Here is a 282500-nt window from a genome sequence, read left to right as displayed (position 1 = left end):
CATGCTCCAAAGCGCGTAACATACAATCTTGCACACGTTTGCTTTAGTAGTGGCAAAGAAGGAAAGCGTGTGACATTAACAGCTATTGTGTTTTCAGCGTAGCAATAGGGCCCGATATTTAGACGAGACAAGTATAATGCCGACGAGTCGAAGACGAGTCGCATTATACTTGTTCGAGTCTAAATATCGGACCCTATTGCTACGATGAAAACACAATAGCGTTTATATAGCTATTCTGACATTAAATTCTGTGTTAAAATCATGTTTTTGTCAGCAACAAGGACCAGAATGGTCCATGTCATTGATTGCAGACGACGGTTCCCTTTCTGCATGAAGCCACGGAAATAACCGAACATTGAAAAACCCACGGACATGTATTACGGAGAAAACTCAAGATAACCGGATGCTTAGCATTACGTCAATATCTTAGGAATCATATGACGTTATGACATATCATGCTTGCCTACGTAGATTGTATGTTCGAAAGTCTGACTTCTGTTGGGAATTCGCGTGGTGAAGACTGCGGTAAATCTGTAGATGATAAGAGAACAAGGATTGTCTCAGAAGAAACCACGAAATGTTTCAGACCGGTAACTTCATTTCAACATTGCACTACACAATGGACGTTCTATGTGACAGGAGAGTTTGCTGATTTTGTGTTAAACATTGGTGATTGGAGAGATCGTCTGCAAAAATCAGAGATAGGTCGCTTCAGATTGCAGCTTCTGGAAATTTGCAAGGTTTGCTGCCAGTTAAAGAACTGGATTTTACACGTAATGTATGTCATGTACAGTAAGCAACAACAAAAACACACACAAAGCAAATTGCATCGTCTGTCGACTAGCCACAGACACAAGCCTGGCGAGGTATGCGTGTACTTTATACACGTGGAAGAAACCGGAACCATGCGTCTTTGTTATTGCCGATATCGTTTGGATATCGGCAAAAATGGCCAACTTTCGTAGCGTTATGCTTTGATGATCGGAAAAGGGATGTGTGAGACCATCCAATCACAGCCCCCGAATCCCCCCACGTGTCCATCAGAATAGCTATATATAGAGAATACTACATGGCTTGCTGTGTCGTACCAGATTTACACGAGGTTTTTTTTAAAAATATTGAACTGCGAGCGAAAGCGAGCTGTTCACTATTTGAAAAAGCAACGAGTGTAAATCTGGTACGAAACAGCAAGCCATGTAGTATTCTGTTTATCCTACATACTGTACTAACGTGTATTTTACTGAAAATGTCCTGCAGTCGAAACAGCTAACTTGAAGACGCTTGTTTTGGAACCTCGATCTCTTCTAAAGCCTCGTGCAATCTATTACGTCAAAGCAAAGAAACGTCACTCTGAAAGTGTGGCGTGACGTGTTGGTTCTCAAAATTCATCGAGGGTAATTAGCGAGCGCAATTTTTTTGGTCTATTATGACGTTTGTCTCGGTGACTTTGGCATCATGAGCAGTGGAAAAACAGGTCCCTGTCAGACTTGCTTGACATGACCTCATTTACATGATACACACACGTGTGATTTGAACGATTATTATCTCACGGGTGTCTCTCTCACGTATGTAGGATAAACTGATATAATACCTGCGCGCGCGCACACACACCCACACACACACAGTATTCTAATCTCATGTATACTGATGAAAGCTGAGAGCAACAGTACACAGTACACTCCTGGAATCAGAATTCCTCTGGCCTAGTTCCGTCAAGAGATGTTTAACCATCGATTGCCTCCCTTGGATTACAACTGAAACCTCTTAACCACAGCTGGTTGCTAAGATAACGTTGAGTCTGGGTGTGATTTGCGTTCACCGTTTAAGAAAATACACAGTTTGTTGTATTGTTTTTGTTTTTCGAACTGTGCAACTGACCTGGTCTCTCATAATTTCACTGGCTAATGAATGGCACACAGGCAAAGCACTGCCGTTTGCAGCAAAGAAGGTATATTATGTCTCTAGTGTTAGGTAAATGGAGGGATTGGACAATATACAGATGTTGCCCAAAACGGTGTATCTTATTGGGTGAACAAACCTTTGGTAGTGTGCTGTGGGAATGTATAACGTGGAAACTTCATGTTTGTATGTTTCGATCAACAGATTTCGGCGCAAAAAAGTGATTTCTGCAATAAACTACAGCAGCCTCGCTCCTCTAATCGTCTACTCCTCCTACTACCTCATTTACCCGCCCGACTTCGAGTTGGACCTTAAATTCTTTACTGTAAACGAAACTCTTACACGAGGAAAGAATCAGATTACACATACAAGTATCATATGACAATAGCACCCACCCCTACCTATTCTTTGCCTAAATGCCGTTTTCCTTGCTAGAAGAAATCTGCCCCATCTTATTCTGACAAAAGGTGAACATCAAAAAGGCTGCTTATTTATTTTGCAAAACAGTGACACCTGTGATGAGTGAACAGTGCAGTAGTCGTCATTAACTGACTTTTGACACTTGAAAGTACTTGCTGCATTCATCTAGTATTGGAAGTTTGGCATTTTCGTACAAATTAAAGAGTAGAGTTTGATGTAAAAACTGATTCGTAACTTCCATTTTACTCTGTGGTGACAATGTGTCATCTTCAAAATCATTACGCTTGATACTGTATACATGTATTTCAATACCAGTTATTGCCAAAAAATGGAATGCACTATGGAAAAAAATTCCCTTTAATATAAGACCAGCTTGTTGTGTGGTCCCAAGTGGCTCTGTTTGTCACCCTACATTTCAAGAACAAATCTCCCCGAGTTGCATCATCATGTAACTAAGATCAGACGACTCAACCTTGTGATCACAGCTGTGATCCCGTGATCGCATTCTAACTTCTTACTTCATTCCCCAAGTGAAAGCGCGTACAGGTTGCACTGTGTTCAAGTCTACCCCTCCCACACAGGTAAGACATGGCAGGTGGGGTGTGGAGGCGACACAATACAGTCAGATACCCTGCAGATACTAAAAAGTCAGGATTTTGCATTCAGGGCTGAGAGAGAAAGGGGAGACTATCGCTGGATCCGCCGTGGAATCACGTTTTAGGGGGGATGACTGGTGTTTGTTTCAAAAGAAGAGGGTTACAGGTTGTGCAGGTGCAAGTCAGTGCGTTGTGTGTGTGTGTGTGTGTGTGTGTGTGTGTGTGTGTGTGTGTGTGTGTGTGTGTGTGTGTGTGTGTGTGTGTGTGTGTGTGATGATACATGAGCCGTGTACATTTAAGTGAGGTGAATTACATCATGAGCGCTTATTTAATCGGGATAGCCCTAAAAGATTGCGTCAACGCATTCGGTGCGCACGCTCACTCAGGCCAAAGAGAGACAAACACACACACAATCTATGTGTGTCTGTCCGTCCGTCCGTCTGTCTGTCTGTCTGTCTGTCTCTCCTCCCTGCCTACCACCCCCCTCCTCCAACAGGGAAAGTGACAGTGTGTGGTAGAAGAGTGTGCAAACAATACCTGTAATACGATCTTGTCACAACAACAGGTGGCTCGGACTGCCATTTGAAATGCACGGTGTCTGCATAAAATATTCCTGCACTTTTTTTGCCTTCACGCAGCCGAACTCATTCCGCCAAAAAGGATTTTTTTTTATGACAACATATGATAAACAAAAATTCTAAGTAGAAGTTACCCAAAGGCACAGAAAAATCACTCCTAAGGAAAAATCCGGGGCGGTTGACTACCTAGTATTCATGAGACTGGAGTGGTGGGATTAAGATTGTCTACCGTTTGGGTCTTCAGCGCCGATGGTTTGAGAAGTATGAAGTGTATTCATGGAATTCACCCTGACTCATGTCTATACAGGCATGAACTAAGACTCCACGATACATGTGTGTAGTTTGTTGAAGGTTTCAAGGTTTTATTTCGGCTTTAGGCCCATGGGGCATTTAAGCAAACAAAAATACACAATTAAGTCACACGCACGAGAGTGCACGCAGGCACAGCAAACAGTGTATTTAATTAAACACCAAAAGAAAAACATAACACACTAACAAAAAGAAACCACATCTTTATCAACTAGAGCTCTACCTCACAAAATTAAGAGAAAAAACAAACTAAACAAAAAAACAAACAGACAAAACCAACAGAGTAAGAACCACAACGAAACACGTAAATCGTCTAGCGAAAATAACTCATAATAAACTTAGCCAACTTAACCAACTTATTTTTTGATTTTACATTCATTAAAGCATTATATTTTATAACATTTGCATGATGTTGAAAATAATTTCCAATATACTTCTTTCGTTCTTTCACAACACTCTCATATTGACAATAATTATTAAACAACAAGAAGAGCAAACGCTCGATCGAGTCACTTTCGCAGTTCTGAATATTATATGAGGCATCAGATGGACAGGAAGAAATTGCTATTCACAACACAATGAGTCACGTTCACATAAAATTTGAGCCCGGTCACTTTTATAGTTTCCGAGAAAAGCCCAACGTTAAGTTGTGTGTTGCCGAACAGAAAAGGCTAGTTATCTCCCTTGTTTTTCTGATAACGTTCGTAAAAGGCTACAGATGTAAATACTTTGATGTAAAGAATAATCCTACAAAGTTTCAATCACATCCGATGAACTTTGTCAAAGATATAAAATGTCTAATTGTTCCTTTGACGCTGACCTGTGACCTTGAAAAAGGTCAAAGGTCAACGAAACCATCGTTAAAGTGTAGAGGTCATTGGAGGTCACGACTAAACAAAATATGAGCCCGATCGCTTTGATAGTTTCCGAGAAAAGTCCAACGTTAAGGTGGTGTCTACGGACGGCCGGCCGGACGGCCGGCCGGACAGACTAACACTGACCGATTACATAGAGTCACTTTTTCTCAAGTGACTCAAAAAGTGGAATTCATCTCCTATCTCACCACTTCCACACAGCTTACACTGACTCCTGTCTATACAGGCATGAACTAAGACTCCAGATACATGTGTGTAGTTTGTGTTTCGCCAAACAAACATCCTCTCTCTCTCTCTCTGCACGAGTTAGTTCCAAAACTGCCTGCATCCCTCGTGGCTCGGTTTAACATAGACAGTACTCCCTTCCATGCCCAATTAGCTCTTCTATAGTATAGTTTATATCCTCATAGCACACCGTTTGGATCTTTGTGTCAGGGGAAACCAAGTGGTTCCAGTCCATTACTCTTCCATTGACAGCTCACCAGTCTTCAGTGTCCCGCTCCGTGTTTCAAAGACTGTCACGCCCCGACACACCTGTCTGCCTCTGTCAACTACCATCGTGTTACGTATATGGACACTGCATACATTCACGACTTTCGTTTTTTGACCGCTTTAAGATTAATTCCTGTCTGTGTTAATCTTGTTTTCCACCACAGCTCTCTTCAGGCACAAGAGTATGTTTTCACTTGGACACACACCACACATCAACAGCCTGTGGGACTTTGTACAAAATAGTTTCGCAGATCAACAAAAGTGTGCGTGTGTGTGTGTTGGCGACGATCTTGCGTTTTTCTTGGCTGTGAGCATAGCTCGAGTTTTCACAAAGCAGAGCGGGACCATACAGAGAGTACACATGGGATGGACAATGTAATCCGATGCTACATGAAATGTCTTGCTTGACAGGGGACGAGGACGACAAGATCAAACCAGGCTGTGACAACAGAACGGAATGTCGCACAAATCTCTGCGACACTGGAACAGAGTTACAAACAAGTATTATTACAATGGAAAGGATCTCACAGGGTTTGTAACGCCCGTAAAGCTGAAAGGGATTGGGGGAGAGCAGGGGTCCGAGGTTGATAGTTACAGTGGTAACAATCATTGTGCTCACGATAGACGGAGATTCGGTCTGCTGAGATACATGTACGTTTCAATGAATGAATGAATGAATGAATGAACACTTTAGCGAGTAAAGAAAGGGTCGAAGGCAATCCTAAGACTGGGGGAAAGGAGGGTGTGTGCGTACATTGGCAGGTAAGGGAGGGGGTAAGCTGGGGAGAAAAGTTGGCAGAGATGCAGGGTCCATCCGAGAGAGAGACAGACAGTCAGACAGAGAGGAGAGACAGAGAGAGGGAGAGAGAGGGAGGGAGAGAGAGAGAGAGAGAGGGACAAAGAGAGGGACAAAGAGAGGGACAAAAAGAGGGACAAACAGAGAGAGCCCAGCCACTCACTCCCATTGACAGTTCCTACAGGAGGTTACAATGTGGGCCGGAGCGTCCCCCGCACTCTGTCTTTGGCAACATGGCGTCAAGAATTCCAACCACGGCGCAAAAAAAACTCACTCACTCACCAATCGGAAACGGAAGAGGAAAGACCAAAGAAAGAAACAACAGGGGAAAAAGTAGAAAAGGGAAACATTCCGAAGCTCAATTAGAAACGGCCTTCTCGTCTTTGCAGGACCCCCCGAACCACATGATCCCTGAACACACAGAGAACTGAGAGCTACCGGGGGTCCCCCGCACTCACTACAACCACCTCTCCCTGTGGCTTTTCCAGCCCGCAAAAGGCATGGGACATCCACGCTAATTTCGGACAGCAGCCAAGCGAAAATATCGGAATCCAGCGTGAAAAAGTTCGAAGAAGACAGGCCATTCTGCAGTCCCAAAGAGAGGGCACTGTGGGCCTTCTTTTCGTGGGACAGCGGTAACAACTTTGTGTTATGAGTTGAGACACCGGCGTGCTCTTTCTCTCTCTCTCTCCTCTCTCTCTCTCTCAGTCTCTCAGTCTCTCTCTCTCTCTCTCTCTCTCTCTCTCTCTCTCTCTCTTCTCTTGCGGTTCTTTTGCGTTGCAACAAATGCATTTCAATATATATCAGAAGTCCATTATACTAGAAATGGTCTACTATCAGTCGACACGCGGTGATACATATGCCCTTTGACCTTTTCTTGGGGGTATCCCATACTAAAAATAGAATACGGGATTCTGGGAAAGTTGTTCAATAGCACTTACGCACTATATTCGATTTTCAATACACGACTCAAAACCTTTGGAATAAATCAACAAGTCGCGTAAGGCGAAATTACTACATTTAGTCAAGCTGTGGAACTCACAGAATGAAACTGAACGCACTGTATTTTTTCACAATGACCCTAGTCCACCGCTCGTGCAGTGAAATCGACGAGCCTGTTTAGCGCAGTAGTGGTTGCGCTGTGCTGCATAGCACGCTTTACTGTACCTCTCTTCGTTTTAACTTTCTGAGCGTGTTTTTAATCCAAACATATCATATCTATATGTTTTTGGAATCAGGAACCGACAAGGAATAAGATGAAATTGTTTTTAAATCGAGTTCAAAAATTTTATTCTAATCATAATTTTTATATTTTTAATTTTCAGAGCTTGTTTTTAATCCAAATATTTATATGTTTTTGGAATCAGAAAATGATGAAGAATAAGATAAACGTAAATTTGGATCGTTTTATAAAAAAAATATTTTTTTTACAATTTTCAGATTTTTAATGACCAAAGTCATTAATTAATTTTTAAGCCACCAAGCTGAAATGCAATACCGAAGTCCGGCCTTCGTCGAAGATTGCTTGGCCAAAATTTCAATCAATTTGATTGAAAAATGAGGGTGTGACAATGCCGCCTCAACTTTTACAAAAAGCCGGATATGACGTCATCAAAGACATTTATACAAAAAATGAAAAAAACGTCTGGGGATATCATACCCAGGAACTTTCATGTACAATTTCATAAAGATCGGTCCAGTAGTTTACTCTGAATCGCTCTACACACACACACACACACACACACACACACACACACATACACCACGACCCTCGTCTCGATTCCCCCTCTATGTTAAAACATTTAGTCAAAACTTGACTAAATGTAAAAACAAGTCGCGTAAGGCGAAATTACTACATTTAGTCAAGCTGTGGAACTCACAGAATGAAACTGAACGCACTGCATTTTTTCACAATGACCGTAGTCCGCCGCTTGTGCAAAACGGAGTGAAACTGACGAGCCTGTTCAGCGCGGTAGTGGTTTCGCTGTGCTGTTTCTATACCTCTCTTCGTTTTAACTTTCTGAGCGTGTTTTTAATCCAAACATATCATATCTATATGTTTTTGGAATCAGGAACCGAAAGGAATAAGATGAAAGTGTTTTTAAATCGATTTCGGAAATATAATTTTGATCATAATTTTTATATTTTTAATTTTCAGAGCTTGTTTTTAATCCAAATATTTATATGTTTTTGGAATCAGAAAATGATGAAGAATAAGATAAACGTAAATTTGGATCGTTTTATAAAAAAAATATTTTTTTTACAATTTTCAGATTTTTAATGACCAAAGTCATTAATTAATTTTTAAGCCACCAAGCTGAAATGCAATACCGAAGTCCGGCCTTCGTCGAAGATTGCTTGGCCAAAATTTCAATCAATTTGATTGAAAAATGAGGGTGTGACAGTGCCGCCTCAACTTTTACAAAACGCCGGATATGACGTCATCAAAGGTATTTATCGAAAAAAAGAAAAAAAACATCCGGGGATATCATTCCCAGGAACTCTCATGTAAAATTTCATAAAGATTGGTCCAGTAGTTTGGTCTGAAGCGCTCTACACACACACACGCACAGACAGACAGACAGACAGACAGACACACATACACCACGACCCTCGTCTCGATTCCCCCTCTATGTTAAAACATTTAGTCAAAACTTGACTGAATGTAAAAACGTGACTTGGTTGAAAACTGTGGCGCTCAAGTCTCGCAGTCACATGTACAAGTATATTTAGACAGGTGTATATTGGTAAGAAGGGGGGTGGGGGGGGGGGGGTTCTGTGTTGTTCAGGTAAGGGGGTTGTGTGCAAGGCACATGAGCTACATCTACGACAGTCCATAGACATCACAAGTCGCCGCCACAGTCTGTCAGAGATAAAATGAACGTTAAAGTCATGAAACTGTGAAACGTTATGGCCATAATATAGGGTAAGGGTATCTAAATCCGACGGATTGAGATCATTGTTTTATTCCCAAGGCTCTAAATCGTAAAGTTTAGCAAATATGTCTTGTCTGGTAAGACAGGCGTTTTCCGTACGCAATTCTTGTTTTAAATAGGTGCCCGTGTCGTTACTTTCCGTTATTAAAGAAGCGTTTGTCGGTAAACATTGGAGGTAGGTGTGGGAACCTTAATCCGGGGGGTATCTAAATCAGACCGAAATCTACTTGGAACTAAATGACAGTAAACGTAATGTTTCTCTCCGGCTTGTTTTGATCGTGTAGTTGGAGTAATGATCGTCCAGGATGAGGTGTTTGTGAATATCAAATCTCTTCTGTCCCTTTTCTGTCATCCTAACAAATATTGCTTGTTCCTAGATCTATTTATACAATGAATCAAGGTCATGTGATAAAGGCTAAATACGATTCTGTCAATTTTCTCTTACACCCAGCGTGGGCACATACACACTAACACACACGCAAACGCACACACTACACACACACACACAACTTCGTGACTTTCGTTGAGCGAAACACTCTATTACTATTAAGCTTATTGAGGCTTACATGCTCGCAAACACTGACAAGCACCCATCCACGCACTTGCGATGTTGGTGTCGATTCATCAGTTTAGCAAGACAAGAGCGCGCACCTGTCATGAAGTGGATGGAGTGATTGCGGCTTTTACTTTATCAAAACAAGATTGACTGGACATTATAAATACACAATCTGATACCTTCCCGTGTTCATACGATTTTTCAAGAGTCATAAACGTAAACAATCAATTATTTTAATGGGATTTTGTACAGCGTTTTGCATTCTCTGCGAGGTGGTCGGATTTAGATGCATGTATCCACTCAAAAACTGGGCATCTAAATCCGACCGATAAGATTTTCTCCTTTTCGATTAAAAAGTGCCAGAAGAATTAGTCTGAACTATCAAAATACACTTTCAAAAACACTTAGTAATATCCATTTCAATCAAACAGAACTCTGTTCATCAAGTTTTATGACATTTTTGTAAGAAACGTATGACGTACTTTTTCGCTACAAAGTTGCAGTTTCGCTCTGCGGGGGATCTGGCGAAGCAGACAACACAAGCAAATTTTCGCGCCGCGGAGCCGATGACGAAAATCAACTCTCGTGACAAAACGATTGGTCCTAAAGACGCGTTATCAACCTGTTCATGACTGGCCCGAGTATGAATGGCATTCCTTCTGTTGTGGTGACGTGCGCACATCGTCTTTGATGTGACTGGGAAAATCGGTCGGATTTAGGTACCCCAAAAATCGGTCCTGCCCTCGACAAGAACCCAAAGCAAGCGCACCTCATTTGAAATACCTTGCATTTTTAACCAAAGTTCACGAGGCAACATCGTGCTTAATATATTATCATTATCCTTTTGTAGCAGTACAAATCAAAGAAAACTAATTCTATTCCTCCGTCAGTGTGAAAGTCAAGAAGAAGAAAAATTCATCATCGCAGGGTAAAATAGTTGTGGGTACTCCAATGAAACAAGCATTTACAATAATCAACAATAATATTTAAATAAAAGAAAACACACCAGTAACCAGGTTAGGTACGTTTATATCATAATCAACAAAGATACACATTGCAGGTGAGATGGGTTTTTTCCCGTTCGTTTCAAACTAGTCACCGAGAGTTTGTTTGTGAAGCAGCACACAGAAACTTGTCTTTGTCAACCGCATAAATCTACACAATCTATTTTTCTTCGAATTGAAAAAAACTAACAATCGTCTTTATTGCAACTTCGCACTTGGCATTTGAAAAATGCATTGCAATGTCAATGAGTATCACGGGTCTACCAATGTTAACATCCTGGGCTGACTCCGCCAAGGGTCGGATTTCGGTTGTTGATTGTTCTCCCCCTGCCCCCCTTCAACACACAGTTTCTAGGAACGGAGGTTTCGAAATAGGACAAAGGTAGAAGTGGCTGATAAATACAGCGTATGTTAAATCCACACAAACAAATACAAATAATAACGTCGCAAAAGCGTTTGAATACATTGCATACATGTATGCATGAAACATGATGGAGACCACTTACTTGCAGGGAACTGAAAGGCATTTGAGGTAGGCGTGGAAGGAATGTCAGCGTACAAATCTTTGTAGTCGTCAAACGGAGACTTGTGGTTCATCAGGGGCGACGACCATAACTCCTCTTCCGTTTCATTAAAAACGTCGTCGTCTTCCATCGTCGTTATTTAACGATGTCGTCGTCTGATACTAATCGTTCGTCGACACACTAAGTTATCCACCACTGGTAGGGGGCATTATGTTAGAGCCGTGTCGGCCCCATGAAAGTGTCTTGTATGACTATTTCACAAATCCTGAGTAAAAATCCGGCATGGGCAGAAGAAATCTCCTGAGTACTGATCCAAGTTTGGCACATGATCACATTGTCACTTTAGTGAGATAACACACGTGGCATTCGTTGTTTGAGGGAGACCCGATTCAACCATTGTTCCATTAAATCACACTTCATCACTTTCACTTATTCGGCACACAAAATCCGGCTCCGATAGTATCCAACGTCTGCCCCAAATTCACACATAATTCTGAGAAGAAAAAAAACGTACACTTGTGTGTTCCTGCCGCCGTTTCTTATGCAAACAGCGCCAGGATATCGCACATCTCTTTGGCACTTGATGGGAGAGAAAGCTAACAATTTTGATAATCTTTGTAACGAACCCACAGGAACAACAAACGACCTGACCTCAGAACAGCATAACTATGGTGCTACGCCAGTCTGGCTTGGACGCATTCTCGGATGCTTATCTCCACTAGTGATGACCTAATTAATTCCTATCCCCAGGGATCCCCAAACATTCAAACATTAATTTGAGACTACAGGGATCAGCCTGAAGAAGTGACAATATGAACCAAAGATGTGACTGTGATAAGGCGGCCGCTGCTGGGCCTTCTAACTGCAAGAACGAAGTACATTTAGGATCAGACAGTATACGGGAACGCAGAAAAAAGTATCACACAGTGCATTCAGTAAAAACACCGATGTTTTGCAACGTGGCGTGAATTCTTCCTACGCACCACAACACGCACCACAACTCGTCCAACAAGTTTGTCTAAAATACCATCTTCGCACACGGAAGCCACAAAACTTACCCTATTTCTTCCACTCTAAGATGACCCTACAATCTGCAAAAATAGTCACTGGTCAAAACATTTTTTAATAAAGATGTTATTTTCTTCGGTTAGCTGGACTTCCGACTGAACAGAAAAGTCCTCAGGTATACTCTGAAGTAAAGGAAAGAGCACATTCTACAATGTTGAGTCACATACGTAAATTAAGAAACAGTTTTTTTGTATGAAGTTGATGATGATAACCAAGAACAACTGGCTTCCCAAGCCACAATTCCCTAATCCGTGTCCAGTGTCCATGAGCCGGTTGGTGTCCCGACCTGACACAGCCCGGCACCTCGTGTTGACAGCCACCTTAGCGGGGACACACGCCTTGAATCAAAGCCAGGTGCGGGATCCCACACACAACAGCCTGTGAGATCACACAAATAGTTCACCTCGGCCACTACAAGTAACGACGCTGCTCTTTCAATGACAGTCGATGCTGGATTAGGTGGCGTCTGCTTTCTGTATTTAGCCCTACATGAAAATTTAATAATTACAAACAGTGAAACAACAAAAATGTTTCCATTGCCAACCTTCCTGAAGACGACCGACCTTTGTGAATGAAAGCCCGTAATCGCATGACGGCTTACAAGCAGGCGTGTCCGGAATATCTCTTACTGCCTCATTGTCAAAGACAATCAGCCTTACCTGTCACAAACAGTGCCAAGCAGGGGATCAGTTGTCATACACACAAATACAAGCGTCTCGGGTATCAGCCCTCAAACACCCAACACTATGAGACTATGGCACAACAATCGTTATGCCTGTTTAACATTAGAATCTTCACTCCGAATATGAAGTACGGCCACCTGTATGACGCGGTGATTGAAAACAGTCGCACACGTAATCTTCCCATTGGGTTACAGTCGCCTTCTCTAAGTCCAATGGCCCTGCGGGTGTTCGTGTTCGCTCAACAACACTAGAATCTGAGCGCAGATGAGATTCTCGTTTACTTCACAGGTTAATTTACCCAACAAGTCTTCTCTTCCATCGTTGTCAGCAGGTTTACCCTTCTCTCTCTATCCCCCCGTCCTGCGAGTTGAGACTTGGGAATATGTCAGAGTACCGTGCAGACCACCGTGATAATCTGCATTCTTATAACACTTCTATGAGATTCAAACGGTGTACCCTTCTTCGTCTCTTTCCTCGTGATTACTCACAGCAGTCCAGGCGGCTGCGATTAGCACTTTCTTATCATCTACAATTAATATTCTTGCACTTCTTAATCCCCCTTTTATCTGCCAGAGACGAAGGCAGTACATGTATGGGGTTCTCCACAGCCCTCCCTTGGTCTGAAGGTCCTATCGGATGTTGGCGGTATTAGTTCTGGTGCTAATCTGACCGAACTGGTCCCCCCCCCCCCTCCCCCTGACATTTCCTGTAGAAAACGTCCTTAACACCCCCCCTCCACACACACTTCCCATAAAAAAAGTCCTTTACCCCCCCCCCCCCCCCCCCCTCCCCCTAGATAAAGGCGACAGGGCTGGCGGTGTTAATCTGGTGTGGAGATAAGGGGCGATGGAAGCTCTCCAAAATGCCCAATCGTTGTCCCGTATTTAACTCATGTTTCCCTCCCCGGGCTGAGTGCTGTGGTAACACCTGGCCCAAAGCCACTTCACGCGCCAAACGTCAAGGAGGACATAATTCCATCAATCAATCAATATGAGGCTTATATCGCGCGTATTCCGTGGGTACAGTTCTAAGCGCAGGGATTTTTTTTTCTTTTCAATTTTTATTCAAGGCGCAGGGATTTATTTATGCCGTGTGAGATGGAATTTTTTTACACAATACATCACGCATTCACATCGGCCAGCAGATCGCAGCCATTTCGGCGCATATCCTACTTTTCACGGCCTATTATTCCAAGTCACACGGGTATTTTGGTGGACATTTTTATCTATGCCTATACAATTTTGCCAGGAAAGACCCTTTTGTCAATCGTGGGATCTTTTACGTGCACACCCCAATGTAGTGTACACGAAGGGACCTCGGTTTTTCGTCTCATCCGAAAGACTAGCACTTGAACCCACCACCTAGGTTAGGAAAGGGGGGAAAAAATAGCGGCCTGACCCAGGGTCGAACACGCAACCTCTCGATTCCGAGCGCAAGTGCGTTACCACTCGGCCACCCAGTCCCTAATTATAGTGTCTCCTCCACCATCGCCCTCACCACGTTCCGAGGACTTTACGAGATACAACATAGCGACTAAGCGAGTATAGTGTTTCATTTTATGATTGGTTTCCGCGTAGCCAATCTCAAAAATCGTCCAGGAATTCCAATATTGAATAACACTCGATTCCATGTAATAGAACTAATTTCAAATGATCCCATGTGTTACAGGGTATTTGTCTTACAGCCGACTTATCAATGCCAGCAAACATCTAAAACTCCTGGTGTCGGTATATATTCCATCAAATCGCTTTAGTAAACGCTCTTCCATTCTCGTCCTGACACCAGAGTGTAAGCTTAATGAGGCTTAAACAGCTAATTAATACATTATTTGCATTCAATAACGTCTTTCAGCGCGATGGTATGTCAAGAACAAAGGCGAATAACTAACTCAACAACTTGTTTTGTGTGTGTGTCTTTCTTCGTCTTCTGTTTTAACCAGCCCATCAATGCCAACCCGTCCCACCCTCTCCTACATAATCAACATTATCGTTAAAATCCTTAGTACCGATCAAGCAACGCTCTAATGTCAAGTGGTGAGCACATTTTTCTTCTGACCTGTCGTTTCTACTTGTCACACCTGACAGGCAACTCTCACTCTTCGGCTCCACAGGTAAAAAGTCAAGTGTACGGTTTTTTTCTTCTCAGAATTATGTGTGAATTTGGGGCAGACGTTGGATACTATCGGAGCCAGATTTTGTGTGACAAGTAAAAAAAAAAATCAAGTCACTCCGAGAGAGAGAGAGAGAGAGAGAGAGAGAGAGAGAGAGAGAGAGAGAGAGAGAGAGAGAGAGAGAGAGAGAGAGAGAGAGAGAGAGAGAGAGAGAGAGAGAGAGAGAGAGAGAGAGTTTGTAATTGTATCGCGATTTGTATCTGAGCATGCATGTTGGCTGACCATGCGGACTTGGGCGTTGACACTTGAGTACAACTTGCTTCGGGTGACACACACACACACACATTCACACACACAAACACACATGGGTGAGAGAGAGAGAGAGAGAGAGAGAGAGAGAGAGAGAGAGAGAGAGAGAGAGAGAGAGAGAGAGAGAGAGTTCCTTACAAGTTAACCTTGGCGAGGAAATAAAAAAAACAGGCTCGCGAGTCGAAAAATGTAAAATGCCTTCATTCTGGGCTACGGCACAATAAGAGAGGAAGAGAAAGAGAAAAGTTAACGACAATGCGCACTCAAGATACTGCCATTAATTTCTGGCGTCGACGGGGACATGACATAAAACACAGCAAGGATTCAAGATTTGCAGTACCATCATTGTCAAGACTTGTGTCGAAACCCCGTCATTTGCACCTGGTCCTTTGGGGGGAAGACGCCCTTTGACATCTGTCCGATTTCTCTCACCTTTCTTGCCTATCTTCTGGCACGCTTGTGACTGGACATCGCTATGAGTAATTGGTCACGGTAAATCAGTCCTAGGAACTGGACCACTGAATTATACATAGAAACGGCCCACCGTAGATCTTTGCTTCAAAATTGGGTTCTTCGCACAGCGGTTGGCACGTGGCTGTGCGTGTTAATACGAAGCGGATAAACTGCCACGTACAACTGGGTTGAACATTGTGCAAAAGCAGAGAGAATAATATTTCAATATTTGCCACAACTATGTAATCGTTCATGTGAGACGACATCCAATACAGCTGACAACACCAAAGGATTGAAAGCTGAATGAGGTGTGTGCTAGTCTTGATGGAAGGTTTCGTAAACGCAACATATCTTATTCAACCATAGCATCTTCTAACGAGACATACTTCTCGCATGTGTTGACACGAATCTCTCTCTCTCTCTCTCTCTCTCTCTCTCTCTCTCTCTCTCTCTCTCTCTCTCTCTCTCTCTCTCTCTCTCTCTCTCTGTCTCTCTCTCTCTCTCTCTCTCTCTCTCTCTCTCTCTCTCTCTCTCTCTCTCTCTCTCTCTCTCTCTCTCTCTCTCTCTCTCTCTCTCTCTCTCTTGTTCTCTACAATGAGTAGCGCTGTCAGTGCCCTGTGCCCGACAAAGAACAAAGACAATCAGTCAAAAAGTGGATTTCATTTTATGACATGCGACTGGCTACAAGGGGAAACACCACTTGTGGGCACATGGCTCTAAACGGGCCCCTCAACGCAACTCTCAAATCCTCCCTTGCTGTTCTCAAATAAGTTCTCTTGTACTTGCGCTTCCTTTGCAATGCATTCTTTCATTTTCATGCGCTTTCTTTCCCATGCATTATTTTATTTTTAAATTTGGACGCATTTCCTATGCAGTGCATTCTTTTATTTCAATGCGCTATTTTTTGCAATGCAATGCATTCTGTTATTATATATCTTGAATCTTGAAACTTCGAACACACCCCCCCCCCCATCTCTCTCTCTCTCTCTCTCTCTCTCTCTCTCTCTCTCTCTCTCTCTCTCTCTCTCTCTCTCTCTCTCTCTCTCTCTCTCTCTCTCTCTCTCTCTCTCTCTCTCTCTCTCTCTCTCTCTCTCATACATCGACATGCACCATTTTTAATTTCAGATAGGTACAGGCACTTCTTGTGATTCATGCAGGCATGACAGTCGCCGTATAAAAATTGAAAATGCAAAAAGTTGTATCGATTGAAGACTGGGAGAAAAAGATGAAAATCGGTTTGAATTCGATGTTCGTTCGTGTGATTCGGGACTTTTGTTCTCGTCTTGACGTTTGGGAGAACAGTGTTTCTTGAAATACACAGAGCAAACGGACAATACACAAACTGACACGGACACTTTCATGTCAGGACATGAACGGACACCGGTCTGCGTCTCCCCCAACCACCCCATCGCAAGAACAATCAAGTTTTGGCGATTAATCTTTCTGAGTTGTCTCTCTTCCTCCCTCAATCTCAACTGATGATCCAATCCTATCCAATCTCTCAACTGATGATTCAATCCAATCCGATCTCGCAACTGATGATCCAATCAAATCAAATCTCTCAACTGATGATAAACAATGAATGAGCTCAACTCAACTCAAATTTATTAATCCATATGGAAACTACATTGTAACAATACTCATTTCCAATCAAAAGAATAAGAATGCATAATAAAAAACAAAAACATCATAAGAAAATAAGTGAGTATGATTATTATGAGTATGATCACAGTCTCACTAACGCAAACAGCTACAACCACAGAAGACTACCAATGAATGATCAAGCTACTACCACAGAAGACTACCAATGAATGATCGAGCTACTACCACAGAAGACTACCAATGAATGAGCTACTACCACAGAAGATTGAGACAGCCCCTCCACGATTATCATTATATAAACTGTCTATAATATGTATGCGAGTATTGACAATAACTGCATAAATTTTGTACGACGCCGAGAAGAATGAATGCTGTGACCTTGGATGGCAACTCCGTCATCTCCTACTCTGCTAGCACCCTGACAAGCACGACACAGTCCTCCAGCAGCGTATCTACTGTGACAGCAATGACCTAGTTCTATTCCTAGATATTAAGTAGTCAATTCTATATGCTATACTTTGATCAGTATCCAATACAAAAAATTCGCGTGACTGTTGACGCACTCATTAAACTCATGTTGGAAACGAGATGTTTGTCGGAGGAAAAATACTCCAGTGTGTTATCATGCTACTTCCTAGCTCTACTTCCCTTCTCGACAGCAATGCGCGCACGCTGTTTGTCATCACTCGTACATCACTTGGCAGCAGATTCCAACATGCATCGCGGATGATAAATATTGAACTGGGCAGGTCCCTAACTATATATAGCTTGGCGGAAGATGAAGCTACATGACATATTCATCGGACGGCTAGCCAACTTCTTGCTGACAAAACACTGTCCATACTGTTGAAATACAATGTCACCTTAATCACCACAATCCTAACGCCAAAACAAAGTAATCCAAACTTCTACAAACCTCAAATTGTATAGTATGGCAGCACCTTCGATCGCACATCGACAATACAATCAACATAACGCAGTAACCTATAGTAACAATGCATAGACAACCTAATGATAATGAAAGAATATTTCTAGCATTAGACCTACCGTGTCAGCGACTTATCAATAACTTCTCCCCTAACACATGAAAAGAAAGCTGCTGCTGCATTAACGACAACCGAGAGGTAGCATGTAACAAACCGCTGTGCACACAGTGTCAATGACACGTCAAATAGTTCCCCTCTGTCACACCGTCACATCAACGGTGCACGCCAAAACAACAGTACCACACACACATAATTAATTTCCTGCTTCGCGACGTATCCAACAGCGTGACGAAACTACTCCAGAACCACACACAGTACAGAAGTTTTCCCTCGCTTCAACAGGAGGTCCACCCTCTCTTTTCTCTCTCTCGCTATTCCGACACCACTAAGGTTCTCAGCTTGAACCATCAAGCCACAGAGTGCCGACTATCGAGACAATTAATTTCCTGACTTTGTTCCTCCACCGTGGTCAGTCAGCTCCACACTGAGAAGCGTTTATTCCCAGCCAGCAGACTGGGTGACACGAGAGACAGCCCGCTCTGCCCATGTGTTTCTACCTCTGCTAGACACTCGGATGACAAAATCACCCACACACACACTACGAGGGGGGGGAGGGGGCGGGAGGTGAGGGATAGGCGTAGTATCGTAAGGGGGTTACCTATGCACTAGCTCAGCTGCAGAGCGGGGGACACAGCGCTGCCTTGTGAAGTCGGCTTATCCACAGGCACATGTCACGCTAAGCCAAAGCCAATGCTTTCCTTCTACACAAACATACTACACGTAACTAGAAATGAGGATGAACGACTGGTAAAATAAAAAAATAAAAAAATAAAAAAAGGGGGGGGGGGGGGGGGGGAGTTTCCAAAATAGGCAAAGTCAGAAGACAGGTAAATTTTCATACATGACCATGGTGCTGTTTATTGCTTCACAAGAAATACAATGTGTCCGACTTTTCACACTAAAAATGAGTTACCTGAAGGGGTTAATTAGAATACATTCCTTCAAAAGGAAGACAGGAATCACATCTCTGAATATTCTGCGTCTCAATATCAGTTCTGATTCTACGACCCAATTACCTTCTAATTAAAAAGACACATGAACTAGTACTATACCGTACACACTCGTGTACCTGCCGGACACAATGGAGACAAACAGTTACCTGCCTTGGCACCTAGAACCACAACTATCGTCAGCACTGCCCACGCAAGCCAAAATGATAATTTTCCTGTCGTAAATAAAGTAACCCCTCGTAAAAGACAAGTCACTACATCACTATAATAACAGGGAACCACACACTGGCAATATCCACATGTTTGGGAATCGTGACAAATATAAAATCCTCCGTGATGACAACACGGTCGACAGCAGCACAGGTGTCGAATTCCATTGTAAGAATAAGAGTCTACCGTCGTGGGATCCAGACATATAAACGAGTCGTTGGAGTCCCACCCTTTGAAAAACAATGAATTCCTGCAGTTCAACACAACACAATACCGGCACCAGATACTTACTCGGGCCAGGTCGTCAACACACTGAACAGATCACAACAGGTGTCAACACGTGCTATAAAGACGCATCAAGACGGGGCGGTATCTCAGGTATGCAGGTACCCCTAGGTAGAGGAGATAGCACGGTGCCAGAGCTAAGTGTCAGACAAGGACTCTGGCGTAACACCTACAAGTGTCTTCAACCTGTCTGCTGGGTTTCCGTACAGTAAAGAGAAACAGGCAGACATTTTTCGAAATGTGTCGGTGTGAGAGACGGGGCCGCGCACCTGTTGAACAGTTTGGACAAGGGAAACCTTCCAAAGTCTCCCCTTGACTTTCCGCTGTTTGAGTAAGATTTGGAAGGAGGGGAGCAGATGGAGAGAGAGAAGAAGAGTAGAGATGGAGATGGAGTGCATGTGGTAGAATCGAAGAAAACACTGAAACTGCGGGGACAACATGAGGTGATGGTGGGGTGCGTGCATGCGTGTGTGTTGCGTGCTTGAGCGAGAGAGAGAAAAACGTTTGCACGCGTACATCATCACCAATTTTACACTGTCGAAATCGCTCAGCATGATCATCAATCACGCACGACAATCACGCACGACTATTTCCTATTACACAGATACGTGTAATCATAAAACTTCGAGCAAACGCGTCAATAATCCCTCCACCCACTTAAAAAAATACATGCATGTATCTCCCCCCCCCCCCCCCCCCCCCCCTTTGAACACAGACACATCCTCACCGAGCGTTGACGACAGAAGTCAACAAGAGAGATTTACGTAGGACGCCAGTAGACCAGGTCGTACCCCTGATTTGACCCTGTCAAGACAAGACGAGCGATAGATATGTAAAGGTATGTTGTTTTACAGGTCTCGCCAGCGCCGTGTACATCGTGTGGCAATCACGCTGCTCTGTCATCGCCAGTACCTCTCATCGGTCTGCGCGCTAACTTATTGTCGCCTCAGGCCAACATAATTATGATTGACAAAAAATGCTCACGTTGACGCTCAAATTGGAGGGGTGTGGTGTGGTGGGTGTGTGTGTGCGTGCGTGCGCGCGCGTGCGTGTGTGTGTTTGCGGTGTTGAACTGACTGTTGGTTTAAACAGTGTTTTATTAAATCAAACATGATACAAAAATACAACGATAAACAATAGGGACACGAACTCAAGCAAACGCTTATATTACGCGCCCTACGTAGTAGGAAAATAACGCAAATATGATGTCGGACAAGCAATACTTATCAATTGTTGAACTATCTACAAGAAGAGCATAGTTAAAGTAAATCAGAAAGAATAAGAAAAAGCTAGCAGGAGGAAGAGGGGGGAGGGGGGAGGGTGGAGGAGGGAGGAGAAAACGGTAGGTACATTTAAAAGATGAAGTTGGCAGCGCATACAAATAAGAATATACATAGTACATTACAAACCATAGTCCTGTGGCAAGTAAGCAGTAGCTCGCTAAAATATACATTTGAAAAATGCATATAAAATAAGGTTTGTTGGCTTGAATATGGGTACTGAGTCAAATCAACAGAAACGACCAGATTCATGGATAAACGATTGGACACTTTCAAAAACAAGCTTGTTAGTGCAAAGAGAAAGGTTTTCGCTACCATTTAACAATACTTCAACATGTCTGTAATTAACAGGAAGTGCGTTTATTGTAGACAGGCGAGCATCTACGTACAAAGGACAATGTGTCAAATAATGGTCAGCTGTTTCGTTCGGGTAGCCGCAAGCGCACTGTGGGTTTCCCTGTAGGTGGCGTTTACACAGGTCAGAATTCAAATTACTCATGTTTAGGCGCATTCTGCAGTGGTGAATCTCTTCCAGTCTTTTACCACAGTAATAATAGGCAGGTACGTTATAATCAGGAGTAGATAAATAGCGTTTGAAATCGCTGATTGAGTTAGTTGTTTTGATGTTGTCTGGCAAGGTGTTCCACAGGACAGTAGTAGATGGTATAAAAGATCGACGGTATAATTCAGTTCTGCACATGGGGACTCTTCTTTCTAATGGTCTTCTATGATGGTAGGGGTTAACATCAGAAGTTAAAGGTGGCAAGAGATCTGATAAGTAATGAGGGCATTTGCCATATACCATCTTGTAGTATAAAATCAGTTTGTGTCTGCTCCGTCTTTCTTTTAGGTTACAAAATCCGCTTTCTTTATACAGTTTTTCGTGGCTTGTGCCGCGCACACCACCGATTATAGTCCGAATGGCTTCCAAATGTAGTTTTTCGAGTGCAGTTGACCAGTACTCTGTGCAGTTGTCCCATATGATGTCTGCGTAGTCAAAATGTGGAAGAACAAAAGATTTATACATAGTTTCCAGACTTTTACGATTTAATCTATATTTATAATATCTTAAACAATTAATTAATAAGGTGACCTTTTTTATGATGCTTCTCACTTGGAAGTCCCACTTACAATCATTCTGCAAGATTACGCCAAGGTGTTTATGTTGGTTCACGTTTTCCAAAACAATATTATTAAAAATGATTGGTTCGGTTGGTATATTATCACGTTTTATGTCTAACAGTTCCGTTTTTGCTTCGTTAAATTTAACTTTCCACTGTTTTGCCCAGGTATTAATTTTATATAGGTCTGCGTTCAAAATCTGTGCTCGTCTAGTTGGATCTTCTAAGGACATAGACATGCTCGTGTCATCAGCAAACAACTTTATAACAGATTCAGTATCATTCACAATTTCGTTAATATATATCAGGAATAGCAAGGGGCCTAGAACAGAACCTTGTGGAACTGACTGTTGTTCGGACTGACTTCATTGGAACGATCTAAGTAACCCACCTCATGGTTACTACAAGCTGGACACAGGAGGACTCAGGAGAAAGGTGCAGGAGTAGCACGCTCTCTACGAACAGTGGTACCGTCAAAAGAAGTGGCCAACAAAACCAGCAGTGTTTTTCCTACCGATCACCCCGGGCAGTTTACATGTTTCCCTATCCCCCACTTCTCACAAAAATAATCAGGGTGAAGCATTTACTCCCTGACTGACCTCGCGTCTGTGTAGCCGTTGGTGCATGGATGTTACACACCGCGACGTCCAACGCACAGACTTCACCTCAGCTTGATCTAAACTGAGCAAAAAAATTATTGCACCCATTTTCGTACCCCAACTAAAACATTCATTCACGTGTCATTTTATTCAAACTTTATATGCCATTAAAGGCCCTTCACTTGGCTACCTTGCACACTTTTCGGATTAAAGATTTCTGTATTAGGTATCACGTGACCGCCGCCGAAGTCAGGGTACCCCTAAAATCGACCTGACAAAAATCGTAGTCCCGTATTTTAAAATCTGTACAAATTCAGGATTTGCTAATAAGAAACAATTCTGCATATCGATGGAAATGCCATTAAATTTCCATTCAAAAACAGTTTCATTTGTGCACCTAACTTGATTAGTCTTGATACAATCTGTTTTCAAATGAGGTAGGGGTTAACAGTTTGAAAGGCCCAAAAGAGCACGTTTTGCGGTCATTTTTTAGGGGGTCCTCCACTGAAAGTTCAATATATCCTAAATGTCTCAATGAAAACGTTTCAAACTTCCAGAAAACATGACCAATAGGTGAATAAAGATCACCATAACTTTTTGTGAATATATTGGCAATACAGGTAAAGTTACGTAACGTTTCCAAAAGAACTTTAAAAATATTCATTTTAATTCAGGGTGTATACTGTTATGCCAAACATTCGTGACTTTGCATGCAGGGCCAATAATGGTTATACATGTATCAGTACGGTATTTGCGAAAGTTTTAGGCAAATCTGAGCACTAGCAAAAATTTGCTGGAGGTATGAACGCGATAGACAAATTTGTCAACTCTTGTCATTTGTACTGCGTATGCTACCAATACTACCTCCGCGCCCAGCATAGTATCGTCTTGGAGGCCGAGCTAAGGCCAAAAAGAAAAATATGTCTGTTTCCGGTAACCCGACCGACCCTATTTTTAAGCGCCGACCCTAAAGGTTTTTTTCGCTTTTCGCACACACAAAAAAACCAACCCAAAAAACGGGAGGTAATCGGTCGATGAGACTTCACAATCGAAGAGACTTACCTCCCGTTTCCGTCGTCACGCGAAAAAAACATGGCGGCCAATGACGCCGGGAATCCCTCTGAAGGGTCTGTGGCAAGATTTCCTCTTGCAGTTATTCTAACAAAACGTAAGAAAAAGGTTTAAAAAAAATTTTTTTTAAACAAACAAACAACCCGACCGACCTACCCTATTTTTTTCGGCGATGTTACCGGAAAGACATTTTTCTTTTTGGCCTAATCAGTGACCTTTCACCCCCTGTGTGCTGTCTACCTATCATGTTCCCCACATGGCATACACATGACTTGTGTACCAGCGGTTCTGATGAGTGAGTATTCCACACCTGTGACGTTTATCTTTCTAATCCCTAGATACACTATACCTAAAATTCAGTTGTTGTCTACGTCTACCTAATTCTTCAACTGTTCTTGCTTTTGGGATGAAGGTATTGGGCATGTTCCTTATCTCAAAGTGCAAAGCAGATGTGCTGTTGCAGCCTACAACTCTCAAAGTGACACGTCCCCCCCCCCCCCCCCCCCCCCCCATTTCTCCCCTATCCATAACACCCCTTCCCCCTAAAGTAACTAACCTGTCACTCTAGGTCTGCCGGTTGTTGGTAAGACCCTCCACTCTCTCCTCCAACCACCCGTAAAATAACCAGCCTCTAACTTCCTCGCCCTCCCAACTAGTCTCCTCCACCTTCCTTGTACCCGAATCTCTATCAGAAGTATTTAGCCGTGACCGGAGTGAACATTAATAGTCTTGAACAGGCCGTGGTAATTCTTCGCGTACTACGTAGCAGTGGCTGTCAGTACAGAATTTGCTGTCATTCAAGGCGTGCTGAATTCTTTAATAGAAAAGCGTGAGAATGTCCACGTCTCCTGGTACTCATAAGAACAGCAGTGAAAAGGGAAAAAAAGAATGAGACTTATGAGTATGACAACTCCAAATGTCACCTGCACCATAAGAAGCAAAACAAAATCATGTCAATTCGAAAAAAGTGGAATCAGATCACAATGTACCTTTAACAGTCTATAACAAATCAAATTCCTGCTCACTTTTAACACTTAAAAAGTGTGGTCAAATGGTGATTACAGATGATTTGATTGCCCCAACTCCAATAAAGTCGTCATTTCGAGTCAACCAGAACTGACGGCCTGAGATGATGTTATCGTTGTCTTTGCTGCTGCTGCCACGTTGTTGTTGCTGCATTTATGCCGATCAGTAAGACAAGTACAACTGAACATTATACGACCAGCTAAATAATGAAACTTTGCATGAATATCGACTGAATGTTTGCCGTTACGTGACTTACCATTCCAACCCAACACGTTAAACTCACATTAGAATACAAATGCCAATCGAAAGTGCTTAAATAGCCTTACACCTACTCATCCATTCATTCTTTGGGTTCAAGACATAAACTCTCCTCACAAACCAAAATTCAGTTCCACTACTGAAAGAGGATTCCCACGTGAACAGCCCGAGTAAAAACCAATGAAGCAAAATGGTTACGTCTCCACGTCACGTGATGTACCGCTGTTCCCACCACTAACTTCACCCCATCCTGCTGAACGGGTGAAGGGTTATCCCCCTTCCTTGCTGTTTATTTCCTCTGTCACCGGCACTGGAGTTACTTGGTCTTCTGGACACCTGGGGGCTTGTGATCGTAAATAAATAATCCACCTGACAGGATAGCTCTGTTTGGGTGGTAAGGATGTACAGGCAAACGACATCGATGGCCAACGTGCAACACTAAGTGAAAACTGAAAAGGCACAGAACGGAAGACAACAGGAGTTAACCCAAAACCTAAATTCGGTTGAGGATACAAGTCGTTGGCTCATTTAAAGGCTTATTAATATTTTCTCAGGTGCCAGGGGTCTATAGTCTCGAATATACCAAGAGGGCCTACTTAGCTTGTTAGACAATGTACACCCTGGGTTAGGAATGAATGTGGGGTCATATGTGTGTCCGTGTCCTGCGTGCTTCCTCCTTGGTGTGTATCAAAATGACGTGCTATGTCGGTAGGTGTCTGGCCCCACTTGGTACCGATGATGCCAACACGAACAAGGCTCCTCATTTCAATCAGTCGATAAATACAATGTGACCATGGATAGTGAATACGTTTGTGTTTGAGCTGAAGCCTTATCATTCGACAGTTAACATTCATGAACGACTGGGGGGGGGGGGGGGGGGGGGGGGACGGACAGCAAAAAAAACCTATGAAATACAAGAAAAACAGGACTGTCTAGTAGCAATGGTAACTTCAACTGATCACACAGTAAAATCTGACATATCTTACCCTTAAATATTTTGACACGAATCAAGACAAGACCAGCCTTCCTTAACGTTTTCCTCCCATGTCGTGCAGTTTCGTGGGGAAATAAGTGAAAATGATGTTTAAGCCTGCACGGCAGAGTCAATAGAGACATGCGATATGGGGGCAACCCCCGCTTGAGGTGATGTAAGACGTTTTGTCTCTATTTCAGTATATATTAAAAAAAAATTCAACTGACACACATTCACCATTACTGAAACTGCAAAGGAGTATAAATCAAGACCTACACGGCGAGTGTGTCTGCTCCCATACCAATAGCTTCGTTTCCGTGGACATCGTGTCCATAAATCGTCCAGAGTGCCAACTGGGCTGATGTTGAGTGAAGCAAATGACTGTAAATCCCTTATTGCTGACAACCCAGACATTTCACCACCGCGCCTAACACTGACAACGTAGCCCAAAGAAACGGCTGGAATCTTGTGAGATTTTGCACACAATAAAAACTGTTTAAATGTTGGACGTTTCTGACCTGGTAGACTGGACTTGTACGACTGATACTATGTGTGTTGCCGTCTGTTTATCTCTGTATCTGTTTTAATGTTGGACGTTTCTGACCTGGTAGACTAGACTTGTACGACTGATACTATGTATGTTGCCGTCTGTTTATCTCTGTATCTGTTTAAATGTTGGACGTTTCTGACCTGGTAGACTAGACTTGTACGACTGATACTATGTGTGTTGCCGTCTGTTTATCTCTGTATCTGTTTTCAACATCGGTAACACTTAAACATTCAAGTCAAATCTACACCGACACATACCGACACACAGGGATAATCATCTCGCCTATCCCGCCCACCCCATCCTTTTTCACTGTGTAGATTTAATTGCGATTTACCTTATATCTATTCTAGAGAAGTTAACATTTAATTACGTCCACCCAGACGTGCAAATAAGTACCTCAAGCTATCCGATAACTGCAACTTCTGATAACCTGATAAATGTGCACTTCTGCAAATATACTCGTGGACGTACATACAAAACGACCTTCGTTCAAATGAGGGCTGCAAGTGTAACTGTTTCAAAGATTCTAAAACCCTCAAAGAAACGGAGCCGTGACCCGGACTAATTACCTAACGACAGGTACCTGACCATCAACTGATAATGACGGTTCTACACTGTGGTTCCACACTGTTCTTCGTTGGATAGCAACAGGGACCGGCTTCCTTTATTTGGCTCTCTTTGTTGGATAGCAACAGGGACCGGCTTCCTTTATTTGGCTCTCTTTGTTCGGTTTATTTGTTTTGGTTTGTGAATCGTTACATCTGTAGTTCTTCTTTCTGTTACATTGTATGTCTTCTTCTTTTATCTACTTTGTTTGTTTGTGTGTCTGAAGAAGACCATAGGGTTGAAATGTTGCTGTTATTCATTCCACATTCTTCGTTCACACGTGAGTACATTATATTTTGGTCTTCTTTTTTTGTTTATCGCTCTCATGCGCAGTCACCATTGTTCTTCTGCTTTGTTCGGTTAGCTAGGGTTAGAGTTAGGGTTATCTGGCTACCTTTATGCAGTTACTTAGGTAGGGACACATGTCAGAATGATGGCAAAGGACGTGTGAAGCACTCAGCAAACAAGACAGCATGTATACCTCTTCACTGAGGGGGACGGGCGGTGGTAAAGATGGTCTTAAAGGACGCCCAACCAGACACTTACATACTTAGTCTAAGACTGTTACATTTACAAGTCTCAAAATAACTGACATCAGAAGACACTTAGTTGAACAACAGCTGTCTTCAAACTTCAGGTAACTCACAAAATCAAAAAACAAGAATGGTATGTTATTGGAACGTTTAATTTATGACAAAACAAAACGTTCCATTCATTGTAGTTCGACTCAGCAGTCTTTTAAGTGGACAGACAGACAAACACTTATGATACAGATAATAACATTATCTGACAAATTGTCAAAGAAACTCGCTCAGAAGACACAAGCCAGGCAATGGTCAAACTGGGTCGAACTACAGTGAATGTAACGTTTTATTTTGTCATAAATTAAACGTTCCAATAACATACCATTCTTGGTTCTGAATTTTGGAACGTAGGCAGTCCATCCCAGTGGATATTTGGTAGCTACAAACACACTCAATCAGCGAGCAATTGATTAGACCAAGCACTGAGGTGTGACGGATCTAGGTATGCATAGCGTGAACCAAGACCACGATAATCCGCCACGCTACGGAGGAACGGCAGGTGTGAGTTACGCGGGAAATAATCCCACAAAAACAAGGAACCAATCAATCTTCAAGTCGGCATTGTTCGGGGATAACAGTGTGGAACGAGTGCGTGTATTGTAACAATGACGTGTCAACAATACGACTAAGCGTTTGTAGAAAGCAAGTTAGAATATCCGATTACCTGCAAAGATATGCTGTGTAAGTTGGTCGTTGTCGCAGCTGTTGTTTTTATTGCGAGTACGTTTTGTGGATTTCTTGGTTACGTGATTCGTGTACAGTCGTTTGGACGAAAGTAGGTCAGTTTGTTTGTTTGTTTGCTTAACGCCCGACGGGCGCAGTGGCGTGGTGGTAAGACGTCGGCCTCCTAATCGGAAGGTCGTGTGTTCGAATCCCGGTCGCTGCCGCCTGGTGGGTTAAGAGTGGAGATTTTTCCGATCTCCCAGGTCAACTTATGTGCAGACCTGCTAGTGACTTAACCCCCTTCGTGTGTACACGCAAGCACAAGACCAAGTGCGCACGGAAAAGATCATGTAATTCATGTCAGAGTTCGGTGAGTTATGGAAACACGAAAATACCCAGCATGCCTACTCAACGAAAGCGGAGTGAGCTGACTATGCTCTCAGAGTATAGTGTGGGGAACCCAAATGGGCAAACGAGCTCACACGTAACCAGAAAATTCTGGAACGCTGAAGAAGAAGAAGAAGAAGCTTAACGCCCAGCCGACCACGAAGGGCCATATCAGGGCGGTGCTGCTTTGACTTGTAACGTGCGCCACACACAAGACAGAAGTCGCAGCACAGGCTTCATGTCTCACCCAGTCACATTATTCTGACACCGGACCAACCAGTCCTAGCACTAACCCCATAATGCCAGACGCCAGGCGGAGCAGCCACTAGATTGCCAATTTTAAAGTCTTAGGTATGACCCGGCCGGGGTTCGAACCCACGACCTCCCGATCACGGGGCGGACGCCTTACCACTAGGCCAACCGTGCCGGTAAGTAGGTCAGTACTTGACACTGTTAACGAAAGTTGGCATGCATTAGGGGAAGGGGTCCTAACTAACGGCGCTAGAGCGCTCAAAAAAGTTTTATTCACCCTCTCTGGATAACTTGCACATGTCAAAACAGTTGCAGAAACACAAATCTCAAAACCGTTAGGCTTTTTCTCTTTTTTTCACTTTTGGCAGCGTTCACTCTAAATTTGCCGCCTAAAACGGACTCGTTTCTGTCCACAGCCAAAGCTTTTATCACACAAAAATTGCTATATATGACAGCTAAGACCGTAATCGTATTTGTTACACTTTAGCAGTGTTGACCCCGAGTTTCTACTGCAAACAACAAATAATACAGTAGCAAAATGTCAAAGTATGTGCGAGTCCCCTAATATGGACCACCTTCAACAAATCGAAGAAAATAAGCTAAAGGCTATTTTCATTAATTCATTAAGAAGCTTGCCGGAAATAACCTATAACTAGCCCTCGAGATTTAAAACAAATATAACAAAAAGTCTTCTTTTTGTGGAAGCTGATAATTTCACTAATTTTCACTCTGTTTTTGATAAGCTTCTTTAGTTTCCTGGTGTGCTTCAAATAATGCTCTCATCAACCCGAAACAGATAAATCTAAAGCATATTTTGATTATTCTGACTTGTACACTAAGTTGTATCATGTTATTTTGAAGTATAGGGGGCTTTTTACAGTGATTTGTGAAGGCCGCTTCACTGGTCCATATTAGGGGCCCAGGCTCCTAATATGGACCATTTGTGATTTTTTCTGTATTTAATTTTTGCTGAATGTCTATCAAAGCTATTTCACTCTAATTACGCCCAATTGTTAATCTAAGAGAAAAGGACTACCAAACACAAAAGGAAACTTCTTCGCAAGAAAACAAGCTAGTTATCAGCATGAAACAAAAAGTGGTCCATATTAGGAGCCCTTCCCCTATGTATGTTACCCTCTACCATAGATGTTTTCCCCTTATAATACTACAGATGGACGAAGGTTGCGTTACCAGATTTCTACGCTAGACACGTGGTAAAACCGGAACTGATCTGACTCTGGAAGGAAAATAGAACGTCCGCCTGGGGCCAATGGAAAGGCATCCCCACACTACATCCACAAGCCAGATCAATCGTAATATCCTGTCATGCCCAACAGCGGATTACTGTTTACCAAAATCAAAACTGACTACAAGGTAAATAAACCGCTGTACTCGGTAATTATATCTGCACACAAATCATGGGATTAACAGAGACGTTAATACCACGAACACCGCACACAGCAATGAATCAAAGGCGGTATTTTTTGTTGTGTCGCAAGCTTTTGACAAAGTCTGGCACAAAGGATTATTAGTAAAATTGGAATCGATTGGTGTTCGAGGTCGACTTTTGTCATGGTTTTGTAGTTACTTAGCAAACCGTGTTCAATTAGTTGTCGTTAAAGGAGCTAAGTCAGAGCTGAAAGGTATACAAGCAGGCGTTCCTCAAGGTTCTGTGTTAGGCCCTTTGTTGTTTTTGATTTATATAAATGATATTGTAAATGATATTGAGTCTGTTATTAAATTGTTTGCTGATGATACTAGCATGTCACTTGCATTGAATGATCCGGTAAGACGTGCCGAAATTTTAAATACAGACCTCGATAAAATTAGTTGTTGGGCAGCACGTTGGAAAGTCACATTTAATGAAACAAAAACCAAATTGCTGAATATAAAACGTGACTTAAGCCAAATTGACCCGTTATTTTTCAATGGAATTGTTTTGGAAGACACAAAGGAACACAAGCACCTCGGTATTATTTTGCAAAATGACTGTAAATGGGACGCTCAAGTCAGAAATATTGTGAAAAAGACCACTTTGTTGATTAATTGTTTAAGGCATTATAAGTATAAGTTATGCAGAAAAAGTTTGGAAATAATGTACAAATCCTTTATTTTGCCACATTTTGACTATGTTGATGTATTATGGGATAATTGTACCGAAGCCCTGTCGAACACCCTGGAAAAACTACACCTTGAAGCTTTACGTATTATAATTGGCGGTGTGCGGAGAACTAGTCATGGTAAGATTTACAAAGAAAGCGGATTTTGTAGTCTAAAGGAACGCCGAAGACAACATAAATTGATTTTATATCATAAAATGGTTCATGGTAAATGTTCCCTATATTTAGTTGACCTTTCGCCACCATAGTTTCATCCTTAAATCCTAACAGAAGACGACCACTTGAAAGATTTGTACCAGCTCACAGGACAGAAATCTTCCAAACATCCTTCGTTCCTTCGACTACAATTTTATGGAATGATCTGCCTGATGTGGTTAAAACCACAAACTCAATTTAAAGCGAGTTTAAGCATTATTTACAAAGTCCTCATCATTATGTGCCAGTTTATTATTATTTTGGAAAAAGACAGGTAGAAATACAACACAGCAGAATGCGTTTAAACATGAGTAACCTTAATTCCGATTTATGCAAACGCCATTTAAAAGATAACCCACAGTGTAACCGGAACGAAACAGCTGAACATTACTTGTTATACTGCATGTTGTTTGAAAATGCTCGTAAGTCCACAATTAACTCACTGCCTGCCAATTTTAGACACGTGGAAACATTATTAAGAGGCAGCGAGCAACATTCATTTCGCATAAATACATTGATTTTCGAGTCGGTCCAATCCTTTATTGCTGAATCTGGTCGACTAACTTGAAGGATTAGCCCACGTACTGGTATTGTGTATGTTTGTGTGCAGGAAAACGTAAACCCGCCTCTCAGTGTTGTTGCATCAATTACATATTTAACATAAGTAATAATTATCATTGAGTTTTTGTTTTTGTTTTGCTGTTCTCTTTTGTGTGTGTGTGTGTGTGTGGTTGTTTTCTTCCATACATTCGTAACGAACTATGCTGCCCTCTCCATGAAAATGTACATTTATCTGAACTTACTTATTGCATGTCTCAGCATCGATGTTCTCGTCCCATAGTCTCTTTTTATTTTTTTTTATTTTTTTTTTATTAATTTTTTTTTTCTCTCTGTAAATCCTCCTGTTTTGATTAAGTTCCCCATACCCCCTCCTACATTTTGTTCTTCTGGTTAATAATTGTGTTGTCCACTGTCATGAAAACTTGTGTAACTTAGCATTGTTATGGTCATGTCAAATAAGCATCTGCTTGAGTTCGTGTCCTAGCTGCATTTTTGTCAATTGTTTCATGTCATGTATTTTGAATAAAATTGTGTTTAAACCAATGAATCAAAGAATCAACACTGAATGTCACATCCAATAAGAAGCGCAGAAAGCAAGTCCGGTGGCAACAAAGACAAGCCTAGCAATCAGCTGGGTATGATGTCATTGTTGCACTATTAAGAAACATTTAGATGTCTTAGGATGCCTGATATGAGGGTGTGTGAATACATTTTATTTTTTAATTTTTTTTTATAAAGTACTGAGGTATTTTAGCGCATCATTATTATCGTCATCATCCTTAAACGTCACCATCTCCTACTAGTAGCAGTAGGAATAGTGTTTTTGTTCGGTCCATTGCTTTACCCTTCCAATCTTCTTCTTTCTATGAACGGTATCAATAGCAGTAGCAGCTAAAACAAGCTTATTCAGTCCAAAAATTCAAAGGAAGCGGGGGTTGGAGACTTCCGACTGTTCAAGTTCGTTTGTTTGCCCTAAATTGTTGTGGGGTACTTACTTTTATGCCTGCATGTATTTGAAGAACATCTTTTTACAACGCCATCAACAGACCCTCCCAACCCGTGTAGGAACCCTAATGTGTTTATGTGTGTACGAATCGTTTGTAGCCTCAGGAAGGAAAGTCGCACAGCAATGCAGAGTGAGAAAAACCCCATAATATTGATGGCGACATTAGTGACGCAACACATCCACTAAATCTATAAGTGGAACAAGACACGACAAATAAAGGCACTGACGCATTTTTGCAACCTCTTTGGGCGACTTGTGAAGGTGTCAGGACCCGGACTGTCTAAGGGCACCTCTTTACAACTTGATACGCTTTAGTTCACACACACACACACACACACACACAAAGCGCGAAGAGAGAATGAATGACACACAGACATACATAACCTGTTCTATCCTAAAATCACTACACACCCTACGTACGATGTGTCTGGAAACACCTATGCGCGGAGGGGTTTTGCAGCCAGCGCAGCTAAGATAAAGAGGGAAAATGTTCTGGGCTCGCGCGGCAGCAAGCACTATGTCTCTAGACTATACAGCTATGCCTTTGGTTCTACAGAACATTTGGGCGCTGCGTGTGCGCAGGAAGGTACTGAGATGGGTGGACCACACAAGTCCAGGAGCCCGCTAAATGTCGTGCCCCCTAAGGGATGCAATTTATTCCCGTGACAAGTGCAGGTCAGGATATCATCAGCGGCACGCTCCGCCACACGATAAGCCATCAACACAAACACGTATGTAAGCGGTACACAGCTTCTGGTTACCAAGTCTTGCAGTTGTCGGACTTACAAACAAAACTGCTGTCCAGCACACTGGCAAAGAGAGAGAGAGAGAGAGAGAGAGAGAGAGAGAGAGAGAGAAAGAGTGTGCGTGCGTGCATGTGTGTGTGTGCGCGCGCGTCCGTGTGTGCGCGTGCGTCCGTGCGTGCGTGCTTATTGTTTCAGTCAGTGTGTACGTTTAGTTCAATGAATCAATCAATAGGAAGCTTATATAGCGCGTATTCCGTGGGTACAGTTCTAAGCGCTTGTCGAAGAGTTGTCAACACAGGACTAACAAAGAAACTAACATCTACAGACGGACACGAACCCTATCACACACTAGCAAACCCTGATAAACATACAACAAACAACTGTTTAAACAACAATGTACACATCAATAGCTAGGTCCAAACAAAATAATATTAAGCACAAAGAAAACACCTATTACAGAGCACAGCACAAGAATGTCTTTTGGGGCACAACACATCACGTCGAACATGAAAGTCCCAGCCAGCTACGGGAAGAACTGAGTCTTCAACCTACTCTTGAACGCGTCAAGAGAGGGGCTCTGGCGAAGCTCAAGCGGCAGGGAGTTCCAGACGGAGGGGCCCGCGGAGGGGAATGCACGCTGACCAGCAGATGTGAGTTTCGAGCGAGGGATGTGAAGGCGGAGTGGGTCAGCAGCAGAACAAAGGGGACGGTCGGAGGGCTGGGTGTACAGGTCCAGGGAGGATTGAAGGTACTCGAGAGCAGAGTCGTTGAGACACTTGTAGACCAGAGTGGACAGTTTGTAGGAGATTTGGGTGTTGACAGGGAGCCAGTGCAAGAAGCGAAAAAGGGGGGTGATGTGGTCTCGCTTCGTCTTCCGCAACATCAGCCTGGCAGCAGCGTTCTGGACTCGTTGTAGGCCATGATTGGATGAGGCGGGCAGGCCAGCCAGAAGGGAGTTGCAGTAGTCCAGACGACTAAAGATGAGGGAGACAACCAGCTTGACACAGGGTGAGGTAGCGACGGATGGAGGCGATGCGTCGTAGGTGGAAAAAGCAGGTCTTGATGATGAAGGAGATGTGCATGGAGAGAGTGGAGTCGAGATAGACACCAAGGCTCTTGACAGCAGGGGAGAATCGAACAGGGGGGGGGGGGGGAGGTAGTTGAGTGACCAACACATTCTCACACACAGAAATGAAATCAAGATTGTAGCACATTAACTCGTTTTACCCGTCGCCTGGTGACGACATAATATCAATTTTATAATAATAGGTCAGCACCGCTGGGTCAGCCTGCTCTGACCCCCTGACCGTGCATGCATGCATGAATTATTGTATCCAATCCTTTTATACGGCTGACACACATCAAACGGTAAGCAAATTCTTTTATGGTCCAACTGTCAACCTAGAAGATTTGGGGACAGTGGTTTTGTGCTGCGTTGCGAGAAAGAGAAGGATGATGAGAGGGAGGTGAAGAGAGTAAGAGGGAGTATTCTTCTTTTTCTTAAAAAACACTTTTCTTCGTGTCGTTAAAGTATGTCTTTCAAGAATTGCAACGTTAACAACATCCAACTATCAAACTTTATGTGTTAAATCATAACCTTCTAGCTAGGTCAATGGTCATCGGGTTTCGCGCAAAAGAAGCTGAACTGTTTGTTCAAGTATTCAGTATTCAGGACTCAAATGAACGGCGATGGCAAACAAGACCAAAGCAACCGACAAACCGCATGTTTCATTAAGCTGGGTGTCCAGTATTGATATCAATATTCGTTTGCCAGTTCTCGTTTTAATTTTCGTTTCCCCTGTTTGTATGCGGCTTAGTATTGTGGTACACATTACGTGAAAGTCAAGCCAACAGACCTACGTTTCAGCCCTCAAGATACTGACAGTCAAGCCTGAGAAAAAACAGCAGACAATGTCACATTAACGTCAGAAGACGAGGTTTCGGTCCTGAACATTTCAGTAACGGTGGGCATGGAGCCAAATAGAAGTCAACACTTACTTGCAAACAGACTGTATGGGGCTGAAAGTAGCCAACAGTGACATGTTTGCTGCTTACACAGATACAGATCTAGGTTAACTGCCATCATTGTGTTCAATGACTGAGTGGCTGTATTACTACAGCGACCAGTTCACACAACAGACGACTTAGCAAACATTGAAAGTCTTCGGACAGGGAGGGGTGGCTAAAATAAAGTACAAACTAACTTTCTATTAACAGTGCAAACATGATTTCATGTGCGCTCTACTGAGTCGGCGCTTCAAACCTCCACATGCAAACATTGCACCACCAACCCGCAACCCCCCCCCCCCCCCCCCTTCACTATCACCACCATGTACCCACTGCTACTTTTACTTTTGCATGTTGCAATTAGACGAGTGAAATTAAGATTTCGACGAGGTATATTAATTTTCATATTCCATATGTCTGCTACATTCTAAATGCCGCAAAACGAGCACAAATAGTCACATTTAAGTCCAAAAGTAATAATAACCGATCGTCGATCCGCCATATCATATTTCATGTTTTGACTGACCATTAGACTTCCCTTCTTAGAGCTAAGTGACGTCAGAGGTCGACTAAAACGATTTAGGTGGCTGGCCAACTGTTGTGCTGGTCTCGCAAAACAATGCCTGTCTCGATCCATGTAATATGTCATATTTTATCTCAAAAGTGTAAATAACGTAAAATATACGGCTTGTATACCAGAAAAGCCTTTTGCCTGTACAAGTAGTAAAGACTTTTGGGGAAGAACAGGATTTCTGAACACAAGAATAGACCCAAGAATCAAGAGAGAAATGCACAGATGACACCCGCAGCGGGAGCAGCACACAAAAGTAGCAAACACGACCAGAAAGACACACTCCATGAACTTTCACCCACATCTTTCACTGTTCAACATCATTTCAGTGACGGCCAAATGTCACCCATTATTCCGATTTCAGGGAGAAAAGAAAAATGACACTGCAAGACGTTGGGGCATACCTACTCTGTGTGCACTCCACCACCGCCCCTTTCACACATACACACAAGCTATTCGGGTGGTTTCAAACCATGATGGGGACGTACACCTCTCCTTCTGTCATAAGCAGAATGAACGCCTGAAGGTTTGCCGTACACAGTAGCCCTCAGTCACAAGCACAAAAAGAGACATCTTTAAGGCTGCCCTTTTCGTAGCGTTCATTAATTAATTCCTATTGTTTACATGTGCCAATAATGTTATAAAACTGTACCTAAGGGAATATAATAACGATTAGCTGTAGCTTTCGAACACAGAAAAAATTATTTCAGTATTGCAAAGTGGTTTTGATAGTGTCGAATGTAAACAAAACAGTCTCAAAGTGAAAGTGGACGTTTCCCGGAAATTGCGAAGTTAACAAGAATACAGAAAAGCGCGCTTTCCTGCTTAGCACAATACGCTACCGCGCTAATCTGGCGTGTCAATATCACTACGTTTTGCACGTGGAAGGCGAGTGATTTCCTTCACGCGGGGAGTGACGACGCTGTACTGTCTGTGTTGACGGTCTAAAGATAGCCCAAGTCCTGGAGAACATAGCAATAAAGAATTTAATTATTTCTCGTAATTGGTAAGGACTTCAAAGCTAAAACTTTGCAGGAAGCTTAATTTATACATCCCCGCAACGATGGGAAAAGCCCTGGAAGTAATTAAATAGGACTTCTTCTTCTTCTTCTTCTGCGTTCGTGGGCTGAAACTCCCACGTACACTACGGGTTTTTTGCACGAGTGGAATTTTACGTGTATGACCGTTTTTACCCCGCCATTTAGGCAGCCATACGCCGCTTTCGGGGGAAGCATGCTGGGTATTTTCGTGTTTCTATAACCCACCGAACTCTGACATGGATTACAGGATCTTTTTCGTGCGCACTTGGTCTTGTGTTTGCGTGTACACACGGGGGTGTTCGGACACCGAGGAGAGTCTGCACACAAACAGTGCTTCATTTTGCCGGGGCGCCCGCGCCATTCACGCGTCATTTTTCAAAATGACGCACGGCAATGCCGTGCTATGCGCCCGTCGGGCGCACATTTAAAAACAATTTTTTTATTTTTTTATTTTCATTTACGTCGCCGATTTCTCCACGCTAGCGATCGGAGGTCGCCGACTTGAGATTAAACAAGTGAGTCACTGAATCACAAGTGTGTCAGTGAATTTGATTCATTGGCTTTGCAGAGAGGAACCAATCAGAAAGCGTCTTTCATTTCCGCTTGTGTTTCAAAAACTGAGCATGACGTCACGTTGATCTAACGAACAATTTCGCCATTTGCCGCCTCCTCCTGTGAAGAAGCTGAAGGCAAAGCTAACTGGAGTCAGTGGACTTGTACAGACCAAACTCACTTTAAATATTTTCTGTTTTTACTGAACCCGTGGGAGAAGGGGATAATGGGTGAGGGTGTGCATCAGTGGGCCAGCCGTCGCTGACATGCCCTTCATGGACGTAGTTCAGAAGTGGGCCAGCAAATGCAACAGGAAACTGTTTTCCCAGTGACTACTCAGTACTGAGTACTCACACAAGGCGGTCAAGGTCTGTGAATAATTTAAATTGTTATTTTTCCTGCTTTTTTGTTGTTTTGTGGTGTATTTTCTTTTCGGTGGTGTTGGCCCATGCCATATGAAATTGACCCCTCATTTTCAGTGGTCAGGGGTCATTTGACCCCTCATGCTCTAAAACAAAATGAAGCACTGCACAAAGTTGACTCTGAGAAATAAATCTCTCGCCGAACGTGGGGACGAACTCACGCTGACAGCGGCCAACTGGATACAAATCCAGCGCGCTACCGACTGAGCTATATCCCCGCCCTATTAAATAGGACAATGTCAGCCTTTAATCTGATTTATGCTTCAGTTGTTTCAATCACGAGGTTTGGGACTGTTTCAACAATACAGTGCACTGCTTCAAAGCACAGAGAGAACTACAAACTTCATGACATAAACACATTGTACACATACAAAACTCTATTTCCCATGTACCAAATACAGAAACTTAAATTTCGATGGATGGCACCAATAGTACATGTATAAAATGGCTGACTGGCCACGCGAAGTTAGGCATTTGAATTCAAAGATCAGGTCATACAGACTCGTTAGTCTGTGGCGGCTATGGTTGCTGTGATGCAACCTAGTTCAGGTTCAAGGCCGGGTTTCCATTTGAAATAAAGCATAATTTCACTCTCAGCCAGAAAAGGACACTGAATACTGAGCATACAAAGTGGGGTTCAAACGAATATCATGCACCCTTTCTCTCTCTCACCCTTGTTCTCTCAACACCTGTGGACATGAAACCATTATCCCCAACCATCACATCGCTCGGGTGCACAATCTTTATCCCTCCGTCATTTTTGAACACAAAATGAGTACCTGGCCATGTTCACTGGTGATAGCAAGGGAGAGAATGGGTAAAAAAGGGAGACAAGTGTTGCACCTGTTGAGGACGGGGTGGAGTGAGGTGGTTTGTGACTAGGAGAGAGGTCAACAAGATTTGACTTGATTTGGCAGATATTGGGTCAGTAACGTCTTGCCACGGCTAGGTCACGTTCTAGGGGTGTCGGCGGGTGCTGCTTTTTATGGCACATTAATCTCTACTGCACACCTCATCCTAAATGTCCTATACTCAAATTTCTTTAGAAACAAACAAGAGCGCTGATCATGGTTTTTGAAACTTGTCAAAAGACAGAGAGTTGAATGTTCAGGTGGAGTGAGCCGGGACATTCTGGAAAAACAGCACCTGTGGAACAACAGACGGAACTTTTGAAGTTGCTTGAGGCCACAACCCCACTTTGTAAGAACTTCTTTACTCAAATGTTCTCGTATTACTCGGGTCGCGAGCTCCGACTTCACCTCAATTCAAAAGATGAAATTTCCATCTCACCCCCAAAAAACATGCATTGGCTGGACAGCAAAGCACCTTCAATTCTGACGACCCAACGTGATCTTACTATTTACATATCATCTGCAGTAAATTTGCTCAAACTTACGAAAAGATAGAGTAAAATAAAACCTAAACACACGAAACAAGAGTTGTGAGTCATTGTCCCTGCCTCGATACGGATAACTAAATCCTTCTTCAAAGGTCTGCACTGTTTCGGTGGGGACACAAACATTTCAAGGCCATTCAGCCCAGGTTACAGATCCATGCTTTACGATATTATCTAATGGGGTTCGGGCAAAATCTTGTGAATGTGAGATAAGAGTTTAGACTAGACTCCTCATTCTTTTCTCTGTTTCCTGCATAATGTGAGCTTGTCAATGAAACGAATTCCTGCCAATCGTGATGTTATCAGAAATCAATGCGATTATGATACTGCTTCCAAATTGAGGGGCAAGGTCGAAACCTGAAGTGAATTCTCCAACAAAACCGAATCCCACTCACCCTCCTCCTCCCAACCCTTCGCAAACACTTCACGCTAAACCCGACCCACATACTTAGCTATCCATGTCTTTACATTCTCTCTTGCAGCCCACCAACCATTCCTTCCAATACAACCTGAAAACTCGGGGGAAGAAAACTTTGAAAAACGGAAACACAAAATGAAAGCCATGGACTAACTTTTACGCCCAACTTGACGAGATATTGACGAAATTGGCGCGATAAGACAAGCAGGCAGCTTACTTACAGTGCCGGCTGTTCAGGCTGCCGATACAGTGGAACCCCCTTCTAAGACCCCTGATTTTTAAGCCCCCCCCCCCCTTTTTTTTAAGACCTTGTTTTTTCAGCTAGTTCGTTCATACAACAAAAATTACATCGGTTTTAACATTGTTCCCGCCTTATTTTCTCAGACTTGTGGTGGTGGTAAAAGGGACTGTACATGAATGTTGAACAAAATCCCAGTCACGTGAGCCCCGTGAGCCCCTCGGGAGGTCTTGGGGTCAGACTGAGAGATAAGGGAACCGATCTAGCAATCCCTGCTCAAACACAAACCCTACAACTGTCGACTCCAATGGCCCTGTTCAGTCAAAGCGGCTAAACGCTGGACACGGGGAATTCCACCTACAATTCGACAACGCTGACGGTTCACTGCCCAAAGGGTGTAAGTGGTATGCTAAAATTGGCCTTTTCGTGGACAATTCATGAACTGAGGTTAAGTTAGGTTAAAGCCTGAGGATTTTACCTGTTAACCCCCCCCCCCCCCCCCCCCCCATTCCTGCCCAAGTTCTGATTTACCTCCCACCTTCAACGCCCCCAACCCCCATCTTTCCCATAACCATGCAAGTCAAATGAGGTGACTGATAAATGAGGTTGGTTTCTTTGGCAAACTATTTAGACGCTTTGTTCCTACAGGTGGGGTACATGTATCAAGCCTTCTTCACAAGGTCACTTGCATCCTTCACAACACATATCTAACAAAATTAGGCTTCAAACTCAATAAGAAAAGCCAAAATAGACAAGCCAAGCAAACAGGTGTGTGGCAACATCAAAGAGCAAATAGGTAAAGATGTGCTGAGGAGGGGTAAGGTCTCCTCACCTGTGTCTATCTACCTCATTTACATGACAGGGGAAACCCTGTGTACAGTTTTACTGCCCTGCCCGCCACACAGAGGTCACAACAAAATGCAAATCAAGCTTGGGGGTCACCACTAAAATGCTAATCATGTTTCCGTTACCACCTAAGAAGACAAGCTGACAAACATATCAACTGTGCCTGGTATGTTAATAGTCTACCTGGTTATATGGCAAGGTCATTCAGATATTCTACAGTTTTGTTTGTAAAAGTCATCTTGCATAGTGTGACTTTACCTTTTACCTTTTTGGACCAAAACATTAAAACTGATATGGGTGTTTCTTGCAGAATTGTGTACATGTACCTTTACCAGCTCCACAAAATCTTTATTTCAGTCTCCATCTTTTGAACACATGGAACATTGATTTAATAAGCTATTCCTTCATTTGACATTAGCACATCAAGTGACACTAAGGCTGATATATGCTGTTGATATATTGCAACGATGGAGCTGTAAAGGTTAAGCTGCTGCACACACATAAATCTTTCTGACGCGAAATACAGAGCCTACCTATCATCTGCAGTGAGAAAAATAGCTTCTTTTATCATCACTGACATCCAAACTTCAGATATGGAGCATAACTGCTTTCACATACTGGAGTTTTTCAATGCTGTGTCAGAACGTGAATAATAATGCAATTTGAAATATGATACCAAACATGCCTGCAAGTAACAACACCCAGTCATCTTATTCTGATGGTAATTTTACCATGTCAAGCAGAAATATCACCTCCCAAATATTTTCACAACGGACTCCCCCCAAATCTAAAAAATTCTTTGTAGTCATGGGTGCAATCGGGCCAAACCCTAGAGTAGGCAACCATGAGGTATGGTACTGTACATGAATTCAAAATCAGTTTTGCTGTTCAAGTTAACAGCAGGTACATTATTTAATGCAATGAAATACGTACAACATTCACACACCAAGCAAGAAAGATCCGTGGCTACAACATGACACAAGAGACTGTCAACTCCATGAGAACACACACATTAATTTTGATCAGTACTGTGTTTACAGGTAAGACATTATCCAAACTATTCATGAACAGATAAGAGTTCATAGTTAGAACCAGCATAATACAATCACTAGTCTACATTGTACACTCGAATGTTCGTTACACATCCCTCAACCGAGAAAATGAGATCCTCCACTTTTTCCCATTCAAAATAAGATCTTTTAAATTCTGCTTCTTGTACAAACCCCTCCCTTCCTCCCTCCCACTCTCTCTTTCTTCTCTCTCTCTCTTCTTCTCCTTCCTTCCCTCCCTCCCTCTCTTCTCTCTCTCTCATATTCCTAGCCTTGGTAGCCACAGGCGGTCTGTAATATATGGTAAGCTTTGTCAGTTTTTGACACCGGAAGAAGTATCATATCAATGCTTCTCAGATTCACTGTTCACTTTGCATTTGGGCTGAAATCCAAGCCCCAAGGGATGGATGAAAGGAGGAAGTGGAGAGAGCAAGTGTGAGAGGGGGAGAGCATGTGCATGCACAGCAACCCATGTGCCCATGCATGTATGCACAAACAATAAGAAAGGGCAGACCCACTTAAAGGGATGACAGACACTACTACTGAGCACTACTGTGTTTCTCTTTCATATCTGATTCATTCAAAATTATTTTTTGGTGAAACAATGATCATGTGTAAACAAATTAGCTGGGTATATTAAAATAAAAAATCACCAACTCCTCACTCCAACCCTATTCATCCATGTCACCCTATGATCTCTGGTATACTTGATATTGCAGATAGTAATTTACAAACCATAACACTGCAAAAACCTTTTATCAGATTTCTCTGAATACACAGCACCTTTGCAAAAGAAAGCAGAAAAGAAGCAGATATATTTTCCCCGCATTTTCTTCACCCAGTTAAGTTTACCTTTAAGAGAACACAACTAAGGGACGCAACTCTTTAATGTTAGTAATAGTTATACAGCAACTTTCAGCACAGTTGCTTCCCCTCCCAAGACTCTATACTAACACATCTCAATCGTGTCATAATACATAAAAATGCCCAACCCATTGTATGCACATCCAAGTATGCTATTTGAATAAGGAACAAAAGCCATAGAAAAAGCTGCAAACACCTGTGTTTTCATCAAACAAGCACACATCATGAGGCATTGTCAACACAGACACAGAGGTTAGAGTTGATAGTGTTACATACTAAGACTGCAAATGAATATCAGCATGAGATGACATTGACAAAAACAAGTAAAATGATTTATTTAAATAGTGATATCCAAACACTGCACAATCAAAATAAATTCAAGCAGTGACAACTGCATTTGTGTTCGGTGTTTCTGTCTGTGCCAGAAGAAAAACAAAAGGGAGAAAAATACAAAAAGACAATAAACAAAATGACATGCAACTTGGTGTGAATGTTTCTGTAAAAAACAATTGTCTTGTTGACCTAATTATAAAAAAAAAGGTTAGGGCATTTACAAAAGGAGACTTTTTTTCCAAAACGAAAGCTGGCATACAGATATGCGAGAAGATATATGCATAACAAACAAAAACTGAAAATGACATGATATCTGTGTACATATGCACATAACAAAGACACATCCAAAAGCTAAGAGCAAGCCCTGCCTTTTTTGATTACTTACTAGGAGAAGAACATTCTGTTTTTGAAAAACACAACAAATACAAATATTAAATACACAGCTAAAAATCAAGACACTCTTTTACATCAACAGCTTCCGTTCATCGTCATTAGTGTTTATATTCTTGCTTGCCTTCTCAACATCTCTGTTTTAGTATCATATTTTCTAGTTTATCTTTATATTTTGATCTAGTTTGTTTGTTGGTCTGTTTGTTTGATTGCTGAACCGATTTGTTGATTTCTTTCCCCAAGGACCGATGGTAAAAAACAGACATAGCCTTGAATCTCCATCTTGGTAATATAAAGTTCAGCTCCGCTCTGTTTAGTTCTCTTGCCATTCAGAGATAACCGATGGGCAAATTTTACAAACATACATTACAAAACTAAACTTAATATGACAAGTACTTTACGACAACAATGCTGTAAAGGTACTTTTCTTCTTGCATGCACGCTCAAGTTTCCCGTCACAGATCTGTCCAGACTTTCACTCCTACACACATAAAAAATCAATAGTGTGGATGCATTCTGTGCTGAGTGGGAATATTGTGCTGATTCAATTAAGCAGATTGACAAATCTGTTACCTACGAAATAAATTCATCAACATCAACAACAAGAAAATTGCACCCAGGCTGTTGATTTTTAGTTGAAGGATGCTCTGATGGTGTGTATAGGCTGAACAGATCTGTGGTGGTGAACATGTTGAAGGATGCTCTGATGGTGTGTAAAGGCTGAACAGATCTGTGGTGGTGAACATGTTGACTTGGACAAAAAGGAATGTGGCTTTGAGAAACACAATGACAGTGCCAGTAAGAATCCAATGAGACTCACCAACATCAGCAGTGGGCAGCATGCCGCCGGACATCTTCACTTCATCAAACCGTGAAAAGATCTGCGACAACCTGATGAAGAAAAAAGCACTCTCATTATTCTCATTCTTCCCAAAGAATATTTAGGCAAAAGTGCACAGCAGCCATAAAATAATTTACTTATAAATATGATATAACTGATTGTCATCATTTTCACGAGTTTTCATTCACAAGCACCTGGGAAATAAATCTCATGTTCCCCATGCAATAAATCCCCGGTTACCATAGTTGCAGGAAGCAGGTTATACATGGATAATCAAAAGCAAACCCAATAGAAACGCTCGGGGATTCTTCGGCTCTTTTCATTGGCGTTTCCCCAGACCTAAACAGACGACACGACACTGCTTTGCAAAGTTCCAAAAACGAACTGGCAAACTCGCAAAAGTAAACAAAAAACAAAACTACTTCATGAAAGGTCATAAATTCATCACAAACAAATGAAACCTAGCGATATGTTTTGTCTTCTTACAAAGTCATGGAGTGCGTGTATCTGTGTTTCGATACACAGACGTTCGGAGAAACACGAATGTCAAGTTCAAGTCAAACCAATTTGACCCCTGACACACAAATTTTGACCTGTGCACAAGACGTTGAATCGATAAACGAAGCGCAAATAAGAAATAATAATAAAAGCAAAGAAAATAGCAACAAGATATGCAAACATCTAACAAAGCTGAGCAAACAGAATGACAGGTCTAATGAAAAACAAAAAGGCACATAAGTTGACCTAGGAGATCGGAAAAATCTCCACTCTTAACCCACCAGGCGGCAGCGACCGGGATTCGAACTCACGACCTCCCGATTAGGAGGCCGACGTCTTACCACCACGCCACTGGGCCGCTACTAAAAGTAAGCATGAGAAATATTGTATGTACAGTACCACACTTCCAGAGCATGACACGAACGGATTCAAACTCACAATCGTCCTCCAAAAGCCCCAAAATAAGGAAAATATAAGAATAAGGATAAGATTTCAAATAGCCCTTTGAGGTTACCCTCATGGCTGCTTTCTCACTGGGGAAAGCCAGTTGCCTTCAAGCATGGCGCTACCCTTTTTTTACATTTAGTCAAGTTTTGACTAAATGTTTTAACGTAGAGTGGGGAATCAAGACGAGGGTCGTGGTGGTGTGTGTGTGTGTGTGTGTGTGTGTGTGTGTGTAGAGCGATTCAGAGTAAACTACTGGACCGATCTTTATGAAATTTTACATGAGAGTTCCTGGGTATGATATCCCCAGACATTTTTTTTTAATAAATGTCTTTGATGACGTCATATCCGGCTTTTCGTGAAAGTTGAGCACTGTCACGCTCTGATTTTTCAACCAAATTGGTTGAAATTTTGGTCAAGTAATCTTCGACGAAGCCCGGACTTTGGTATTGCATTTCAGCTTGGAGGCTTAAAATTTAATTAATGAGTTTGCTCATTAAAGTTGTCATTAAAATCGATTTTTCGCAAACAGATTTAAAATTGATTGCATCGTATTCTTCATCACATTCTGAATCTAAAAATATATACATATGTCATGTTTACTCTTAAAATGTGATCACAATTAACGAAAATAGAATAATTAGTCTTACGATTAAAATGTAAGAAATCGATCCAAAAATGATGTCATCTTATTCGTGATCATTTCCTGATTCCAAAAACATATAGATATGATAGGTTGTATTCAAAACAAGCTCAGAAAGTTAACACGAATACCAAAAAACGCGCTTTCCTGCTTAGCACAATACGCTTCCGCGCTAATCTGGCGTGTCAATATCACTACGTTTTGCACGTGGAAGGTGAGCGATTTCCTTCACGCGGGGATTGACGAAGCTGTACTGTCTTAGTGAATAAATACAGTGCGTTCAGTTTCATCCCGTGAGTTCAACAGCTTGACTAAATGTAGTAATTTCGCTTTACGCGACTTGTTTTCTCTCCCTGCATGTGCATATTCATGTTTCCAAGCCCTGAGACTTTCGCTGTGAACTTGGGTTCTTTACCGTGTGTGCATACGGGGATGAGGGGATGGGTGTTCGTACACTGAGGAAAATCTGCACAAAGTTGACTCTTGGAAATAAATCCCTCGACGAACATGGGGATTGAACCCGAGCCGATAGCGACCATTGGTTTTTGTAGCAAGTGACACTACTGACTGAGCTATTTTTCCGCTGTAACTTGTTTCTTATCTTCACAACTTCATCAACACTGAGGATATTGCAAACAGCATCCCATAAGAGTGTTCTGTTTCCATGCGCGAGTTTAGCTGCCATTGTAAAGTGCAGCCCTGAAAGTGGCGAGTATTTTCCTCGCCATGGCAAGTAGAAACATGTAACTGGCGAGTAGAAATGTTCATCTACTCGCCAAATGCGTGTAAAGTTGCTGAAACAAATTGTTGGTTTGGCTTGTAAAGTTTGCTCTCTGGCGAGTAAATTTTCAGAATCACTAGCCAAAGGCTAGTGCACAGTTTTTTTGTACTTTCAGGACTGAAGTGGCTCGCTCATGAGGCCTGTGAGTCCGAAATAATAGGACAGAGATGACAAAGACAGCGTAGAAAGCTGAACTATATTCGCGCATGCAGACACAGATAGACGTCATGAAGAATTTGATGCCTCAAAAGATACAGGCTGTGATGTCTTTCACACATACTGAGACATCATTCATGTTTGTTCGGCCAATTCTGTAAAAGAAGTAGATCTCCCGACAAGCATGGCTGTTGTGGTAAGCCTTGTCAAAGCGTGAGTATGCAAAACGTTTTTGTTCTCTCCTGTATTGAAGCTGAGAGACACAATTGCAACTTGTCAAACACAAAACTTCTCTCCATACTTACTTGGCTTGCGCTATTCCTTTGCGAGCGAGGTCAATGCGGACTTTCTCCCCAACGTGTCTGTAGATCTCTGTCAGTGTGTTCACTGCCGCCTCTCTCACCTGACCGTTGGGATCGTCCAGCAACTTGCAGATAGCTGGTACTGTCTTGGACAGGTGCAAACTTCTGGCACCATACCTGTAACAATCAAAAGAATGCAAAGTGAGAAAGTTATCTCTGTCTGATGCAGAGACATTTTGTCTGGATGATACTGCAAGCAAGTCATCCCTCGGCCTCTATCTGTGTGCATCAGCTCTCCAATCTACTCAGCCCTTTTGAACATAATCTATCATTAACAAAGCTATTTAGATGACACATGTCTAATGTCTAAGCTTAAACTTAACTGTGACAAAACAGAAGCCATTCGTTTCAGCAAATCCTCCTTCTCCTCCTCTCTCTCTCTCCCTCCTTCTATCACTTTAGGCAGCAGCACTATTGAATTCTCAGACTCCGTCCGTGATCTTGGCATCTTTCTTGATAGCGATCTCTCCATGAAACACCATGTTATGAAAGTCTGTCAGTCCGCTTACACCGAGCGTAAGAGAATAGGTTCTATCCGCCCATACCTTATCGAAGATGCCACCAAGACCCTTGTTTCCTCCTACATTCTTTCTCGATTAGACTACGGAAATTCTGTTCTCATTGGCTGTCCTCAGTCTGTCATCCATCCTTTGCAGCGCGTTCAAAAATCTGCAGCCCGGCTTGTCTGAAAAGCCCCTCGGTCCCAGTCCTGTTCCCCCTTGCTTAAGAAACTTCATTGGCTCCCTGTAGAGCTGAGAATCCAATATAAGTGCTGCTGTATCTGCTACAAAATAGTATCTGGCTCAGCCCCATCCTACCTGTCTGACCTGTTCACACTCTATACACCCTTACGATCCCTCCGCTCCTCTGTAGACACTAGAATATTCCGTCTATCTTCTTTTAGTCGCAAACAGCATGGTCAGAGAGCCTTCTCTGCAGCCGTCGGCGTTGCGTGGAACTCTCTCCCTTACTCTATCCGACACTGCCAAACTTTTTGTTCCTTCAAATCAAACCTTAAAACACACTTCTTCACACAGTATTTTGATTAATTTTTATTTCAATATGGTGCATTTTTGATCAGGTGTTTGAATGTTTTTCCTGTGTTAGTATGCTTGCAGCTTGTATTGATGCAGTGTTTCGTTGTTCACTTGTGTGCTGAATGCTGCTGCACATGCTTTTTCGCCTTGCTTTGTATGTATATGTATGTTTTTTCATTGTAAAGCGCTCTATAAATCTCCCATATAATTATTATTATTATGTCTGGCTCCCGATGAATTTTCGTCTTCTTCTAAAGAGCAGACAGGGGACAGACGGAGGGACGGACCAACAGACAGACAGACAGACAGACATAGAACGAGCGACTGTACCTGTTGATGGCGTTTTGCAGGCAGACCAGGACACCTTCCCGTACCAGCCACAGCTTGTGAGTGAAAGCTCCAGACATGCGCTCAAACACATACTGAAACACAACAAAAATCACATCATTAGGATGGTCATTTTATTTTTACTAATGGAGGTAGGGAGAGAGTTGGATAAGAGAGATGCTGAAGAGAAGAGACTGCAGTAAGCTAAGTGACAGAAATTGGAGATCTCTATAAACAAAACAATCTTCTTTTTAGAAACGCTTCCTTCTAGAATCAGACATAATACTGCATCTTGGTGTTTACATGTCAGCGTAATGGCCAAACTGTTCTTTTTAACACTGTGTTCATAGCAATGCAGTGAATGGACAATGAACTTACTTGTGGTGAAGAAGCAGGCATCATCAACTTGAGTAGCAATTGTTGGGCCTGGTCTCTGACCTGGTCTTTGGCATCTCCAAGTCGGTCTATCACTGATGGTAATACTGTAACAAGCAACATAACACACTGTAATACACAGTAACAGTTAGGTCTGGCCCAGTGATGGCGATAGTATTTTTTCAAACCGGTACACAAACAGTACAGAAAAAAACTTTCTTTCTTTCTTTATTTGGTGTTTAACGTCGACAGAAAAAAAACCGTGGACTGGTCATTGGAACCACTCGATCAAAAACAAATGCCAACGATCATCCGCCTGACTCGTTTCAACGCTTATTCAGGCTATTGACACAGAGGTCCAACCCCAAATCCACTATTCAGTACTCTTTTTCCGTATTTTTTAACATTTGTCAGTATTTTCCTCTGCGACGTTCCTATTCCAACTATAGAAAAAATGCGCGAAAACATGCTTTTTTCAACAAAAGTTGTGAAGTCGATGCAGCGGGCATACTATTTTTGAAGAAACAATGAATGGACATTCCTTCGTGTACAAAGACCGAAAGTTTTGCTGCCGTTTCAATACTGGCTTGCGCTTCGCTGGTTGACAGTTTGACTCGATGTCATTCGAATTCCGTTTTTGCTTAGCTGGATCGGACATCTTGAATACCTCAAGTCTATCCAAACTTCTGTTTGACATCGACGGGGGGAAAAAAATCTACCCCATCTTCATCAAAGACTAGGGGTTGGTTTCAAAACAAAGAAAGTGTTTCAGCGATTGCTGTTTGGATGGAATAAGTCACGTGTTCCAATCCTAACGCAATGATTGGTTGTTTTGATCGGCGAAAACAGAAATTGACGGAGATTTGGGGTCACAGCAGTACGCATTATGTTGACTTATGTGGGTGGTTCATGGCGCGAATTTGTGTGCACTGCAAGCGATTTTGATGACAGGGTTTTGTTTTTTACCAGCAAAAAACCCCCGGTAGTTCTAAAAATCAACCGGTAGGTCATACCGGCAGCCAATTTTGTTCTGCTATTTTCTCATTTCAACCGGTAAAATACCGGTAATTACTGGTTAACGCCAATACTGTGGTCTGTGACCTTGCCCTTGGGATCTCCCAATCTGTCTGTCAATGCTGGCAACAGTACCACTATTACACAGTTTGCCACAGTCCTACATACTGTAAATGAAACAGTCGCTGGGCTTGTTCTTTCATGATCCGTTGGGGTCATTCTCCACATGAAAAGTCTGTCTGCCACTGGTGAGAACACCCAAACAAGCTCTTTGAATTATATGCACTGAATAATCCAGTGCAATGTGCTCTAGACTTCCATGATTCACAGTTGTCATTCAGCTTCAAATAAACATGTGTGAAAAATTCGTGTATTTCGCAAAAATGGCTATGGATTTGTTTATCTGAACTCTGACTTTCTCAAAAGACGAAGAAAGGTTTACATCTGATAGGTAGAAAAAACCCAGCCAGGTAGTAAAACTGCAAGACACAAGAAAGACAGATAGAGACACTGAGGTTGCAGTGGTTAAAACAGACAGACATGAGCTTTTTTAGGCATAGGGATATGCAGTGAGGGAGAGCAGACCGAACCTGTTGTGATGTGATGTTTGAAGTCCTCTCCCATACGATCCACCATCAGACATAGTACCTCCAGTCCATTCACGGACACCTGCAAGGCAATCATACATGATGGTTTACTTAATCTGCTCAACATTTACAGTTTTTAACACAGCAACATCACATTCAAATGCAGCAATGACTAGTATTCAGCCCTATGTTAGTACCAATGATGATGACAATGATGTTAATGCTTGTAATGATGATGATGATGATGATGACCTGTTGCATACACATTCTACCCTAGGCACAAGGCATTCAGGATAGGTATGCCAGGGCAGCCATAGGGTAATACGGCGTAGCATGGGTTAGCCAAGAAGAGTAACTGCGGATGTCAGCGGGCAGAGAATTTTAAACAGAAGGGGCTTGATACTTAGTTTGAAGAGCTTTTCAGTACCGGGGATAGGTATTTGGGAAGGGTGTTGCCAAAGTGCCGAAATGCGCTATATTAAGATGCCGTGAGATTCGCCAAGATTCTGATTGGCGATTTCCCCATGATCATGCTCACCCCTTACAGGTATGCGCAGACTATACCCAGGAGGCCCTTGAAGCCACAGCATACCCTATTCTGTGTGGCCTTAAGGGCATGCAAATTTGTATGCATCAGGTGGATGATGGTATGTTTCAAACTTTCATCCTCATCAGGGTAGCCCCGCGGGGGGGTAGTGAGAAGGACAGACACCAAGAAACAGGGTAAGTCAGCCAGCGATGCTGGAAGACAGTGTCAGAAAGAGGTCAGCCGTCCAGCTGTGCGGGAGACAGTCACTATGCGTGTTGCTGGGAGAAGTGTGTGGTTGTGTTTCACACGATATGGCCTCTAAGGGGGTCTGCACGATATGGCCTCTAAGGGGGTCTGGTAACTGCCTTGGTAGGGCACAGGACGTGTGATCATCAGGTCGCTGGTTCCATTTCAGGCCGGGACAGACACGGGTCAACTTTTGTATGATGACTCGGAGACGACATCCATGTCTTACCCCCATGTCACATTAAAAACCTCGGTCATACTGCCAGAACTGCAGGTGGCTGATAACACCTTTAACTACTTAACATGCCCACTCCTGAGGAGCGCGATTTTCGTTGCTTCTAGCTGTCCACTGGAATGACGCGACCCAGGGTTGGGATAATAAAGTATGAAATGAAACGCAATCAAGTGTAGTGCAGTGTGGCAATTACCGTGAGATGTCTGAGGACCTTGTCAGAGACGGGGCCGCTTTGCACACAGTTGTACAGTCGTTCCTTCAGCGGTAATCCGTTGCAGCGTGTTTCACGTGCTTTGCGCTTCAGGCTCACTGCGCTGGACACGCTTCTCTTGTCTCCGTTCATTTTACACTACTATTCCTCTGTCTCAACCCTGCATCAAGGTCCACTCCGTACACTGAATGCACAAAGTCTCTGTGCACGGAATACACACACTCTCACTCTCCAATAACGTCTTTCACTTCAGGGTCACATGCTTCCCTTTTGCTCTGTTAAAACTGTAGCGTCATCACGTCAGCAGGTACTATCGTCTGTTCTGTCCTTGCTGCAGAAGGTACAACCTATTCAATCACCAGCTGATTGCCCATGGATACAACTACTATGAGTGGAATGGATGAATTTAGATTGGTCTGCGCTAGCCCTACAAGTTCAATCTCTCTTTGTGGCATAAACAAGTCACTGTCAGTCATCTCAGATACTGTTCCGTTTTGTTTTGCTTTCAACCCTCTTCAGTTCAAAGGCATTTATTACATGGGTCTTGATGAAGATTCGCTTGTTTTCAAGTCTTCTGGACAATTCATCGCAGACTTTTATCTTTTTTAACACCGATATTGAATAACAATCACAGGTTCTGATGGGTGACAGTGATTGTAGTACATTGTCAAAGGGGATGTGATAAGTTTCTTCTTTATTATACCTTTAGGAAGCAAATTGTCTCCTATACGTCTGCCGTTTATTGCACTCATTACAGAAGACTACTAAACACAAATATCTGTTTTCAGAATGTGTCCACATCACAGTACACAGTAAAGGATAAAGCCAGTGTGCAACAAGCATACAGTCATAGACATTCCTCAAATGTTCAATATCAATCGCAACAGCCACTATCAAAACCACACACAGATTGCTTGCATTTGAAAAAAATGTTTACCACAGTCACAAGCCATCGATCACCTACTCTCCCCTTCAGCCGGCGATCTTACAATATTCATGAGTTGTCTATACACGTCCATACCCTCATGGTCCACGCCTAGAGGGCGTAAAGATGAATGAATCAGAATCCCTCCACGAAGGTTGGCTCTAAGTACACGGTCACTTGATTACGTTACTGTGTCCTTTAATGATTTGGCCTCAGACGGAGGAAAAGAGTCTCAGCACACTGTCGCACAATGTACTACAGAAGATATATCGTGTCACCGAGTCGATCTGATGAATTCATCAAAATGTCTTCATGATGTTATTTATTCATATTAATTTATTGATTCATAACATTACTGTGTAAATACAATGATTCGAAGTAAGATTGAGAAAGGGGATCTAAACACAGAGTCGCTCGATGACTAGTACTGTGTCACTGGGTCCATATCAGTATATGATCAATTAATCGCCATACACACTAACACACTTGCTATCTTGTTTCATCATCACCAGTCAGCTGAGTTGAAACATCTACAACAATTAACATGCAATGTTTAAATCAAGCCCAGCTGTTGATTTAGTCATGATGATTTCATAATGGAAAGAGCGACTCCATGGACAGTTATCCACATAGATGTGTGTAATGTTCCATTTAGTCCCTTCGGCATTTGAACTTGATCACTGTAATTCCAGCGTAGCAAAAGTGAATGTAATTGTAAAGGCACAATTCCTGTCAGACTTCAACATCTCTCTGTCTCTGTCTCTCTCAGCAACTGACACCTGAGCCCAGACACGCCACATGGATGTAAAATCTATTGAAGTAATCCAAACGACTGGTCAGTGGGGCCCTTACGTGCGTTTCATGTCCTCCTGGCGATGTGGATGTCGCACGATCACGTCACAAAGTCCACTCCTGAAGGCAGGGTCCTTCCAGTGAAAATAGTTCTGCTCACTATCTCACATCTGCCCTGACTTGTACATGGGGATAAGACCATTCCCTCCACGTGAACACTTACTTAACATCAACACTCTGTCTGCTTCCTGTGAAGGATTGTTTTTAAATGGGAATTTCTGCACAGAAATCAATCAGACCGTCGACTGTTGGTACATGTCCCAGTGGATGGATAGCCTAATCCCAAATGTGAGCCGGTGAAACGAATCGTATTGAGGTCTAACGAATGACGTCTCACAACGTGCGTGGTCGTCCTTGGCGGTCAAGAAAGCCGCCGCGATCATTGCGCAGACGACACTTCTGGACCACTAATATTTGTTTGTGCGCATCACGTGCTCCACATAAATCGGCCGGAAACGAAGCAATTGGGAAACCTGGATACACGGGTAACATGTGCTAACTATTGCCAGTCCAAAGGTCGACAACATGCCACGACTTTCAGGATTGTAACAGCAAATCCAACAGAGAAGCACATACACCACCTGGCTGCAGTTCCCCAGACAATAACAAGACGGGGCACTGTGAGTAATGAATCGACAAATCAATCAACTCCAACCCACGTGCAATTAAAGCCAGGAAAAAACAAACATTCCAGAAACTATGTCACGATTTCCATGTAAAAGAGGACATACTCTTGATACTCTGCAGTATTCAATCCTTCAGATGTCCAACAAGAGCACAATTACGCCACGGCATGGAACCCCGAAACCTCGAGGGACACAAATGTCGGAAAGAGAGGAGCTTATTCCGATGTGTCCTCACTAGCAGTTTTCATTCACTGCAGCATCACATTCACCACTTACAATCAGGGCAAAGATTAAAAAGAACCTGGCCGATCCACCTAAATATTCCCACAGAAGATATAGCAAATGAAAAATCATGATCCCAAACGGTAAATACTGCGTTCGGGTCCAAGTCTGCGCACGACTTCTACAAAGACATGAGACATTCAGCGACACACACTAAAAGTGAGAAGAGATGCCATTGTTGACAAGAGATAAACGGGTTGACTGGTAGTGTCCTAACTTGCACTGGCCAGCAATGTTTGCACTGGAGTGCTGGATGACAAGACAGGAACATCACACAAACATGCCACTATCAATGTACACACACACACACACACATTCTCTCTCTCTCTCTCTCTCTCTCTCTCTCTCTCTCTCTCTCTCTCTCTCTCTCTCTCTCACTCTCTCTCTCTCTCTCTCTTCACACACACACACACACTCACACCTCTCTCTCTTACAAACACACACCTCTCTCTCTCTCTCTCTCTTACAAACACACACACACTGAGACTGAGGCGCGCACCGCACCGTAACTTGCCGACATGTGTCGGTCAACTGTCAGCTTACAGATTCATTGGTCTCTCTTCAACAACGCAGTTGACACTTGCATGTGACATGTGTGAAGTCACCTTTGAACACACACAGACACACACACAGACACACACTAGTCAGCACAACACACCATTTAATTTCAATGCGTAAGCCGTGACATGTTTGTGATGAATATAAATACACCACTAGCACTATCACTGCACCGCATGTCACCGTATCCACACAGAGCTGTTCACAGACACAACTGTTTCAGCTCTATCAATATCAGACACTGCAACCTCCTCATAATACAGCCCCTGTCCTGTACCACAGATTCAAACTGACAATAAGACCTGTACACCTTCCTCGGATTTAGAATGTACACTTGGATTCGGGCACTCTCGCTAAAGTTACTTTTTGAAAAGAACCGTATGCAGGAAAAAGGAAGTAAAATGCACAATAATCGATGCAGCGACGATCTGGGAAAAAAGCTCTGATCGATACAGATCGATGATCCGTCGTGGTGACACGAAGTGTTATTTATAACAGCATTCGAACGCTACTTTACACACACACACACACACACACACACACACACACACACACACACACACACACACACACACACACACACACACACACACACAAGCACATTGTTATCAAAAGAAACTGGTTTCCTTAAAACAACAAGGTAAACAGTTGTCCTGTTGACATTTGAATGGGTTCTTAAAGCAGGTGGGAATAACATGACAACAGAATAACACGACAAACACTTTACTGGAGTGACACCAAGGCTTTTATCTTCCGTAAGTCCGTAAAACTTCCAACCCATCAAGTGGCATAATGTTGAAGGCACCTGTATCTCCCTTCTCAACCCAACTGGTCAACAACATCCACTGTAAAAAGGAACACTGAGAACAGACACTAACACTTGGGACACGAATCTCTACAGAATCCACGCACTCAGGAATGACACCAAATGTGAAACACATCCTGTGTACTGTGTCTCTATCACAGAGAAGCGAAGTTCAAACACGTATTCATCCACATGAAACACAGCTCCTAAGCACAAAGTTCAAACACAAAACCTCTCTAACGTAACAAAGGTGTCTCAACAAAACGTCAGTTCCAAGCACATTCATAAACGTGTGACAAGCGCGGAGTCACACACAGCGCGATAAAAGAGGACAAGAAAATCCACTTCATTCCTATTCGTCCCCATCCCTGAATAAAAACATGTCGCTGTTTGGGAAGAGACACACTCCGGGTTTGAACAGAGAGGGAAAAACGTTTGAACGCGACGCAACCCAACGCAACACACTCTAACCTGGGACCACACTCTAACCTGGGACCCCCCGGCAGCAAAATCCGTGAATGACACATCACGTCCCCTGTTTCAGTGTTGGGTTCAGAGACCTGCTAGCGATAAATCCACTTCCATCGTGATTGCCCCACATGGAAGCAGAAAGTTTTCTTAAAATTTACAAAATTTACCCCTGTAGGCTGTACTGTAGTAAAAGGGACAACTGAACATGTAGATCAAAACTAAGCGAAAGTCGAGAGTTTATGGTCATTAAAAGATTTAGGCGACAGGTAAGCAGCTCTGAAATCTGCCCTCGGTTATCAATTATTCCTTTCTACATGACAGGCCGGCTTGAAGTTCGCCCTGAATAACGTGACATGATGAAATATACTTGGGACCGTTGTCTAACAGTAACACATCGTGTGAACCCACCATCTACATGGGATGAGAGAGAATATCGTTCAACTTGGACACATACCTAAAACTCAACTAGGTGTTTTCGGCCCAGGTCAGTTTTGTTCCGTCTTTTTATTCTGAATTTATTTAGTAACTGACACACACGTCAATCTTTTTATACGATGGATTTCATGAGAACGAAGATAAGTTCAGAATTCAACTCATTCAGTCAGCGGAGACATGACAGACAATTCCAGGTAACCTTGTCATCATATCGACAGCCACCGTCTGTCATCACTTATTATGCGTGATACGAGTCGACATGCACATCTGTTAAGTGATGACATCATGTCAATAAGTGAATACATTAAAAAGAAAAGAAAGTAGGCAAACAGTAAGACCCACGAGATCAAACGGCCAACGGCTCAGAATGTATACATGTACTTGTCTTTGAATACAAAATCCGCTCGTCTCATTGTTTCAACTTTAGAAAAAACATAACTCTGAAGTGACAGCCAAGCAAAAATGTCCTGCCGAGAGAGACAGCCCTAGAATGGAGAATGGAGATGGGCAACAATCCAGCAACTTCAGCCCTAGAATGGAGATGGGCAACAATCCAGCAACTTCAGCCCTAGAATGGAGATGGGCAACAATCCAGCAACTTCAGCCCTAGAATGGAGATGGGCAACAATCCAGCAACTTCAGCCCTAGAATGGAGATGGGCAACAATCCAGCAACTTCAGCCCTAGAATGGAGATGGGCAACAATCCAGCAACTTCAGCCCTAGAATGGAGATGGGCAACAATCCAGCAACTTCAGCCCTAGAATGGAGATGGGCAACAATCCAGCAACTTCAGCCCTAGAATGGAGATGGGCAACAATCCAGCAACTTCAGCCCTAGAATGGAGATGGGCAACAATCCAGCAACTTCAGCCCTAGAATGGAGATGGGCAACAATCCAGCAACTTCAGCCCTAGAATGGAGATGGGCAACAATCCAGCAACTTCAGCCCTAGAATGGAGATGGGCAACAATCCAGCAACTTCAGCCCTAGAATGGAGATGGGCAACAATCCAGCAACTTCAGCCCTAGAATGGAGATGGGCAACAATCCAGCAACTTCAAGGCAACAGACTGTCAAGCAGTGAAAACAGCAGTACAGCAAAGCTGAGCAATACCCATGTCAAAACCACGAACACTTCCGGTTATGCACGAGCGAAAATCATCATTATAATTCGCTCGACCATGACTATCGCTTGTTTCATTAATGGGTTTTCACGCCAAGCACTCTCAACATGCGCCTACAGGGTCTGCAAATTCTGTCAGCGCGTCAGATGCTTGGCCTAAGTTGGTAAAAATCGAGAATTCTTCGCCTCATCTACAAAAGAATCAGACAGGACAAAATAAACCACAACGTGCAAAGAAAAGAAACAACACAGACAAACCTCTTCTAATTTACTTCATTCAAAACAGCGTTCAAGAATATTTACATGTGCATTCGTTTTCAAAAATGTGCTTTTATCCTGTGTTTAAAGTGTTGCCAACGAGAAACCGTGACCCCAAACACGACCACACCACAACCAATAGCCCCAGAAGTAGAAAAAGCGTTGACGACGTTCACCAAGGTCTTCTTAACTGCTCGGTTATACTCTGTGAATCGCAGTCCCACTGATCACCTTGTGTAATAAGTGTCTAAAATATGTTAAATATAACATCTAAATCCCCGTGCGTGACAGCAGTAGCATTTGCGGTTAATTACCGCAAGTAAAGAACACGTCTTAGGATATTCAGTCTTCACGCGTGCCATCAATCTGCGCTGTCAAGAGCCAAGCAAACACCCAGTCGTTATGTTGGTTTTTCCCCCAACGAAAACGTGGTCAAACTAACAGGGCAAAAAAGGGAGAGTTTCTCAAAATTCAAGATCCTGACTGTAGTGGCACAAAACTGAATTGTTTGAATATTTCAGAATTCTTCTCTTCCCCATAACCATCCACGAATTCGTTAAAAATCCTTTCTGAATTCTCCCTTTTGTGAAGTGTTGCCGAGAGCAGAGACAGAGGTGCGACTCTCGCCTTTATTTAGTATGTATTACAATGGACAGCGTCTGACTTTCAAATCGCACTGTCAACGTGACCAAGACAAAAGCGAAGAAAGGAGATCTAGCCATTTACGTACGCACGCACGCCCCCCCCCCCCCCCCCCCCCCCACGCACACACACTCACAAACACACACACAAACGAAAGAATGCCTCCGGACTCAGCACTGCCCCGTGAATACTCAGACCAATGTTTGTTCCCTTTACTCTTCAAATGTCAGACTCGGACGCGACTGGTGAAGGTTCGCTTTTGTTTATTCTACACCTACATTCTACTTTGCATAAATTACAGTGCATGTAAGCTTGAGGTTAAACGTAGGACATGCAGTCAAGCAAATATAACACTGTTGCTTCGTTGGAGTAATGTCACAAATCAGGTCAGTGTTTGCTGACAATACGATCTGTGGATCGATGTAATGGCTTTGAATTACCGCGTAATACGGTATTATTATCCTTCATAACGACCTTGACTTGCGGAACAGCCACTCACATATTGACTCGCTGTTTCATATCGTTGAACATGTCTGTTTTGCTACTATGCTATGTCTCAGTTAAATGTATGCTTTGTATGCTTGTTGATTTGTGCTAGTTTATTCTATAATGAATGTGTAAAGCGCCTGGAGCCAATTGATGGGACTCGCGCTATAGAAAAGTTATTTATTATTATTATTATTATTAAAAGTAAAGCCATCATATTTGTAACTGTGGGGGGACCATTTTCTCACACACACACGAAACATATCATGTCCAGCCTCACCCGATTCCTGTCACCTTACTCCCAACGCCCCACGACAATGGGTTTACAATTTAAAAGGATACCAAACACCACTTAAATCCCAAACCCGCGTTCAAAAAAGGCTAAATATAGCCTGCAATGGAAAATAAAACAGCGACCGTAAAAAGGCAAATGAGGCCTATACCTCACAATCCACTGTCGGATAAAAATAACATCAAAACTAAAACAGTTCAATGTCCCGCAGAGAAAGAAGGATCGTATAATCTAAAAATCTGTTTGTGTTCTCTGCTTTTGCAAGACACCTATATAAAGCTTATATTAACGTATCCAAGAGGAAACATACAAGAAGTTAACACGAAGAAGTGATTCAACTTGATGATTAATCAATTGCTATGCCTTTGTTTTATTGTAATTGCTGTATATCATATTCCTCATCCCCACGCCCCAAGAGGGCCCGAGTAACTATTAGGGTTTAACGTCCTCATAGACCAATTGGCCTATATTGGGACAGGTATTGGTGATACCCTGAGGATATGGTATGAATCTATGATACTTTTGACTCGAACAAGCCCGCTGTGGCTGTCTTCTTCGACAAGCCAGCATTGGGTTTGTCTCGTCAAAGTATCAAGATACGATCATGATAATCAGAGACGAGAGATAATGTATGCGCGTCTTCGTGTTTTCCAAGCCCTGAGACTTTCGCTGTGAATTTGGGATCTTTTTAGTGCGCATATGTGCACAAGGGGGTGTTCGGACACCGGAAGAAGTCTGCACAAAGTTGACTCAGAGAAATAAATCTCTCCACAAATCAAGAGGGCCCCCTGTGATGAGCTATAATAAAACCTTGAACCTTGAAACCCGGATGTGTGTGTTTGCGTGCGAGAGGGATTGAAGTCATACGTTCCTGTAAATTTGCTTGTGCGAATGCGCGCATAATCCAGTTTTGGAGAGATACCGCGCAACAAGAAAGTTCCCCGTAAGACAGGATACTTCTATCCAGGTGTTCAAAGTCTAACATTGTAAGGTGACCGTTAATTCTGCTATATCAAAGACATATGTACGTTGTATCTACGCAACGCGTGTGTGCGTCGTAACATTGCTGAGTGTTGCGACGCGTTGTCATGCATTTCGTGAGAAGGCTGAAAAATAAAGACCTCGTGGTTTAGAGCCCACGGAAATTGTTGCTTACCACATGTTCTATATGTACACATCACGTTGGTGTGCCACCTGTTACTGCAATGGCCGAGGAACCAAGAGCAAGCCCACACACGACGAACACAAGACCAAATCACCCAGCTAAAAACTATCTACCTTCGAGTTCGAAGATCACGCCTGTTGACACATACAATTTACAAAATCCCTTCATTGTCTGTGAATGACTACAAAAAGCACCCTCCGAAATACAACACATGTACAGTCCATATCGATCACAACCAGCCCGACGTTGTGAACACCATTCACAAAGGACGTACAGTGAACCTCCGCGTGTGTGATACCAGAGACAACACAGTACATGCACTAAATGTTCATAAACAGCAGCAAACAGAAGCCGGGATGGTCACATATGGCATGGGATGCTGAGGGAGGGGGAAGAAGCGGGCCAGGTGGGGAGCGAGTTGGGAGGGGCGGGGAGGTCACAGGACGGGCTGTGAGGTGTAAAGGGACAGGTATGTGTATTGACTGACTGCACACAGGTGCAAATCTGTGCACAGTGCACGGCTAGCCTCTACACGTACGACACACTTGAATATTTTGCCGGACTGAGGCAAGGGAATGAGGACGATGACGTCATGCAGCATCACAAGTCAGGCAGCTGACACAAGGCAAACAAGAGATGTATGTCAAACCACCTCATCGTTTTGCTGACGGAGCAAAGTTAGCACAAAGCTGATTTTCTCTGACAATGTGGAACTAAAGAACAAGAATACACGTAAACGTCCGTTTTGATGCACGCGTCAATGTCAGAACAGAACAACACGAACGTGTTTTGATAATGACATCATCATTTCAACAATCGCGCACGTTTCAATGCTAACAAGAAAATGTGTACCCCTGCTGGTGTTTTGCCCTGATTACAAACAGAACAGGAAACAACGCCTTTATTCTTTACTCTGCAGTAGAAACAAAACTACTTATATTCCTCTGACACACTTTAGAAGTATCACCACTGCAAAAAAGAAAACACCTTTAGACAGACTAATCTACTTCGCATGCAGCCAAACTGAAAGCAAAAGCACATCAACAGTTTCTTAATCTTATACCCAAAGTCATGTCCGCGCTAGTGGCAATTGAACTTCCTTCACGCATAAAATCAAACAAATGAATGCACCCAAACCAGCATCGTTATGAATGACACAACGACATGTATGATGTATGCACGTGCAGAAGAAACTTAACATGACAACCAATTCAGTCACTACAAAACCCTTCAAGAACACATAATTCTGATAATGCTAAATATACACCTTCTCATGAACACAGAATCAGAAAGCAGTTCAAATTAAACTTGGCCAAAAAATTATTGCAACAAATTTCAAACCCAAATTAAAGCATTAATCCCCGTGTCATTTCATTAAAACTTTATATGCAAGAGAAGGCCGTTCACTTAACCTTCAGGATCACCATTTGGATTAAATATTTCTTTTACAGGGATCACGTGACCAACTCCGCCAAGGACGGTCCCAAGCCCGGCTGAAAAAGGAGGAGGGTTGGGCGTGGGGTTAGCACCCCCACCCTGCAAAAAAGACTTCGCTACAGAAACGTCAACAACAGAAGAAACAGAAAACTTTATCCTGGGAGAGGAAGGTTCTTCATCAAGAAGACCTATGACGCTGTGTGGTGAAAGCCGAAAGGAAGCCACAAAGCCGACTACCCTTCTGTCAACCAGGAAAACCACCATTGGCACATGGAATGTTAGGACCATGTATGAGCCAGGAAAGACTGCGCAGGTAGCAGCGGAAATGAGGAGGAACAACTTGACCTTGTTAGGCATCAGTGAGACACGATGGACTGATGCTGGACAGAGACGGCTGATGACAGGAGAGCTGTTGCTGTACTCAGGGCATGAAGAGAATGACGCACACCACACACAGGGAGTAGGCCTCATGCTGTCCAAGCAAGCACAGAGATCACTGATTGGATGGGAGGCGCACGGCCCCAGGATCATCACAGCATCTTTCCGCACCAAGAAGAAAAGGATCAAGATGCACGTTGTCCAGTGCTACGCTCCAACCAACGACAACGAGGACGAAGAAAAAGACCACTTTTACAGCAGGCTGCAGAGGATCCTTGAAACATACCCGGACAAAGATGTAACCATCCTCATGGGAGATGTGAACGCCAAGATCGGGTCTGACAACACCGGGTATGAACGAGTCATGGGAACCCATGCCTTGGGAGTGATGAACGAGAATGGAGAAAGATTTGTGGACCTGTGTGCCCTCAACAGTCTGGTCATCGGAGGTAGCATCTTCCCTCACAAGCGGATCCACAAGAATACCTGGGTATCACCAGACAACAGAACAGAAAATCAGATAGACCATGTCTGCATTAACAAGAAATTCAGAAGATCCCTGCAGGACGTCAGAGTGAGAAGAGGCGCAGACGTGGCATCAGACCACCACCTATTAGTGGCAAGCCTAAAACTGAAGCTAAAGAGGAACCAGACAGACGCGTCAGACCGGAGAGTCAAGTACAACATCAGGCTTCTAAAAGACCCCAAGACAAAAGAACAGTTTAGTCTGACGTTGAAAAACCGGTTTGAAGTGCTTCAGGAACTCTTGGAAGAAGAAGACAGTGTATCTAACAGGTGGCAGAAGGTGAAAGAGACGTTACGATCCTCATGTCAACAAGTAGTGGGACCAAACAAACCGCAACAGAAAGAGTGGATCACGCCAGAGACATTGACTAAGATACAAGATAGGCAGAGGAAGAAGGCGACAGTCAATAACAGCAGGACAAGAGCAGCAAAGGCCAAGGCTCAAGGAGAATATGCAGAAGCAAACAGGGAAGTGAAGAAGAGCATTCGCAAGGATAAGATAGACTATGTGGAAGGACTGGCAGCTGAAGCAGAGCAGGCAGCGTATAGTGGCAACATGAAACAGCTGTATGACACCACCAAGCGACTCTCTGGAAAATTCAGCAAACCAGAAAGACCAGTAAAAGATAAGCAGGGGAACACTATTCACACTCTAGAGGAGCAGTTGAACAGGTGGGCCCAACACTTTGAAGATCTCTTGAATCGACCATCACCCCCAAGTCCCCCAGCCATTGAACCAGCAGATGTGGATCTACCAGTCAACTGTGAGAAACCAACCAGAGAAGAGATCAGGAAGGCCATCACCCTGCTAAAGAATGGAAAGGCTGCTGGACCCGACGACATCCCTGCAGAAGCATTGAAAGCAGACATAGATGCGTCAGTAGAGATGCTGTACCCACTCTTTGAGAGAATCTGGGATGAAGAAGATGTGCCGACGGACTGGAAGGAAGGTTACCTGGTTAAACTTCCAAAGAAGGGAGACCTCAGCAACTGCAGCAACTACAGAGGTATCACACTCCTATCTGTGCCAGGCAAGGTCTTCAACCGAGTCCTCTTGGAAAAAATGAAGAATATTGTTGACTCACAGCTGCGAGATGAACAGGCGGGCTTCCGGCAGAACAGATCCTGCACAGACCAGATTGCAACACTTCGCATCATAGTCGAGCAGTCCCTAGAATGGAAGTCACCGCTGTATATCAATTTCGTCGACTATGAGAAAGCTTTCGACAGCGTGGATAGAGAAACCCTCTGGAAGCTCCTCAGGCACTACGGTATCCCAGCCAAGATAGCCAACCTGATCAGGAATTCTTACCACGGCATGTCCTGCAGAGTCATCCATGGAGGGCAGCTCACAGACAGATTTCAAGTGCGCACAGGAGTTCGACAGGGATGTTTGTTATCCCCCTTTCTCTTTATACTTGTGATCGACTGGCTCATGAAAGAATCCACCAACAACCGAAGGAATGGAATCCAGTGGACTCTATGGAGTCAACTTGATGACCTGGATTTCGCCGACGACCTCGCACTCCTTTCCCATAACCAACAACAAATGCAAGAAAAGACAGACATTCTGACTGCTACATCGTCACAAGTGGGCCTCAATATCCACAAGGACAAGACCAAGATCTTGAAGATCAACACCACCAGTAAAGAGCCCATCACCCTAAGTGGAAGTCCCCTTGAAGAAGTGCAGTCCTTCACATACCTTGGCAGCATTATCGACCAGCAGGGAGGCACAGATGCGGACGTCAAGGCAAGGATCGGCAAAGCAAGGGCCGCCTTCATCCAGCTCAAGAACATCTGGAACTCCAGACAACTGTCTCTAACCACGAAAATCCGACTGTTCAACTCTAACGTAAAGTCGGTGTTACTATACGGAGCAGAGACCTGGAGAACGACCAAGACTACCATCCGAAAAGTCCAGACCTTCATCAACAGCTGCCTCAGGAGGGTCCTCAAGATCCGCTGGCCCGAAACCATCAGCAATGCCGACCTTTGGGAAAGGACCTGCCAACTTCCGGCAGAAGAACTAATCAGGAAAAGGAGATGGGGATGGATTGGACACACCCTCCGCAAACCATCAACCAACATCACCAGACAAGCGCTGAGGTGGAATCCCCAGGGCAAGCGAAAGAGAGGCCGTCCAAGAAACACCTGGCGACGCGACCTGGAGGCCGACACCAGAAAGATGGGCTACACCTGGAGTCAGATAGAAAAGATGGCCCAGGACAGAGGACTCTGGAGAGCTGTTGTTGGCGGCCCATACCCTGACAGGAGTGACGGGCATTGAGTTGAGTTGAGTTGATCACGTGACCGCCGCTCAAGTAAGGGTACCGTCAAAATCGACCAGACAAAAACCGAAGAGCCGAATAAAAAATCGACAAAAAAATCACAATAGGCAAAACTTTGCAACTTTGACATACGAGAAGAAAGTCAAACCAATTATCTACCCTGAACAGATTGTTTTGTTTTGCTACCTTGCGCATTTCGCGTGCTATGCTATTTCTACTGTTGCAGGTGTCGATCGCAAGAGCGGTCAAAAACGGGACTTTTTGCGTCAGTTTTTAGGGGTATCATGACAAAAAAGTCGGCACTTTAGCAATGACTTTGGAGGATGGCTTTGAAACTTTCAGAATATTTTACCAACATACTAGAGATACTTCGAGCGAAATGATGGATTGTTACAATTGTTTGTTAAAATGTTATGCAATTTTTCGAAAGAAGTTTTTAATCTCGTCATAAGATTGTTCCCTTGGGTCCAAATAATTCACGACTTTGCATGTCTTTAGAAAAATGATTGATACATACATTGCTAAAGTTTTATGTGCGTGTAAGCACTGACGCAAATTTGCTGGGCCTGTAAACACGCTACATATTTAAGCGATGATTCTGGTGCCACAGCGATGCCCAGCCAAGCGTGACCGTAGCATGTTTTAAGAGGCACCCAGCGATAACAGCTATAAGCGCGAAACAGCGTGAACGTTCCATTTTTTTCTCATGTGTTTGCATGACTAGCAAATTTAACGCCAGCGGCTACACGCAAATGAAACTTAGACAGAATCTCTTTCAATCATGTATCTGTAGATATGCAAAGTCATGAATATTTTGGACACAAGTGAACAAACCTATGACAAGTTTAACAACATTTTCCGAAACATTGCGTCACATCTGGATAAATAACCGTAACGATCCAAATTTTCGCGTGAAGTATCTCTAGTATGTTGGTAAAATATTCTGAAAGTTTCAAAGCCATCCACTAAGTCATTGCTAAAATGTAGCGCTTTTTGACATGATACCCATAAAAATTGACGTAAAACGTTCCGTTTTTGACCGCTCTTGCGATCGACACCTGCATCAGTAGGAATAGCATAGCACGCGAAATACGCAAGGTAGCAAAACAAAGCAATCTGTTCAGGGTAGATAATTGGTTTGACTTTCTTCTCGTATGTCAAAGTTGCAAAGTTTTGCCTATTGTGATTTTTTGTCGATTTTTCATTCGGCTCTTCCGTTTTTGTCTGGTCGATTTCAAAATCGACCAGACAAAAGGGTACCCTTACTTGAGCGGCGGTCACGTGATCCCTGTAAAAGATATATTTAATCCAAAAGGTGATCCTGAAGGTTAAATGAACGGCCTTAACTGGCATATACAGTTTTAATTAAATGACACAGGAATTAATGTTTTAATTTGGGTTTGAAATTTGTTGCAATAATTTTTTGGCCAACTTTACTTAAAACCAACAGTTTTTCTCATCTGTTTTAAGAACCTCAATGCGAATTAAACATTAGTCGCAGCACATCGCATAACCGCCCATAAATAAAATAGCGGATCAAAGTACTTGTACATTTTCTACCACAGCAGTATAGGCTGCAAAAGACTGTCGTTCTTGTGAAACGCAGATGTGTTTCTCTGCATGTCATGTATCCCGAGCTGACAGAAACAAACTCGCATATCTATGCATAAGCCTACACGTTCTGTTGGAAGGTACAGTGTACATTGATTTCTGGTCAAAGAGCTGCCCATATGAGAGTAGAGTGACTGTAATGGAGATGGCTATTTTGTCGTATTTTCGCCGATGAAACATGAAAGTGACCGGGGATCCACCCTCTGACTCAGACTGTAACTACGGGGAGGTTCAGCAACTGGCAATGTAGGGTACACATGTTATTGAACCAGACACTCCCAGTCTCAGCGATGCATACAAAACCTCTACAAAAGCGAATATTTAGAAGATCATACAGGAAAATCGAATAGTACATACTTGATTCTGGCTCTCTCAGATTACACAATTTTTACAAAAGTCGACAGTTACTAGATTACTATACCTACAGGAAAAGCTCAAGTCTTTCAAGTTCTTGTCTTCTCCGTAATGGGGCAGTCACACGCTGCGATTTTCCAAAGATTTACCCTGTCACACGGGCGACTGAGTCTTAGAAAATAGCTAAGACAAAGCTACGACTCTGTCTTATGAGATTCCCTCGTAGCTTTGAGCGATAGAACTTGTTAGAGTTTATGTCAATCCTTCGGAACCTGCTTAATGTACGGATAGCCTACAAGGCTACATTCATCTTCTAACTCGATGACACACCGCTGTCAAATGTCTTACCTTTCTGACATAGCAGATAATTATGCCTTTCATACTGACGTTAAGCCGATCAAAAATCTACCGGAGTGCAAAACATCTTTATCTCTTGGAATGCAAGATATTGACAAATATATCGCTATCATATGTGTTCCGCCCCGGGCGAAGACCATAGAAGAAAAGATTCAACGAAAAAAAGGCACACTACACATACAGTGGAACCTTCCTTCTAAAACCTTGCGAAAGTTTAGAAAAATCGGGTTTTCATTTCGAGGAAGTATTAATAACAAGTCGCGTGAAGCGATATAAAATAAAAATAGTCAGTCGGTATCAAACTTAAAGACCAACACGATAAACCCGTCATCGCCGAGACTACATTTAGATAGTCTCGGCTAACCATACCCCGAATACCAAGACGGTGGAGTGTGTATGTTTGTGGACAAGTCCCCAATAATTACAAGGTCCAGATGTGTGTATGTCGTCTCCGCGACTGAACCTATTTCCTTTCATTCTGAGCACATTTTTAGAGTAAACATGACATATCTCTATAATTTTGAATTCAGGAAAAGATAAGGAATACAATGCAATCATTTTTAATCTGCTTCTGAACAATCGATTTTAATGACAAGTTTAATTAGCAAACTAATTAACTAATTTTTAAGCTTACGAGCTGAAATGCAATCCCATATTCCGGACATCGTCGAAGAGTGCTTCAACAAAATTTCAATCAATTTGGTTGAAAAATGAGGGTGTGACAGTGCTGCCTCAACTTTCACAAAAAAGCCGGATATGACGTCATCAGACATTTATCCAAAAAATGAAAAAAAACGTCTGGGGATATCATACCCAGGAACGCTCATATGAAGTTTTATGAAGATTGATCTAGTAGTTTCCTCGGAATCACTTTATACAGAAACACATACACACACACACACCATGACCCTCGTCTCGATTCCCCGTCTATTAGTATGTTAAAACATTCAGTCAAAACTTGACTAAATGTAAAAATGGAGGTTTATGACTAGAAAGTCTGTAAAAGTCGGGTCCGCAAGGAGGGGGGGATAGTCTTACAAGAGGGGTTCCACTGTTCTGCGTACATGGGGAAATATGAGACTGACAACACACGTCCACAGATGTGATATGAGGAGGCCCCAGGGAGTAAACGCCCAGAAAATAGCGGGAAAGGGTACCTGTGGGGGCGGAAGTACATGTACACATCCGGACCTTGGGGACTTGTCCACGAACATACACACTCCATCGCCAAGTGCTCCTTTACCCTACACCCCACCATCCTCACTTCTCCAATCCATTCATATGCACCTAAATGAGCTGAACATCTACAGTTAAATACGGCATCAGCAAGACACGAATAATGAATAAATCATCGTGTGTCGATCGTGGGGTTTATTCGTGGACTGTGGTTGCGTCTCCCCTCTGTGACCTCACCAGTCCGAGTACAGCGACTGTATTCTCAATATTTTAAGTCAATGTTTATTCGTGGATTGTGGTTGCGTCTCCCCTCTGTGACCTCACCAGTCCGAGTACAGCGACTGTATACTCAATATTTTAAGTCAATGATTGCAATCTCTCGGGGCCATCTCCAGCTTTGATACTCCTCAAGCACTAGTTCTCAAACATTCTTCGATGATATCATTCAGAGGTTAGATTTATTGGACTGTGGATATATCTGGCATGCATGAAGCTTGGCTGGTGTTAGTTTTCACACTAATTGTTAAACTGACCTACTTTCACAATTTACCGACATACGGTGTCGGTCCTAACCCGGTTAATTAATCACTTACAGCTTAGGTTCACGCCGTACAGGCAGTTATAACAGTTATTGCAAAACAAATTAAACCATAATGCCGTGAAAAGGGCTGTCTGCACACCAATTGCATGTACAATGTTTGTACAACAGTGCACACCGACCTCATATAAAACAGAGTAAGGATTTTGCTGATGTTTTGACAGATGTCACAAATGAATTCTTCGGACAAAAATATACATGGACCGAATTCATCTGTAGCCAAGTGCACTTCGCTACCCTAAACACTCTAACCATCGCATAGCGAAACAGCCTAGTTCAGTACAAACGGAGTCACATACCCGGTAGCAGACGATACGATGATGCGCGCGCACCTTGCTGGCGCAAATTCTAATAAAATACCTTTCCATATAATATATATCTACCTAACTTCTATCTTTCAAAGTTCCTTTATCTTTAATATTGTCCTAATTATATTTAGGTTTGCATAGAAGTCAATGATTAGGCTAGATGGCTGCATATTATACGTTATTTGCGTGTTTGACCAAAATATGACATTTTACACAGATCGAGACAGTCATTGTTCTCCGAGACCGCGCTAGCGGTCGAGGTGAACAATGACTGTCGAGATCTGTGTAAAATGTCATATTTTGGTCAAACACGCAAATAACATTTATGTATCGATCGAATTCCTTTCAGATGACTTTGTTGTTGTTTTGACGATTGAACGAGCACACACACACATGCATGCAATCCACATGTATGCAATCAAACACATAAGCTTCATATTTGGGCGTTTCAGGTTGACCGAAACTTCAAAGGAACTACAAAACACACGTCATGTACTCACTTTGTTGTTGTTTTGACATTGAACAGCACACACACATGCAATCAAACACATGACGGTTTTTTTTTTAGTTCCTTTGAAGTTTCGGTCAACCTGAAAAGCCAAATTATAAAGTTTTGTCGGCCTCTGACGTCACATGACTCAAAGAAGGGAAATCCAATCTCCAATCGATACATTATTGTGTTATTTACGATAATGTTTCGAACTGACCAAAGCGTCACTTTGATTTTGACCGGTTTCATGTATTGTTGAGAGAAATTGGTTTTCACAAACTCATCTTTGTCTTTTCAATCATTGTTTTGTCTTTTTTGTATCACTATTACATATCCCGTACCTATGTTGCATATGATTTTAGTTTGTTTTTTAGGATTTGGTTGTAATAAGTGATGCTTGGTTTCTCTGCGAAGATTCAGAATTTAAGTACACAGGTACTCGCGCCGGAATTTAGCCGATTCCATTTACTTTCGGACTTTGCCGCTTCATACTAAGTCACTGTATAATTTTCCCCCATGTAACGCACATCATAATGTTTGTCTAGGGTTCTTCGTTTCATGTGTATAATTTCTTAATTATCCATTATCCCAGTTTAGAGAGTTTTGTAATTGTCTGCACTGAAGTTAGTTCAGCCTTCACTAGGACCATTGTTTTTGTATCGTACTAAATAAATATGTTTTTACGAAATGTTATCTATTGCAATGGAAAGCTAAAGGTCGTAGCTTTAATTTGATGTGTTGTTTGTTAGGATTGGTTACGTATTTGTTTAAATAACTGAGGGTAAAGCTAGTGTAAGAAACACAGATTCCGTGTTTCTGGCCGTATTCAGGCAGATTTTCATCCCCGCTGGACGGTGCTTTCTATGTAGTCCGCGCCTGTGCTATTAAAGTACAGGCCGAACCCCCCAAGGATTCATTCGCTCATAGCAGCTGAACACCTCACTACATTTGCTTCTCTGTCTACGGGTTTTGCCTTCGGCCTCTACATTCGGCATTGTTTTCTCGTACAACGAATAACAAGTCGCGTAAGGCAAAATTACTACATTTAGTCAAGCTGTGGAACTCACAGAATGAAACTGCATTTTTTTCACAATGACCGTAGTCCGCCGCTTGTGCAAAACGGAGTGAAACTGACGAGCCTGTTCAGCGCGGTAGTGGTTTCGCTGTGCTGCATAGCACGCTTTTCTGTACCTCTCTTCGTTTGAACTTTCTGAGCGTGTTTTTAATCCAAACATATCACATCTATATGTTTTTGGAATCAGGAACCGACAAGGAATAAGATGAAATTGTTTTTAAATCGATTTCGGAAATTTAATTTTGATCATAATTTTTATATTTTTAATTTTCAGAGCTTGTTTTTAATCCAAATATAACATATTTATATGTTTTTGAAATCAAGAAATGATGTAGAATAAGATGAACGTAAATTTGGATCGTTTTATATAAAAAAGTTTACAATTTTCAGATTTTTAATGACCAAAGTCATTAATTAATTTTTAAGCCACCAAGCTGAAATGCAATACCGAAGTCCGGCCTTCGTCGAAGATTGCTTTACAAAAATTTCAATCAATTTGATTGAAAAATGAGGGTGTGACAGTGCCGCCTCAACTTTTACAAAAAGCCGGATATGACGTCATCAAAGGTATTTATCGAAAAAAATGAAAAACACGTCCGAGGATATCATTCCCAGGAACTCTCATGTCAAATTTCATAAAGATCGGTCCAGTAGTTTGGTCTGAATCGCTCTACACACACACACGCACAGACAGACACACACACATAACGACCCTCGTCTCGATTCCCCCTCAATGTTAAAACATTTAGTCAAAACTTGACTAAATGTAAAAAGTTGAAACAAGACGCTTGGACTTGGGTTTCGTTCTTACAACCTTCCACTCCTCCACTACACATCTATGTCCGAACCCAGGCTCATATGATTTGCACAGACTGACAACGTATAAACAGTCCTGAGTTTAGCCTCGCTTATAAGCTGTAGTAGTTAAGAGTCTAAAATTAGTACAATTCGCTATCTCGATTGACCTTTACCCAGCATATCAATGTGTCACATCAACGGCATGAGCAGTAACACTGCTATCTGATACACTGTCCAGTGTCTTCCAACTCGTATCAGTATTGTGTTTGGACTCATACTTTGGGAATCGAGTCGTTAAGAGAGTGTTTACATCCATCATGAATGCTTTTTTTCCTCTCGGACATCTAAGTTGAAAAAGAGAGACCACTCACACACACACACACACACACACACACACATATTTCTTAAAGGTCTCACGTGCCCTTGCAATGTCAACTGCTGACACAAGATTACCAACATAACCATTTAAACCTTTCAAGCAAACCTTGCACTGGTCAACGTCAACACTATACACTTTGATGCTAGGTCATAGTGACCTGCGAGTAAAGTGCAGCTACCTTCACTAGCAGTCTCCTCACGCAACATCAACACACATCGAACCACTCCACAATGCACCACACGTACAGGGGCCTCTTGGGGCCTCAAACTTTGCCACGAGCTGTTTGTTTATTTTCACAAATTCCTTCTGTCCCTTGATTTCTCCCGCAGCAAAGATCTTGCTTACAAATTCAAGATACCACTGAATGCCCTTCTCACAAAAAATGTTCACTGCACCACTACCACAGTCCTTCCAACGTCACAGCCTGCAAGGTTAGACTGGAGAAGTGGCTGTTTTGGCACAACCTTCACTTCTCTTTGCATAATATACAATCATTACATCAATGACTGCACATCATTGGTGGTGTGCAAGTGCAACAACCACTGAGTTTCTCTCCTTCTCTTTCCACTACAGGTGTACACAATCAGCTCACGAGCACATGCACAGAACTGGCAAGGTATCAATCTTTGTTTATGTCTAATCCTTCAGAAACAACAGCAAGACCATCGTGTTGCAAGGTTGTGACGATCACATGTGTACTTTTTAAGACTACAAGCGTTACACACGTTCATAGTAATGTAAGACTTGTATTTTAATTTTATTTTTGAACAGAAAACTTGCCTTGAAGATAATCTACATGAACATTAAATCTGTAACCTCAAACACAGACTTCAGGACACTTCGTGTTATAAACACGGCTTTTCTCTCTTTGTATGTACATACATGTAAATCAGTGCCAAACGCTCTTCCTTTGAATTCGAACTACATACGTTAAGTCGAAGAGAACTGCCACAACATTGTGATTCTGGGGATGGAAACAATTAAAAGTTGTCATTTGCGCTTGTCAACAGCATAACCATTCCATGAACACTGTCACAGTGTGGAAAACATTCCCGGCATGAAAACACTAGAAATAAGCACACACGCCACGACCATCACAGATTACCAGCTTTACACAGTAATCACAGACCGCTCGACCAACAAATCGATTACAATTTACATTCCCAGCAAGATAAATGCGCACGGGTCACTCACGGCAGGAACAACACGCTAATGGCAAATTCTGTTTCTGTTTCAACATAAGCGCTGAAACAATGCGCGCCGCTGGACCGAACGAGGTCACGATCCAGCACAAGTAAACACTGACACTGACACGAGGAAGAGAATCCAGGTGCGATACAGGTAAGGTCCAGCAGGCCGCGTTATCTGTCACGAAACAAGAGGATGGGACCACCGAGTTATATATCCACTAACTATGGCTCCAGTGGATGGGGCTAAGCCAGGCAAACCTAGGAATGTGGTGCGGTACTAAACTAGTACGTTTGTCTCTCAGGAGTAGCTTACTCGCTTAGGTTACAACTTACATGAATCTCCCTCTCTCTCTCTCTCTCTCTCTCTCTCACCCCTGTGTGTATGTATGTGTGTGTGTGTGTGTGAGTGTGAGAGTGTGTGCGTGCGTGTGTGCGTGCGTGCGTGCGTGCGTGTCAATTGGCAAGCCGACACTTTGTGTATTCAATCTCAGAATACATGTGTGGCCGTGGGTGTGTGTGTAGGTGTCACTCAAAAGCAAGTTGTAAACGCCCAAGTCGGAAGTCCGCATGGTCAGCCAACATGCACGCTCAGACAAATTGAGATGCCTGTTGTGCTAGTTGTTGTTCAGTTCAGTCTCTCTAAAATGTACATGTAATCGAAAACGATGCTTTCCTCAGCAAAATGCTCACTGCTGTCGCAATCGAATATTGTTTCACAGTTTGAACGTCTTTCAGAGGTGACTATAAATCAATATCTCCGGACTTCCTCTCTGAAGCTCAACTGAAACCTACCAATGTTGTCGCTACTAGTATTACGGAGGGTGAGAGAAAAAGATGACAGAAACAAACGACATCTCTCTCTCTGAAGTTACGCCCGGAGAGAACGGGAAATAAAGATAAGGGGAGGAGGGGAAATGGGGGTGGGAGCGAGAGGGAGTCGAAACGGTAAATGTGAAGAGGGTCCCCAAAACTCCATCATCTTTAACATTAGAACTTAAATAAGACAGGCATGGAAACTACTACTGTACTATTCAAAAGAATATTATTCAAGAAATCAGGAGCTACCGTTTTCAGGTAACAGAATGCATTTTATCTAATGCTGAGGGAGAAGGTCAGAAAAGGTCAGAACAGATCAGAAGGCTCAGTATTGGCGTTAACCGGTAATTTTTTACCGGTCGAAATGAGAAACAAGAAGAGCAAACGCTCGATCGAGTCACTTTCGCAGTTCTGAATATTATATGAGGCATCAGATGGACAGGAAGAAATTGCTATTCACAACACAATACAGATGTAAATAATTTGATGTAAAGAATAATCCTATAAAGTTTGAATCAAATCCGATGAATAGTTTCAGAGATATGATATTTCAATTTTTTTCCTTCAAGACATACCTGTGACCTTGAAAAAGGTCAAAGGTCACCAAAGCAGACGTCAAAGTGTAGAGGTCACTGGGAGTCACGTTCACATAAAATTTGAGCCCGGTCACTTTTATAGTTTCCGAGAAAAGCCCAACGTTAAGTTGTGTGTTGCCGAACAGAAAAGGCTAGTTATTTCCCTTGTTTTTCTGATAACGTTCGTAAAAGGCTACAGATGTAAATACTTTGATGTAAAGAATAATCCTACAAAGTTTCAATCACATCCGATGAACTTTGTCAAAGATATAAAATGTCTAATTTTTCCTTTGACGCTGACCTGTGACCTTGAAAAAGGTCAAAGGTCAACGAAACCATCGTTAAAGTGTAGAGGTCATTGGAGGTCACGACTAAACAAAATATGAGCCCGATCGCTTTGATAGTTTCCGAGAAAAGTCCAACGTTAAGGTGGTGTCTACGGACGGCCGGCCGGACGGCCGGCCGGACAGACTAACACTGACCGATTACATAGAGTCACTTTTTCTCAAGTGACTCAAAAAACGGAAAATAATTGGCTGCCGGTATAACCTACCGGTTGATTTTTAGAACTACCAGTTTTTTTCGCAAGTAAAACAACAAAACCAGTACTCTGAGTTGGACTCTTACTGGTTCCAATGACCAGCCTACCTTTTTTTTGTGGATAGTTTTCATTATAAAAATTTGTGTACCAGTTTGAAAAAATATTAGCACCATCACTGAAGGTCAGATAAAAAGGGCAGCATCATTTCGATTTCTCTATACTGAAAAATACTTCAGAGCATCAGAGTATGAATCATACGATAACATCCTGCCACGCTGGCACTACACGTTCGCTATCGATTCGAAGGGGCTGCACTCGGTTGTTAGGCAAACATCGTACTACACTGTACCAGTATGAGTTATCTACCTTCCATTCATTCTGCTCGGTCCCATTCTGCTTGCTCTCTCTCTCTCTCTCTCTCTCTCTCTCTCTCTCTCTCTCTCACACACATTATGACGCGGTGACTTAAAATCACCAATTAAAAAAACGCACTGGCTATACGCACTCGGAGTGTAAACAAGACCTGACCACTGTAAACACTCCGGCTTTGACTTCCGGTCGCGAAGCGAATTTGTCTGTATTCGACACCACTTTGCGATAGGAACGCAGAGCAGTTGTTTATAAGAGTACAAAGAAACAAAAACAATATGATGCTGCACGGCCTTTGCTGTGGCGTAGATTACATTTTCGACACAGAACCGCATTAATACTCGGAGCGTCATTCGACGCCATTTTGCGAAGGTACGCTTCACTTTCGATTCATGGTATCAAAGTACGCTGGGAACAAACACAGACAAAAACAAACACTTTCACGAAACTGATGCTTCATGGCAGTTTATTGTCGGAGTTTGGAACACACTTGGAGTGTGCATCGACCTTGAAACGGTTGTATAATCAGGGGTTACAAACTTAGGCGTCGGACATCGGACATAGACCGATCAAACTAAAAGGCTCAAATGTCCGATTCACTTAGCCGCATGGCGGTCAGATGTCCTATCGTTTTCAACTGAGCGCGGTCATTGTCCGATAAGAACTCCATTCCTTCGGACAGCGCGTTATTTGATAATTTTCCTTTCATGATAAAAATCTTCAAAAAGTGACCGAGCGCTCTCGCGTACAGGTGCACTGAAGTTGTGCAGTGCAGATCTTGCGTTTTCCGAACCGTTTGCGATATGAGCTGTTTGCGTACATCCGTCTGCAGCACACAAAAGTTAGGGGTATGGGAGACAACTCCAACTGACCAAGGCTCGCGTCTGCTTTAATTTGCTTTCGGTTAGAGTTGAAGCGCACGGCACTGAATTATGCCACCGAAATAAGCTAAAGCCTGCCAAACAACAACAAATGCTGAACACGTTTGGCGTTTCAACGCCATCGTGTGCTACATGGAAAAACACGGCTAGCAATAGCATCATTCTGGAAAATGACAGCGCCAATGACAGTGACTGTCGCCGCTGAAATCTCCACAATCACCGATAGTGGGGCTCGTATGTTGCAGACGCACTCATAAATCATTCACATCTTGCAACAAACATCATACTTTGTGATATTGTTCCTTATAATTATTTAAGAGATTTCAGATACAGAGCCACTTCAGAAATCGTTTTTTTTGTTTTTGATAGGGAATAAAAGGCTGCATTTACAGCAGACGAAATTCGTACCAAAAGCGCTCAGCAGTAAATATTCCCAACTCAGCAAATGTAAAATTCAATGGTTTACCATGCACCAGAAGTTGTCTGCTGATAACACATGCATGACATAAATACTCTTATGGGTATTTTTGTGTTCTGGTATTTAATTTGATCGTTTTTAGAATTTTATATATCCGCAGCATGAACATTCAAGATGGCGGCCTCCGCAACATTGCGTGTTTTGATTTGAGCGAAAACAACGTTTCTGAAGGTAAGTTTTCAAGAATGCGCATCCATTCACCAATGTCACATCATTTTACTGTTTAATTCTCCCCTGGGGTCTGTTATTCATCGGGTGAAGCGCTGAAATGCAGAGACTTTGTTTAATCTTGCAATAGCTCATCAGCTGGATTGTGATGCTGATAGATCTAGATCTATCTGTTGATTACAAGTAAGGAAATCATGATCGCCACGCTGGTGATTTTAAACAGATTAAACGAACTTTGAATAAAAGGCGAGGAGAAAGAGATTGTTCATGGTATGATAAATGATTAGTCCTGTCTACGTTAAGGACTTCCATAAGGTGGGGAGGGGTAGAGTCAAAAACTGAGTGAGGGTAGGCCAGATAGTAGGATGACCAGCGGGACATAAAAACACTCCACTCCCCATGTCTTTACAGTGTTGTGATCAAACTTTCAAAGACGGTAGGTAACAGACAAAAGCATACAGTGTATGCTAATCCAATGAGATAAGTGGTTTTGAAAAATGAAGAGGTACCGCTCTTTGAGTTTTACAATTTTGGTTTGTTGCTTGTTTCTCATCCTTTTGCTTATTTTAAGTTGACCGTGCATTGGTGTGAATTTTATTTTTACAGGATATATACAAGAGTTACACCACATACCGGTTCCTGGGAACAAGCGTTCTGCATTTATTCCAGTGCCACAGAAGGGAGCTGATTTCACTAGTACTACTGTATCAAGGTTTGTTACCTAATACATCTTAACAGTAAGATTTTGTTATTTGTATTAATTGGAACATGTTTGCACATCATATGTAAGCGACCTCTGTGAATGTGATGGGTTTAACGTACGAACCCTCACTATGGTCAACATTCTGTTAGCGACTGTTTGAAGCGAATAAATGTAGCTGTCAGAAAGATTCCAGAATCAGTTGGGTCACTGGAAACTGTGTTTGTTTGTTTTTTTAACCTGAAACAGTAAGAATTATACGAATTCATGAAATACAATTTTCTTTCATTTTGGTCTGTTGTGTGAAGACTTGCTAACCCGGCTTTGACCGACTCTCTGAGATAGAAAAAATTATTCAAATACATTCAAATAAAAATGTCACTTTTCATCTTTTGTGTGAAGGGTACCCCAGGCTGATTTCCTGCACCATGGATGTAGAGGAGGCCAGACAGTCTGCTTCTCATTCCAGCTGTGTTGCGTTTTTTTCTGCTCGTGAAGTGTATCGCCACATTGCCAAAGCCATTGGCCAAGAGAAGTCACCCTGTCTGCCCATTTTGCATAGCCTTACAGGCTGTGACACTATGTCGTTCTTCAATGGTATTGGGGAATCAGAAGGCTTGGGAAGTATGGCAAGCATTTGAAGACGTCACTCAAACTTTCTTCAGGTTGTCTGCTCCTCTTTGTAAGCTGAGTACCACTGACAGGGCAGCACAAGAGCTTTTTGGTGTACATTTGTAGGACAAAACCAGCAACGTACTGGGTGTAAACAGTGCTAGACGGTGCCTCTTCAGTAAAAAGAGCTGCCAAATTGACCATAATCCCCTCACAAGTGAGGTGCTGCTGCAGGACATGAGATTGAGAAGAGCCATCTACCTATTAGACTTCCAAACTCTGTGGGCTGGCAGTTCAAGGCTGGAAAGTGGGAGTCATTCTGGACGAGCTTTCAAGAGGTATCCAGCGTGTGCTGAGAACTCAATGACATGAGGTGTGCCTGCAAGAAGAGCTGTACAACAAAACGCTGCAAATGCTGCTAAGAAGGACTGCAGAGCACAGCTCTCTGCAAATGTGCTTGCATGCCTGTGAAAACTGTCAGCATCTAAACTGTGCAAAAATATTATTGCACCCATTTTCATACCCCAACTCAAACTTTTATTCCTGTGTCATTTTATTCAAACTGTCTATGCCATTAAAGGCTCGCATCTTCGCTATCTGGCACATTTTTTTTTAACATCATCATTTACGCCGTCAAAATAAGGATACCCTTGACGTGACAAAGAGATGTGACAAAAACTTCGGGTACCTTTTAAAAAGCCGACGACAATTCCTGAGGCACAACTGGGTCACTGTTGTATACGAAGAGAAAGTCAACTTGATTATCCATCCAGAACAGGTTGTTTTATTTCGCCATCTTGCATATTTCTAGTGTTGTGCCATTGTACCTACTGATGTATGTGTCGATCTCACGGATGAGATGTTTATGTGTCAAATTTGAGGGATACCCAAGTCCGAGTAGCAATGACCAAGTGGGTTGCGTTGAAACTTTCAGGAATGTGTGTCTACGCACGAGGCGTAGTTCAACCGTTTGAGTACACTTTCAAATCTTCACGAAATAATATTTTAAAAACTGCCACAGGTTTGTTGACTTACATCCCACATATTTTTGACTTCGCATGTATATATGACAGATGGTTGTTTCAAGTACTGCCAAAGTTTCTTTTGAGTATAGACACTTGCCGGAATGTGCTAGTTGTGTAAACACATGAGAACAAACAACGTTTTCGAAATACAGCGATTATGAATTTTAGTCGACTTTTGAGTTGATACATTACATTTTTATCAGTTTTATTTTGGGGGTACCCTTATTTGGGCGGCGGTCAAATAACCCATGTAAAGGCCACCTTTTATCTTAAAAGTGTTCCAGTTAGCCAAGTTGAGTGCCCTCAATAGCATACATTGAATATAACAGCACAGGAATGAATGTTTTCGTTTTGGTATGAAAATTGGTGCAATATATTTATTTTTGCACAGTTTAGGTAATCCACAAATTCTTCAACCCTGCCACCCACACCGTCCAATCATTCTCTGCACCAACAATACATGTATTGTTTTGTTTAAAAATGTGTTTGTGTTAGTTTCTATTGCAAGAGAATGTCTTGTAGCATCAAAAATGCCTAAATACCCTTTTATTGGCGGCCATTTTGAAAATTGTAAAAAAACTACTGATTTCTTAATTTTTTCACGGTGGCTCTGTATCAGGTTTTGTTAAGCAAAAGCAAATGTCCATTTACGCCAAATTTGCTGTTAATCACATGAAGTGAAATATGCCTAACATACCCAACCGTTTACATTGGCGGCCATTTTGAATTTTTTTTTTAAAAACTACCCATTTTTTTATTTTTTGCGATGGCTCTGTATCAGGTTTTGTTAAGCACATAAAACTCTTCATATTTGCTTAATTTGGTGTTTGTTGCATGCTTTGAATGATTTTGCAACATAGGAGCCCCACTAGGAAAGTCAAGTTTCGTGACTTGAAGATGGTGTCGGTACAACAGGAAATTCGCACAGACGGCCTTTCAATAAGGTTAACTATTCATGGCTTACCCTGTTTGGTACTAGTTGGTTAGAATTTGACAGCAAAGAGACCATCTAAACATAGGTAAACTGTTTTGTCGAATATGTGAAGAAAAAGCTCTGTCAGGAAATAATGCAGTTTATGTGCCAATCAAAATAAGAGTGGTGGGGTTTTTGGTTGCTTTTTTTGTGTGTGTCCTGTTTGAAACAAAAGTAATAAAACAATTTATACAACTCCTGCAATGCAACCGAGGGATGGATTAAATCTAGTTGATTATTTTTAGACAAGTGAGAAATTAGAACGAACTACTTTGATTAAACCCAAAAATCACACGTGGATTATTCGAAGTAAGAATAAAGAGGGCTAAAAAATAATCAACACTAGAATTTATTTTTAGAACATTTGAAACCCAGACGATTGGACCCTGTTGCGGAAGAATACGTACAATGTTGACTCAAAACTGTAACAACAATGGCTGACGTGTATGCCTAGTCGACAGACAATGCCATTTGCTTTGTGTGTGTTTTTGTTGTTGCTTACTGTACATGACATACATTACGTGTAAAATCCAGTTCTTTAACAGGCAACAAACCTTGCAAATTTCCAGAAGCTGCAATCTGAAGCGACCTATCTCTGATTCTAGCAGACGATCTCTCCAATGTTTAACACAAAATCAGCAAACTCTCCTGTCACATAGAACGTCCATTATAATAGTGCAATGTTGAAATGAAGTTACCGGTCTGAAACATTTAGTCGTTTCTTCTGAGACAAATCCTTGTTCTCTTATCATCTACAGATTTACCGCAGTCTTCACCACGCGAATTCACAACAGTCAGTCTTTCGAACATGTACATACAATCTACGTAGGCAAGCATGATACGTCATGACGTCATAGGATTCCTAGCATATTGACGTAATGCTAAACATCCGGTTATCCCGAGTTTTCTCCGTAATACATGTCCGTGGGTTTTTCAATGTTCGGTTATTTCCGTGGCTTCATGCGGAAAGGGAACCGTCGTCTGCAATCAACGACATGGACCATTCTGGTCCTTGCTGCTGACAAAAACATGATTTTAACACAGAATGTAATGTCAGAATAGCTATATAAACGCTATTGTGTTTTAATCGTAGCAATGGGGTCCGATATTTAGACGAGACAAGTATAATGCCGACGAGTCGGAGACTAAGAATAAAGTAAAATAATAGGGATTATTTGAATGACGCGCATTTGACACTCTGAGTGATTAGGCTGAAATGAAATTGCCTACAAAATGTCGTCTGCATGACTGCATGTTCGACCCGTGTTGGTCGTTGTATAAATAGCTTAAACAATGACAACTCGTTGATTACTGGAAAATAAACCACTCGTGGGTATTTGCAGCCGCTTGGTAATTCACTCGTGTGCTCCGCACACTCGTGAATTACCAAGCGGCTGCAAATACCCACTCGTGGTTTATTTTCCAGTAATCAACTCGTGGTCATTGTTTAAGCTCTATGTACGCACACAATGTTGGTGCATAATTATACTGATATTATGTGTGTGTGCACATGATTTTGTGTTTTGCACAAAATTATAATGTCCTATTAAAATGTCTGAAAGCAGTCAAATGTCCTATTGATGCCGAAGAGCTCAGGACATTTGTCCTATAGGTATGAATTTGTGGCAACATCCCTGTATACTATGTGAATGTACATAATTTGCCAACCCTCGACACTCATAAGAAGAGATAGCGAAAGTCCATACGTCAGACTGATTTTTCATTGGCTACTTCCTAACGACTTGCTAGGGGGCATTTCATTGGCTACAGATTTGTAACAGAGCTTTTCATTGCTGGAGTGTATACAGACTCATCGATCCTGTATACACTCGGAGTGCGTATAGCTTTTGCCTAAAAATAATACCCAGTATCCCCCCATCTGCTTCTTTCTCTCTGTAAACTTGTAGGGCTAGTTATTTTTCGGTAACTTACCCAACAACCAAAATCACTTACCCAACAACGGGCCTGAATCCTCGATAGCTCATGGGTAGAGACTGTACACATTGTGGATCTACTTTTTGCGACTCAAAAGTTCAGAACACTCTAATGTACAAAATATACATTTCTGGAGCAAACAATACAACCATACCGCATTTAAACCAGCAACTACAGGCTTGAACACATGAATCGCAATATAAAATCCATGAGTTTGGTTGTTTTCTGAATTCAGATCTGCCGTGCACAATCGTTTATCGCTAGCAAGATTCCAAGGAAAAGTAACTCTCATACTTTGTCTAGCGACACGAGTAGTTCCCCTTCCAGATTTCGGCTGCATCGACAAGACTGCAATCCGACCGTCAGTTTTCAACAATATTTCATTTTATAAACAGATCACACGCAATCAATTGCAAACATTTAATCAACTTAAAGAACATGCAGCGGTTTCATACACTATTTTGCCCCAGAAAACTAAACTTCATACAGTTTTTAGCGTTGGAACACGGGTGTAAAACTTCGTCTGCTAGTCACATTCGAGGAAAGAACATTTCCTGAGCGATACCAAAACATGAACAGAACACACACTATCTGCCTTTACCGCCACAGCAGAATGACAACATAACTGTGTACTTGATTTTAGTTCAAAACATGGAAACTGACAAGAAGTGTTAACAAAATTGAATGATTTGCACGGAACTATACAACCGCGCATTAATCGATCGCCTGCGCAGGTAGACTGGTTGGGTGAATATGATTCGATCAAACTTTCGCACAAAAACTCCTCTTTTCTTTGAATAACTGAAGAAAGGAGGGATAAAGAGGTTACATACCTCGTCTCAGTGATTATCAAAAATAATGGTCTCAGTTCGCGGTCATGAAAAAGCTCGCTGAAGCTCGCATTTTTCATGATCCGCTAACTTCGACCATTATTTTTGATAATCACTGAGACTCGGCATGTAACCTCTACCTCCCTTCCCCTCTCTCGCACACACGTACACAACAAACTGACACACACACACCCCTCCGCAGCCACCACCACAGTATGTCTACCATGGCATGTGACAATGTGTCAGTTTGGGTGTGACAATACTTAGCTGTGACATTCAATTGATTACATATAATGCTCTGCATTGCCACCCATCTGTTTGTTCAACGTATCTAATCTTTGTCTTGCAAACATACCTACCAGGACAATCCCTAAAAGAGAAGGATGAAACTGACGATTGTGAGCACGTATCAAAACAATCAAACAAAACAATCACGGCTGTATATATATAGATCTATATGGCCAAGAATCTGTCAAGGAGTCTTGTTTAAACCTCCTTAAATTTACATGAATAAACATCTCGGTATTCCTGTCCTTCAATTGCAGCATTTTAATTTTTATTTTCCAGTCAAGTGTTCGGTTTATCAAATATTTGCAGATAAAGCACAAATGACTGTATGTTACATTTACACCATAACATAATTTCAAGGTGCTGTCATTTCCTTAGGTTCAGCTTTAGGCAACTGTTTCACTATCCAATGGCTTGATGGCTGAATGTAGAATTGATCTGTACTAAAGCAACACTTGAAAAAAGTTTCTCCTGTCTCAATATAAGCAAAATCATTTATCCGTTAGTTACTTTACACCAAAGCCCAGAATCAAAGATACAATTCAACATTTACCTATTTACACTGTTTTTAAAACAATGAAATTCTCTATGGAAGTGCAGAAAAGGTTCCAGTAAATTTTCATGTCATTTGTTTTGCAAACCTTAACCTCAATCATCAGGTTATTATGTAATTTGAAAAAAAGCACGGTCAGCGGTGTAGAAATTATTATTAAATCAACCTCTTTAAATATTTTTACACTATTTTGGTCCGCAGTTTTTTGAGTTACAAACAAGAAATCGTAACAAATCCTTTTCACGATAGAATAGTCAGGTTGGTACTCCACTACAGTACCAAATGTTAATTTTACCCATGATTTGTACGTTACTTTACACCAAACAGCAAGTACAAGGAACTGAATCTATATTTAATGGGCTATGCTCACCTCAGTTAAACAGTATTTCTAACTTGTTTGTTCTAAGCCAAAATAAAGGGTTAAATTAATGGTTGTGCCTTTTGGGTTGTGTGTACATCTTTACACAAAAGGATGGTGTAAAGTAACATACAGAAGGCTCCGAAGATCTGCAGGTCCATTTGAAGGGTAATTTCTCTTTTATTTAGCTCATAAACCCTCAACAGACTGTTATGTGCTGTTTTTAGCATTATTATGTGCTGCATATGGTCTCAGTAAAAAAAACAAGGTGATGTATGTTACATTTACACCAAAATGTCCCAACAGTGGTCCTTCTGAGGTAAATTTTGTCATTCAGTGTGCTTGTTTTCATGTTGAAACAAAGGTTTGGTCTTGCAGGTTGTTCTTAAAGGAAAAGTCCAAGGTTTTTAAATATCCCCAAAAACTTGAAAATCGAATGCCAAATGTTACAAACATCTCTGGAAAAATATTTTAAAAATTGAAAAAAAATTGTTGTTGTTGTAGTTGAAGATTTAGTGTTGCGGGGCTAACCAAGACAAGTCGCCTGGGGTCAAGTAGTGGTCACGTGGTTTTCGGTGCACTGTGACGTCGGTGCACTGTGACGTCACAAGTTATTGTGTTGATTCTACCACTAGTACCAGCTTGATTTTCACGCAGAAAAGTCACCACTGTATGCCCGAAAAGAATGCCTCGGTGGAGAGCAGCCGCAAACTGCAACAACTCGTCAATGTCCCCAGGCATTTCATAGCACACTTTCCCTCATAAAACTCTGAGTCTCTTGTGGAAATGGAAGAGATGTGTGCAGCACAAGCGTGCAGATTTCAAAGTGTCGGGCACTTTCTGGACACAGATTTCGCCATTTTTCTGCAGCACAAAAGTTGGCGTTTCATCCCTGAAACAAATGTTTTGACCCCTGGCAGTGTCTTCCCTTCATAAAAGTCCAGAGAGGGCAGTATTACGACGAGCCATCGAAACTCCGAGGCGACATACGAACAGCGGATTATCTCACAAGAAGGAATGCGTTGAAGGTCAGAGTACATGCTTTTATTTTCATGCATACGTAAACATTGTTTTGCTGCGCAGCGAATACGAATTGGTGCAGAACAGTGTGTCTGGGTCCAGCTGATATTCGCTGGAGTACAGATGCGCCACAGGCTAGATCTACAGAGTTACAGAACGGTCTGAGCTGAGCTAAGAGTAAGAGTAAAAAGTAGTCAGGGTTGTGGACACGTAAGACAATGCGTGTGTCACGTTATCTATTCTATTCAGTCGCAAACTATCCCCTGATATCAATTCATGAAATTGGCAGCGTTTGCTGGAATCATGGTTTAATGCTATTTTTACCAGATCTAAACTTTTGGTGGATGTGCAACCGGTAAGGTAAACAGACACCTGCATGCTAGAGACAAGAAGATTACGAATTGTGCAGGGAATTAATCTTTCTGCATTGACTGAGAGACGCAAAACCAGTCTAATTGCTACAACATGGATACACATCCAGACGACTTCCAGAGGGTGTCTAAATGTTCAGTGTACTGTATAGATCAGAAGCATACTTTCGAATTGATTTATACTCACACTCATTTTCTCTCTTCTTTTACTTCCAGACCTTTCATCATCACTCACGGCCACTGGTCAGAACAGGTCACTAGACACTGACACCGTGACCATTCCAGATTTCCCGGTTCTCCGTCAGTGATCACAAAGCAACTGTTCACCAGTCCTGTTCCTACCGTCCAGAATCACCACAGGAGAAAACCAACGTGCCATTCATCGTAAGATTTTTGTTTTGTTTTGAAAATTAGTGCCTTATTGAATATTCTAGCTTTGCAAAAAACGAGAAAGTGTCTTTGACAGATACCATCCAAATAATACATTATGAAAACAAGTACAAGTTCATTTCTACTCATGTTAATCGTTTATGCTTTCTGTGCTGAGCGACATATGGATTGAATTTCTTTCGTAACTCACCTCCCGTCAACATGCAAAACTATATCTGGCGAAGTAGTTTCAAATAAAGTTAGTATGCTTCCGAATAAAAAATATAAACAAGTCGCGTAAGGCGAAATTACTACATTTAGTCAAGCTGTGGAACTCACAGAATGAAACTGAACGTAGTCCGCCGCTAGTGCAAAAGGCAGTGAAAGTGACGAGCCTGTTTGGCGCGGTAGCGATTGCGCTGTGCTTCATAGCACGCTTTACTGTACCTCTCTTCGTTTTAACTTTCTGAGCGTGTTTTTAATCCAAACATATCATATCTATATGTTTTTGGAATCAGGAACCGACAAGGAATAAGATGAAATAGTTTTAAAACGATTTCGGAAATTTAATTTTGATCATAATTTTTATATTTTTAATTTTCAGAGCTTGTTTTTAATCCAAATATAACATATTTATATGTTTTTGGAATCAGAAAATGACGAAGAATAAGATGAAATTGTTTTTGGATCGTTTAATAAAAAAATAATTTTAATTACAAGTTTCCGATTTTTAATGACCAAACTCACTCATTAGTTTTTAAGCCACCAAGCTGAAATGCAATACCAAACCCCGGGCTTCGTCGAAGATTGCTTTGCCAAAATTTCAATCAATTTGATTGAAAAATGAGGGTGTGACAGTGCCGCCTCAACTTTTACAAAAAGCCGGATATGACGTCATCAAAGGTATTTATCGAAAAACTGAAAAAAACGTCCGGGGATATCATACCCAGGAACTCTCATGTCAAATTTCATAAAGATCGGCCCAGTAGTTTAGTCTGAATCGCTCTACAAACACACACAGACAGACAGACAGACAGACAGACAGACAGACAGACACACATACACCACGACCCTCGTCTCGATTCCCCCCTCTATGTTAAAACATTTAGTCAAAACTTGACTAAATGTAAAAAGGGTATTTTCTGAAATTTTAATTATAGACCAAAACATTCACGAGTATGTTGCTGACCTGATGGTATTTATGGTAGACAGCAAGAGTTGCATGTTCAAGAAGTTTAAGCAGTACATTTGAAAGTTTAAGCAGTACATTTGAAAGAGCAAGGTAATTTAAGGTGGTATAATGTTAATTGTAGGTTCCACTGTAAGGCGACATGGAGGGTATCTTTGACGGACTCATTCAACATTCATACCCATGCACATCACCTCAAACACATAAGCTTTGTTCTTGAGTCAAATTTATTGGCTTCATAAATATTGTGAATTTGTGTCCGTTTGCAGATTGGCTTATCTATGAATTTTTTCGAAAATATCTTGCGATCTACGTACGCATAATGTAACACGTGAAGAAGAACATAAAAAGTTCGTCAAAAGGAATCTAATTTGCATTTCAACCCATTTGCCTTCCTTACTGTTAATTTTTTCTTCATAAAGACTACTTGAAATAAACAAAATGTTTAACCATTTCAAGGCCTCTGAACACGTTTAAAAAAATGCAGGTCTTTGCTCACTATATCAGATCTGCCAAGGCTCAGTTTACACAGGAAAAATCATCTGTCGACTTGAACACATACCAATAATCAACAGCCTCACTGCTTCTTGGAGCTGGATTTTGTGTGTGGAATGAATTACACATGTGGCGTTTTAGAATATAATTCATAGAAGATGTACATTCGTGCAGAAAGGCTTTAATTTAATAATTAGGTCTTCGTGATGTTCTCTTAAAATAACTAACATGTGTTCCCTTTACCGGGCCTCTGAACGAGTTTTGTGAATATGCAGGTTAAACTCGTGCTTTTTCTGTGTTATCAGTGTATTTCTCATCCAGGCATGGATGCGTCCTCTTAAATGGACAGCCCTTCCCGTGTAAACGATTGGGTTCAAAATCTCAAATCTTACCAGGCTTTTACATGGGATATGGCCATCCTTCCGTTTTGAAAAATACCAGAACTGAACACTCTGTATGGGTACTCTCTTTGCGAATTTAGAATTGTATGAATTAATTTCTTTAACGCCACACGTGTAAAACATTCCCTAAGAAAATCCAGCTCCAAAAACCAGTCAGGATGTTTATTCCTGGTATATGTTCAAGTCAAGAGATTTTTTTTTCTATGTAAAAGTCTTCGCAGATCTGTGTAGTGAGCAATCCTGTTTTGAAAAAGGACGTGCCTTTAAGCCTGTATAGACGGTTTGATTGTTGAGATACCTGGTGGCAATGACCGCACGGGTGGCAAGAGGTAGTAATGCACAGATGACAACAAACCGACCTGCATTTAAAAAAAAAGTTAGGAGGCCTTGATAGGGGGAAACATTTTGTTAATTTCCAGAATCTTTATGAAGAAATAATGAACGAGAAGAAAGTCTGGCCTTGAAGTAAATGCAAATTAAACTATGTATACTTTTGACAAACTTTTTCTGTTCTTATTCACATGTTAAAATGTGTGCAGAGATCGTTAGTTACTTCCAAACAACCATGTTTCAGGCAACAGGCAAACGGACAATACTGGACACAGGCTATGCTGACCGGCTCATGGACTGACTACCTGATGCAGGAGTAGACCAACAGTGGAAAAAGTCTGGAACAAAATGTTGCAGAATGTGAACCATGTACCGGACCACGTGACAACCCAGTATCATCTTCAAACCATGCAGGAATCTGTTCAACACAGTCACACGATTTGTAAAAGTATATTTCAGCCTTCTGTAGCTCAGGGAGTTTGAACCCCACTCTTCATCCGTTTGGGAAAGTATTTCTGATTGTTTTGACTGCACAGGTTGGTAATGGTACTCTGATGCTTCTGCCGAGAAACCCCACTCGCTAGCGCACCAGCTGCCTGTTATGGGTAAGCGACGTGCCTGTATTTCCTGCAAAGCAAGACAGAATAAAACAGCAGCTTAGTTTGAGCTTTTAAGACATTCGTACCAGAGAAAACGTGTACGTGTTTGTTTGGAGAGGGTGGATAGAATCATAAGACACGCTGTGTCTATGTGACGTAGAGCAGGTTTTCAAATTCATGCTGAAGCACTGTGTGATCGCTATTTTTTTGGGCATATATCTTACCTTGATTTCAGATAGACTGGGAACCGAAATGAGGATGTTTACATGAATAAACTATGCTGATATGTATACATGTGTTTAGAAATAAAGAATAGTTTTAATGATTATATGATGGTGTTGTTTTTTTAACCCAATGTGATATTTTCGTATTTGAAAACAAATTGTACACTCTGTTGTCAATTTTACTTTCAGATAAATAAATCTATCATAATGGAAATCATCTGTTTGTGTTGTGTTACTTACCCATTTTGATCAATGTTGAGTCGTCCATATTCCTGTGTGTACGGATAGTATGCAGTTTGAAGGTAGTAGATGTCCGAGCAAACATAGGAGGATGTGCTGTTAGGCTGTCTATCTCCTCATCCAGGTTTTCCAGATATTTGAATTTCGTTCCCTCTTGGAGTTTCTGCACTGACACCTGATAAGCAAAATACACGTATCACTCTGTGATCATGGCAACATGTATCATCTGTATGCCCCGTTCAAAAATTACCTTGAGATTCTAAGGTATACACAGAAATTGCACTGGATCACAAAAACAACACGAACAGTAGTACATGTAATGTATATATATTCAGTTTAAAAATTCATGCAATGAGAGTCAATAACCCGATTTAACCCCAGGTAGATTCAGGGTCCCACTGACTGAATCTCATATGGTTGCTTTTCGGCACACACCACACATTTTTAATGGGACTGTGAGGTTTTGTTAATACAGTAAAATAATATAGTAGCAACGTACTGTCTGTTCGTGACGTTTGAGAATACCGATCTATGCACTAACGCATTGTCTTTTTGTAGTGTGACTGTCCGATATTGCGTACTCCTAAAAATCAATGATCAAAAAGTTTGAACTGCTGTAATCGTGTTTCAGCATATGTCTGACAGTGCTTATTTGCTTCCAAAATGGCTTGCGATATCACTAGCCATCAGCGTTTCGCCACTGCTCAGAAAATCTTATAATTTCAGATCTAGTTTGAGATCGGAAATCACGTGTGCTCGTTTAAAAAACTGAATTCATTTATTACTTCCCTTTGACCGTTTCGCAAGAAAAATGTCAGGATCACTATTAGTATTAGTACATGAAAGCAGCCCACCGCCATTTCAAAAAAGTTTCACTGTTTAGTGGTGTCGATGTCATGTAGTGTCTTACTGTCGCAAATAAAAATACCAGGATAATTGCAGTTTTGTCCGCAAGAAACAGGCTTTGCGCAATGTTAACTTGCTGTCTACATGTTTCGTTGTGTGACTGAAGAATTACTCAGAAAATTTTCCAAGAGAAAATAAGGATAGTCGCGTGTGAACATCACTCTGGAAACATTTATTCTCAGCTGGGCAGTTCAAGGACGAAATCCTTGATTAAAGATAGGAAAATAAACAACACCAGATGCCTGAAATAATAGCATAAATCAATAATCTTTACATGCTTACAGATCTGTGGAAGCACATCAACTGATCTGTGAAAAACACACCTGACTTCGATCTAGCATGCAAGAGGTAGATCTAGCGACTACGGACTAGTAGTAGTAGTGTGTCAACATCACAACAAAGAGAATCACATACCATTTCGTATTGCCGCTTATGCTGGCTCTGTTTCAAGCAGTTCCTTGTGGCCTCGCCAGCATTTTGACGACGAAGAGGCTCAAACGGGCACGCTAAAACCTCAGGCTGGCTGAAAACCGGTCCGTATTCCACTTGTCTTCCTCACTGCTTGAGCCGGCCATGTTTGTTGTTCAAGGCTCGTGACGTAGCACACGTATGTGCACAAGGTCATGAGCCAAGACTGCGCGCGCGATGGAACGATTCAGAACAACCAAAAACGAGTCAAAGTATACTTTTTGGATTTCTGTGTTCATTTTTACACACGCATTTGTGGTTGATGAATTAAGAGGGTCAACATATCAAAAGTGACCCTAAACCTTGGACTTTTCCTTTAAGCACTGATAAGTTATCTTCTGTCTCTAAGTCTAAAACAAATTCATTGTCATTTTCAAGTATTCTCAGTATGTACGTTACATTTACACCCTCGTCAGAAGGCCTCACTTAAGTCTCTTAACATCGTGTTTTGGGTGTGATAGTCGATCAAGAATTAAAATGGCAATCTCATGTACATTATGTTTGTCAAAAAGTATCCAAGAATTTGTTTCTGCTATCAAAGTTAAAGCAATATGTTGATATCGCAACACTAAAACTATTTTATCATGCCCACATCTTATCCCATATTAATTACGCATCAACTCTTTGGGATGGCGTCTCTGATATTCACATGAAAAAGTTAAACTCTCTACATCGTCGGGCAGCTAAAATCGTGTTAAATGGTCCACAATTATCAGCTGATTTGAAGTTAAAGAATCTAAACTACCTGCCGCTAGTTAAACAGTTACAGTTTAATAAGACTGTAATGATGTATAAAGTATATCATGGCGAAGTGCCCATCTATATTCAGGACCTATTTCACAGAGTCACCGAAAGGTACGGGTCTATCAATTTTCTACCACCAATACCCAGGATTGATTTGTTCAAAACTAGTCAAGCCTTCTCTGGCGCTATGATGTGGAACTCCATTCCGTCTGTAATAAGATCATTAACCTCACTAAAGAGTTTTAAACAAGCTCTGCATAATCATTTTATGTCTACCTAGATGGCTATACTAGTCTTAACACGTGCACGTAGCTGTCAACAATTGGCAAAGCTTTATGAAATACACAAATATGTTCTTTATATATATGTATTATGTGGAATTTATGTTGCGATTTTACATCATCATCAACATCATCATTATCATTATCATCATCATCATCTTCATCATCATTATCATCATCACTTGATCATCATCATCATCATCATCATCATCATTTACACCATATAATCATTATTAGCATTAGTGTAAACGTTGGTATCGTGTGAATGTTACCGTCGATCACTTTACATGTGTGAACAGCTCAGATCATGGGTCAATAAAGTGTTACACAGATGGTCAAAATTAAAGTACAAGATATTGCACTGGAAGTGGTAGTACACTGTTGCTTAGGCTTAGTGTCTGTATGAAGCTACAAGGTGAAAATAGAAAAAGAAAAACACGATTCTTGACTTTGATGGGCTTTTTCTGCTCGTAAACACACATTCTTCTGCTCATCACAGCATGCCCCATTATTGAGTTTAAAACACCAATTAAATTTGTTTTGAATAAAACTCACAATTTTACAATAAGAATTTAGAGACCTGAATCAATTCTAAGGTATATCATACTTAGTTTGACTTTTGCAAAACTAAGCAATTACACATTTTGATTGAATCAGTCAGACAGACGGAGACATAGAGAGACAGACAAAGGGCAAACACAAATCTGAGAAAGAAACCCCTTTAAAAATGTTACCATATTTGAAATGAAACATCGCAAGGTGAAGCCATAATTCATCACCTTTTAGTATGACGTCATGAGCGTGTTCCACACTTGAAATGACGTGCTTTTGGAGCTTGGAAGTATAATTTCCATTCAACGATCCGAGTTTGTTAAGTTTGAGCATATTTTCAACGTCAAACACCATGAAACTATATATATTTGGAATCAGAAAATGATAAGGAATAGATAGAAGTTGTTTTTAAGTGTCTTTTTTTCATAAATAAAGATAGTGGTTATTTATCAGTTTTCTTCATTTTTAAGCATAGTTATCAATACAAAACAACAAAACTATATAGTTTTAGATACAGGACGCAATAGGGAATACACCAATATAAATTTTCTGTTTCAAATATTAGTTTTTAAAAATTTGAAAAAATGACATATTTCGAACAAACATTTCAATAACAAAACTTTAAGTGACCAAGCTGAAATGCAATCCCATAATCCGGCCTAGATCTGAGATTGTGTGATAAGAAATTCGATCAAATTGATGAAAAACTGTAACTGTGAAAGTGCTGCCTCGACCTTTTGGCAAACGGTAAAATATGACGTCATCAAACTGTCCTATCAATAAACGGAAAAACTTTATATGAGAAAATCCAGTCAAAAATATCCATATCAAATTTCATAAAGATCCACTCAGTAGTTTTTGAGATATGATCTGCAGTGTGAAAAAAAACAATCTCACGCCCATAACGCAAACTCATTTGGTCATGTTCTGCCGAAACTATAATGTTTTTCTTTCCTAAAACACACTATAATAGTAGCCCTTCCCAATGTCTGTGCTAAAACTGACTTGTCTGTGTTGTCAATGATTTTGCTACAGTGTGAGAACAAAAAGTCTAACAATCTTCTAACAATCTCACGCCCATAAGCCCATAACGCTGTGACACGAAAACTCATTTGGTCGTGTTCTGCCGATACTATAATGTTTTTCTTTCTTAAAACACACTATAATAGTAGCCCTTCCCAAATGCAATGCTAAAAATGACTGGTCTGTGTTGTCAATGATTTTCTGCGAGAATGCGATCTATCTGTTTGTCGCAAAGACCGTGTGACACGAAAGTTATGAGCGGAAGACAAATCTGCTGAGTGCAATTACGTTTCAGAAGAGAGTTGGTTAAAACAGTTTATCACTCAGACACGCAAAGTAACACTATAACTTTATTATTCAGTCCATATTTGCTTTCCTTTGTCATGTATGAAAGTACTGGCCTTGGTTGAAGAAAGTGACCTGTCGCTGTGCAACAAATTTGTCGCCATTTTCCGCCGTGTTTTGTAAATAAAACGTGTTTACTACCCACACATACAAAACGATGTTGTTGGTTCTTTTTATTTTCTTATTGTTTGATTCATGCTTAGCCGTTTAGTATGCTTTGTTTTCTTCTCAATTCAATGGATGGCTATAAAATAAGCATTTAAATGTGAAGGTGTTAAAATTACCCATGATCTGAGCTGTTCACATGGGTAACCTCAATTAACATGCTGCATGTTTCGCTTTCGATTTGTATGTTGCTTACTTTGTCATGTTGTTGTTTATGTTTATTTGCTTGTTTGCTTACTTGTCGATTGTTTGCTGATTCGTTCGTTTACTTTGTTTATTTGTCATGTTGCTTTACTTGTTTATCATTTATTAGACATTTGTATTAGAAGTAAGGACCGGTTGTAAGAAAAGGCGTCGCCTTAAACCTCTATCCTTGAAAAATAAAGTTCCATCATCTCTACAAGCCAACAGGTGCAAGCACTAGGAATCCTGTGACCATAGTTTAACTACCAGGTGTCTGAGGTATAAGAAAACACACACTTTTGTGTATTATGGCATTATTTAAAGACTGTGACAAAACTTGTTTGGGCAAGTAGATACAATTTCATTTACACCAAACGCATATTTTTAACTTAGAAGTACAATTAAATTACAACAACCACAACTTTTTCACTCAATTTTAAAAAAATTACAATCATCCTACCTAATGACCTTCCTCTGCAATGATTTTTAAGTAAGTTCGACCAGAAACATTTTTTTAAGATAGTTTCCCTTTTTGGCTCACGTAAGTGTAGCCTATGCGATGATAACTTTTGTCTGTCTGTGCGTGCGTGCGTGCGTGCGTGCGTGCGTATGTATGTATGTCTGTGGTAGAAACTTTAACATTTGACTGAACACCGAAATACTAATTTTACCTGGTTATCATTCAAGCAACAGCTTCAAAGTATTGAAGCAATGATCAACATTTCGTCGGCACGTATGTAGTTAAAGTGTGTATCCAAATAAAATGGGTGGTGGTCTTTTTTTTTTTTGGGGGGGGGGGGGTGGGGTAAAAACAGCTGACTGGTTTGTGTCGTGTGTGGTATGTAGACCAGGTCAGGGGTCAAGGTTAGGTCAGATCGCGTGAAGGATTGTGGTATAGATACAGTTATCACCGAGCTGCAGTTCGCCGATTCGGAGAAGACGATTTCACATTGTTCGGTTTCGTAGCTCCAGAAAAATATATAAAGAAGATACCAAAGGAGATTTCCTACAGGTTAATCTGCACAGCTTGTTTCCAGTGTCTGCGCGAGGAAGCGCTGTCGAAAGCGCAGTGTCGATCTGGCCATCTGGCAGTCGTGTCCCCGCAAGTAGGCTACAGACAGACAGATCTAGATCTAGTGTCTCGCACTCTTGCACCGTGTCACCTATGCTTACTGTGTGTGTGTATGTGTGACGGAGTGATTGAGTTTGTGTTACTGTTTGTCGATTTCTTACGTGAGCCTTGAAGGCTTCGCCTCTTGTTTCATGATTATTTACACCAAATGTAACATACAGACCAGCTAAACAAAGAACGCTCAAAATCCAAAACCTATGTTCAGATCAAACGTTCATTAATCTAACATATGTTTCTCCATTCATTTCTGGACCTATTAAAAATTAGATTGAGATGATACCCTTAGGACTGGGTGGCCGAGTGGTAACGCACTTGCGCTCGGAATCGAGAGGTTGCGTGTTCAGGCCTGGGTCAGGCCGCAATTTTCTCCCCCCTTTCCTAACCTAGGTGGTGGGTTCAAGTGCTAGTCTTTCGGATGAGACGAAAAACCGAGGTCCCTTCGTGTACACTACATTGGGGTGTGCACGTTAAAGATCCCACGATTGACAAAAGGGTCTTTCCTGGCAAAATTGAAAAGGCATAGCTAAAAATGTCCACCAAATACCCGTGTGACTTGGAATAAAGGCCGTGAAAGGTGAATGCTCGCCCTAATAGGCTTGAGGTTTGCTGGCCGATGTGAATGCGTGATATATTGTGTAAAAAATTCCATCTCACACGGCAGAAATTAATATGTAAATCGCCGTGAGCTCTTGTGAGAAACGGCGATTAATAAATGTCCATTATTATTATTATTATTATCAGTAACTTGGTTATTCAATGCCCAATGTACCATGCGTTTCGTGTAACGCCTTGTGTGCCCAAAAAGGTGCTTTTTTTCTTGAACAAAGTCAATTTTCTCAGCATCCAGACGACTGACAGACATAATTTTGGTATGGATAGAATCTGCATGAGGAATACTTCATAACAGTTACTGTATTGTTTATACATTGTAGTCATTTAAAAACAGAATAAAATACAAAGTAATAAAAGTATCCAGAACAGGATTTTTGCATTTGGACACCTTGACAGATTCCTGACCATATATAAACAGACCTATCAGACATAGCACTAACAGATCTTAACCCAGGTAAACCACTGTGCAACCAGGAAAATGCGTGCTCAAAGGTGAAGTTTTATGCTTGCCTGCAATGTTTACGTAAGCCCAATCAGGTGTCTGGCGTTGACACAGCAACACAGGTCTTCTCATTACGTGACAACACAAATGTTCGTCAATGTGCCCTTTTCACTAGATGTTATTTACATCCTCATTCCTTGTCTTGACATAAAAAACACGTTGTTTTTGTTAATTGTTTGGTTTTAATTTTGTTGTAGGTTTTTTCTTTGATGAGTCTCAATCTATTAAAATTTATACATGGGAAAACAAACATGTCAAGGAAAAGTACAATAAGAATGTAAACCCTCTACACATTTGATTTTCCACACAGACATCATTATCTGTGAGTGTCTTTGTTTCTCCAGCTACCTCATTGTTGGCTCTCGTCCTTTACCAACTAACTCTGGTACAATTTAATTGATTCACCATAAACTCAGACATACATTCGTAATATAATGCTTTAGGACGGTAAACACCTGCACTGTCACCAGTTACTGCTAAACCCAAGACTGATCTAGTTTATGGAAAGGAATAAGGAATAACCACCCATCTTTCTAGTTCTATTCGCCCTCACACTTGTACTGTTCTGAAATCAGGAAGCAAACCAAGCCAAGCCAGAGCCAAGAATGTTAACTTTGGCAAGAGAAGCCACGGAGCAATTTACTTATTGCTAGCACGTGAAACACACAGGCGCTGATGGAGCTTGCGAATGCCGGTATGTAAACAGATAACTCTTGGTAATAACATTTGCCCTCCACCCTGCTCATTCTTTTTTTGCACAGGTAATGATTGCTTCATGGATCAAAAGACATCATTGAAAATGTGAAGTAAATATTTGTAATAGATTTCAAGGTTTAAAAACTCTACAGAATAGGGTTGACGTTGTTCTGTAGCTTATCTTGTGACTCACAGCGATCATTAGAAAGCAATGCACAGCTTTCATGAGATTCTCTCTCTCTCTCCCTCTCTCCCGCCACACTAATCCAATCATAGATCTCTGACCCAATAGAGTTCACCCTCAGCCTACTTCAGAAAGCAGTAGGGACACTTCAAGACAAGAGGTGTAGTCATAGTGGGGACAGTTTACACAGCAGTTTTTTCCCCCAGTTTACATTAAATGAGTCACGCCTGTCGGAAAGCCTCTCCGGTGTAAGTAATCATAACAGAGGGTAGACTACAGTGTTGACACCAGCCACTCATGGTGCTTACATTGTTACACTTGCACTGACACACGCAGTAACACTGACACACACTTGACTATTGTTTCAACTTGCATGTATCAGGATAAAATGCATGCATTTATATGTATTATCCTGTGAGTATGCCAGCTATTTTGCAAACCCACATCCTAGCATTTATCTACTACCAGTCAAATCAAGTCAACGCAGTTATATATATATATATACTAGAGGAATCACGAGACAGAGACAGACAGCGTGGCGGTTCGCCGTCTTAGAGCACGTGTGAACATTTTCATCCACCAGTTTGTGCCCACTCAAAGGAAGGCAAGAACATATAGACAGACAAAAGCCGCCAGACCCCATCACAAACAGAACTCTACAATCCACAGGTGTTGCCTCCACACACACACACACACACACAGAAGCCGTATATATCTATCTATATATAGATCTATATATATATATATAAATATATAGAGATAGATGACAGTGGATGTTTCGATAAATAGATTCGACCTTTGCACTTGTACAGTGAGGACAACTTACGGGTACATGCAAGGAAAGCCCACAACTTCTAAGGCGAACAACTCTGCAGAGTCTGCTGTGAAGGGCGACGGTAGTCTCCCTGTCACACTCGACCCCCTTTGAATGAACTTTGTCCCCAAAAGATCCGAAACATGGACCCGCCAGGTTGGTGGAATGGGACAGCACGAAAATGATTCAGTGGCCTGAATATTTCATGTCGAGTCCCATCCCTGTCGACGGCGTCAAATGTAACCGAGTGCCGAAACACAACAATCACCTTTGAAGGCGAAGTCCTCTCAAAGAGGATTGAGAATTTTAGAGCTTTATTCAAAGCCCTATATTAACTGTTATGGCTTCTCAAAGGCCAGAACATACACACAGACAAAAGCCCACCAGACCCCATCACAAACAGAACTGTACAATCCACAGGTGTTGCCTCCACACACACACACACACACACACACACACACACACACACACACACACACAGAGAAGCCGTATATTATATATGTATATGTATATCTATAAATATATAAGAGATAGATAAATGACAGTGTATTTTTCGCGTGGCTATAAAGTGATTCGACCGTTGCACTTTTACAGTGAGAACAACTTACAGGTGCAAAGAAAGCGTTCTGGACAGTGCAGTGACATTCTAAAAATAGTAACGTAGTAACGGGAATATGGATTGACGCCAAAAATAGTAACGTAGTAACGGGAATATGGATTGACGCCACACGAAGGAAGGGAGGTAAACGCTGAAAACACTGGAGAAGATTTAAGGAAGACAAAAAAAACCAAAAAATCGGTTCAGCGCGCACAGCGCTGCGCGCTGAGAGCACGTGTTGAAATATCTCATCGACCAGGTTGTGTCCAGGGTGTACCTGAATATGATCACCAAATTTGAAACAGATCCATCGAGAACCTTGGCTGCGCATCGCGCACAGATAGACAGACAGACAGACAGACAGACAGACACTAGTCGTATATATATAGATATACAGAATGTAACATTTGTTATACTACAAAATCTCTCAAAATGGTATCAACTGGTAGGTATGACTGCTGCAAATTGATTTTCACTAGTTTCATAATTATTTGTCACCCTTAAGAGACTCTGGAACCCCCCTTCAAAAGACCCTCCCAATTTAAGACTTCCTCCTTTCTATGTTCTGCATAGCCGTGCTGTGAATTTACCTCAATTTAAAGACTCCTTTACTTTTGAGACCTGATTTTCTTAGATTTGTTAAGGTCTTAAAAGGGGGGTTCTACCGTACCAGGAATTACATGCATACACTTACAGATACAATATCTTGGACTTGTGTACCACTACCAGGGGAACAGGTCCTATTTCCAATTTTGAGGACGCTCATTGGGGAGTATTTTGATTAAAACAAGTGGAATGAAAATGTTAAAAACAAATTGAAGCTCAAAGGTATGTTGTTGGTGTAAAATTAGCTTCATCAACTGCGTTTGTATCTGATCAGCAAGGGTAACTTCAGATTGTAATTTAGTTGAAACTGTGAGTGTGCCAACGTTTTATCTGCAGTCTCCACATGAACACATGTATTATGTCAGTACTGTAAAGTACCTTGCAAGCACCCGGTATGGAGCAACACCCTACTTTGAGTCAAACATTGTATTGATCAAGGGTGGCAGGAAAAATGATTGATTTTGTTGTAATAATATTTAAAACTCTGCACACAATACAAACATGTGCACAATGGCAAAATGCCTCGATGTAGTCATACTGTTTATTTCATACTTCCCTCCCTGCAGTTTCTGGAAAGCCATACCAAAACAGGATAAAGATTTAGGAGACTCATCTGAGGTTGTAGAGGTTGATCTGTGGGGATTTGGGAAACTTACATGTATATATTTAATAATACATGTATGTAGCACTATTCATTTTGTGGATCTGCTCAGACATTCGCACTGCTAACGGCAGTTATACGAAGCAGATCCTGAGTCATCATTTTCGTTTTCACTTGAGAATTTATTCTAAAACCATCACGCAAATGGGATTTTTGTGTGTGGTTAGTTTCCAGGTTCTATTCTGGCAATCAACTTGCACACACACGAACGCTTGTGTATCACAGAGTAAGATACATGGAGGATAAGCATTTTTGTACAGAAACACTATTGACATTTTAACATGAGGAACTGATACTGCACAGCGCACAGTACCTCCCCCTACTTTTGAACGAAATCTGTGCATAAGGGGGGTGGGCGTTCACAAGGTAGATTACGGTATGTGCTAAAACGCAAAGATAAACAAACCTATTAGAAATTTGTTTTACAATCACATTCATATCAAATGTGCACACACACACACAAAACCCACAAACAAACCTATCAGGAAGATTAGTTGTATAACTTGTAATCAGAATAAGTATATGGGGGAAGGAAATTTGGGAAGAGTCACGAGGGAGAGATGAGACATTGTGAAGGTCAGTTAGCGGAATTGGAATGATTCATGACGATGGTGATGGCAAGAACATGACGATAATGGTAATCATGACGATAATGGTAATAATGACACTAAGGCAAGCTCTAAATCTATAACAAGGAATCAGACAACAAAACGTATGAGGAAGTCCTTCAATTTCAAAGAGTGAACGAGAGCATCCAATATTGATATAGTATGCATTAGAAAACTATTACCAACAACAATTATATTTTGACACCTATGCAGTTTTAAAGTTTACCACTTTAGACCTTTGTCAAGTTAAAACCAAACATACACATCAAAATGAAACAGACAATCAAGCTTACCTTGTAGTTACTACAGCTGACCCATCCAGCCAGGCCCTCCACAAATCGGTCAAGATCATCTGATTTCAAGGATGACAGAGGGTCACTCAGGTATGACACAAGTTGAGCGTGAACCGTGAATCTTCTCTTTACATCCTGAGTCACAACACCATCTAAAAAGTCGTCCAAGCTTTCTGCCATCTTCAATTCTTGCAGTACTGCCTGTAGGAAGTGTCTTCACTGTCGTTGGGTAGAACACAACTCTGGTTTCTCTCACACTTAATCGGTTAATGTTATCATGCAGAAGATCCAATGGTGAAATGAAGTCTAAATATGTAAGTGTTGAAACTATCACTGAAAAAATTAAAAATAGCTGGTGTTCCTCAGGAGAAAAGAAACTGTACTCCTAGGAATGCCAGTAGAATCTCCAGGGATAAAATCCACTGTGCTTAAGTGAGGTCCCACCACTTCAATCTTCACAATCTGGAACAAACAAAAGTGATGAAAATGTTAGGCATCAATGGAAATCAATGATCAGATGAAACCCTCAACACTTGAAGGGCGTCTTCTCCAAATACACTGAAAGATAAGATCACATGATTGGGTTTGAAAGTACAGTCTGGGATTTCCACTCTATCAGTCATTTCATTTCAACCCTTTTTTGCCTCACTTTCATCTTACAAGGGACAAGGCTAAAAATAATTCTGCATTCCAATGCCTGACTGCAGAGCCCTTTACAAATCCGCAGTTAAAAGACAGTGATATATATATACAGTCACACTACCAATACCAGCAACAAACAAACTCACACACGCTCCCACAACAGTTACTGAGATAGGCTGACAAAGCATTATCAAACAAACTCACACGCAAACAAAGCATATATCTCAAAAGACACACACAAGATGCCTTAGCACTCGACCATGGCAGAGAGCACAGAAGATTGGTAAATGTAGGATTCAGGTACGTTCTTTACTGTGCGATAACGTTTATGTTTACCAGTAAACTGCAATGTCTACAAGAGCAATAAGACCAGTTGAATGTACCCAACACACGCTGCTTTATGACCTCTTAACATTTCATACTCAGTTCTACCGGAGGGTGTGTTTATACTTGCACAGAAATAGTCTACCCACACAAAAAGTTAAGTACAGGGCATCCATGGATATACTGCAATTTACTACACAAGAATGTTGTCTGTTGTCTCTTCATTTGTTCTGTTTAATTCACCAGCTACCTGCTGTGTAAATGAATTAACAACAGCATTGAAATTAAGGAAAAGCATTGTCAGTGTCACAATACACATACACAATCTCTGCCCCTTAAATAAACTTGGCCAAAAAATTATTGCAACAAATTTCAAACCCAAATTAAAGTATTAATCCCCGTGTCATTTCATTGAAACTTTATAATTTATGCCAGAGAAGGCCTTTCACTTAACCTTCAGGATCACCATTTGGATTAAATATTTCTTTTACAGGGATCACGTGACCGCCGCTCAAGTAAGGGTACCGTCAAAATCGACCAGACAAAAACGGAAGAGCCGAATGAAAAATCGGAAAAAAATCACAATAGGCAAAACTTTGCAACTTTGACATACGAGAAGAAAGTCAAACCAATTATCTACCCTGAACAGATTGTTTTGTTTTGCTACCTTACGTATTGCGCGTGCTATGCTATTCCTACTGATGCAGGTGTCGATCACAAGAGCGATTCAGACAAACTGACTGGACCAATCTTCATGAAACTTGACATGAGAGTTCCTGGGTATGATATCCCCACAAGTTTTTTTCATTTTTTCGATAAATGTCTTTGATGACGTCATATCCGGATTTTTGTGTTTGTTGAGGCGGCACTGTCATGACCTCAGTTTTGATTGAAATTTTGGTCAAGCAATGTTTGACTCGGTCCGGACTTTGGTATTGAATTTCAGCTCAGTATCTTAAAAATTATTTAATTGGTATGCTCATTTAAGTTGTCATTAGAAACGATTTTTCACTTACGTTTTCTCCTGAATTCAAAAATATATAGATATGTTATGTTTACTTGAAAAACGCGCTCAGAATTAAAGAAAATAGGTCGAGTATAATGTTCGCATGCTTCGCGGCGACGAGCGTGACCCGTCTTCGGGAAAGTTTAGCGGAGACTATCTGAATGTAGTCTCGGCGATGCCTAGTTTTTGGTGTTGATCTTTAAGTTTGATGCCTACAAATTGACTAAATGTTTTTATATCGCTTAACGCGACTTGTTACTTAATGCTTTTGTTTCAAAGGGTTCAAAATTCACCACATTAACAGTGACACACAAACACTCATAGACACATAGACAGTAAAATGCACAGACTGTGAAGTCTGAAGTGACCTTTCCTGACCTGAACGCCCACAACATCTCTTCCTTCAAACACAACATGCAAAACAAGCCATGAGTATGCAGATTGTATTCCCTAAAGTAACTCTTCAATGCAGTTAATAATACCCAGCCCTAACTAACCATTAATTTCTCAATGAGAAAATTGAGGCCAAAACTTTCAATAGAAGCAGTCATATAGAACACCTGGGAGTGGTACTTACAGTGAAGATACAGGAATGATTATTTATCACAACACCATGATCTTCACCGAATGTAATCTTATGTCAGATGTGTGACTGCTGCTAGCTTGAGGTATACAGCAAGCTGTGACAAGACTCTATCTATATAATACAACTGAACATGAATACAGCTGTACACATATTGAGGATTAAAGAATTATAATCTTGCATTGCACATGTGACCGATTTATAACACACACTCAGTACTGTGGCACAAATACTGCAGCTGCTGGCAGCTTGGGTGAGGCACAAGTAGTGAAACAGTCAGTGAAGTCACTTGGACACCACTCAGCACTTCAGTTTTCACAAGATTGTAAAAAAGTTGCATTATTTTGTGGTGCTTCATTATGTGCAAAAAAAGTACTCATTGTTAGTTTGTGTGACAGTCTGTTTGACTGTCAGTGTCACTCAATGACTGTGTGTGTTCAAGTGGGTTTTTTCTGTCTGCACCCATCCTCTGCTGTACAAAATAAAAAATCTGTTAGTAAAATATAAGCCATTGTACTTTTCCTGAATCCATCTGTCTGTTAAAGATTCAAATTTAAGATAATTCTGAACACATGCAAGAACTATGTTTCCCCACCTTGAGATCAGTCTAAAATAAACAACAAGACCCCACAAACTGGGCCACATGCTGTGCAGAGAGTACACTAACATTAACAACTCGCTCGGAAGGCGACACAGCACTCTGTAACCACACAGCTTTCCGTTTCAGCCTCTTTACAAAAAGTGTATTCAGGCCTTAAGAAAAGCCTTTGTGTACCGTATGTCTTTCTTATACTCCCCTTGCTCTTTACTCTTTCATAGTGGTCACGTCCTTCACCAACATCCCTTAGATACTGGTCATACCTTAGAAACTTTCAGGATCACAAAAGTTAAAAATTCACAACTGCTCTACATGTGTCAGGATGGTACAGGAAAGTACTGTCAACTGATGATCAGTGATCAGTGCAAAGGATTATAGAAAGGGGCCTAATGTCTGGAATGAGAGGAATTCTACCAGCTAAAAGTACAGCAATCAACTCTGTTAGGATAGCACTAAACATTGACTGAGTATACAGAGTCTGCAACAGTATCCACTGATTAAGTATTATGACTCACTGTTGAATGTGTATTCAGTAAAACAAACATGCCCTATGCTTTTGAAACACGCATGTATAGGATCGACAACCAAGTATCTAATCATGTAATAATGGCTGTTGCAATCCATCTACCCATTGTAAACAAGGAATTAAACTGCTGGTATCCTCACTGGTAAAACGATAGGTTACATTAAATAACAACCCTTCCTGGAGCCGTTATCTCGAGTACTCAGAGTAATATAATAGTCATGAAGTATAGAAAGATCTATGCTTGTACTTCTTTGTAAAAATAACAATTGACAAAGAGTCAAAACATACTGAGTCTCTCCAAATGTGGCATATATTTATTCCGTTTTGTCTGCAGGTCACTCAAGAATAAACTCCTTTGGGAGACTAACGGAACTTGGAGACAGCAATTTACAAAAACATCCAAAGCTCAGACAATTATGAGTGTCTTGTTCTAACATGAGAAACAGCCTAGGGTCACTCACTGTCATATGAATCTGTCTTGTGTGTGTGTAGTGTGTGAAGAATCTCACCCCTATAAAAAAAATGTTGTGATGAATCATTTAGTAATAGTATGATATACTCATATATATATATATATATGGGTCATTCTCAGAAATGGTGGTCCAAAGTGTTACATACAAAGTAAAAAATAAAGTGTCAAGAAATACAAAATAATTGTTTTTACTATGAAGTCTATTGTTTGCTATACATAATAATGCAAAAATTAGACAAAAAGAGTAATTGGTTGCTAAATAAGAGACGTTTTAAAGTGTTGTATTTACGTGATGAATGTTGTAACATGGAAACCAAATTCCAACTTTAAACCACCTAAGCCTTCAATCCTTTGTGCATTTTTTATCAGTTCTGCAGTATTTTTGTGTTCTACCCAACACATTCTAGTTATGAAAGGTAAGGACTTCAACTAATATTGGTAAAAAATGACATTTGGAACAAAACTAAGGTGAATGTCGTAACACAGAAACGAAATGCTTGAACCACTTTCGGTTCCTGTGCGACAGACATGAATCTGCACTGTTTGGCCTTTCCTGCCGGCAAAACCCGTCTGACCCAAAATAACTACACAAAACACAATTCGTCAGAGTTTGCTGTATTTGTTGAAAGTTCCTGTTGCGTTCAGATTACCCATTTTAAGTACTTGATGAATGTCGAACATCGACGGTCAGAGGATACGAAAACTTCTTGGCTGCTTTGTTCCGCTAAACTTCGCGCTTTGAGAGACTGTTTGCACTCGATATCCTTCCGACACTACATTGTCGCCATCCGCGGTGTGTAAGTTTGTGACAAAGCTTTGCAGGCTCGACAATTAAGTAAAAACCATCTTCAGTCGTAACGTAGGTCAGGAAACGACGCCATGAGTTTCAGCAAATGATATGATTCTGGTGTTTTCTGTGAATATTTGGCTGTGATTCAAAGGACTATTTTCTTGTTCGAACTTCCTGTGCGCCAAAGAGCTAAAAATAGCTGTGATGTGGCAAAGTCATGGAGCACATTGCTGTCCGATGTTCGCGCGTCGAGTTTGGATACGAAGCGTTACGACATTCATAATTTTTTGTTCGAAGCCCGTAACTTCAAATTCAGCGTAAGTTTTTGCAAAGATGTGTTGCTACGTCCAATACTGAACTCCTGACTGTCGATTGCAGTAATTTGTTGGTGTTTGCATGTTTGCATTTAGCCATGAGACTGAACATATTGTTGATCACGAAAGTCGTGTAACGCTTCGGCGATCCGGAAACGGCCGAACTTCGCAATTGAAAAGCACACAAAAACAACACCAACGTATAGAAACCATTTTTATTGACATACAACAATGCTTTAATGTCTCAGGAATAGATTCAGATGAAAAAAGTCGTGGTAGAAATAATTTTAATTTACTTTTTCATGATTTCAAATGTGTCACCCCTACTCACTCTCACTGGACCACCATTTCTGAGAATGACCCATATATATATAAATATATATAAGATATATAGATATAATCATACCTCAGTGAAAGGGCTGTACTTTGTAAATGATCAATAGCCAGTCTAGACAGCTATTCCCCGGCTTCCTTTTTAGAATACACAATAAAGTGTTGACTCAAGGGTTCAGCTCCTCAGCTAACACGCCAGAGGCATTCACAATATCTATCAATGAACACCATTGCAGAATGACTCTTCACCCACTGTGCTAATTGCTATTCAATTTCAAATCAAAGAAAATGTTACCTGAACTTACATGTACTTTAAATACTAACTTACTCTGCAGACGGGCGCAATCACCTAGTGATAAGGACATCAGCCTTCTGTGTGGAAAGTTCGGGTTCGAATCCCGACTGTGCCTGGTAGGATAAGGGTGGAGAATGTTTCAATCTCCCTGGTCAACTGATGTGCATATCTGCTAGTGCCTTATTCCCGGCCCTTTACACGCAAGCACGAGACAAAAAGTACGTACAGAAAAAATCCTGTTATCCATGCCAGAGTTCAGTGGTTTAAAAAACAATCCCCAGCATGTATCCCCTTACATCAGAGTATGACTGCCTAAACGGCAGGCGGGAGGGGGGGGGGGTGGATGCCTGCTGATAGCAGACCTGTTTACCCCCCCCCCCCCCCAAATGGAAATCAGGAATGCAACTGGTACTTTTTAATTTGAGGCATCTTTCAGTAATCTTTTTTATCAACCATAAACCAGCTTGAAAACGATTAAACGACACGTTTGAACGCGCGCTACCGTGCGAAACAAGTACAAAATTTATGATAACCATGTTTAACACTAACAGTATTGTCTATAGCACACATAGAAGCTCACAGTCACACCCACAACAACACAAGACACATGATATATATGCAAGTTAACAAAGACAAGTACACTTTATCCACACACAAAAACACAGTATGTACAGTCAAGATGCATGTCAACAAAACCACCTTACATTCAGTCACATCAGACATCCTGCATTAAAACCAGTCATAATAACACTCTCCAGAAGCTACCTTTAATTTTTGAGGACCGATTTGTTTATTTTATTTAAACATTTTCTTTTAAGTTTTTCCATTCAAAGAACTGTGATCTTTGCTATATTGGAGAAAGATTAATGGAGATCAGTTTTAGACTCAGAAAGACTTGAATTTTGGCAACAGCACAAGTCACATACAGTTCAGATAGTGCTATGCCTATGGTCTCACATTATTACAGCAACCATGAGGGAGAATGAGTGATGTGCTGACAAGGAGGGTGTGGAGTATGACACTTGACATGTAATGATGTATGCATGTTGTCCACTGACTGCTATGCATTATTACAATTTACATAATACTGATATTAATTACTAATGACAAATTCCTCAGTCATACTGAATGCACAAAACAAATCAGAAATGTCAATAGTATAGCCTTTAAGTACTAAATACCATGCACACGTCATGAGCACAAACATGAGCTTTTCATTTCAATAGAACCATTATACACAAACTATGAGATATGTATGACACAAAGTGAAATATAATTTGGAGAGAGAATTATGAACTTATTCAGTTATTTATTTTCAAAAGTAAAACCTTTATCTGGAGCTCAGTCTTCACAAAAGTTGTTCTTGCATACAAGCAGCACCAACCATGCTCTCCAAGTAGAAACACATAAAGCTTTCTGAATACAAATAAATCTTCCCTGCCTATCATACAGACAAAAGGAATTAGCAACAAATCCTTCCAACTGACTTTTTGAGCCCAAACAATGCTAATGTTCTGCCCAAACAGGAGATTTATCTTACATGCCATGACTCTCGTGAGCCTCATGCAACAACCACAACAATGTGAGTGTGAAGAAGGCCATCACCTTCCAGTTAACACATCAAGCAGGTCACCCTGTTCACACACAAACCTATAAATTATTTACCCACTGATGCCTGCATGCAGAAACTAGGACACTACTAGTACTACTTACAAAAATGTTTATACACAAATATGAAGGCGTCAAAATATGCTGAATGGAGACATCAAAAACTAATCACTTAAATCAGTGGAGCATCCGCATTGAATCAAATACTCTCAAACTCCCATTAGTCAAACAACAGCCTTCCTTGACAAGACTCAGAGCTGTCACTATCATTACGAATCCCTCCGACACAGCACTGCACAAGCAGAAACACTCACCGACCCGCTTCCACTTGCTCTACAAACACAAGTCCTACCACTGTGAATCACTGTGATTATCCATGGCAAACTGTAACCAAATTAGCATCCAACACAATCGCACATAAATTACTGCGGACAAGCACCACAATAAATGAAGGCAAAGAGACAGCAAAAAGAGTTGCTTAATTAAAAAAAGAGCAGCAGAAAATGAGCAGTGGCTCTTTAGCACAATGTTTAGCTTTTGCCGACAGAATAATACAAAGTTGCGGAGAGTTATGTAAAGAACAACTCCGTGTATTTATTTGTTTGTGTGTGTGCAAGCATGCAAATGTCTGTGACTGAGTGTGTGTGTGTCTGCATTTGCTGGCAACAACTGAACAAGGTTATGTTAGTGTACTAAACAGAAAGAATCAAACAGAAAGCTGGGCGTGGGCTTGTTCTCTGCAGCATATGTTTGGAGGGACTCTGACAGCAATGTGAATCAAGTGTGTGCCAGCATGTGCACATTTGAGATCCAAATTGATCCATCTGTCTGCTAGCTGAATGTGTTAGCAATGCAAAACAGTCTATGTTCTTGTGTCTGTCTGACTTTCAGAGCAGCAGCTTGAGAACTTGTATACACTCACTCCTTTAACTTTTTAGCTTGCAACTAATCATATCATCATCTTTGTAATCTTGCTTCTCTACACTTACTCATTTCTTTTCATTCATGAGTGGTAAAAAAAACTAAGTTTACTGAAAAATCATAATTTAATCAATACAACTCAGCAGACACATACATACTTTGTGTTAACAATCTTCCCTGATCCAGATGAGGTCATAAAATTAAAACCATAATTATCTGCTCAATCTGTCTCCACTCAGTGATTGGAAACTGGTTGAGAAAACACTAAGATGCCTTATGTGTCCCAGCCAGGGCGCTGCTACTGTTGACAGTGGCTGGTGCATGCACTTAGCCAACACAGCCCTACCCTCAATGTTGGCACAGTCCACACCTGCAGAACACCACCCCTTCTTTTCAGCAGATCCAAAAGGTTGCACTATTATTAGATCAGCTTTATTTTCCTAACTTCTCCTGCTGAGAGTGACACACACAAATCTCTGCACATTCTAATCCCTCTCTGGTACAGAGCTCTACAACTGATGATTTCATTTAAACATACTTGTTAAAATCAGCTTTATACATTCACTAAAGCTATTTATTTTATTTATGCAAGCACTGTATTGTTTGCACAACATCTTGGAACTATTGCTAAAACATAGCTCCCAAGTATCCTTCTCATGCAAGTACACAACAATTATGCTTGTAAGTTGTATACATGTGCAGAGTTAGCACATTTAATGATTTATGATTAAAAAAAAAAACACGACTAAGAGGGAAAACTAAGGACAGTCCCAGTGCCCCATAACATTACCATGTTTTGTATTAGAGATGAACAACTTGCACAATTTCATTGTGAAACATGATAATGATTTATTCCACTGCTTAATTTGCCTTAAACTTAAGAGGTTTTACTTGGTCAGGAATAAAACTGAATCACACATGCATACAGAGTACCATTAAGTCTAGCAGTATCATAGCATATTACAGTCAATGACTCAATACTGCACACAGTCCAACTCAGGGTTCAACAACTATGCTGACATAAACTTGTTCCGTCAATTATACAATAAACAGCAATCTGCAAAGTCCAAAAGAGCTGAAAGTGAAACTAATAGAACATGAATCATTGAATGTTGTTCAACTACATTAATGGCACAGATAATGTAGATTCACAGGTTTAAAAGATGTGTGCATCACTACATGTAATGATGTATTCATACCAGAAAAAGAAACAGAGTTCAAATATATATTCAATTTTATGCATAATATTAAGGCCGTGGCTGGCGGTCCGGCGAGCCGGTTACGGGGCCCCCAGGCTCGGGGACCGGCACTATCCACAAGCTACCTTATTGGTTGAAGTTATGGGTCGTTTTTCTAAAGTTCAATTCAAAGAAATGTGTCTTTTGCTTTTTTGGAGAAAGATTAATGCTGATCAGTTTTAGACTCTGAGAGACTTGTATTTCGGCAACAGCGCGGTCACAGATGAGCGACTGTCGGACTGACCGTAGCGAGACTTAGATGCGGTTCGCAGGTCTCCGAGATTCTGTCGAAGCTGAGACACAGGTCGAAGTAACTCAAAGCTTATGCCAAATCAGTGACTGACGCGTGAGCTTTGTTGTTGCAATCTCAGTTCGATCACCGAAATGCTTTTGAATATATATGGAAGAATATAAATTATAATTTTATTTATAAATTATATAAAGGAAAATTAAGAGGGGTAAAAGTAAAACAGAATTTAAAATGATTTTTTTCCCAAAGAACAAAAAAAATAAGCGAAGGCGGGACTCGAACCCCAGACCTCACGAACACTAGCAGAGTTTGCTACCACCTGAACTATAGACGACTATCACAGTGTATGTAAGCTACGGTAAAACTAGGAATGACTATTTTGTGAGATACCAGTGACTCCCGGTTCTTGAGACTGGGGGGCTCCGTAACCGGCTCGCAGGTTCCCAAGCCACTCCGAAATATTAACAACAATAACATGAGGATTTTGACAAACAACCCTTCTCTTTTGAACTTCATCAAACTCAAAGTTTCATACAGTTCCATGCCACGAAAAGCCTTCACTTTCTTTTGGTCTGTGACAGATCAGTCAATTAATCAATCATCGTGGGATTGATGAGTTTGCAGTGTCCAGCGCTTCAGACAAGTAAGTGTTCAGGTCATTCATAGGTCAATGTCTGCTGCAGACACTGGACCGCAGCAGACGACCCAACCACCTGTTCCAGGCGCGAGTCTGCTATACCCAAAAACTAAATTTACGATGCATTTGACACAAGATCGGTAGAACAGTTCCAGGAATAAACCTCCAAGTTACTGTCTTGAGAAAATGAAGATGCGTTTTGACGTCTACAGATCGAGTCGCGGACACAGGATCTGCTTAAACTTAGGCAGATGCAGCGACGGGAAGTCATTATTTGGGGTTTTTAGCAGGTGGTTGGGAGCGGTTAGAAACTTGCCTGTCAGTTAAAACTTGATTAGCAGAATCAGCCAGATAAAACAACCAAAAGAAAGTCCTACCCAGTTTATGTTGCCATAAAAGTACCAAATCGATTACATTATCGATGCGCATATCTTCCGGCTATGATGCCGCATTGTTTTTGTTTGGGCAGTCAAAAATGGAGCGAAATCAACGAACACAAATGAACAACCATGGATAAAACAGAGTATTTGCATCGACGATCGGTAAATATAACCCACCTTTATTCAGAATGTTGGCAAGCTTTGAGCGTCTTCTTGCATCGACAACAACAAACAAGCCACATAATCAGCGAGACGGATGAGTAAGCCTACTTACACGACACCTTGAGCCATAGTCTCCGCCATATTGAATTTCAAGTAGTGATGTCACAGACTCTCGCCGACCGAGAACAAAACGAGATGGGTCAAATGTTGTCGTCTGCTACAAGCATAGTCAGCTGTCCTTCCTTTATACGTGACTTACACATATTTGCTTGATACAAATGTGTTTATTTGAGAGTGCTCATGGCACTTTTGCTGACACTTTTTATGCATGACAACGTGCGCTTTGTGCACTGTCAAGTTCCTGTGTTTGACTTGCCGAAAGCTCAATTTGATTCACATCAGTGAGTCAGTACAGCCGGATACATACATAACTTACATACAGACATACATATCAGCATAGTTTATTCAGGGTTCAAATATAAACAGTATTTGTATAACACAATATTTATGCTCTCGCGGGACAGACTGTGGCGTTAACTTAGCACTTCCAACACGTACCTATTTGGAAATAGACATCTAATAGGCCTCCGTTTTGAGTACACATACACACACACAAACAAACATACATACATGTATTCATACATACCGTGAAACATACATCTAACTCGTTTCTGGTGAGAGAGAGAGAGAGAGAGAGAGAGAGAGAGAGAGAGAGAGAGAGAGAGAGAGAGAGAGAGAGAGAAAGCCGAGAGAGAGAGAGAAAGAGAGAGAAAGAGAGAGACTGAGAGAGAGAGAGAGAGAGAGAGAGAGAGAGAGAGAGAGAGAGAGAGAGAGAGAAACTGAATTGAACTAAAACAAGGATTAAGATTTAAGGCTACGCCCTTTCTTACAATCTGTCCTTGGGACGCACACACACAATGATAAAACTGAAAAATTAAAAATTAAAAAGTTAAAAAGTCAGAAAACTTCAGCACGTGATGATAAAGATGACGATGATGATGATGATGATGATGATGATGATGATGATGATGTTGATGATGATGATGATGAAGATGAGGCGAGGCATGAAGAGCATACATATGTGGTTATTCATAAAATCAAATGCATACTATGCAAGTAATTATAAGTACAAGCTGGTAGCAATCGAACATGTAGCAATAGTACAACAAAAATATGTTCAGAATATACAATGCACAGCATATCTTTGGCGTAATACTAAGTGTGGTAAATCAAAACGCGTTAAACTACTCAGACATTAAGTGTTTTTTGACACATTTTTAAAAACCTTTTAATGACTTAAGTGCTTAAGGGATGATGGAAGTGAATTCCAAACTGATGTACCCGAAAAAGCAAGACTGGTCTTATAAAGGTCAATTCGTGGAATCGGTGGGATCAAGTTGACCGACCCATATCTGTCGGTAGCTTTATTAAATAATGATGTAATGTAAATCGGCACTTTACCGTAATACAATTTGTGCATGAAAATGGCTTTGTTTAACTTGAGATGCTTTTCCAGTGGAAGAAAGTTAAGCATTTTTAATTTCATATCTGAAAGAAAGAGAGAGAGAGGTGATGCGGAGTCACACACCAAAGCTCTGAGTGCCAAAACCCTGGGCTTTTCCATCGATACACCGGTGCACGCTTGTCGGTGAGAGCTGCCAGAGAAACTATTGTAGTTCGCGAACTTTTCCTTTTGTTTTGTTTTGTTTTGTCTAGCTTTTTTGACTGCTGGTACGATCCAGTATGTAAGATGATAATACAATCATTTTTCAAAGAGGTTATATAGATCTATATACAGGTTTAAAGCGGGTGAGAGACTGAGAGAGAGAGAGAGAGAGAGAGAGAGAGAGAGAGAGAGAGAGAGAGAGAGGCAGAGAGAGGAAGAGAGAGACAGAGAGACAGAGAGACAGAGACAGAGAGAGAGAGACAGAGAGAGAGAGAGAGAGACAGACTCGGAGAGAGAGAGAGAGCCGGAGACAGACTCGGAGAGAGAGAGATGTGTGTCCCTCGCTGGGGGTATGTAGTGCCTGGGCGTTGCACTTCTACTTAATTTTTATGATGTGGGAAAAAAATAATCATTCATCAAGGACCGTTCCAGGAAATAACTGAAGGTTTACGAAAAGAAATGGGTACAGCTAGTCTTCTAACTTATAAAGCTCGTTTCTGTGTGTCTGTCTGTCTGTTGATGACCAAAGGCACTAAAACGGCAGCACCGGCCGTGAGACGGGAATTTCAGGGTATTTTCTTTGCCAATCGAGTCGTGTCATAGGGTACTTTGGGGAAACTAAACTTTACAAGATTCGTTAAATACGGCGGAAAACAGTACATATTATATGAGCCATCGCAGATCCCTGCCCGTCTGGGTTGGCGAAACTTTGCTTAGTTTTTGGTTTAAATTGGTGGATTGTAATAATAGTAATAAAAAACGCTGGCGCTGGACCCGAGTACTCTTCAGACTGGCTCGCTCCCCCAGTATGAAAGTTTTTGTCTTGTGCACGTGGATTTAAAAAAAAAATATATATATTTATTTATTTTACACAATTAAAAAAATTATTAGAGTAAAATAAAACATTAAAACGTTCATAATAAACAATAGTAAACAAGAATTAAAAAGAATTTAAAAAAAAAAAAAAATAGACCGCCCATGCCGGGAATCGAACCCGGGTCACTTGGATTTAAAAATAAAATAAATAAATAAATAAATTATTTATTTATTTTACACAATTAAAAAAACTATTACAGTAAAATTAAACATTAAAACGTTCATAATAAACAATAATAAACAAGAATTAAAAAAAAAAACAAATAGAACGCCCATGCCGGGAATCGAACCCGGATCATTTTGGCCATAGACTCTCTCGTGCTCTCTGTCTCTCTTTCACCGAGACCAAACCCTGCATTGTAATTTCTTTGCCGAAACCATTTCCTCACCCGTTGTCTGGCTTGCAAATCATGCTTTTCTCGTCACTGCGTGACGTGTTCGCCGCTCAAGTCTCCCCTTTAGTTCAGGCTGTTCGCAAAGCGACCAGCCTCCCACCGCAAAAACTCCCACCGTTAAGAGTGGCTTTTGTGATTTATTTCGCATTTAGGTCCCAGGTAACATTATGAAGTTTTAATACGATCAATCGGACCTATTATCAAGTTAGTGTATCAACTTTTGAACGAACTGCGCCCAGTAGTTTCCCAGCAATAAGCTGTTAAGTCGAGACAGACAGACAGACACACTGTTGGACCCTAGTACTGCGTACTCGGGGATAAGTTTTTAAATGTATTGTACCGTTTTTTGCATCGCCTCTATGTAAATAACATATATGAAGCACCCTATTTAAACCATGTTGAAACAACTTTCAATGCTCTTGGTCTTAGTGGTTTTTGGCATGACCAGTTTAATTTACGATGTTCCGAAAAATGGTTTAAATTGAAAACGTTGCAATGCCTAAAAGATCAATATATACAATCGTGGTTTTCAGAATTTAATGAAAAAGAAACTTGTTTGAATTATAGATTGTTTAAAGATACATTTATATTTGAAAATTATTTGAACATTTTACCCAATAACCTAGCACTCTCTTTTAGAACATTAAATCATAAATTGCCAATACAGAAAGGCCGAATGTTAAATATACCACATAACGAAAGAATATTTATCCTACATACGTGAGAGAGACACTCGTGAGATAATAATCGTTCAAATTACACGTGTGTATATCATGTAAATGAGGTCATGTCAAGCAAGTCTAGCAAGGACCTGTTTTTTCCACTGCTTATGATGCAGGGCCGGACCCAGGGGGGTTCCAGGGGTTCCGGAACCCCACCCCTGGAAAAAGCATGTACCTTGCTTTGACTTTTACTAGTTTTAGCACCAAAACAATGCTGCTCTTAACCCTCAAAACAAGGCCCAGAATGCACCAGATTGCACAGATTTTAACCGTTTTTCAAAAATTTTCCGGGGCGCGCTCGCCCCCCCAAAAAAGGAGGAACCCCCCCCCCCTTACAACTCATTATTTTGGTCCGGCCCTGTGATGCCAAAGTCACCGAGACAAAAGTCATTATAGAAAAAAAAAATTGCGCTCGCTAATTACCCTCGATGAATTTTTAGAACTAACACGTCACGCCACACTTTCAGAGTGACGTTTCTTTGCTTTGACGTAATAGATTGCACGAGGCTTTAGAAGGGATCGAGGTTCCAAAACAAGCGTCTTCAATTTAGCTGCCTCGACTGCAGGACATTTTCAGTAAAATACACGTAAGTACAGTATGTAGGATAAACAGAATACTACATGGCTTGCTGTTTCGTACCAGATTTACACTCGTTGCTTTTTCAAATAGTGAACAGCTCGCTTTCGCTCGCATTTCAATATTTAAAAAAACAACTCGTGTAAATCTGGTACGACACAGCAAGCCATGTAGTAGGCCTATTCTCTATGTGTTAAATGCCAGTCTGGAGAACTCGGAGATGAATTTCATTATATATTTCAGTGTAATATTTTTGAAAATTTGAGGACAAGGTTGTTACCATTGTATTTTCGTAGAAATTCAAATGCAGTCAAATTTAAACATTTATCTCAGCGAAGCTGGAGGTATCCCACGAACGCTATTCACGACTTTCCGACCTTGACATTGTAGTGGGGGTCAAGTGGGCGTCGGCATCATTGTCCAGTTAACAGTTTCGGCACTTACATGGTGCAAAGAAGGAAAACTCACGTGATACCCAAAGCGATTCTGGTTGGACGAGAAATTTCGACGAGCAACCGCTGCATCGTCTGCTCAACGTGATGGAAGCAATTGAACGGGACGGTGTGTTTTCCTCTACGTTATAACAAAAACCTCACGTTACACTCCAAATTAGCGATGGCGTTAACATGCTGTGTTATTGGTTGCAGTAATGGGAGTAACCGACTTAAAAAATGGTGGTCGGAAGATTGCAAAACATGATTCATTACGTGCCTCGACGGTCGTTAGTGTGTGGTTGCGAACCACCATTCAGGTGGGCATTTGTTATCGCCTGTGTGTCGTGTTTTGACAAACTTTTAGTACGACTGATGTGAGCCGAATTTATTGGGGAAAGTTCAATGAATTCAAATAGGTATGCCAAATAGTAGTGTGTCATGTTTCCTTTGCGTTGGGTGTGGTCAGTGAAGTACACAGCGGTTATCTGTTTGCGAGTTGCCTGGAACACGGTTTTTTAATAACATCTCTCGATCTTCACATATTTTGTCATGTGAATAAGAACAGAACAAGTTCGTCAAACATATTTCTTATTTTATCTGCATTGAATGAATTTACAACGTCCTTCTTGTTAATTGTTTATTCATAAAGACTACTTGTACTGAAGAAAATGTTTCCCCCTTTCAACGGGTGGAGTAGTGCGCCGGAGTAGTGTCCCTTGCGTAGAGACGTGGGCGAATAACACGATCTGCGCATGCGGTGAAATCAACCGGAAAAGGAAAAAGACATAAACATGCCGAAAAACGATATGCGCATCACCCGGAAAAGGAAATAGGTCGAATCTGCTCGCGATAAAACTGAGAAGTGCGCATGTGCGAGATCTAAAATGGCCGCGGAACTGCATGTTAACTGGTGTATCAGAAATTGAGATGTGCTTCCGCTTCCGGTCCCGCCCAGTCGGAAGTTTACTTTCAACTGAAGAAATGGCGCAAAACAGTTTGCGCGGAAAAAGGTAATAACAAGTCGCGTAAGGCGAAATTACTACATTTAGTCAAGCTGTGGAACTCACAGAATGAAACTGAACGCACTGCTTTTTTTCACAATGACCGTAGTCCGCCGCTCGTACAAAAGGCGAGCCTGTTTAGCGCGGTAGCGGTTGCGCTGTGCTGCATAGCACGCTTTTCTGTACCTCTCTTCGCTTTAACTTTCTGAGCGTGTTGTTAATCCAAACATATCATATCTATATGTTTTTGGAATCAGAAACCGACAAGGAATAAGACGAACTTGTTTTTAAATCGATTTCGGAAATTTTATTTTAATCATAATTTTTATATTTTTAATTTTCAGAGCTTGTTTTTAATCCAAATATAACATATTTATATGTTTTTGGAATCAGAAAATGATGAAGAATAAGATGAACGTAAATTTAGATCGTTTTAGAAAAAAATAATTTTAATTACAATTTTCGGATTGTTAATGACCAAAGTCATTAATTAATTTTTAAGCCTCCAAGCTGAAATGCAATACCAAAGTCCGGCCTTCGTCGAATATTACTTGGCCAAAATTTCAATCGATTTGATTGAAAATTGAGGGTGTGACAGTGCCGCCTCAACTTTTACAAAAAGCCGGATATGACGTCATAAAGGACATTTATCGAAAAAATGAAAAAAAACAACGGGGAATTTAATGCCCAGGAACTCTCATGTAAAATTTCATAAAGATCGGTCCAGTCAGTAGTTTACTCTGAATCGCTCTACACACACACACGCACAGACACACACACACACACACACACACACACACACACACACACACCACGACCCTCGTCTCGATTCCCCCTCTATGTTAAAACATTTAGTCAAAACTTGCCTAAATGTAAAAAGAACACAACCTGGTTTGATAACCAAATGATTGCGACCTTGCATTCTAGCATCGTTTAATGTGGAACAACGACACATCTGATAAACAAATAGCCAGTTGTTACCAACATGAGAAACTAGGGTTTGGAATCCTACTCAGAATGTATCGAAGCGGTAAACCCGGACGCTGTTTGTACACGTAAATCTGGAGAAGCTATCGAAGTAGGTGACATGTCGTTTCACTCCGAGTGTGCCAGCACCGGCCCTCTACCCGCCAAACCGCCACTAGGCACGGAAAGTGGTTCGACCTTGCATGACTGCAGGGCAAGTTCGATTTTGCTAGCTAAAATTGCTGCTAGTGCTGCCTTGTCTAGATCTGGAACTTTTTCAATTGGAATTTTTTTCTCCGTTATATTGGACCGACCGAATTAAATAAAGATGTTCCTTGCATTGCATTCTCCTAAATCTGTTATTCTAACCAGTTTGTTTAAGAATATAATTGTTCGTTTTTTGTTTGTTTTTAGTTGACAAGCTTACAAGATTTGTTCTAAGTTTTTTAAAGTAAGTGGTTTCACACGTAGGAGACCCACATGCACTAGACAATGGAAGTTGAGGTCCTCGTACCACGAATGCCAGTATTTCAGACTCCTTTTGGAGGAATGTGTGGGGTTTGGGTGTTGAACTTGAAGTGGTAGATTGTTTGCACAGGTATGAATGTTCGTACGTACGAACGTGCACACATGTATGCAGGCATTTGTTTTTCAAGCAGGAACATGCAACATGTTTTGACCGTATGTGAGTGCGTGTGTAATAAAACCAACGACAAACAATACAAAAAGCTCCAGCTCTGCTTCTTCACCAGTCACCGACGCATTGCGTTGTTCAGCTTTCCAGAAATATATTAACTCAGTCAGAACCCGCTTCATGAATATTTTATTTCAGGAAAAAGTTAATCGAATCTACACCAAAAAAGGTTAGTGCGTTGTTCTGTCTTAGAGACTGTATCTCATGATATTGAGCTACTAGAAGAAACATGTCTGTGGCATAGTTTGACCCAACAGATAGAGAAGTCAACAGAGGTATTCTGCCGTCAGCAGTTTTATTGCTGTTTTGAATTTGATCTTGCAAAGCATTTTTTGTTGTTGCTTAAAGCTGTGGTCTATTTATGACTTTCCGGGGCTACGAGGTTGAAAAATAGGGACAAAATCATGTACAGATTTCTGTACAGCAAACACTACCCGAAACCCCAGGCTACCCGCCTCAAACAATTTTAAAGGGAAGCAACCCCACCACAAAAAGTGTAAATGGAGCCATGGTAATGACTACAGACCCGGGGAGTTACCTCCCCTTAGTGTGTACTACGTCACTACCGCTCCTCAACACGTGGTCAAGAATACGGCTTTAAAGAAACTAAAAAACCATAAGCGGGGTTGGTGGGAGGGCATACACTATGTGATTCGGGTAAGTATATTAATCAAATAAAAATTTACTTATAAAATTTTCGATTAAATTACATATTCTTACTCCGAATCACATAAAGCAGATAGCTTCAACAAGGCGGTGGGAAAGAAAAATCTAACTCACTCTAAAAATCCCTGCCAGAAATTGGGCCGCTGCCAACAAGTCAGGAAGGGCCCGGTGGGAAAGAAAAATCTAACTCACTCTAAAACCCTTGCCAGGAACTGGCCCACTGCCAACAAGGCAGAAAAGGACCCAGAACCATCCTGATTGACAGCCGCGATGTCTCTCAGGCAAAAGTTGCGAAAGACAACTTCAGAGAGCCAGTAAGCTGTGCCCAGCACCGTAAAACGGCCCGGGAAGAGACCCAAGCCTTGGATTAATAAACCCGAGCCGAGTCGAGGGAAAGACAAGCTGCCCCCCCCCCCTTTCTATTGGAAGGAAATGCCAATGCCCTGGAACGATCCGTGCGTAAAGGCCTGTCCAGACACTCCAGGCTGACCCTGTCCACATTTGACTTATGCTCAAAACGGTCCCGCTGCGGCGTGCCGCGGCGGGCTATGATCGCGTAGCGTTATTTGCAGAAGAATAGAACGTGTTCTAATTTCTCTGACACAGACATAGAACGGCGGAAATTTGACCAATCAGAGCAAACCAGAGCGATGACGTCAGCCGCTCGCGGCGTGGCAGTCGATGTAACTGAACCTTCCTGCCTTTAGGTGACCTTGACGCTTCCGCTCCACTGATACCGCGTTGTGAAAAAAGTCGTCGATGTGTGGCCACTCGGCAAAATTCCGCGCGACGCATAAAACGACAATCATGCAAACCCGAAAGGCCTGTGAGATAGAAGTCAGCTCAAGAGAAGAGTGACCGATCTCCACCAATGAGAGAGAGAGAGACACCTGAATACAAGGTACCAGAGTCCAACTCGATGAGAAAATCTCAAAAAAGAGACGGTCGCCAGTTATCCTCTACCAGTCCATGCGAACGCAGAGAGAGAGGTAGTACGAGGAAGCAGCGACTTACGATTGTGCGTAAGCCACCGGAAGTGCGGAAATCACAGTGGTAAAAGCCTGGTGTGACAGGTGACCATAAACAAAATGGCTAAAAGCCAGAGTGTTCGCAGATCAGTCTGCTTGTAGGTAATTGAATGTGAATCAAAAACCCAAAACAGAAAACAAGACTGGTAAGCATAAACGGAAAACCGTGAAGCCGACCAGCCATAAGACTCCCGAGACAAGTGTTCTCAGGGAAAAACCGGAAGTTAACTTCGCGGCCAAATCAAGAGCCTTCCTGAGTTTGGCCGAAAAACCAGAACGCGTCTGTCTACCTCTGAAAGACTGAGAGTCAAACGCGGAGATCAACGGGCAACGCCGTAGTCATAGTTGCCTCTGGTAGAAGGGTGACTGTAAAAGGAAACCCGACCCAACAGAAGTCGTCCTGACTCACCTCATGCTAGGATGAGGGTGAAGAGAGGAAGAGACGAAATCCGAAGTCACAGGAACCGAAAATGCCATAGTCGCACCGCGACAGGCAGGAGACTATTGCACAGGCTAAGGCTGAGAGCCGTGATGCCCGTAGGACAGCCATTGTACCGAAGTACCCACAGTACGCAGGTAAACCGTGTGTAAGAAACGGAAGTTTCGGCTGCCAAATAAGATGCTGGGCTATAAGCCCACAGCAAAGAAACCGGAACATTAGCTAACCCTCTGCCAGAAGGAGAGGAGTAGCCAAAACCTGAGAGAGGTGGTAAGCCACAAAGAATGACTCCTCAAACATCCATTGCCAAAGACAATGCCCCCTCAGAAAAATCTGAATATTACTTCCGAGGCCAACTCAAGCGCACCTTAAGTTTGGACGAAACACCAGAACGCGTCTGATCGCTAGAGAAAGACAGAGTCAGACTCGGCGAAAGACAAACAAGGACCATAGTCCAGATGCTTGTGGCAAAAAGTGAGAAACGGGGTAACCTGAAGACAGAAACCCCATCCAAACGGAAATCGTCCTATCTCATCTCCTGCAAAAGATGAGAATATAGGAAAGAATTGTCGAAGTCCGAAGCCACAAGAACAGAGAAAACAACAACCACCACCGCCGACAGGTGGAATGGCTGTTGCACCAGCTGAGGCTAAAAAACCTGGATGCCCTAAGGTCAGCCGTTGTTCCAAAAACCCTGACGTACCTATGAAACGTCTGTGAGAGGAACAACCTCTCCGGTTAAACCGGAAGTGCGACAGAAGCAGCAGCCCGTGGCTGAAACGACTGTTACGCTGACTGAGGACGGAAGCCAGTATACCCGAAGGCCAGCCCTAGATCCGACCAGAAGAGACCTCAGCGGGTGCTCGAGCTGATGGACCTAGATCACTGTGTAAATATCGGACTGATGCATAAGAATGTGAAAATATGCACTCACTAGATCGATGGAAGTCGCCCGACCTCACCACTCCCACAATCCATTGGCTGTGTACAGAGACCAACCAATGAAAAAGTGCAGGGAGGAGACCCCCCCGCCATCACCAAAATGGAGGGCGGAGGGGGGGGGGTGAGATCGGGGGCACTTCCTTGGGGGGAGAGGCTTGCTGCTAGAGCTGCCCCTCTCCCTGCCCGACACTGATCTGTTTCTCGAAACTCGAGAATCAGGCAGAGACTGCCTATTGGCTGCCGGCTTAGCTTGGCTAGAGGCCTGAGCATGCTTCTCCTGAGGAGGCTAGCTCTGCTTCAACCCTTGTAGAGAGAAGTCGGAGACCTGTTGATCTCTATTCGACTGGATCTCCTTTCTTCTGGTATTAAACCCCAATGTTCAAAAGGAGATCCCTCTACCCCGGGCAAAGCTCAAGTGTCTCTCTTAGTCTGCTCAGTGAACTGAGAATGCGAGAGAAACAAGTCCCTCCGACACATGACTGTATGAGCGTAGTGAAGGGAGGACAGCCTCATATGCTCTTCCTCACCCTAGCAAGGGCTGACCAAAAGAGTGGAGATGTCATCAGCCTCCTGATCCGCACAAGGTGTGAAAGGATTCAGTGACTCAGTGAGAGAGCGCTCTAATGATCATCTCCGAGAAAGAGGCAAGTTCCAAAAGCTGAAGACCAATTTCCTCCGACGCGACAAAGGTGTGGTATGGGAACACAACACCCAAGTGCCTCTAAACTGCTTTGCCAGCAGAGGAAGAAGTTCCTGCGTCCCCAGGCCTGAGCATGCTTCTCCTGAGGAGGCTAGCTCTGCTTCAACCCTTGTAGAGAGAAGTCGGAGACCTGTTGATCTCTATTCGACTGGATCTCCTTTCTTCTGGTATTAAACCCCAATGTTCAAAAGGAGATCCCTCTACCCCGGGCAAAGCTCAAGTGTCTCTCTTAGTCTGCTCAGTGAACTGAGAATGCGAGAGAAACAAGTCCCTCCGACACATGACTGTATGAGCGTAGTGAAGGGAGGACAGCCTCATATGCTCTTCCTCACCCTAGCAAGGGCTGACCAAAAGAGTGGAGATGTCATCAGCCTCCTGATCCGCACAAGGTGTGAAAGGATTCAGTGACTCAGTGAGAGAGCGCTCTAATGATCATCTCCGAGAAAGAGGCAAGTTCCAAAAGCTGAAGACCAATTTCCTCCGACGCGACAAAGGTGTGGTATGGGAACACAACACCCAAGTGCCTCTAAACTGCTTTGCCAGCAGAGGAAGAAGTTCCTGCGTCCCCAGTAAAGGCGTACGCGGAAGATCAAAGAACGACAACAAGTTCCAACCCGGCTTTGGCAAGGTGAACTTCTTAAGCAAGAAGGAACAAAAGTTGAAGCCTGTGTAGCCGAAGCCAGCGAAGGCTGAGAGTGTTCCAGAACTGAACCGTGATGAACGAGCATCTTGAACACGCGGCCAGTACAACTGGCCTTGACACGGAACGATTCAAGGGGGGCAATCTCAGTCATCTGAAAGAGGGAAATCCAAACGCAATCCGCCTTGTTCGATTGTATGGGCTTGGACGATAGAGAAAAATAAGAAAAGCAAAAGCTGGAGTCCAGTCTGGACGAAACTGCTATCAAGAACGCAGAATTGATTTTTTCTGAGTTTTTTTTAGCCGTAAGTGCCATGTTTATCGGAGCAGGAAACTCTTCCAGAGTGAGGCCCCTTTGTTGGTTTCACTGCGGTGAACAGCAGTTATGAGAAATTCGAAATGAGAAATGGCGCTTACGGCTAAAAAAGAAAACTCAGAAAAAATCAATTCTGCGTTCTAAATGATCAAGAGGATTCTAAGCATCCAGTGCTAAAGCTCTCAAATCACAAGACAAACACACTTATTGTGGCTATCAGAACTGTTGATTTAAAAAAAAACATACCCACAAATTGTAAACATCTATTACAAAAATATATATATTGTATGGATCTGTCTTTGTAAAATATACTGTAACTGTACAGAAAATTTTAAATAATCTGCACTAATCTCGTGGTTCTCTTGTCAAGTAGTAGACACAGAAAAAAAACCAAAAAAACCTGTGTTCTGTCTTGTAAAATATACTTCACTGAATGTGTACAGTATTCTAAGAAAAAAAATCTTCCTTTTTATCATATCAATTGCCTCCCTTGAATTTTATTTGTAAAATAATTCTGAGAAAAAAAGCTTTCTACTTAAAAGCAGTGCAATCAAGAACATGGTTACAACCTGTGTGTATACCTTTATTCCTTATTCTTTTTATTTAATTGAGGATGTCACTACGCAGTTTTACTGAATTAAAAAAAAATCGCTTCAAATTATCTCCCTTGAACAAACACTTCTTTTTACAATTTGTTTACACGAAGAGGTAGTTTTAAGGGTATATACAAGAAAACAATATTGCAACCTTAGATGTATTTACATTTGGACTAATTCCATTAAAAAAAAAATTCAAACTATAAGTGATAAATCAAAATAAAACAGATCTTGGGGCTGTGCACAAGCTAATAGGATTAAACACAAAAGTCGTACCCAAGAATCGTCAAATACTTTTGCTAACAGCTATACTTAAACATAAGAAAATATGATCTGCATCTCTTGTTATGAAGATGATGGCACTGGTCCACAGACGTGCATGCCATATATGCTTTACTGTGCGCTCTACCTCTCAATGGTCTTTCTCTGGCTGACTCGATTCTGAGGAGATAAAAGAAAACACATTTAGTACAAGCTGTAAAAAATAACAACAAAACTAGTATTACTTAAAGTAGCTGCTGGTTTCTGAGTATTTGATTGAAGGCCCAATCCGACTTGTAAGAAGTTTGCCCGACTGTCGCAGATTTGGTCAGGTAATTGCATGGAGTAAAATTATGCCTCAATTTGGTAACATACAAACTGCGATATTCTAAGGCTGTGAGTGTGAGAATACATTGGCGCCACTTTTTAAAAACTTTCTTTTTGTGTGTGTGTGTGTGTGCATGTTTTAGTGCCAAAAATGAATAGGCCGAGTGCTCTTTCTGCAAAACTTGTGTGAAGCTTCAGAGCTCTATCAATGGTTTGAAAGAAAAAACATACTTTTCCATTTTTGACGTTCTTGTTCCCTTCCCTGTGAAATTTACTGTCCGTAGGTTACCGGATTTTTTTTGCAATGTCTGTATGTGAAGCTTCCAAGCACTAGCTTCAGAAATGTCCGTGAAATCTTGACTTTCAACTTTATATAAACATACATCCTGTTCACAATTAACGAGGACAAACATAATTTACAAACACCAAAGTACAACAATTTATCTTTTGTAAAAATTCGGACACACATTTTCCCAATTAATATGAAACTCACTGAACTTATCTTCTTTTCACTACACCTTATATCTTCATTAAAAAAAAACTGAGTTCTGCGGCCTTTTCAAATTTACCAGTAACCCAAACTTTCACTCTAACCCGGCAACCTATTTTGTCCAAAACAGTTTTACCGATACACAATCATTAACAAGTCGCGTAAGGCGAAAATACAACATTTAGTCAAGCTGTCGAACTCACAGAATGAAACTGAACGCAATGCAATTTTTCAACATCGTCAGTCCACCGCTCGTGGCAAAGGCAGTGAAATTGACAAGAAGAGCGGGGTAGTAGTTGCGCTGAGCAGTGCCCGTATGCTTATGGGGGAAGTTCGCGAAAACTCCCGAAGTTTTGAGTGACATCGGAAGAACTTGCCTCACTTTCGTATGCATGGGCCGGAAGAAGGGCTTACTTCGAAGCAAAGCGAGGAAGTAATTGATGGTAGTTTGCGACAACTTCCTACGTTTTGAGCGACATCGGAAGTACATCCTCAATTTCGCATGCATGGGACGGAAAAAGTGCTTACTTTTGAAGCAAGCGAGGAAGTAAGTGAAGGTAATTGTACTACAGGAGTAAACACGCTGCTTCCAAAGTTTCTCAGTGCAAAATAGCAGGGCTTTTCTTTGGTTTTTCATATAAAACCGATCTAAGGCAAATGAAAGTCCCAAAGAGAGAAAATAGAAAGAAAAGTCGTATCTCGTGCGTGCATTTCGTGTAAATTTTCCTGAATACAAACCTGAGTTGCCAGCTTTGACTTTTGTTCGTTCTGGGTCACTGGCCACCACTCAAAATTTCATCCCCGCTTATAGGAGGGGGTGTTTCTATGTAAATGGGCGTCTGTGTGTGCATGTGTGAGTGTGTGTTTGTGTGAGTGTGCGTGTGTGGGTGTGTGTGTGTGTGTGCGTGTGTGCGTGCGTGTGTGGGTGTGCGTCTGTTCATTCATTCATTCATTTGCAGTGCAAGCGCGCACATGTGTGTGTGTGGGGAAGGGTGTGTGTTTGTGTGTGTGTGTGTGTGTGTGTGTGCGTGCGTGTGCGTGTGTGTGAAAGTGTTTGTATGTATTTGTGCGAGTGCCTGTGTGTGCGGGTATAATTGTGCGTTTGTTTGTGTGCGCGTGCGTGTGTGTGTTCAACGGTGTGTGTGTGTGTGTGTGTGCACCCTCACCCCCCCTCACACACACACACACACTATTATGAGCTGATTATTTGCGCCTCAATATTTTATTTATTTTCTTACGTTTTATGTTGTTTGTTGTGATTCACCACACCCGAGTTTCTCGAAATTGAGATAATAAAGTGTTCTATGTCTAACACACATGCACACACGCGCGTAGGATAAAAAAAACCTAGTACAACAATTTATCTGTTGTAAAAAATTGGACACACATTTTCCCAATTAATATGAAAGTTACTGAACTTATCTTCTTTTCACTACACCTTACATCTTGATTCCCCCCAAAACTTGAGTTCTGCCTTTTTAAATTGACCAGTAGCCCAAAACTTTCGCTCTAACCAAACAGTTTTACTGATACACAATCATAAAAAAGAGGTTTAACATAACCGACTTCGCTACCACATAAACAAAAAAAGTTTTATTCTCCCCAACATTCTGGTCAACAAAATCATTATTACAGACAGTCATTCAATTTGAAGACAATCATCACAGCTTTGAACAGACCATTTCGTTCAACTAGTCAAAAACAACAACTATAGTAAAAGCTACAGCGCGATCAACGTTCGCCCATTTACGAACTCGCGATGAGATTTGTTTCTTCTGGTCACCAAGCCTACCGTTTACAAACGCATGCGCACTAATTGGGATTCCCCCAATTTCCTCGACCTTGACCTCAGGACTCTCGAAGCCACTACTTCGGCGTTCAAGTTAGCTCGTGCAACTTCCGAAGTTCCCACTTTCAAAGTTAATTTCATCATTTATACGACGATATCGCATCTTGAAGGTCCTTACCCATCTAAAAGAAACCTCCAACGCATGCTACAATTGCATGACATTCTGGTTTTAAAGGCAGCTCATTGGGAAATGAGCTCAGACACAATATTGAAGACGTGAAATGCGTCAATCGAGCAACTGTCGTAACTTGGCTACAATGAGACGGTCGGCTACCTTGCACCATGGACACGAACTGTGACATTCTTGTTTAATTTAGGTGAAAAGCTTGAAACAGCGGGGCTCAAAACCGACAGTACGATCATTTACTGACCGAAAAAAAACGTGCTCGAGTCATTCGGCGAAGATTGTGAGCTTTCAAACTACCACGACTGAATAACTGATAACACATCTTTGCATAATGCTTTTTCTAGACGAGTAGCATAGTGCAGTGGTTACGGATTCGGAATTACAATCCGACGCTCTGGGTTTAAGTGCCGCTGGGAGCTAATTTTTTTTTTAATTAACCTTTTTTTTAATAGACCTCAATTGCATTCAGACTGCAACAACCGGTTTTTGCCTCTGTGTTCATTTTTTTTAATTGCGTAAAGAAACTGTCCTATGCTTGCAAAAAAAAAATCGAATCTTGACTTTTAACTGTACATAACCATGCATCGCCATCGTAATCAAAAATTAACGAGGGAAAACAAATTAAAACACCGATGAACAGTATTGTCTTTTCTAAACTTCTTGACAGACATTTCCCCAATAAATAAGGAACAAGTCACTAAACTTAGTTATTTACGGTCTACTGCATAATGTTCTTCCTTTTAAACTTTACCAGTAACCCAAAGTTTCCCTATAACCAATCTATGTTTGTCCAACAAAGAGTTTTACCGATATAAAATTATTAAACACAAGTTCAACATACAGTAATTGTTGTACTTATTGTGAGAACGAAATTGATTATACTGATTTTTTTGGTGTTTTTGTGCCCCAAAATTATGTTCACTTGGAAATGCGTTGAGGATAAAGTGATTTGTAAATATAATATGATTATTAAAAAATTACCGTAAAGGAAGTTTTTTGGGCGTGTTCAAAATACTTTAAATTTCTAAATAATATTGTTAACGATATAGGTACATTTAAAGTAGAAAAATTAATATAAAAAGCAGAAAAAAAGAAAAGAAAAAAAGATCAATGAAGAGGGATACTCCCCGCAAAAAAAAATATAAAAAAATAAATAAAGGGTTAAAGCAAGCAGCTGAGATCCCCCCCCCCCCTCCCCCCAAAAAAAAAGTTCAACATAATCATTTACTCTTCTCCTAACATTCAATAGTCAAACAGTTTATTTACCAAATGCAAAGCACAGGATTTTGTTATGGTGTATGCATCCAAACTTCACACACCTTCCACACGCATATTATATCATAATAAATATGTACAGATAAAGTGTTCAATTTCACTGGGCCTATTTACATGTGTACACCAACCAGACAGTTCAAAACGGACTGGTTGTTCTTTTAGCACCAATTTGACAGGAGTAATCACAGGTTACATGGATAAAGATAAATGAATTCCCTAAAATCATATCTAAAAATATAGTCATCAATATAATAAATCCGAGTACATGCTAACACAGTTATTCAAAGGACACAACCCTTACATCTATTAAGATATTTCATTTAAGGATACTCGATCCCTTTCAAAACTTTAACTGACACATATCACAAATCTAACAGATCTAAGAACGATCCACCATTGAGGCCGCAAGGACTGCCTCAGGAAAGAAACTGTTTCTGAAACGAGAAGTCCTGCTCTTCAGAGCGCGGAAGCGCTTGCCTGACGGGAGGAGCTCGAACAGATGGCCGGCTGGGTGAGATGAGTCTGCCACTATACCCAAGCCAACAAAGTCATTGTCATAGACAGTCATTCGATTCCAAGACAATCATTACAGGTTTGAACCGACGCTTTCGTTTAACCATTCAAAAAAACAACAGCAATGACGCCGTTAGTACTACAGCGCGCTCAACGTTCGCCTTTTTGAACTCGCGATGAGATTTGTTTCTTCTGGTGGCAAGCTTACCGTTAACAAACGCATGCGTACTAGTTAGGATTCCCCCAATTTTCGCGACCTTGACCGAATACTCTCGAAGTCACCACTCCGGCGTTCATGCTTAGTGAACAGTTGGAAAGTTAAACTTCGGGAGTTCCCACTTCCGAAAGAGGCCTCTACTTCCAGTGTTGCTGACTTCCTCCTCATGCATACGGGCCCTGGATAGCACGCTTTTCTGTACCTCTCTTCGTTTTAACTTTCTGAGCGTGTTTTTAATCCAAACATATCATATCTATATGTTTTTGGAATCAGGAACCGACAAGGGATAAGATGAAAGTGTTTTTAAATTGATTTGAAAAATTTAATTTTGATAATAATTTATATACTTTTAATTTTCAGAGCTTGTTTTTAATCCAAATATAACATATTTATATGTTTTTGGAATCAGAAAATGATGAAGAATAGGATGAACGTAAATTGGGATCGTTTTATAAAAAATTTTTTTTTTTTTACAATTTTCAGATTTTTAATGACAAAGTCATTAATTAGTTTTTAAGCCACCAAGCTGAAATGCAATACCGAAGTCCGGCCTTTGTCGAAAATTGCTTGGCCAAAATTTTAATCAATTTGATTGAAAAATGAGGGTGTGACAGTGCTGCCTCAACTTTTACAAAAAGCCGGATATGACGTCATCAAAGGTATTTATCGAAAAAAAGAAAAAACTTCCGGGGATATCATTCCCAGGAACTCTCATGTAAAATTTCATAAAGATCGGTCCAGTAGTTTGGTCTGAATCGCTCTACACACACACACACACGCACAGACAGACACACACACACACACACACACACACACACACACACACACACACACACACACACATACACCACGACCCTCGTCTCGATTCCCCCTCTATCTTAAAACATATAGTCAAAACTTGACTAAATGTAAAAAAAAAAGAGGTTTAACATAACCGACTTCGCTACCACATAAACAACAAAATGTTTTATTCTACCCAACATTCTGGTCAACAAAATCATTATTATAGACAGTCATTCAATTTCTACAAGACAATCATCACAGCTTTGAACCGACCCTTTCGTTCAACCAGTCAAAAACAACAACTATAGTAAAAGCTACAGCGCGATCAACGTTCGCCCATTTACGAACTTGCGATGAGATTTGTTTCTTCTGGTCGCCAAGCCTACCGTTTAACAAGTCGCGTAAGGCGAAAATACAACATTTAGTCAAGTAGCTGTCGAACTCACAGAATGAAACTGAACGCAATGCAACGCAGCAAGACCGTATACTCGTACAGAGCCGGACCAAATGAGTTATAAGGGGGTGGTTCCTCCTTTTTTGGGGGGGCAAATCAGCGAAGTGGCGAAGCCACAAGCGCGCGCGCCTGCTTAACAGTAGGGGGGTCCGGGGGCATGCTCCCCCGGAAAATTTTTGAAAAACGGTTAAAATCTGTGCAATCTGGTGCATTCTGGGCCTTGTTTTGAGGGTTAAGAGCAGCATTGTTTCGGAAATTACTTGACCAAAATGTCAACCAATTTGGTTGAAAAATGAGAGCGTGACAGTGCCGCCTCAACTTTCACGAAAAGCCGGATATGACGTCATCAAAGACATTTATCAAAAAAATGAAAAAATGTCTGAGGATATCATACCCAGGAACTCTCATGTCAAATTTCATAAAGATCGGTCCAGTAGTTTAGTCTGAATCGCTCTACACACACACACACAGACAGACACACACACACACATACACCACGACCCTCGTCTCGATTCCCCCCTCTATGTTAAAACATTTAGTCAAAACTTGACTAAATGTAAAAACGCATGCGCACTAATTGGGATTCCCCCAATTTCCTCGACCTTGACCTCAGGACTCTCGAAGCCACTACTTCGGCGTTCAAAGTTAGCTCGTGCATACCGAGTAGCTGGCAACTTTGCTTCCGAAGTTTCCACTTTCAAAGTTAATTTCCAGGGTCTCTCACTTGACATCATTATTATGAGTTATTTCTAATATGCTGACTGTTAGCAAATGATAACAAGACATGTCGAGAAAAAAGATATCAAGCATGAGCCTTTTAGGCGAATGCTGATATCGTTTGTGAGCATATTAGAAATAACGGTTTTATTACCGTTCAATTCGACCAAAAGAAATTTCGATGCAACCCCGCGAATTAGACAGAACAGCCGCAATGGGAACTTGAGCGCTTCTACCTGATTATGCCTGTCAGTCAAAAAATTCTCGTGACCTGAGTCAGCCAATCAGAGTAACACACCTCACGTGATGAATATTCACAGGTCAAATGCCTTTGACACACAACAATCTCACAAGATAAACCATGTTGAACATGCGTTTCGGTTGCAAATTACGTTCGGAATGTGGCTCCCCGTGAATTATTTTTCCATACGTTTCCTCTTCCAAAATGATGATAAAAATGATGTTTGGTGGCTTGTTGTCAGACCAGTATTTTTTGTCGGTCCTCGGGGAGCATATCGCCTTCTGTTACATCTTTATCAAGCTCGGCCTTCGGCCTTGGTCGATAACGATGCAACAGAAGGCGATAATTATGCTTCCCTCGGACCAACAAAAAAGCTGGTCTGACACGAAGCCATCAAACATCTTATATTAGCCAAATAAAGTCGCTTTATCACAAAGAAGACATACTCTTCACCATTTTAAAATGCTCTTTGGGAGTATGGATGTTTAAACACTGGAATTATGAATCTGCTTTACACTGAAACTGCTGAAACTAGCGTTCTTCCTTTAAAATCGAGGCAGAGAATGTTCAAAATAACCCTGTTATCGTATGCAACACTGTTTTCCTTCTGCTTCTCTCTTCGAAACTTTTTTTTATTGTTCCTCAACCTGTTCGGCGTTTTTATGCCTGAAGAATCACAATCCATAACCATATATACTCTCCCAAAAAAGAAACTTGACACAGGTAAACATTGAATTTTTTCAAATATGTTAGAGGAAAGCACCAACATTCAGTTTGAAGTTTGTCAGTTACATTGTTGCTAACCACTAAACCACAAAAAGAACATCATTGAACCGAGACTTTACTGGGTGGTCGCCCTTTTATTGAATTGCAAAAATCTTGTCTGCACGAAAATCACGTGCAATGCGCCGTGAAGTTTTTGCCTCTGTCTGAGCCTCAAGTGGCAGAGATGAGAAAGTCATATCAACCGCTACTCTGTGACACTCCCTGCGCCTGCAATTAAGGTGCGAAAAATCCCACGACTGACTGAAGCCCAGTGCCATAATGCTATTGTCCGGTTGCAAGCAGGTGCAACTAATGAAGGTGTTGCAAGGCATTTTAGTGTGTCCCAACAAACTGAATGTGCACTATGGAACCGCTTAAATGCCACTGAAAGTGTTCAGGACAGACCAAGGTCAGTCCGACCTAGAGTATTCACACGGGCTCAGGATCGGTATATCAGGGTGCGACACAGATTCCGGGGGTGCCTCTCCCAAAAAAGAAACTTGAAAAAAAGAAACATCATGGCGCCATGCACATGGTTTTTGTGCAGACAATAGTTTTGCAATTCAATAAAAGGGCGACCACCCAGTAAAGTCTTGGTTCAATGATGTTCTTTTTGTGCTTTAGTAGTTAGCAACAATGTAACTGACAAACGTCAAACTGAATTTTGGTGCTTTTCTCTTACATATTTAAAAACAAAATCAATGTTTACCTGTGTCAAGTTTCTTCTTTGGGAGAGTATATACATACGCTCGTTGACTTTTTAATAGATGAGTGAAAAAACTAATAAAACAGTCACATAAACATGTAATTAAGCAGCTACGTTGAAGATGAAGCTTCTTAAGATTCAATCTGTGCAGCGCTGCAGACTGGGTAGGTCCGATGTTTTCCAAATTGTAAGTATGCTCTATGCAGCATTTCTTCGTCAGCTCCAAGTGAAGAGTCAGTTGGTAAGAAGTCTTTCCAGTTTTATATGATGCTTCGTTATGATGTATTGTTATTGGACAACTGAGTGTGAGGCCTCGGTATATTGTATGTGAATTGAATTATTTCGATTGCGTGAAGTTTGATTTAGCCTTTTTTCAAAATAAATTGATAACTCTGTGCAATAAGCCCCCCCCCCCCCCCCCCCGCCCTTATCCCCATAACTAAACCTCTCGCCGACCAGAGCAGCTGACATACTTTTCTATTATCTCTGAACATTTTTTTTTTAAATATTAAACTATTTAGATAAAGAAAGGCCGCCGATGACAACGTTGGTGATGAACGACAACGACAGCGACGACGGTGACGGAGATGATGAGTTTCCTTGTTGTTGTTAATGAGGGGTAGAGTGTATGTGACAAGATGGAACTGGTGCACGTTGTGAAGACGCACGTGATGGAGATGATGAGTTTTCTTGTTGTTAATGAGGGGTAGGGTGAAGGTGACAAGATGGTACTGATGCAGGTTGTGATGACGAGTTTCCTTGTTGTTAGTGAGGGGTAGAGTGTAGGTGACAAGATGGTACTGATGCACGTTGTGATGACGAGTTTCCTTGTTGTTAGTGAGGGGTAGAGTGTAGGTGACAAGATGGTACTGATGCACGTTGTGATGACGAGTTTCCTTGTTGTTAGTGAGGGGTAGAGTGTAGGTGACAAAATGGTACTGATGCACGTTGTGATGACGAGTTTCCTTGTTGTTAGTGAAGGGTAGAGTGTTGGTGACAAGATGGTACTGATGCACGTTGTGATGACGAGTTTCCTTGTTGTTAGTGAGGGGTAGAGTGTAGGTGACAAGATGGTACTGATGCACGCTGTGATGACGAGTTTCCTTGTTGTTAGTGAGGGGTAGAGTGTAGGTGACAAGATGGTACTGATGCACGTTGTGATGACGAGTTTCCTTGTTGTTAGTGAGGGGTAGAGTGTAGGTGACAAGATGGTACTGATGCACGTTGTGATGACGAGTTTCGTTGTTGTTGTTAGTGAGGGGTAGAGTGTAGGTGACAAGCTGGTACTGGTGCACGTTGTGATGACGAGTTTCCTTGTTGTTAGTGAGGGGTAGAGTGTAGGTGACAAGATGGTACTGATGCACGTTGTGATGACGAGTTTCCTTGTTGTTAGTGAGGGGTAGAGTGTTGGTGACAAGATGGTACTGATGCACGCTGTGATGACGAGTTTCCTTGTTGTTAGTGAGGGGTAGAGTGTAGGTGACAAGATGGTACTGATGCACGTTGTGATGACGAGTTTCCTTGTTGTTAATGAGGGGTAGAGTGTAGGTGACAAGATGGTACTGATGCACGTTGTGATGACGAGTTTCCTTGTTGTTAGTGAGGGGTAGAGTGTAGGTGACAAGATGGTACTGATGCACGTTGTGATGACGAGTTTCCTTGTTGTTAGTGAGGGGTAGAGTGAAGGTGACAAGATGGTACTGATGCACGTTGTGATGACGAGTTTCCTTGTTGTTAGTGAGGGGTAGAGTGTAGGTTACAAGATGGTACTGATGCACGTTGTGATGACGAGTTTCCTTGTTGTTAGTGAGGGGTAGAGTGTGGGTGACAAGATGGTACTGATGCACGTTGTGATGACGAGTTTCCTTGCTCTCTCTCTCTCTCTCTCTCTCTCTCTCTCTCTCTCTCTCTCTCTCTCTCTCTCTCTCTCTCTCTCTCTCTCTCATTTCTCATTACTTTATTGTCCCATCGCTGGGAAATTCGGGTCGCTTCCTCCCAGTGGAAAGCTAGCAGCAACGGAGTCGCGCTACCCAGGTGTCTGCGTGTTTAGGTGTATTCAGCCACCTGCACTTATGGCAGAATGACCAAGGTCTTTTACGTGCCATTGTGATGACACGGGGGTGGGACATGGCTTCCGTCTCTGGGTCTGCACATAAAGTTGACCCGTGTCCGTCCCGGCCCGAATTCGAACCTGCGACCTTTCGATCACAAGTCCAGTGCTCTACCAACTGAGCTACCGGGCCCCCATACTCGTTGTTAGTGAGGGGTAGAGTGTAGGTGACAAGCTGGTACTGGTGCACGTTGTGATGACGAGTTTCGTTGTTGTTGCTAGTGAGGGGTAGAGTGAAGGTGACATACTGATGCACGTTGTGATGACGAGTTTCGTTGTTGTTAGTGAGGGGTAGAGTGAAGGTGACAAGATGGTACTGGTGCACGTTGTGATGACGAGTTTCGTTGTTGTTGTTAGTGAGGGGTAGAGTGAAGGTGACAAGATGGTACTGGTGCACGTTGTGATGACGAGTTTCGTTGTTGTTGTTAGTGAGGGGTAGAGTGAAGGTGACAAGATGGTACTGGTGCACGTTGTGATGGCGAGTTTCGTTGTTGTTGTTAGTGAGGGGTAGAGTGAAGGTGACAAGATGGTACTGGTGCACGTTGTGATGACGAGTTTCGTTGTTGTTGCTAGTGAGGGGTAGAGTGAAGGTGACAAGATGGTACTGGTGCACGTTGTGATGACGAGTTTCGTTGTTGTTGCTAGTGAGGGGTAGAGTGAAGGTGACAAGCTGGTACTGGTGCACGTTGTGATGACGAGTTTCGTTGTTGTTGTTAGTGAGGGGTAGAGTGAAGGTGACAAGATGGTACTGGTGCACGTTGTGATGACGAGTTTCGTTGTTGTTGCTAGTGAGGGGTAGAGTGAAGGTGACAAGCTGGTACTGGTGCACGTTGTGATGACGAGTTTCGTTGTTGTTGTTAGTGAGGGGTAGAGTGAAGGTGACAAGATGGTACTGGTGCACGTTGTGATGACGAGTTTCGTTGTTGTTGTTAGTGAGGGGTAGAGTGAAGGTGACAAGATGGTACTGGTGCACGTTGTGATGACGAGTTTCGTTGTTGTTGTTAGTGAGGGGTAGAGTGTAGGTGACAAGATGGTACTGGTGCACGTTGTGATGACGAGTTTCGTTGTTGTTGCTAGTGAGGGGTAGAGTGAAGGTGACAAGATGGTACTAGTGCACGTTGTGATGACGAGTTTCGTTGTTGTTGCTAGTGAGGGGTAGAGTGAAGGTGACAAGATGGTACTGGTGCACGTTGTGATGACGAGCGTAATGGTCGGTCTGGTGGCTGCCGGAGCGGCCATTCCTCACTTCAACAGTCACGTCAAGGATGCTATCCAATGTGAGTCCACCATAGATGTTGTTGTTTCTGTGGCGGTGGTGGTGGTAGTACTGATGTCAGGGATATCGGTGTGTGTGTGTGCGTGCTTGTGTGTGTGCGCGTGTGTGTGTGTGTGTGTGTGTGTGTGTGTGTGTTGGATTGTGTGTGTTCGCTTATGCGCGCGCGTGTGTGTGTGTGTGTGTGTGTGTGTGTGTATGGAATTTTTCTTTTTTCTTTGCATTATATTGGCATGTCATTTTCAATGTTGTCTATCATTCATTAGATATTCGTAGAGGCAATGTCGTAGTTTGCAATACTGTATGATTGACGTTGACATTTATAATTACTTTTTATAGCCGTCTTTATGCAAAGCGTAAAGAGGCTATTTAGGATTCGCTCGTTTGTTTGTTTGTATCTTCAAGAGTTTGGACTGTATCTCTGGTACTCTGGTACTCTGGGGTCAATTGAGCTCAAATTTGGTGAGTAGCTTAGAATTGTCGGGCGTATGGCGTTCCTAACGGTAGGCAAACGGAAGATATTAGCTTTACACGCTTTTGGCACCCGGCCAGGAAAAAAAATTACCTGTAAAGCGGCTGATTAAAAATTTCGCATGAGGACGCGCGTTTCAACCTAACACTTGATGTCGAAGAGATGTGCTAAGTGAGACCTAAAACCTTTATACACGAAGTATGGAAGCTTTTACAAAGCATGGGCGTGTACACTAGTCAAATAACATATTTTTTAATTCGTTTCAGTTGTTGTCAAAGACGTTTTCAACTGAAAGTGAATGTGTACGTCTACGCGCATGTCTGGGGTTGAAACATCGTCCCGCGGCGGTCTGCATGCGTGCAGGTTTTTTTTATATACTCTAAGAGAGGCTAGATTTCGACGAGCTCACGAGAGCTCAATTGCGTAGGGCGCTCATGTGGGAAAGCGTAGGTGCCGGAATGACCAGAACATTTTTTAGTTTATTTTCATCCGAGCATGCAGCTTTCACTTTTTCTTCTGCACTCCGTTCTCGCTCTCTCTTTCATTTTATTTTTTTAATTTTGTGGGTTTTTTTTATTTAAATTTCCTTTTTTTTCTTTTTTCTTTAATTCTTTGAATTTTTGTAAAAAATTTTAATGTTAACAAAATTCAAATTTTTTTTAATTAAATTTGTTTTCTTCTTTTTTTCTAAGTTTTTTTGTGTTTTGCTTTGTTTCAGATAGACTTGGCATTAAGATCAAAGTGATCGTGGAGAATTATTTTTATTCTGCTGTATAAATAGAAAATATATAAAGTTAATTGTGCATAATTATTCCTTTTTGTAAAACTTGTTCTTGTCAGGCAAATGTGTATTAGTACCACTACTTTGATAAAGTGATGCATGGTTCATACTAGTGATCTTTTGCTAACTAAATGTTTGATTTGCATCACTGATTTACTTGTGTTGGTGTTCCTGTTGCACAAGTCTGCACACACACACACACACATACGCATAAGCAAAACAGACTGAAAGAGAACTTTTCTTTTTTTTTCTTTTATCTTCCTCTCTCTCTCTCTCTCTCTCTCTGGTAAAAGTTTACAGTCTATTGAAACCTCTCTTCAAACGAGTTTGAACAACATAAAGTTGGCCAAAAAATTATTGCAACAAATTTCAAACCCAAATTAAGGCATTAATTCCTGTGTCATTTAATTAAAACTGTATATGCCAGTTAAGGCCGTTTACTTAACCTTCAGGATCACCTTCTGGATTAAATATTTCTTGTACAGGGATCACGTGACCACCGCTCAAGTAAGGGTACCGTCAAAATCGACCAGAAAAAAACGGAAGAGCCGAATGAAAAATCGAAAAAAAATCACAATAGGCAAAACTTTGCAACTTTGACATACGAGAAGAAATTCAAACCAATTAACTACCCTGAACAGATTGTTTTGATTTGCTACCTTGCGTATTTCGCGTGCTATGCTATTCCTACTGATGCAGGTACGTGTCGATCGCAAGAGCGGTCAAAAACGGAAAGTTTTACGTCAATTTTTATGGGTATCATGTCAAAAAGCGCTACATTTTAGCAATGACTTGGTGGATTGCTTTGAAACTTTCAGAATATTTTACCAACATACTAGAGATACTTCGTGCGAAAGTTTGGATCGTTACGGTTATTAATCCAGATGTGACGCAATGTTTCGAAAAATGTTGTTAAACTTGTGTCCAAAAAATTCATGACTTTGCATATCTACAGATAAATGATTGATACAGATTCTTTCTAAGTTTCATTTGCGTGTAGTCGCTGGCGTTAATTTGCTAGTCATGCAAACACATGAGGAAAAAATGGAACGTTCACGCTGTTTCGCGCTTACAGCTGTTATCGCTGCGTGCCTCTTAAAACATGCTACGGTCACGCTTGGCTGGGCATCGCTGTGGCACCAGAATCATCGCTTAAATATGTAGCGTGTTTACAGGCCCAGCAAATTTGCGTCAGTGCTTACACGCACATAAAACTTTAGCAGTGTGTGTATCAATCATTTTTCTAAAGACATGCAAAGTCATGAATTTTTTGGACCAAAGGGAACAATCCTATGACGAGATTAAAAACTTCTTTCGGAAAATTGCATAACATTTTAACAAACACCTGTAACATCCATCATTTCGCTCGAAGTATTTCGAGTATGTTGGTAAAATATTCTGAAAGTTTCAAAGCAATCCACCAAGTCTTTGCTAAAGTGCAGACTTTTTTGTCATGATACAGGGGTAAAAATGACGCAAAAAGTCCCGTTTTTGACCGCTCTTGCGATCGACACCTGCATCAGTAGGAATAGCATAGCACGCGAAATACGTAAGGTAGCAAAACAAAACAATCTGTTCAGGGTAGTTAATTGGTTTGACTTTCTTCTCGTATGTCAAAGTTGCAAAGGTTTGCCTATTATGATTTTTTTTCGATTTTTCATTCGGCTCTTCCGTTTTTGTCTGGTCGATTTTGACGGTACCCTTACTTGAGCGGCGGTCACGTGATCCCTGTAAAAGAAATATTTAATCCAAATGGTGATCCTGAAGGTTAAGTAAACGGCCTTCTCTTGCATATAAAGTTTTAATGAAATGACACAGGGATTAATGCTTTAATTTGGGTTTGAAATTTGTTGCAATAATTTTTTGGCCAAGTTTATTTGATTGGTGTAAACAAAACTCAATGATTATACACCCAGGCAAAACTAAATGCATGGTGATCACAACACGACAGAAACACCAACTCGCTCCTCTGAATCTTCATCTCAGTTTAAATGAGTCACCCATTGAGCAAGTAACCAGCCATCGTGTTCTTGGGGTCACAATAGACGCTGAATTAAAGTGGCAGTCCCACCTCAACCTTATCTAAAAATGTGTTCCTTCTCTCCAAATTAAAGCATTATGCTGATACCTCAGCACTCAAGTTGTTTTATTTTGGTCATATTTTACCTCATCTGAATTATGCATCTACACTTTGGGATGGTTGTAGCGATGTTCACTTCAAAAAAGTCAATTCTCTTCACCGTCGCGCAGCTAAACTTATCATGCCGGGTCCGCAAACATCAACAGATCAAAAGCTTAGCAGCCTTAATTTTTTATCACTTAATGATCAGTTATTATTAAATAAAGCGATTTTAATGTTTATGGTACAAATAAACGAGACCCCACAGTACATGCGATCATTATTTCAGAAAGCATCAGACAGATATGGCTCTAACAAATTAATTTCCCCACTACCCCGTATTGATTTATACAAAACCAGTGTAGCGTTTTCGGGCTCAACTATTTGGAATTCGCTACCATGTGAGATAAAGGGGTCAAGCACGATTAAACACTTCAAATCGCAACTTCGAAAATATCTGTTATCACGAACAGTCACATTCTGAAGCTGTTCCTATTTTATTTAATCACCAGAAGCAAGAATGCATCACTATCATACCTCTATACATTTTGTTCAGCCAAATGATGATGATGATAATAATGTTGACGAAGAAAATGATGATGATGATGATGATGATGAGGTTGTGTGTGCTTGTGTATGTACGTGTGTGTGTGTGTGTGTGTGTGTGTGTGTGTGTGTGTGTGTGTGTGTGTGTATGGTGTGTGTGCGGGTGTGTGTTTGTGGAGGGGAGGGGGTGTGTGCGAGTGTGTGTTGGATTGTGTGCGAGCGTGATTGCAGGCATACGGCGCGCGTGTGTGTGCGAGTCGACTTTTCTTTTCCTTTGTATTTTATTGACATACATGTACATTTCAATGTTCTGTTATGCATTATGTATTCGTATAGGTAATGTTGTAGTTTGTAATACTGTATGATTGTGATTGATGATTGTCCTGTTATTGTCTCTATTTTTATGTCTTAGTTTAGCAGGGACAGATTGTAAGACTAGGCGTCAGCCTAAAATCTCCATCCTTGAGTAATAAAGTTCGTTCGTTCGTTCGTTCGTTCGTTCGTTCCCTCTCTCTCTCTCTCTCTCTCTCTCTCTCTCTCTCTCTCTCTCTCAGTAAGTTTTGCGTGACGTAAGGTCACGGATTAGAATCCGGCCCGGGTAGGTCACGGGTCAACTGTTTGTGCAGTCCCATAGACGGTATCCATGTCCCACCCCCGTGTCACCACGGCCACAAGGCGGCTATCTTGACCTCCGTTAAGGTCAATGCTTGTTTTTTCTAGTGTCGGTTTACGATTGTCCTTTTAATTGTCTCAAACGCTATGTCTTAGTTTTAGCAGGGAAATATTGTAAGACTAGGCGTCAGCCTAAAATCTCCATCCTTGAGTAATAAAGTTCGTTTGTTCGTTCGTTCGTTCATTCGTTCGTTCGTTCGTTCTTTCTCTCTCTTGTTTGTTTGGTGTGGGTTTTTTCTTTCAGGTTTTCAGGTTGGTTGTTTTCGTTTTTTATTTCGACTTGCTATGTTTTTACGGCTTTCAGCAAATATGATAAGATTACATGCAAATTTTATTTTAAATAGTTGTATATATTTTGTTTGCAAACCAGCGGACGAAGGTAAGTGCAACTTCACCTGCCCCCTAACCTACACTCCTCTCCGGCCGCTTTGCTGTGTGACATAACGGCACGTCTTAGTTGTCGTGCTTCCCGTGATGCAGCTTCCTCTCCCGCTTTGCTGTGTGACATAACGGCACGTCTTAGTTGTCGTGCTTCCCGTGATGCAGCCTCCTCTCCCGCTTTGCTGTGTGACATAATGGCACGTCTTAGTTGTCGTGCTTCCCGTCATGCAGCCTCCTCTCCCGCTTTGCTGTGTGACATAACGGCACATCTTAGTTGTCGTGCTTCCCGTGATGCAGCTTCCTCTCCCGCTTTGCTGTGTGACATAACGGCACGTCTTAGTTGTCGTGCTTCCCGTGATGCAGCTTCCTCTCCCGCTTTGCTGTGTGACATAACGGCACATCTTAGTTGTCGTGCTTCCCGTCATGCAGCCTCCTCTCCCGCTTTGCTGTGTGACATAACGGCACGTCTTAGTTGTCGTGCTTCCCGTCATGCAGCCTCCTCTCCCGCTTTGCTGTGTGACATAACGGCACGTCTTAGTTGTCGTGCTTCCCGTCATGCAGCCTCCTCTCCCGCTTTGGTGTGTGACATAACAGCACGTCTTAGTTGTCGTGCTTCCCGTCATGCAGCCTCCTCTCCCGCTTTGCTGTGTGACATAACGGCACATCTTAGTTGTCGTGCTTCCCGTCATGCAGCCTCCTCTCCCGCTTTGCTGTGTGACATAACGGCACGTCTTAGTTGTCGTGCTTCCCGTCATGCAGCCTCCTCTCCCGCTTTGCTGTGTGACATAACAGCACGTCTTAGTTGTCGTGCTTCCCGTCATGCAGCCTCCTCTCCCGCTTTGCTGTGTGACATAACGGCACGTCTTAGTTGTCGTGCTTCCCGTCATGCAGCCTCCTCTCCCGCTTTGCTGTGTGACATAACGGCACGTCTTAGTTGTCGTGCTTCCCGTCATGCAGCCTCCTTCCATCCTCTTCCTGCTCCACCGTCTCCACTAATCCCCAATCACACTGGTTATACGCACTCGGAGTGTATACAGGGGTCAGAATCTTGTATATGTCGTATCCATTCTGTACAATTTGCGCATTATGTACAATGAGCAGCATATCTTGCACATTGTATCCAATGAACAACAAGTTTTGCTCATTGTATACAATGAGCAAAACTGTTGCCCATTGTATACAATGAGCAAGACCATAAAGTTGCACATTGTATACAATGTGCACCGAGGGAGCAAGATTGTTGCATGGCGTTCAAGCTACACTGATATATGAATCATAGTGAATGGTTGAATGGAATATGTGAGTAAAGTGTTCAAATAACGATGTTTGTTATGTTTAAGCATTGTTTTAATTCTCATTTCGCTAAAACTATACAGTGCATTAGGAATTTAATTATTGTAAATTAATTAAACAATAAAAACAAATACAACAAATAATGTTGTTTCAACACACGCACACACACATAACATTCGTTCATAATAACGCTCACATTGTCATGTCATTGCTAATGAGAGCGTCGTTTTCACCGCCTTTCACGCTTTTGCTAATAACGCTCATGTTTTCATGTCACGCTAAAACATGGAAACAACGACAACAACGTACCACAGAGGTCACCTGCTTCTTTTTTAAGCATGATGGTTCTTGCATTTAGCAGATCGGGGGTGGCAATGAGAAGTACATTGAAGCCGAGCTTTGAAGCATTTGCATTTGTTTGTTGTGCATACTCCGAGGCAGTTACATTTAGCGTAGCCTTGGCCGTGTCCACGGCTGGTTGCGATGGCGGTCTCTCTGACTGATTTCGTCTTGTTCCGGTTTTCTTCTGGAATGTCATCTTGGGTGAATAACCTGCTCTCGTTGATTTCGAACTGGTTTCGACTGAATTTCGAGGCGAGTCGTCCGTGTCTTGTCGCAATGGTGTACATTCCTCTGTCGCGGTCCACTTCAGTGATGACTCCGAGTAGGTTTCTTTGATCACCTTTGGCTCTGTCATACATCGGTATAGGTACGCGCACGCAATCATTCACATCTGCAACTTTTAACTTTTTCCTTGCCGATTCAAGCATGTGTTCTGCTGCCCGTTTTTGATTTCTTCTAACTTGGGTACGAACAGTCTGATGTTGCGATGTCCGCCGGCACAGTAAACACTGATTTGTCTCTTCGCTCGATCCTGCTCCTGTACACGAACTATGAACTAAACAACGACAAGAATCACACATGACAGGCGGGGTATCCAAAATGACTCCACACACCCTGCACAGATCGTCAGTAACATTCTCACCGACACGTGCTAATGCCGACAGTACGGATAATGCAGTGGCAGGGTGATCGTCATGGATACTATCCACGTTATTTCCACCACCTAAGAGAGTGTTCGGGAGAACTTCCACACCATCGCCAAAGAGAGTGTCCGCGCTGGCACCACCACTATCCCCGCCACGTGCTAATGCCGACAGTATGGAAAATGCAGTGACAGGGTGATCGTCATGGAGGCCTTCCACACCATCGCCATGGAGGCCTTCCACACCATCGTCATGGAGGCCTTCCACACCATCGCCATGGAGGCCTTCCACACCATCGCCATGGAGGCCTTCCACACCATCGCCATGGAGGCCTTCCACACCATCGTCAGGGAGGCCTTCCACACCATCGTCATGGAGGCCTTCCACACCATCGCCATGGAGGCCTTCCACACCATCGCCATGGAGGCCGTCCACACCATCGCCATGGAGGCCTTCCACACCATCGTCAGGGAGGCCTTCCACACCATCGCCATGGAGGCCTTCAACATCGGCACGATCCGAGTCTGCAGAATTGCACAACCGTAGGAGATCTTCTTCAGATTCTGGCTTCATCGCATCGAGAATGTCTCGTGGAAAGTCTGTGTGCAGACCAACGATTGGATCTTGACCAAATAGTGCCCTGTAAGGTGATGTGCCCAACACTCGATTGATTGCAGTGTTCTTTTGAAGTTGAACGAATTTCAAACCGGTTGCCCATTCTGTAGTTTGCTTATCATTTAGCCATGACCGTATCATGTCCTCGACGTCACCATTTGCTCGTTCGACGCTGCCTTGAGACTGGGGATGTCTGGGTTTCCCGTGTACTATGAGTAAATCAGGCCACATCACCTTCAATTCCTCGATTATGCAAGCGACGAATTCTCTCCCATTGTCGGACTGAAGTATTCGTGGAGCTCCGAAAGTCGTGAATATGTCAACCAAGTGAGATGCAATGACACAGGCTCGCTTGGATCGAATGGCTCTCAGAACACAGAACTTGGTCAGGTGGTCTTGGTAGTTCAGGATAAATCTGTAAAGCAAACAACAGGTATTAGTGTTTAAACAGCATTGTTGTCAGTGTTTGGAGATGCTTGAACAACAACAACAAACAGCAACAACAACAGCAGCAACAGCAGCAACATCATCGCCGTCGTTGTCTTCTCCCCTACCAACAACAAACAACAAACAGCAACAACAACAGCAGCAACAGCAGCAACATCATCGCCGTCGTCGTCTTCTCCCCTACCAACAACAAACATACACTCCGGCTTTAACTTACGGTCGCGAAGCGAATTTGCCATTCGACACCACTTTGCGATAGGAACGCAGAGCATGGAGAGATAGTTCGAGTCGGACATGGTGAACTTGGTCAACCTTGCTTGTTAGAAGCTGACATCTCATCTGGATGCTTCAATTAGATGTCCGTGAACATTTCCAGAGGGGATGTCACCTTGCTCCACTAATATTTTGGCCGCCATATTGAAAACAAAATGGCGGACATTGAAACAGGAATTTTCACACATTTTCGCTTATAGTTGGTGTTTGTGGGTACATTTAGTGTCTGTTCCTATGTTTATTAATGTGATAAAGACGTTGACAGATGTTTTATTTTTGTTGGACAAAAAAAAGGCGATATTTGACATGTTTAAGTTATTTTGCATATTCCGTATGTCTTTAATCCTTTCAATCTTAACAGTTGGTTTCAAGACTCTTGACATTGTGAAATTCAGCAACATGTAACCATCTATGAGTCGTGAGAAAGCTTCTTGAATTGACTCAGACTCAGCAATTGTTGCCAGGATTTGCGGAAAACAAGCAAAATAGCAATCTGCTGAGAACGGTAACGTAGGATTCCCTGCGCAACGTTACTGACATCATTGTAGAAAGGCTACAGAATAATGACCATATATCCCAAAAGCATTTGAAATCAGAAAATAAAGCGTTATTTATCAAAAAGATCAGCTCATCTAGCTCTAGACGGGCATTAAAGCTGTGTTTGTGGTAAGACGCCGGCCACCAAAGCGTTAGGTCGTGGGTTCGAATCCCGGCCGCGCATGGTGCGTTAAGGTGGAGATTTTTCCGATCTCCCAGGTCAACTTATGTGCAGACCTGCTGGTACCTTACCCCCCTTCGTGTGGAAAGATCTTGTATTCATGTCAGAGTTATGTGGCTTATAGAAACACGAAAATACCCAGCATGCTTCCTCCGAAAGCGGCGTATGGCTGCCTAAATGGCGGGGTAAAAACGGTCATACACGTGAAAATCCACTCGTGCAAAAACACGTGTGTACGTGGGAGTTTCAACCCACGAACGCGGAAGAAGAAGAAGCAGAAGAAGAAGCTCGTCTGGCATAAAGTGTGCTATTCGTCCTTCAGTAGCAACACAAATTTGGCATAACTGCGTAAACGCCAACAAAGTCCATTTGAGGAAATATCGGCAGACCAGGGGACACATATTTCATTAGGGGATGAATCTGAATCTATGATATAACATTTTATGAAAACGTTGACATGAGTTGAACAAGCCTGAGGACTAGACATTATCATAGTGTGCAGTTGCTGACTTGCCTAAGACAGCAGCCAGATTGAGAAAAGGTTCCAGGGAGGTGAATATTCAGTTGGCCCATGTCCGCTCATAACAAGGCTCCAGCCCCTGTCTTTGACACCATTTGGACAGTGATCAAGAAATGTCAAGCAATGACAAAACTATTTGAAGGCGTTTGACAAGCATCAGTACTGTGAGGCCAAAATGCTGCAATATGGCAACGCAAACGGAAAAGTTCGAAAGATGGGGGGTCTTTCATTTGGATATACACTTTTTGAAGGTGATTTAGTCCTGTACTTGTTTAAAAGTCCCGTGTACATTTCGGAGTTGAGAGAATTTCTCACTTGATTTGAGTCAAGGGGTACCCAGACATGAAAAATCACGGAGTTGATCGGGCACCACCCTGGTACATTTTGCGTAATGGCCGATTCCAAGATGGCCGCCATCGGCCGCATTGAAAATCATAACTTTTGTGTTTTTGACAATATTTTCACTTGCAATACCTCTAATCCAAATGATTTTGATGTGTTGAGTTCATTTCTGGTATTATTTTGTTCATTTAGGGTCATCTTGGCCGAATCCAATATGGCCGCCACTGTCCGCAGTGAAAATCCTAACTTTTGTGTTTTTGACAATATATACACTTGTGACATATCTAATCCATCTGATATTGGTGTGCTGAGTTCATTTCTGGTATTATTGTGTGAATTTGGGGTCATCTTGACCTTCCAATGTCAAGGTAATTTTCTTATACCGACAGTCTTGAACGTAACCAGGCGATATTCTAGCAGTAACAACTGGGCTCCTATACACAATGCTATTAGTTCTGACATGCATTTTCACAGTATGATTCACTGTTAAAGGTATAAGTCATTCTGATCTTGAATTCACAAGTAAACACCCTTTTTACCTATTCAACTAAAACTGTCTTTGCTGCTTTTTCACTTTGTTTCTGTTTTGTGTGGTCAATGACACATTCCAACACGAACAGAAAAGTTATCCAGTATGCAACATACATTCTCAATGTAACTGCAAGTGTCTCTTTCCCTCACTGATTGGAACATGGAGAATTATCTGCTTTTCCATGGCAGAATGTGACGCAGGAAACTCCAGCAGAACAGCACCCACACCGTCGTGTGTCACACTTGCCTGCACATTTGCATATTGTGAGCAAAGTGGGTGGCAGGGGCTTCATGCATTTAGATGGCAACAGGGTGCCAAAATGTTGCTCCCACCCATGTTCTAGTGGTTCTAGATTGTCCTCACGTTGTTGACTGGTCGCCCCAAGCAGATGGCATGCTTTGTACACCAGAAAGGCTGCTCTGCGGATGTGGCCTCTGATGACATTGCTTGTGGGTGGGAGAGAGTCAATTCCAGCTTTGGCACTGCTGTAGTACTCCACTCTGAGCTGGTGGAACGTTTCCGCTGTTGTTTTTGATCTTACACCCACCCAGACACGTACAAGGTACTTTTCTGCCAGAGCTTCATCTTGCTCTGACAAGCTGTCTGTCTCTCCAAAGTTCATCAGATACCGTACAGGGTCAGTGGCTCTAGCAGCGTGCTTCAGCACTGCTTAGTAATGTTTACGTACCATCCACTGTCACGTACAATCAAAAGTTAAAAAAATAGGCTTAATGCCAAATTAAAAAACACTCTTTGTGGATAAATATGCACTCCAAGATATGTTTTTCAAATTTGATATGTTTTCCTAAAATAGTTTTCTCTGGAGCACTACTAATACAACTCTAGCATGCACGTACAGATTCTTACAAAATGGGGGTAAAGTTACAATACACAGGTTATTTCGACTGTTGCAGAGTAAAAACATACCAAATGCATATCGTAATATTCACGGTACATCACACAATGCTCAGGTGCTTTATATGTGAAGCTTGGTAGTCCGTGCTCGTAGAAAACACTAAAGTTATATGCCTTATGACCGGAAAACGCAAAATTCTGACGCCACCATGGATGATGTAATGCCCCATAAAACACAAACAAAGTTGAGCTCCACGACTCTTATTACTTTATCGTTATCTTCAAGGGGTGTACTTTCGAAAAATAAATAGTTTTCGTTATTTAATCGAATATAAAACGGTGAAAACTACTTAGATGAACGGCAACCAGGTGGAAAAAAGACCGCCTGGAGATACCCACAGTTACCCCACATTCCTTCAATTTTCTACAATCGCCACGTTAGAATCATATTTAAAATGTCAAATTCTGATGCAGCAAAGAAAGGGCTAACTTTGTATCATAAAGCAAAACTGTGCATATTCTGTCGGGGTAACTCCTTAACGGAGCGTCTTTTGGGGGTATAATTGCAGGACTAGTAGGGGTCAACCCATGTTTCCCAACCTCGAAGAAGGCATTATGTGCTTGTGCGAACCTGACATGTCTTGGTGCTGGTGTTGGTGCTGGTGTTGGTGCTGGAGCTTTTAGAGAGAGAGAGAGAGAGAGAGAGACGGACAGACAGACAGACAGGCAGGCAGACAGACAGACAGACAGACAGACAGAGAGAGAGAGAGAGAGAGAGAGAGAGAGAGAGAGAGAGAACACACACACACACACACACACACACACACACACACACACACACACACACACACACATCGTTTAAATCGTGTGTGTAAGTGACATCGAATCCACCGTTGATGTGTGGTACAACCTTGCCTACAGAACAATTGGCGATGAGCTCAGCGGAGACTGACGGATGTCCGGAAACTGACGGTACAACTTCTCTTGAAGATGCTGCTGAAGAACTGATGAAATACCGCAAGACGATGCAAATGTGAGTCGCTGGTGTCCATGTCTATGTCTATGATATACGCTCATCTACAAAGTGATACCTTACATATCCAAGGCAACCCGTTTAAACACTGTCTTGTATCGAACCAATGAACTAACAAACAAACAAACAAACAAACAAACAAACATTAAAATAGGACTGCGTTCTACTTAAAACGAACTCCTCACAGTCATGCTCTAGTTGTAGTATTTACGGCTGATCAAAATGCTTTCAAGCACTCGATGAACTGCCGACGACAGTTGCAAATGAAGAGCACGTTTCCATTGTGATTACTATAGATTGGAAAACGCATTTGGAAGATGAAAGCATGACGCAGCAGGTGCAATGCGAACACTGACCAGATAATGTGATGTTACTGTGCGACTGACAAGCAGATTTTGAAACCCGATATGCAGGAAACAAGGCAACAGATTTTAGTCCGGGATAAACTGTAATGCCTGTAACCTCGACCCATGTCGTTCTTTTACGAGTTTGGTTTTAATGAAAAGTGTGACATTCTTGATTTCCTCAGTCGTTCAGAACATACCAGAAGTCCGCTAACTACTCAATAGATGGTAAGTGCATTAATCTGAATTGACCTGCCATATCACACATTTCGTATTACTGTCGCACAGAGCATGCCACAAGTCACGTTACTACAGAATAGACGGCAAGTGCAACAACCTGAAGAACACCCGCTGGGGAGCCGCTTATGAACCGTACGTCAGGGAGCTGCCCGACCAGTACGCTGATGGTGAGTGTTGCCTACCGAGAACAAACGAAGACTGTATATTTCATAACATTGTCTAACTGCTGTAAGTATTAACCATGTTTATCTCATTTTGAATGAATGAGTACTCGAACCGCATTAGCCGATAGGTTCATACACCGCTACAACACTAAGAGTCGGGTGTCTTTTTCATCTACATTTTTTTGTCGTCGTCAACACAGAATTCCTAAATGCTCAATCGAAATCATTTCCTCTTGTCCGTGTTACTCCCACACCCAGCACAGCCTGGGGACAGGGTCAGCAAGGGGGAGGTTTTACTATGCAAAGCTACTTGCACACGATCCTTTATTTTCCGCGCCCGCTTTAGGAGTAGAACTGTTTTATCATAACGGACTCTTTGCGAACACGTGTCACGCAAAAACGATCCCACTGTCCTTAATTGAGATATGACTTCGCGAAGACATCGAGAAGTCTTTTTAACAAAAATTCAGTGCCAAAGCATCGTGCGGCGAGCTTCGCGAAGTCGACTATGCCAAATTAAAATCAGGCTTTAGGCAAGCTTTCCGCGCGAAGTGTAGGCGTGGAACTGTTTCTGAAAACACGTAAACACTGAAGGACTGACTGTTTTAGGCCTAACGATCCCACGGCTGTACGCCACTGGGACCTCGGACCGCGCTCTGCCCTCTGCCAGGAAGGTGTCCACCACGTGCTTCCCGTCCGTGGCCGAGGAGGACGAGGGGGACCTGGACCCACTCTACAACCAGAACGTCATGCAGTTCGGACAGTACTTCTCGCACGACCTGGGGCTCACTCCCGTCATGAAAGGTCAGTTCCAATCCTCTTAACATTTATTATATCTAGTGGCGAATAAAATGTATAATCTATTTTAATTTTTTTTGGGGGGGCATTAATGATACCTAAATATAATAAAAATGTAAACCCATAGTAATCATTTTATGTCTGTTCAAAGAAAAGGGCATTTCATTCTATGTCACATCCTCTCATTTCCATAATGCTCGAGTTACTCCATTCCTTTTCCTACACAATGGTTTATGTGCAGGTTTTAACTGCTGCAGGTCGTTGGATGCAGATGGCTTCCATCCGGACACCTTTCATGGGTAAGATATGCAGTTTCCTCAAACGGTTGCTCTGGAGTTCGGGCAGACGGCACATGCACGCTCGTTTACACACGTGCGTACGCATGGTAACGCACGATGACCCACAGGAACGCACACACACACACACACACAAACACACAAACACACACACACACTCATACACACACGCACGCACGCATGCACACACACACACGCAAACACACACACACACACACACACACACACACACACACACACACACACATACACACACACACAACCAAGGACAGGTGTTTTGACTGCAAGAAAATGATGTTGAGGTAGACAAATTTACATATTACCATTACGCACTACATCTTTGTGATCTTGGTGTTGCCGCAGACGCCCGTGTTTCCCTATCCTGATTCCGAAGGGGGATCGTCACTTCAACCAATCCTGCATGGTCTTCAACCGCTCCATCTACGAGAAGGATGAATTAGGTATGCACAATTCATGGGCGTCATTGTGTAGCAGCAGAATTACATTCATTAGAAGTGATCAACAAAAATTACCTGCAATCGACGCGCGGTGATACAAGCCGCATCTATTGTGCTTTTCACAAAAGCCGATGTTACTAAAAATAGAATGGGTAATTCGGGGTAATCGTTCACTTGCAGTACGCCATTATTATGAAACTCTTTGCTTAAATAGATTTTGCATGCACCACTCAAAAGCTTTGTAATTAAGAAAAAGGAATAAAATACAAGAAGAAAGAGTTCAGAAAAGAAAGAAAAAGTTGAAAGATTGAAAAACCGTCTGAAAAAAGGTTAAGCTTGTTGGGAGTTCGAAAGCTAATCACCGAAAGGCGTTGACGCCATTTCACAAAAGGATTTCCCTACCCAGAATTCCAAACGGTGTGGAGATTTGGAAAATTTCTGTTTGTACGATGACGCCCTTTGGGCGGTTTATTGTATAAAGGGAAGCGAGCGGTTAAAAACGGGCCTCGACAGAGACAATGAAATGATTTTTGGAGGAAAGAGTGATAATTGTGGTCCCCAAAAAGTGAGAATAAGCGACAAGGAAGTTGAACTTGTGGAAACCTTCAAATATCTTGGGGTTTCAATTGACAATAAGCTGACTTTTAGCGATCATGTTCATGCTGTTTATAAGAAAGCTCAGCAGCGACTTTTTCTTCTCAGGAAGCTTAAATATTTTAATGTCAATCAAAGTGTTATGGAACTTGTGTATCGCAGTTTGATTGAAAGCATACTGACTTTTAACATTGTGACATGGTATGGTACCACAAATGTTAAAAACAAAGCTAAACTCCACCGCATTGTTGCGACGGCTAGCAAGCTTGTTGGGCAACCCCAACGACAGCTGACCAGTCTCTACGAAGCTGCCATTAAGCGGAAAGCTCTCAAAATTGTCCGTGATCCGATCCATCCTCTCAACCCCTGTTTCGAAATTCTCCCTTCAGGTAAACGTTATAAGGTCCCTTTGGCACGCAAAAACCAGTTTAAAAAGTCATTCCTGCCTTCTGCAGTCACCATTTTAAATTCTTCTCGCATCACGTAGAGGCTGGTCGGCTGGGAAAAAACAAACAATGTGTACATGTGAAGGTGTGTGTGAAATATTTGTAATGTGATTACTCTGCTGTGAAACCCAACTCCTGTGATATGAGAGGGTAAATTCACATAGTGCAATATCATATTTGATTGTATCCCTTTTATGTTTATGTTTTATGTGTGTCGTCCTATACAATTGTTGTTATAAACGTTTACAGGCAGGCAGGGTGTGCCGAAGAAAAATTTCGATTTTTATGTAATATTTTAATGGACAATAAAGTGCTGTTATTGTTATTGTTATTATGAAGGGGGATACACCTCTGGTTGCAAAGTTAGGGATACGAATACGTGTTGCTAACATCTTGCTGCAATACAACTTTCAAAGGGTTTCGTCGTTTTTTGCGAAGAGCGCTGTGAAGAAAAAGCTAACCCCAAACGAACAACAAAATAGAATTTTGAATAATTATGAATAAGTAACCTAAATTGCGACATGTGACCATCCATGGTGGGTAGTTGTCAAGACTTTTTTCTTGGAGATGGAGAAACTGCCTGTAGACGATTCTCAACAGTAATGTTTCCAACATGACAAGTGTGGTGAATTACAATGGCCAATGTCAACTTTTTGTACTGCTTTAATAAACGACTCCATCTTGTAAATGACGTGTAGAATTCTAACCGCTTATTTGGAGAGAGAACTTTGATACCTACTTTATAGGCTTTAAGTTTTCAACCGCGCGACCTTCGAAGTGAACACTGTATGGCCAGTGTACAAAATGAGGTGTCATTGAATTAAAAAAACCGATTTTCACGTTTTACAGGTGTGGCCCAACAGCTGAACGCAGACACACACTTCATTGACCAGTCGACAGTGTACGGGTCCACCTACAAGTCGAGTCACTCAATCCGCACGTTCAAACACGGTCAGTGATTGTATTGACCGCTAGTAGTGTGTGTCCTCCAGGCCAGACAAAATAATGCATCTATATATATATACGACTTGTGTCTGTGTGTCTGTGTGTTTGTGTATTTGTGTATTCGCCATGCACGGCCAAAGTTCTCGATGGATCTGCTTCAAATTTGGTGGGCTTATTCAGAGAGACCCCGGACACAACCTCATCGATGAGATATTTCAACACGTGCTCTCAGCGCGCAGCGCTGAACCGATTTTGGTTCCACCTCAGCTATTTTGGTTCCACCTCAGCTACCCGGGCCCCCATACCGACACACCACACCGACATCACAACGCCAAAGTTCTCGGTGGATCTTTTTCAAATTTGGACACCGTATTCAGCTACACCCCGGACACAATATCATCGATGAGATATTTCAACACGTGCTCTCAGCGCGCAGCGCTGAACTGATTTTGGTTTTTGTGTTCATTTCACCATTATAAGTAACTCTTCCTTATCTTCTCCAGTGTTTGGCGTTTATCTCCCTTCCTTCGTGTGGCTTTCCCGTTCAGTTGTAAGTTACTACTATTTTTAGAATGTCACTGCGCTGTCCACTGCGCTGTCCACAACGCTTCCCTTGCACCCGTAAGTTGTTCTTACTGTCAAAGTGAAAAGGTCGAATCAATTTATAGCCACGCGAAAAATACACTCTCACCTATCTCTATATATTTATAGATACAGATATGCATATATATATACGGCTTCTCTGTGTGTGTGTGTGTTTGTGTGTGTGTGTGGGCAAAAACCTGTGTATTGTAGAGTTCTGTTTGTGATGTGGTCTAGCGGCTTTTGTCTGTCTGTATGTACTGGCATGTGAGAAGCCACAGCAGATAATATAGGGCTAAGAAATAAGCTCTAAAATTCTCAATCCCGTTTGACAGGACTTCGCCTTCAAAGGTGATTGTGGTGAACCGCCACGCTGTCTGTCTCTGTCTCGCGCCGTTCACCCCAAATTCCCGTTTCTGAGTAACTATTTTTAGAATGTCACTACGCTGTCCAGAACGCTTCCCTTGCACCCGTAAGTTGTTCTTACTGTCAAAGTGAAAAGGTCGAATCAATTTATAGCCACGCGAAAAATACACTCTCACCTATCTCTATATATTTATAGATATAGATATACATATATATATATATACGGCTTCTCTGTGTGTGTGTTTGTGTGTGTGTGTGTGGGCAAAAACCTGTGGATTGTAGAGTTCTGTTTGTGATGGGGTCTAGCGGCTTTTGTCTGTCTGTATGTTCTGGCATTTGAGAAGCCACAACAGATAATATAGGGCTAAGAAATAAACTCTAAAATTCTCAATCCCGTTTGACAGGACTTCGCCTGCAGAGGTGATTGTGATGAACCGCCACGCTGTCTGTCTCTGTCTCGCGATTCACCCCGGCGAAGCCGGGTATTCCTCTAGTTGGAGATATTTCTCTTTGTTTTATGCATGTAGTATGGATTGAGCTTTAGGTTTTGATTATGCCTCATTCTAACCACGTCGCTTGATAACTTGTGTCAGTTAAATAGGTACTTACCTACTTACTGCCCGTTATGCCGGTTGGCATGTAGGGCAGCAAAAAAAGGACCTCCACTCCTGTTTATTCGGGGCGAGACTCTGGGTGGTATCCCATGTTTGGTTCAGGGCCTTCAGTTCTCCTTCCACTGTGAGAGAGAGAGAGAAAATGTAAGTTTTACGCCCTCACGGCAAAGCCATTAGGGGCATGTTACACGGGAAAACCTGGCTTTGTATGAAAATAAAAAATAAAAATGCAGGGGGGGGGGGGGGGGGATCCTTCCACTGTTCGTCACCAGGTGTTATTTGGTCTGCCGCTTTTGCGCGTACCCTCTGGTGTCCAGTGAAGGGCAGTCCTGGGCCCGTATTCTTGAAAAGTCTGCAAAATTGTGTCCGTCAAAGTCAAACTGTCGTGTAACTACTGCCCGGTATTTGTTTATATCGCCCGGTAATTATTTATTTTCCCCTGGTATTCATTCATGTAAGGTCTGGTAGAAGGTCGGCAGCTACCAGTGTTGGTTATTTTTAGAATAGGAAATTCCTCATGCTTGCTCTTCTCTGCGCATGCGTTACCGGCGTTTCCGCCGGCGTGTCAGTTTCAAAGTCAATAGCAACAACCATACAAACTAAATGAAATAAAAACAAGGGGGGAATTTAAAAAACAAATTTTTAACCTCAGTTGCATGGTTGCTGCTACCGTTATTTTTTTCCTTCTCCCGGGAGCATCCTTCTTTATTGGTTTTTATTTATTCTCAATCAAATGTTTACATTTTTAATTTAACAAACTTTATCATGTTAACCAAAGATTTAAAAAAACTAATTCCTGCCTAAAATTAATGTTAAAAATCAATTTTGATATTCTTTACAACGTACTCTCTTGCACATGAAGAAAATAAACAAAAATAAACAAATGACAAAGAGTAAAAAAATAATAATGGCCAGATGGTGATTTGACCTCGACTCAATCACATATCAGGCAAACGCGATTACCGTTCGGCCACGATATCAGTTTACAAATTCTCGACACTGTAATGCATTAACTTGAAGAAGACGCTTGCACGCTTTCGCCACAAAACTGGTATGATCGAGCATCGGTTGAAATCTTTCGCGAGCAATATCTGGTATTTGTCCGCAATGCATTGGTGCTTAAATGACACCATTGTGTGACCATGAGGGACATAAACCTACAAACAATATTTGGACAAGATTTATTCAGAATTGACGGTTTGAATAACGTATGAAAAGAGTGACATGGACAGTTTTGGTGAAGTTACCTGACAGGTAGCGACTTTAGAGGAGGGGGAGGGGTCCTCTAACTTTACAGCTCGGTGACACCCCGGTAAGGCCTTATCGGGGTTTCATAAATAACAGTTGGTTTAAGCGTGTTTTATTCAATTTCTCATACACACGTTTCAAACAATAACAACATTAAGAACGTTAACAAGCAGATTGCTTATGTACACGTTCTTGAAATGATAATCAATACACATTCCGATAGCAAATAACAGTTAGCAGACTTATCGAGCGGAAGTGGTTCTACAGGCCAGTATATGAGTGCCAGCTTTTTCAAGAATACGGGCCCAGGTGGTGCTATCCTGCTATCTTCACATGACATGCCCAATCTATTTCCATCGCCTTCTCATGACGATGGTCTCCATGCACTCTTGGTTGCACTGGGCAAGTAGCTGTTGGGTGGAGATGGTGTTATAGGCCAGAAGATCCGCAGGATTTTCCGGAGGTTCTTTGTGTGAAAGATTGACAGCTTGCATGGTCAAGTCACTTTCTGTCATCCTCCAGCATTCTGAGCCATAGAGTAATGTGGAGAGGACACAGCTCGGGTGGTAGTGCTGTACTGGGAGGATCTCCATATGTTACTCAGCATTCTGAAGGTGTTTCTGGCCTTGCTGAGACGGCTCTTGGTGTCCTTACCTGTCCCTCCATCGTGTCTACTGTGTTGCCAAGGTACACGAAGGCCTCAGTTGTGGGCAGGTCTGTCCGTCTACTTGGAGAGCTTTGGAGTTTTCAGAGTCATCGCCTCTGTTTTCTTGTGGCTGATCTTCAGGCCTACTTGCTGAGCAAAGGTGCTGAGACGGGTCGTCTTGTCTTGCATATGCTGGTGAGTGTGGGAGAGTAGTGCGAGGTCGTCTGCGTCTAGGTCTTCCAGTGTGGAGAAGAGTTCATCTAATGCCCCTCGGTTGGTCTTCTGTTGTTCGCTGCACGACCCGGTCGACGACCAGTAGAGCTGACATCCTGTACCCGTGCCTCACTCCTGTCTTCCCATCGAAAGTCTGACCGTACGTTGTTTCCTACTTGGCATATGAAGTTGTTGTAAAAACTCTTGATCAGAAGGAAAGTTTGCTGTGGAATCCCATAGGCGCGAAGTATTCGCCAAAGGCTGTTCCTGTTAGTTCTGGTAGTCATAGCAAGTAAATCACAGTGTCTTGTAGACTGGCGTGTGATCTTCGTATTCGCCTTGGGGAATTACTTTACTTAGTTTATATTGTGCACACACATTGTGTGCCTATGTGTGTGTGTGTGTGTGTGTGTGTGTGTGTGTGTGTGTGTGTGTGTGTTTGTATCTGTGTGTGCGTTAGTGCGTGTGTTAGTGCGCGCGCGCGTGTGCATGTGTGTGTGTGTGTGTACGTGTTTGAGTGTGTGTGTGTGTGTGTGTGTGTGTGTGTGTGTGTGTGTGTGTGTGTGTGTGTGTACGGCGTTAAAGAGAAGACAGTGAGAGAAATGATAGGGGAATGGTGGGGGTGTTAGTCTCCATGTCTGTGGCTTGTTTCTTTGGTATCCGCTTTTGTGCAAGGTCTAACAATTTAGTTTCTGTTTGAGTGTGTGCGTTTTCAGAACATTCTTCACTTTACTGTGACAGTGGAAATAGACCGTCATGAAAAGCGAGACAGAATACAGAATGTAATGGGCCACGAGTTGCCGAAAAGGGACACAAAAATCAACAACAAGCCCCCATTAATTTTCCTCTGATTTTCAAGCAAGCAGAGTGGCGGCGGGGATAAGAGCGACAGTCTTCAAACACTGTCAACTCCCAAGTCGTAGGTTCAAATCCCACTCGGTTCAATATTTCTGTGTGTGTTTGTATGTCCGTAGCTGTGTCTCCCGATCGCAGCAAGACCGGTACCAACGTGATGTGGTTGTGTGTGTGTTCGTCTGTGTGTGTCACTACGTGTGTGTGCGTGGAGTGAAAATGGATCCACACCAGTGCCAGTGGTGGTGCCAGACCGGTGCCAGATCGAGTATGGTGGTGCCAGACTGAATGCTGTGGTACCAGAGTGAATGTTGTAGTGCCAGCGTGATCGAGTGTGCTGGTGCCAGAGTAGAGTGTTGTTGCCAGAGTAAGAGAGCCGGTGGCTCAAGAGTGAGTGTTTTGGTGCCAGAGTGAGTGTGCCAGACCGATGCCAGATTGAGTGTGGTGGTGACGGAGTGAGAGGTGTGTTGTCAGAATGAGTGCGGTGGTGCCAGAATGGGAGCGATGGTGCAAAGACCGGTGTCAGAGTGAGAGTGGTGGTGCGTCATAATGGTGGAGCCAAACCGGTGAGAATGGAAGTGCCAGAGTACTAGTTTTAGTACTGCTAGGCCGGTGCGAGATTAAGCAGCCTAGAGTATTGAAATGCGATTTTACTGCGTGCTGTTTTTATATTATTTATATTTTATAGTTACTTCTAGTGTGTGTGTGTGTGTGTGTGTGTGTGTGTGTGTGTGTGTGTGTGTGTGTGTGTGTGTGTGTGTGTGTGTGTGTGTGTGTGTGTGTGTGCAACGTGTACGTGTGTGTTTGTGTACGCGTGTGGTTTCCTAGATGAAAATATGCTTTGTTTAATCTAAAAATGTGCTCACAATTAAATAGTTTAATCAGGCACTACGTTTGCATGCTTTGCGGAGAGTGACAAGCTGGGCCCGTCTCAGTCTTCGGGTTTAGGCTAGCGAAGCTTTATTGGTACAGTCATAATTGCAGTCTCGGTGTTGGCTGGTGTTTTTTTTTAGTGGATACTGCAGATTGACTAAATGTTGTGGTATTGCGTGGTTACAAAGTAGACACGGCAGTTGAGGAACCTGGTGTAGCCATCTTTATTACCCAAAGTTCCAGTTACAAAGCGGGAGTTCTTTCCCTTGCGTCGTCTGCATGGTAGGCCGAAGTGGGCGTACTTCGACCTATCCAACACCTCCCTCTTTAGAATATTTTTAAACCAATTTTCTTAACACAAAATTATAAACTAAACAAACTTCAAACTTTTGTAAACTTCAACTTACAAACTTCATGCACCCCTCTCCCCTTTTCAAAATGAACATGTAAAAATAAAATGTTTGTTGCAATAATACGTATGAGGTCTCTCATTCATAATTGTCACTCTAAAGCATCAATCCTGGATGTCTTTTGGCGATTTCACCATCTAAAAAAATACACACGTGAAACTCTAATTAAAATTAATTGTTCACAGTTGGTGAGCCTTGAGGGCCTTTCTCTGACCAACGTGGGATCTTCACAATTTCTGCACAAATCACACATTCCTGCTAATTTGCCCAAATTGGTGAGCCGTAAGGGCCTTTCTCGGACCAATTTGGGATCTACACTTTGTTGCATGGGTGCACTGCATATGGTTTACAGATTAAAGTGATAAACGTAAAACATGTGACCAGTACTAGCCATGCAAAATGAACAAACACTCGGTTATAAATGAAAACACAAATCATGGCGTGTCATAATATGCTGTCAAGAGCCGTCGCGACAGCATGCATGATGCTGTGGCCAGGGCATCTGACATAGAGTGCACCATGCGACCGTTCTGGTTGTTTCACAGATTTAGTTTGTCTGGGGCTTTCACTGCTCTGCCACTGCGGGTTATCATGCCTGGTGTCGCCACAGTGGCGGGTGAGACTGGCAATGCTGGTGGAGTTGGTGTTGCTGGTTGACAGTTGTGATGTGGCGTTCACCTTGGCGTCGGCGGGGCTGCACCCGGAGTCGCTACGAGGTGTGACTGGTTGCGACGAAGGGTGCCTTTTTCAGTGCGGACGATGAAGGAGCGAGGACTGTTGTGTCGCTCGAGGATCTGCCCTGGTGTCTGCATGTCTTTGATGAAAACTGAATCCCCAGGGTTCAGGTTTGGCGGAGTTTTAACGGCATGCCTGGCATTGTAGTTGAGTCGCTGTTTTTCTTTGTAGTCTTCTTCCTTCTTTTTCCACAGCTCTTTGTTGAGGAGTGTTGGTTGGAGTGTGAATGGATGTACGGGTAGTCGCGTTAGGGTTTTCGGCCCATTAATATTTCAGAAAGGGCCAGGCCATTGTGAATCGGTGTGCTCCTGTACGTTAGTAGGGCCAGGTAATAATAATAATAATAAGAAGAACATTTATATAGCGCTAAATCAAAAACTTTCGTTAAAAAGGCTTGCTCTAAGCGCTTGACATCTAAACTAAAACGTCATTCACACTCTTTACAATGATGTACAAGAACTTCATGTCACACTCTTTCATTCAGTATAGCACCATTCACACAGTTGTTATTCTGTACAAGACAATAAGTTAGTCTAACATTTAGAATGTTCATAAGATGAAAACAAGAGAAAACCAGACTGATTAAAACAACTGCTTAGTGCTAACAAAGCATGAATCTTAATGATAACGTAATACATGTTTAACTGTTAAGACCATAAAAACAAGAGGCGAAGCCTTCAAGGCTCACGTAAGAAATCGACAAACAGTAACATAACACAAACTCACTCACTCCGTCACACATACACACACACACACACACACGCACACACACACACACACACACACACACACGCACACACAGTTAAAACTAACGCATCATATCAACTCCATGTATAATTTTCAAAAGAAGGCAAACAGATAGGTACCTGCCATGTGGGCACTTTTTCCACTGCTGTCCTCAGTCCTATACTTTTCATCAAGACTTGTCACCATGCCGAGTAGATCTAAATTCGGAAGTCTTCATGTGGCTGAGGCATATATCATAGCGTCGATCTTGTTGTAGGTTAACCTCCTTTCTGAAACAAATGGCAAAATGCGATTAGTTATGATGACTACAACCTACACAAATATAAACAGTGTTTTGAAACAGAATAGTCAGGTTATACAAGCCACTTTACCTATGCAGCATGGTGACCCTACAATATGCGAAACATGTCGACTGCAGCAGCCTGGTTCTTAAAATAATTCTGACGGTCAACACAGCCAGAAATGCCAACAAAGACAAGAAAGCTGTTGCAAGGTAAGCTTACCAAACGTTACATAGCGAATCATATGATAGTGCGTAAACAGCAAACAGTAGATCTACAATCAAAGAGAGGATCGAGTCTGGAATGAAACGCGATACAGATCTAGCATTCAAAAACTGTCTTTCACGTTCAAGGAAGGTGTTGCAAAGTACTTAAGACTTACTAAATTGTACAGACAAAACCATGACAGTGCATGTTTTGAATCTGAGGAAAAAATCGTGATCATTTTGACTTTGAGAACAGATTCATTCTGTTTCCTTATATCTGCATGTTCAAGTAAATGGTGGACAGTTTTTTTCGGGCAGAGTAAACTTAACTTGAGACTCTACTGCAAGTCTTGAAATTCACATAAATCGAACCACGAGCAAAGACATCCAAACATTACAGGCACTTTAGATCAACTCATTTCACTAGAGGTGACTGCCTAGCACTGTGTTTGACATCCGTGTCTGCTGAAATAAAAAGAAATTAAAACAAAACGGATTAACAGTAGGTGACACGTTATGAGAGTGGGAGACACTAGATCTGTCTCTGAACTTACCGGGATACGGCTGCAAGATCGACACTGACTGCCGCGCTTTCGACAGCTCTTCCTCGCGTGGACATTGGAAACACGCTGTGCAGATCAAATTGTAGGAAATCTCCCTTTGGTATCTTCTTTATTTACTTTTCTGGAGCTTAGAAACCGAACAACATGAAATCGTCTTCCCCGGCGAATCGGCGAGGTGAGAACTGGACCACAATCCTTCGCGCGACCCCTGACCTGATCTTGACACCTGACCTGCCGTCTGCATGCCAAACACGACACAAACCAGTCAACTGCTTGTACCCCTTCAAAACCCCCCACCACCCGTTTTCTTTGGATACACGCTTTAACTACACACATGCCGACACAATGTTGATCATTGCTTCAATAATTTGAAGATGGTGCTTGAAAATTAACCACGTGAAATGAGTATTTCGGTGTTTAGCCAAAAATGTTAAAGTTTCTACCACAGACATACACACATACATACATACGCACGCACGCACGCACGCACAGACAGACAGAGTTTACCATCGCATAGGCTACACTTACGTGAGCCAAAAACCTATATGCTAAAATAACTTCGAACGTTTAAGAACTTCTTATAAGATACACAGCACATCTAGATAAACACCAGAATGATAAAACAAAAGGCAACTCGTTAAAACTATTAAATGCATCAATGTCTAAAACACGAAAGACTCAAATATAAGATACACAATTCTCTAGAATTGTTTATTAAAACTGAAACCGACCTGCTCAAAGTAAACCATACCCACCCCCTCCCTACCCACCCCAACCCTCCTCCTACACTAAATACTAATTATTTCTACTCTCAACTTCCCAACTACACGTTATCCATAAAGTATGCACAGGAACATTTGTGTCAGCATTACTTGTGCATATCTAGCTTACAGCTAAGGGTTAAAGTTAAAGGACTACTGCAGTGAAAAATTATATTTATAATAATTTAAAACAAAAGACAAAAATAACAAGCTGAATAGAGATGGAACCGTTACAGAACAGGATGGCAAAATGTTGCGACTTTAGGAGTTGTGTTTCTGGAAGAGGTGAGTTTTGAGTGCTCGCTTTGGTACGGGTCGTCCGATTTTTTCAATAGGTTTTTGAGGGTCTGTACGGCTCTTTCAGCTTCACCGTTGCTCTGAGGGAATTTGGGAGAACTGGTAGTATGGGTGAAGCCGTAGTTCTCTGCGAACTTTTGAAATTCAAATGAGGAGAACTGCGGCCCATTGTCAGACATCACCACGTCGGGGATGCCGTGCGTGGCAAAGACGCTCTTGATGGCGTTGATGGTTGCGGCGCTGGACAACTGGTGGAGAGGGCGCATGTCAATCCATCTCGAGAGGTAGTCCACCACAATCAGGTAAGTTTTGCCTTTGAGTTCAAAAAGGTCCACGCCCAATCTTGACCAGGCCGGGTCTGTCAGGTATTGACGAAGGGAGTAGTGGTTCCTTCGCTGCTGGTCGCAGTTTGCTGCACGTTTGGCACTTTCTCACCATCTCTTCGATTTGTCCAGTTATGTTGGGCCACCAGACGGAAGTGCGCGCTAGAGCTTGGCATTTGGTGACCCCTTGGTGTCCCTCATGTAGACGATTGAGTGTGTCCAGGCGTAACTGTAGGGGAATGACGATGCGGTCATCGTAGAGCAGCAGGTGCTGTCTGTTTTTGAAGTACTGCTGCAGCAGTGGATTTTGTGGCATGTAGCCGGGCCATCCGTTCAGGCAGTGTTTTCTGGTTTCTGACAGTTCAGTGTCTGTCTCTTGGGCTTGTCTGATTTCGTCTAGTTTTTGTGCTGAAGCGGGCAGTATCTCAATTGTATGTCTGATGTAGGCAGTGACTTCGTTGATAAATTTAAGATCTGTCGTTTGAGGTTCTGACGCTGGCGCACGAGAGAGTGCGTCTGCCGTTGTTTGTTCTTTTCCTGCCACGTGTATCACTTTGGGATTGAAGCGCATCAGTCTCAGGCGGAAACGTTGTATAATTTTTGCGATCTATGTGGTGCTGAGAAGCGGAACGAGTGATTTGTGGTCTGTCTCGATCGTAAACTCAAGACCTAAGACGTACTCGTTGAGTCGGTCGCAGGCCCATGTGGCTGCTAGGGCTTCGTTTTCAATCACAGCATATCTCGTTTCTGTGTCTGTGAGGGAACGTGAGATGTAGCAGACTGGGCGACGTGTTTTGTCCTCTTGTATTTGCAACAGGACTGCGCCAATGCCTGTGTTAGAGGCGTCGGCTGCAATGACGGTTTCTTTCTTGGGGTCATAATGAGCCAGTACCGGCTTTGAGATAAGCAGTTTTTTGATGTTGGTGAAAGACGTCTGTTGTGCGTCTCCCCACAGCCATGATGTGTCTTTGCGCAGAAGCTCTCGAAGTGGTTGTGTCATGTTTGCCAGGCCTGGAGTGAATTTTGCCAGTTGGTTCATCATTCCATGAAAACGTTGTAGCTCTGTGACTGTTTTTGGAGCTGGGAAGTCTTGAACAGCCTGGACTTTCCGTGGGTCGACCCGGATTCCATGCTGATCGATGATGTGACCTAGGAAGGAGATGGAGTCTTTGAAGAACTCACATTTTTCATTGAGCGTAAGCCCTGCGTCTCTGAGTTTCGTCATGACCGTTTTCAGGATCTTGTCGTGAATCTCTCGGTTTGGCGCATGAACGAGGATATCATCCATGTGGCAGATTGTTACGAAGCGGTTTACTCGTATCTGGGGTAATGTGTATTGTTGTAAATAGAATAGACTATAGCGATGGTCAGACATTGGAAAGGGCTATAGGCTGCATACCGTCGCGTTGACCGCAGTTGAACCTTGTGTAACTGACAAGGTTTTTCACGTGCAAGTAATGCAGGCGACAGCTCACTGGCAATGTCATAGCAAGAACGACTTTGTAAAATCAGTCGCCGTCAAGGAGCCAAGCTCGACTCATGTTTTTCGTAACACGTTAGCAGACGGGCTCCTGTTTTAGGTATCTGACTGAAGAAGGATGAAGACTGACGAACTTTCCCTATCAGTCTACGTGATATCTTCCATTTTCATATTCATGCCAGGCCGGCGACTGTACTAAATGTTGGCTTTACACTCTTTTGAGGTATGTTTGAAACCGGTTATATTTTCATGTCATGCTGTCGTATGTGAGAAGAGTGACTGTTTCTGTGTTTAACGTTATTGTGTAGGCCTAAGCTATTGTGCTACACTGCTTAAACATGTGAGGGTTTTACGTAACGTTTTCTTGGCTTTAGAAAACAGGAATTAACGTGTAAATAATTATATTGGCTCATGCAGCTTAATATGTTGGACGAGTGAGTATTTTTATTGTGCGAGTGAAAGAAACTAAAGACAAGTTGATTTATGGACTATAAACTTTACAGTGTTCCAACTGGGGGGTTTTCATCGCCGGAGGCTGAACTGAACCAGTCAACTGCGGCTTGTGGACATGACCATGGCATGGAGAGCTGGCAGGGTTCTACAGTTAGCCGCCGAGACGAACTGGAAGGATCAAGGACTACGGCAAGCAATGGTTGCGGTGTCGTGAGGACTGGTGCATCCTTGTCAGTCGTCTGAAGGACTTACAGCCATACCAACATCTTGAAAGCCGAAAGATGGCAGTAGGGTAACGTACAGTAGAATACCTATTCGTCTTACCTGTTAAGCTGCTTTGTTTGAGCCAAAAGGTGTCTGCGTCTTGGACTGTAGAGTTTCTTGCGGTGTTGTCGGCCTAGAGTACTGGTCGAAGCCCGGAAATGATTTTGTGATGTAAAAAGCTTTGTAAACTAATAATAATTAGTCTTGGCAGTGTCAAGATCCATTTAACACCAGGTTTTTGCGTGTGTGAGTGCGTGTGCGCTTGTGCCTTGTAAGCTACGGTAGCGGACAACTATTCAGATTACATTCAAGTCTGTAAACAAATACTAAATTTATAGAGTTGTGTAGAGGCATTTATGATTGTCTAAAAACCGGGCTATACCACTCCATAACATCTGGCGCCCAATAAGGGACCATAACAAATGGCGCCCAATAGTGTTTGTTTGTTTGACCCTTTAGCAGTATTGTTTTCTATCTCAAGGCACGTGCGCTTACACGGGTGTGAATGATTGTTTTGTTTGTCCTGTTTATCCAGTAACATTTTCAGATTTGATTTGATTTTTGATTTGATGTGTTGACTGGTATATTCTTGCAAGGCCAAGGTCTTACTCGAGTTTCATTCATGATATTTTTTTTAAACAGCTTCTGAACATGACCCCAGTGTATAATTCTTTTGACTTTTTGGATAATCTCTGATCGAGATTCAGAAAATTTCATCGTTTTTTCAACAATTCATTTTCTTTTGAGGAAAGGGGGTGATGTTACGAAGCGGTTTACTCGTATCTGGGGTAATGTGTATTGTTGTAAATAGAATAGACTATAGCGATGGTCAGACATTGGAAAGGGCTATAGGCTGCATACCGTCGCGTTGACCGCAGTTGAACCTTGTGTAACTGACAAGGTTTTTCACGTGCAAGTAATGCAGGCGACAGCTCACTGGCAATGTCATAGCAAGAACGACTTTGTAAAATCAGTCGCCGTCAAGGAGCCAAGCTCGACTCATGTTTTTCGTAACACGTTAGCAGACGGGCTCCTGTTTTAGGTATCTGACTGAAGAAGGATGAAGACTGACGAACTTTCCCTATCAGTCTACGTGATATCTTCCATTTTCATATTCATGCCAGGCCGGCGACTGTACTAAATGTTGGCTTTACACTCTTTTGAGGTATGTTTGAAACCGGTTATATTTTCATGTCATGCTGTCGTATGTGAGAAGAGTGACTGTTTCTGTGTTTAACGTTATTGTGTAGGCCTAAGCTATTGTGCTACACTGCTTAAACATGTGAGGGTTTTACGTAACGTTTTCTTGGCTTTAGAAAACAGGAATTAACGTGTAAATAATTATATTGGCTCATGCAGCTTAATATGTTGGACGAGTGAGTATTTTTATTGTGCGAGTGAAAGAAACTAAAGACAAGTTGATTTATGGACTATAAACTTTACAGTGTTCCAACTGGGGGGTTTTCATCGCCGGAGGCTGAACTGAACCAGTCAACTGCGGCTTGTGGACATGACCATGGCATGGAGAGCTGGCAGGGTTCTACAGTTAGCCGCCGAGACGAACTGGAAGGATCAAGGACTACGGCAAGCAATGGTTGCGGTGTCGTGAGGACTGGTGCATCCTTGCCAGTCGTCTGAAGGACTTACAGCCATACCAACATCTTGAAAGCCGAAAGATGGCAGTAGGGTAACGTACAGTAGAATACCTATTCGTCTTACCTGTTAAGCTGCTTTGTTTGAGCCAAAAGGTGTCTGCGTCTTGGACTGTAGAGTTTCTTGCGGTGTTGTCGGCCTAGAGTACTGGTCGAAGCCCGGAAATGATTTTGTGATGTAAAAAGCTTTGTAAACTAATAATAATTAGTCTTGGCAGTGTCAAGATCCATTTAACACCAGGTTTTTGCGTGTGTGAGTGCGTGTGCGCTTGTGCCTTGTAAGCTACGGTAGCGGACAACTATTCAGATTACATTCAAGTCTGTAAACAAATACTAAATTTATAGAGTTGTGTAGAGGCATTTATGATTGTCTAAAAACCGGGCTATACCACTCCATAACACAGATGACGCCATCGACCCCCTCAAGGATCTCTGTCATGGTTCGCTGGAATATCTCGCTAGCTGAAGAGATACCGAAGGGAAGCCGGTTGAAAGAGTATCTGCCGAAGGGTGTGATGAAGGTCGTGAGAAGGCGGGACCCTTCGCTGAGGGGGATCTGCCAAAATCCACTCTTGGCGTCAAGTTTTGAGAAGATCTTGCTGCCTGCCAATTTCGCCAGACTTTCATCTACGGAAAACATGGGGTGGACCTGTCTTTTCACAGCTTTGTTGAGTCCGGTGAGGTCAACGCAAATGCGAACCGCGCCGTTGGGTTTAGGAACAACTACCATTCCCGAGCACCAGCAAGTAGGCTCCTCGACTGGCGAGATGACCCCTTTCTGTAGCATGTCATCGATCTCCTGTTTCACCTTTGGCAGGAGAGGGTGTGCGATCTTACGAGGGGTGTAGATGCACGTTGGATTGGCCGTGGGATCAAGGGAGATGCGGTAGGGTTTTTGAAGTGACCCTAGCCCTTTGAACAGTTCTGGAAAGTCTGCTTTGGGGTCCATTTGGCTTGCGGGTGTGTGTGTGAGGGGCGTGGAAGGAGATTGGGCAGAAACGCAATTGATGCGGGCGATGAGATTAAGTTTTATGCATGCAGTTTTGCTGAGGAGGGCGCACGGTTGTCCCTTCAGCACATAGAGTGTTTCTTGGATCTCACTTGATTTGTATTGCAGTGTTGCCTGGAGAGTGCCCAATACGTGAAGTGGGTTGTTCCCGGGACCTCTCAGTACTTTCGTTGAAGGTTTCAGAGTTTTCCCTTTTGTCCAAGATTCCCCCACGACTGTGACCGATGCGCTTGTGTCCAGTTTAAAGTTGACTTTAATTTGGGCAGACCATGTGCCATTGTCTTCTGAAACTTCATAGACCCAGCCAAGAAAAGAGCCTGAGTCAGAGTCCTCCTCTTCTTCTATTTGCTGCACGCGTTGTGGTTGGCGGCACACTGTGCGATAGTGTCCTTCTTTTCTGCAGTTGGTGCATGTGGCTTGCCTTGCAGGACATTTGTACCGCGGGTGTTGTTCTTTCCCGCAATGTCCGCAACTATGTTCAGTTGCCGAGTGAGAGGTGCCGCGGGGTTTTGTTTGTGTCTTCTGAAAGTTATTGCCTTTTTCGTACCCTTTTTGGTAGCGTTTCTTTTTGTTGACAAAATGGACCGTCTCTCAGGTGTTTCTCAGGATGTTTTGGTTCTGTTTTCTCTCCTCGGCCTGCCTGCTGAGTTGTATGGCTAGGTCAAGGGTCAAGTCGGTTTTAGACTGCAGTTCCTCTGATATAGCGTTGTCTATTACCCCGGCTACAATTCTGTCTCTGATCAGTTCATCTTGGAGAGCCGCAAACTTGCAGTCAGCTCCAATTTTGTGAACATCTTGGGTGAAAGTCTCCACAGGTTCGCCTGGCTGTTGTACCCTTTTGTTGAACTTTGCCCTCTTGACGATGACATTTTTCCTTGCAGAAAAATAACCAGCCACTGCTTTTCTGAGATCAGCGTGTGTGATTGTGGCTTCTTCTACTTTTAGTGTAGCTAAAATGTCGTCTGCCCCTTCTCCCATCGTGTACAGAAAAATACTGACCTGTTCTCTCTCTGTCTTCTTAGATAGGCCTGTTGCGTGGCAATACCTGTCATATCGGGAAAGCCACGTGTCCCGATGCGCAGGGGAACCATTGAATGGATGGGGTGGAGGTAGGGTTACTGAGCGGTTATTTTGGTCATTGTTCGCCATTTTGTGTTATTTAATGTCTGATACCTGTTTTGTGGGTTGAACACCGCTGCCACCATGTGGTATTGCGTGGTTACAAAGTAGACAAGACAGTTGAAGAACCTGGTGTAGCCATCTTTATTACCCGAAGTTCCAGTTACAAAGCGGGAGTTCTTTCCCTTGCGTCGTCTGCATGGTAGGCCGAAGTGGGCGTACTTGGACCTATCCAACAAATGTTTTAATATCGCTACACGCGACTTGTTTATAAACACCGCCAAACTCATTAGTGTTGTTTTTGTGATAATATAATGCTCAGGCACAAGATCTAATAATAACATATAAAACTATTAATTCTCCGAACGGCTGTCTTTACCTGGTTAAAAAGTACGCGTTTTTACGATGAGGTCCAATCAAACTATACGTACACAACGCACGTACACTCATCGTACAACCAGTAAAACATGCTGCACGAATCTGTTGTTGTTTTTTCTCGTCTTTTCCAGTATCTTTTCCCGGTTTGTATTTTATTACGGTTTGAAAAAGAGAAACAAACAGCTTGCGACAGCGTGCGCGAGTGTTGCGCTTGTGTGTGTGTGTTCGGCCGGGTACTGTACATTGAATATCGCCTATTTCTTCCAGGCAAACTGCGCACGAATGGCGCGGACATGCTGCCTCTCAACGTTAACAACACTCACAAATGTCTGCTGAATAAACCGCTGACCTCGTGTCCGATGTCAGGTACAACGTGGACCACCTATTTTTGACTCGCGTTTGTGTAAACGTGGGTCCCAGTGTCGTCTGTCTGTCCTTGTGTGTGTGTGTGTGTGTGTGTGTGTGTGTGTGTTTGGGTGTGTGTATGTGTGTTTGGGTGTGTATGTGTGTGTGTGTGTGTGTGTGTGTGTGTGTGTGTGTGTGTGTGTGAATCTAGATATGTTCCGTATTGAGTTGTTTCTGTCCATGATATATTAAAGATAGCCCCGTCCCCTGAACCTATCATGTCAACCATCATAGATCTGTCATGGTCTTTAAATGAGAATATTCTTCAATTTGAACACGTACCAAAACTTAACGGCATGGACTGTTTGTGTGCATAGCGGGTAATGTTGAAATACTGTCGTCACTGACACCAGTATCCTTAGCGGATTATGACTTTATTCAGTTATTCTGCAGAAAAACAGAAATGCTGGAGAAAAACTGTTTGTTTCTGCAGCATTTCTGCATAATGTCATCTTTTGCGAGAGCAACGTTTTTTTCTGCAGTAAAATTGAAATCAAGAATGCTGCAGTAAAACGGTGATGTTGTTTTACTGGAGAAAAACTGTTTACACTTTTTCTTCAGCATTTTGGCATTATTCAGTTATTCTGCAGAAAAACAGAAATGCTGGAAAAAAACTGTCTTTTCTGCAGCATTTCTGCATAATGTTATCTTTTGCCGAAGCAACGGGTTTTTCTGGAGCAAAACATTTTACTGCAGTAAAATTGAAATCAAGAATGCTGCAGTAAAACGGTGCTGTTGTTTTACTGCAGAAAACCTGTTTACACTTTTTCTGCAGCATTTTGTACTGGCTCATTATAATGTTGGAGCACGCGAGCCCCCCTCTGTCGAGAGGTGGACTCATCCAGAATTACCAATAGTTGTGCGTGACACGAATGTATTTTGTCTGTCCGACTTCCTTTCCATACTATCCCAGGGGGCGACGAATACAAACGCTACTTTACAAGGTCGTTCGTTTTTCTCCAGAAAAACTGTCACAGACTATTCTAAAGAAAAAGTTAATCGCAATAATGCTGCAGAAAACCAAGTAAACATTATGCTTCAGAAAATCTGTTTTATTGCAGTAAAAAACGTTGCTTCAGCGAAAGATGACATTATGCAGAAATGCTGCAGAAAAGACAGTTTTTCTCCAGCATTTCAGTTTTTCTCCAGAATAACTGAATAATGTCATAATCCGCCAAGAGCCAGTACAAAATGCTGCAGAAAAAAATGTAAACAGGTTTTCTGCAGTAAAACAACAGCACCGTTTTACTGCAGCATTCTTGATTTCAATTTTACTGCAGTAAAATGTTTTGCTGCAGAAAAAAACGCTGATTGGGCGAAAGATGACTGTCGTGTTTTTCCTTTCGCCACTCTCAGTCGCAAAGGAGACACAACGAGTTGTGTAGGTTCTGTAGATTTATTAACAGCTGGAACAACGGTGACAATATCTCTCAGCACAGTGTAAGAAAGAACAAGTGCAAGACTGGTAAAGAACAACAATACGTGTGCGCAGCCCTACTTATATAGTTAATGGACATACGAGATTAATATTCGGGAAACATCGACACTAATCTGGTTAGATCTACACAGTTCCGTCTGTCCGATGAGCGTCTACGCTTACGTCATGAGTGACTGCGCACTTAATCAAAGTAAGTTCCATAATGTTCTTTATCCTTCCATTCGATTCCAGTGGTATCTAGCGATCTCCACAACAATGACATTATGCAGAAATGCTGCAGAAAAGAACGGTTTTTCTCCAGCATTTGTCTTTTTTGCAGAATAACTGAATAAAGTCATAATCCGCTAAGGATACACCAGTGCCAACATGCAATATTTATTCAGCAAAATGTCCCGCTCTACACAGAACACAGCCAGGGTGTCACGCTCTACACAGAACACAACCAGGCTGTCCCGCTCTACACAGAACACAGCCAGGCTGTCCCGCTCTACACAGAACACAGCCAGGGTGTCCCGCTCTACACAGAACACAGTCAGGCTGTCCCGCTCTACACAGAACACAGCCAGGCTGTCCCGCTCTACACAGAACACAGCCAGGCTGTCCCGCTCTACACAGAACACAGCCAGGCTGTCCCGCTCTACACAGAACACAGCCAGGGTGTCCCGCTCTACACAGAACACAGTCAGGCTGTCCCGCTCTACACAGAACACAGCCAGGCTGTCCCGCTCTACACAGAACACAGCCAGGGTGTCCCGCTCTACACAGAACACAGCCGGGCTGTCCCGCTCTACACAGAACACAGCCGGGCTGTCCCGCTCTACACAGAACACAGCCAGGCTGTCCCGCTCTACACACAACACAGCCAGGCTGTCCCGCTCTACACAGAACACAGCCAGGCTGTCCCGCTCTACACAGAACACAGCCAGGGTGTCCCGCTCTACACAGAACACAGCCAGGCTGTCCCGCTCTACACAGAACACAGCCAGACTGTCCCGCTTTACACATAACACAGCCAGGGTGTCCCGCTCTACACAGAACACAGCCGGGCTGTCCCGCTCTACACAGAACACAGCCGGGCTGTCCCGCTCTACACAGAACACAGCCGGGCTGTCCCGCTCTACACAGAACACAGCCGGGCTGTCCCGCTCTACACAGAACACAGCCGGGCTGTCCCGCTCTACACAGAACAAAGCCAGGCTGTCCCGCTCTACACAGAACACAGCCAGGCTGTCCCGCTCTACACAGAACACAGCCGGGCTGTCCCGCTCTACACAGAACACAGCCAGGCTGTCCCGCTCTACACAGAACACAGCCAGGCTGTCCCGCTCTACACAGAACACAGCCAGGCTGTCCCGAGGCTATTGACTGGTGGTGTGTGTCCAGTGGATGGTTGCTCCTAACCCATGCACAATCTTGGGCAGGTGCTTTACACGATCGCTTACACGAAAAGGCAATAATCTTTAGTGCACCGAGTGCGACGATAGAAGCTACATTTAGTGCCGCGTCTCTCTGAAACTCATCAACGTATCCGGTTTTTATTGTTTAAGCTGTCGTGCTTCGGATGATCTTAAATGTGAAGAAAAGAATACATCTGTAAATGTATTCAAGCCCTAATATTTATTTGCTAAGGGTGACCTTAGGTTAAAATGTTCAGTGTGTATATGTGTATGAAACCAGTTTCTACTGTTTCTGTTGTGACCTACAGGTGACAATCGGGTGAACGTGTGGCCTGGCCTGACGACCACCCACGTTATCTTTCACCTGGAACACAACCGGGTGGCAGAGGCCCTGCACAAGGTGCACCCAAAATGGGACGACGAACGTCTGTTTCAGGAGGCGCGCGCCATCGTCATCGCGGAGACACAGAACCTGGTCTTCAGCGAGTTTCTGCCTATAGTGCTGGGCGATGATGTCATGTCCTTCTTCGGTCTCAACAAAGGTGCCAGGTGAGTCATGTCCTTCTTCGGTCTCAACAAAGGTGCCAGGTGAGTCATGTCCTTCTTCGGTCTCAACAAAGGTGCCAGGTGAGTTGTGTCCTTATACGGTCTCAACAAAGGTGCCAGGTGAGTCATGTCCTTCTTCGGTCTCAACAAAGGTGCCAGGTGAGTTATGTCCTTCTACGGTCTCAACAAAGGTGCCAGGTGAGTCATGTCCTTCTTCGGTCTCAACAAAGGTGCCAGGTGAGTTATGTCCTTCTTCGGTCTCAACAAAGGTGCCAGGTGAGTCATGTCCTTCTTCGGTCTCAACAAAGGTGCCAGGTGAGTTATGTCCTTCTACGGTCTCAACAAAGGTGCCAGGTGAGTCATGTCCTTCTACGGTCTCAACAAAGGTGCCAGGTGAGTCATGTCCTTCTTGGGACGGTCTCAACAAAGATGCCAGGTGAGTCATGTCCTTCTTCGGTCTCAACAAAGGTGCCAGGTGAGTCATGTCCTTCTACGGACTCAACAAAGGTGCCAGGTGAGTCATGTCCTTCTTCGGTCTCAACAAAGGTACCAGGTGAGTCATGTCCTTCTACGGTCTCAACAAAGGTGGCAGGTGAGTTGTCGTTAATTGCAACGTTCACACACACACACACACACACACACACACACACACACACACACACACACACACACACACACACACACACACCTAGCTAGCTATGAAGCACAACTCACGAGAATGATGCCAGTAACCGTGTCGTTCCAGCTACAATGCCAGCCTCAACCCCAGCATCATCAACTCGTTCCTGACGGCAGCCTTCCGTTTTGGTCACTCGCAGATCAACAACGTGTACCACCTGAGCGATGCCGAGGGCGATCTGGCCAAACTGCAGAACCTCTACTTCAGGCCCGACAGGGTCATGTCACAGCAAAGCGGTAAGGAGAACTCAACAAACAAGAAGGAACGTCTTATTATAGACAAAATAAAACATTCACAGGAACTTTGACTTTGAAGAGACAAAACTTGATAACTTATACTGTGACTTATCTTAGAATTGTTGTAACTTCTAAAATGGACCGAGCAAAATTGTAAGGAAAACTATTATTTGGAATATGTTGGTCTTATGCCAGCAACAGTCATGCAGGCACAGCTTGATGGTAGTAAGATGATGTGGTATTGTGATGATAAAAATACCTTTTCAGGTCATATGAGGTAGCTTAAAATTGGCCTGCGTGCCACTTTCACAGAGGCAAACATTGGGGGGGGGGGGGGGGGGGGGGGGCGCTTCAGGAAAGCAGTGCTCAAAACAATGATAAAAATGTACCGTAGTTTTAAGCGTTCTGGGGTATGTAACTCTCTCGACCATGTATTCGTTTGAATCCAAGAAGACTAAGCCCCCCTTCTCTCTTGTCCAACAAGGCTAAGCCCCCCTTCTCTCTTGTCCAACAAGGCTAAGCCCACCTTCTCTCTTGTCCAACAAGGCTAAGCCCCCCCCCCTTCTCTCTTGTCCAACAAGGCTAAGCCCCCCCCCCCTTCTCTCTTGTCCAACAAGGCTAAGCCCACCTTCTCTCTTGTCCAACAAGGCTAAGCCCACCTTCTCTCTTGTCCAACAAGGCTAAGCCCCCCTTCTCTCTTGTCCAACAAGGCTAAGCCCACCTTCTCTCTTGTCCAACAAGGCTAAGCCCCCCTTCTCTCTTGTCCAACAAGGCTAAGCCCACCTTCTCTCTTGTCCAACAAGGCTAAGCCCACCTTCTCTCTTGTCCAACAAGGCTAAGCCCACCTTCTCTCTTGTCCAACAAGGCTAAGCCCCCCTTCTCTCTTGTCCAACAAGGCTAAGCCCACCTTCTCTCTTGTCCAACAAGGCTAAGCCCACCTTCTCTCTTGTCCAACAAGGCTAAGCCCACCTTCTCTCTTGTCCAACAAGGCTAAGCCCCCCTTCTCTCTTGTCCAACAAGGCTAAGCCCACCTTCTCTCTTGTCCAACAAGGCTAAGCCCACCTTCTCTCTTGTCCAACAAGGCTAAGCCTCCCCCCCCCCCTTCTCTCTTGTCCAACAAGGCTAAGCCCACCTTCTCTCTTGTCCAACAAGGCTAAGCCCCCCTTCTCTCTTGTCCAACAAGGCTAAGCCCCCCTTCTCTCTTGTCCAACAAGGCTAAGCCCCCTTTCTCTCTTGTCCAACAAGGCTAAGCCCCCCTTCTCTCTTGTCCAACAAGGCTAAGCCCACCTTCTCTCTTGTCCAACAAGGCTAAGCCCCCCTTCTCTCTTGTCCAACAAGGCTAAGCCCCCCTTCTCTCTTGTCCAACAAGGCTAAGCCCCCCTTCTCTCTTGTCCAACAAGGCTAAGCCCACCTTCTCTCTTGTCCAACAAGGCTAAGCCCCCCTTCTCTCTTGTCCAACAAGGCTAAGCCCCCCTTCTCTCTTGTCCAACAAGGCTAAGCCCCCTTTCTCTCTTGTCCAACAAGGCTAAGCCCCCCTTCTCTCTTGTCCAACAAGGCTAAGCCCACCTTCTCTCTTGTCCAACAAGGCTAAGCCCACCTTCTCTCTTGTCCAACAAGGCTAAGCCCCCCTTCTCTCTTGTCCAACAAGGCTAAGCCCACCTTCTCTCTTGTCCAACAAGGCTAAGCCCACCTTCTCTCTTGTCCAACAAGGCTAAGCCCACCTTCTCTCTTGTCCAACAAGGCTAAGCCCACCTTCTCTCTTGTCCAACAAGGCTAAGCCCACCTTCTCTCTTGTCCAACAAGGCTAAGCCCACCTTCTCTCTTGTCCAACAAGGCTAAGCCCACCTTCTCTCTTGTCCAACAAGGCTAAGCCCACCTTCTCTCTTGTCCAACAAGGCTAAGCCCACCTTCTCTCTTGTCCAACAAGGCTAAGCCCACCTTCTCTCTTGTCCAACAAGGCTAAGCCCACCTTCTCTCTTGTCCAACAAGGCTAAGCCCACCTTCTCTCTTGTCCAACAAGGCTAAGCCTCCCCCCCCTTCTCTCTTGTCCAACAAGGCTAAGCCCCCCTTCTCTCTTGTCCAACAAGGCTAAGCCCACCTTCTCTCTTGTCCAACAAGGCTAAGCCCCCCTTCTCTCTTGTCCAACAAGGCTAAGCCCACCTTCTCTCTTGTCCAACAAGGCTAAGCCCCCCTTCTCTCTTGTCCAACAAGGCTAAGCCCCCCTTCTCTCTTGTCCAACAAGGCTAAGCCCCCCTTCTCTCTTGTCCAACAAGGCTAAGCCCCCCTTCTCTCTTGTCCAACAAGGCTAAGCCCACCTTCTCTCTTGTCCAACAAGGCTAAGCCCCCCTTCTCTCTTGTCCAACAAGGCTAAGCCCCCCTTCTCTCTTGTCCAACAAGGCTAAGCCCACCTTCTCTCTTGTCCAACAAGGCTAAGCCCACCTTCTCTCTTGTCCAACAAGGCTAAGCCCCCTTTCTCTCTTGTCCAACAAGGCTAAGCCCACCTTCTCTCTTGTCCAACAAGGCTAAGCCCCCCTTCTCTCTTGTCCAACAAGGCTAAGCCCACCTTCTCTCTTGTCCAACAAGGCTAAGCCCACCTTCTCTCTTGTCCAACAAGGCTAAGCCCCCCCCCCTTCTCTCTTGTCCAACAAGGCTAAGCCCCCCTTCTCTCTTGTCCAACAAGGCTAAGCCCCCCTTCTCTCTTGTCCAACAAGGCTAAGCCCACCTTCTCTCTTGTCCAACAAGGCTAAGCCCACCTTCTCTCTTGTCCAACAAGGCTAAGCCCCCTTTCTCTCTTGTCCAACAAGGCTAAGCCCACCTTCTCTCTTGTCCAACAAGGCTAAGCCCACCTTCTCTCTTGTCCAACAAGGCTAAGCCCCCCTTCTCTCTTGTCCAACAAGACTAAGCCCACCTTCTCACTTGTCCAACAAGGCTAAGCCCACCTTCTCTCTTGTCCAACAAGGCTAAGCCCCCCTTCTCTCTTGTCCAACAAGGCTAAGCCCACCTTCTCTCTTGTCCAACAAGGCTAAGCCCCTCTTCTCTCTTGTCCAACAAGGCTAAGCCCACCTTCTCTCTTGTCCAACAAGGCTAAGCCCACCTTCTCTCTTGTCCAACAAGGCTAAGCCCACCTTCTCTCTTGTCCAACAAGGCTAAGCCCCCCTTCTCTCTTGTCCAACAAGGCTAAGCCTCCCCCCCCCCCCCTTCTCTCTTGTCCAACAAGGCTAAGCCCCTCTTCTCTCTTGTCCAACAAGGCTAAGCCCACCTTCTCTCTTGTCCAACAAGGCTAAGCCCCCCTTCTCTCTTGTCCAACAAGGCTAAGCCCACCTTCTCTCTTGTCCAACAAGGCTAAGCCCACCTTCTCTCTTGTCCAACAAGGCTAAGCCCACCTTCTCTCTTGTCCAACAAGGCTAAGCCCACCTTCTCTCTTGTCCAACAAGGCTAAGCCCACCTTCTCTCTTGTCCAGGCCGGCCGCAGTGCAAGGAGCTGATCGTGTCCTTAATGGCCCGGCAGAGCCAGAAGTTGGACCCTACCTTCGCTGAGGGACTCATGGACTTTCTTTTCATTGGTGTGGACCGGGTGGGTCACAGCACGGACCTGGGAGCACGCAACGTGCAGAGAGGAAGGGACCACGGCTTGCCTCCTTACCTCGACTTTTTGGACAGGGCACAGAAAGAGTTCGGGGACAGTGACTTCATCAGTAAGGTCGTGGTGCCCGACTGTGCCGCTGGTTTGTATAGGTCAGTGGACAACCGTTGTCTTTCAGTATCGCAACGGTAGGGTGGCTGAGGGCGAGGGTACCTGTGACCTCGTGACGTTAACAAGGGGATGGACCGAGGCTTGCCTCCATCTGGGTGGACGTTTTGGACAAGGCTCAGAGAGTTTGGAAACAGCGACTTCATTAAGTGCTGCTGGGTTGTATTGGTAACTGACAGACCAAGAACGGGGGATGGGGGGGGGGGGAGGTGGGGGGCGGCCCTAATAAGGGACCATGGCTTGACCCAATATATGGACTTCGTGGACAGGGCTCAAAGTCAGCGGCTTTTTCAACGAGGTTGTGCATTAGGTCTGCAGAAGATCTGGGGGCATGTAACTTGCAGAGTGGACGGGACCATAGCTTGCTTCCTTGTGTGGACTTTTTGGACGGGGCACAGAGAGAGTATGGCGACAGTGACTACGTAAATAGGGTTTAGCTGTCTGACTGTGCTGCTGGCTTGTGTAGAGTGGGAAGGAAAATGGCCGCTGCGGCATATTATGGTTTGATAATGCCACGTGAAAACTGTGGATTTCCTTATATGACCGTCTTAACAATGTACACGTGTCATGCTAAGGTGCACTGTGTGTGTGTGTGTGTGTGTGTGTGTGTGTGTGTGTGTGTGTGTGTGTGTGAGAGCAGGTCTGTCAAAGACATAGACCTGTTTGTGGGCGGACTGTACGAGAGCCCTGTGCGAGGGGGCGTGGTGGGTCCCACCTTTGCCTACCTCATCGGCAAGCAGTTCAAACACCTCAGGGAGGGCGACCGCCTCTTCTTTGACACCAAAAGGTCGAATGCCGGGTTCACAAAAGGTAAAGAGTTAACACCTGTGCATCTCTTGTAATTGTGCTTCAGGGGTCATGTATTCTTAGAGGTTGAGAATTTGGAGGATGGTTCGTTGATTGGTTGGTTTTTCATGTCCCTTCAATCTATTTGGCTATTCTTACACTTGTTACTTCAAATCTGGTTAAATATCTTGATCTCCATTAAAAAGTGACACATCTTGTCCGGACTTTGAGAACATAGGTTCTTAGTACTGTAAAGTACCTCGCTTTGTCAAGATTGTGGTACATGTACCGCCTGCAAGGAGTTCACTAAATCAGCCCAAACCTCTTCATAGCAAAGTTGGTCGAGGTAGCTGTATTACTCTAGGACACACCATCGATACAGGTTTGTTCTAGGGCCATGAGCCCTTGTACTACGAAGGGGGTTTCTCAAATGTATGCTTACTGCTGGAGCTCATGGAGATCGCGGCAGGCGTTTGCCCATGCACTAATGGGGACAGGCGAGTTACAAGCCCATGATTTTACAAGTTGTAATCGGCACGCCGGCACGCGTCACAAGTGTATCATCTTACAAGTTGTAATCGGCACGCGTCACAAGTCTAACAAACTACCAAGATTGTACCAAAGAAACTGTTCTATACAATTTTTTCCCAGTTTTGCCGAGTTTTTGATTTCTGTCTGCATCCAGTCGCCTCCCTTTACATACTATGCACAACATTCGGCGTCATTGCCATCAGATTGTACGCGTACGGTCAGTTTCCCCTCATCCCCAGCTGGGCATGCACAGTCCAAAAGGTACATACAATGTTTTTCTATCGCCTAGTTTTGCCGAGTTTTTGAATAGCGTTTGCAACCAGTTGCCTTTTAAAATTGTTTTTATTTTTTTACACAATATGCATAACATACGGCGTCATTGCACCGAAACTGTTCTATTCTAATTTTTTCTCTGTCTGTCTCTCCTCCTGTCTGTCTGTCTGTCTACTTGTCTGTCTGTCTATCTCAGTGTCTCTCTCTCTATCTCTCTCTTTTTCTGCCTCTCTCTCTCTATTTCTGTTACTCTCTCTGTCTCTCTCCTTCTGTCTGTCTTGTCTGTCTGTCTGTCTCTCTCTAAATGCTAGTGTTTTCATGTTTAAAATGTACAACCATGAAACACCTTCATACATCCAAGACCTGTTTGAGCGTCCTCCTGGTAGAGCGAGGCTTTTGAATTATACGCTACCGCTCCCACGCATTGATTTGTATAAATCTAGTTTATCCTGCTGGGGATCGCTTGTGTGGAATATACTTCCAATGTACTGTAAAACATGTCAAACCCTTTCATCTTTTAAAAAAAATGTTCGAAAATATCTTTGTCAAAAATAATTCTCTCCCTACGCTTTAAAATCATAACTGTTACTGCATAACATCTTAATCATCATTTTATTAATCAATGAACCACGTTATTATAACTAGTGTTTTATTACTTTTAACCTGATTACAAATTCTTAGTTAATTAGTTATTCGTTTGGCTGTTCAATACATGTTATATAAATATATAATTGTAATGTATAATGTCATGTATGTCTAAAAGGGACAGGTTGGAAGATTAGGCATTGCCTAAAACCTTTATCCCTTTGTATTAAAGTTTTGAATCTGAATCTGAATCTGAATCTCTCTGTCTCAGTCTATCTCTCTCTCTTTCTGTGTCTGTCTGTCTCTCTGTCTCAGTCTATCTCTCTGTCTGTCTGTCTGTCTGTCTGTCTGTCTCTCTCTCTCTCTCTCTCTCTCTCTCTCTCTCTCTCTCTCTCTCTCTCTCTCTCTCTCTTCGCGTTTTGTGGAATTCTCTCCCGGAATCAGTTCGAGTCCCAACAAGTCTCAATACTTTCAAAAAACACCTCTCATTACATTTAATGTCAAATTACGAAAAGTCACAGTGATGGAAGACTTCGTTCTGATTATTTTCATATTGATCATATCTGTCCATAAAGCATCAGTGTTTCATAACGCAAGAATGTATGTATAGCCTACAACGTGTATATAGTCATGTGAATAGTTTTTTTTATTTTTTTTATTTATTTTTTACAGTCATGCTTATCTTTTGTAATTGTTTTACGTTTGTATATATATATATGTATTTAAGATTAGAATAGTCCCTCTCTGGGCGAGGGCTGGTTGAAAAGAAGCTCGTTTATATTGCTTATGCCACAACCCTCGTAAAATAAAATTTGATTTGATTTGATTTGATTTGATCTCTCTCTCTCTCTCTCTCTCTCTCTCTCTCTCTCTCTCTCTCTCTCTCTCTCCTTCCTCTCTTATTTATATGAAAGGATAGTGAGAACCGGACGTTATTCAGTGCACTCGATCAGCTGAATGGCTAATCACGTCTTAGTGTACTTGTTTTTCTTTCCAAAAACAGTCAACAGGAGAATAGGGACAGACATCAAGTTCATGATTCGTTTTACTAGTGCGCCATGCACCATTGGCGTAGATATGAATATGTCCGATTACAATTCCATTATGTGCGTCAAAGGGCCCGTTGGGATTACGCACCACTGTGCCACTCTATGTCTACTTACATCGGAGTACAACATTCGGATTAAGCAAAGCAAAGCCCACGACCAGCTGAGTGTCTCGGGCTGTGATTGACCGTTGACCTCACCTCGGCATTGAAACAACAGAAGTGGAGGGGGGTATGACAAAGCAACTCTCCCGCTGAGAGGGATAGTTAGACACCGACACTTGGTACCTTTTTGTATCAGTGAACGAGCGCAGGCGGCCTCTACTGGAAGCGCTCTGGAGATAATGATAGGGTTTACTCTGTCGAGGCTTTATATCGAACAATTATTCTTGCTTGCCCCGCCGCTGGTGTTATGCAATATGTCCAGGTTTCACAAGAATTCCTTGTTTTGGTCACCGACGTACTGAAAGTTTCTGAACGCGAAGAACTGTCACCATTGCATTTATTTTGCTATTTTTTTCATTTTGTTCATGGTGTTTGAACACCGTGTTAACTATTTACAGGAACTTCGTAACTTGTTACTAAAACTAAAGGTTCCGCAGCAGAATCGTCACTGCATATGACATTTTGTTATTTCTTGAAATGTTTTTAATTGTTACTCGTTCTTCTCACTCTCTTCATGTTGTTTTTACACTTTGCAAATAGTTGTGTTTTTGTGTGCTGTAAGTTCCTCACGAAGCACATTTTCCGCCACTCTGCATTTGACATAACTTAAAAAAATGTCGGGACTTCTTTGCCGTTTGAATTCTTCGCACTCTGTTCATATAAATGTTACTCTGTATTTCTTCTTTGCAATAAAATGGGTATCTTTTACTCAAAGTTTCTCAACAGGGATATCTTGCAGTGCATGTGACATTTCGTACTTTCCTGTCACTCTGTTAATCTTCTTTAATTCCAACAGTATTCTTTGTTAGCTTATTTGTGGTCTTTTGCTCAAAGTTCTTCAACAGGGAGATCCTGCCCCATTGCATTTGACAATTTTCAATTTTTATTCGTCTGTTATTTTTTGTTCGACTAATAACTTCATTGTTCTTCATTGCAAAACGTTGGGTGATCTTTTACTGCCTGCAGTGATGACCATATCACCAAGAAAATTACATGGTAATTTGCATCAAGATTGCAGTATATTTCAGCCGGCCAATGATCGACATTGCACTGCTTCAGATCTGCTCTCATTGCTTCACTTAATATCATTGCAAGGCTCAGAACATTTCATGGGAGCAGTGAGCTGTTTTATGCTATAACATAACTGAACCCAAGTGACCTGGATACCATTTTGTTTTAAGGGACATCGCTTTGATGGTTTTATGTTAAGTGCAGATTGCTCATTGTGATAATAAATTAGTTGGGTAGCTGCTTCATCCTAGTCACGTTTTGTTACATGTTACTGTGATTATGTGTGGATTGGTGCTTCCTCCTTTTTAGTCACTTTTCTTCCACTGATGATACCGTGATTGAAGTTGCATTGCTGCTCCCACCTTTGATTCCCGTTTCAGTCGTTCATTTTTCTGTATATGAGTGGATTGGGGTAATTAAAATTACATAGTATACATTAATCAACATTAGACAATCAATGACTTCAATACAGCAATTGCAGGCAGGATCAGGACATTTCCCATGGATGAATGCGTTCATTTCATTGATTAAATTTGCGCATATTGCGCAAGTGAAACTTTACAACGAAGGGGTTATTTTGTCCAGTCATTTGAGTTTAACAAATATTTTTATAGTTGTGCATGAACTTCAGTTCGTCCACGACCATTCTACAAAGTTTCGAGTCTATAGGTAAAATGGTCGGACATTTACCTTTTCTCCAAAACTGAGGTGTTACCAAATTACACCTCCGAAATTGTCAATGGCGCGGAAGCTTTCCTGAATAGGCATGGCCTTGAACTCAGCTCTAACTGCTTTCTTCGGGTCACCAATGATCTAGGGGATGAGGCGTGTGTTTGTCGAGGCTGCTTTTCCCAGTTTTACCTAAGAGACCGACTGTATATTGTGTTATTGTATTTGTCAGACTTGATTGTACCAAGTCCCTACACATGTTGTAATGCGCTTAGAGCCAAATATTTTTGGCTTTTGTAAAGGATAGGCGCAATATAAATACACTTTATTATTATTATTATTATTATTTGTGCATACTAAAAAAATAGCCGAGTATGGCTGCACCATTGGAACCCCTTTCATGACCGTGCCTTACAAAACATGGCAAAATATGGTATGAAGGAGTTAGTTTGATTTTACGTTGGAACGTTCTTTTATGCGGAGTTCCATTCTACGTTTTCAAAGTCGCACACACAACGAATCCCCCCCCCCCCCCCCCCCCATGTTCTACATGTTTTGGCCCTGTTGATCTCTGATCAACCCTATTTCTTGTTGGTAGCTTGATTGCCATATTTTGACTGACCTGTTCTCAATGCCAGATGTGGTTGCCATGGTTTCAGCTCAGGTAAAGAGCATCAAGCGGACGACCTACGCAGGAATCATCTGTCGCACCATGAAACTGGACAAGATTCAGACAGACGCCTTCAGGATTCCCGATGACCGCAAGTAAGTCACAGTCGAGTTTCTTCCCTTTCTGCTAGGATGTGCAAGTGTTATCACCATTTCTCAGCCTTGTTTCCTATTTTTTTAAGGTGAAATCCGATGACTTTGAATGTTGCGAAGGACATGGTAAACGAATGTAAAGCTGAAGATTGCTCCTGTTGTTCGAAGCAGGTTTACTTCAAGACAAGAAACCATACAGCCTGGAGCGACCTGGGCTTTTGTTACACTTCCTTCTTCCTCGCTCGTGGGCTGAAAGTCCCATGGTTTTTACTTGTATGATCGTATTTACCCTTCCATTTAATCAGCTTGGTATTTTCGTGTTTCTATAACCAACCAAATTCTGACATAAATTACGGGATCTTTTTCGTGCGCACTTGGTCTTGTGCTTGCGTGTACACACGAAGGGGATAAGTCACTAGCAGGTCTGCACATAAGTTGACCTGGGAGATCGGAAAAATCTGCACCCTTAACCCACCAGGCGCGGCCGGGATTTGAACCAACGACCTTCCGCTTCGGACACCGGCGTCTTCTCCACCAGGCCACTGCGCCTGCCTGCACATGTCCTGATCACAAGGGGTATGGTTACTCAATTGGTAGAGCACTAGACCTCGGGTCACAGGCTCCAATCAAAAAGCATGGTGAGAGCCTCCACAAAAGGGTCTCTGGCTCAGTTCTTAATCATTGCCTCCCGATAATTTTTACTCGTTATGTAGAATTATACTTTATTTTAGCTTATGCACAACTACATTGCACGTTCCAAGTTCTTTTGCGATAGGACTATTCAATTTGGTTCACTATCATAGTGAATTGTGCAACAAATGTGACTTTAAGAGGCTTTTTTTTTTTTAATCAAGAAGAACAAGTTATTAACTTAAGATCAGAGAGAAATGATCGAACGCCTGCAGCAAGTTCTCAGCTTTCATGTTCTTTAGTTTTAGTGTGTTGATTTTTGCTACCACCCATTCACAAGAAGGTTAGTACCACAACATCACTATGGGTACTTGCACCAATAAGCTGTGTTCAACCAAGGACAATGTCTGCCAAAATACTAATTGCAAACATAAAAGACGACTTCTTAAACACACTTTTTCTAGTTAGAATCATTGTTCAAGCTCGCGCATTTGCTAAATCACGCTGAGACTGAAGTCACAATTCTGCTGGCTACACACTTGGAAGTGAAACAAAAACACTTGTTCCTCGCCATAACGCGTGTTAAACGAAGGGAAATCTTCGTTCATGATTTTGAGCAAACAGTCACACAATAAGAAATAAAGGGGTTCTTGGGTCTAGGATTGACACAAAAGAAGATTAGATCCGAGACACTCATCGTGCCCATCCCGCCATTGTGGTCCAAAATACGCGAGCCGAGCGTCGGAGTCGTTGCGGTCTCGACAGCCGTTAACCGGATCTGCGGAGTGAATAAAGTTGGTATCCCTAATTGGCCACTGCCACTGAGGACGTTAGAATTCAATTTCATCATTTGCTAGCAATGGCGTTTTCATTCTGTACCAGTCTTTCCCTTTCTCTGTTTCAGGAACACTTTCGTCGACTGTGACACTCTGCCCGATGTGGACTTCTCTCTCTGGCGATGAGGAGCTTGTGTGCTGTGGTTTTTTTTACGTCAGAGATTCTCCGGGTTTTGTTCTTTCTTTCCTTTGGGGTAGCTAGCTAGCGTCATTCTCCACTCCCATCCCAAGACAGGAGTCCTTTCTTCTCAGAGAAAACCCAGTTGTGACGATTTTTTCCCTGAACTGTGAATCAGTAATGACAAGATATAAGCGTTTCTGATTGTCTCCACTTCACAGATTGTTCTGAAGCTTTGTCGCATGATCTATGTAAAAATAATGTGCTTAATATTGATGACAGATGTCAAATACTGTTAGCAAATGTCGAACACATTATATTTAACTATCAGATATTTTAGACTCGAACATTTGATGAAAATACAGAGGTGCAAAGTCGGAAATCAGTATGAATAAATCAATCACACATAATGATACGTGTGACGGTGTGGATTCGTTGAGCGGATGAATGCGTAATATCGCTTATGTTTCCTTCGGAACCACATTTGCATTGTGTGTGTGTGTTTGTTTGTGTAGAAGGTTCGGTCAACACTGATGTTTTGTTTTCTTTTGATGTGTTACGGACTCTCTCTGGACTATCACTCACGGACACACGTACAAAGACATGCAAAGACTAGTCAGAACATGGACACAGACGGCTAAGCGCGCTTAGGATCTACCGGTGACTGGACATGTGCATCTCAAAATTTAACGTAGAACAGATAATGGCATTACACAAAACATAAAGCGATCGGCAACATGAACTACAAACATTAACCTTTGCCGTGCTTCCTGGGTTCACCTGTACCCAGAGACACACTAAAATCATTGTAACTCTGGAACCATTAAAGGTATCGTTTTGAAATTTTAAGTATCTCTCACACACCTAATTTGCTCTCTGTCTGAAAATTTTTAGTGTGTACATGACAAAACATCAGAATTAATTGATTATGATAATTTACATAAACACTACCGATGGCGCGGGTTCACACATACCCATACTTTTAAAGAGTAGTAGTGATTGTAACTATCCCTCTGCCGACGGCGCGGGTTCTGCTACACCCATAATTACCAAAGCGGCGGAACAGTGTCTGTCAGCCTGTTTGTCTCCAAGAGACTGTCTGTCTCTCTGTCTGTCTGTCCGTATCTCTCTGTCTGTATGTCTGTTGTCAGTTGCTCTGTCTGTCTGTCTGTCTGTCTATCCGTCTATCTGACTGTCTGTCTATCTGACTGTCTGTCTCTGTCTCTCTTTCTTAGTCTCTCTCTCTCTCTTTCTTAGTCTCTCTCTCTCTCTTTCTTAGTCTCTCTCTCTCTCTTTCTTAGTCTCTCTCTCTCTCTCTTTCTTAGTCTCTCCCTCTCTCTTTCTTAGTCTCTCTCTTTCTTAGTCTCTCTCTCTCTCTCTTAGTCTCTCTCTCTCTTTCTTAGTCTCTCTCTCTCTCTTAGTCTCTCTCTCTTTCTTAGTCTCTCTCTCTCTCTTAGTCTCTCTCTCTCTTTTTCTTAGTCTCTCTCTCTCTTTTTTAGTCTCTCTCTCTCTCTCTTTCTTAGTCTCTCTCTCTCTTTCTTAGTCTCTCTCTCTCTTTCTTAGTCTCTCTCTCTCTCTCTAGCTCTTTCTTAGTCTCTCTCTCTCTCTCTCTCTTTCTTAGTCTCTCTCTCTCTCTTTCTTAGTCTCTCTCTCTCTTTCTTAGTCTCTCTCTTTCTTAGTCTCTCTCTCTCTCTTTCTTAGTCTCTCTCTCTCTTTCTTAGTCTCTCTCTCTCTTCCCTAAGTCTCTCTCTCTCTTTTTTAGTCTCTCTCTCTCTCTTTCTTAGTCTCTCTCTCTCTCTCTTAGTCTCTCTCTCTCTCTTTCTTAGTCTCTCTCTCTCTCTTTCTTAGTCTCTCTCTCTTTCTTAGTCTCTCTCTCTCTTTCTTAGTCTCTCTCTCTCTTTTTTAGTCTCTCTCTCTCTTTCTTAGTCTCTCTCTCTCTTTCTTAGTCTCTCTCTCTCTTTCTTAGTCTCTCTCTCTCTCTCTAGCTCTTTCTTAGTCTCTCTCTCTCTTTCTTAGTCTCTCTCTCTCTTTCTTAGTCTCTCTCTCTGTCTCTCTTTCTTAGTCTCTCTCTTTCTTAGTCTCTCTCTCTCTCTCTTTCTTAGTCTCTCTCTCTTTCTTTGTCTCTCTCTTTCTCTTTCTTAGTCTCTCTCTCTCTCTTTCTTAGTCTCTCTCTCTCTTTCTTAGTCTCTCTCTCTCTTTCTTAGTCTCTCTCTCTCTCTCTCTTAGTCTCTCTCTCTTTCTTAGTCTCTCTCTCTCTCTTTCTTAGTCTCTCTTTCTCTCACTTAGTCTCTCTCTCTCTTTCTTAGTCTCTCTCTCTCTTTTTTAGTCTCTCTCTCTCTCTTTCTTAGTCTCTCTCTCTCTCTCTTAGTCTCTCTCTCTCTCTCTTATTCTCTCTCTCTCTTTCTTAGTCTCTCTCTCTCTCTCTTAGTCTCTCTCTCTTTCTTAGTCTCTCTTTCTCTCTCTTAGTCTCTCTCTTTCTTAGTCTCTCTCTTTTTTAGTCTCTCTCTCTTTCTTAGTCTCTCTCTCTCTTTCTTAGTCTCTCTCTCTTTCTTAGTCTCTCTCTCTCTCTTTCTTAGTCTCTCTCTCTTTCTTAGTCTCTCTCTCTTTCTTAGTCTCCCTCTATCTCTTTCTTAGTCTCTCTCTCTCTCTTTCTTAATCTCTCTCTCTCTCTTTCTTAGTCTCTCTCTCTCTCTTTGTCTCTCTCTCTCTTTCTTAGTCTCTCTCTCTCTCTCTCTTTCTTAGTCTCTCTCTCTCTCTTTATTTGTCTCTCTCTCTCTCTTTATTTGTCTCTCTCTCTCTATCTTTCTTAGTCTCTCTCTCTCTCTTTCTTAGTATCTCTCTCTCTCTCTCTTTCTTAGTCTCTCTCTCTCTCTTTCTTAGTCTCTCTCTCTTTCTTAGTCTCTCTCTCTCTCTTTCTTAGTCTCTCTCTCTTTCTTAGTCTCTCTCTCTCTCTTTCTTAGTCTCTCTCTCTCTCTTTCTTAGTCTCCCTCTCTCTCTTTCTTAGTCTCTCTCTCTCTCTCTTTCTTAGTCTCTCACTCTCTTTCTTAGACTCTCTCTCTCTTTCTTAGTCTCTCTCTCTCTCTCTTTCTTAGTCTCTCTCTCTCTTTCTTAGTCTCTCTCTCTCTTTCTTAGTCTCTCTCTCTCTCTCTTTCTTAGTCTCTCTCTCTCTCTTTCTTAGTCTCTCTCTCTCTCTTTCTTAGTCTCTCTCTCTCTCTCTCTTAGTCTCTCAGTCTCTCTCACCCCCTCTCCCCCCCCCCCCTCTCCCTCCCCTGCAAGAGGTCGGTGAAGGGAGAAACTCGATGCACCCACTGAAGTAGCGCTGTGGGTTTCCCTGAACCCACCCCGTCGTTAGAGAAATAAACGGTAAAAACCCTCTTTCAAATGTATGGGTTCAGACAAACCCGCATCGTCGTTAGAGGAATAAACGGTAAAAACCCTCTTTCAAATGTATGGGTTCAGACAAACCCGCATCGTCGGGAGTGTGTAGTCAAAAGCGGCATCCGGCAAAGGCTAGACTGGACAATGACAAAAACTTTACTCTATAATTGGTGACTGGTCGCCCTGTCACACATACCCCCTACTTTTGTATGTGACACGTCCTCGTGTCACGACCACGAAGAGAGATAAGGGAGATGCATCTAGCAATACTACAAAACACGGCAAGCTAAAATCAGAACAAAGAACAACTCACTCACTCCACTCACAACTCACCTGCAGGCAAGTGACCGTCTCTTCCTAGGAGAGCGGCTTAAGTTCAAAGGATCAAAGACTAGTCAGAACATGGACACAGACGGCTAAGCGCGCTTAGGATCTACCGGTGACTGGACATGTGCATCTCAAAATTTAACGTAGAACAGATAATGGCATTACACAAAACATAAAGCGATCGGCAACATGAACTACAAACACTAGACTGGACAATGACAAAAACTTTACTCTATAATTGGTGACTGGTCGCCCTGTCACATTTGTTTGTTCGTTCGTATGTGTTTTATTAGTTCGTGTGTATTTGTGTTTGTTCGTGTGTTTGTGTGTCATGGAATTTTGATGCTTGTTGACTAGGTGGTCCGGTATTGGCTTATCAATGCACGGGGTTTACACATTCACACACTCAATCACACATCTCTACCCACTCAGATGTCCTATTTTAGCCTTATATATTGAGAGACACAGGGTGTCGGCTGGCTTCGATTGAAGCGTGCAATGTTTATCTAAAAACTCATGGGGTTTCAGTTTGTGTTCGTTGACAAGGGGGTGAAGGTTGCGGACATCTTGTTGGAGTGATTGGCAGCGGTCAATGTGACAAAGAGGTGTAAACAAGATATTAACTTTTCCCATTCACAGAGACGGGGAAAGAATTTGTGAGCGCATCCATCCGTGCGAATTCTGCGAAGTATTTTAAGGATGGTGCGTGGGGAGTGTAGGCCTGTTTCGTTTTGTTTGTCTGGGCAGAATAAGCCAACCATGGGCATCGCCTTCTGTTTTTAGTTCTGTTTCCCAGAGACGCCAGGCAATATTGGCCATTTTGTGTTTTGCTTCCGTCTTTGTTAATTTTAGGTCATGAAATGCTGCTTGATCTATGACGGCCTCTTTTGCTGCTCTGTCAGCCATACCATTGCCTCTGATCCCTGTGTGTGAGGGGATGTACATAAGGGTCAGTTCTGTTCCAGAGGTGACAGAGGAGCAATATTTCCGTCTGAATCTCTCCCGGTTTCTGGAACCTTTTTGGAGAACAGTCAGAGCAAAAAAAGACAGAAACACAAGCATATCTTGAAGCAGAAAGACAGAAATAGACATAGATACAATCAAACCTTGAAGCAGAAAGACATAGACACATGCATACCTTGAAGCAGAAAGACCGAAAAAGATAGGGACACAAGCATACCTTGAAGCAGACAGACAGAAAAAGACAGAACACGATTATACATTGAAGCAGAAAGACAGAAAAAGACACAAGCATACTTTGAAGGACAAAGACAGAGACACAAGCATACTTTGAAGGACATAAGCATATACATAAGAGACATAAGCATATACCTTGAAGCAGAAAGACAGAAAAGGACAGAGACACAAGCATACCTTGAATCAGACAGACAGAAAAAGGCAGAGACACATAATTAGACATCGAAGCACAAAGACACAAAAAAAGAAACACAATCATACCTTGAAGAAGACAGAGACACAATCATACCTTGAAGAAGACAGAGACACAATCATACCTTGAAGAAGACAGACAGAAAGAGACAGAGACACAAGCATATCTTGAAGAAGACAGACAGAAAAAGACAGAGACACAAGCATACCTTTAATTAGGCAGACCGAAAAAGACAGAAACACAATCATACTTTGAAGCAGACAGACAGAAAAAGACAGAGACACAATCATACCTTGAAGAAGACAGACAGAAAGAGACAGAGACACAAGAATACCTTGAAGCAGACAAACAGAAAAAGACAGACACAATCATACCTTGAAGAAAACAGACCGAAAAAGACAGAAACATAATCATACCTTGAAGCAGACAGACAGAAAAACACAGAGACACAAGCATGCCTTGAAGCACAAAGACAGAGACATAAGCATACCTTGAAGAAAACAGACAGAAAAAGACAGAGACAGTTATTATACCTTGAAGCAGAAAGAAAGAACAAGTCGCGTAAGGCGAAATTACTACATTTAGTCAAGCTGTGGAACTCACAGAATGAAACTGAACGTAGTCCGCCGCTAGTGCAAAAGGCAGTGAAAGTGACGAGCCTGTTTGGCGCGGCAGCGGTTGCGCTGTGCTTCATAGCACGCTTTACTGTACTTCTCTTCGTTTTAACTTTCTGAGCGTGTTTTTAATCCAAACATATCATATCTATATGTTTTTGGAATCAGGAACCCACAAGAAATAAGATGAAATTGTTTTTAAATCGATTTCCGAAATTTTATTTTAATAATAATTTTTATATTTTTAATTTTCAGAGCTTGTTTTTAATCCGAATATAACATATTTATATGTTTTTGGAATCAGAAAATGATGAAGAATAAGATAAACGTAAATTTGGATCGTTTTAAAAAAATTTTGTTTTTTTACAATTTTCAGATTTTTAATGACCAAAGTCATTAATTAATTTTTAAGCCACCAAGCTGAAATGCAATACCGAAGTCCGGCCTTCGTCGAAGATTGCTGGGCCAAAATTTCAATCAATTTGATTAAAAAATGAGGGTGTGACAGTGCCGCCTCAACTTTTACAAAAGCCGGATATGACGTCATGAAAGGTATTTATCGAAAAAAAGAAAAAAAACATCCGGGGATATCATTCCCAGGAACTCTCATGTCAAATTTCATAAAGATCGGTCCAGTAGTTTGGTCTGAATCGCTCTACACACACACACACACAGACACACACAGACACACACATACACCACAACCCTCGTCTCGATTCCCCCCTCTACGTTAAAACATTTAGTCAAAACTTGACTAAATGTAAAAAGACAGAGACACCAGCATACCTTGAAGCAAAAAGACAGAACAGGACAGAAACCCAAGCATTACCTGAAGCACAAAGACAGAGACATGCATAAGCATATATACCTTTGTGGAGGGGGTTCGGTAAAACGATGTTTTGTTTTCTTGTTGATGTGTTACGGACTCACTGGACTGTGACCAGAGACTATAGAGTATACAGAGACGCGTCATCCTTATGGAAAGCCGTTTGGCTCATAACCATTACACGTGTAATAAATCATAAATACACGTACACGTGTAATAAATAATTAATACACGTGTATTTATTTCTTATTGCACGTGTAATTTATCTTTTTTCTTATGCTATGGAATAGCATCATGATTAAATACACGTGTAATAAATATTTCATACACGTGTAAGAAATGATTAAATACACGTGTAATAAATATTTCATGCACGTGTAAGAAATGTTTATTACGCGTGTATTTAATCATTTCGTACACGTGTATGACATTTTTATTACACGTGTACTAATCATTAATTACACGTGTATTAATTATTTATTACACGTGTACTAATAATTTTTTACACGTGTAATGGTTATGAGCCAAACGGCTTTCCATAAGGATGACGCGTCTCTGTATATACTCTATAGTCTCTGGTCCTTCTTTGCGCTGCGGTGCGAAACTGAGACCGGCCAGCCAAAGCGCGGGAAAAGAGCCACACCCTGCCGCACAAGGTACGGCTCGCGTATAGCGGCTGCTGTCGGCTGTGTTTTTATCACGTTTATATTAACACTAGAGGAATACCCGGCTTTGCCGGGGTGAATCGCGAGACAGAGACAGACAGCGTGGCGGTTCACCACAATCACCTTTGAAGGCGAAGTCCTGTCAAACGGGATTGAGAATTTTAGAGCTTATTTCTTAGCCCTATATTATCTGTTATGGCTTCTCAAATGCCAGAACATACAGACAGACAAAAGCCGCCAGACCCCATCACAAACAGAACTCTACAATCCACAGGTGTTGCCTCCACACACACACACACACATAGACACAGACATAGAAGCCGTATATATCTATCTATATATATATAAATATATAGAGATAGATGACAGTGGATTTTTCGATAAATAGATTCGACCTTTGCACTTTTACAGTGAGGACAACTTACGGGTACATGCAAGGAAAGCCCACAACTTCGGCAAGGCGAACAACTCTGCAGAGTCTGCTGTGAAGGGAGACGGTAGTCTCCCTGTCACACTCGACCCCCTTTGAATGAACTTAGGTCCCTCCCAGGTGGAATGGGAACAGCACGAAAATGATTCAGTGGCCTGAACATTTCATGTCGAGTCCCATCGCTGTCGACGACGCCAAATGTAACCGAGTGCCGAAACACCACAATCACCTTTGAAGGCGAAGTCCACTCAAACGGGATTGAGAATAACTGTTATGGCTTCTCGAAGGAAGGCCTGAACATACAGACACACCAAAGCCGCCAGACCACATCACAAACAGAACTCTACAATCCACAGGTGTTGCCCACACACACACACAAACACAGAGACACAAGAATACCTTGAAACAGACACAGAAAAAGACAGACACAAGAATACCTTGAAACAGACAGACATAAAAAGACAGAGACACAAGAATACCTTGAAACAGACAGACAGAGACACAAGCAGAAAAACAGGAAAAGGCAGAGACAAAATTATACATTGAAACAGACAGACAAAAAACGACAGAGACACACGCATACCTTGAAGCAGAAAGACAGAAATAGACAAACTGTGCAAAACAATTATTGCACCCATTTTCGTACCCCAACTAAAACGTTCATTTCCGTGTCATTTTATTCAAACTTTATATGCTATTAAAGGCCCTTCACTGGGCTATCTGGCACACTTTTCGGATCAAAGATTTCTGTTATAGGTATCACGTTACCGCTGCCGAAGTAAGGGTACCCCCAAAATCGACCTGACAAAAACGTATGGTACCAACATAAAAATTTTGAGGAGTACCATGACAAAAAGCGCTAAAAAAACGCCTGAATGGGTCGATTCCAAACTTTCATGATCTCAAGTCTACACATACACACACACATACTATGGCACAGGTCCGGCACCACCTTTCCCCGCTCACACACACACGCACGCACTGCACGCATACACACGCACACACTTTGCTCGCCTGAAAGTTAGAGGAAAATTAGTAAATATTATACGTTATTTGCGTGTTTGACCAAAATATGACATTTTACACAGACCTCGACAGTCATTGTTCACCTCGACCGCTAGCGCGGTCTCGGAGAACAATGACTGTCTCGATCTGTGTAAAATGTCATATTTTGGTCAAACACGCAAATAACATTTATGTATCGATCGAATTCCTTTCAGGTACTTATGACTTTGTTGTTGTTTTGACGATTGAACGAGCACACACACACATTCATGCAATCCACATGTATGCAATCAAACACATAAGCTTCATATTTGGGCGTTTCAGGTTGACCGAAACTTCAAAGGAACTACAAAACACACGTCATGTACTCACTTTGTTGTTGTTTTGACATTGAACAGCACACACACATGCAATCAAACACATGACGGTTTTTTTGTGAGTTCCTTTGAAGTTTCGGTCAACCTGAAAAGCCAAATTATAAAGTTTTGTCGGCCTCTGACGTCACATGACTCAAAGAAGGGAAATCCAATCTCCAATCGATAACTGAGCGAATGTTCACGAAACGATCAAACCGTGGACAAAAGACCGATTATAACATTTATTTTACTAACAAGCTGTCTGTGTTTGTGGATGCGAAAGTTGGGCAAACTCAATGTGAGTGTGTGTGTGAGTTTGTGTATTCGTGTGTGCGTGCGTGCGTGCGTACGTACGTGTGTGTGTTTGTGTGTGATTCATGTCCCTGCCCAACTTTCGCAAACACGAAGACAGGCATCCTGAACTGAGGCCAAAAATGAGTTACTTCCCTTCGGGTCTCATTCTATCCCTGACAGGATGCCTTGGTTTTCCTTCTCTGGAGAGGAAATCGATTTTTTACACATTTAGATCTTTTCGTAATGTGTTATGGATATAAGCAGATTCGCGATCGTCGATAATGATTTTTCATGGTGTTGTGTAATTTTTAAATTACAAAGGAATTGATATGTAAGACAGTTTCAAGCGAGCTATCTTTCGCGGATGTATATACTGTGCAAACACAAGTGTCACGTGATAATCAACTTTGGCTTCGGTGCAGACGATTTTTTCTGTAACCAGTTGAGAGTGATGCAACCATATAATCACGGTCTCCTTCCGACAGCAGTCTCAAAATTTCAACTTGTTTTGACCTTAGAACGATGTCTTTATCATAACTGTGAAGAACAGAACGGAGATCACTGTCGAAGTCGGCCAATTTGCAATCATTTTCGTCTCGCGAACACTGATCTTAAATCTAGATCAGTGCTCGCGAAAAACATATGGGAGATAACTCTGTATTCTTGTTTTGATAGATTCGCGCAATAATTTAGCATGCTGTCAGAAAGAAACTGGCGATAGCTGTGGAGCGATGATTATCAGAATGGAAGACAGGTAGCTGGGCAGTGAAATAAATGTTATAATCGCTCTGCTGTCCACGGTTTGATTCATCACTCGTAACTCCAGTTTCAAGTCTTTGAAAAATTTCGCTGGACAGACATTTGTGGTTTAGTTATGCCATGTTTATTGAAAGACTTGAGTTTTCACATCCATTTTCGTCTACACAGATATTGCATGACGACATTTCACCAGAGTCTCGGTAACACTTGATTTGTTGCATGTTATGACCACATTCCGGCCCACATTGTGCGCATGTTGCAGGAATCCCATTGTGGACTGTGATTTGCTGCCTGACTTTGACCACAGGCGGAAGGTATCGTTCACTGGACCACTACGTCTTTCTATAGTAGTGGTCCAGTGAACGATACCTTCCGCCTGTGCTTGGACTTTCACTTGTGGAAATAAGCAGCCTTCTGTGCTGACCCAATTCCATCGTCTGGCCAAAGAGTAACGGGACTGCCTGGTACCTATCTCACAAACCACTCAGCCATCAACTTAACACCAATAGATCTGTCAAAATATAGATGTACTTTATGGACTTTTTGTAAAATAAAAAAAAATTCTTCGCTGAACGATTTTTGAATACCTGCAAATATCAGGTGGACTTCCATTAGTGAAATATCAGTATATTGAATAAATGTTTAATTTTGAATTGGGAAATGTTGCTGGTTTTTTTAATCACTTTCATGTAATGCGTTTTGTGTGCCAGCTAGTGCATCACCATAGAAAACACACACACACACAGCAGAAGTGAAAGTCTGAAATAAATTTATTCAACCATTTCCAGTTCTGTAAACAGGCTGGAAACGAAGATCTCCACCCTCTCCAAAACCCTTGACCACAAAATAGTTGACAAATAAAATAAGGAGCTAGAGAGGGTAGCAGACCAGCATTTTGATGGAAGAGAGTTCCATGCACTGGGTCTGAAAGTTGTCCACACTTTTCACAGGTCAAACAAATGCTGGCACAGCAAAAACAAATGAAGGGGATTGTGTGAAGCCACCTTTATGCATATCATTAGCTATAGTACACAAGGAGTCAAAAATTACATGATAGTTCCTAAAAGAATGAAAATTATTCTGAGAAAACATTTTTTCACATGCACAATGTGCATCCACAAACTATTCAAGTACTGGTCAGTCGCAGTTCAGACTGCACTTTCAACATATATTGACAGAATAAATTGTGTGAAAGTGACTGCAAGAGAATGGTACAATTAACTTCCACCTGCAAAATGTACAAAATAGTGATATTTATGATGGAAGAATAAAGATTACACATGGAGGGGTGATGACAAATAAATGAAGTTCTTTACAATTTTGATAAATTTAGCAAAACTGCACGACACATTTTGTAGACAAACCGATAATGCTTTACCAGCATTTCAACCTATACTCGGGTCTGTTCATGAACACTTTGTTGTTATGATCTACTGTGTCTTACATGAATCAAATGTACTCCTTGTACACTCACACTTTGTAATGATTCAAACCCAGTCGCATGAAATAAAACCCTCCTAGCCGTGAATTTACTTCCCAAATCCAGAACTTAAAAAAAAAATTACTGAGAACAGTGTCAGGCACTGCAAACATTTACCATTCACTTCCCGTTTCTCACAAATTAAAAAAAAAAAAAATCAAAATCAGATTATGTTACATACACACAGATACAAATTCATTGTTGGTTCAATGTGTGTGTCATCATTAACATTTTCAGGACTTCTCAAAATTCATAATTTGAAATATCCGACCGTTACCACATGCAGTCAGTCATAACAAAAAGAAATCTTCACACTTGACGAGAAGGGGGCACAAGAAAAAAACTGTCTAGGAAGACCATCTGAGCTAGCAATCAACAAGAAATATTCACAATCTGTAGAAGGAAACAAGATATATTATGTCCACCCACCTCCACGAGGCCTTGGTTTTGATTTGGCAATGCCATTGTCATACAACAGACACCTACTTGAGGGCCAGGCAAGTAACACTGGTTAAGCCCTGCATCTCCCTTACAATGTTGTGCATGCGTCACATTCAATTCCAAAGCTTGAGCAACGACTGATACACTTCCCTTCATTTACACAGAGAGGGACAAAATATACTGTAGTATGAACCTTGAATGGAAAGTATGTATCTTCAATGTATTCCATGACAGTTTTTGGCCGAGCGCTTACTTTCAGACGACTAAAATACCAAGCTTGGTTGTATTCCACGACAGTTTTTGGCCGAGCGCTTACTTTCAGACCACTAAAATACCAAGCTTGCACAACCATCAGCCAACCACAATATACAGCTCTCTAACACAGTTTCTCTAGTCTGTGTGTCTTGCATTTTTCAGCTTTATCTTCTAACAGGGATAACTTTGCATCAAGCAGAATGCCACTCGGGGCATCTGGGTTGGTATATGGAGAGGTAGCTGACACCGAGGGTCCTTCAATGCTTTTTGTCACAGTACCGAGTGATACATGTATGTTCATGATGGCCTCTTCAGGTTGACAAGTGGTGGTGTGCACAACATGTTGCAAACATTCTGCAACTGTGAAGTCAACAACAAGATTGGCCTTTCAGTATTTCATGCATGTCATGGCAAAGGAAGAAGTCAAAGATGAAGCTGAAAAATGTATAACACCTCGACTTCTTGAAAAACATTTTTGTGGTATTATTCCTATTCCTGTGGCACTGTAAACCCTAACCCGTGTTTTAACCTGATGGATCCTCCTGCACCCCCTCCATTCCTTCTTGCATGACACAGACCCCCACTCCTTCCTGCACACACTTGGTTCCCATGACAATAGCGACAGTGTCGAAGGTCAGACTATGCAGACATTCTTCTCAATCACTTGCATCCCCTGCCTCCCCAGCGTTCTCTGATAACGACTTGCCAGCCTTCTTCTTCTTCTTCTTGGCCGCTTTCCTGGATGCTGATGCTGCCAGCAGTGACTGGAACACAGAAACCATATCACAGTAAAATCTATCAATCAATCAATCACTGCAACACAGAAACCATATCACAGTCAAATCTTTCAATCAATCACTGCAACACAGGAACCATATCACAGTCAAATCTATCAATCAATCACTGCAACACAGAAACCACATCACAGTCAAATCTATCAATCAATCAATCACTGCAACACAGGAACCATATCACAGTCAAATCTATCAATCAATCAATCACTGCAACACAGGAACCATATCACAGTCAAATCTATCAATCAATCAATCACTGCAACACTGCACAAGAACCATATCACAGTCAAATCTATCAATCAATCAATCACTGCAACACAGAAACCATATCACAGTCAAATCTATCAATCAATCAATCACTGCAACACAGAAACCATATCACAGTCAAATCTATCAATCAATCAATCACTGCAACACAGGAACCATATCACAGTCAAATCTATCAATCAATCACTGCAACACAGAAACCATATCACAGTCAAATCTATCAATCAATCAATCACTGCAACACTGCACAGGAACCATATCACAGTCAAATCTATCAATCAATCAATCACTGCAACACAGGAACCATATCACAGTCAAATCTATCAATCAATCACTGCAACACTGCACAAGAACCATATCACAAAATACCCGTGTGACCTGGAATAATAGGCCGTGAAAGGTGGATGCAGCGCCTAAAGGCAGTCGATCTACTGGCCGATGTGAATCTATATATATATACGACTAGTGTCTGTGTGTCTGTGTGTCTGTGTGTGTGTCTGTCTGTGCGCGATGCACGGCCAAAGTTCTCGATGGATCTGCTTCAAATTTGGTGGGCTTATTCAGAGAGACCCCGGACACAACCTCATCGATGAGATATTTCAACACGTGCTCTCAGCGCGCAGCGCTGAACCGATTTTGGTTCCACCTCAGCTATTTTGGTTCCACCTCAGCTACCCGGGCCCCCATACCGACACACCATAGCCGCTACACCACATCACAACGCCAAAGTTCTCGGTGGATCTTTTTCAAATTTGGACACCGTATTCAGCTACACCCCGGACACAATATCATCGATGAGATATTTCAACACGTGCTCTCAGCGCGCAGCGCTGAACTGATTTGGGTTTTTGTGTTCATTTCACCATTATAAGTAACTCTTCCTTATCTTCTCCAGTGTTTGGCGTTTATCTCCCTTCCTTCGTGTGGCTTTCCCGTTTGTAACTTACTATTACTATTTTTAGAATGTCACTGCGCTGTCCACTGCGCTGTCCACAACGCTTCCCTTGCACCCGTAAGTTGTTCTTACTGTTGAAGTGAAAAGGTCGAATCAATTTATAGCCACGCGAAAAATACACTCTCACCTATCTCTATATATTTATAGATACAGATATGCATATATATATACGGCTTCTCTGTGTGTGTGTGTGGTTGTGTGTGTGTGTGGGCAAAAACCTGTGTATTGTAGAGTTCTGTTTGTGATGTGGTCTAGCGGCTATTGTCTGTCTGTATGTTCTGGCATGTGAGAAGCCACAGCAGATAATATAGGGCTAAGAAATAAGCTCTAAAATTCTCAATCCCGTTTGACAGGACTTCGCCTTCAAAGGTGATTGTGGTGAACCGCCACGCTGTCTGTCTCTGTCTCGCGCCGTTCACCTCAAATTCCCGTTTCTGAGTAACTATTTTTAGAATGTCACTGCGCTGTCCAGAACGCTTCCCTTGCACCCGTAAGTTGTTCTTACTGTCAAAGTGAAAAGGTCGAATCAATTTATAGCCACGCGAAAAATACACTCTCACCTATCTCTATATATTTATAGATATAGATATACATATATATATATACGGCTTCTCTGTGTGTGTGTGTGTGTGTGTGTGTGTGTGGGCAAAAACCTGTGGATTGTAGAGTTCTGTTTGTGATGGGGTCTAGCGGCTTTTGTCTGTCTGTATGTTCAGGCATTTGAGAAGCCACAACAGGTAATAATTATAGGGCTAAGAAATAAGCTCTAAAATTCTCAATCCCGTTTGACAGGACTTCGCCTGCAGAGGTGATTGTGATGAACCGCCACGCTGTCTGTCTCTGTCTCGCGATTCACCCCGGCGAAGCCGGGTATTCCTCTAGTGCGTGATATATTGTGTAAAAAATTCCATCTCACACGGCATTAATAGGTAACATGCGCCTTGAGTCGCCTTGTGTGGTGAGATACGTGCGCGATATAAATCCTCGTAAATAAATAAATAAATCACAGTCAAATCTATCAATCAATCAATCACTGCAACACAGAAACCATATCACAGTCAAATCTATCAATCAATCAATCACTGCAACACAGCACAGGAACCATATCACAGTCAAATCTATCAATCAATCAATCACTGCAACACTGCACAGGAACCATATCACAGTCAAATCTATCAATCAATCAATCACTGCAACACTGCACAAGAACCATATCACAGTCAAATCTATCAATCAATCAATCACTGCAACACTGCACAAGAACCATATCACAGTCAAATCTATCAATCAATCAATCACTGCAACACAGGAACCAAGCTTCAAGCTCACACTACCATGTTCACTGACGCACATCTGCCCAGGCTTTTATGTGTTGACATACCAATAATCAATCAATCAATCAATGAGTCTTATATCGCGCATATTCCGTGGGTACAGTTCTAGGCGCTCTGCAGTGATGCCGTGTGAGATGAAATTTTATACGGCCAGTAGATTGCAGCCATTTCGGCGCATATTTACCTTTCACGGCCTATTATTCCAAGTCACACGGGTATAGGTAGACAATTATTAACTGTGCCTAAGCAATTTTGCAAGGAAAGACCCTTTTGTCAATCGTGGGATCTTTAACGTGCACACCCAATGTAGTGTACACGGGGGGAGGTTCGGACACCGAAGAGAGTCTGCACACAAAGTTGACTCTGTGAAATAAATTTCCGCGGAACCTGGGATCGAACTCACGCTGACAGCGGCCAACTGAATACAAATCCAGCGCGCTATCAACTGAGCTATATCCCCGCCCCACAATAATCAATTGCCTGGGTTCATTCTGTGCAGTGGGAATGTTTTTGGTGGTGAATCAGTTTTGCAGATGGACATTTGTGTCGCATGCCAAAATAATTCTACAAAAAATGTCCACAGGAAGCTGTGAATTTTTTGTCATGTGCTTCAGCCCTTGTAAAACATCTGAACAGATCTGTGGTGATGAACACCATTGCTTACATGAGATGAAAAGTACTGTTAAAAGTTGTTTCGCTGAACTACCTTTGTACATTGATTTCAGCTACATTTTCTTTGAAACAAGTCTGATGCAAGTATGAGTAAAATTGGTGAAAATGCCTGACCGTTCGTGCGAAAAATGTCATTTCTGTGTCCATGCGCACACCAATCTACATCAGAAACATGTTATCTTCCTCTTTCCCCCCTGTGAAAAATGGTTTGAAAATGACGCAATATTCAGGCATGGGAATTAAAAATCTATCAATCAATCAATCACTGCAACACAGGAACCAAGCTTCAAGCTCACACTACCATGTTCACTGATGCACATCTGCCCAGGCTTTTATGTGGAACTAGAGTATCTGTTGACATAAAAAGGCTGAACATTTTTAAGTCGACGGCGCAAAGCGCCTAGCCTTACTAGGGGGGTCCGGGGGCATGCTCCCCCGAAAAAAATTTTCTCCAAAGAACCCAGATGGTGCAATCTGGTGTCATCTGAGCTCCAAGTTTGCCATTAAATTCTGTTTTTAGAATCAGAGTTTTTAGTACCAATTTTTGATTTTTTGAAGAAAAAAAATAATATATACATGTATTATATGGTTGAAATTTGTTAAAAAATTGATCTGTTGAGACAAACAGGAAAATGTAACTTGTAACACAATCTGGTTTACTTTCAAACATAAAAGTTACAAAGGCTCACCAATAAGAATTGCCAACTTAAGTTACTTTCCCATGATCTCTCTAACAATGAGTTTTTAAAAAAAAGTATAAAAAAAAGAAGAAAATAAGGCTCAACGCATAGATTTTTCTTCGATTTGTGGGTTAGCGGTTTGGGTACCAGCCCAGCTCCAACCCTTGCTTAAATTTGGTAAATATAGTTCGAAGATTACGAATACGATCAGCACAGTGACATTCGAATGGAGAAAAACTGAAACAGATGCGCAAAGTTCAGATCTAGAGCGGTGTTCTTCGCTTGACTTGAGCCAAAATCTGTTCTTCTTCTGCCGTATAAAATCGAAAGAAAATCAAACAATTCAGGAGCACTGTGCCTTACTTGAGCAGAAAAAAACCCACGTTGATTGTCCTTCAGAGAAGAGCACGTTTCAATGTGCTTCTTCCTGCGGAGATGGTCAGTAACAGTTAGTAGGTGTTGCAGACGATGCACCATGCTGAACCACGGACACCAATTTTTGTAAATCGGGTGCCGACGCGCTGTTTGTCTCTATTCACTTCCACAACAGCCGACACCCACTCCCATTTCCATTTGTTCGCGCATCCAGTGTCATCGAATCTTTGACCACGTTTTACAACACGCGCGATCGACATTTTCACTGGTACACTGCGTTCAATGCTGTCGCGTGCCCGCGAATCAACAGCGAGCTGTTTCACTCAAAGTTCAAGTAACTGAGGCGGGCGGTAGCAGTGCGTGAACAAAGTTTTCGCGGGCTTTTGCGCTAAGGCAAAAGTAACCGGTGCTTTTTTTGTGTGCCTCCCCCCTTTATTGTTTCGGCGGACACTTTTGCTTTTTCGGCGGAACAAAAATTTCGGCGGAAATCCGCCGTTCGGCGGACAATTCCCATGCCTGAACATTGTCACGTTTCAGAACACACCCATTAAATATCCAAGGAAGGAAAAAGTGTTCTGCCGGGTCTGAACAAATCATTCCATGTGGAATGAATTTAACAGTGGATGTGACACGGTTGGATTTGGAAATATGAAAACACATACTAATATCGTATCACCTGTGCAAATACATGTAATAGTACTTGCAGCTACAAGTCAGACAAAAGTGTACATCAACTTCTTCAGCTAAAGACAATGCAACAACAAGTCACATTTGTGCTTGACTTCACTGTTCTTTGTTCTACAATACTGCAGCATGAGCACCCACTTGTGACGTTTGCAATCAGTTATATATACTACCACAGGTATATGACTATCACCCTTCATCGTCTCTGTAGACAATCAGTTATATATACTACCACAGGTATATGACTATCACCCTTCATCGTCTCTGTTGACAATCAGTTATATATACTACCACAGGTATATGACTATCACCCTTCATCGTCTCTGTAGACAATCAGTTATATATACTACCACAGTTATATGACTATCACCCTTCATCGTCTCTGTAGACAATCAGTTATATAATTGTGATGCACTCCCACAAAAGGTACACAAAGTGAAATTTTGGCTAAATGTAGTGCTTGGTACCACAAGAAACTACAAGAAATAAGCTTTCTGGTGGTGTAAGGTTTATTTCTGTAGCTTAATTCTAAGTTGAGTAAAACTGTTTTAAAGTTGACATATGTATGAACCGCCATTTTGAGAAATCGCCGTTTAAAGACAAACAACTGGGTATGCACAAAAACTCCTTAGCAACAGGGGTTTAAACTTCTCCAAAGTCAATGAAACTTGGCAGTTATGTTGGCCATATATCTCTAAATAAATTTAAGTGCAAACTACTATGCTGGATACCTACATTTTTGTTACAACAGCCTTTAAAAAGTACCATGTTTTGGCGTTCAAACCAAAAAATCGCGACAGAAATGACTTAAAAAAACAATCATGGAAACAACTCTAATGGTTTCATGTACTAAACTGTTGTTGAAAACAATCATAAAATATGATTATGATCTAGTATGGCATGATTAATAATAATAATAACAACAAATTGAACAATAATTATTAATGATTTAAAAATGTTTGTTTTAAACCAAACAAACAAACGAGCAAAACATGGATTCCATGCAACATGTTCACCAACATTTGAACATTCAAATTCACTTGCCTGGAAAGCATGGAGATGCAGCTGCAGGCTTATGTTGAGGAAAATCATTTGAAGCAGAAGGATATATCCATTGTGGAATATAAATAATCCAGATTGCGGCGATAAATCACCACACCAAAGCACAACATGTCTAAGCCGGACAGGCAGTGTCTCAAATCCACAGTTTTCAAATCCACAATTTTCACTTTTAAGTCCAGAGAATAATAATTATTATTAGCATTATAATTGTTTACACTGAAATAATAATTCACACCTTTGTATTCAATTGTTTGTTTGTTTGTGTTTTTTGTGTTCTTTCTTCAAACATCGGGGTGAGGACACAACACATCTTGTTTGTCTGGAGTGACAAAAGCCCTGATGTTCTGAAACAAATACAGTTTCCTTTCCCTGGACAAACCAGGTGGTGGGATGACAGGAGGAAGAGCATCCCTGAGAGTTCTCACAGCGCGGACATCCGTCAACATCCTGAACTCCGTTTCATCATCACCAAGAGATTCTCGGAAGAAAACACTGCCTGGCACTTCTGACGAGAATCGGAAATGGCCAACCTTCTTCATTCCTGGAAGCGGTCGGAAGAACGGAGAGAGGAAGGCCTGCCAGTTGTATGACGTGACATGAATTTGTCCGTTTTCGGTGGTAACCAGCTGAGGAACATTCACTTTCTTCACCGAAGTGCTCCGTCGAACTGCATCACACAAATCGTCAAGGCAGTGAACCTCCGACTTCCTGAAACATTTTTTGAGGAGGCCAAAACACCAGTCAGGTGAGAATTTGGTGTGGCCAGGAGGCATGAAATTGATGGTGACTGTTTGATGCTGGCCCGTCATTACTCGCCAAGCGAAGTACCAGAGCACAAACTTATTCTTATTCTGGCCAGCACAATTATCACAGTGCAGGTCAGCATGCGACTCCCCAAGGCCATAGTTTCCGAAGAAATGATGAAGGTAGGAGATGACAGCGTTTGACCCCTTAGTTGTTGAAGCCCCTTCATCGATCAAATAATTGATTTGCTGTGGGAGGCCTTCACAGTTTACACCAAATATGCCTACTTTTCTGGGAGTCATGAAGTAGATAGGGCCTGGCTGGTAGGGACTGTGAGGAATATGCACCTGTTGGGCAAAGTCAAATGAGTAGTGCATGGTGATGTCCCTGCTGCACGGCTGATTGGGGCCCAGACTTGTCACTCTTTGTTCAGCAACCACTTCCTTACTGACTGCAGTCTGCCTGCGATAAAGTAATCTTTCCTCATCGACCTTCTCCAAGTGCTCCATTTGCGTCCGAAGAAGTTCCTGCTTTTCTTCGTCTGTTATGTTAGCTGCCCGAAAAATTCGGTAGTTGTTTTTCTGGCAGACGAAACAGAGGTCGGTCATCGGCTTGGAAACCACAACAAAGGGAAGGAGAGCTGCCCACAGTTTCCGGAAGGTCGACACGCAAACAGAACGATGACCTGTGCAAAGAAAATAAACAGTTATCAGAGAAAGATACATGCATAGAAACAACAGAAAATAGTCAGACAGACAGGCAGAGAGAGAGAGAGAGGGGGGGGGGGGGGGGGGGGGGGGGGGTATTACCCCCCAGCATGATGATTTTGTGCTATTAAAATTCCCCTCTAAAAAAGTAAATAGAACACCAATGAAAGTTTATAACTATAAGCTTCTGTTGTTGCTGAGAATGAAAAAAATGTGTCCAATTTTACTGGTGTAGCTGTGCACACCTCTCTCTCTCTCACACACACACACACACACATAATTATGAGATAAAATACAACAATATAGCTACCTTGTTCTTGGCAAGCTGCTTGGAAAAGCTCATGAACTCGTCCTTTCGTGGTGGAAGATGGCAGTAAAAGGATGTCGTCTCTGTTGAAGCCAGGAACACGACCAGGGAGTGACACAGCGTGGTCTTCCGCGTAGTTTTGAATGAATCTAAAGACTCTGTTGGTGTCGTCATGGGTCAGCGATTTCGTGTTGTTTTTTCTGCCCCCTCGTTTACTTTGCCGAGGACAGGGACCACCTTGCTCCTTGAAATGGGCCATTAGGTTTCTCAACCTCTTGTCTCCAACACTGCAAAACATTGCACAATTTTTTTTAAACAAGCACACATACACTCTGAAGGGACAAACAGGACAAAACATTCAATATTATAACACCGTTCTTCACAAACAATATAGGGGCTCTTACGACCAGGCGCCCTTGAACTAAATATCATCATCATCATTAACCAGTACACCCAGTGGTGTATGTGTAGGGCAGCAACTGAACTAAATATAACACTACCAGAACATAACTCACCCAGTAAGAAACATGAATGTAGTTTTGCAGACAAGTCGATTCAGGATTGTGTAGGTGACCCTCGTCTTCTCGCGTTCCTTCTTCTGAGCTCCCTTCTTGCTGCTTTCAGTGTAGGGGCCCTGTGCCATGTTGGCACTAAAAACCCCCATGACAATCATGTCCACTTCATCTGAAAACAAAGATAAAACTATCAAAATGGTACACAGTTTAACATCATTATAATAAATGCTCACAAAATCACAAATTAGAATCACATTTTGCTTTCCAAATACATACTCTTTTCATTGCAGTGAATAGCAGCATTTTACAACCATCGTGAGGTGATGTGTAAATATTAGTAGTGACTTGCATACAAAATATTAATCAAACAAAAAATATACATCATCAGCATAATGCACTGGATTATCATTAATTCTGCCACTCTATTCATTAAAAAAGAAATTTAATATCAAGAGAAAAAAGAACATGCACACTGGTAATTCATGCCATGACCAAATAAAAATATGTAAGACATTGATCTCACCTTTTTGTCATACCATAGAGATTCAGTTGAAAATCCACCACCTCCTGATGAGTGAACTGGGCAATGCACCCCCTTCTCTCCTCTGGGCACACATCACATTCAGCCGCAACTTTGATTTGTTTGCACTTGCATGCAAATTGTTCAACTGCTTCAACAGTTGGAAACGCAAAATTCCCAGCAAGGTTGTGGAATTCTTCACAAGAACTGTGAGCTTCTCCGGTAACTGTCACTACCTCCTCGTGAATTAGTGGTGCTGCATCGTCTTCAGCGTCGCTTTCTTTCTCCGACTCGGTGTCAAAATCGCCGGCGTTGCAGTCCGTTTCCTCATCAGAGTCACTTTCATCTTTGGCTGGATCTTCAATGAAGTACTCTTCGATGAGACTCTGAAGCTCGATTTGATCTTCACCAGACAAATTTGCGGCATTGCTTTGATTTAGAAGTGAAGCAAGACGTTTTTGCTTTCGTTCAGCCATGTTTTTCGTCCACACATCGACACAGAGCATGGAAGAGTAACTTCCCCTGGTGCGTTTCAGCCAATCGTAAGAGGCGTCTTTTCAGGTATCCAAGGGGAAAATGCGTAGCTTGCTCTGATTGGTTTAAATGTCAGCTTCTGTTTACCATATTTGGAAGGCTTACACCTCCACGCTTCCCGCGGAAGGTTTCTATGAATGAAATGACGTCACAGAGCCAACGCTGAACTTTCCATCGGTATGCGCCATGCAGGGCTTTGTTTGAGGGAGTGTGCGGTCACGTAGCGTCAAAATTCGGGAACTTTAGCTTATAATTGGACATAATTACAGCCTTTAATGTCATTTTGTATCAATAAAATGATCGAATCTGACTATAATACTTATGTATATTATAGAAATGGGTCTATAGATGCTAAAAATGGAGATATCCCAAAATAGCCAAAAATTAGGTCAACCTGCGCTGCTCGCCTTAGAGCCGGTTCGCTGCAGCGACTTTGTGTACCCTTCGTCAGAGCGCATCACAATTATACTACCACAGTTATATGACTATCACCCTTCATCGTCTCTGTAGACGCCCATTTTTAACCTCTTGCTTCCCTTTATTAATAAACCGACCATAGGGCGTCATCGTATAAACATAAATCTTTAAAATCTCCATAACCGTTTGGAATTCTGAGTCGGGAAATCCTTTAGTAAAATGACGTCGGTGACCGTAGGCGATTGGTCAATGCATTTCAGTGCTGGAGTGTCAAGATAATCTCGGTCAAACTTGATATTAACGCCACTTGATTTTGCTTTCCAAGCCGATACAAAGTAACCATGAGAAAAGGGGCAGTTATCAATTTAACTTATCTCGAACAGTGAGATCGACAGAGCGAACAGCATGGAAACACAAATGTTTTGACTCGGAAACTGACGAGTCGATAACTGATCCGGCATGCTTGAGAACTTGCGTGTAACACTCAGTCACATTTTTCCTTTTACTTGTGAAACAGTGAGCCCGGTTAGCTTAGATGGTAGAGCACCTGACCGTCAATTCGATACAGGATGGGTCACTGGTTTTAATCTCCTAGCATGGAAAACCTTTTTCCACCAACAATTTTTCTTTATCTTTCAACTTTTTGTTTCTTGCTGTACTATTACTTATTGTATGTTTTTCTTAGTCTTCGTCCCATAGTTTTTGAGTGGTGTATGGAGGATCGAATTAATCAAAGCGTTGCATCATTTTCAAGTACTCCAGCGAACGATTTCACAGAATTTCAAATTCTAATTTAAGTAACATAGGCTTTTGGGAAAAGCCCAATGTATCACCCCACGTTGACTGCAGGTACCTTCTAATTAATGAACTTCTGATAATACCCTATAAAGATACTGGAACAAACCTTTCACCTTCATAGAAGTTCCAGATTCTGAGAGACCTTGCGTGTGATTGGTGAGAAGGAAAACACCTTCCACTAACACAGGCTATCTCACCTTCACTTCTTCATCCTCCACCTTCAGGTCTGTCTGGTAGAGTTCAGGTTCATAGGGCAGGCCCGTGATCTTCAGGGGACCGTTCGGCATCAGTATTACTGTGGCCTTGAACTGAGCCACAAACTCTCCTGAAAATGCAAAGAATCAGTTTCAGTTTCTTGCACTTAAAGAAATAACGGTTTTCCCTCAAATTTAATACCATGGTAATTATGCATAAAAAATAAAAAAGGAGTTATTTTTTTAAGTTCCCAAACCTTATGCTGACAGAGGATTTAAATATTTTTTTTAAAAGAACTGGATGTTTTAACCCAATGCCTCCCGCAGCGCCCGCTAGCGCCCGCAAAATGAGCCTTTTATAGTTCCCGTAACGCCCAATAGCGGCCGCTAAACACTAGGTCGCTTACTTTCGGTTTCGCTTTGACCTATCCCATCATTCAATACCGCTAATACGCACTTCCGTTTCCGGAGGAAGTAAGGTGTTTTCCTGTGAAAACTGCATGGCAAAACTAAAAGTGGTTCGATTTTTGTGATTTTTTAAAGTTTGTCAATTTTTTGTGTGGCCAAAATGGAGAATCTTAGCAATGGCGACTTCTGGCGTGCCATCATGGGCGAGAGTGATAGTGATGAAGGTGGTTTTGAGGGGTTTTCTTTGGACGAAATTAACAAGAAGGACGAAAGTGACATTGACCTAGATGTTGTTGTGAACGATGAACAGCTTCTGAGGGAATTTGAATCGAGTGACAGTGATCGTGATAGTGATAACCATGGTGATAGTGGTGACAGTGATATAATTTTACCTCTTGCTGCTCCAAATCCTCGTCGAAAAAAAAAACGGCTGTCAAAACAGAATCGTAATGAACTGACAACAAGGTGGAGTGATAGAACTACTCCTGTCCAGCCAAAAAAGTTCGATGTTGGTGTGACACCTGTCGGTCCCCGAAACTGTCTTTGGGTGTGTCATCTGCGATCTTCACTTGTGCAAAGGAGAATGTTTCGCAGAGTTCCACCAGCACCTGGGTCAGTCCATCCACTAACTACTTTGTCTCTTATGTGCATCTTCTGTTAATTTTAGTGACTGACAAAATTAGCAAGCCAACAACGCAAAGTTTTGTATAGTTTTTATTAACTCTGATAACAGAATGTCATATCACTGATACTTTCGAAATGAGCATTGTGTAACGTAATACAAACTGGTCATGAAAAAACACCTAGCACCATTATAATAACTGTTATTTTTATTAAATGATGTTGCTGACTGACTAGCAGTTGTGTATAATTTACAATTTTGCCACTTGGAACATTTTTGTGCCTAAAAAAGCAAGAGAAGGGGACTAGAATATATTCTGAAAACGTGGATTTTTTGCATCAGTCAACTTTATCATTTTTTTTCAAGCTGTGGATTAAGGTAAAACTCTCCTGGTGTTTCATTTTAAAGAAGTTAAATCTTTCAGCAATTTTTAGATCCAAACTACATTAAAATGTGAACAGTAGTTATTTTTATATGATTTTTTAAAGTTGGTAACCGGGTGCCTTGTACGGAGTTACTCCCCTTGCACTGGGAAATAGATAAGCAACAGGCTCTCAGAATGCGGGAGGCAAAGGGTTAAAGAACAAAACACTGCTAAAAATCCTAAAAGACAGACGGTTTCATCTTTTTGAAAAAAAAACCACCACAACACAAACAACAACATTTAACACTTTCTACCCCAGCTATTGTTGACCAAGTGGTTTTTTTTTAGCCGAGACCAGCTGTGCTGCAGCAGGTCACTCGGAATAATAGTAACTGTGTAGAAACTGTTTATCAACACTCTTGAATGCAGGCGTTAGATCGACGTTACAGGAAGCGACTGAAGCTAACAGTCTGAGCGGATATATCCGTACCTGGTCAGATAGAGCCATATACTTTTATATATACGGATACATCAATACCAGGGAGACAATTAGTTAAATAGAGAAAACCGGGCCTGTGACTGTTGACGTCAAAATGAACTTACCTTCCCGCTCGTATAGAACCCCGAAAGGCTGCATCAGTTCGTGTTTGACGCACTCCACCACACCCATCTTGGCTTTCTTCTCGTCATCAAACAACCTGTCAAACAGCATCATTCTTCATCACCAAACTGGTTTTTAGAGATAAGAATGAAAAATGGTCAGAAAAGAGGAAAAAGGTATGCATAGTTTCAACATGATGTGATAGGGTTGAGTGGAAGGGGGGAAATAGGCCAGGAAGCATAAATGAGATGCCAAGACAGAGGCTGCGATAACGTGACTTTTAATTAACGTACACCAGAAAGCAGACACCAGAAAGCAGTGTAGTTCCTTCCTCAATATACAGCCGCACACAACTCGTCGGAACTTGAATTACGATCCCGGTCGAAAGTCACTAAACCCAGCTCTAAAACGTTTGTTCAACTGAACACACACACAAAGTCTCTCTAAACAATCCTCGAATCACTCCTTCGCCAAAATACAGTTATAATGGCCCAAACTACACTACTTGCATTGATTATTACAGAAACACAAACATCGTTCAACTACAACTAAAACATCACAATCCAAGATACGCACACTGACACATCTTCACACTTCGAAATCACACCGGGTACTCTTCTAGCCCATGCTATTATTCTGACTCACGCGCGCACCCGTTCAAACAATCAACCAATAAGAAACCAGCCTCCATACACACCTACAATTTGCTACAACACACAATAATCCTAGCGGGAGACACAACTTGGGTCAGGGGAAGATAATAGACAGGGAGTAAAAGAGAGGGACAACAGCACATGAAATCGCCACACGGCTACAATGAGAAAAAAGATTTTCATCGATTTTTCATCCCTGGCAGGTAATCATTCATACATGATCATGGTGTTTAACATCAAATTAAACACGTCCAACTTTTCATACCACAGGGTCCCCACTGGTTTTTAGAAACAAAATTCCATGACTTTTCCATGACTTTCCATGAGCCTCAATAACATTTTCCATGACTAGATCCACAAGTCGCCATTTCCGAACACGCAAACTTTTTACGTCTTGTCACTGCCAGTTTTGACACTGGCTTGCTTTGCACTGAATCTGAGTCAGTTTCTACGCAGTGTCTCTTCGACAAGCAAGTCAAACATTTGCTACGCAGTCAGATTATCGGTAATGTTTGCTGGTCCTGTCATTTCACTAAACTGGACCAGCCACCGTTTGTATCCATCTGCACTTTCGTAAATTCCGTTTCGTAACCGTCACTGTGACTTGACGAACTGTCATTTTTTTCACCGCGATACACAGTTCATTGCGAAGATCTTCCTCGGTAATTCGTTACAATTTCGCATACTTTTTGTTGTCAACAAACTCGAAAGAAAGTTTCAAACTCATCATCCTCCATCTTGCTTGTCGAAGCGCTAAAGTACTTTATCGATGCAAAAACATAAGCAGAAAACTTCGACGAAACCGACTCAAATGCAGCGCAGACAACATGACGAGATAACGGAAGGAAGTGAGCCTCGCTTTGGCTCAAGTGCCGTTAAAAATACCGTTATTCTCGTATGCAAATACGAACGAGAAGTTGGTCATACGAACAAGCCTTGTGCTGGCGACGCAAATCGCTACTGGCTGGCAAAGGGGGAGGGGATGGCTGGGCAACGAAAATCGCCGCTGGCGTGCTAAAGGTTAATTTTTTTTCTTTCTTATTTTTGTTAAATTCCATGACTTTCCATGACTTGAATTGAAATTCCATGACTTTCCAGGCCTGGAAAATTAAAAATCAAATTCCATGACTTTCCAGGTTTTCCATGACCTGTACGAACCCTGATACCAGAAGGAATTAACAAGTCGCGCAAGGCGAAATTAATACATTTAGTCAAGCTGTGGAACTCACAGAATAAAACTGAACGCACTGCATTTTTTCACCAAGACCGCATACTCGTAGTTTCGTCAGTCCACCGCTCGTGGCAAAGGCAGTGAAATCAACAAGCCAGAATAGTGCGGTAATGGTCACGCTGAGCGGGATAGCACGCTTTTCTGTACCTCTCTCCGTTTTAACTTTCTGAGCGTGTTTTTAATCCAAACATATCATATCTATATGTTTTTAGAATCAGGAACCGACAAGGAATAAGATGAAATTGTTTTTAACTTGATTTCGGACATTTTATTTTTATCATAATTTTTAATTTTCAGAGCTTGATTTTAAACCGAATATGACATATTTATATGTTTTTGGAATAAGAAAATGATGAAGAATAAGATGAACGTAATTTTGGATCGTTTTGTAAAAAAAAATTTTAATTACAATTTTCAGATTTTTAATGACCAAAGTCATTAATTAATATTTAAGCCTCCAAGCTGAAATGCAATACCAAAGTCCGGCCTTCGTCGAAGATTGCTTGGCCAAAATTTCAATCAATTTGATTGAAGAATGAGGGTGTGACAGTGCCGCCTCAACTTTTACAAAAAGCCGGATATGACGTCATCAAAGACATTTATCGGAAAAAAAAAACAACGTCCAGGGATATCATTCCCAGGAACTCTCATGTCAATTTTCATAAAGATCGGTCCAGTAGTTTAGTCTGAATCGCTCTACACACACACACACACAGACAGACACCTCGTCTCGATTCCCCCTCTATGTTAAAACATTTAGTCAAAACTTGACTAAATGTAACAAGAGGCGAAGCCATCAAGGCTCACGTAAGAAATCGACAAACAGTAACACAAACTCAATCACTCCGTCACACATACACACACACACACACACACACACACACAGAAAGAGCATAGGTGAAACTGTGCAAGAAAGCGAGACACTAGATCTAGATCTGTCTGTCTGCATGTAGCCTACTTACAGGACACGAATGCCAACTAGTCTCGGCGCGCTCAAAATAATAATGACCGAGACTTTCAGTACTTCCTTCGCGTGACGTCTAACCCTCTTACGTCATAATGTGACGTCAATGTAATGTGACGTCTTCAAATGTTAGAGTTTCTACCACAGACATACACACACACGCACGCACAAACACACACACACACACACGCACAAACGCACAGACAGACAAAGTTATGATCGCATAGGCTACACTTACGTGAGCCAAAAAGGAAGAAATCCTCTAAAAGGAGAAAGACTCATGCTTGAAGCCTTAATTTACCAAGTGTGCATGAGTATGTACATGCATGCGTTACACAGTTGCTCTTCTGGCTTGCTTTGCATATTCTTTCAAAATAATGCTCTGATATTTTCTACATTTTTCATCTGAATTTCTTCTAGTTGTTCCAAGCTCCTCTGAAACAAGCTGCATCCTTTACAACCACACCTTTACAAAAACTTTCCTAAGCAAACTACGGGGAAAAAAATCTTTCTCCTGTGCTCAACTTACTGAAATGTGACTTGTATCACAGAGAATGGTTTGCTTACCTGAGTGTGAATGGCATCAGACCAAATTTCTTGTCTGTTTCGCTCAAAAATTCTGAAACAGAAAGAGAGTTCTTTGAAATACACAAATCAAGTCACAAATTTAACACTAGAAAAAAAGAACCACAGTGAGAACTTTGGATCGACAACCACTTGAAATAACAGTAAATCTCACAAAGTTGTTATCAAGATTTACCACAGATGTTTACACCACCAAAATCGAGAAAAGTTATTATCAGTGTAATTGTGTTTATTTGGCAACCATTTTATGGAAGCTGCATCTCTTCTTTTACTACTTTTAACTATGGCTGCAATAACTAAGAAAACCAAAAACCAAAATGTGGCAAATGAAAGTGTGGACTTACGCCTTGATGCCTTCATTTTGAGCTGATAGATGATGTCTTTCTTTTTGTAGACTGTGGTCCGCGTGTCCAGCTCTCTGCCCTGCACGTCATTCATCGTATTTCACACTAACCTGAGGGAACACGCTTTAGTTATAATAAAAATACAGTACTACTTCTCCCTCATTCACTCATGTTTTTGCAGGAGTGGGTTTTTAGGTGTATGACCATTTTTATCCCGCCATTAACTCTTACCAGTTCGCTCCCTTACCCATCGTAAGCAAGCTTACGATGCCCCGCTCCCTGTAGTTTTCCACTGACCAATTATCTAATTATCGAAAAAAATTGGTTATATTACATTGGATGGGTCGGCCAGTGGATAAACTCATATGTTAGACACACTTTATGACAGAAACAAGCTGGGTTTTTGTTTTAAGTTAGTTATAGGAATGCATTATTAGGCCCCCCCAAAAAATAGTCTGTTAACGGTAACATAGGCCCCAAAAATAGGGTCGGTAGGTCGGGACTCCCCCCCCCCCCCCCCCAAAAAAAACATATTTTGAAGTTATTTTGCCCAAAAACAAAGACTCCCCCCCCCCCCCCCCCCCCCTCCAAAAAAACATTTTTGTAAGTTATTTTGCCCAAAAACAAAGACTTTTTTTCTCTTTCCCAAATGCCAAAAAAAGTCTAGGGTCGCGCGAAAAAAATCGGGTCGGTCGGGATACCGTAAACAGACTATTTTTTTTGGGGGGGGGGGGGGGGGCCCTTAGGCATGCGTATGTCATGAAACGTCCAACTTTGAAATTTGGGTGGGGGTATTGAGGTGACAATAACTTTTTTGTTTATCAGCAAAACTCAATAAAACTTTGCTATGTTACGTAAAATGAATGCCAAAACAGACTAGTTAGCAGCATATCTAAAATAAACTGAACACAAAAAAAATGTCTTCTTTGTGTTCGTCAGTGTTCCAAAAAATGGGCGTACAAATTTCAACAAAAATCATGTTGTCACCCCCATAACCTTTTTTACCTTTAAAGATAGCACAATTCTCTTTGCAAATATGAAAAGCTTATTCATTTTCCTTTCATTTGATATATAACTTTCTATATTTCATTTAGAATATGACCCCAGATAGCCACTCGGCAAGTAGGCACCAACAGCACCGTAAAATATGCCCTAAAACCCCCGAACTGGTAAGAGTTAAGGCAGACATATGCCGTTGTGCGCATTTAGTCTTATGCTTTCGAGTACACACGAAGGGGGATAAGGCACTTGCAGGTTTGCACATAAGTTGACCAAGGAGATCGAAAAAATCTCCACCCTTAACCCACCAGGCGCAGCCTGTGATTGTGTGTATGTAAGAATGTGTGTTTATGCCTTTGTGCGTGTGTTCAAGTGTGTGTGTGTGTGATCCAGTGTGTGTTTGTGTGTGCGTGCATGTGCTCTTCACTTTGGGTATGCAATGCCTTGGCTGGTTGATCGACTGTACCAAAGGCATTGCACTTCTACTTTTTTATTATTTTCCTTTCAATTGTCAACACTGCAAGCCAGGCCAGCACACCATTTTGTTCAATGGAGAGGCCACAATGATTGACTAAACAAGAGAGAAGTGGATGTGCAATCAGCATAACTCACCTTCCCCTCTCCTGTGCTGACCAGAATGTCAATGGCGTAGACTTCATGCACCTCAAACTCGCATTTCTCGTGCTCCTTCCTGACAACACAAAAAACAATCACTTATTAACTCATTGTCTCCCAGGTACGGATATATCCATACACACTCATATGGCTATCTGACCAGGTACGGATATATCCGTACACACAGTCACATTGAATCGGCTCTCATCCGCATTCTGCTCAGACTGTTAGCTTCAGTCGCTTCCTGTAACGTCGATCTAACGCCTGCATTCCAGTGTGTTGATACACAGTTTCTACACAGTTACAACAATTCTGAGTGACCTGCTGCAGCACACCTGGTCTTGGCTAAAAAAAACAACAACCTTGGTCAACATTGGTGGAGTACAAAGTGTTAAAATCGGACACAACTGATGTGAACAAATGAAAGAGATAATATGCCAGCCGGAATCTCTTTGTCAAGGTAACGACCAAGCGTGACAATATTTTTCAGCACTACTAAAGTCACTGAAAACTTTACCGTATGTTATGGCAAAACTACTGAACATTTTCACAGCGGGTGAAAGGTGACATAAAGACTGCCAAAACGTTCATGGCTATTCCGACAGAATAAATCATTGCAACATATCTTAAGTATTTAAACAAAATAGAAGTTACTACAATGTATTTCCACAAACTATTTTTACGAATCTCTATAGCTGAATTTGAAACTTCATAACGAGAAGTAACTTAACAGAGTTGATATTTTTGCACCAGAAGTTCAGTAAAGCAACAAATATAGCACATAAGACCTTGAACGAAGAAAAATGTCACAGATCCATCAGAACATGAATTCTGAAGTGTTTACCTCTGAGCCTCAGAGGGGTTTTGTATAAAAGCTTTCTCTCCATCTATTACGTTCTTCAGCAGTTGGTGGGACAGCATGCCTGAAACACAAGGCGCCCAATTAACATTTCACACAGGCATCAACATCACACAGAAAAGTATCCATTAACATCAAATTCAGAGAAGTGTCTTCATCAACGTCACACAGAGAAGTGTCTCTTGAACATCATTGATGTGCAAGCCTGAGTGAGACTAGCGACTGTCAGGTAAGGAGGAGAATGTCAGGACGTTTGTTTACAGACATCAAGCCGGATTGACCATCAGGTGGTATTCACACGTTTCACAGAGCATAAAGCTCAGTTGTCTTTGAAAGCAGATTTCAATACGAATGTTAAAATGCTCATTACAACTTCACACTGTGAGTAACCCAACATATATATAGACAGTATACTAGAGGCATTACAAACTGATGCAACATTGTCAAAAAATAATGGAAAGAGAGAGAGCACACACAAAAGTAGACAAAAGAGCGAAGACTTGGAACTTACCCTCAACAGGTTTACAGTTGTAGGCCTCTGCCACCTTCTGAATGCCATCTGTCACCTGGTAGTTCTGAAAATCACAACAAGTAATCTATACATTCCGTTTTCTATGCTAAACCAGACAATGACTGGGGTGGTTGGGTTCACTGCAGCCCAATGTCTTCAGTATGCAACATGGGCTTGCAGTTTATTTCAAACAACTCAAAACACGAAGCTGCACTTTATTTCAAACAGCTCAAACGTGAAGCTCTCTGAAGGTGTCAATGCAAACTGACTTGAGCAAACAAAATGGTTCACCCAAAGCAGGGCACAATATAGAATCCAGGTAAAAATAAAAAAATAAAAAGTATGTTAATTGCACTGCATTTGCCACAAGACAGGTCTGAACTCAAACTAGGAGAATAGAAGTAGTATTGCCACATCGCCCAGTGCCAACTGAGGACACAGTGAAAAGGCACTTTTTTTTCACTTTAAGTGAAAAATTGATGTTTGTGAGTCACATTATGTATCAAATAAAACTGCTGGGGGGTACGGGGGGCAACGCCCCCTGTACGTTGAAAAATGTTACGATCTGAGAGCCATTATTTGGCCTCCCCTGCAAATTATTTACACAAAACAGCAACAATTATATCCTCCTTCAAAGCAATTGATAACAGCACAACCAAGACTTAATTAATCAACAGACAAATGCCTCATGAACAGTTCAGTTTACACTAAAGAAAAAGTCATACCTGAAGTCCAAGGAAATTGTTTCCAATCAAAAAGTTTTCAGTTCTGGGATGTTGGGTCTACCTCACTCTCAGCTCGAGAAACAAAAACTTGTTGCATGAATCCAATGTGAACTTTAACAACCTAACCTTGTCACCACACACCATGACATGTTAATTCCAAGAATAATAAACTGAAACACAGTTATGAAGTTGGTAGACAGAACAGATTTCAAGTCCAAAAACTAAGCCATATGTAGTTGGTGATACAGATAGTCCTCCAAAATGACACTGACAGAAAAAGTGTAGATCTTGAACAATGCAGAACTTCAGAAGTCCAGGAAAAATGTATCAAAAAATGTATCAACAAGTTTTCAGTTCTGGGATCCCGGATGTCACTCATCATTGATCAAGAAAACAAAAACTCGAGAGTTGCTTGTGTCCTTTTTTTGGGTACAACACTAGGCCTATTTGATAGGTTTGGAGCAAATGATGCAGAACCCTGTACCAGTCACATCAATCTTCTTCAGCCAAGTTCGATGCTCTGTGTTTGTGTCATTCTTCTCTGCTAGCCATTCCCACTTCCACTTGTTTTTTATACCCGCCTCCAGTTTCTCAAGCTTAGATGGATCGTCATCTTCACTGATGTACGGCATGTTGAAGCGAAATTTGCAACGGTTTTCACAACAAACTTTCTTGCATCGACAAATCGCATACACCTAGAAAAATGGCGGCTTTAGAAATGCCCGGATTCTCTCCTCCCGCCAAAAGAGCTTCAAAACTCGGATTGGAATCTCTGGTCAAAATTCAACCGAGCGAAACGAACCACAAATTTTTTTTCTGATTTTTTTTTCCGCAACAAAATTCAAAAACCCGGAATTTCCGGCACCTGGCCGGAAGAGTGGCAACCATGAAAGTGCGTGTTCGTCTTCACTGCCTCTCGCGGCCATTTTCGCGTCACTATTTCAAACTGCTTGGAATACCGTAATTTTCATTGGAGGGCTGTGATATTTTGCAACCAATCAGAGAAAGCCTTACATCTTTCCCATACAAAAAACCGCGAACCACCGGAAGCTACATCTCCGTCAGCATGTCGGTGAATATTACTCGTGTGAGTTTCACTAAAATTTGGTCTGAAAACTTCCATCGGCATACACGGTTAAAATGCAGTTTATAAAACATTAACTTCTGTTTCATTTAAGCCAAAAATCAAAAGAATCGAGCGAGAAATGACTTATTCCCAACAATTATGCTGCGCAAAACTGGACCCGAAAAATGCGAAACTCGGCCGATCAAAAGCCTGAAGAGGTTGCGATCTCGGCTCGCTCAAAGCAAAGTGATTTCGAACTAAAATGACCATATCTCGAGAACTACTGCACCAATTTAAATAAAACAAATTGCTATGTGCTCAGAATGTTAATCTCTTTAAAATGGTGTGTTTCTTGTCATTCAACCATTAATTTCAAAATTTCATGTCATTGCCACAGCAATCATGTAGTTAGCTACTAGCTTTGTCCTCAAATGATGCCCAAAATTTCTCAACTAAAATGACCATATCTCGAGAACTACTGCACCGATTTAAATAAAACAAATTGCTATGTGCTCAGAATTTTGATCTCTTTAAAATGGTGTGTTTCTTGTCATTCAACCATTAATTTCAAAATTTCATGTGTCATTGCTAATAGAAGCTGCAAAGCAAGTCAACACTTTATATTATCAGAGAAGACATTAAGAAAAAGTGAAAAAGGAGGAAAACCAGGCGGAGAAGAAAATGGTGTGTACATACTCTGTGAACATGAGTTAATCATCTGAAAAATGGCTTTGGTAGCCTCTGAAAAGGCAGCTTCTGTGAAAAAGGTAGAAGAACCCCTAACTCTTGCTATATGCAATGCTAGACTCACCTCATTACCAGGTTTGACGAGTCGCAAAGCTGCTTCAGCGGCCATGTGAGCGGCCGTCAGTACGTCCCCTTTGCGACCCTTCACTGGATTTTCCTGCAAAATACATGCAGCCCCAATGTTTTCACATAATTTAAAAACACATGTATGTAAACAAAACAACAAAAAAATCACTTATTATGACAATGTTGTTTATATATATATAGTCTGTGCTGCATGAGGGAAGTCTGCTTAGAAGAGAAATTTTCCGGCAGCAGACCTGCCTACCCCTGAAATGTACCATGTGTAGTTTTAGGTGTGAAAATAAGGCAAATGTGTAGTTTGGCAGGTGAATGTGTAGTATTTCAATTCGATCAACCCAAACCGCAAAACAGAACAGTTAATTATACCGTACTAAAACAAACACTCAACACTCCAAACAAAACTATTACAATGTGAACAATACTCCTCATACAAATACAAACAAAGCCCCCACAAAAATACAAGCCAAGCATTAAGTTTATTTGTTAAGAAAAAATTTATTAAGTAGTTTGGAACATTTGTTAAAAAAAAGCTATGTTGAGGGGTGTGCAGTTCATTATACTGTGGGACCCCCTATTCAAGACCTGTGACAATCTGAGAACATCAAATTTGCATATAAACAGAACAGGTTTGCGTCGGTAATAATATTGCAGATCATTGCCTCTGCTCTGGTTACCGATCCTCAAAAGTGAGCTTGTCTTGGTCTTCTTTCCCTGGCACGGGTTTCTTCACAAAACAGTCCAATTTCCTCTGCTTTGGTCGGGATTTCTCGAATTCCTGATGGAAAGTGCTTTTCTTGTGGCGGTTACACGGTCGTAAAGCCCACTGTGCTTCACTGAAAAATCCGTGTTGCACACAGTGCAGTGGGCAAAATGCTTCCCTTTTCTCAACGAAACTAGGCATGGATGCTCCTCATAGTACTTTGGCAGAAAAGCCTGGCTGGGAGTTTGACCAAGCTTCTTTTTTTTGCTCCGTGGCGGTTGATCGCCAAAGTCTTCTGAATCCGTGTTCGTCGCTGTAGCCATTTTTTTCCCTCCAGAAAGAATAAGCTACGAAGTGACCGCGTTCAGAAAAGTATGTGCTGAAACGCCCGCGATAGTTGTAATAACAGCAGCAAGACCAACTGACTACGCTACTCTCGCGGGCGCCGGGCATGTTTTGCACGCAGTACACAACCGGTTAGTACAAATTATGGATCGGAACTCGCTCGCGTTTTTGCGTATTCAAAATGTCAAAATGTGTAGTCAAAACGAAACGTTTGCGTAGTATAAGACAAGCATGCGTAGTTGCGTAGTTTGGGGACCAAAATCGTAGTTTACTACGCTCAATGTGTAGTGAAAACAGGTCTGCGGCAGGCTAACCTTGGTACTCTTTTGGGCAACGGTATGAATCAGAGGAGTAATCTGAATGCTGCCCTCACGTTTAGAGTCACCTATTGACTTTCTAGGGCGACTTTATTCTTGAGGATTGCCTTTGGTCATTGTTCAGATTACGGTTGAAAACGACGTTAAACACCAAATAAAGAAAGAAAGAATTGTTCAGATTCTAGTCCCTGCCTTGACCCGATACATTCATTCCTGAGAGGGGGAAGAGCGAGCGAGCGAGCGAGCGAGAGAGAGAGAGAGAGAAAGAGAAAGAGGGAAAGAGAAAGAGGGAAAGAGAGAGGGAGAGAGAGGGAGAGAGAGAGAAAGAGAGGGAGGGAGAGAGAGAGAGAGAAAGAGAGGGAGGGAGAGAGAGAGAGAGCAAACGAGAGTTAGTGGTTTGCGTACGCGATGTGTATGCGAGCTGGCGCGCGCGCGCGTGTGTGTGTGTGTTGTCCGTAGTTTTGTTGTTAAGGCTGATAGAGATTAAAAAAGTGTCATATTGATTTCCTGGAAGAAGTTATTACGTCTTCATATGATGTACTATGTTCTATTGATATGTATAAGTTACAGCTCCGTCCATCCATGGTATCTATCGCCTGATATATATATATATCTATCTATATAAAAAAAACAGAGATTGTGAAAGAAACAATTGAAAGTCAGCAGAGACTTTCTTCCGAGATTTGTTAAAATCTCTTAGCAGAGAAAGAGAGAGAAATAAGTATCCCTTCACAGACAGCCTATTGGGAGCATCAGACCCTCCTCAAGGGGGACCGAGATTTACAGAGCAAAGTCCTTTTGTGGGGGACCTATCACAAGGTAATCTAGTCCTAGACCAGACACGTGTTTCGACACTATTGTGTCTCATCAGTGGTCAGGTGGTACTGATGGCGAGAGTTGTCAACCCATGGTATCCAACTAAGAAGCAAACCACTCTCTGAATGGTAGCTTCTGTTGGCATGGGAGACTACCCTCATCTGACAACCCCAAGGGGATATCTGTGAAGGGAAACACTTTGATTTTAAAGGCCCGGCAGGAGTATATAAGGAGCCTGACCTTCTGCGATGGCAAATCATTTCAAACCTCTTGCAGGCAACGGACAAATACTGTTCCTACATTTTCTTTAATATCTCGGTTAAGCATGAGTTACGGTGTCAGATTTTTTGTTCGCACAGCTGGTTTTCACACATTTACCGCCCTATGCGCTTAGATAAGGTTAATTCTCCATAATAAAGAAGATATTTGTAAACAAACATTTCAATGGGGATCTTGTTCAAAGAAAAGGGCGGAGTCAACACTCTCCGACGTCACAGATTTACACCATGCGTTCCAAAAATAGCAAAACACGTGGCATGCGGCAATTTGGTTCCAGAGCATGTTGTCTCAGGTGCATGTGTATTTGTTACATCGGATATGAAGAAAAAAATGCAACTAACCTTTACCACCATTTGTGGTCTTGATAGGGTATTCCTGTGGGGTTGGGATAAAGCTCTCTCACTAGTTTGAGCACACAGTCGGGCATCATTTCTCGGTTAATGTTTACCCGTGTTGGATTGTCTTGATGTAAGCAAGACGTCTTTTTCGCCAAGAACAATGCACAATTCCAAGCACCGCGTCGGTCTAGCATGGACCAATACTTCTTGTAGAGTACTTTTCTAACGCCGGAATTCCTACGGTGTGGCAATTGGCCCGTGACTAGCCACCTGGCGATGATTTGTCACACAAGGGCTGCACCAACAAAAGGAGGAGAGCACTGCACTAGGACCCGTGTCTCCGCTTTCACCATCGCCTCCAGGATTAGATAACCACGTCTGCACCCTAACGGTACTACACACACGAGAGACAGCCTCTGTCTCGAGGTCACACGATGATGGCCCAGCACCTCTTGGTACACAAGTCGAATCTTTTATTACACACCTTCGAGTTTCAAATGGCCACTGATTCTCAGTAAATAGTCTCCGTATTGCGTTCTCCTGGGAAGTGTTAAATCAAATTTCGCCATTTATTTCCACAGACAGAAAGAGATGTCAGTGCAATACAGCTTACAGACCGCAGCCTAGCCCTTACTAAGTTACTATCACCGTCGGATGTTGAAATGTGAAACACTGAGATTTTCCCGCCTGCATCTGTCGACAACACTGATTGTGTTAGAGGCTCTCGCTGGGTGGCATAACAGACCTTGTCTCAAAGTATGCGTATACACTACGCAGATCATCACCGTTGACTTCGTCTACATGGTCTCGCTAACTATTATTTCTGTCCCTGACAGTGCCTCACAGGATGGCAGAGTTTACTTTCAAAACAGGAAGGGGAAATCTAAACTCGGTTTGTTCTAAGTGGACATGGGAAACAACGGGACTCGGATCTTGGGTCGCCCCTGGCAACACAAATGGAATAATCCAGGATATGCAAATGGTCTTCTGCAGTTTATTTCAAGGTGGTAGGGGGTTGAAAGGGGGAACGAACGGGAGGGGGGAGGGGATAGTGGTCGGTGGAGCTACTACATAAATTATACTAAGACTGCAGCAATGGACTGGTGATGTGAAATCATCACCCACACATTTCGAGGTACCCTCCCCCCTCACCATTCGGTTCACAAGCCTGTTTTTGTCCTTGGTCAGTTTGAAAATGGAAAATTTCCTAAATAAATTATCATTTAATTAATATACTTACCCGAATCACATTAGCATTGAGTCACCTGAGATGCTTATCACTGAAAAACGCTTACCCGGCTAAAGAATTTAAAGGGAAGCAACCCCATCACCAAAACGAAAGTGAAAGTAGCTTTGGTAATGGGCCAGTACACCGGGAGTTACCTCCCATACGGGTGTATGCCACGTCACTTCCTCTAGGAACACGTGCCTATTATCATACGGCTTTAAAAAATCTTAAAACCATAAGCGGGGCAGGTGGGAGGGAATACAGTATGTGATTCGGGTAAGTATATTAATTAAATGATAATTTATTTAGGAAATTTTCCATTTAATATCATATTCTTACTCCGAATCACATTAGCAGATAACATCAACAAGGCGGTGGGCTAGAAATGAATCAAAACTCACCATCAAGTTCTGGACAGGAACTGGCCTGCTGCTATGAGCGCTGGAAGGCCTCTGGAGCCATCCTGTCGAAGAGCTGTGACGTCCCGAAGATAAAAGTTTATGAAAACATCTTCGGAACGCCAATACGCAGTTGTCAGCACCTCCTCTAGACGTCTGGAGCGCAGAACTGCCAGAGAGGATGCCCACGCCCTCGTCTCATGGGCTCGGGCCGAGTCAAGTGGCAAGGAGGGCATAACCCCCCCCCTCTTTGTGCGCCTCCACTCATAAGCCTGCTTGATGAGCGAGGACACCCACCGGGCCAACGTTACCTTCGACAAATCTTTCTCGCGCCTAGTAAGGAGAGAGATAAACAACAACTTCTGAGAACTAGACCGAATCGGCTGAGTCCGGGCTAAGTACAGACGAAGTGCCCTCACAGGGCAATTGACCGAATCGGGGTCACCCGGGGCCAACGCGCTGGTCAGAGCCTTAACTCTAACCAGCGGAGAGGCCTGCCCCGGAGACTGATTCTTGGCCAGGAAATCAGGCCGGAAACGCAAAGATGCGGAACCGTCCGGCTCAAAGGAGATATCTCCAGGCTGACCCGACAGGGCGTGGACCTCGCTACCCCGTCGGGCCGTAGCCAACAAAAGGAGAAACAGCGCTTTGCGAGTGACATTGAACAGACTGGCCTCGCTTAAAGGCTCAAAATCCGCAGAACGAAGGAATTCCAGGATTAAAAACAAGTCCCACTTGGGAGCGGGCAAACGAGCTTTAGCTTCCTTAAGAGCAGCCCCTTTAATGACTGCAGCTATAACGCCCCCGACTCGAACAGAACGACCAATCTGCTGAAGAGTCGCCGAGATAGCGGAGCGCCGGACCCTCAACGAGGAGACTGAGGCGCCCTGTGAAGACATGAAAGAGAGGTGGTTAGCGACCTGAATAGAGCGCGGAGCCACCGAACTCACCCCTCTAGCTGAACACCAGGCAGTCCATGCCTTCCAGTGGGAAGCATAAACTGAAGAGGTGGACGCTCTATGCGAGCGAGCCACCAAGTCCAGAGTCAAAGACGACGCCCCAGAGCGCTTCAGCGAGTCCCGAACAACTTCCACACGTGAAGCTTCAGAAGACTGGGCTCCTCGTGTGGAATGCCTGTTCGGGGCTGCACTAGTTCCCCTCGCACGAGTGCGAGAGGAATGGGGGGCCCTTGGGCAAGCCGAAGAAGATCTGGAAACCAGACCTGCGACGGCCACAGAGGAGCGACCAGAAGAAGAAGGGCCGGCTCCTCCATCTCCGCTTTCCGGATTACTCGGCTGAGTAACGGAAAGGGAGGAGTCTGAAGATCTGTATGTGCCCCCCAACCCTCCCTGGACGCATCTGTAAAGAGGTCCAGGTCGGGGAGGGGCACGACGATCGGAACACCTCTGCAGACCCACTCCGTGTGCAACCACGGAAGGGTCGCAGACTGGAACCATCCCTGCAAAGGGATGAGGGCGTCCCAGTCCACCAGAGGAGAGTCCACAAACGGCTTCAGCGCGAACTGAAGCGGACATTTGTGGACCCGGCCCAGTGAAACCAGAAGAGCCATAGACTCCATCTGCCCCAAGATGGAGGCGAGCGAGCGGATGGAAGCCATCAGGAGAGGTAAAGTGGAGCGAATCTGAGCTTGGAGCTTGTCCACCCTTCTCTGAGAAGGCTGGACAGTCCAAGCGACCGTGTCGAAAGACATCCCCAGATAAGTGAATGTCTGTGACGGGGTCAGCTCCGACTTTACCCGGTTGATCGAGAACCCCAACCAGTTGGATTCTCGAAGAACCGTCAGGGTATCCTGCGAACAGGCGCTCTGGGACTGGTTCATGATGAGCCAGTCGTCCAGATAAGCCCGCAGACGGATACCCTGGGACCTCACCAGTGCACAGACCTGTCTCACCACCATGGTAAAAATCCACAGTGCGAGAGACAGCCCGAAAGGGAGTGCGCGAAACTGGTAGATCTGATCTCCCCACCGGAAATGAAGCCATTTCTGGTCGGTCGGATGCATAAGAATGTGAAAGTATGCGTCCGTGAGATCGATCGAGGTCACCCAGTCTCCTGGGCGGAGAGAGTCTCGGACAGAGGCTGGCGTCTCCATCTTGAATTTTATCTCCCTCAAGAAAGTATTGAGGAGAGATAAATCCAACACGGGACGCCATCCTCCTGATGCTTTGGGAACAGCGACCAGACGCCCGTAAAATCCCAGGGAGCTGTGGACCCGAACTCTCTCCACCGCGCCCTTCTGCTCCAGGGAGGCAATTTCCGACTGCAAGACGGAACGCGCTTCCTGCGAGAAGGGGGGCTTGAACCGCGGAGGCACTCGGGTAAGAGGCGCCTTTTCCTCCCGCCAGAGTAGACGGAAGCCCGAACTCACCACTCCCACAATCCATTGGCTGTCTACTACCGACATCCAACGAGAAAGTGCCCGGGAGGGGCCTCCCGCCATCACCAAGGTGGAGGGCGGGAGGGAGGTGAGATCGGGAGCGCTTCATTGGGGGTGTGGCTTACTTCCAGAGCCGCCACGCCCCCTCCCCGATGCCGTCCTCTTCTTCCCACCACGAGCGGCCGGCGAAGCCTGCCGCTTCTGAGCTGGCTTGGGGTTAGACGATGTCTGAGCCTGCTTCTGTTTAGAAGGCTGAGACTGTTTCACCCCCTTCAGAGTGTAGTCAAGGAACTGACTGTCCTTGTTTGACTGAATCTCCTTCTGTCTGGCATCCAGTGCCAGCGGACAGAAGAGAGACTCCTCTGAGACCGGGGAGACTCTCAAGGTCTCCCTAGTAGCCAGCTCCGTGAATTGGGACTGCGAGAGGAAGAGATCCCTCCTGCAGAGTACCGCTTGGGTGTACTGCAGGGAGGAAAGACGCAATTGTTCCTCATTGACCTTGGCCAATGCGGTCAAAAGCGCAGAGACATCGTCCGCATTCTGTTCTTCACTGAGAGTGAAAGGAACTAGCGAATCGGTCAATGCCCGAGACAGAGCCCGAACGAGAGTCTCCGCAATGGAGGACAGTTCGATCTGCCGACGTCCAACCTCCTCAGCAGAGAGGAGGGAAGCCTCGGAAACCGGCAAAACCGAATCACGCTTGATCGGTTTAGTCAGAAGAGGCAGCAATTCCCGGGAAACCGGAAGGGTAGCCCTAGGGAGTGCAAAAGACGCCAGCCAATTCTGGCTCTGATTGGGCATGCCAAGCTTCCTATTGGCCGTAGGCACGAAGGAAGAGGCTTGGGCAGCTGAAGCCACCCACTGCTGAGCTGATTCCGGAACTGGACCAAAAGGAAGCAGTAACGGAACAGGCACTGGCCGAATACCACTCCCCGCATGTGCTGGACGAACCAGTGAATGCGAAAGTTGGTAAGCCACTGACGGAGACTCGGCGAACCGGAAGGAAGAAACATCCTCCTGTGCCGGCCGGAAGTCCGCCATGGCAGAAGGAACGAATGATGCGGAAGAGTCCGCAGCCACCACCCCTTCAGGAAAATAACGAGACGTTACTTCCGCCGCGACGTCAAGAACAGACTTGAGCTTCGACGGAAACACGCCCCGCGACTCCTCGCTGACCACTGATGGAGCATCAGAATAGTCACACGTGGAACCATGACCGAAGTCACCAGTTCCGGAAGCAGAAGCATGCCCTGGCAAACCGGAAACCGGAAAAGCCTGAGCACTAACGTCATCCTGCCGCCCAAAACCCTGTGAAGGTAAAGGGTAAGCAGGACGACCATCCGCAAAAACCGGAGCTGGATGAGCTGACGTCACTCCCCCGACTGAGTGGAGTGATGCCTGCTCAAGCCTAGGCGCTTGAAAGCCGGAAGGCGCACGCTGTAATCCACTATCTGGTATCCGGAAGGAACCACCAGAAGAGGAAGAAGCGTTTCCGGCCGAAACCGGAAGTGTAGTCAACGGAACCGCAAAATGCGGAAGTGAAGACTGCACTGGTTGACTTCGCGATCCGGAAGGACCGGAAGTCAGTGAATACTCCATCCTGCCGCGACCGCCGTAGCGTGCCGGAGCGGACGGATCATCACTTCCGGCAAGTGCCGGAAATGCGGCAGTCGAAACCGACTGCCGCCGCTGTTCGAACAAGTCCGGGGCCTCGTAGGTTATCGCCGGAAATGAAAGATCAGCAAGGTATCGGTCGTGACCCGATGCGAAAGAGCTGTCCCCCGAAGGAGAACGTCCAGGCGCCTCACGAGGGCTATCGGACCAGCTCTGCTTACCAACCGACGCTGAAGAGGGAGGACGCTGCTCCAAGCCGGAAGTGGAGGACAAAGACACGGAAGCCAATGCCCGGACGTCACTGCCAGATGCCGGAAACGCCGAACTGCTGGCGACGGAACGCTGAAATTCTGCCTGCACCAAGCTGCGGATTTCTGGAACCAGTGACTTTAACAGAGAGGAAACCAACGCACCTTGTCCAGGTGCTAACAAAGAAGACGAAGTCTCCGATGTAGAGACAGGTGCAGAAGTAACAGTAGCGCTAGGCGCCGCAAAAGAAGCAGAAGTAGTAACAGCGCTAGGCGCCGAAATTGGTACAGCCAACAAAGTGTTACGCTCTTGGTCTGTAACAAGTAACGTTGCTTTGGAAGAGGAAGACTTAGCCTTAATTTTCCCCTTGGGGTCCGACTTGCCACGGCGCTTGTCTGAATCAGACATGTTGACAACAACACGTGGCAACGCGAAAAAATTTACTGAAACATAAGTCTAAACGACTGGAAAATTCAGTAAACACACGCACTAATGCGTTAACAAAATACTATAGCTAAACTTGCCCCACAAGCAGAGGCACGGAGAGCTACAAACAAAGTCACACGAGCTAGAAAACTAACTCACACAACAAAATGGCGACACGCAAGACACTGACACAAACGTCAACAACACGTGGCAAAGTAAAAAGATTTACTGAAACGTAAGTCAAAACGACTGAAAACACAGTAAACACACACGCTTACGCGTCAACAAAATACTAAAGCTACACTTGCCCAAACAGAAAGAGGGCACGCAGAGCTACTAGCAAAGTCACACGAGTTAGCTAACTAACTCACACAACAAAATGGCGAAACACGCAAGTCACTGACACACAAGTCCGTAAAAAACGGACAACGTACAGTAACGAAACAGCGCAAACAACCAACAACAAACGGGAACGAGCTCACCAAACTGTAGGCAAGGCGAGCAGACAAGCTGGGTAACGTGGCCGGCGGGTGTCACTCAAACACACAAGGTCAGCCACAGAGCGTCAAAAAGTGAACCGTCCTCTCCGAGGTGAAAAAGACGTATGATAATAGGCACGTGTTCCTAGAGGAAGTGACGTGGCATACACCCGTATGGGAGGTAACTCCCGGTGTACTGGCCCATTACCAAAGCTACTTTCACTTTCGTTTTGGTGATGGGGTTGCTTCCCTTTAAATTCTTTAGCCGGGTAAGCGTTTTTCAGTGATAAGCATCTCAGGTGACTCAATGCTAATGTGATTCGGAGTAAGAATATGATATTAAATGATTGGTTTGTTCAAGTATTCCGCCAAAAAAATGCGCCAAGATTTCCCTCTTTATTTTAGTGGTGTTTGACGCTTGCCCCACTTTAGTCAGAGTGAAAAATTGACTCGAGAATTCTGTTCATTGACGTTGTGACGTATTAAACTTGTTTATTGTTCGCGGTTTTGGCTGATTCTGTGTTGTTTTTCTGCAATATCAGCGAAAGTACCATTAGCGGTGACTGAGTTACAGCAACCAAGACTAAGTTACATTTCATTTTGTCCGTTTGACTAGCCTGACATCTACAGCCTTGACATAGTTATTCTGTTTTTCTCTGTGTGACTGATTTCTTTGACACAAAGGTTCTCTGTGTGAAGTTCAATTGTATTGTAAATATAAACAAGATACGCAATCAATATGCAAGATATCACAAATGTTCAGAAACGAAAATTTGTGAAAAATTCTGAAGAAGCTGTTAAAAGAAGAAACGCTGCTCGCACAGACAGAAAGCCAGATGGTAAAATTCAGTTTAGCGGTGAGAGAGAGGAAATTGATCTTATTTACGCCCAAGTTCAAAAGGTTGAAACATTTTTGGGAGAAGGAAATCGAAACAAAGTGACAAAGAGCTTGTGGACACTATCTTGCGCTTTATTATTGACAAAAACATTGAAGCTGATTTATTAGGGCGCCCTGGTGCCCCGGCGTCCCCAGTGCACTTTGCGGACACTTCTTTTTCGTCTGTGACTGAACTGTGGCAGGAGTACGCATCGCAGGTCTTGGCATAGTAGGACATTACACACTTTCTCCTTCCATCTGGCCTGTTCGTGTTTACATCGCGTGCCACGCGTTGTGCTATTTTTGCTAAGCCCCGCCCCTTTTTCTGTTGCATTATGGGAGAGGCCGGATTGGCCGTGACGTGTTTAAGGCCAAAGTGTGGAATTGATTTTATTAAGAAAGAATTTAGAAATTTAGACAAGTTTTAACCAAGAAATTAGGTTAAAACAAGGGAAATTTGAAAAAAGTCTAAAGGGAGGTAACTCTGTACCAGCCTGCAGATCCAGAAATGGATACGCGAACAAGTTAGATCTAATTTTGAAAAGGTTAAACAGGAAAAGCGGTCAACTTTTCACAGGACTTGGTAAAGAAGAAGTTTTCTGCAAGACTTGTTCAATTGGATCGCTTTAAAGGCGATGCAACTTTCACGGTGACCACATTAAAAAACATCAGAGATTGTGAAAGAAACAATTGAAAGTCAGCAGAGACTTTCTTCCGAGATTTTTTAAAATCTCTTAGCAGAGAAAGAGAGAGAAATAAGTATCCCTTCACAGACAGCCTATTGGGAGCATCAGACCCTCCTCAAGGGGGACCGAGATTTACAGAGCAAAGTCCCTTTGTGGGGGACGTATCACAAGGTAATCTAGTCCTGAGGAGGACCAGAGGCTCGTGAGTCCCTTGATATTCATCCACTGGGTCTTAACTGAAATACAAGCCATATAAAAAACCACTTGTGTTGTAACCTCTATATATATGTGTTTAATTGTAACCAGACGCCTGGTCTATGATACTTTGAGGAAGGCTTGCGTGCTAGCAGAGACTATAAACTTGATATGATTTTTGAATCACGTAAGTGTAGCCTATGCGATGCTAACTTTTGTCTGTCTGTGCGTGCGTATGTATGTCTGTGGTAGAAACTAACATTTGACTGAACACCGAAATACTAATTTTACCTGGTTATTATTCAAGCAACAGTTTTAAAGTACTGAAGCAATGATCAACATTTCATCGGCACGTATGTAGTTTAAGTGTGTATCCAAAGAAAACGGGTGGTGGGGGGTTTTGGGGGGGGGGGGGTAAAAACAGCTGACTGGTTTGTGTCGTGTGTGGTATGTAGACCAGGTCAGGGGTCAAGGTTAGGTCAGATCAAGGTTAGGTCAGATCGCGTGAAGGATTGTGGTATAGATACAGTTATCACCGAGCTGCACTTCGCCGATTCGGAGAAGACGACTCATGATTTCACATTGTTCGGTTTCGTAGCTCCAGAAAAATAGATAAAGAAGATGCCAAAGGAGATTTCCTACAGGTTAATCTGCACAGCGCGTTTCCAGTGTCTGCACGAGGAAGCGCTGTCGAAAGCGCAGTGTCGATCTGGCCATCTGGCAGTCGTGTCCCCGTAAGTAGGCTACAGACAGACAGATCTAGAGTCTCGCACTCTTGCACCGTGTCACCTATGCTTACTGTGTGTGTGTATGTGTGACGGAGTGATTGAGTTTGTGTTACTGTTTGTCGATTTCTTACGTGAGCCTTGAAGGCTTCGCCTCTTGTTTGGAAGAAGATAATATTATGTCTTCATGTGACATACAGCAGTCCCTCTCATGAACGGACACCCTTGGGCCATAGCAAAACTGTCCGTACATTGCAGGTGTCCGGTCACGGGAGGGGTGACCACGCCACCCCCTCCCCCATACACGCACACAGCGACACACAAACAACAGGATTGAGTCTATGCTAATCACTTCTTGTGGCTACTAAACAATAACAATAAACTCCTAATCCTTCTTTCAACGTTCTGTAAACATGATTTGTATGAAAAGTGTTAAAAAGAAGAGATAAAATAAATCCTCAAGGCAGTGAACACACTCACCATGCACTGACATACGAAAGCAGCCACACACAGCACAGAGGGTGTGCAGATGCTTTGCAAGAATAGGCTTGAAAACCAGTTTGAATAAATAGCAGCAGATAGAGCTGCATGTCATAATCATGTAATTTATTTTCTTCTTGTCTGGCTTTATTGACTGCATGCCGATCATGTGGCATGGCAGTGACTTTTCACTCTTCAGTCGAAATACACTGTACATAACACAGCTCCCACTCTCCCTCACTAATGCCTACCCCAAGCCTGACAACTGATGCTTGGAAATTGTGTGGAAGAGTACACCTCTCTATTTCTCTCCAATGCTCTTCCTGCTGACATGCAGTGACACCGGACACCCCACAGAGTTTAGCCAGCTACCCCTCCACCACCCCTCCCTCTCTCTCACTCCCTCCAGCCATGTACTGTTTGGGGCTGTGGCCAGAGAGGCCAGCTGCACTGTTCACTCAGAGGAAAACCAGTTGACTGTGTTTAACTTTTGACAAAGCAAGACAACTGAAGGGTTCACAGATTAGGCAACCGACTCACTGGTCAAGGCTGAGGGGGAACAAGAGTATCTTGTCAATGAAAGAGGTTACACACAGACACACGATGTTGAGAACTGTGGCCGGTTTTTCACTCTCTTTCGCTCAGGACCTTCATCGACTGTGGTTTCTGTTGTTTACGTCCAACAGACAAGAATAAAGAGCACAGTGCAGTTTTATGTTGGCATCTTCGCATGTACTCCACTCCTGACCAAAACTACACCCTTCCTGATGGGTACACGTGCACTCAAGTTATCAGTGCCTGTCATCACGCCATTGCGGCTGTGATCTTTGTACCAAGAGCCGGACTGCTCTGTTATCGATTTTGTTGTGGTGAAAATGTGAGGATGGTCTGTCTGTACATTGGAGGTATGACCTGCTGTTGGGACCGAAAATGAGTGTCCGCGTCCACGTTTTGCAGGTGTCCGTTTAAGGGGGGGGCAAATATAGAAGGAAAACACTCCGTGCCGAGCAAATGTGTCCGTACATGTCAGGTGTCCGCTCACGCCGGGGGCCATACATTGCAGGGACTGCTGTACTATGTTCTATTGATAAATGTGTATAATTGTAACCATAGACCCTTGTTTTATGCAGACCTGGGAACCTCTGTTTTGCACTTGGAGTATTCTCAAGTTAACTTGGTGTATTTTCAGAAAAATGAGTACTCCGCACAGCATTTGAACATCCATGATTCAAACATGTTTCACACGCGTCCGTCGCACCGTTAATTCAATTTACAAATACGTTTAAAACAAATGCTTCTTTCAATGTTTACTGAATTTTTTTTTTATCATTTATCAAAATACTGGATTGGCTTCGGGATGAGCTTGCGAAAAAGTAGTGTAGGAATTTTCTCGTCGTATTTTTTTCCACTGACCGTACTGCTCGTATTCTAGATAATCCTGTGTACAAAATACGGCGAAATCGTATGGGTTCCCAGGTCTGTTTATGATACATTCAAAAAGGCATGCGGGCTGGTAGAGACTAAACACTAATCATATTTTTCTTGAAGAATCGAAAATGTTAAGAATAAATTTCATTTGATTAATATACTTACCCAATTCACATATAGCAATTTACTTCAGTTTAGTGCTAGAACGCTGAAAACTACGCTCCACCCTGGTAGGGGGGGAAGTAACCCTAAAAATAGAACGGCCTTGACGGTCACATGACAACGCCAGGTCAAGGTTACCTCTCAACATGCATTGCGGATGCGTGTTCTCGCCGCCATCTTATTCATTCGCTCGAAGCGCCCTTTTATTTTTAGGGAATCTAAAGCGGGGTAGGCGGGAGGGACTTTACTATGTGAATTGGGTAAGTATATTAATCAAATGAAAATTTATTCTTAAAATTTTCGATTAAATTACATATCTTATCCCAATTCACATATAGTAGATTGCTAATTAAGGTGGTGGGGTGCTCACCTATGAGCTAGGCAACAATTGCCCTGCTGCTACTATCGCCGGTAGCGCCTTGGTACCGTCGTGTCGCGCAGGTAATGGTTGATGAAAACATCCTCCGATCTCCAGTAGGCAGAATGGAGGACTTCAGATAATCTACCTGACCTTAGCACAGCTAAGGAGGATGACCAGGATCTTGCCTCATGCGTCCTTGCCGACGTTAGAGGGAGAACTGACTGCCTCCCCTCCCCCCCTTTCTTTTTGTGCCACCACCCATACGCTTGTTTGATCAGCGTTGAGACCCATTTAGCAAGAGTTACCTTAGATATGTCTTTGTCTCTAGCAGTGTTCAGAGATAAGAAAAGAAGCTTCTGCTGTTTAGCTCTGATAGGAGCCGTGCGGGACAGATAACTGCTAAGAGCTCGAACTGGGCAGTTAGACAAATCGGGGTCTCCTGGCGCCAGAATTTTGCTAAGAGGAAGAATTCTGATTATGGGGGAAACTTGATCAGGCTTCTGGTCTTTGGCTAGAAGATCCAGCCTAAAACGTAAAGAAATAGAGCCATCTTTTTCAAAAGCTATGTCTCTAGATAAGCCTGAGAGAGCATGAATTTGACTGCCTCTTCTTGCAGTGGCCAAAAGAACAAGCAAAAGTGTCTTACGTGTAAGATTAACTAAGCTTGCTGATTGCAACGGTTCAAAATCTTGCGATCTTAAGAATTCTAGAATAAGGAAGAGATCCCAAGCAGGAACTGGGGCTCTGATTCTAGCAAAACCTATCCACGCACCTTTTAGGACACTAGCGATAACACCGCTGAGGTTAATGTTGTAACCCAACTGCCTGAGCGTAGCCGAAATAGCAGAACGTCTAACTCGAAGAGACGAGGGGGAGCTGCCCTGAGCTGCTAACCAAGATAAGTGATTAGCTACCTGCATAGAATGCGGGGAGACAGAACTGACCTGATTCCCCGCGCACCATTTAACCCAAGCTGTCCAATGTGAAGCGTACACTTAACTCGTAGAAGTCCTGTGCGCTTTTTGAACCAAATCCAGTGTCCCGTCCGAGGCGCCCGACCGACGCAGGGATCTTCTCACAGTCTCCATGCGTGAAGGAGCAGGGACTGTGGGTTCTCGTGCTGAATGCCGGTGCGTGGTTGCAGTAATTCTCCCTTTTCCAGGTTCAGAGGAATGGGAGAACCTTCTAAGCGGAGGAGATCCGGAAACCAATGCTGACTCGACCACCTTGGAGCGACTAGAATCAGGGATGGTTGTTCCAACTCTGCTTTCCTCAGCACTTTTCCGAGAAGTTGGAATGGTGGGAAAGCATAAACTGTGACTATCGGTTTGTCCACCTGCACTCAAAGCCGCTCAGTGATTGTCCACTCCGTGTGGAGTACTTTTGAGGATCGACTGAGCGAGTCTGCCAAAACATTCAGTTTTCCCGGCAGATATTTTGCTGATAACGTGATCTGATGCTGGTGACACCACTTCAGAATTTGGCATGCTTTGAGTGAAAGCATGAGAGAGCGGGAACCGCCCTGTTTGTTTATGTAGGCTGCAACAGTTGTATTGTCTGTATGAAGACGAACATGTTTGCCTGCCACCAGCGATAGAAAGCTCTGGTCCCGGCCTGAGTGCGTATCTGACTGACGCTGGTGTCTCCATTGTGAACTTGATTTGTCTCAGAAATCTGTTCAGAGACAAGTCTAAAACTGGGCGCCAGCCCCCTGAAGCCTTCGGTACCACGAAAATTCTCCCATAGAAACCTGGGGAGTTGTGATCCTTTACTTCTTCTATCGCCTCCTTCTGTATCAGAGACAAGACATCTGTTTGTATCGCCATTTTTGCTTCCAGTTTGACAGGAAACTTGAACAACGGTGGAACTCTGGTTAAGGGAGCCTTCCCTTCCTTCCAGAGTAGTCTGAAGAGCTGGCCTGTGCTGACCTGCCCCTATTCGCCGAAGAGGCGGAAGGTTTAGGCGGTCCGTAGCTCTTGCTGTGAGGCTTAGGAAAGCCGTGTTGCGCTATCTTGGCTATAGCTAAATCCCGATCGTCCCGGGTTTGCTTGTGAAGCGCGTCGAGCGACGGCTGTCCCAACAAGGCATCCTCAGTGAACGGGGATAACTTGAGAGCCTCAAGCGTGGCTTTGTCTTGGATCCTGGAACCCGAGAGAAACGCTGACCTGCGCGTGTGCACCGCGTGTGCATAAAGATGCGCAGAAAGACACATTTGTTCGGCTGAAACTTTGGCCAAAGTAGCGAGCAGCGTCGTCACATCCTCTTCGCTCGCGTCCTGTCGAAACTCAAACGGTTCCAAGGACATAGCGATAGAACGGGAGAGGGACCTGAGTAGCGTTTCCGAAAGAGAAGCTAACTCTAGGTTGTATCTCCCCGTTTCTTCCAATGCTACGAGAGCGGACTCTGTATAAGGAACAGCTCTGTCCTTACTGTAGCCATCCTCCCTGAGTGTCGCTTACTCCGGTGTCACCGGAAGTGGCGCTCGTGGTAAAGAAAAAGTGTCTTAGAGATTGAGTGGCGCAGAGTTCAAAAAGAACTTCCGGGCAGCAGCTTGCCCGACATAAGGGGTTGGCTGTGCGGAGGCTAGCCACGGCTGTGCTAACTCTGGTGCCGGACTGTGCGCTGATAGCAGAGGCACTGTGTCCAAAGGCACATATTCCGACCGGAAATTCTTAGCCAGAATCTTAGACATCTCATACGCCACTGAGGGAGATTCACGAAACTTAAAAGTTTGTTTTTCTCCCTGTGTTGAGCGAAAATCTCTGACAGCAGAAGGTGGTGGTGCAGACAAGCTTGTTGCCGACACCACTCCTTTCTTGAAGCTACCTGTGCTGCCAAAGCTACTGCATGGGGAAGCTTGTCTGGTAGCCGGAAATTGGGATCTTCATCAGAAAGGGAAGCTCCGTATTCCGATTCTCCTTCCGGCACGGAAGTGCCTACCGGAAATTCACCGCCATATTGACTGACATAGTCATAGGCAGTGTCATCCGGAAGAGAGGTACCGCGTGAGGCATGTCCTCTACTCGTATCCTCTCTGGAGAGAACTTCCTGCCCCCTGGGCGGAAGTGTGGAGAGCTGTGCTAGGGATGCTCAAGTCTCCTGCCTTACAACTTCCTGCCCCCTGGGCGGAAGGGAAGAACGCTGTGCTAGGGATGCTTCAGAGCAAACCGGCATTCGCGTGTCTTCCGTTAAGAGTACAGGCCCCTGCGGGTCGTGATGCGAGCAAGCCTCCTGTCTCTTAACAACTTCGCGCACCCGTGGCGGAAGCTTGGACCGCTGTACCGATGTTGCGTCCGTATAGCAAACTGGTACTTGCGTGTCCTCCGATCTAAATACAGGCCCCTGCAGGTCGTGATGCGAGCAAGCCTCCTGTCTTATCACGGCTTCCTACCCGGCACCGGGCGGAAGTAGGGAACGCCCATGCGTATCTCCCTGTGGGACAGTCACAGTACCTTTAATGGAGCTGCTGAATCGGGAAATGGAGGCATGGTGAGGGAAACTCTTTCCGTCTTCACCGGAATGTTGTTGAACGTGAACGTCGGCCGACGTAACAGTGGCTGACGGCGCTGCCATAACCCTCGACCGAGAGCGATCGTCTACCGTTCCTGCCTGAAGGGAGAGCAAATGTTCGCTCGCCGAGCGCAATTCTGACGAAAACATGCACCTCATTTCATCGCTAAACGTTGCAAACATTGCTGACAAATCTTCCTTCTCCGATGCTATGCTAGCCTTAACCGGCGCTGACTTGCATTCTTGCTTCAGCGCCGGCATAACCGAACTCTTAGGATTGTCAATTTCTACCTTGAAACAGGCATGAAAACTGAAAAGAAAAAAATACTGAAGAAAAAATTCGAAGGCGCGTAGCGCCAAGTTTCGCAGGCGCGAAGCGCCAAGACTTCTAGGGGGGTCCGGGGGCATGCCCCCCCGGAAATTTTTTTTTTCAAGGGTGCAATTTGGTGCAATCTGGGGCTATCTGAGCCTTAAAATTGGATTCAAACATGGCCCCAAAACTATTTTACTATAACTATGACTAGGAAAAAAAAAATTAAAAAAAAAATAAAAAAAATAAAAAAAAAAGGAAAAATACGGAAATTAAAAAAAAATACGGTTTATTTTTTTCAAAAATACGGAAAATACGGAGAATTTTCATGCCTGTTGAAAGCATTCTGAGAAACTGGCTCGAACACAGTAACTGTAGGTTTAGAACCCTTGGGCTTCTTAGCCGCTTTCTTAGACGGAGACTCTGTATTGGCTACCTGTCTAGAGCTGGGTTTCTTCTTCTTACTGTCCGCCATACTGGCGTTAGTCTTGCAGACGAAAGTAAACAAAGACTAACTCGTGGCAAACGAAAGCAAATACGACGAAAGAAAATGGAAAAATCTCACCCAATCTCAGCTAGAAAGCTAAGATACAGACGTAACCAGGGTGTAGTCTGCCAAAGAAGCAGTGGGCTAACAAAATAGCTCGAGCGTAATCCAAAACACGTCCTTAGACGCTATCGCTGAAGAGTGGAATGAATAAGATGGCGGCGAGAACACGCATGCGCAATGCATGTTGAGAGGTAACCTTGACCTGGCGTTGTCATGTGACCGTCAAGGCCGTTCTATTTTTAGGGTTACTTCCCCCCTACCAGGGTGGAGCGTAGTTTTCAGCGTTCTAGCACTAAACTGAAGTAAATTGCTATATGTGAATTGGGATAAGATATGTAATTAAATGTAATGTTATGTCTTTATGTGATGTACGATAGGATGTTCCATTGCTGTGTTGTTACTATAGACGCTTGGTCTGTGTACCTTTGAAGAAGGCCTGCGGGCCGAAAATTTGGAAACAAAAGATGAGACATTCTGGCTTGGTGTTGAACTTTTTAGAGTGATGTATAAATAAGCTTTTTAAGCATTAAAAAAGTTTTCCAGCTTTCATTGTGTGGAGTGGTGCAGAGGAAAAAGTATTTCTTGAGATTCCCGAAAAATTCTATAGGGTTGGTTGCTATGTATATATCCCACGATTGTCGAAAACAAATAATCACCAACATCTTTTCTGGGCTCTCAACAGAAATTCTTTGTTGTTCTGGTCTGTACATGAAAGTTGCTCCAAATAAAAAGAATCTCATTCATCTTGAACCTCAAGTCCTTGCAAATGGTTCCTTCTCATGCTTACCTAATTGATAGTTTGTCCATGTGTATTCCTTTCTAAAAATGGCTGTGTGCAGCTTTTTGTTGGGGTGAATGTGGGAGTGGGTTGACACCTTGCTGGCTCCTTACCTTTGAGGAACCGATGACCAGCGTGTGAGCAACAACAGCAATGAACCCATCCACATGAGCTCCAAGGTCACTGCAAGTATCACAAAGAATGAGAAAGGAAAGACAACAATCAATAAAAACTACACACACAGATCAATTGTGCACTGATGCACAAAAATGAACACATCAAATTTCAAACACCAAAATCTGCAGTGCCTGTCCAGCGCTGAAAGTCCACAAAATGGGGCACTGGCCTTTTGCTAGTACTTCTAATAATTTACTAGCCAGAGAGCAATTTTTTTGTATTTTTACTCACCAAACCAACCATTTGATTCAGCAACTTTACTCGCATTTGGCGAGTAGATTTACAATTCTACTCGCCATTTACATATCCACTAGCACAGCAGCACCACATTTTCAATCTCAAGCATCACATGTTTGACTGCATCTTTAAGATTTATTCAACATAGGCTGTGCACATAAAGTTACAAAAACAATGCTGATATTGATAATAATAATAATAATAATAATAATAATAATAAATGAGCATTTATATAGCGCAACATCATAACTTTACAATTATGCTCTTTGCGCTTGACACATTTAAAATTAAAACACAGTTATACAAGCATTTACATCTACATTCATAGTCAGCAACGCTTAATTAAAAGCATACACCATCAAACATACATTACTAAAGATTCTTCCACTAACTAAGTAATAAAATCATGAATAAAATAGGTAGTGAAAACAAGGAAATACCAGCTGAACACCCTTAATCAAACAGAACATGTTATCAACAATACTGAAAACAGCCCTAGATGTTTATATACATTATCACATTATCACTAAAACAACAAATACACTACATGTAGCCTACTGATGGACTGAGAAAACAAAATCAGGGGTTGTATTTCTTGAAGGTGCGTTTTAAATGCTCGTTTGAATGCTTGGGTTGACAGAGTGGCGGATGTGAAAGGGGAGAGAATTCCATTGTGTGGGTGCGCAGAAAGTAAAAGTGCGTTGTCCGTATGTTTTGGTTTTGGTGTGTGGAATGGTAAGGATGCAACAGTCAGAAGAGGCACGGAGTTGTCTTGCTGGAGAATAGACGGTGAGGAGTTCAGAGAAGCAAGCAGGAGACGAGCCAGAAAAGAAGTTAAAGCAGAGGGTGGACAGTTTGTAGTCAATGCGGGCTTGAATAGGTAACCAGTGCAGTGTGTGAAGAAGTGGTGTTGCGTGATCTCGTTTTCGTGCTTTGAGAATGAGGCGTGCTGCCGAGTTTTGGACTTTTTGTAGTTTATGCAGGAGGTACAGAGGACAGCCAGAGAGAAGAGAGTTGCAGTAGTCAAGTTTAGAAAGAACAAAGGCACAGACAAGAGTGTTAGTTGTTTGAGAGGAGAGTATGTGGCGAATGGTGCTGATCTTACGAAGCTCAAAATAAGCTGCTCTACAGACTAAAGATATATGTTTGTTAAGGGTCATGTCAGATGAAAGGGTGAATCCAAGGTTTCTAGCTGATGGTGAGAAAAGAATGTCGGTGTTGCCTATTTGAACAGAAACAGGTTGGGGAGAGGGAAATGTAGTGTTCTTTTTGCACAGTAAGACTTCAGTCTTATCATCATTCAGCTTAAGTTTGTTATCGACCATCCAAGATTTAACATCAGTGATGCATGTCTGAATGGTCTGGATGGCGGAATGTGTCTCTGCAGGGGGACTGGGTTTATACAGCTGGGTGTCATCAGCAAAAGACTGATTTAAAACAGAATGGTTTTGAATCAGTGTGGAGAGGGGCTTAGTGTACATGATGAAAAGGATGGGACCGAGTACTGAACCTTGAGGAACGTCGAAAGAAAGTGGGGCTGGAGCAGACATCTGGCCATCGACAAGCACAGCCTGAGTCCTGCCAATGAGATAGGACTCGAGCCATGCTAGCGGTGGACCGGAGATGCCGTACAGAGTCTTAAGTCTATGGAGAAGCGTGACATGGTCAATTGTGTCGAACGCTGCAGAGAGGTCAAGTAGGGTAAGCACTGACACATCAACACCATCCAGAGCAGACAGAATGTCACCGATTACTTTATTTTTTAAGTAGGGCTGTAGGGATAATACAAGTGATGCAGGCAAACCAGAATCTGTCTACAAGAAGATAAGTTCCAGGCACTTTTGGTGCATCTAGGGATGTTTTTGGCCTAGGATTAGGAAAAAAATAAAAAATCTTTCAAATAATAAATCATCAAAAACATTTCAGCAGATCTGCCGACTTTTGGCGGGGTCAAGGTTAGGAATAGGTATTTCAAAGGACTGCCTTAACCATTGTGATTTTCTGAAACTTCCATGCCCATTTGGGCAACTCCCCAGAAAAATATATATAGCATCATCCCTTAGGGTTAAACTTTGCCCAAATGTCGCCCCAAAAGGTCTGAATAAGTAACAGTTGAAGCGTGAAAAGTGTCTGATCAACTCACATCTTGACCATGTCACCATCGTGCAGCGTGATGTCAGGATCACTCTTGAGTGGAGAATAGTGACAGATGCAGTTGTTGACCGAGATACATGTAGGGAAGGCAATACCTGCGTAGAAAACCACACGGAACCTATCTGTTAATTAACACTCTATAAGTATAAGGCATTTCTTTGTAAAACCCGCAACCCCTACTTTTAAGTTTAAAATGAGAAAATCCCCACAATAGGCGCTTCTAGTGTATTAGCCGCAAGTCAAAGGAAGTATACAGAGTGAAAATACGTTTTTTTGCCGATTTGCAGTGAGATCAAAGAGTCTGCATTTTTAGACCTGTTTGGCCTTGTGACCTCGGGTCAATGACCATACTTTCAGCCGAGACCAGCTGCCTGTCCTATACTGTTCAAAAAAAGAAACGCATAGCTTGTAATATTTGGTTAATTTAGTTATATGGCTACAAGGATATCCACCAAACTGCAGAAAATGTTTATCTGGTCGTCGACCTTTCGTCCATTGCCACAAGTGAGCTCTGCACGTGACGCATGCGTTATCAGTGGCTACAATGTCAAAATTGCTCATTTGGCATGACCACTCGTCATGCTTCAGTGTAATCTCGTGAAACTCGGGGAATATTGAGCTCTCACCATGTCTTCCAAAACCCATAAAAGCGGATTGTTCGCCACAAAGAAATCAGACGACAATTCAGCGACGAAAGATGGCCCGATTGAGCAGAGAAGACCGCCAAATTGCATTGGGTCGTTTACAAGCAGGCCAAAGTCAAAGTGCAATCGCCAGGCACTTCCACGTGTACCAGAGCACCATCAGAAGACTGTGGGTCAGGTTTCAAGCCACTGGCTCCGTTGCTGACTTGCCACGAGCGGGAAGACCAAGGGCGACAACTGCTGCTCACGACCGCTTCATACGGCTCCGCCACCTCCGGAATCGTTTCCTGTCGGCCTCATCTTCTGTCCAGGCTCTCCCCGGGCCACACTGATTATCGGACCAGACCGTGCGGAACCGCCTGCATGAAGCTGGTTTGAGAGCTCGCAGACCTCACAGAGGAGCTGTCCTCACCCGCCGCCTTCGCCAGAACCGAGTGCAGTGGGGCAACCAGCACCTTCGCTGGACCGTCCGGAATCACTGGAGACACGTGTGGTTCAGCGACGAGTCCTACTTCCTGCTCCAGCGACATGATGGTCGGAGGAGGGTCTACCGGAGAGTAAACGAACGTTACGCGCCCAACTGTGTGGATGAGGCACCCGTTCATGGTGGTGGAGGCGTCATGGTGTGGGGGGCGATCAATACCGCTGGAAGGAGCACCCTGGTGCACGTCCAAGGGCGCATAACTGCCCAGCGATACATGGAGGAAATTCTGCGCCCACACGCCCTTCCTCTTCTGGCTGAACAGGATGCCATATTCCAGCAGGACAACGCTCGCCCGCACACAGCACGACTCACCACCCAGTTCCTCACCGACCACCATGTCCAGGTGCTTCCCTGGCCATCCATGTCGCCAGACATGAACCCGATAGAACACCTCTGGGATGAATTGGACAGACGTGTGCGCAGGCGAGAAGAAGCGCCGGCAAATCACCGCGATCTATTGCAGGCACTTCAGGAGGAGTGGGACACCATCCCACAGCAAGATATCCGGCATCTGATCCAGTCCATGCCCAGAAGGTGCCGGGCAGTTGTTGCTGCTCAAGGCAGTCACACCCCCTACTGACTTGACAGCCTCGGCACCCAATCGTATTGATTGACTGATTGATTTGAAGATGCAAATGAACTGTGTGTGCATTCAACTGTGTCCATACCAAATTTCAAACAAATAATCTAAATATTGGATTTTCTGTTAATTTTTTCGAAAAATAAAACAAATTTGGCAAGTAGCAACTATGCGTTTCTTTTTTTGAACAGTATATCTTACCCAACTCACATATGGCAGATTGCTACTAAAGGTGGAGGGCACTTTACCTAATCAGGAAATGAGAATCTGTCCTACCGCTACCAGAGCAGGCAACACAGAAACGCATTCTGTCTCAATGAAGAGACATCTCTGAGATAGACATCGATGAAAAACATCTTAAGCAAGCCGGTAAGCCGACTCAAGAAATAATGCCAGGAGACCAAATCGAAGAACAGCTAGAGAGGAATACCAACCTCTTGCCCCATGAGACCTGGCTGTAGTAATAAAGGGCCAACTGCCCTGACATCACCCAACTGAATCCGCCACAATACCAAAGCTTGTCTAACTATGGTGGAGGCCCACTTGAATAACATGACTTTCGAGATACCTGCACCCCGCACCATGTTAAGTGATATAAAAAGAAGTTTCTGAGTTTCCGATCGAGTGTGTGGAGTCCAAAACAGAAAACTGCTGAGGGCTCTAACAAGACAATTATGTACACCAGAACCTCCAGTAGCAAGACACTTGCTCAAGAGATAAAAGTTAAGACCGGGCTGCCTGAAGAGGAAGGACTGACTGCCCCCCCCCCCCTTTTCCTGCCACCACTTGAAGGCCTGCCTAAAGAATGTGGCAGTCCATCTAGCTAAGGTTGACTTCAAAAAGCCATTACCTCTACCAATGAAGATAGATATTCCTTCTTTCTTTATTTGATGTTTAACGTCGTTTTCAACCTTAACAGGTTATAACACGACAGAGTCGAAAGATATGATCAAGAACCTTTGATTCAATGATCTAAAAAAGATCAGTGCAAGTCAGAAAAGCTTTCGAACCTCGAAATGTAAACTTAGCTAAAAAATGGCTCTAGAGGAGCCAAAATATTGCTAAGTGATTGAAACGTGAATCGGAGCTGATTTCTCAGTTTCCTCCTATTTGTCCGAAATTTTGAAAGAAAACTAAGCCCCATAGATCAGTCTTTTTCCAAAGAGCTGTCTATAGCAAAACTAGATAGAAAAAACACACTTACTCCACTTCTCACAGAAGCTACTAGAGTAAGCATAACCGCTTTCCGTGTTGATCAGCAAGGCCAGATTTTGTAAAGGATCAAAAAAACTGATCTCAAAACAACTCCAAAACAAGGAGCAAAGCCCAAATCAGGAAAGGAGACTTGTTTACAGCCAGCCGAAGGGAGGCTCCCTTAAACGTGCTGGCTGAAAAGCCCCCAAAGGAAATGTGACCGAGCTGTTTCAGTGCAACTGACATCACATAACGTCTTAATCCAAACAAGAAGAGCAAACGCTCGATCGAGTCACTTTCGCAGTTCTGAATATTATATGAGGCATCAGATGGACAGGAAGAAATTGCTATTCACAACACAATGAGTCACGTTCACATAAAATTTGAGCCCGGTCACTTTTATAGTTTCCGAGAAAAGCCCAACGTTAAGTTGTGTGTTGCCGAACAGAAAAGGCTAGTTATCTCCCTTGTTTTTCTGATAACGTTCGTAAAAGGCTACAGATGTAAATACTTTGATGTAAAGAATAATCCTACAAAGTTTCAATCACATCCGATGAACTTTGTCAAAGATATAAAATGTCTAATTTTCCCTTTGACGCTGACCTGTGACCTTGAAAAAGGTCAAAGGTCAACGAAACCATCGTTAAAGTGTAGAGGTCATTGAAGGTCACGACTAAACAAAATATGAGCCCGATCGCTTTGATAGTTTCCGAGAAAAGTCCAACGTTAAGGTGGTGTCTACGGCCGGCCGGCCGGCCGGCCGGACAGACTAACACTGACCGATTACATGGAGTCACTTTTTCTCAAGTGACTCAAAAACGTGGGAGAAAAATTCGGAAAGCCAGGATAGATGATTCGCCATCTGAAATGAACGGAGAGAAGAGGAGTTCTTTCCGTTAAAGAATACGCCCTTTGTTCCAAGCCAAACGATGTGACAAGTAAACAAAGACACTGACCCCTTCCGAGATCTCTGGACCAAATACCATGGGTGGGAGCCCAAAATTGTTCCAAGACTGAACTTTTTTTAAGGCCGGGGTCCAGGGGCCGCCAAGGCCCCGGCGGGGTCCAGGGGCAGCGCCCTGGTGGGGGGTCCAGGGGGGCGAAGGCCCCCGGCCGAAAACGAATTTTATGAATTTAAAAGGGTTTCTCTGGCCTCTCCTGAGTTTAATTCTGATAAATAAGAACCTTGTTGGAGATACAAAAAGTAACAAAAACTAAAAATTTTAGGGACCTGGCAAGCATTAGAAACAACAAAAAGTGCACTATCAGTCCATTTGGCATAACACAGTATGAGATGACTATCAATGAGGGCGCAAAAAAAAAAAAAAAAAAAAAAAAAAAAAAAGTCAAAATTTCTCTGAGACGGAAATCCGTCTGAGACGGAGGAACTCCCACCCATGAAATCCAGAATTGAGGCCGAAGCCCCTGAGCGTCTCAATGATTCCCATACAGAAGACACCCCTGTGGCTCGAGTGTGAGAAAAACCAGCGCCCTCTTGCCGGCCTTAAGAGGCCTGGCAAGCAGAAACGAGTGGGCCCCAAATAGTGATAACAGCAGGCTGCTCAAAATAAAAACAATTGATCTTCCAAGCTTTGGAATTCGTAAACCGGAAGAAGACCATTAGCGAAAAAGCAATAGTACCCAGAGGCAAAAACTTCTATCAGTGGCTTCTCCCAATCACCCGAAGTCAAAGAAGAGCGTGATGCGATAGAGTCTAAACTAAGTAGACCTTCTTGATAAAAAGACTCAGAGAGCCCATTGAGCATTGAGCCTCCCAAAAAGGTACTTCCCTGCTAAAAAGCTCCGAGATGGTAAAACCATAACAAAACCTCTCATGCTCGATAAGGAAGTAAAAGAGAGTGAGAGGCCCCCTTGCCTGTTGAGAAAAAGCACCACTGTAGGGTTGTCTGATTGAATCAACACACATTTTACTGCTTTGTTCGATTGCCTAACGCCAGCCGACCACAAAGGGCCATAACAAAGCTGAGCTGCCTTAGCCAACCAAAGTGTTCCAGTCCTGTAAATCCAGTTTCCACCTGGAGTAAAGAGCTCCTAGAAAGAGCCGCTTGCACAGTCTCGTCAAAGAGACCAACAAGTCAAAAAAAACGTTTGACTAAGAATCAAAAACAGAACCCTGAAGCTCCGAAACCAATAAAATGTAGCCACTTCCGAACTATTTTGAGTATCAAAAAATGGAAGTAACAACCATACGATGTATGAAAGAGAACCCCAAAAGGAAGGCCCCAGTGACTCTCTCATAAAGAGGGAGTCCTAATACCCGCCCGCAGCTGTGATAAAACACAAAGGCGGAAAGAGGGTGAAGCCGAGCACTAAAAAACTCCAGTTACCATAATTATAACTGTCGGGAGTGTGAAATAAAGCGTGCTTTTATGTGCCTCCCGACCCCCACCACTAACTTGCCCCATGGGAAAGAGAGGTGGGTAATCGACACAGATCCCTGCCGCAAGGCGAGACCATGGAGATAAAAGAAAAATCCGAGAACAGCGAGCCTGTAGCTTTTCTCTTGATAAAAGGGAAAAAGCCGAGACCTGCCATGCTCTTTCCTTTTGCAGTGAGCTTCTCTCCTTTTGCAGTGAGCTTCTCTTTGTTAGAAAAGAGTCCGCGTAGCATAGAAGCGGAGTCAAAAAACAACCTTCAAGCAAAGAAGAGATTAAAGTCTCGCCAAAAGAACAAAACTTTTAGACAGAGACCTCTTCTCCAGTGAACAGCACAGCTACATCCTTTATACCTGCGTCCTGACGGAAACACAAAGATATCCAGTGAGGGCGTAACCGCACAAGAGAGAGAACAAAAGAAAGTTTCGTTCAATAGCGAAAATCATGAGGAAGTGCGAACGCAAACTTCCACAGCCCGGAGATCCTTGTTCTTACAAACAGACAGTTTCTCCTTGCTATAAACATCCCAAAAGGATGCCCGTCAACTCCGGGATACCCGGGGGTAGTTCCGTAGGCAGAACAAAAGAAAAACTTAAGTTCTTAGGCTTGGCGCTAAACGAGCCTACGGATCGCGCCCAGCGAGTGATGCGCTACTTGAGCGGGTGAAGCAAGCTAAAGCAACACCGCAACAGGTGCTCAGCCAAGCGCTGCTCCAAAGGAAGTAGTGACAAAGGTGACTCGTATGAGAAACCTTCCACAATTCCACCCGCCGCCGATGTAGGACCTAAGAACTAGACGTTCAAAGATTTTCCTTAGAAAGCTCAAATCAGCTAAAAAAGACGCAAACCGCGGCAAACTGAATCAGAGCCTCCCCATAAGATGCCAGCAAAGGCAGAGGTGGGGCAAAACATCGTTAGAGTTCGCAGATTGTTCCTGAGAAGGAGCAAAACACGCCAAAAAAGATGGAGAAGAAAAGGCATATGACGATGCTACTGCTACCCTTTCGGGAAAGTAGCGTGTAGCAACCCCTGCTGCCAGAGCTAAAAAAGATGGCAGCTTAGCTGGAAGACAAAAAGAGGTATCACCCTCTGCCCCAGAAGCTTCATCTTCTATACTCTCATCATCCCGTTCAGTAGTATCCCAACGATCTTCGAAAGGATGAGAACCGGAAACCAAACCCCGATAAGGCAACACCTGCCAAAAAGAGGGAAAGGCTGGGAAAAATCCCCTGAAGCCGGAACTCCGTGAACGGATTCTCCATCCACTTGCCTCATACCAGCTGAAAGACTGGAAGAGGAAGTGAACACAGCCTGTGTAACAGCAGAGGAACCGCAGTAACGGAACCGGAAGCCGAAGGCTGATGAGTGCCGACTACCAAACACCACAGTGTTAACGGCAGAAGGCTACACCATCCTTCAACCAGAAGCCACAGCCGCAAAAGCGGAAGCGGAACCGGCCGTGGATTGATGCCGTTTCAGTTGCAAGCACCACTGCACTTGAACTTAGACGGCAATAAATATGAAACAAAAGACGATATGCTCCCCCTCAGACCGACAAAAAAGCTGGTCTGTCAACAACCCATCAAACATCTTATAATGTCCCATTGGAATTCCCTTCAGTGCGTCAAAGGGCGCACTGAGATTACGTACCACTGCGCCACCCCATGCAGTGTTCGGAAAGACCTAAGCAAAAACGCACACACACACACTAACCTGATACACAAGCACATTCGCATATCATATGGCATCAAATACAACTATATTTTGCATTTTTGGACCGCCTGGCCTGCTTTGCGCTTCTTGCCTTCGACTATGATGTCCCATCAGAATTTGGCTGAGGGGGACAAATGTCCCATTGTCTTTTTCTTACAGGCTAAACCCTGCCTTAGACTTAGAGAACCTGATGATTTGACAAGTTTACATATTTTGAACAATCATTACACTATTCAGTCATCTAGTCCAATAGTCTAATTGATAGTAATAAATACTATGCATACAACGCTTGCACAAGGCACCATCTCCTTTTACAAACCACCGATACAGAGATCACCCCCACCCCCGTGGGACAATTAACTCCCTTGCGATAGTGACATTTGTCAGACACACCCACCCTTCTTCATCTCTTTGTCTTTCTTGAAGACTTTGTGGGTCTCCTCCGTCAGGCGAGTGTCACCAAATGTACACAGCTCTAGCACTGAAGCATCAGGGGCGCATTTCCCAATAATCTCCTTCAGGATGTCTGCAACAAAATGGAAATTAATACAACTTATGAATTTGCAACTGCTATAAAAAGTGACTGAACTAATTAGATTGAATGAATTTAAAACAACCATAAAGACTAAATCTAGCCTCAGCAACTATACTACTATTACTATGTATGTCTATGCATCAAAAAAGTACCACTCAGAGTCAGAAGGGGGACCACAGAAAGAAAAAAGTAAAAGTGCATCAGGAATCAGTTGAACTGAATCATTCCTTGCATGCTGCAAAACTGTTAGTGTTACACTTACAACCTTCACTGTGCTTCCTGGGTCATGGACGACCCAGTGCATCACAAAAGTGTCTGTATCTCGGAACCTGTTGGGACCTTTTGCGTGAGACTTCATGTAAATAGTAGGCTAATCCTCATGTACATAGTAATCCTCAAAAACCATAGAACCAGGATTCCAGACACACTTTTTCATTTTTCTCTAAAGCGTGTGCTTTAAGTTAAGCTACTGCTAATTTTTTTCCCAATGCATAAAATGTCATAAAGCGAATGGTATTCTCTCAGTCTCATACCCTCGTAAGTTAATTGCTTTCAAAGCTGAAACTTTGCGATTAAGCGCAGATTTCATCTACCTTGTTCAGATTTTCATATTCATTCATGAAATTTATCAGGTCAGAGGTACGAAACCAGTATCTAAACGTGGCACAAGTAAGCCAAACGAGAGTGTGAAGTACAATTTTGTTATGTTGTATTAAAAAACAATTGAGCATATGGCTGCATCATTAAGCACGTGAGCACACACAGTAATGCCAGTACTAAAGAAACAATGCTACCACTTGTTACACCCTTTAAGTATTTGCAATTTCCATACATGTGTTTTAGCATGTATATGTGCTTGCCATTTTCTCTGCCGCTTTCTTTTTTCTTGCAGGAAGTGCCACTGGCATTTGTGATACTGGTCGGAATTGCCAGCTGTTGAGCAACCGCATGGGTCACCATACATTTCTTGTATCCACATACCTCACTTTCTCACACTTTTCAATCTATGAGTGCAAATAATACACGACAGTCCCCTTACCAAGTACGAAATTAAGAAACTATACATCTGTGACCCCGTGAGGACAATGATTCCTGGGTCCACATGGTCGCTATCCGCCATGCTGGTTTTCCGCGGGCACATGGCAAGTTTTAATAACAAGTGAAATTCCTTACAGAAAAGTTGCATTGCCCTTAATCAAGATAACGACGGATGGGACACATTTTTAGCACAATATACGTACTGTTCACCATGTCACCAGCCATTTTATATTTTGTTACGACGATATCCTGAGCCGGAGTCGGCTCTTGCTCTTCGGAGTCAGCCATCTTTCCAAAGCAACGTTGCCCAGAATGCAGCACGAGGGCGGGAAACACGAAGGTAGTCTGCCCTTGATTTCCAGCAGACGACGCAAGATCACTGTTCTTTATTTATCACGTATCATATATATAGAGAATACTACATGGCTTGCTGTGTCGTACCAGATTTACACGAGTTGTTTTTTTAAATATTGAACTGCGAGCGAAAGCGAGCTGTTCACTATTTGAAAAAGCAACGAGTGTAAATCTGGTACAGAACAGCAAGCCATGTAGTATTCTGTTTATCCTACATACTGTACTTACGTGTATTTTACTGAAAATGTCCTGCATTCGAGGCAGCTAAATTGAAGACGCTTGTTTTAGAACCTCGATCTCTTCTAAAGCCTCGTGCAATCTATTACGTCAAAGCAAAGAAACGTCACTCTGAAAGTGTGGCGTGACGTGTTAGTTCTAAAGATTCATCGAGGGTAATTAGCGAGCGCAATTTGTGTTTCTATAATGACGTTTGTCTCGGTGACTTTGGCATCATAAGCTGTGGAAAAAACAGGTCCCTGCCAGACTTGCTTGACATGACCTCATTTACATGATATACACACGTGTGATTTGAACGATTATTATCTCACTGGTGTCTCTCTCACGTATGTAGGATAAATCGTAACTAGCATAATATGCAGTCAGCACTGAAAACGATCTCAAGCAATGAAAAACTTTAGCTGTTGTTAAAGGTGATAGTGCATGCTTTCAAATTAAGAGTGAGACTAATTTTTGTTTTAATTTCCAGAAGTTTCACATAATTATAGTGATGAATGGAGTGAAATTAACACCAGCTAGATATTGGCAAAAATATAGATTAGAAAGCACTAAATTCTAAAACGAATTTTCTTTAATTTTTGAGTACATGTATTCTTCTTCTTCGTTCATGGGCTGAAACTCCCCCGTTCACTCATGTTTTTTGCACGAGTGGGTTTTCACATGTTTGATCCATTCTGATAAGCATCGCTCCACGGCTATATTGCAGTTGTCTCTCTGGCCGGACGCTACAGTCCCACGCGAATCTATCAAAACAAAAATACAGAGTTATCTCCCATATGTTTTTCGCGAGCATTGATCTAAATTTGAGATCAGTGTTCGCGAGACGAAAATGATTGCAGATTGGCCGACTTCGACAGTGATCTCCGTTCTGTTCTTCACAGTTATGATAAAAAAAACGCTCGCGCTGGACCCGAGTACTCTTCAGACATTCACACACACACACACACACACACACACACACACACACACACACACTCTCTCTCCCTCACTCCCTCCCTCTCTCTCTTTCTTTCTTACACACACACACACACACACACACACACACACACACACACACACACACACACACGAGTACAGACTCATCAGTGCACGCACACACACACAAACACACACACACACAACACACACACACACACACACACACACACACAAACAGTAACACTAACACATGTGCACAAAATGAACACACACACACACACACACACCGCGCGACGGAGAAAAAGACTACAGGGAGGCATTGACGTCAAAGACTTTCGACCGTGACGTAATTACGTCACTATTCTTGGTTTACGGTACCATTCGGCGGCCGTTTGCTACGAGTATGCCATAGTCTTGGTATGCCGAGACCTTGCACCGTTCTATGAGCCGAACCGCAGTTCTATCCCACCGCGAATTCCGCCCGCCGTTAAGAGTCGTTTTTGTGATTTATTTCGCATTTAGGTCCCAGGTAACATTATGAAGTTTTAATACGATCAATCGGACCTATTATCAAGTTAGTGTATCAACTTTTGAACGAACTGCGCCCAGTAGTTTCCCAGCAATAAGCTGTTAAGTCGAGACTGCTGGACCCTTGTACTAGCGTACTCGGGGATAAAGACATTGTTCTAAGGTCAAAACAAGTCGACATTTTGGGACTGTTGCCGGAAGGAGACCGCAATATATGGTTTCATCACTGTCAACTGGTTACAGAAAAAATCGTCTGCTCCAGTGAGCGCCGAAACCAAACGGTTGATTATCACGTGACACTTTTGCCATATTTAGAGTTGTTCGCACAGTAAATACAGCCGCGAAAAATAGCTCGCTTGAAACTTTACAAAACACCATGAAAAATCATTATCGACGATCGCGAATCTACTTATATCAATAATACATTACAAAAAGCTCTAAATATGTACAAAAATCGGTTTCCTTGCCAGACAAGGAAACTCAAGGCATCCTGTCAGGGAGAGAATGAGCCGGGCCGAACTCAATTTGATCACAGGCGGAAGGTATCGTCCACTGGACGACTACTATCATCTTTCTGTGATAGTAGTAGTCCAGTGGACGATACTTTCCGCCTGTGATTTGATCTGAGTTCAGGATGATGTTTGATTGTTTTTCAGGCAGCCATACGTACTCATCTTGAACACACGGCCAGTATAACTGGCCTTGACACGGAACGATTCAAGGGGGGCAATCTCAGTCATCTGAAAGAGGGAAATCCAAACGCAATCCGCCTTGTTCGATTTTATGGGCTTGGACGATAGAGAAAAATAAGAAAAGCAAAAGCTGGAGTCCAGTCTGGACGAAACTGCTATCAAGAACGCAGAATTGATTTTTACTGAGGTTTTTTTTTAGCCGTAAGCGCCATTTCTCATTTCGAATTTCTCATAACTGCTGGCGGCCGCAGTGAAACCAACAAAGGGGCCTCACTCTGAAAGAGTTTCCTGCTCCGATAAACATGGCGCTTACGGCTAAAAAAAACTCAGAAAAAAATCAATTCTGCGTTCTTGATAGCAGTTTCGTCCAGACTGGACTCCAGCTTTTGCTTTTCTTATTTTTCTCTATCGTCCAAGCCCATAAAATCGAACAAGGCGGATTGCGTTTGGATTTCCCTCTTTCAGATGACTGAGATTGCCCCCCTTGAATCGTTCCGTGTCAAGGCCAGTTATACTGGCCGTGTGTTCAAGATGATTTCGCTTTCGAGGGAAGCATGCTAGGTATTTTCGTGTTTCTATAACCCACCGAACTCTGACATGGATTACCTCACCTCACCCGCAAGCCTAAATCAGAGCAGTTGTAAATAGCCATGTACATAATTATCATTTGAAAGTTTCTTTTGATTTTACATTTAATCAAATTATGACTAAATGTTTTAACATGGACGGGGATTCCAGATGAGGGTCATGGTGTATGTGTGTAAGTGTGTGTGTGTGGAGCATTTCCGAGGAAACTACTACACCGATTATTATGAAACTTCACATGAGATATCCTGGGTATAATATCCCCAGACAATTTTTTCTTTTTTACGATAATTGTATTTGATGACGTCATATCCGGCTTTTTGTGAAAGTTGAGGCAGCACTGTCACGCCCTCATTTTAGTTAAGCTATCTTCGACAAAGGCCGGACTTTGGTATTGCATTTCAGCTTGGAGGCTTAAAAATTAATTAATGAGTTTGGTCATTAAAAATCTGAAAATTGTTATAAAAAAAAATCTTTTGGAAACGATCAAAAAATAATTGCATCTTATTCTTCATTTATTGCTGATTCCAAAAACATATAAATATGTTATATTTCGATTAAAAACAAGCTCTGAAAATTAAAAATATGAAAATTATGATTAAAATCAAATTAATGAAATTGATTTAAAAACTATTTCACCTTATTCCTTGGTGGTTCCCGATTCCAAAAACATATAGATATGATATGTTTGGATTAAAAACAAGCTCAGAAAGTTAAAAAGAACAGAGATACCATCCCGCGCTAGTCTGGCTTGTCAATTTCACTACCTTTCCCACGAGCGGTGGACTGACGATGCTACGAGTATACGATCTTGGTGAAGAAATGCAGTGCGTTCATTTCAGTTTCATTCTGTGAGTTCGACGTCTGCAGCTTGACTAAATGTTGTAGTTTCGCCTTTCGCGACTTGTTCATGCTTACTTTTGAGTGCCGTGTCTCGGTTTGTGTTGTTGCCTTGTCATCTTCATGTAATGTATGCGTAAGTGTATATGAGTGTGCATGAGTTGTTAATGCGAAAGAATGTGTATGAGTGCGCCTTGAGGTGAATATGTGCGGGTTATAAATTCTCGTATTATTATTAATATTATGTATTATAGATTACAGGATCTTTTCCGTATGCACTGTCTTGTACTTGCGTGTACACACGAAGGGGGATAAGGCACTAGCAGTTCTGCACATAAGTTGACCTGGGAGATCGGAAAAAATCTCCACCCTTAACCCATGTTTAAGTGAATCACATATCCATATATTTCTGGCCACAAAAAAAAAGAATACATGTAGGTACAATGAAACCGGTTTTGTGTTTATTTTAGTTTTATGCATGATTTTGAATTTGATGAACAAACTAATTTACTAATTTGTAAGCTTCCGAGCTGAAATGCAATCCCCCATAGGACAGACTGGGTCAAAGGGTATTTGACATCACCAATCTGGTGGTGGGCATTTGGTAATTTAATTTTGCATACTTGAGACTATACATTCTCAACTGTCATCCCCCCTGTGTAATTTGTTGTTTGCTTCTTGCCTTTGAAACAGTGTCAGGGTGTGTGGGGTGGAACAAGATAGTTTGTCATATAGTTAGTACACGACAGTCATATCCTACAGTTTTTGATCGTCATTGTTGTCGCTGTTTTGTTATTCATGCTTTTAAACTATTTGAAGTTCACTTCTGTCGAGTTTAATACATTTTGCAGCTGTTTTTTTCTTTTACAATGTAAGTTCGTTTTTGTTCTCTTTTTTTTTAACTGAAAAAATTCATCATACTTCTTTGGTTTTGCTTGTTTCTTTCTTTTGTGTTCCATGTATTCACTCAGCAAATCACAACTTCCATGCAAACCAAAAGACACAAGACAACAGGTTGTTTTTACTTTTACTCATGGTCCTTTATTTCCACTTTCAAACAGAAAGAGAAATGTATTCACACTCATACCAAGACTGTCTGAACCCCCAGCAAGGTACGGCCTGCTCAGGGCTTCTTTGCAAGCCTCTGAAGCTCTGAATGATTCACATAAAAACACAACTAAATCCCTATTTTCTTTTTCTTTAATAAATACTGCTGTTCGACTTGCCTAACCTTTACTGACTGGTCTCTCAGAAAATAGGAAAAGCTCTCACCCAGTAGTGAAACAATTTAACACCCAAGCATGGCTCACGGCTGTCCTTAAACTGAGCCCAAAGTTGACTTTGCGAAGACTCCACTTAAAATTTAGTGCCTAAGCTTTATGCAGCGAGCTTCGTGAAGTAAACTTCGCCCAATTAATATCAAGCTTAAAACATATAATCATAACCCCTAGGCGTTCCTAGGTTGGAATGGCATCCCTAAAAATAAATCAACATCCCCACAAGGATCGCAACAAGGCAGTGACACTGTGAATTAAAACAAAATGCTTACATTTTTTCAATTAAGTTTATACAGACTAATCACATTTCTCCCAAAACTCTTTCAAAACACAAATTCAAACAAGGAATATTTAAAACGTGTCATATTTTATAACATTACACTGACAATTGTTTTCTGATTAACGTTACTATAAACAGTCACAATGAAAGAAAACGAAATTTCTCCAGTGTTTTTACAGTCACTCAAACACGAACATACTCATGCCCACAAACACATGCATTCACACAACCACATCCACATGTGTGCACCCCCAATATACTCTCCCCCTCTCTCTCTCACATGCATATCTAGTCTTCATCATTATCTGCCATAGCAACAGCCTCGCTGGCATTCACCACTGTCACAAGGTCATCTTGACTGGCTTTTAAACGTTCACCTGCAAAACATAACATAAAGACAGCAACAATAATTGGATAAAGTATTACTGCTCTTGCAAACTCAGAGCTAAATTACCTCCCTTGTGCCAAACAAATTCATCATCTTCAAACAAGGAAGGAGATGATTCACAAACAGGTGCTAACAACTAACAAAATCCAAACTGGTAAATGTGAAAGGCAAGGCACAAGCGTTTATCAGTGTGACATTACGATTGGGATGGAAGTCTGATCAGAAATATAAAGGTCATCATGCATCTGAAAATACTAAAAGAGAATTTTGTCAAATGTCATCAATAACTTCTTGACTTCCAACAAAATGTTTCACTCTTTTCTTAAAAATTGATATATATATATATATATATATATACATTTTGTTTCCATCGCTTACATGTTTAAACTGGTATACCACACATTTGGTAAGACTTTGAATGAAGAAGTAGTTGCAGATTTCAACAGAAAATTACTCAATTTACTTCTTAACTGATTTTAATCCTTTTTATTTCTTTACTAATACCATACCTATAACTTGTTACTTTCATTTTCTTTCTTCGTGTATGGTTACCTCATTATCTGTTCAGTTTTCTATTTCACCTTGTTACTTTGGCAAAACAGTCAACTTACGAATCAGCTCAGCGATAGCTCTCTGTGTGCGTTTTTCCAATTTCTCTAGCTTCTTGGCGCAGTCTCTCTTCAGATCCCAGTCAGGCTTCCTCGGGGCTAAGTTCATCAAATCCTGGAACACGATGACACAATTTGATTTTAGAATCTCCCGAGCGAACAACTCTGCTTTGTGAAGATGACAAGAAGAAAAGCAGCCACTTGCTCTGTTCTCCTGTTGCAAGGTATAAACACAAGGCATTGTTGTTCCCAAACTCAGAAAACAATAGGTCAGGTCGACCTGGATTGAAAATATGTATGGGTCCAAATGTCCTGGCTACAAAAAAATAGTTCTGTCAAAAGAATTACACAGACCTGGGAACCCCTGTTTTGCACTTTGAGTATTCCCAAACAAACTTGGTGTATTTTCAAAAAAATGAGCGTACTCCACACAGCGTTTGCACATCCATGATTAAAACATGCCTCATGCGCGTCCGTCACACCGTTAATTAGGTTTACCTATACATTTAAAACAAATGCTTTTTTCAATTTTTACTGACAAAAACTGTACCGCATTGCGGCTTATAAAAAGATGCGGCTAAAACGTTACCTAAACTTGAATAGCATTCACCTCATGGAAGTCGCCGCGGATTTTCATTTCGCTCGATTAGCGATTACCGGTACTTTATTAGCTCTCTACTCAAGACTCGGCGCTTTTCTCTTTCTTTCGCGAATCTTCGTTTGTCAACAAGTCGCCGTGACAAGCATACAGATTAACACCGGATGTATCAGGATCTCGCGCGCGCAAGATTTCGTTTTTTTGTGTCTCGCGATAGTTGGAGGAGCGAGAGCCGCTATGTTGTGTTTTTGTCTGCTCGAAATGTGCGCAAAATTCGTAAATCATCCCCAAAAAGCTTATTCCGGGCGGGACTACATGTGTGTGTTGGTTACAAATTGTGTGTGTGTGATATTTTTCTTCAAACTTTTTCACTTTTCTTCTTTGTTTCACTTGTTTATTCTCGGAGCCGATTTCGCCAAATACCGTACTTTCGTTTGCCTGGTTGTTTTGATTGATTGACACGATCCGATTATATTTTTTTCGACGGCGGCTAATATAGTGACGTAATCATGTGCCAAAATACTCAATCAATCAATCAATATGAGGCTTATATCGCGCGTATTCCGTGGGTACAGTTTTAAGCGCAGGGATTCATTTTTTAATTTTTTAAATTTTTATTTTATGCAATTTATATCGCACACATATTCAAGGCGCAGGGATTTATTTATGCCGTGTGAGATGGAATTTTTTTACACAATACATCACGCATTCACATCGGCCAACAGATCGCAGCCATTTCGGCGCATATCCTACTTTTCACAGCCTATTATTCCAAGTCACACGGGTATTTTGGTGGACATTTTTATCTATGCCTATACAATTTTGCCAGGAAAGACCCTTTTGTCAATCGTGGGATCTTAAACGTGCACACCCCAATGTAGTGTACACGAAGGGACCTCGGTTTTTCGTCTCATCCGAAAGACTAGCACTTGAACCCACCACCTAGGTTAGGAAAGGGGGGAGAAAATTGCTAACGCAGGGTCGAACTCGCAACCTCTCGCAAGTGCGTTACCACTCGGCCACCCAGTCCTGGATCGGCTTCAGGATGGGCTTGTGAAGAAAAGTAGTCTAGGAATTTTTCTCGTCGTATTTTTTTCCCACTGACCGTACTGAGCGTATTCTCGACAATCATGCGTACAAAATACGGCGAAATCGTATGGGTTCCCAGGTCTGCTTACATGTCAAAACCATCAGACAGACATCGATATTAAGTTTGTGCATGTAGATAAATTCATCAACGGTACGGTTAGTAATAAAATCTATTTAAATTATGCCTTTAGACGACATTATCAACTAAAGTCTTACAACTACTTTCAAACATCCAGAGAGAGAGAGAGATCGAGAGATCGAGACAGAGAGAGAGGATGTTGCTTAAGGCTGGAGAACACTTTGGAGGCCCAATTTCAAAGTGATTAGGTAGTTTTAAAAGTTACTTTTTCTGTTAGTTCAATGTTTGCTTTATCAGGAAAATACAAAATATAAAGGGCTTAACGCGCAAAATTTTAAGATAACGACTGAAGTTTAAGCATAGGTATCAGATTTTTTCACGCAAACACTACTGAATAAGTTGCAATATTGTATTGTGAAAATGTAAACAAAATAACAATCAGATGATCACAAACAGAAGAAGAGAAATAGGGAAGCAAAATAGAACATTAAACGTAGTGATTTTACTTGTGAATTCGGAAAAAATTCCTTTTGTATCCATTTTGAAGCTCAATTTGAAGCATGGAACACCAACAAACATTGATTAAAAGTGTTAAAGTGATTACAGTGTTCAGAAATAGTGTTAGATACCAAGTTGAGTTATCCCTCTTTACCAATTTTAAAAAAAATACACCTCTTAACGCGCAAAATTTTGAACTGTGATGCTTTTACTACCCCCACCCCCTTCCCATTTGTCAGAAAAGAGTGCATATTATCTTCCAAATAGAAAAGCAGGGTAGTCAGATGATCAAAAACTTAAAGAAGAGAAAGAGGGAAGCAAAATAGAACATCCAACATAATGATTTAACTTGTGAATTATGAGAAAACTATTTTTTTTACCCATTTGTGAAGCTTAATTTGAAACTTGGAACACAGACAAACATATATTAAAAGTGTTAAAGTGATTACAGTGTTCAGAAATAGTGTTAGATACCAAGTTGAGTTATCCCTCTTTACCACTGTTAAAAGAAATACACCTCTTGTCGCGCAAAATCTTGAATTGTGATACTTTTACTTCCCCCACCCCCTACCCATTTTTTCAGAAAAGAGTGCATAATTATTATCTACCAAATAGAAAAGCAGGGTAGTCAGATGATCAAAAACTTCAGAACAGAAATAGGGAAGCAAAATAGAACATCCAACATAGTGATTTAACTGGTGAATTCTAAAAAAAAACCCACTTTTTTACTCATTTTATTAGCTTAATTTAAAGCTTGGAACTGAAGACAGAAAAAAAAAATTAAAAGTGCTAAAGTGGTTACAGTGTTCAGAAATAGTGTTTGATACCAAGTTGAGTTATCCCTCTTCATCACAGTTAAAAAAAAACACACCTCTTGTCGCGCAAAATCTTGAACTGTGATGCTTTTACTACCCCCACCCCCTACCCATTTTTCAGAAAAGAGTGCATATTATCTTTCAAATAGAAAAGCAGGGTAGTCAGATGATCAAAAACTTAAAGAAGAGAAAGAGGGAAGCAAAATAGAACATCCAACATAATGATTTAACTTGTGAATTATTAAAAAAACATTTTTTTAACCCATTTTTGAAGCTTAATTTGAAACTTGGAACACAGACAAACATAAATTAAAAGTGTTAAAGTGATTACAGTGTTCAGAAATAGTGTTAGATACCAAGTTGAGTTATCCCTCTTTACCACTGTTAAAAGAAATACACCTCTTGTCGGCCAAAATCTTGAACTGTGATACTTTTATTTCCCCCACCCCCTACCCATTTTTTCAGAAAAGAGTGCATACTATCTACCAAATAGAAAAGCAGGGTAGTCAGATGATCAAAAACTTCAGAACAGAAATAGGGAAGCAAAATAGAACATCCAACATAGTGATTTAACTGGTGAATTCTGAAAAAAACCCACTTTTTTACTCATTTTATTAGCTAAATTTTAAAGCTTGGAAGACAGAGAGAAAAAAAATGAAAGTGCTAAAGTGGTTACAGTGTTCAGAAATAGTGTTTGGTACCAAGTTGAGTTATCCCTCTTCATCACAGTTAAAAGAAACACACCTCTTGTCGCGCAAAATCTTGAACTGTGATGCTTTTACTACCCCCACCCCCTACCCATTTTTCAGAAAAGAGTGCATATTATCTTCCAAATAGAAAAGCAAGGTAGTCAGATGATCAAAAACTTCAGAACAGAAATAGGGAAACAAAAAATAACATCCAACAGAGTGATTTAACTGGTGAATTCAGAAAAGAAAACAATTTTTTACTCATTTTATATGCTGAACTTAAGCTTGGAAGACAGAAAAAAAATTAAAAGTGCTTCAGTAGTTACAGTGTTCAGAAATAGTGTTAGATACCAAGTTGAGTTATTCCTCTTCATCACAGTTGAAAGAAACACGCGTACACCTCTTGTCGCGCAAAATCTTGAACTGTGATGCTTTTACTACCCCCACCCCCTACCCATTTTTCAGAAAAGAGTGCATATTATCTTCCAAATAGAAAAGCAAGGTAGTCAGATGATCAAAAACTTCAGAACAGAAAGAGGGAAGCAAAAAACAACATCCAACAGAGTGATTTAACTGGTGAATTCAGAAAACACACACTGTTTTACTCATTTTATACGCTGAATTTAAAGCTTGGAAGACAGAACAAATAAATTAAAAGTGCTAAAGTGGTTACAGTGTTCAGAACTAGTGTTAGATACCAAGTTGAGTTATCCCTCTTCATCAAAGTTAAAAGAAACACACCTCTTGTCGCACAAAATTTTATACTGTGATGCTTTTACTACCCCCACCCCCTACCCATTTTTTCAGAAAAGAGTGCATATTATCTTCCAAATAGAAAAGCAAGGTAATCAGATGATCAAAAACTTAAGAAGATAAATAGGGAAGCAAAATAGAATATCCAAAATAGTGATTTAACTGTAGATTTCAGAAGAAAAAACCCTTTTTTTTAATCATTTTTGAAGCTGAATTAGAAGTTTGGAAGACAGAAAAAAAAAGAAAAAAAGTGCTAAAGTGGTTACAGTGTTCAGAAATAGTGTTAGATACCAAGCTGAGTTTTTGCTCTTTATAAAAGAAACACACCTCTTGTCGCGCAAAATCTTGAACTGTGATCCTTTTACTACCCCCGCCCTCTACCCATTTGAACAGAAAAGAGTGCATAATTTGTATTCTCTTCCAATTAGAAAAATAAGTAAAAGCAACTGGACATTTTTAAAATACATCTTTTCTGTCAGTCCAAGGATTGCTTAGTCCATTAAAAACAAACAGACTAGGATTTAACGCACCCATTTTAAGAAAAAGTTAACATGATAATTGATATAATTATCAGACTTTTTTTATGCAATTACTACTGAAGATTCCAGACCAGGTAAAACAATCATTTTATATCCTTTGTCACATTTTTTTTATTTTTTATAAATCTATCTATAGCGAGTCTTGTCTCTTTGTGTCATTTAGTTATTTTCAAGAATTCTATCCTGGCAACAACAACAACAAAAACACCTACCTACCTACCCTATTTTTTTAGCCATGTTAATAGAAACAGACAATTTATTTGTTTTGGCCTAAAGATCTTGAAACATTTGTTTTAATAGAGAAATAACAAGTACAGCCATTAGCTGTGTCACTCGAATTTCTTTGTCAGGCTGAAACTTAGCTGTTGCGTTGGTGTCTGCTGTGTGTATCTGGGTCCAAAGCAACTTTCACATTCTCATCTACACACTCACGTTACACAAGTATATATATATATATACAATTCCACCCACAGAGGCGTTCGGGGATGGGGGTCTCGCACTCGGGCGAATCACACCACAAAATACAAAGTATAACGTACACAGATTTTACTATTGAACCAAAAAGCAAATTAAATCATGACTAAATCAATCAAGCAAAACTTCCACACAATGACACACTCACTCTCGGTTCACACTGCGCTCTGGACGTGCACACTTGGCAGCACGTATACCGTTCCGGCACCGTTTGTCTTCCTGCAAGTCCAGCATAGGCACACGATTGTCCAAGAATCACAATAATCCTCGTGAATGTCACAGCAGGCATAGTAGAAAAGTCCAAAAGGGTGCGTTGATGGTGGTAATCCGGTGTACACACACACACACACACACACACACACACACACACACACACACACACACACACACACACACTCCGGTTTGGTAAGTTACCTGATAAATAATGAAGCCTGTGGATTTAACGGGGAGACTGGTCAGACAGGAAGAGCATTTCACATTTCAAATGTTCAGCGATAAACTTGTTTTCTTCGAGAGTTCGATCTTCGTGCGATTCTGGCGCGTTGTCACCAAGAACGTAAAAAAAAACCCAGGATATCATCATGATGCCTCCTCTCTACAAAAACCAGGCAGTCTAGGAACTCTTCATCTAAAGTCAGTCAGTATTAGCCCCTCAACACAATCCTCATCTTGTCCCATAGTGATTTCTGCCGCCAAAGAACGTGTGGTTCTTAACTCACAAGACGGATTTGTCGTCTTCCATTGCGAAATTCAGATCTACCCCAACTACGTGCATTGATCTGAGCAATAAAATGTAGATGCGATAATCTGCAAACATCTCTTCAACACAATCTACATCTTGTTCCATATGATTTCTGTCGGCAAAGAACATGTGGTTCTCAACTCACAAGACCGATTTGTCATCTTTCAGAAATTCAGATCTGCCCCAAGTACGTGCAATAAAATGTAGAAGCGATAATCTGAAAAAAAATCTTTTCGCGTGAACGCTGCCACGTTGTCATCAGTCCGATGTCTTTTATCCAGAGCAGGGATGAACATACTTTTTCATCAGTAGTTTGTTATGTTTATCCGCAGACTGCTTTCCATTACTTGTCGTCTGTTTTAGCTTGACTCGTGGGGTTCTTCAGCAAGGCAAAAAGTGCTTGTTTACTGACACGTTCTCACGCACGACATGTCGTAAATGCAAGTTCTAACGATTGTTTTTTATTGCACTGATAGAGAATGTCGATATTTGTAAACGTCTGCCATTTCCTAATGTTTATTTCATTATTTTGCATACGGATATGGCTAGTAAGTGGATAATCTGTTACGACACGAAACGCGTTCTAAATCCGGGAAGGGAGGCTACTCCAACGTAGAAGGGAGGCTACTCCAACGTACTTTCCAAAGTGTGCTCCAGCCTTAAGGCCCCCCCCAAAAAAATAGTTTACGGTATCCCGACCGACCCTATTTTTTCGCGCGACCCTAGACTTTTTTTTGGCATTTGGGGGAGAAAAAAAATCTTTTTTTTTTGGCAAAATAACGTAAAAATAAAAAAAATTGAGAAATTAAAAACAAATAAAAATCCCGATTTTTTGGCTCACGTAAGTGTAGCCTATGCGATGCTAACTTTTGTCTGTCTGTGCGTGCGTGCGTGCGTATGTACTAGAGGAATACCCGGCTTCGCCGGGGTGAATCGCGAGACAGAGACAGACAGCGTGGCGGTTCACCACAATCACCTTTGAAGGCGAAGTCCTGTCAAACGGGATTGAGAATTTTAGAGCTTATTTCTTAGCCCTATATTATCTGTTATGGCTTCTCAAATGCCAGAACATACACACAGACAAAAGCCGCCAGACCCCATCACAAACAGAACTCTACAATCCACAGGTGTTGCCTCCACACACACACACACACACATAGACACAGACACAGAAGCCGTATATATCTATCTATATCTATAAATATATAGAGATAGATGACAGTGGATTTTTCGATAAATAGATTCGACCTTTGCACTTTTACAGTGAGGACAACTTACGGGTACATGCAAGGAGAGCCCACAACTTCTAAGGCGAACAACTCTGCAGAGTCTGCTGTGAAGGGCGACGGTAGTCTCCCTGTCACACTCGACCCCCTTTGAATGAACTTAGGTCCCTCCCAGGTGGAATGGGAACAGCACGAAAATGATTCAGTGGCCTGAACATTTCATGTCGAGTCCCATCGCTGTCGACGACGCCAAATGTAACCGAGTGCCAAAACACCACAATCACCTTTGAAGGCGAAGTCCACTCAAACGGGATTGAGAATAACTGTTATGGCTTCTCGAAGGAAGGCCTGTACATACTGACACGTTAAAATTAATATTAAAAGTCCTACGGTTTTGAGCCATTAAGGACTTGAGTGTTTGTCCGCTTTCAAAAAAAGAAAAAAAAGAAAGAAATAAAAAATAAGGAGAGGAGGGCAGGGGGTGGGGTTGAGTTGATAATGCTCTGTGGAATTTGTTAAAATGAAAAGTAGTTAAGATGTTTCTTGGTAAGAATTATAAGTCTGTATTCTATATCTTGAATAACGGGTTTGTAAAATGATTTTTTTTTTATTCAAAACGAGTTAAAAAGTGGAACCTTTCAGGATCACCAATAAAAGCAAATAGATGAGCAAGTAAGAGGAACACGAACAATAAATCTCAAAACATTTTTAAAAAATAAAAGGATTAAGATGTAAGCCACGAGGGCCATGGTAATAAAAACAATATGTACAGTTTGGCGACTAGTGAGCCTAGGGTGAGGATATGTTGTCTAGAGGGTAGTCGCTAGAATCAGGAGGGATGGCGGGAACCACTCGACCTCAAACTGAAACACGCTGATGTGATAATCTGGGCTTAGAGTTATACCCACAGCCCCATGTCCGAGTCCCTGACCAGTCGGCACAGCAGCAAGCTGTGTGACCAGCCTAGAGAACTGCTACTGCGCAAATAATCCTGGGGACTCAGACCATGGAGCTGCATATGGTCATATAAGGTTTTAAAGGTAATTCTATTTGTAGCGCATGGAGCGAAAATGTGTTGAAATGAATAGGGTTCTCCACAATGGCAGGACTTGTTAAAGATATGGAAGCGGCAGCCGCCGGCACGGAGGCGTCTGAAGATAGTGAGGAGGTTTGTTGGGAGATCGGGGTGTAGATCGTTCATATCAATGGGTTGATAGGACAAAGATATTACGTACTGACTTCGAATGAGTTTACGAATTTTACTGTAGAACTCGGTTACTGAGTAGCCAATGTTAGTGTTAGCTGGGCTAGATTCTGCCGCTTCTTTGGCAGCGACATCCGCTAGTTCATTTCCCCGGACCCCTACGTGAGAGGGGACCCAGAGAAATGATACGGATGTGCCGGATGCGATTAACTGGTGACATATAAAGAGGATTTCTCTTTGTAGCTCTGCCCGATTTGATGTGTTTCGATGCAGAGCTTGTAGTGAAGAGCGCGAGTCAGAGCAGAAAACTACCGCACGCGGTGTGACTGGGAGGTCATTTATAAAAGTGCATGCCATGAGCAAGGCAAATAGCTCGGCTGAGAATATGGAGATGTCTTTATTAAGAGTATATTTACTTGAGATTTTAAGATCTGGGATCACAAAGGCGCAGCCAACGCTGCCGTCTGCAAATTTGGATCCGTCAGTGAAGACTTTTAAATGCTCCGAGAATTTGTAGTTTAGGGTTTCTTTTGTAACAGTAGCTAGGTAGACGGGGTTATCTTTTTTGGTAGTATTATCTTCACTGTCGTATATGATAGTAGGGGTTTCCTCAAGCCAGGGCGGGTAGGAGGGCGGGGGGACCCTGGCCAGCTCACTGACCTTCACCCCGCTATCGGCTAGAATGCGGTTTACTGTGTCGGATAAGGGTAGCGTTTTGGCCAAGAGTTGAGTGCTATGTTTGGTGTTGGCCTCATAAGTTTGGTGCTGAGGAAAAAAGTCAGTCAAGACCTCGCAGGCAGAGTTATCTACCGCGTGGGCTCTGACAGCATACAGAGCTGAACGGAGTTTTATCTCATCCACAAGGGGCAGCCACCCACATACTGACACACCAAAGCCGCTAGACCACATCACAAACAGAACTCTACAATCCACAGGTGTTGCCCACACACACACACAAACACACAGAGAAGCCGTATATATATATGTATATCTATATCTATAAATATATAGAGATAGATGGCAGTGTATTTTTCGCGTGGCTATAAATTGATTCGACCTTTTCACTTTTACAGTAAGGACACCTTACGGGTACATGCAAGGAAAGCCCACAACTTCTAAGGCGAACAACTCTGCAGAGTCTGCTGTGAAGGGCGACGGTAGTCTCCCTGTCACACTCGACCCCCTTTGAATGAATACTGACACACCAAAGCCGCTAGACCACATCACAAACAGAACTCTACAATCCACAGGTGTTGCCCACACACACACACACACACACACACACACAGAGAAGCCGTATATATATATATATGTATATCTATATCTATAAATATATAGAGATAGGTGGCAGTGTATTTTTCGGGTGGCTATAAATTTATTCGACTTTTTCACTTTTACAGTAAGGACACCTTACGGGTACATGCAAGGAAAGCCCACAACTTCTAAGGCGAACAACTCTGCAGAGTCTGCTGTGAAGGGCGACGGTAGTCTCCCTGTCACACTCGACCCCCTTTGAATGAATACTGACACACCAAAGCCGCTAGACCACATCACAAACAGAACTCTACAATCCACAGGTGTTGCCCACACACACACACAAACACACACACAGAAAAGCCGTATATATATATGTATATCTATATCTATAAATATATAGAGATAGATGACAGTGTATTTTTCGCGTGGCTATAAATTGATTCGACCTTTTCATTTTTACAGTAAGGACAACTTACGGGTGCAATCGTGACATTCTAAAAATAGTAACGTAGTAACGGGAATATGGATTGACGCCACACGAAGGAAGGGAGATAAACGCTGAAAACACTGGAGAAGATAAGGAAGAGTTACTGGGAATGGATCCAGAGAAAAACCAAAATCAGTTCAGCGCTGCGCGCTGAGAGCACGTGTTGAAATATCTCATCGATGAGGTTGTGTCCGGGGTGTAGCTGAATACGGTCCCCAAATTTGAAAAAGATCCACCGAGAACTTTGGCCGTGCATCGCGGACACACACACACACACACACACACACACACACACAGACAGACAGACAGACAGACAGACAGACACAAGTCGTATATAGAAGAAGATGTATGTATGTCTGTGGTAGAAACTTTAACATTTGACTGAACACCGAAATACTAATTTTACCTGGTTATTATTTAAGCAACAGCTTCAAAGTATTGAAGCAATGATCAACATTTCGTCGGCACGTATGTAGTTAAAGTGTGTATCCAAAGAAAACGGGTGGTGGGGGGTTTTGGGGGGGGGGGTAAAAACAGGTGACTGGTTTGTGTCGTGTGTGGTATGTAGACCAGGTCAGGGGACAAGGTTAGGTCAGATCGCATGAAGGATTGTGGTATAGATACAGTTATCACCGAGCTGCAGTTCGCCGATTCGGAGAAGACGATTTTACATTGTTCGGTTTCGTAGCTTCAGAAAAATAGATAAAGAAGATACCAAAGGAGATTTCCTACAGGTTAATCTGCTCAGCGTGTTTCCAGTGTCTGCGCGAGGAAGCGCAGCGCTGTCGAAAGCGCAGTGTCGATTTGGCCATCTCAGGCAGTCGTGTAAGTAAGTAGGCTACAGACAGACAGATCTAAATCAAGTGTCTCGCACTCTTGCACCGTATCACCTATGCCGACTGTGTGTGTGTGTATGTGTGACGGAGTGATTGAGTTTGTGTTACTGTTTGTTGATTTCTTACGTGAGCCTTGAAGGCTTCGCCTCTTGTTTTGCCTATGTTACCGTAAACAGACTATTTTTGGGGGGGGGGCCTAAGGAGTATGAACATTTTTTTCAGCAACTTAGCTACAATGACCATGCAAGTTTCAGCAATTTTCCAAAATTACACGAAATCCTTTGCTTCACCCCATTGTGCAAAAAAGTTCAGCAATACATTGTACAATGTACATGTACTTCCAAATTGATAGCAACGTTTTGGGTGATTTGAAATAAATGTCAGCATGTCAATGACTGCCAACAGAAAACGAAAGAGACTTGTGTAAGTGTAAGAGAGTAAGTGATACATTGAGACTTACCACTTCATTGACAACATGCTCAGACTTGCCAGCCTGGATCTGGTCCTGCACCTCCTCTGACACTGAAACAAGCATTGCAAACTTTGTAACAGTCACCCTCGGTATCTATCAAGTCTACCTCACTTTGTAGTGCTTTTTGGCGAGGTCTTGAAGATCATTCACAGCCATTGCAGAATAAGAAGGTAGAATCTTTTCCATTAGCTGCAGCTACACGTATGATTAAAACATGCTTTTAATTCCATTCCAACTAGCATGGATCAGTAAGTCTTGTGAAATTACAGGAGACCTCTTTTGATAAAAAAAAGATGATATGCATTTTGGTTTCACATGTATCTTCAGTGCAAAAACTTTGAAACTGTACAAGTTAGAAACACTTGAAAATATCACCATTAAACAGGGATGATGACAAAAGTGAGAAAAGTCGCCAGTGGTGAATGGAACATAATTTCACAGATGGCCATAAACTCTCTGAACGCTCCTCCAACAGACGACCCTGTTCTTAACACCCAGGTGTTATCTTCTTTTCATATTCCACTCAGCAATGAGCTTACCATCTGCTTTACCGATATCAATGTATTCTTATTTTCTGTAAAATCAGTACTTTTTGGGCTGGTCTTTTTCATAATTGTCTTGCTGATGAACAAATAAATTACTGGCAGACGAAAGAATCTTCTGGGTTAAACATCTGGTGGGCAAGATGAAATTTGTGTTTTTGAGCATACCTGTTAACCCTTAGGCTGGTTGTCGCGACATATGTCGCGCTACTTTACGTATACTGTCACCTGGTTGTCACAAATTATGTCGCGCTACTGGCTCAGTGAGTCAGTCTGTTTGGTCGGTTCCGATTACCTCCCATGGATGCGAAAACCTATATGACCATTTTTCTTTATTTTTCTCTCTGTTAATTCACCAGTGGCTATGTAAGATGTGTTACAGAATTGCACCAGTGTAAGGGTTAAATTTAAAAGCACACAACACCCAAATTAATTTTGTTTAAAGTCTCCGATCTCTGTAAGTTGAGACTACATCCAACGTACCATCTCCTGGTTTCATACGTGGTAGCACACTCTCCTTGAGCTCTTCCGCCTGAGGTCGATAGCTGCGGAACACCGGTCTGTAAAAAGGATGTGTCACGTCACATTACCCCGAGTCAAAATTCACATTAACAGGGGTGGGACTATCTTGTGATGAAAAAAAAGAGGAAATCCCTTTTTTCTAGAGGGGTTCGGGGGCATGCTCCCCCAATTTTTTTTAAATGGTACATTAAAATCTGTGCAATCTGGTGCATTCTGAGAGTAAAATTCAACTCATTTGGATCAGGTAAAAAAGACATTTTCCTCACTCCCCCCCCCCCCCCCCCCAAAAAAAAAACACCTTTCACACAACAATGGTAACATTGTAATAGTGCATACTTGCGTAATGAACCATGTATCCATAATCCAAAACTGGCAACAGTATGATTCAATGCATTGAAGCTCAAAATGACTATTAGTTATCAGGAGTTTTCAGTCAGCACAATTTAACTCTCAAGCCTCCAGTGTTCTGTTCCATCTTCACTTCTCTCCATATCATTCAGTCAACAAGTTATAGATACTGTGATGAAATGGGACGCGGAAAAATAGATTACTCCAGCGGAATTTGTAAGTTGTGTCCGCGGAAATCCCTGATTAAAAGCCAACATGTTCAAGAGAATAGAATAGGAAGAGGGGGAGTAGGTCTAGATATAACCTCGTAGAAGTGACATCACATACTCAAGGAAGAGTCAACATATGGAATTGCCATATGAAACATAGCTAAACAGCCAGTTAAATAGCACAGTGGATGACGCGCTGGACCGTTGCCTGGGCAGGTTGGAGGCTCAAGTCCTGTCACCGTTTGAAATGGTTAGTTAACTTTCAACCTTTGTTTTCTCCTTGCCAAATTCTTTCTTTCATTTCCTTCGCTTCTTCTTCATTCAAAGGAGTTTTAGTGGTTTATGAAAGATTGAACATCGCAACAACAATGCCCACGAGTCACCGATTCCATTCCAAGTCAACCATCACTGTATGCGTCCACGAACCAAGCAGCACCAGTTGAATCACTACTAGTCCCGAGGCTAATAGTACTACATTTATCAACAAACTGCAGCGCAGAAATCATTAACATGGTGAAAAAGATACTTTTTTCAGTTATGACAAAACAATACTCACAATACTTATTTGAGGGACAAGTGAAGAAAATTGGTGATGAAATTCAATAGATTTCATTTTCACCTCAAAATTTGATTCCTTCGAAAACGTGCATTGAGTGTTACATCCCTTGAATGTAAAGGGAAGGATTTAGCGATGAAGTAAATTTGTAAGTTAAAACACCTTTTTTTTTTAAACTTCGTAAACGATTTGTTGGTTTTCCACCCACAGCCAATACTTATGGCTGTGGCTACAGACACGGGTCTGTGACTTTAGTGTCTGGACAGGCTATATCTATGTCAGTGACGTCATTAGCCTCCCTTTCGCACTACTCGGCAGTGGTCGGAATCCTGACTGTGGGTAAAAGTTCATATAGTCGACAGACATGCCAGATGTGATCTTTTGACTTTTGAATATGAGTGAGTCCATCAAATTCTACTGATGTCGCTAAGCATCACGTGACTTTCAACGAGATCAGCGAAACGCTACAGGAACTCCATCCACATCCAGGGGGATTCCCTGTATACAGGGAAAACGCCTACAGAAACTCCATATCTACAGGGAGTCCCCCTCTTTTGGTCGACATAAGGTCATCTTATGATCTTGAACTTTAGTGTGTTAAATTCATAGCTCAGAATCGAGTGGCATTCTTTAATTATTTTTGATACAAGTACCTTTAATCAAGCCAAAGAACATTTGTTGTGAAATTAATTGACGGATTGAGCTCCAAACCTAAGGCCCCCCCAAAAAAATTGTCTGTTTCTGGTCACCCGACCGACCCTAAATTTCGGCGCCGACCCTAAACTTTTTTTTTCCAAACTCAAAAAATTTTCCCATTTGTCCAAGCTCAAGATGTAAGATGTCTCAAGTCTTCTTTTCTGTTTCATCATGGAAATATCAGACCAGGTAAACAAAGAAAAACATGTCATACTCTTTCAGTCTTTGTCACAGATTTGTAAATGTGTTGAGTGTCTTGTCTCTATGTTTAGTGAATCCAGTCTCTTTGCGCGATTTTTAAAGTTAGTTTTATTGGTCTACATTTGGGGAAAAAAAAGAAGAAAAAAATCCCTACCTACCTACCCTATTTTTTTTAGCCATGTTACCAGAAACAGACAAATTTTTTTGTTGGCCTAAGCATAATTAATTAATTTGGTTGATTGATCGGCGAAAATGGCGTACGTTGTCAACCAAGGGACATCAATTACACGACAGAGTTGCCTCCACTGTCCACTGACACGGATAATTCCTTCTTTGACGCATGTAAACGAAATGCATTCGTACAGTTCATCGGAGTTCATTCCTTGACTTCAAAGGGATCTAAAATGACTTGTTATGATTACAAGTGCAGGTTCTACAAATTTGGAGGCTTAAATGCCTCTGAATTATGAGCTGTGAATTTTAACACACTAAAGTTCAAGATAGACCTTCAGCCTAAGCAGGGACCTATAGTTAGGTCTATGGCCTAAGTGAGAGCAGAGACATATATATGATATTTACATACAGAGATGCGAAGCGAAGGCCGCTCGCGTGAACTCTTGGGGTACCGCGCTCGGTCAGCGTGACCTCGCGCGATTGTTAGCCATCATCCCGTACTACGTTGTTGTTCGCTTGCTCTCTGACACCGATTTGAAGTGCTTTTCTGTCATATTTCTTTGGATATATCCAGCTTCAGACGAGAGATATCAGTGGTAAGTAAACTTGATTCATATTCTGTAGCTTCAATAGTGTGCACACGAACGCATTTGAGAGGATTGGGTTCCCGAAGTGAGTCAAAAACGGTTCCTTCGGTTCTTGCGGCCATTGTTTCTAAGTCCATTGTGCATGGAGGCAATGTTTGGGAGCTAATATTTTCTTTTGTGCGCAACTTTGCTTTCCCTTAACTGGCAAATGCGTTACTGGTGTATACATTAATCTGTTTGTATAATTTTTGACGCGCTGTAATTAAATTTGATGCTTTTAAGTCTCACTCAAGTGGTTCTCGCACTTACACTGGCGTGTGGATAAAAAGTTTTTAAGGAGAAATGAGCGAAATTGCTTACTTTACTCTTTAGGATTCATCTTCTACTCACCAAATGATGCAATAATCTTCTTCTTGTGATTTTCTGTTTCTCTTGAGTGCAAATAATTAACAAATTGCATGTTTTATTATCTATGATTTTTTATGAAACAGTTATAACTCTTTAAAAACACAACAATTGCGAGCTTGGCGCCACGGTGGGAGGATTACTTGCCCCTGCCGTAGGCGAAGATACCGCGAGCTTGGCGCCAGTGGGAGGATTACTTGCCCCTGCCGTAGGCGAAGATAACGCGAGCGGGAAGACAGCGCTTCGCATCTCTTCTATCTAGGCCTATGTCTCTGGTGAGAGTGAGAAACAAAGCTCTGATTCTGAACCTTTTAAAAAAAATTGATGTTTAGTCTAGAAATTACAAACTTACCTCGGTAACTTTTCCTTTTCGGTTGATTCCGATTCATGCTTCTCTCTTGCCGAGTCACAATCGTTTGTTTTTCTAGTCAGAGCACGCAAGCGATCTTTTCTTTTCCGAGCCTCCTCCTCAAGACTGCCAACAGACGCCATGCTTTCGTTTTCGAGGTTTTTCGTCGTTTCTTTGAGTTGAAGAGTAATTTTGGTAGTTGCCTCCCTTGGAGCGTAGACCTCGGTGTCTTGGTTTGTTAGCTTTTTCCCTGCAGAGAAACTCCAACCGACTTCCTAGCTTCCTCTTTTTATGTGACAGGTGTATTTCCAGCTGATTTACCAGAACACAAAAAAACCGATTAAGATGTATCTTTATATTGAGAAAAATACCAACATCATGTTCCGCCACGGAAAGGGGGGGGGGGGGGGGGGGGGGGCATAAAAAGATCTTTTTATTATTGTACAGCAAAGACACATTCTACCATTTTCCCAACTATTAATTGTGCAAAAAGAAAGCTCATTCTTGACGAGCTGCCGAGGACCACAAACACGTACATCGATCTGGCAGAACAAATGTAAATTAATGACACCGAATTTCTGCTTCCTTTAGCATAATCACATGAATGAAAACAGACCCATTAGTTCATATTCTTTCACAGCTAGAAAGTCAGTTTGCCACAAAGAAACTCAAGTGAAAGAGAGGGAGCAGAAGAAGGAGGAATTGACAGTGAGGGAGAGGTGCTTTGTCAGTCTACCGCGAGAATGTATTTTAATGTCACGGGTCTCAAACTGCAACACATGTGCCATCTGTGTGCAACACATGCAGTTGAGCTATTTTTAGAATGCTTGCATGCAGCAAAACAATAAATCGTGTGACATCGCATACTTCTTCCTGTCTGCGCGAAAGAAGCACTTCGAGTGACTGGCTAAGTGTGCGTGAGCCACAATGACAAGTGCAGGAAATTGTGTGCGTGTAGCTTGTTGCTATTTCTAATTCGACAATGACACACTAAAGCACCAGCGGAGGTCAGAGGCAACACAGAAGCAACACGCATGCAGAATATGTAGGTCAAGGAGGCGCTGCACAGGTTGGCGAAGACCTTTACCTGCAAAGTAATGGCAACGATCAGAAACAACGTTATTATATATCAATGTATTAACAAGTCAGTGTATGAGCTGACTGAAAAAACCCAATCAGTTAGTCCAATTTTGAAGAAGAAGAAAAGCAGAAAGATATTGCTCGTTCCAACATGTAAAGTAGTCCTTGTTTGGGCCTCGTATCTTGTTTTGACTGCAATGAATCATTGGAATGTAGGTTTTCTTTCTAAAAGAGGTGCTAAATCGTTTCCCTTTTTTCTAAAACCGAAGTAAGAGAAGAAGCCACCGTAAGTTAGTATAATTTGAGGGTATATTTCATAAAGAAACGTAGATTTTGCTTGGAAGAAGTTCAAAACCTCTCCCCATTTCAGAAAAAATGGACTCTTCTCAAAGGTTACAGGTTAATGTATGTTGCGTGTACTCGTTTTGGGTGTGAAATTGTGTCCCGCTGACACGAAAACAGAGAATATTCCAGATATCCAGCTCTCTCTGATGTCAACAATTTAGATGAGATGAATACAAGCACAAGGAAGGCCTTTGGGTGTGTTTTAACTAAAGTGATGATATGAACGGGTTTTAAAGTCTTCCAAGCCTGTCACGATTGCCGAAGAAACGTCAGGTTGCCTTGACTTAATAATTTGAAGACGAAAACAATAGACATACACACAATCTATGAAGACGAGGGTATGCACATAACACCTAAGAGCATACACAGAAAATCGAGCGCATTTACTGACTTCTTTTCTGACAAATTCTGACACAATCGCCAGAAATGAAACATGGGGGACATTATTTCACGAGTATTGGTTTTTGACCAAGACCCGTAAAATGTCAACAAGGTCTGCTGGTTAGTTTGCTGGATTTCTTGCTGTGCGGTTGTATCTTGCTGGGCCAGATTGACAACAAAATCACTCATTGTAGTTTTCAGCTGTTTCAAGCTTTGCTGTAAATTGGAGGTAAAGACACGAGTTGGCCCCACCTCTCTCTTCCCTTTTCCGTTGTTCTATTTTCTTGTTTGTTGACCCCGAGAGTTATTAACTCAATACACTTGTCCGAAGCAGCAAACGGTTGCCGCTGTTTGTCCGTCCTGATTATTAGAGGTTAACTATTATCAAGTTATATCAAATATATTGTAAACCTGGTTATTTTCTTCTTTTGTTATAAGTCAAAGCTGCTAGTTTGTGTGGGTTTCGTTGTCACTTGCCGTTTGACAGGGCAGCCAAACGACGGGGAGGTGGTGAAGGGGGTCAGCCGCGCTCTATAGTCTTTTAAATCTGCCCCCCCCCCCCCCACCCCCACCCCCGCTTCCACCCATTTAGGTCATGTTTTTGCCACTAGTCGCGCAACATAACATTGTCGTCCGTGGTCATCATTATCATCATCGTAATTGTCAGTGGAAATGACAACGACAACTTCAACTACGACGATGATGATGATAATGATGACAACGGCATACAATGATATGTTGATCATCACAGACAAGCTCTGGTCAATGGTGGAAAAGACGATGACGACGACGATTTCTGCATGATGATGATGACGATGATGATGATGCTGCTGCTGCTGCTGCTGATGATGATGATGATGGTGATGGTGATGATGCTGATGATGGTGATGGTGATGGTGATGGTGATGGTGATGATGATGCCGGCTCACGGAAGAAGACCGCCAGAATGATCATGTTAACCTCCACCGTCTCAGTGTGAATATACTTTTAATATGTTAACAAACAAGAGATCCATTGTATGCTAGGATAGTCGTTGCCCCTTGGCTGCTATTTCCAAGCTCCAACACAATCACCGGTAAGAACATGGCAATCATATCTCACCATAATGACCGAGCACCGGCATGTCCAGTGACACAAGTCCTGGGTAGGCCCTACTGGGGAATATAGCGGGACTGACAAGACCGTCTCGTCTAGATGACTGTATCAGTCATGTGAATGACTGCAGCCGTCATTGGAAACCGTCCTGCCACAAGTGTTCTATAGGCCTGATGAACCCAGGACATGTCAGTCTCGCAATGATCATTGTACATGTCCTGCCGCTGCTGATGAGCCTGGTAACAGGACAGTCTCTGGCTTTCCCGCTCTGATATATACCAGTGACGGACTTCATTCCACAGCTACCGTAACAAATCTGAGAAGAGAACTACGGGTGAGATCTTCTGGCGTAGCCACACTCGTCTGCGCAAGAACTTGCACCGGCACAACTGACAGTTTAGCGTCGGGAAGTGTCAGAGGAATACACTTGTGGCACCGGAACGATGAATTGACCACTGAGACATCCTCCAGCGCCGCTTTACATACGCCGCTGCGTTTCTGGCAGACTTCTGGCGGCCAACGTGAGCCACAACGCCAGTGCAGACACACGTCTACGGCACCCTGGACTTGAGGACCTAGGAGGACAGCTGCATTCATCGAGGAGACTCGGCTGATGTCATCTTCTGAGGATAGGAACACTGACTGATGATAAAGAAGTGATTTATGTAACATCCTATATCACACAGTTCTTGGACCAACACGGGACAAGTTCTGTACCGTGCTTGGGTTTCAGTGACGGACCTTTTAACCCCTATTCTCCCCTGCCGTGTCCCCGGCATCCGCCCAGCAAACAATTTTACGTTGTATTCACGTTATATTCACGTTGGGTTACGTTGGGTTTACGTTGCGTTTCAACGTTTTTTTACGTAGATTTGTATGAACGAAATCACGCGGGAATAACGTTGGAAAACAACGTTGCATTTTACGTGACACCAACGTGAATGCAACGTGAATTATTGGTGGAGGTGGATTGTTCGTAATAACATTACGTGAATTCTACGTTGTCACAACGTGAATTTTTGGTTGTGGTTGTGGTTTGGTTGAAATTGCGTTGCATTTTTACGTAATGTCCACGTGAATGGAACGTAAATTTTAGGTCAAAATTTAGGTTAAGAATTACGTGAATTCTACGTTGACATGAAAGTTGAGTTTTGGTGCATTTTTCGTGATAAAATTGACGTGAATTACACGTCGACACAACGTGAAGTTTTGGTTGTGGTTGTGGTTTGGTTTGATTTCGACGTGAATGCAACGTTGAGAGTGAATGTAGGTTTTGGTAAATGTATCCACGCACACACACCAACTTTCACACTCAGTCACAGATCATAAGGACTATTACATGTAACACAATAAACTCAAGATACGATCAACAATTTTATTTCATAATAAAAAAATGCATATTATGTTGCGGAGAAATTAAAAATGCACGCAGCTTAGCAGGGCAACAGCACAGCATATTCAATCGATTTCATTCTTTGTCCTGGTGGTCCTCTTCTCCCAGGCAGTCCTCTATGCGCCTCTTTGATGCTGGTCGCTAAACAAAGCAAAGACAGCACATTGATATTAGTGACACGCGGACTCGTGATCAGTGATTGAACAGCGTCAGTGCCTTCATCGATGACTCGGCCGTGACGTCTCAACATCAAAGTGCAGTCAAAATCCGGTGTCACGAACTGAAAAATCTGCCTGAACAATCCCTCTCAATGAGGTCAATGCGCATGCGCTAACATGGGGAGATTAATCAGGTCGTGAACAACCTAACCCTAACCCTAATCCTAACCCTAATCCTAACCCTAACCCTAACCCTAACCCTAACCCATGGTTCGTTCGGTCAAAGGGTCGCATTTTTTAAGTCCAAGATTGGTGCATGCGCATTGACCGCATTGAGCGGGATTGTTCAGCAGAGTTTTCAGTTCGTGACACCGGCAGCATGCTAGACAAAACTGACTCATGTAGGCCATGTCTTGCGGCCACCTTGACGACAAATGCCGGATTGCACTCATACCTGACCCTAACTGACACCTGCCCCACTGCAGCAAGTAACTCATGCAGTTACTTGACCTCACCGGGAGGAACTCATTGTCTGAAACTTAGTGAATTACTCAGTGCAACCGATGACACTAACCATGCTGCCACAAAGAACGCTCGTCCAACCGTCCTTACGGTGTTGGTCAGTCTTGGGATGAACATACGACCCAGTCTAAATTATTCTTCAGTCGATGCCACAATGACAGTACATCGATAATGACATCATCCACACTTGAAGAACCTTTATCGAGGCCGATATATCCGAGTCTGATGATACAACCATGCTGGCAAATTGTAACGACGGCGATGATGATCAATCAATCAATCAATCAATGAGTCTTATATCGCGCATATTCCGTGGGTACAGTTCTAGGCGCTCTGCAGTGATGCCGTGTGAGATGAAATTTTATACGGCCAGTAGATTGCAGCCATTTCGGCGCATATTTACCTTTCACGGCCTATTATTCCAAGTCACACGTGTATAGGTAGACAATTATTAACTGTGCCTAAGCAATTTTGCCAGGAAAGACCCTTTTGTCAATCGTGGGATCTTTAACGTGCACACCCAATGTAGTGTACACGGGGGGAGGTTCGGACACCGAAGAGAGTCTGCACACAAAGTTGACTCTGTGAAATAAATTTCCGCCGAACCTGGGATCGAACTCACGCTGACAGCGGCCAACTGAATACAAATCCAGCGCGCTACCAACTGAGCTATATCCCCGCCCCGATGATAGTATTGGTGATGGTGACGGTGATGTGGTGGTGATGGAGAGTATTTTAGATTTGTGTTTACCTTCACCTCTGCCCCTCTCCCGCGCCCTCCCCGCCATGTGCCCGTTCTCCGCCCCATCCGCCTGCCTCCCACTCTCTCCGCCACCCCGCCTTTCATTTCTCGCCCTGTGCAGCACTCTATTTTCAGTGGTCCTTGCACTGGTTTGGTGTTGCGCAATACTGTTTGCAAGTCCGACTTTTCAGCTGTGACATGGCCGTTTTGGCGTCGAATTCGAACAGTGTCAATAGTTAAACACTTTTTTTCTCAGCCAGATGGGATTTGCCCAAGATTCTTTTTTTACAACAACAACAACAACAACAACAACAACAACAACGAAATCAATTGTTTTAGTGTACGGTTATAAGAGTGACTTACAGTTACTTTCAAGTATGTCCGTGCCCGCTGATAAATCTACACCCTCCTTCTCCTCCACTTTCTCATGTGGAAAAGAAAGGCGTTTTGGGTCTTTGAATCGTACCACACGACCTCTTTCACTTTATGCTTGGTCTTTTCAGTATGTCTTTTTCTGCCAGTGTCTCATGCAGTCCTGTGAAGGTAATTTAATGGTATATTGTAATTATCTGTAGAGCGGAATCATTGAACGCTGAGTGTGTCGCATCATGCCAAAACGGCTCTGATCATTATATCTCACTTTATACACATAATTATGGGGTTTTACACTGTTTAATTTGAGGTTAGGTTACGTTAGACCCTGTCTGTATACCTGTGTGCTTATTCTCTTCATTTGCTCACTCTGTCTGTATTCCTGTGTGCTTATTCTCTTCATTTGCTCACTCTGTCTGTATTCCTGTGTGCTTATTCTCTTCATTTGCTCACTCTGTCTGTATACCTGTGTGCTTATTCTCTTCATTTGCTCACTCTGTCTGTATACCTGTGTGCTTATTCTCTTCATTTGCTCACTCTGTCTGTATACCTGTGTGCTTATTCTCTTCATTTGCTCACTCTGTCTGTATACCTGTGTGCTTATTCTCTTCATTTGCTCACTCTGTCTGTATTCCTGTGTGCTTATTCTCTTCATTTGCTCACTCTGTCTGTATATCTGTGTGCTTATTCTCTTCATTTGCTCACTCTGTTTGTATTCCTGTGTGCGTATTCTCTTCATTTGCTCACTCTGTCTGTATTCCTGTGTGCTTATTCTCTTCATTTGCTCACTCTGTCTGTATACCTGTGTGCTTATTCTCTTCATTTGCTCACTCTGTCTGTATTTCTGTGTGCTTATTCTCTTCATTTGCTCACTCTGTCTGTATACCTGTGTGCTTATTCTCTTCATTTGCTCACTCTGTCTGTATTTCTGTGTGCTTATTCTCTTCATTTGCTCACTCTGTCTGTATACCTGTGTGCTTATTCTCTTCATTTGCTCACTCTGTCTGTATTCCTGTGTGCTTATTCTCTTCATTTGCTCAC

General features: G+C 42.5%; 5 protein-coding genes and 2 long non-coding RNA genes across 21 annotated transcripts in view; 2 read left to right on the top strand and 5 right to left on the bottom strand.

Moving 5' to 3' along the window:
- LOC138947648 (CLIP-associating protein 1-like) overlaps positions 1-112937 on the bottom strand; it is a 239753-nt gene extending 126816 nt beyond the window's left edge. For 10 of the 14 annotated variants that reach the window (XM_070319156.1, XM_070319159.1, XM_070319157.1 and 7 more), the window contains exons 1-8: positions 112805-112937; positions 101711-102172; positions 50894-50972; positions 49293-49396; positions 48918-49009; positions 47494-47667; positions 44646-44716; positions 43821-43835 (exon numbers count right to left, since the gene is read on the bottom strand). In XM_070319156.1, the coding sequence (XP_070175257.1) occupies positions 43821-43835; positions 44646-44716; positions 47494-47667; positions 48918-49009; positions 49293-49396; positions 50894-50972; positions 101711-101890 (715 nt within the window). In that variant the 5' untranslated portion in view covers positions 101891-102172; positions 112805-112937. Of the gene's footprint in view, positions 1-10967; positions 11892-43820; positions 43836-44645; positions 44717-47493; positions 47668-48917; positions 49010-49292; positions 49397-50893; positions 50973-52093; positions 52401-101710; positions 102173-112804 lie in introns of those variants that run through there. The other 4 variants (XM_070319158.1, XM_070319161.1, XM_070319162.1 and 1 more) reach the window with 4 other exon arrangements.
- Positions 88258-92028, bottom strand: LOC138947647 (uncharacterized). Its single transcript, XR_011449741.1, has 3 exons — positions 91658-92028; positions 90338-90512; positions 88258-89901 (listed from the first exon to the last, which is right to left on the bottom strand). It is a non-coding gene; the product is annotated as an uncharacterized lncRNA (long non-coding RNA).
- Positions 112938-134322: 21385 nt separating the features above from the next.
- LOC138947643 (uncharacterized) lies at positions 134323-142534 on the top strand. Of its 2 annotated transcripts, none has more exons than XR_011449739.1 (3): positions 134323-134413; positions 137432-137559; positions 142516-142534. It is a non-coding gene; the product is annotated as an uncharacterized lncRNA (long non-coding RNA). The 2 variants fall into 2 exon arrangements; XR_011449740.1 differs by lacking the exon at positions 142516-142534 and adding an exon at positions 138746-138933.
- A 7448-nt stretch (positions 142535-149982) lies between these two features.
- LOC138947642 (chorion peroxidase-like) lies at positions 149983-186770 on the top strand. The gene is made up of 13 exons (XM_070319152.1): positions 149983-150140; positions 150773-150891; positions 151498-151692; positions 151928-151985; positions 152346-152443; positions 154330-154431; positions 170765-170863; positions 174046-174286; positions 175029-175198; positions 178660-178933; positions 179590-179759; positions 184674-184779; positions 186311-186770. Exons 1-13 carry the CDS (start codon positions 150004-150006, stop codon positions 186366-186368), a joined length of 1827 nt encoding a protein of 608 aa, XP_070175253.1. The 5' UTR covers positions 149983-150003; the 3' UTR covers positions 186369-186770.
- A 10386-nt stretch (positions 186771-197156) lies between these two features.
- Positions 197157-252679, bottom strand: LOC138947645 (proliferation-associated protein 2G4-like). The gene is made up of 13 exons (XM_070319153.1): positions 252521-252679; positions 251142-251270; positions 243724-243829; positions 241280-241349; positions 221498-221590; positions 218896-218959; positions 218370-218448; positions 217523-217601; positions 215912-215990; positions 215550-215601; positions 212137-212231; positions 210143-210270; positions 197157-199344 (listed from the first exon to the last, which is right to left on the bottom strand). The coding sequence occupies exons 1-13, from the start codon at positions 252603-252605 to the stop codon at positions 199237-199239; spliced, it is 1167 nt and encodes a 388-aa protein (XP_070175254.1). The 5' UTR covers positions 252606-252679; the 3' UTR covers positions 197157-199236.
- Positions 205401-208672, bottom strand: LOC138946767 (uncharacterized). The gene is made up of 4 exons (XM_070318171.1): positions 208213-208672; positions 207677-207845; positions 207165-207448; positions 205401-206832 (listed from the first exon to the last, which is right to left on the bottom strand). Exons 1-4 carry the CDS (start codon positions 208670-208672, stop codon positions 205685-205687), a joined length of 2061 nt encoding a protein of 686 aa, XP_070174272.1. The 3' UTR covers positions 205401-205684.
- Positions 252680-257486: 4807 nt separating the features above from the next.
- Positions 257487-275546, bottom strand: LOC138947641 (coiled-coil domain-containing protein 12-like). Its single transcript, XM_070319151.1, has 5 exons — positions 275375-275546; positions 271808-271884; positions 270771-270832; positions 259028-259139; positions 257487-258405 (listed from the first exon to the last, which is right to left on the bottom strand). Exons 1-5 carry the CDS (start codon positions 275512-275514, stop codon positions 258317-258319), a joined length of 480 nt encoding a protein of 159 aa, XP_070175252.1. The 5' UTR covers positions 275515-275546; the 3' UTR covers positions 257487-258316.
- Between the last annotated feature and the right edge of the window lie 6954 nt (positions 275547-282500).

The sequence above is a fragment of the Littorina saxatilis genome, linkage group LG14 (assembly GCF_037325665.1).
Source record: "Littorina saxatilis isolate snail1 linkage group LG14, US_GU_Lsax_2.0, whole genome shotgun sequence".
In the NCBI taxonomy this organism is placed as follows: Eukaryota; Metazoa; Mollusca; class Gastropoda; order Littorinimorpha; family Littorinidae; genus Littorina; species Littorina saxatilis.
Note: the sequence above shows the minus strand (reverse complement) of the source record. Positions and strands in the feature narration are given on the sequence as shown.

Coding starts and splice junctions, on each gene's coding strand:
- LOC138947642 (XM_070319152.1), top strand. CDS start 150,004: ATGTGTGGTACAACCTTGCCTACAGAACAATTGGCGATGAGCTCAGCG. Junction 175,199..178,659: donor GGTCATGTCACAGCAAAGCG/GTAAGGAGAACT, acceptor TCTCTTGTCCAG/GCCGGCCGCAGTGCAAGGAG. Junction 178,934..179,589: donor TGTGCCGCTGGTTTGTATAG/GTCAGTGGACAA, acceptor GTGTGAGAGCAG/GTCTGTCAAAGACATAGACC.
- LOC138946767 (XM_070318171.1), bottom strand. CDS start 208,672: ATGGCTGAACGAAAGCAAAAACGTCTTGCTTCACTTCTAAATCAAAGC. Junction 207,449..207,676: donor ACATTCATGTTTCTTACTGG/GTGAGTTATGTT, acceptor AATGTTTTGCAG/TGTTGGAGACAAGAGGTTGA. Junction 206,833..207,164: donor AGCAGCTTGCCAAGAACAAG/GTAGCTATATTG, acceptor TTCTTTGCACAG/GTCATCGTTCTGTTTGCGTG.
- LOC138947645 (XM_070319153.1), bottom strand. CDS start 252,605: ATGGCTGACTCCGAAGAGCAAGAGCCGACTCCGGCTCAGGATATCGTC. Junction 218,960..221,497: donor TCGTCAAACCTGGTAATGAG/GTGAGTCTAGCA, acceptor TGTGATTTTCAG/AACTACCAGGTGACAGATGG. Junction 218,449..218,895: donor CAACTGTAAACCTGTTGAGG/GTAAGTTCCAAG, acceptor CTTGTGTTTCAG/GCATGCTGTCCCACCAACTG.
- LOC138947641 (XM_070319151.1), bottom strand. CDS start 275,514: ATGGCGTCTGTTGGCAGTCTTGAGGAGGAGGCTCGGAAAAGAAAAGAT. Junction 271,885..275,374: donor GAAAAGGAAAAGTTACCGAG/GTAAGTTTGTAA, acceptor TCCTTTTTACAG/ACCGGTGTTCCGCAGCTATC. Junction 270,833..271,807: donor ACGTATGAAACCAGGAGATG/GTACGTTGGATG, acceptor TGCTTGTTTCAG/TGTCAGAGGAGGTGCAGGAC.